Source organism: Antechinus flavipes, chromosome 2 (genome assembly GCF_016432865.1).
Source record: "Antechinus flavipes isolate AdamAnt ecotype Samford, QLD, Australia chromosome 2, AdamAnt_v2, whole genome shotgun sequence".
Taxonomy (NCBI): Eukaryota; Metazoa; Chordata; class Mammalia; order Dasyuromorphia; family Dasyuridae; genus Antechinus; species Antechinus flavipes.
Genome location: NC_067399.1, coordinates 532,821,045 through 533,109,402, shown reverse-complemented (window position 1 = coordinate 533,109,402; position 288,358 = coordinate 532,821,045). Strand labels below are relative to the sequence as shown.

General features: G+C 34.4%; 1 protein-coding gene across 1 annotated transcript; it reads left to right on the top strand.

The window, feature by feature from the left end:
• The first annotated feature begins 77,003 nt into the window (after positions 1 to 77,003).
• On the top strand, positions 77,004 to 251,122 carry THSD4 (thrombospondin type 1 domain containing 4). Its single transcript, XM_051973790.1, has 12 exons — positions 77,004 to 77,012; positions 81,863 to 82,067; positions 168,501 to 168,676; positions 172,161 to 172,257; positions 173,525 to 173,800; positions 183,018 to 183,147; positions 186,204 to 186,408; positions 204,906 to 205,079; positions 217,990 to 218,163; positions 244,684 to 244,863; positions 248,905 to 249,049; positions 250,830 to 251,122. Exons 1-12 carry the CDS (start codon positions 77,004 to 77,006, stop codon positions 250,970 to 250,972), a joined length of 1,914 nt encoding a protein of 637 aa, XP_051829750.1. The 3' UTR covers positions 250,973 to 251,122.
• Positions 251,123 to 288,358: the final 37,236 nt, after the last annotated feature.

Below are 288,358 nucleotides of genomic sequence, written 5' to 3'. Positions count from 1 at the left end.
TTATTTCTTTGCTTAGCATCTATCTTTTTTCCTTCTGGGAAAAAAAAAACATAATTAGAACATGACAGAACAATTTTAAATAAATTAGATATTTTTTTCTTTACTCAAATTAACATCCAAACATCTGAAATAAAAAACATAATAATTTAGTCAATTAGCAAGTACTTGTTGATAATCTACTAAGAATACATAAACAAATCATTTAATGCTCTTGATCCTGTTTCCTCATCTGTAAAGTGAAGATTATATTACTTGTAAGTATTCCATAATGGGTTTTATGAAGATTAAATGAGATAAATATGAAGATAACATTTCAAATTCTAAAGTACTATGCATTAGATGCTATTTATATGACTGTTATCTTCACCTTTAACAAACTTATAATCTAAGGCTAATGTCTGAATGTTAGTTATTTCTGATGAGAATATGAGATTTAAACTCTTAGAAGACAAATTTTATATCTTGAATGATACAAAATAATATAGCACTAAGTACTCATATGCATGGTATATATTGAGAGGATTTAGGGGGAGACAATTTGTATAAGTCAGAATAGTTGGAGAAGACATAGAGTAGGTGGAATTTGAGAAGGGTCTTGAAGAATAAGAAAAAAATTATATCGAGTAAGAAGACTAAGAGATTATTACTTCAGATTTAAAGTGGGAAAAGGCAGAGGAAGAAACTTCAAAAAGACACTATACCAGATTCTGGAAGAAAGCCATTCTGGGAATAGAAAATTATGTTGATAGATGATAAGAAGAAAAGGAAAGGAAAAGATGATTTGAGTTTGAGGGAAATAATATAGTGAAAGTCAAACCTTTCAACAGTAAGACTCTTTGGAGAAATAAATGGCATACAGCTTAGCTCTGAAATTAGACTTCCTTAAGTTCACTTGTACTAAATTTGGTCTTGGGAGAGAGAAAAATGACATTGTGTTTTATGTTTTTAACTTCTCCCCATAGATTTCTTAACTATTCTCTTTTAAATATTAATGCATTATTTGGAACTATGCCTTAAAAGCTATTAAACTGCGTATATCCTTTGACCCAGCAATACTGCCACTTGATCTAATATCCCAAAGAGATCAAGGAAAGGGGAAAGGAGAAAGGATCTTTGTATATAAAAATATTTATACTAGCTCTTTTCATGGTGATGAAGAATAGAAAAATAAGAGGATAACCATCAATTATAGAATGAATAAATATCCTATAGTGCATGAATGAGCATTCTTAGAGCATTCTAAGAAATGCTAAAGTGAATGGTTTCAGAAAAAATTGGAAAACTTATATTAACTGAAGCAAAGTGAAGTGTTCAGTACCAGGAGAACAATTTATACAATAATAACAATGCTATTAAAATCATCAACTTGGAAAGATTTAATAGTTGATCAGCAAAGGAGACAACCGTAATTCCAAAGAACTCATAATGAAACATACTACTACCTTTTAATAGAGAACTAATGAGCTGAAAAATATTCTCTTCATTTCTTCTTCTTTTTTCCTTCCCTTTTCCCCCTTTTCCTTATTTGAAAAAATCTAATGTGGTTCACAAGAAAATATCCTCAGAAGTAAAATTTTAACTTAATTATGAACAATTTAATTAATAAAGAAAAGAAAGAAAACATCTAAAGAAAGGCTATACAGACTTACATTCATAAGATTCAAAATGAGGAAGGAATAACTCATAAACAAAAAAGATAAACAATACAATAACATTAGAAAAGTTAAAGTCTTAATGAATTGTGGCTTTCCCCAACTGCTAATGATAAAAAAAAGAGCAGTCTTTCACTATCATCTGAGGAAAAACAAGAATAGAGAAATAGTTGACTTTTTTTGTTTAAAGATAATAGCATAATTTGAAATGAGGCTGAGCTATTGAACTTTAATTTTGTATTTGTGTTATCCAAAAATGGTTTTCAAATTCATTAGGATATAACAATAATAACTTAAATTGATAGGGTACTTTAAAGTTTTTAAGGGCTCTGTTGTCTGATTCAAGCATACCTTTTTGGAGTTTTAACCCTCTACAATATTTGACTAAAAGTTCAATGAGAATCAAAGTGATTTTTATAAAGCATTCTTAGTCCTCATTAATAGAAATATATTGATCACAAGATATAATAGTACAATTATACTCTGATCCAAATGAAACCCATCTGATCTACATATGTTGAGTTTAATGACTATGAACTATGAATGATCCCTTCCAACTCTTAAACTCTCTTATTTTCTAATGTAGCTAAATGGTACAATGTAGAAAATACTGATCTTTGAGACTGGAATTTTAAGCCTCAGAGATGTACTAACTTACAGGAACCCCCAGAGGAAGTTGGTAGCACAGCAGGAAGAACCCTGGGTCTGGATTCAAGAAGATCTGAATTCAAAAGTGGCCTCATACACCATAAGCAAGTCACAATCACTATTTGCTTCAGTTTTTTCAACTATACAGTGAGGATTATAATAGTCCCTTCTCCTAGGGTTGTTGTGAGAATAAAATGAGACAGAGACATCTATCGCCTTACATAAATTCATATTATACAAATATGTAATTTATGTAAAGAATCCTGGAAGTGCTTCAAATGAGGATTCTGAATGAGGATCTGGTTGAGCTGCTAGATGCAAAGATTACAGAAGAAAAGAAGCTTTAGAACCTTTGGTAATATATAATCAAAAAATTTCTCAAAAAAACAGTTGGCAGAAACATTTCATCATTTGGATCAGATATATGAGGAAAAGAGAGTCAGTTTCCAAACATTTCTCAGTTTACAAACAAAAGTTGCATAGCCAACTACCAGTGATAAAATCTAGGTGCAGTGAATAGGGAAGGAGCAATATAATATACATCTCTATTAATTTTTACTGGACAGTATTATACATATTTTTATCATTAACTTTACTTTTTTAAAAAATAATTTGCTTTATTATCATGGCCCAGTATTTAATATGTCTGTATTATAGTACATTTTATGACTTGCATAAAGATATTATTCTGAGTATATTTTTGTTATATAAGTTAAGTGGGTGGGTAGGGGAAAATTTGCATTATATAATAATTATTTTTCATAAAGATCTGCAAAGTGGTTCACTTATGTAAAGTGAGAACTATCTGTATTTGTAAAGTGTTTAAAGCACTATAGAAATACTAGCTATTGCTAGTTATTACTCTCCAAACAGGTGAAGGAATCAAGGGTATAAATTAGACTCTTTTAGTAGTAATAGCTATTTTCAACTATTTGTAAGGCACTCTGGAGATCACGTAGTCCCCTCTTAGATAATCTGTTCTCTCTTACTCTAAAAGGTAGAATTAGAATTTATAGGGGATTAAATAGCACAGTGGATACAATTCTGGAATCAAGAAAACTAAGTTCAACTCCAGCCTCAAGCATATTAGCTATGAGACTCTGGGAAAGTCACACAGTTTCTCTCCGCCTCAGTTTCTTCAATTATAAAATGGAAATAATAATAGCACTTGCCTCCCCATGGTTGTGAGGATCAAATGTGATAATGTTTATAAAGTACTTGGCACAGTGTCTGGTAATAGAATAAGAACTTAATAAATACTTATTCTCTGCCATTCTTCCCAACCTCCCCTATTACCTCCCATAAGTAGAAGTTTATAGGCTGCCAGATTTTGACTTAATAAAAGACATTTCTGTAGTAATTTGAGCTGTTTGTACTGAAATTCCTGGCATGGACTGGCCATCTGTCAGATAAGTAGAAGAGTTTCTGCTTTGGAAAATCCTTGTACTTGGAATAACTAATGTCTAAATTCCTCTTCAGCTATCCAGTAAGTTATTTATACAAAACTACATATTCACAAAACATCCATCGCATGGTGTTATTTGGAGATAGCTTATTGGTAAGATTTAGATAATGTTTTACTATAAATCCTTAGGATGAAGCCACTACATAAAATGATAAAATGTAATCTGTAAAAGGTGATGTATATATATATAAACTAGGGAATTGTAATTTATAGTAAAAGGAAGAAAGGGTAATATAATTGCATATGCCAATCGAAGGTTCATGGTGACAGCATATATCTGACCATACATTGATTTTTAAAATTAATTTTCTGGAATTCTGGCTTCTGTTTTTGTTTAGAACATTTAAGCATTGTCTTCTTCTGTGTTGGCTATTTTTTTTCAAATCACTTCTGTTCCCAATAAAATGAATGAAAATGGAATGCCCTGTACTTTCAAAATTATTCCTTAAATTTTCATTTTAATTCTTTCCATGATCCTTAAGGCTTAATTTCATTTATGGACACATCAATGAAGCCAAATTCTTTTGCCTCTCTCTTTTTCTCCCACCCCTTCTTTTCCCTTGTTCTCTTCTTTTCTTCCTAAAACTTTAATTTGAAATTTTCTACTAGAATCCAATTAACTTAGATCAATTATATATCTATATAATGTACATATATGATATATATTCACTATTCATACCTACAATGTCTTGTAACTAGTTGCTTTTAATACCCTATTGTACCTTGGAAATAAATTATGTAGCCAAACATTTGGCTTTGGTTTAGAGGGTGAAATCTTAAAAAAAAAAAAAAAACACATTGATACCCAGGTGTGGTGCAAAGCTGGTCTTTAAAATACAGATGTTATTACCTCTGGGCATGAGGGATTTAGGAAAAAATGCAACGAGCTACCCCCAGAGGTGAGACAATGGTCATAAAATGAGTTTCTCTGATATATGAATTTTTGCTGAGCTGTCTTTTTGCAACATTTAGTGAATATTTAATAAAGCCAACAACCATTTTAGCTAAATTGCTAACATTTGGGGAGCAAGGTTACACAGAATAAAATTGAATTATAAAAACAGTTTTCTAGTTAACCCGGGTAACCACTCATGGTAGTATTTCTTTATTTCTGTTTATCTCCATCCTCAAAGGGGCCATTTACTGGATCCTGATGGCGTGTCTGCACAGCTGGCATGAGCTGGTGGCCATAGATCCCAAACAATCCAGTGCATACCTCTGAACAGAAAGGACCCTTATTTTCACTCCTTGGCTGGAGGCCAAAACTGAAGGGAACATACTTAATCATCAAAGCCTTAAAACAAAATCAAGGAAAACACAAAATAGATTTTCTTTTTTTCCCTCTAAGAAGATAAAGTTATGTATATGAGGGCTTACATATACATGCATGTGAATATGTGCAGCAATATATACATGCATTACCACATATATGTGTGTACATACATGTATGTTTATACATACATGTATGCATGTGTATATGCATGTGTATATGGATGCACTTTTCTTCCTCTTAACTAGGTTTCCTTGAAAGCTACACTTATTCTCATTTCTTCAAGACATGAGCAGGTCTTCTTTAGATCTGAGAAAAGTGTCACTTATATGGTAACTAGTATAATTTTTAAAAAAATAATCAGAGACACCAATTAGTTTGATGAAAACAGCAACTAGGGCAATGTAACTTAAGAAAAGAAGAAAAGAAATACGATGACATATGCCAAAAGAAGGTTCTGATGAACTTTAATAGGAGATGATTTTTTACTTAATGAATAATATAGATTTAAAAGTGAAATCATTCATCAGCCATATCATTTCATTATCAAGGACTGGAGGATTATAATAAATAACAGTTTAATATAATGCTCATGATTACAAAGCACTTTACATAAATTATCTTGTTTCAATTCAGTAATAATAATTATATCTAACATTCACATAGAACTTCAAGGTTTGCAAAGTACTTTATAAATATTACCTCTTATTCTAATGAAAATCCTGGGAGGTAGGTGTTATTATTACCCTATATAGCAATTAAGAAACTTAGTCTGGGTCACATAGTAAGTATCTGTGGCAAGATTTGAACTCCTAGTTTAGCAGTCCTTTCACTGTGCCATCTAGCCATCTCATTTCAGTTATGTAGTACAAGTATTATTGCCCCTGTTTTACATATAAGTAAACTGAAGTTCAGAGAGATTAAGGTATCTACCTAAGGTCACCCAGCAATAAATGATGACACTAGAACACAAGTTCATTTTGACTTCTATTTTGGTGCTCTTTTTACTGTTACCTATTATCTCATAAAAATCTTGTGGTATGACTGGTATTTTGAATTTAATCAGATCATATAAAAGTTCTGACTGAGAGATCTCTAAGCTGATTTTGAAATGTTCTGTTCATGGCAGCAATCTATGCCATTTGTTCTGGGAAGAAGTAAAGTAATATCTATGAAGACCCTAGGATTATCCTAGAAGAATATGAGCTTGTCTGGTTGGAAGTCTAAAACATGAAATACTGAAGAGATTCTCAGGTTAGGAACTTAGGGGCTGAGGCCTATTTATCGATGTTTTAGATTCACTTAATAAATAAAGTTCTGGCTCTATGTATATCAGATAATTTAAATTGCAATGGCCAACAGAAATTCAGAATATGGTGATTATCATCATGTTGAGCATATTACCATTTAGAGAATGACTTAGTTTAGGAAATGATAGATGGCAATCTGTTCACTGGTTCCTCCGGGATGAATTTTTGTATACCCAGAATTGAAAAAAAATGATGCAGAGTGTTATGCAAGCAACTGTGTCTAACCCTAACCCTTTCTAGATCTTCCCGTCCCCAAATACTGTGATTTTTTAAAATCCTTTTTAGTGTATGTGAGCGGTGATGTTATTGACTTAGAACTGCTTTTCAGTATCCTTATTTTTTTTTCAAATGGAGTATTTTGAGACTTGGTCTCTAATGGATGAAATTTTAAGAGGATCAAAGGAATAATAACTTGCTGGAAAGTAATTGATTGACTGGATTTCAAAATCTTTAAGAAGGTGGATACAGAAAAAGAAGGAAAGTTCTGGAGAATGTATGAGGAAATAGATAATAGATGAACAACCAGGGTATTCTACTGCCACCTAAAAAAATGTAAAGTAAAACAAAACAAAACTTTGAAGAACTCCTCCAACATATGAGATGATGCTTTATGGAGACTATATAGAGAAATGTGGGTTCAATAATGAGTAACCTGGTCCCTTCAAACATTATTGTTCATAAAAATACATAAAGGAGCAAGAAATGGAATTCTATAATGTGAAAGTCAGTTACCCAGTACTGTAAAAAGCTGATGTTTATAGAATGTTCAATGATTTTCACTAATAAGGCCATTTCTATAGGAAATCAAAGCTTGGGCAAAACAAGTAACCAGACATTAAACCAACAGTCCTGTCCAGCAGGACTGTTTCTATTTGTATCTCCATCACTTGGAACATTACTTATCTTAGTACATAGTTAATACTTTGTCATTCAGTCATTTTAGGCATGAAGGATCTAGAATCTTGGCAGGTAGCCAAGGCCATAGAAAGGGACACTAGCAACCAGGAGACTTGACACAAGGATCCTTTTTACCCTAATAAATGTGTTAACAGTTTAGATGGTGCCATTGCTAGGGTCTAAACAGTCTGGAATTTGTAGGAAGAAAGAATCAGGGTAAAAGGGTATAGTTAGGAGTATAGAGAATTATGCTGGAAAAGGTTAATTGCCATAAATTTGCCATACAATTTATGTTAATAACAAAAGCAAAGAACTACATGATACTTTGTAGATTTATTGCAGATTTATAGAATACATATATTATATAAAATCAGCCTTATCATAGTCATAGTAGGTAGGGACAGACTTTACCATTATTAATTAAATTAATTTTAGTTAATTACTTAAAATTAATATTAGTAGTGATGAGAGTAACTATTTTTATTGGTATGATTTTGGCAACTATAGTTATTGAGAATATTGATAACTATACAAATAATAAAAACTATAACTTATCTATTATAATTATTTATAATTATATGTATAATTATAATTATTATACTAAGTAAACTTATAATTACTCCTCTTTTACAGATTAAGAAACTGAGTCTCAGAGAGATTATTTGCTTATCCTTTCTCATTTAAGTCTAGAAAGCTTTCTGACTTAAGGGAACATGGCCTGATGAATATACTATAATTGTTGTTTATATTATTAAGGCAATCATAGCTATTATTTTTCCCATTTTGCTGCTGATCAAATGGAGGTTTAGAGAAATTATTTGTCTTCTGATACACCTTAGCAGTGGAGTTCATACCCAAATCTCTCCTCAATTTAAGTCTAGTACTTTTTCTAATATGCCAAGTTGCTAAATAATTTATTAAATTCTGACTATGGGTTTCCCATTTACTAGACTGTTTTAAGAATACAGTTGAAGTTAAAGATATGGAAATAGTTGAACAGTTTATGAAGAACAACATGATGTGGGAAAATACGTAGATTTAGAGTCAGGAGATTCAAATCTGGTCAATATTACATAGATGCCCTGAGACAAATATCCTTTCTTGATCTCAGTTTCCTTGTCTGTAAAATGAGAGGTTTTAGACTAGATAATTTTTTTTTTAAGTTATGGGATAAAACAGCATTTCCATAGTATACATTTTTTAAAAGATAATTGATAACAAACTGCAAATATGTTGTACACAACTTGCTATTCCTTTTAAATACATAATAAAATTATCGTGTACTTTTCTTTTTATTCCCTTTTTTTTGGGACTTCCCCTTCCCATCCTAGAAATGGCTTCAATTGGACACAAATATGTTTATATGTAAAACCATTTTATACATATGTCTATTTATCACTTGTTTCTCTGGATTCAGATAGTGTTTTCCTTCATATTTCCTTTGTAGTTAATTTGGGAATTTATAGTACTAAAAATGACTTCTTTCCTCATAGTTGTTCTTAAAACAATGTTGCTATTACTGTATATAATGAATCTTGAAAGTCTCTTTTAACTTTAAATTCCATGATGATTTTACCTCTTTGTGAAGCTTTGTTAAACTCAAATACAATTTAGCTTTAATCAATTTATCCTAGAAATCAAGGACTTTCAAGTTATCACAAATCCTACTCCCTGGTGGAACGTTTCAGAACTCTTTCAAACACAAATTCCTAAAACCTCTCATAATTGAAATTATTCACACTGTTTTATTTCAGCATCTAGCATTTGGTCATGATCAGAGATATGCTGAGAAATATATAATGTTCAGTGTGCAACAACAACAAAAAAAGTATACACAACACACTTTTAAATTTAGCCTGCCTTATTAAGATTTTCTCTATCACATTATTAAAACTAGACAATAAACAAAACAATGAACCAAATCCTGATTTATCATATCTGTTGATTTCTGAGGTATAAATGCTCACACTGAAGATTTAACAATTGGCTTTCATGTGCCTGATCAAGCTACCTCCAAAACCCTTCTGGATTCATCTTTTTTTTGTCCATTAACCTTAAACTCCAACTAAAGTTTTGTTCAATTTAATATTATTTGGTTTTCAGGAACACCTCAATTAATAGATTTTACACCCTCAGAATAAAGGAACAATTCATTATCTCATTTAAATCTTACAACAATCCCATGAGGTAGATCATCTTGTCCTTTCAGTTAGACAAATAATTTCTCTAAACCTCCATTTGATCAGCAATAAAATGGGAATGGTTTAAATGTCTTAATGCTCTGGATTTTAAAACTTTTAACAACTTATCTCTTACCTACTTTTCCAAACTCTTATACCTTGTATCTTTTTACACACCCTATAGCATAGTGATACTGGTCTCTTTCTTCACATGACACTTCACCTCCTAACTGTTTTTCCACCTTTCTCTTCATCTAGGTTTTCCTGGCTTTCTTTGTTTTAGGTAATGTCCCATCTTATATAAGTAGCTATCCTTTATCCCTTTTAATCTTAGTATCTTCCCTCTAAAATTATCTCCAATATGTCTTGCATATTTCTTCTTTGTATATAGTTGTTTGCATGTTATCTTTCTCATTAGACTGTGAGAAAAGTGACTGTGATTGTCTTTTTTGAATGTCCTACAGGGCTTACCAAAATGCCTAGCAAAGTCCTTGGCAAATGGGAAGTCCTTAATGAATGCATATTGACTTGACTTGGCTTGCCCAAGTCCCATCACAAATTAATGGTAGAATGAACCTTGATCTAATGGTCTGTCTTTCTAATAAGCAATATATCCTTTCATATATTTGATTAGTATTTGTTTTTATATCATTGCTTTTTTATTTCAAGGATAATATTCCTAGTTCTTGAATAATCTAATTTTAGTTGTATTCTCGTTCTTCTGAAAAGGAAGAGAGGAAGAATAAAGACAGAAAAAAAGAAAAAAGAAAAGAAAGGAAGGACAGAAAGAAGGATGAAATGAAGGACAAAAAAGGAAGGATAGAAGGAAGAAATGAAGGGAAAAAGGAAGGAAGGAAAGAAAGAAAAAGGGAAGGAAAGCAAGGCGAGGAAAGAAAAAGGAAAAGGAAAGAAAATAAAGCTACATAAACATTTCAACTCTATTTGACCAGCTTGCCCTTATAACAATATAATTACTTGTGATAAAATGAATGACATCAGCATCCTGTCCTTCTTGCCTGGCATAAATTTCTTTTCTCGCCCTTGGTGAGAACATAAATTTCCATGGCTACAGTCATTCTGGTCACACTTTCTGGAATTTTTCCTTTTCTTTTTACATTTTCTTGTAATGTTCAACCTCAAACTGGATTTAATCTAGTGGGATAGCCAAGAGGTTAATTTCCTATTTCAGCTAATAGTTTACTTAATAATTGGAAATATTTACCAGGGTATGGAGGTCTATTTCATTGTAAAAACAGTAACTCTTTCTAGCTATTTCAGTTATTATTTGAATTTCTTGAGCAGATGGTTGACACTAGCATGGAGGCAAACTTTAAAAATACATCCATTTTCAGTTATATTTCATTCAGGAAGTATTTATTGAACATGTAATAATCACTGCTGATATTTACATAGCAGATTAATATTTGCAAAGTACTTTACAAATATCTCATTTGCTTATCCCTTATAACATCATTACAGATATTCTTGTTTCTTTAAAATAACTTTTCAGTTATTATTCCCAGTTTGTAATTTAGATTCACTCATGACCACTGCTAGTGAGGATCCAGAGTAGGATCAAATTAGTCAAACCAGTAGTCCCAGAGTCACACAGAAATTTTTAGAGCTTCACAAATAGTCCTTGAATCAAGTCTGAAAGGGAATATAGTGGGTTAGGTGAATTATATTGATACTATGATTGAAATTTCTTTTATAAGTCCAAAAAAATATATGAATGAATAAATAAATAAAACACATCTTAAGAAACTTTTGATAATTGGTAGAGATTTGTGGGTCTGCTAATAAAGCAATAAGAAAATAAAATAAAAAATACACAAAGTATTAAGATTAGGTTTACAAAAAGAGAATGAAGGATAATTTTATAGTGCTTTGTTAATAATAGAATTCTGTGTCATATCAGCTAGGGTACCTTCTAGGGTACCTTTCTTTCAACAGATATCTATTATGTATAGGCAATGTACTAAGGAGACAAAAATTAAAAGAAGATAAGAGAAATATAGTGCTTATCCTCAAGGAGCTTCCAGTCTAGATTTATAATGCAGATTAGAATAAGATAATTTATAAAGATGTGAACAAGGAAATCGCTTACAGAAAGGAAGCTTAATAAAGGCTTTGTCAAAGAGGAGAGGTAACATGATCAGAGCAGTGAAGGATGGATAGGATAACAAAAAGGTGAAGATTTGTTATTGTTCATCCTTTGTTCTTAAAATGTCACAAAAGGGAGATTGTCTTGACTTACATCTGAATTGGATTTAAGTGAGTTTAAATGGTATAAATGAGGATATTTACATGGAATGTTCATATCAATGTAATAATTTTATCAGAATGACAATACATACAATGTGGAGATGATAATCATGATAATTAACTCTACATTTGGGTTTCTATGATAATTTACATTTCAAGAGTGTTTTATGTGCTTTCTTCATGGGACTCCTGCAAGAGTGCAAGCATGTTTTCCATTTACAGATGGTATCCCAAGTGGCAAATCCAGGATTATGGGAATTTATATTCTGGTTGACAGGACCATTCACATTGCCTTAGAAATCAATTAGCACTTTATTGGGTGGGAGGGATATTTTGGGAAGAGATTAATACTATATAAAGTGGTTTGTTGACATTATCTCTTGTCAAGACTACAACAAACTATGTCATACCGAGAATAGGTGTCATACTCCCTGTTTTACAAATTGGGAAACTGTGGTTCCAAGAGTTTAATTGACACTGAAATATAAATTCATTGAGTGTGGGGATTGCCCATTTTTGTCTAAATCCTCAAAACCTAGAAGAATGCCTTGTACAAAACTACACCCAAAAATGTGCCTAATGAATTAAATTGCTTTGATTTTAATTGGCTTCCCAAACATCATGTATCTAGTCAAAACTCAAACCTAAGTATTTTCCATCCAAGTCCAGATCTTTTTCTAATATTACCTAATATGCTGTAATTGAGAATAAATTATGTTTATCCTTATTAGTATAAAAGATAACCAAGAACTAATCTTATTTTTAAAATTGACTTGTATTAATGAGTAGTTGAAAAATATTTACTAAGCTGTCTTAATAATAGCCATACTAATTCCCACTGTGAGTTTCATCTTGGTCTTTATAGTTGCTGAGAATTGTGACTTTTTTGAAGTGGTGGTGAAAAGTAGACTGCTATCGATCTTAGAGGAACTGGTTATCCAAGGGTCCCCCCTGCCAAGATCTGGGCCCAATTACCCAAAAAGGCATGTTTTAGGGCTATGTTTTATTTCTCAGTTTCCTTAATTAATGGTAGAATTTTCAATGTGTTCCATGTGCAATGAATTTGTTAGTCTGAAGGAATTAATCAAAACTATGTTCCTATAAAAATTCTTATTGACTCATCATTTTAGAAATTGTTTAATATATGAGTTGGGCCTATTTTAGGGTAATAGAAATTACTTATGAAAGCTGTGAGATATTTTCTGTCCAATTTGATTAAACTTTCCAATTAGAAGACCTCTTAAAGAGTTTGTGAACTGTTGACTATTGACACCATACCCCAGGAATTATTCATGGAATGGAATCTCTACTAGTAAAAATAACTCAGTGGCAATAGTCCCCCAAATCTGGAAGCCAGTTGGCTTCTTTAAACTCATTCCTTATGGTGTATTACCTCATACTCTCATGTATTGTTTATAATGTGATCTGCTTTTTTTTCATTTTCTTATTTTTTCTTTCTTTATGATATCCCTCTTTTATTTTTATCATCTTCTGTGTGTAAGCCTTGCGAAAATATTATAACCATTATGTTGAAATTCAAGATATCTTTACTAGAAAGTCCTAAAAACTAGAGTTAGTAAATCAAAGACCAAAACTTGGGTTCTAAAGAAATCCCTGACTGGACTTTGGGACACTCAGAATCATACTAAATTAGAAGTACAGACTAAGACTATATGTACAATGCTAGTTCTGGAGTCAAGAGTATCTGGTTCAAATTGGGCCTCTGCCTGAAAGCTATGTAATCCCAAGCAATTCATTTAATCCTATTTTTCTTAGTTTCCTCAAATGAACTAAAGAAGGAAAAGGCAAATCACTCTAATATCTTTGCCAAGGAAATTATGAAAGAAGTCACAAAGAGTTAGACACAACTGAAATGACTAAGCAACAACAAACCCATCATTTTTCATGTTAGTCTGTTCTGTATCTTAGACTTTATCCATTATGATTTCCTCAAAAAGTATTAAGCAGCCAATGGTAAAAGAGAATTTAATTGTCATATCTTCCTTCTGTGATGTATAAGAAAATTAAGGAAATGTTTTCTACAACTTTCAGATCACCTGTCATCTCGGTAGAGGAATCCATATTTATAATGATTCAATATTTTTCAGCCTTACTTCTTAAAAAAGCTTAACCATCTGGCAATAAAACAATGATTACATAAAGTTACACTAGCACATAGTACAAACATTAGTCTGACAAAACCAATACAGATTGCTCTATTATAGGCTTCCTTTTACACAAAATCATGGCATCAAATTTTAACAATCAGAGAAAAGGTAACATTGGGTTACCCAAGACTTAGGTCTTAAACAGAAACTAAAAAAGAAAAAAAAAATATCTCTCAAAAACAGAATTAAAAAAGAAAAACAAAACAAAAAAATGCACATATACACACGACGACAACAACACAGTCTCTAAAAATGCAATTGTATGATAGAGAATATAACCCTGGACAGGTCACTTGATCCTGCTTTGTCTCAGTTTTCTCATCTGTAAAATGAACTAGAGAAGTAAATGGCAAATCACTGCAGTATCTTTACAAAGAAATTATCAAATGGTGTCATGAAGAATTTGACACTGAACAACATGATTGAGAAAACACACTCCTACAAGCTAGGAATGTAGATATTTTCCCCAAGTCAGAGAAATAAAGGGCTAATGATTACATTTACTGATTCTGATGGAAAATAAAATAAGCAGAATTAGAAAACCAACACTGGACAAGGGAAAGAGTTCAGAATGGACAGTTTCTGGAGTGAAAAGACCTCAATTTCATCCCAGATTTCAATCTCACCTCTGACACTTGTTATCTGGTTTCTTTATCTGTAAAGCCAGAAGTTTGCAATAGATGGTGAATGAAGAGTCCTTCCAAGCTCTAGCTCAATTATCTTATGATCCTAAATGAAAAGAAATTTAAACTAAAAGGAAGCCTCTGTCACTGTGATGAATGATCTTGGCCTTGTAAAAAAAAATCTAAGACATTGAGTTTCTGTCTTTTTCATTGAAGAGGTACAAGGAAGGCAGAGAAGTTGCTACAGTCAGCATTTTAGCCAGTGTTTCTATAGAGCTTTTTAAATATTAACCCATTTGATCCATAGAAAAACCCTGGGAGATAGGTGTTATCCCCTTTTGTAGATGAGAAAACTAAGGCTCCCAGAGATTAAATGACTTAACTAGTATTTCACAACTAGTGTATATTTAAGGCTAAATTCCTGTACATGACACAGTAGAAAAAAATACTGACTTTGTAGGAGAAAGATGTGGATTTCGACCCAAATTTCAGTCTCTCAAATCTAGCACTCTATCCATTGAACCATCTAGATGGATGTCTAAATAGGGCATATAGAGCTAGATGGCAATCACTATTGTTAGTTTTTTATACTTAAACATTTTTTTAGAAGAGAAGGATCACACTTTCTGAATAGTGTTAAAGCTATATCTAGACAAGATTTTAATAGGAATAAAAAGCATTAATAAACTAAGAGAAAAATATTTTATATGATAAAATGGGTATACACTTTAAGAACTTCAGCAGTATTTAGTTTCTACCTAAATTGCATAAGCATAAATATTTTTGAAATTTTCTCTTTCCTTTATATTCCCTTTTTGAAAAAAAATTGTCTTTTTTTACATCACCTTAATATTTCTGGGAGTTTTTATTTTGGTATCTCTTTCAGAAGGTGATTGGTGCATTCTTTCAATTTCCATTTTACCCTTTGGTTCTAGGTTATCAGGACAGTTTTCCTTGATAATTTCTTGAAAGATGATGTCTAGGCTCTTTTTTTGATCATGACTTTGAGGTAGACCAATAATTTCTAAATTATCTCTCCTGGATCTATTTTCCAGGTCAGTTGTTTTTCCAATGAGATATTTCACATTTTTTCTATCTTTTCTTTTTTTTTTTTTTTGGTTGTGCTTTATTGTATCTTGATTTCTCATAAAGTCATTAGTTTCTATTCACTCAATCTTATTTTTAAAGGGGTTATTTTCCTCAGTGAGCTTTTGTACCTTCTTTCCCAATTGTCCAGTTTTGCTTTTTAAGGCATTCTTCTTCTCATTAGCTTTTTGTATTTCCTTTGCACCTCTTTCAATTCTTTCCCTAATTTTGTCTCTGTTTTTCTTACTTGACTTTCAAAGTATCCCCTAAAACCTGATCAGGGCCCAGTTATTATTTTTCTTGGAGGCTTTGGTTATAGGAGCTTTGACTTTGTTATCATCTTCTAAGTATGTATTTTGATCTTTCTTGTCACCATAACTTTCAATGGTCAGAAACTAATTTTTTTTTGTTTTCTGCTCATTTTTCTATCCTATTACTCTACTTTTAACTCTTTGTCAATGTAAGGCTCTGTTTCTAGGGTGGAGGGTGCATTGTCCCAACCTTCAGGAGTTTTGGGTACTGTTTGCAGAAATCTTTCTAGGAATCTGACTGTAAGTACTCTTTTTTTTTTTTTTTTTTGATCTGGAGCAATTGGGTATGTTTCTACCCCACTGTAGCTATAAAATCTGCTGTGTGACCTGGCTGCACTGGGACTGCACACTAGAATCCCACATTGTCACAGACCCTCTGTGTCCCTCTCTGATGTCCTCAGGCTAAGAGGTCCAGAAGCCTCTAGCACTGCTGCTTATTTAGAGGTCCTACCTAGCAGAAGCTGGAGTCTGGGCAGAGCTGGAACTGAAGTAGGCCTGCACTGGGATTGCACACTGGAGTCCCAGTGTGGTTCCATAGACCTTTTTTGCTGACCTTCCATGTTCTGTTTGATGTCTCTGGGCTGAGAGGACTTCCAGCCTACAGTAATGCTACTGATTCAGAGGTGTGGTCCAGGCCAGGGATGGGGCTAGGGCCAGGGCTGGATCCATATCTATGCCAGAGGGCTCTGCACCAGGACTGCATGCTGGATTCCCACCCTGGGGTCACAAACATTTCTACTCAACTTGTCGTGGCTGAAAAAGTTGTCTTCATCTGGGAAATGTTCTATTCCATCTTTTGGGTGTGTTCTGTTGCTCTAAATTTTATGTACTGATTATTTAAAGGAATTTGGAGCTGTTTGGGGAAGAGTTTGGACAAGAACCTGCCTTTACCCTGCCATCTTGGCTCCCCTCCCTGCAGTTCTTTTAAGAACTGGTAGTTCATACCATTTAATTTCTTGACCATGTTTTATGTCTGATTTACTTTTCTTCATATATCCAGGATATCAGAGATATTTGACATAAAGTTTTAGATATAAAGCCAGAGTTTTCTTTCTTTCCCTATTCAAGTTACATTGATTTTGTTATTGCAAAATTTTTCTTTATTTAAGAATCCTCCTGTAGCCAAAACTATGATAATTTGGTTTTCTTTCATTTTTTTTACAATGTTGTAACCTGTTATATTCAGGTTGTATAACTTATATTTATTAAGTACTCCTTGTGCCCTGTGTGGTATTCTACTGGGAACAAAAGAATTGAATGTTATAATTTTCAATATACCAGAGAATATAAATTATTTTGGGAAAAATTCCCTATTTAATAAGAGCTGTGAAAATTTGGCAGAAATTAGGTTTAGACCAACATCTTATGCCATGTACTTTAATAAGTTATATATACCAGATGTCTTCCTAACTACAAAGCTGGGTATTAAATAAATAAATAAAAAGAGAGAACATTGAAAATGTCAAAATTCAATAGAAATGGATCATTATGCATAAAACTCCCTGTTACCCCAATTATTAATATTTTCAGTGTTCTCTTTTATTTTTATTAATTAGATAGTTCCAAATTATACTTTAATCTGGTTCCATGCACAGTAGGAAGTATTGCAATACCAATATGTTTGATATTTCTTCACTGTGCTGGGTGGCTAGAATCAGAAAGATCTGAAATCAAATCCAGCATTAGATTCTTTCTAGCCATGTGCCTCTAGGCAAGTCATTCAATCTCTGCAGCTCACAGATTCATCATTTGTAAAATGGAGATAATAGCAGCATTCATCTCCTACAGTGATTCTTTGGATCAAATGAAATATGTAAAATGCACAATGTCTGGCATATAGTAAGTGTTTAATAGATTCTTTTACCTTCTACCTTCCATTATTCTATTATTATAGCAAAAAGAAATATTTGTTTGGCACTTGAAATTTTGTAGTATGCTAAAATACATTACCTCATGTGATCCTCATAACACAACAACCCTGTGAATTAGATGCCATATAAATTATTACTTACATTTTACAGTTCAGAAATGGGGATTGATAATTTAAAGGATCTAGCTAGAGTTACACAACTAATAAATGGGAAATTCAATTAATATAAATAAGAACAAAAATTTTAGAATGATAGAGCTAAAGAGGACATTAAAGTTCAATGCTTATATCTAATTCTAGGAGTCCTCGGCATTTTTCAAAATAGAACTCAAGTTGCTGTTTCTTGCATAAAGCCTTCCCTCATCTCACAGGTTGTTAATGTTATCTTCTTTTAGAAATTACTTTGAATTATGTCACATGTGTTTCATATTTACTTACCCGTGTCATTATTGTCTCCTCAATTAGAATGTAATCTCTCTGAGGGAATGAACTACTGTGTCTCCTTGTATTTCCAGAAGCTAATTTCTAAATCTTTGTAAAAACTAGCGGTGTAATAAATGTTTAAATTGAATTGAATTGAATTCCTATGTTTTACAGATGAGAAAATTAGAATCCAGATGATTTAAGTGACACAACCTGGCAAATTAATTCAGACAATATGTAGATTAACTTGTCTGAAAAAACCAACTGGGTGTCACATTTTAAGAGGGGTAATGACAAACTGGAGTGTGGCCAGACAAAAATTGATAGAACTGGTGATGTTTTATCCCAGTGAGACAGGGGAGGGAAAAAAACCACAAAGGAAAGTCTTATTATTGTTTTTGAATCTTCAGAGGGTTGTCATGTTGACAAAAAGATTGTAGCTCCTGTAGACAAAATTATGACTTGAGAATAGAAGTCACAGGGTGGTAGATTTTTTGTTCAGCTATCATGAAGAATTTTAAGTAATTATAACTGTCTAATGATAGAATAGGGCACCTTATAAAATAATGAGTTCTTGGTTACAGAAGATATTTGAAAACCACACTAGATGTCCATCTATGAAGAGTATTATAGAAACAACCTGACAGGTGCAAAGTTAAACTAAATGATTGTTGAGGCCTTTCTCAGCTCTGAAATTTCATGAATCTATTAATTCAAAAGTGATTATGAAGCATATATTTTTGGAAATATAAAACTTTATATAGTTCAGTTATATCCAGATCTGCAAGTTGATATTTGACTCTTATTCTTATCAAGAGTTATGGTCTTCAATGGTTGAATTGTCACCTATTTGATGCAGCAAAAACTCAGTGGTTCCTCCATTAAAGAACAGATTTTTTTGCCAGGCCAAAGGTAAACTCTCTCTTAATTTTAATCCTCAGCAAAAAGAATCCATCAATCTATTCATTTAACTAATATTAATGTATTAGGTAGCAGGTAACACAAGAGATAAAAAAGATTCTAAGTGATGGACAGCTAGGTGACTCAGTGGATAGAGCATTCTAGAGTTAGAAAGACCCGAATTCAAATCCAGTCTCAGATACTTACTAGCTATGTGATCCTGAGTAAATCACTTAACTCTGTTTGCCTCAACTTCCTCATCTGTAAAATGATCTGGAGAAGGAAATGGCAAACCACTTTAGTATCTTTGCCAAGAAAACTCCATATTGGGCCATAGAGAGTTGCATATGACTGAAATAACTAAACAGCAACATTCAACCAAGAATGGTAGTTTTCACAGCTTTGGCAAAAACCAGAAATATTTGTTTGGACAATTGAGAAGAAAATAAATATTGGACTGCAAAATACTCTGCACACAAAGAGAAAATATTTTTTGCAAGTGACCAATACCCTAGAATAGAAGTGATTCAAGTTCTATTTTTCTTACTCTAAGATCTTAAAGAAATTAGGTGATTAGAGGTGAATGATCCCCAGATAATTAATATTCAAAGAGAAGAAAAGGGTTGGAAGATCACTTTCTTGGTGCTCAGCTGTTGCTTGTGCATTTGTTAGTTCTATAAAACAATTTTCTAGGAAGTTTAATAATTTTGTATCGTGCACAGAAATTACTGTGATACTGATGAATAATTCTTATACTTCCAGTCTGAAAGATAGTGAGACTCGGTATTAATTTTTTTTTTAAATAAGGAATAATTAGGCAGCATTTAAATGCTCTAAAGAGTTTCCTGAGTGTAAGTGAGGTTACGGGAAATGTTAACAGAGATAGTATGTTTTGGATGTAGACCTCAAACTTTCTGACTACAAGGTTTGCCTTCTGTCCACTATGTCACACTGCCTCTGACATAAATGGTAGTAAAGAAGGATAATATTATAAAGAAATATGCCTATTTAGAACAATGTTTTAAATAAAACAAACCTAAAGTACCATTTGATCCCTTTACTTTGAACAGAAAGAAATTTATTTCAAACCTCATTTTATGCAAAAATGTTAACTATGATGTACCTTCATCATTCTCCCCTAAATTAGCATCCTAATTTTGTGCTGGAAAATACCTCAGAATCTATTTAATCCAATCCTTTATTTTAAGGATAAGGAGCTGAAGTCCAGGGAAATTAAATGAATTCATTCACACTGGTCTTAAGCGTCAGAGCTGACATTTGAACTCAGATTATCTAATTCCAGAGCCAATGTTTATTTCACTATACCATATAGGCTTGCTTTCATTTATTCATTTATTTGTTCCTTCATTCATTTATTTGTTGTTATGTTAGCATAGTACTGACAAAGATTCATGATCATTCACAAAATTAGTGCAGCCTGATTCTAATTTGGCCTATGAATATGGAACTTTCTGTTCATTAAGCTGTATTCCTTCCCCTTCCCACCTTCATGATATGTGCAGACATCATTTCTTCTTTTCCTCAAATGTTACTCAACAATCAATCTGGAATGACCTGCCTTAATTGCTCCTTACACTAATTATGGTTATTAACACATATCATCATAGTCCCTGCATCTGGGTAAAATATAATTTCACCAATTCACTGAATCATAGATTTTGGAGGGATCCTAGTAGTCTTCAAGGAAAACCTCTTCATTTTATAGAGAGGAAACTGAAAATAAGTGATTTACCTAGGATCACAAAACTGGTTAGGAATTTGTCCTAGCATTAGAACCAGATCTTCATTCCTACCTTCTCCAGTTTATTGTAAATCGCAAATAATCAAACTTCTGAGTCCTAAAGACATAGACCTAATTGTTATATCTCCTAATGAGCAAATATTAGTGAAGACCAGCACAACAACTTTCAAAAATGTTTTTAAACTCTCTGATATAGCATCAGATTTTGCATCCTTGAATCCAAACTGATAATATGCAGTTAATCACATAATACTTGTTAAGTGTCTACTATGTGCAAAGCACTGTATTAAGTCCTAAGTCAACATAACTCACTATTTTAAATCCTCTACCACCATAAAACTAATCCTGGAAGGCTTCCACAGCTCTTAGGGAATATTGATATTAAAAAATAAAATATAAAAGCCTTGCAGGTACTTTTTTTCTTCTGTCAATGGCAGCTAATCTCCAAAGGAAATCATTAACATATATATTTCAGAATTTTTTTCTTTAAATTCAAATTAATATTTAGCAGAGTTTCTTAACATTTTTGTATGTCATAGATTCCTTTGGCATGTCTGGTGAGGCTGATTCTTTCTTCCAAGCATGTTTTTAAATGCATAAAATAAAACACATGGGATTGCAAAAAAATTAATTATACTGAAATATGGTTATCAGAATATTTTTAAATACAAATTCACAAACTGCAAACTAAGAACCTATGATTTACTGTCTTCTTTCTAATCATCTGTTTCATACAAGAAGGCAGAATGTCATGATGTCTTCTACTTTCCAAGTATCAAAAGTAGGTCTTTTAACATAGTTCTCAATTAAAGAAAAAAAAAAATCCTATAATTTATGCTATATAATCACTTGCTAGAATTCTTCTTTTCCATTAAAAAAACAAAAAACAAAAAAACAACTCAACTCTTTTGATCAGTTCTGCTGTCTGATCATTAATTCTGAGAATCACGTCTTCAGCAAATGGATACACACATGGATGTTTCCAGAATGGAGCTGTTGAATTGGCTCTGAACACAGCTCAGCCTCGGCACGGCATTGCCTTTGATCCTTAATTTGAGCCATTCTAGGCAGAGCTCAATGTGCTCTGAAAACACACTTTGGGATTAAAAATGTTTAGTGCATCAGCCAAAACATTTGTTTATGTTTTACCCCAAATTTCAATGATCTTGTTTCCTGTCATGCTTTGCTTGAAAAGTAGTATTTATCTAATTAAGGGGGTGCAAAAGCTCTAGGCATAAATGCACTCTTAGGGTGGATATGGCATGATTCCCCATTTGCAGAGATGTCTTTCTTCCAGCCTTTTACCAGGGTACTATGGCTCTACATGACTAATTTTAGACTTTTGTGTTCCTTAGGCGACTGTGACAAGAAAGTGTTTTATTACAATACCTTGAGAGGTAAAGTTGCTATCAATGGAAACTTAGCCCTCTGAGAAAAAGGAGATATCAACAGATGGAGCTTCTGTGGGCTCAAGAGACCTTTATTTTGCTATTATTGACTCCTCTCTCTTCTACCACTTACATTTCAATCACCAAGTCATGTAGTAGCTAAAACAAGAGGAGTCATGAAAAACTGAGTTCAAATCTCACCTTTGACTTTTACTGACTTTATAAAAAATAATAAAATGGGAGTAGTATTTTTGTCAAAAACTTTTGCTGTATCTATTGATATAATCATATGATTTTGGGGATTCTTAATTGATATAGCCAATTATAATAACAGTTTTCCTAATATTGAACCAGCCTTGTATTCTTGCTATAAATCCTACTTTGTCATTGTTTGTAATCATGGTAATCCATTGCTGTCATCTCCTTGCTAGCACTTTATTTAACATTTCTGTATTGAAATTCATTAAGGAAATTGAATTATAGTTTTCTTTCTCTGTTTTTGCTCTCCCTATTTGTGTCATAAAAGAAATTTGGTAGGACACCATCATAACCAATTCTTTGAAATACTTTCTAAAGTTTTTGGATTAATGGTTCCTTAAATTTTGGTTAGAATTCACTTGTAAATCCATTTGGTTCTGGAAACCTCATTTATGGCTTGTTCAATTTTTTTTCCCTAAGCACTCTAGCTTCTCTTCTATTAATCTGGGTAATTTATATTTTTATAAATGTTCACTCATTTTATTTAGATTGTCAGTTTTACTGGCATATTATTAGGCAAAGTAACTTAACAATAGCTTTAATTTCATACTTGTTCATAGTACACTTGACCTTTTCATTTTTGATGCTAGAAATTTGGTTTTCTTATTTCTTTTTAAAATCAAATTCATGAATGCTTTATCAGTTTTATTGTTTTCTCATAGAAACAGCTTCTAATTTTATGGATTAGGCCAATCATTTGTTTTTCAATTTTGAGATGTTGGTTCATTGTTGTCATTCTCTTTAATAAAATTATTGGCTATGTCTATGATTTGCCATATTCATTCTTTAGAAATAAAATATTTAGTTTCCAATTAATTTTTAATCTATGCTTCCATCACCATTTATTGAATGTAATTTTTAATTGCATTATGATATGGAAAGAGTGCATTTAAAATTTCTGCTTTTCTGCATTTGGTTGTGAGGTGTTTATGCCCTAATACATGATCAGAGTTGTTTGAAGGGGAATATTGGAGAAGTCAATTAAAAGTTTCTACTGTCTTTCCATCTTGGCTCTGGCCCTCAGAAGTCCCAGTTTATTTTTAATTGATGTTTTAATTAGCAAAATTTCATCTTTTCAGTGTCATATCCCAGAGACGGCCCTCCCAACAAATGAGATTAAATGAAAGATAAAACCCTTATTACAAATGTGTTTAGTCAAGCAAAACAAATTTTCACAATGGCCATATTAAAAAAAAAACAAAAAAAAAAAAACAAAAAAAATTGACTCATTTTTCATTTGGAATCCTTCACCCTTCTCAAAAAAGAGGTAGTTGTCATGTTTCATCATTCATCGTCTGAGTTATGGTTGGTCCTTGCTCTGATCAGAGTTCTTAATTCTTTGTTTATTGTTACTATATTGTTGTCATCATATAAATTGTTATCTTGGTTCACTTAACTCTGTATCACTTCAAGTTTCTCTTAAATTATCCCCTTAATTATATCTTCCAACACATTTATATACTATACCTAGTTTATCCATTCCCTTATATGTGAGCATCTTTTCTCATTCCCATTCTTTACTACCTCAAAAAGTGCTATAAAAAAAATTTTATACATCCTTAGTTTACTTGCCTTAGGATTAATCTCTCCTTTGATCTATTCTCCTTGTAATTCTTCCTTTCTTCTTCTGCATTTCCTTTATTTCCTATTGAGTGAAGTGCATTTCTATACCTAACTCTTTCTGTGTTTATCCTTCCTTTTTTAGACCAGTTTAGATGAAAGTGAAGTTCAATTATCAGTTACTGTTCCATTCCCCTTCTTTTTTTTATTTATTTTTATTTTTTTAAATAACTTTTTATTGACAGAACCCATGCCAGGGTAATTTTTTACAGCATTATCCCTTGCACTCACTTCTGTTCCGATTTTTCCCCTCCCTCTCTCCACCCCCTTCCCCAGAAGGCAAGCAGTCCTTTACATGTTAAATAGGTGACAGTATATCCTAGATACAATATATGTGTGCAGAACCAAACAGTTCTCTTGTTGCACAGGGAGAATTGGATTCAAAAGGTATAAATAACCTGGGAAGAAAAACAAAAATACAACCAGTTTATATTCATTTCCCAGTGTTCTTTCTTTGGGTGTAGCTGCTTCTGTCCATCCTTGATCAATTGAAACTGAATTAGCTCTCTTTATCGAAGAGATCCACTTCCATCAGAATACATCCTCAAAAAGTATCATTGTTGAGGTATATAATGATCTTCTGGTTCTGCTCATTTCACTTAGCATCAGTTCATGTAAGTCTCACCAGTCCTCTCTGTATTCATCCTGCTGGTCATTTCTTACGGAACAATAATATTCCATAACATTCATATAGCCCAATTTACTCAACCATTCTCCAATTGATGGGCATCCTTTCATTTTCCAGCTTCTAGCCACTACAAACAGGGCTGCCACAAACATTTTGGCACATACAGGTTCCTTTCCCTTCTTTAGTATCTCTTTGGGGGATAAGCCCCGTAGAAACACTGCTGGATCAAAGGGTATGCACAGTTTGATAACTTTTTAAGCATAGTTCCAAATTGCTCTCCAGAATGGCTGGATGTGATCACAATGTATTATTGTCCCTGTTTTCCCATATCCCCTCCAACATTCCGCATTATCTTTCCCTGTCATTCTAGCCAATCTGACAGGTATGTAGTGGTATCTCAGAGTTGTCTTAATTTGCATTTCTCTGATTAATAATGATTTGGAGCATATTTTCATATGTCTATAAATAGTTTTAATTTCTTTGTCTGAGAATTGTCTGTTCATATCCTTTGACCATTTATCAATTGGAGAATGGCTTGATTTCTTATAAGTTAGAGTCAGTTCTCTATGTATTTTGGAAATGAGGCCTTTATCAGAACCTTTAATGGTAAAAATGTTTTCCCAGTTTACTGTTTCCCTTCTAATCTTGTCTGCATTTGTTTTGTTTGTATAAAAACTTTTCAATTTGATATAATCAAAATTTTCTATTTTGTGGTCAATAGTGATCTCTAGTTCTTCTTTGGTCATAAATTCCTTCCTCTTCCATAGGTCTGAGAAGTAAACTACCCTATGCTCTTCCAATTTATTTATAATCTCATTCTTTATGCCTAGGTCATGAACCCATTTTGACCTTATCTTGGGGTACGGTGTTAAGTGTGGGTCAATGCCTAGTTTCTGCCATACTAATTTCCAATTTTCCCAGCAATTTTTGTCAAATAATGCAATCTTATCCCAAAAACTGGGGTCTTTGGGTTTGTCAAACACTATATTATTAAAGTTATTGGCTGTTTTGTCCTTTGAACCTAACCTATTCCATTGATCAATTAGTCTATTTCTTAGCCAATACCAGATGGTTTTAGTAACTGTTGCTTTATAATATAATTTTAGATCTGGTACAGCTAGGCCATCTTCATTTGATTTTTTTTCATTAATTCCCTTGAAATTCTTGACCTTTTGTTTTTCCATATGAACTTTGTTGTTATTTTTTCTAGGTCATCAAAATAGTTTTTTGGGAGTCTGATTGGTATAGCAGTAAATAAATAGATTAGTTTAGGTAGTATTGTCATCTTTATTATATTTGCTCACCTAATCCAAGAACATTTAATATTTTTTCTAATTGGTTAGATCAGACTTAATTTGTGTGGAAGGTGTTTTATAGTTTTGCTCATAAAGTTTCTGATTTTCCCTTGGCAAATAGATTCCTAAATATTTTATACAATCAGTAGTTACTTTAAATGGAATTTCTCTTTGTTACTCTAACTGTTGGATTTTTTTAGTGATATATAAGAATGCTGATGACTTATGTGGGTTTATTTTGTATCCTGCAAATTTGCTAAAGGTGTGAATTGTTTCTATTAACTTTTTAGTAGAGTCTCTGGGGTTCTCTAAGTATACCATCATATCATCAGCAAAGAGTGATAATTTGGTTTCCTCTTTGCCTGTTCTTATTCCTTTAATCTCTTTCTCAATTCTTATTGCCAAACCTAGCATTTATAATACAATATTAAATAGTAATGGTGATAGTGGGCAACCTTGTTTCACTCCTGATCGTATTGGGAATGGTTGCAGTTTGTCTCCATTATATATGATGCTTGCTGCTGGTTTTAAATAGATGCTACTGATTATTTTAAGGAAAAGTCCATTTATTCCTATATTCTCGAGTTTTTAATAGGAATGGATGTTGGATTTTATCAAATGCTTTTTCTGCATCTATTGAGATGATCATATGGTTTTTGTTAATTTGATTATTAATATGGCCAATTATACTGATAATTTTCCTAATATTGAACCAGCGCTGCAATACTGGTATAAATCCTACTTGATCGTGGTGTATTATCCTGGGGATGATTTTCTGTAGTCTTTTTGTTAATATCTTATTTAAGATTTTAGCATCAATATTCATTAGGGAGATTGGTCTATAATTTTCTTTCTCTATTTTCAAACTACCTGGTTTAGGTATCAGTACCATGTCTGTGTCATAAAAGGAATTTGGTAGGACTCCTTCATTCCCTATTTTTTCAAATAGTTTATAAAGCACTGGGGCTAATTGTTCTTTGAATGTTTGGTAGAATTCACATGTAAATCCATCTGGTCCTGGGGATTTTTTTTTAGGGAGTTGATTAATAGCTTGTTTTATTTCTTTTTCTGAAATGGGACTATTTAAGCAATTTACTTCCTCCTCTGACAATCTGGGAAGCCTATATTTTTGGAGGTAGTCATCCATTTTGCTTAGGTTATCAAATTTATTGGCATAAAGTTGGGCAAAGTAACCCCTTATTATTTCTTTAATTTCCTCTTCATTGGTGGAAAGTTCTCCCTTTTCATTTTTAAAACTACTAATTTGATTTCCCTCTCTCCTTTTTCTAATCAGATTTACCAAAGGTTTATCAATTTTATTGGTTTTTTCATAAAACCAACTCTTAGTTTTATTTATTAGTTCAGTAGTTTTTTTTTACTTTCTATATTATTAATTTCTCCTTTTAATTTTAGAATTTTAAGTTTAGTAATTGATTGGGGGGTTTTAATTTGGTCTTTTTCTAGCTTTTTAAGTTGCAGGTCCAATTCATTGATCTTCTCTTTCTCTATTTTATTCAAGTAAGCCTCTAAGGATATAAAATTTCCCCTTATTACCGCTTTGGCTGCATCCTATAAATTTTGGTATGATGTCTCATCATTGTCATTATCTTGAGTGAAATTATTTGCTGTTTCACCCAATCATTCTTTAACATGAGATTATTTAGTTTCCAATTGCTTTTTGGTCTATTTACACCTAACTTTTTGTTGAATGTAGTTTTTATTGCATTGTTATCTGAAAAGAAAGCATTTATTATTTCTGCCTTCCTGCATTTAATTTTGAGGTCTTTATGTCCTAATATATGGTCAATTTTTGTGTAGGTTCCATGAACTGCTGAGAAGAAAGTATACTCCTTTTTGTCACCATTCAGTTTTCTCCAGAGATCTATCATACCTAATTTTTCTAATATTCTATTTACCTCTTTAATTTCTTTCTTATTTGTTTTGTGATTTGATTTATCTAAATCTGAGAGTGCAAGATTGAGATCTCCCACTATTATAGTTTTGCTGTCTATTTCTTCTCGCAACTCTCTTAATTTCTCCTTTAGGAAGTTAGATGCTATACCACTTGGTGCATATATGTTTAATACTGATATTGCTTCATTGTCTATAGTACCCTTTAGTAAGATATAGTTTTCTTCCTTATCTCTTTTAATTAGATCAATCTTTGCTTTTGCTTGATCTGAGATAAGGATGGCTACTTCTGCTTTTTTGACTTCACCTGAAGCATAATAGATTCTGCTCCAGCCTTTTACCTTTACTCTGTATGTATCTCCCTGTTTTAAATGTGTTTCCTGTAAACAACAGATTGTAGGGTTCTGACTTTTGATCCAGTCTGCTATCCACCTCCTCTTTATGGGAGAGTTTATCCCATTCACATTTACAGTTAAAATTACTAATTCTGTATTTCCTGCCATCCTAATATTCCTAGATTATACTTTTCTTTTTCTTGCCCTCCTTCCCTTCTTCCCTAGTATTAAACTTATTGGTCCCACTTGTGTCACGCAGCTCTCCCTCTTTAGTATCCTTCCCTCCTCCCTTTGAATCTCTTCCCCTTTCTTGTACCCTTCCTTTATTACTCTTTTTCCTTTTCCCTTTTCCTCTCCCACTTTTTAGTGAAGTGAGAGAAGAATCAATTATTTCCTCTTTGAGCCAACTCTGAAGAGAGTAGGATTCACATAGTGTTCCTCCCTCTAAGTTCCCTCAGATATGATAGGTTTCCTTTGCCTCATCTCCCCATGTAGTTTCCCTCTTTTTAATCTCCCCCTTTCCCTTTTTCTGACACTATCCCCTTTCCATTTCTACTTCCCTTTTTTATGTTATATTGGTAAAATCAAATTATACATATGGTTTTTATGTATATCCACAACAGAAATACAGTTCTCAAGAGTTCCTTTTATCTTTTTCTATTTCTCTAGAGTCCTATTGTTGGAGATCAATTTTTTTATTTAAGTCTTGTTTTTTTCCTTAGAAACAAATGGAATTCCTATATTTCATTAAATGTCCATCTTCTTTCTTGGAAAAAAATACTCAGCTTAGCTGGATAGCTTATTCTTGGCTGCATTCTAAGCTCTTTTGCCTTTCAGAATATCTGATTCCAGGCCCTTTGATCTTTTAATGTTGAGGCAGCCAGATCTTGCGTGACCCTTATTGTGGCATCTTGGTATTTGAACTGTTTTTTCCTGGCTGCCTGTAAAATTTTTTCTTTAGTCTGAAAATTCTGAAGTTTGGCCACAATATTCCTCAGAGTCTTTATTTTAGGGTCTTTTTCAGAAGGTGTTCGATGAATTCTTTCAATGCCTATTTTCCCTTCCGGTTCTATTACTTCTGGGCAGTTCTCTTTGATGATTTCCTGTAAAATAGTACCTAGGCTCTTTTTTTCATCATAATTTTCAGGTAGTCCAATAATTCTCAGGTTATCTTTCCTAGATCTATTTTCCAGGTCTGTTGTTTTTCCAAGTAAATATTTGACATTTTTTCCCAATCTTTCATTTTTTTTGGTTTTGCTTGACTGATTCTTGATGTCTCAATGAATCAGTCATTTCTGTTTGTACAGTTGTAATTTTTAGTGAGTTATTTTCTTCATTAGCTTTTTAAAATTCTTTTTATATATATCCAAATGAGTTGTTTTGCTCTATGGAATTTTTTTCCATTTCACTAATTTTTTTTTTTTTAGTGAGTTATTTTCTTTTTCCAATTCACAAATTCTGTTTCCCTGCACTTCTTGGGAGTTTTTTTTACCTTTTCCAATTCACATTTTAGGAAGTTGTTGCTCTCTTGCATAGCTTCTCTTTCCTTTCCCCATTTTTCTTCTAGTTCTCTTTTAAGTTTTTTAATAGTCTCTTCTAGGAGAGACTTTTGTATTGGAGACTAACAATTGTCTGGAGACTGTCTGCTATTAGTCTCTTCAGGGTTGAAAAGCTGTTCTCTTTCTGTATAGAAACTATCAATTGTTCTTTTGATTTTTTTACTCATTTTGTTAAAGCCTATAAGGTCTGCCTTCAGAGCCAGGTTAACAGCTTCCTCTGCAGAGCAGTGAAAGGTGTATGGACCAGTAGCTGTCCTGCCAACTGTGTGAGATAACAACTGCCCTGGGGCTAGACGCTGAGCCGTGAGAGTTTCACTATTCCAAGCCAAAGCCTGCCCTGGGGCTGTGGATATTAGCAGTTGAGCAGTGAGTAGATTTGTTGGGAGTGGAGGTGTCTGCCAGGGAAGCACAGTCTACTGGGGAAGTTCTATTGCCCCAGGCCTAGCCCCCCACTGTGCCGATTAGAGGCTGCCCAGGCTGTACCCCCCTGCCTTGCAGATTTGTAACTGCCTCCACAAAAGCCCCGAACTGCAGGGTGTGGCTGCAGGGCTGCATTACAGCCTACCTGAGTCACTTCCGGGTTTGAGGGGTTACAGCCAGTTCTTATTAGGTTCTGGCGTTTTTTAGAGTACCTTCTGTTTTAGGCTTTAGTTTCTCTGCCAGTTTACTGCTTTGTAGTCAAGGCAGAGCAGTTAGCCTATAGCAGAGTTGTCTCTATAACTTCTCTAGCCACAGAGATCACCCCTGCCCCTAGTCTGCTCAGGATGCTAGTTTCTTGCTGGCTTGCTGGTCTGTTCCTGGCCCCTCAGGACAAACCTTTCCTGGCGATCTTCCATATTGACTTCTGCTGGGTAAATTGTAGTGCTTCTAATCCTCATGAATTTAAGCAGTGAAGAGCTATTTTTGAGGCTGAATTAAATAGTTGGTTATGAGGGGAATGAGAGGAGCTTAGAGAGTCTTGTGTGCCTTCTCCGCCATCTTGGCTCCACCCTCAGAAGTCCCCATCCCCCTTCTTTATTTGTGTCAATGTACTGTGATTATATGGGACAATTTTCCCTGACCTTTCTATTCTTTCCCTAACCATACCAGGATATTAATTTCCCCCACTAATTCCATTCTTCTCTTAAGTAAGACGGAATGGAAACATTACCTAGATTTTTCTAATTAAACTCCTGCTATGGCCCTTGACAATAACACAGTTCAGAGAGGACATGTATCATTTCCTCATATATAAATTTAAGCAATTTATACTAATTTAATCTTTATGACTAATTGTTCATGTTCACTTTTTATGTTTCTATTTATGTCTGTGTTTGAACTTCAAAGTTTCTTCTCACCTCTGGTCTTTTCAACAGGAAATGCTTGGAAATTCTTTTTCATTAAATATCCATTTTGCTGGATAAGTTATTTTTGGCTTTGAGTCTATATCATTGGCTTTCTGGAATATTGTATTCTAAGTTCTCCACTGCTTTATAATGATAGCTGCTTAATTAAATGTAATTCTAACTATGACTCCAGAGTACTAGAATGCTTCCCTTCTGGATGCTTACATTATTTTTTTTTCTCTTTGACTTGAAAGCTCCAGATTTTAGCTTTGATGTTTATTGAAGTTTTCTCAGGAGGTGATGAGAGAATTCTATATCCACTTTTCCCCACTAGTTTTAAGAGACCTGAGCAATTTTCTTTTGAGACTACTTGAAAAATGATGTTTATATTATTTTTGTTTTTGATGATGGCTTTCACGTGGAATAATAACTCTTAAAGTATCTCTTCTTGATTGGTTTTCCAAGTCAATTGTTTTTGCTGAGATACCTGATATTTTATTCTATTTTTTTCATCTTTTCACTTTGTTATATTTCTTATTGTCTCATGGATTTATTGGCTTCTATTTAGTCCATACTAATCTGAAGGAAGTTGAATGATTGGACAAAGTTTTGTATTTCTTATATCAAGCTGTTAATTTGACTTCCAATTCTTTCTAACATATCTCTTTTAAAAATATTTTTCTTCAAGCATACTGATTCAATTTTTTTTGAAATATAAAAATAAAAATAAAATAAAATATAACTCCTTAAACTTTTAATTAATCTCTTCTAGTATAATTCTAGGATAAATTGAATTTATTCCCTGATGACTTTACAATTTTTTTTTTTTTGCTTAAAGATGTTTTGGAGTTATTCATATTCTAAGTTTGTGTCTTGAGCATTCTTGTCAACATAATAGCTCCTTATTGAAGGATTATTTTTGTTTCTTTGTTCATTATTCCACTCTACTTCTTGACTTTAGTTTTGTAAGAGCTAAGCTCTGCACTCTTCTGGAAGAAAAGAATAGACTGGTTCTGTTGTTTTCTTGGGGTTTTGAGTGTTAATGTCAATGCTTTATTACAAAGGCTGATTGTTATCCTTTGGTTTAAGGGAAACTTTGCAAGTTTCTGATATGCGGGTTTTGGTCTAATCAACAGTAAATCATCAACCAGTCAAGAAATTTTGTTGGTTCAGAGGAACAGAACTGAAGGGTCTCCTTTGGTCTGAAATTTCTATTCTGCTTATTCATCTGTAGGATTGAGCTAAAAGCTGAAATTGATATGTTCTCTGCTCTGTCTGAACCAAATTTCTGCTTCTTGCTTCTGAACTTGCCTAAGACCAATGACCACCACAGACTGATATCTTTGAGTGCAAGTCTCCTTCTCATGCCACCTGGTTATGTGACCTGAAGCTAATAGTATAAAACAAAGCTGCTAGTTAGGACATTTCATATACTTTTCATATGGTATATTCATGTGACATAAGTACTCCCCATTATAATGTCCTAGTGTTCACAGAGTCCTTGTACCTAACTGAAGTGCACAAATTATTCTCTATGCTTTGTCTTAAATTTCTCTAGGAGGATTTGGTCTAGTACATGTTCTATATCTGTTTGAAGGAGTTTTGTTTTGCTCTGATTTGGAATGGGGAGCTTACTGTACTTCTTTCTACTTTGACCCCACCAAAACTTACCATCTTGTAATCCATATGTCTGATTACTTCCCTTAAAATTCAAAATTATTCAGCCCCTCTCTAGGATCTGCTTAATAAATTTCAAGTTCTCTATAATCTGAATTCAAACTACTTTTCCAATTTTAACTCATAATTTTCATATGCCCTACATTCTAATTTAACAATACTCATCTTCTTCAAACATATCTTCACTTCTCTGATTCTTTACCAAGATCATATTCTTCTAAGACTTTGAAATTTCTTCCCCTAGTAATTCTGTCATTTTAAATCATCAATGCCAGAACCTTTCCCTTTAAGGTTCCTTAGGACTGTTTTTATTTTTCTTTATATCTCTTAATTCTTTACACATATTCCTGATTCATTTCATTTTAGGGGTTCATGCTGAGTCTTATTTATTTGTATTAAAAAAGGCTACAGGCACAGCTAGTTGGTGCAGTGGTTAGAGCACAAGCCTTGAACTCAGGAGGACTCCAGTTCAACTCTGGCCTCAAACACTCAATACTTCCTAGCTGTGTGACCCTGGGCAAGTCACTTAATCCCAGTTGCCTCAGCAAAAAATAAAATAAAAAAGCTATGTAAGTAGCTCACATGAACCAAGGACTAGTGATGCACAAGGAATAGTGACTATTTAATGAATGAATGAATTCTGTTCAGTATCTGTGTCTATTTTTCTGATAGTTTTTCAGTTGAGCTGAATTGAATTTTTTGCTGTGAATAAAATTTACCCAGTTGCATTCTACAGAGAATTGCTTCCATGAAAGACCTTCCCAATATATAAGCTCACAGAAAAATACTATTTGGGAAGCAATGAGAAGATCGCAGAATATTAATGGAAAAACATTTTCAAAGGCCTCTGATATAACCTATATCATAAATTAGATCCCTTCTATAACATTTGACAACTAATCATCCATCTACTTTTTGCTAAAAGATTTCCATTGAGGATATGAGGAATTAAGTAAAAAATGGAAGATTTGTATGAACCAATGCAAAATGAAGTGAGTATAACTAGGAAATCAATGCTTGTAATGATTGTAATGATGGAAATGAAAAGAATAATGAAGTGAAGGTGAATTCTGTACAACCATAATGACCAATGTTGGCTTAGAAAAGAGAACAAGATATGTACCTTTTGTTTTGGTAGGGAAACTATCAGAAAAAAAAAGTTTTATATATGGAAAGATATAGTCATTGTTTAAATTTTTATTTTTACTTGCTTAACTGGTTTTCATTGCAAAGTGAAGATAAATGAGTATGAGATATATTGAGAATGATGATGATATAAAAACAAAAGGTCTGAACTTGGAAAATAAAACCAAAAAAATCAAACACTGAAAGGATGAAAGATTCTCCAGTAATGGGAAACTCGCTATTTCTAATGCCAGATTAATCAACTTTTAGGTAGAAAGGAAATATGAAGTATTTCCTTATCTTAAACCTAAAATTCCTCTATAATTTCCATATATTTCTTACAGTTCTGACTCTAATGTAAAGCAAAATAAGCAAAATCACTCTTCCTGGTGATAGTCCTTCAAATATTTGAGGACTCCATGTTTGACTAAACCTAGGGCATAAACTTGAAGATAGTTACCATGCCTACTGCCTATCTTTTCTTTAAGCCCATGTCCTTTAACTGATCCTCATAGAATAAGGGCAAGATTCTTCACTATTTTGGTTGTCCTTCTCTGGTTTTGTTCCAGCATATCAAAAATCTCTCTAAAAAGTGTCATATCAAGATGTGATTTGACCAAGATAAGATATGATGGAAAGAAAACCTTCCCTAGTTCTGGACCATGTCTCTCCTAATGCAATATAAAATGATTAGGTTTTTGGTTTCCACAATAGATAGTTGTCATTTATTGAGCTTATTGTGTACTAAGTTTCAGTCAAAAGAGAAAGGGAATTATAGAAAGAAGAAATGATATTCACAGTGACAAATCCTAGAGAAGGAACCAATTAGGACTTTCTATTATTAATTAACTTGCTATAGGAAAATGTTTCTATAATTGATTTCTTTCATTGCTTCAATTGGGACCACTTGTTCCTTCAAAATTTTGTTATAAATACATTTACATCTTTTAAATAGTTATTTGAAAATATTCGTTGTATTTTCTACAAAAAAAAAAAAAACCTACAAAATTTTTAACTGTTTTAATGATAGCATTTTCCTTGACTCATGAAATTATAAGGAGTCACTTTGATATTTATATAATGATCAGATGTTTTAAAATTTTATCTCATATTGCTAATTCTGCTTTTTCAATTGCAATTATAAATACAACTACATATTTATCTGTATCAAGAAATATCAATTTGACAGTTATTGGAGGTTACAAAGAGTCAATTATGGATTCCTCAAGAATTCAGTTAAATTCACTTTGACCTTAGGCAAGTCACTTAAACTCTAGAAATCTCTCTGTATGTGACTTTTATTTCTAAAATGTATAGATTAGGCTAGATGAACTATAAAGTTTTTCCATCTTTAAAATTCTATGATTCTGTGTTTAGAGTGAATGCTTATCAGCCAATGTTCCCTTATTAGCCTTTTTTAAGTGGAGGAAACCAAGGAAATTGAGTCCTTTAATAATGGTTGACTATTGGACTTTGTTCTCCTACCTTTATAATCCTGGACCAACCTCCCCAGTATTTCATTTGATTCTTATAATTTAAAGCTAAATTAAAGAACAATTAACTCCAATCTATACAAACTATTTGAAAAAATAAGGAATAAAGGAGTCCTACTAAATTCCTTTTATAACCCAGACATGGTCCTGATGCCTAAACCAATTAACATGAAAACAGAAAAAGAAAATTATAGACCAATCTCCCTAATGAATATTGATGCAAAAATCTTAAATAAAATATTAGCAAAAAGATTACAAAAATCATCCCTAGGATAATATACTATGACCAAGTAGGATTTATACCAGTAATGCAGGACTGGTTCAATATTAGAAAAGCTATTAGCATAATTGACTATATCAATAACAAATTAACAAAAACCATATGATCATCTCAATAGGTAGGAAAAAAAGCATTTGATAAAATCCAACAGCCATTCCTATTAAAAACACTAGAGAGTATAGGAATAAATGGACTTTTCTTTAAAATAGTCAGTAGCATCTATTTAAAACCATCAGTAAGTATCACATGTAATGGGGATAAACTGGAACCATTCCCAATAAGATCAGGAGTGAAACAAGGCGGCCCACTATCACCATTACTATTCAGTATTATATTAGAAATGGTAGTTTTAGCAATAAGAAATGAAAAAGAGATTAAATGAATTAGAGTAGGTAATGAGGAAACCAAATTATCACTCTTTGCAGATGATATGATGGTATACTTATAGAACACCAGAGATTCTATTAAAAAAAACTATTAGAAATAATCTAAAACTTTAGCAAAGTTGCAGGATATAAAATAAATCCACATAAATCATCAGCATTTTTTATACATCACTAATAAAATCCAACAGCAAGAGATTTGAAGAGAAATTCCATTTATAATAACTTCTAATAGTAAAAAATATTTGGGAATCTATCGCCAAGGGAAAGTCAGGAATTATGTGAGCAAAACTTCAAAACACTTTCCATACAAATAAAGTCAGATCTAATCAATTGGACAAATATTAAGTGCTCTTGGATAAGTTGAGAAAATATAATATAGATGACAATACTACCTAAACTAATTTATTTATTTAGTGCTATACCAATCAGACTCCCAAGAAACTATTTTAATAACCTAGAAAAAATTACAACAAAATTCATCTGGAAGAACAAAAGATAAAGAATTTCAAGGGAACTAATGATAAAAAATCAAATGAAGGTGACCTAGCTGTACCAGATCTTAAAACTATATTATAAAGTAGTGGTCACTAAAACCATTTGGTATTGGCTAAGAAATACACTAGTTGATCAGTGGAATAGATTAGGTTCACAGGACAAAATAGTCAATAACTATAATAATCTACTGTTTGACAAACCCAAAGGCCTCACCTTTTGAGATAAGAATTGAGTGTTTGACAAAAACTTCTGGGAAAATTGGAAACTAGTATGGCAGAAACTAGGCATTGACCCACACTTAACACTGTACACCAAGATAAGGTCAAAATAGGTTCTTTATCTAGGCATAAAGAATGAGATTATAAATAAATGAGAAGAACATAGAATAGTTTATCTCTCAGACCTGTGGAGAAGAAATGAATTTGTGACCAAAGAAGAACTAAAGATCATTATTGATCACAAAATAGAAAATTTTGACTATATCAAGTTAAAAAGTTTTTGTCCAAATAAAACTAGTACTGACAAGATTAGATGGGAAGCAGTAAACTGGGGAAAAATTTTTACATCCAAAGGATCTGATAAAGGCCTCATTTCTAAAATATATAGAGAATTGACTTAAATTTGTAATAAGTTTAAACCATTCTCCAACTGATAAATGGTCAAAGGAAATGAACAATTTTCAGATGAAGAAATTGAAACTATTTGTAGTCACATGAAAAGGTGCTCTAAATCACAATTGATCAGAGAAATGCAAATTAAGACAACTCTGAGATACCACTATACACCTCAGATCAGCTAAGATGACAGGAAAAGATAAAAACAAATGTTGGAGGGCATATGGAAAAACTGGGGCATGCATATTGGTGGAATTGTGAACAAATCCATCCATTTTGGAGAGCAATTTGGAACTATGCTCAAAAAATTGTCAAACCTTTGATCTAGCAGTGTTAGCACTGGGCTTATATCCCAAAGAGATCTTAAAGAAGGGAAAGAGACCCATATGTGCAAAAATGTTTGTGGCAGTTCTTTTTGTAGTGGCTAGAAACTGGAAATTGAATGGATGCCCATCAATTGGAGAATGGCTGAGTAAATTGTGGTATATGAATGTTATGGAATATTATTGTACTGTAAGAAATGACCAGCAGGATGATTTCAGAGAAGCCTGGAGAGACTTAGATGAATTGATACGTGAAATGAGCAGATCATTATACATTTCAAAAACAATACTGTAGGATGATCAATTCTGATGAACATGGCTCTTTTCAACAATGAGATGATCCAAATCAGTTCCAATTGTTCAGTAATGAAGAGAAGTAGCTATACCCCAGCAAAAGAACTATGGGAACCACAACAGAGCATTTCCACTCTTTCTGTTATTGTCTATTTGAATTTTTGTTTTCCTTCTCAGGTTATTTTTACCTTCTTTCTAAATCTGATTTTTTTTTTGTGCAGCAAGATAACTGTATAAATATGTATACATATATTGTATTTAACATATACTTTAACATATTTAGCATGTATTGGACTACCTGTCATCTAGAAGAGGGGTGGGGGGAAGGAAGGGAAAAGTTGGAACAGATTTTGCAAGAGTCAGTGTTGAAAAATTACCCATGCATATGTTTTGTAAATAAAAAGCTTTAAAATAATAATAATAATTTAAAGCTAAAGAAACTGAAAATCAGAAAAATTTTGTGACTTGACCAAAGTCACATAACTATTGACTGACAGCATTGAAACTTGAATCTAGACCATCTGATTCTGAGATTAGACTTTCTACTATATCATGCTTAAGGTATTTACCATTCATTATAGCATGGTTTTTGAACCATTACAATGCTGTGCCAGTTATTTATATCCGGTCTTCATCTGTGAATATATTCAATTTCTTTTGCTGCCCAATGGAGCTGTCCAGCAGCAATAGTATGAAGTGAGAAATCCTTAGAGTTGTGCTGCAAGTGACTCAACCATGTTGTCTTATTCAGGGCTATGCAACTATTCTGCACCAAAGTTTTGTATAAAATTGAGGAAGGGATCCTTTCCCAATTATCGGGATACAAAGAAATGTTTCATACTGTTCTCCCAGCCTGATAATCCCATATTCAGGAGAAAATAAGGTCACTTTCTTGGAAAAGATACTAGGTGCCAATTAAAAAATAAATTTAAAAAATAAAAAAGGAAGGATTGTGACATGGACAAAGCTGTGAGGAAGCAAAGAGAAGAGATAAAAGGGCAAAAAAGCATTTGATGATGAAATTCCCTCCTCATATAAGTGTTGATAAGTCAACTATAAACTATTGATAGTTTCATAAGCTTTAGAAATCATCTAATTTCCTTCTTTTTTATAGATCAACAAAAAATAATAGCCAAAGAAATATTCAGAATAGGAATAAAAGTGGATTTGTTGAAGGTGAATGGTACAAGGGGTGAAAAGAAGAGAAAGATTAATCAACTGAGACAGAATGGAAATGAGTTAACAAGAGTACAAAGTCAAGATGGAGAAAGGTCAGTTGGGACCTGACAATTAAAGAGTCTCATAGGACTCCTGCCTCTGAAAAATACTGATTGGGTGATAACAGGACACCCGTGCTTGGACAAGATACTTAACTTTGCAGTGTCCCAAGTCAACTCACTAAATATGTAAGTTGCAGAGTAGGAGTTGATTTGAATTGGTAGAGGGGATTTTCACATAAGGAATGGCCGAATGTACTGAAATCTCTAGTCAGAAACAAAACAGCCTTAACTAGATTGAATATTTATTTTATCTCTTTACAGAGAATGTAGTCAATGATATGAAATATTTAAGGAATGATTATCATAAATATAAATTTCTCACAATGACTGTGTTTTCTAATTGTTCATTTGTTTTGAGTCACATTCAACTCTTTATGACCCCTTTGGAGTTTTATTGGCAAAGATACTGGAATGGTTTGCTATTGTCTTCTCCAGTTTATTTTACAGATGATGAAACTGAGGCAAACTGGGTTAAATCTTTGCCCAGGATCACGCACAAATAAGTATTTATATGGTCAGATTTGAACTCAATCTTCTTGATTTCAGGCCTGGCATTCTTTCCACTGTGCCACCTAGCTGCTCTAGCTGTCTTCTTAACATCCATAAAATGTGTGTCTGGCATATACGGAAATGAAAGCATTACTGACATTTCAAGGGTCTTCATTGTGGAACCAGAGGCTAGTCCATGATACTGCCACATCTCTGTGTTTTGTTATTGATCATTTCTCTAAAAGTTTCTCCTTTTCCCTTTCTGATCTGCAATATAATAAAAAGAGAATCAGCCACAAAGTCAGACAACCATGTTTTGAATTCCAACTCCACACTTACTACCTTAGTGATCATGAGGAATTTGTTAAAACTCCCTGTGCCTTTTCTTTCATCTGTGAAATGGGAATAATAACACTTTACTACCTCCCTCACAGATTTCTTTTGTGAGGAAAATATTTCACAGTCCTTCAAGTCTGATATAAATATGAATTATTTTCCTTCTTTGATTATTGGCTTCCTTTCCCTTTTCTTACTTTGTCCTCCAGAGGATCTTCTGTCCTCACAAATCTCCCACCTTCTTGCAGATTTTATTGTCTTATTAGTGCAGGAATTAGTATAAATGTTAGCATTCTATTTGTATTTTCTATATTTGTATATTCTATAATGAGTCAATCTGCATGTGATCTGAGGGAAGAGAAACAATTTCAAAGAATGATATTTCAGTCCACCCAATATCTATTATGTGTAAAGCTCTATACTAGGTGATTAAGAGATGATTATATCTTGAGCTCTTAATCTCATTGAAACCAGAAGAAACTTTGAAGTCTTCAAAAGAAAGGCAAAGTTATGATCCAAGGATTCTCTATTGGGGAATACCTAAAATTTAGGGGGACAGAAAAAAAAGAGAAGAAGAAAAAGAAGGAATTCTTAGAAAGGCAAGAAGAGAATCAGAGTACTAAAGTACCCAAATGTGGTGTTTTTTTTCTTTAATATGTATAATATAAGATGGTTCTCTCTGCAGGAGAGCAGGTTTCTGGGGAGGTTTTCTGGAGACAGTCTTAGTATCAGTTCAGATCAATAATTACCCCAAATGTAGCCAGGTGATAAAAGTTGAGATCTTTTATTGTCTCCAATATAGCCCGGTAAGCTTAGAGGCCTATGTCTGCTTGGTTCCAAGAGCTCTTGCAGCTTTGTCCTTTGCTTCTGCCTCTGCTTTCTTCAGCCTCCAATTCAGCTCCAAGATGAATCTGTCTTGCCTCCGAAGAATTCTTACAGCTTTGTCCTTTGCTTCTGCCTCTGCCTCCAGCCAGCTCCAAGGTAAAAGTTGTAATGAATTTTTCTTGCCTCCAAGAGAGGGCTTCTGGCTCTCCCAGAGTGCTCTGTGTCTGGCCCAGAGTGCTCCTCTCCAATGTAATTCAGCTGGACTCTCTTCTGCCACTAGCCAGCCAAGTGGAAAATGGAATGAATCTCTCTCCAATTGGGCCTCTAATTTCTTCTTATATATCAGAGAGCAGGATTATGGGTTTTCTCCCATAGTGCTCTCTGGCCCTAAGAGCTTCAAGGGAGGTGTGAATTTACAAAGTTACAAAGTTTACTTTGTGAATCTCCCATACTTGTGAACTCCAATGAGTAAAGGTGTAAACACAAGCATTGTATCAATTAGTTCTATTTAGTACCTTGTTTCAGGTTCTGGCCCAAAACATCAATTCTAATGAGTTAGCAGTTTGTAAAGATTCCAACACCCAAAGGCCCAGGGAAGAGAGAAATTCCTAAAGGAGACAGTGATCAACAATGCCACAGGTAGCAGAGAAGTCACTTGATAAAGGCTTGAGTTCCAACTGTGTTTTGGATACATTTACTGTATTTTGGAACATCTTGTATACCCCTACAAGTTGATCATTATTTCCTAATGGATCAAAATGCTTAACTGATTCAGAACAGCAATATTTAAGGATTTGATGACCAGGATGATACTGGTGAGCTTGAACAATCTGTCTTTGAGTAGATTGATGAGGAAAGAAAATTCTGTAGTATTTTCACTTTTCCAAGTCCTAAAGGTGCTGACAGTTTCCTGAAAATTCTAACTTCTTAATAGAAAAAAGTTATACATTCAACATTATCTTTTGGAACTCAGATTAATCACAGATGCTTCACCTACTTTTTGCACTTAACCTTGATTGTAGTAGCCTCATATCCTTCATTAATCTCTCTTCCTCCTCCCCATTATGATTAGGACTAGTCAAGAGAGAATTGAAACACCACCCCAAACTAATAAACTATATTTTAATGACTCTCAGCTGGGTCATGGTTAGCTAGTCATTGTTTTTACACAAAAGCCTGATTCTATTAAGGTCTTCAGATATTTCCTGCTGCTTATGGACCTCATACTTACAAACATTTGATGCTATTTAAAGTCCCTCTCAGCAAATATGTCTTGGGCACATGTGTGCAGTACCACGAATTAATTACAGATTTGAAGTTCTCTCAGCTGTCACTACCATTAGCTACAGTAAATATAAGACTGTATTTTTCCAGGAGATAATTTGGACATCAGAGAAAAGCCAAATGGTGCTAGAATCCCTCTGGCATTTACCTAGATTTCCAGCAGTCTAATGAAAATGAAACTTATACAAAAAGGGACAAAAAATCCCTTTCACAGAAACTATCAACACTTTCCCCCCAGACAAGATTTATTGGGTGGGGACACACATATACATACATGAACACACACACACACATGAACACACACAGCCTTTATTTGAGGCATACTGGAAAATGAAAAACTAGCTGGGAAAAGTAACCATGTGAAAAGATGACCTTAAAGATAGCAGTTTGCTTTTTCTGTATAGAAAAATGAACTGTAACTTCACAAAGGAGATGGAAAATAAGTATAGCATAATTTCTCCAGTATCCATTTATTCTCAATGAAAGAACATTGTGCCTCTTTGCTATTTAGAGAGGAAAGAATATTTCTGTTGGTTTAAAGATTCTGTCTACTACAGTCTAGTTTACCTAGATTGACAGTAGGTAACAAAATAGAGCCCAGCAAAATCCTCTGACCAACCTTTTTTATGATTTTATATGTTTCTGATGCTTTTGTCTTTCTCTCTCTTTTCCTCCTCTTTCCTTCAGCATTTGCCTTCCAGTTCTTCCCTTGTCAGAGCAATAGATGAGCAGCAGGAATGGAAGAGATAAAACCTGGATTGAATTCCCATCTCTATTACTTAATAACCTTTCCCAGTTTCCATTTATTTTCTCATGTATAAAATGAAAGGGTTAGAGGAGATGCCTTTTGAGGTCCATCTCTATTCCTAAAGAGCCTTTTTCATCTCTTTTCTCTTCTTCTTGATTCTTTGAAAAGGTAAATTCAACTTTGGGACTTCCATTTATGTGCCAGAATCTTTTGGGGCATTCCAGCTTATCTCCCTTGCCTTTTGGCTTCTTTCTTCCCTACTTCCATACAAACACTTGGAATTCTAGTACAGGGAGAGAACAGAAGTGCCAAGCTATAGAGTGCTTTTATTGATTGCATATTAGGGAGCATTGCTTTTTCAGACACTCATCTGATCTCAGAAGACAAGCCAGAGATTGCTTGCAGAGTAGATTAAGACAAGTCTTAAAAATATCACCACTATACCCTGCTTTCTCTTAGATATCACACCCATGTTTGTTACTCACCATTGGGACCTTTGGAACTTCAGTGTCTTATATGTAAATTATTCCAAACTAGAATTCATTTGCTATGGAGAAAAAAAATTTCTACCATGAAAATGTATGTATTTATAAAAAGTAATATAAAGGATGGCCCTTATAGAATTTCTTTAAATGTTATTCATGCCTTAAGCCAGTATCATATCTTTCCCATTCCTAGTTCCCATTAATGACTATATCTAAAGTGGAACCAATCCACTTTAGAACTAGTTATCTAGTGAAGAACTAAAGATAAGTCAGTCTGCACGTATCATCATATTTATTTATCTGATGGATAAATACTTCTAAAACTTTATTTGTAGCTAAAAGTAACTTGGGAACAGCAATCTTTGCACATTCTTTTAAATTGTTAGAGAATGATTAATTCAAAGGAAAGAAAATTCAATAGTAGGCATTGGTCAATCAATTATTTAATGAGTATTTTATTAAGTGTTTATTAGGGCCCAAAATGCTTTGGGGGATGGCATAAAAATTCATAAATTAAATAGTTCTTGCCTTTAAATTACTTACATAAGAAAGACACCTTATATACTAATATATAGAAAAAATATAGAAAATATATATACTAATATATAGAAAAATATAGATAATTTCAAGAGTGTAAAATATATCAGCTGAGGAATCATAAAAGACTTCACGAACAAGATGTATTTAAGCTGCATTTAGAAGTAGACAAAGGAGTTTAAGGTTGGGTGGAGGGAACCTGCTTATGCAAAAATATGAGGAAAGAAATATAGTATCATATCTAAGGAACAGTTTGAAGTCCAATTTGACTAGGTAATAGAGTACACAAAGGGGCTTAATGCATAATAAATACACTTGAAAAAGAAGATTGGAGCCAGGCTATAAACAGTTCTAAATACTCAACAGAGGAGATTACATTTGGTCCTAGATAAAATAGGAAGTTCCTGGGATTTGTTGTGTAAGGGAGAGAGGCGATAAGACTTGTACTTTCATAATATCACTTTTGGTGGCAGCTAGGTAGCACAGTGGATAGATGGTGGATATTAGAAAAGAAGATCAAAGGAATCAAAGACGAATTCAATTTGGAGGGCTATTATATGAAACAATTATTAGAAAACTTTATTAGATTTAGAGCTGACAGTAAACATTTGAGGATGAAGTACAACTCCCTCATTTTACAGATAAGAGAACTGGCTCAGAGAGATTAAATAGCTGGCCAAAGTAACTGGTCACCAATTTGCAAATATCAGAATACTCCTACCTTCTGTGGTGGAGACTCAGTGGTAGTACCTCATAGTAGTAGGTAGATTTAGTATTAAATTTAGTCATGAAAACTTAGGTTTGAATGCCACTTCAGAGATCACTTCTGTTGCTGCAGTTCATAGCCTGTTTGCACCCTAGTAGATATCTGTCTTAGTAATTGGCCATAATGAAAAAGCTTCTTAATTGTTGGCTATTATTATGATGATGAAACCTAGCTATGTTGGTCCTTAAATGAAAGAAATTGATTGTTCAAGGTTTTTTGGCCTTGGTTAGACCTGCTAAAGCTTGTTATAGATTTTGAGTTATTCAGAGGCATCTTTCCATTATCTCTGATGTTAGTTTTATCTACAAATTCTTTTGATTACATAAGGTCCACATCCTCTATGAAATCTTTCTGATAATTTCATTTCAATGTACTTAAAGCTTTTATCACACAGTTTTGTGCTTGTTTCAAGTCATATTCTCTTTAGAATTTTTTGTTTCTTTCTACCCTAACAAATCAAAATTGAAGCTCCTAAGAGATGTTTTATTTATATTTATATATACATATATATATATATACATGTATAGATGAGAGAGAGAGAGAGAGAGAGAGAGAGAGAGAGTGTGTGTGTGTGTATAGTACCCAATTATAGGGTTGGATAGAGTTTAGTCCTGAGGATCCTATTTCTAATGAGAAGTTAGGCTTCATTCCTTAGATTTCTTGATTTATTAAGTTCTCTATCTCAGTACCCTTGGGATGACTTTACTTATAATTTGTTCTGCTTGCCTCAAGAAGACAAAAGTAAGAGTAAGGTATGGCATTTAAGAAAAGCAAATTTAGGTTTAATATCAAGGGGAAATATCCTAACAGTTGAAGCTACCTAAAAGTATAATAGACTATTTGAGGTTTTCCTCATGGAAGTTTGTTTGTTTTTTGTTTGTTTGTTTGTTTTGCAGAATCAGTTAATCAATAAATATTCATTAAGCACTATTTTGTACCAGACAATATGCTAAGCTCTAGGCATACAAAGCAAGACAAAAAAGTATTCTTGTTCTCAAGGAGCTCACAGTCTAATACATATATACATAGCAATTATAAATAAATCAATAAATGAACAAACATGAATAGATATACATACAAATACCTATTACATATGTATTTATGTGTGTACACACACACACACATGCGCACGTGCGCACACACACACACATATATATTCTGTTTTTGTTTCATAACAAAATACATATATATATAATGATTAATTGGAGATAATCAACATGAGAAAGAGAGCAGAATTAAGGGGGATCCAGAAAGGTTTCCTCTAGAAAACCATATTTAGCTGGGACTTGAAAGAAGCTGGGAGACATAAATGAGGGCAGAAAGAATTCCAGACATAAGGTAATATGAATCAAAATATTTACACCAGTGAAAATGCCAGATTGTAGAGATGAAGTGTCTTGTTTGAGGAAAAACAAGAAGTCTAGTGTCACTGAATCATAGCATATGATGGGGTGTAAATTCTAAGAAGTATGAAACGGGATGGGGAACAAATTATGAAGGTCTTTGAATACAAACAGGATTTGAGATTTGATCCAGAAGATAATAGGTAGACAGAGTTGAACGAGTAGGTCAGATATCGTTTTAGAAAACATTTTAGAAAGATGTCTTTGACTGCTGAATGAAAGATGAACTGGAGTGCAGAGTTTTGTGGCAGCAGATGAAGTAGGATGGATGACTATATGTCTGTTATGGTGTAATGGGAATTCTTGTTCAAGTATGATCCAAATAAAGGGTTCTAAACCACTTTAGTGTCAAGGACTGCTTTGATCAGCTGTTGAAAACTACAGACTTGAGACAGAAAGAAATATACTTTTTTCTCAGTGGTACATGGAACCTACACAAAAATTGAGCACATGTAAAGGCATTAAAAACCTCAAAATCAAGTGCTGAAAGACAGAAGTAGTAAATGCATCTTTTTCAGATCATGATGGAATAAAAATTACCTGTAACAAAGGCCAAAGAAAATAGACCAAAAATCAATAATCTAATCCTAAAGAAAGAGTGGGTGAAACAACAAATCATAGACACAATTGATAATTTCATAAAAGAAAATGACAATAATGAGACAACATACCAAAATGTATGGGAGATAACAAAAGTAGTTCTTAAGGGAAGATTTATATCTGTAGATGATTACTTGCATAAAATAAAGAAAAGATCACTGAATTGGGCATGCAAATAAAAAAGCTAGAAAAAGAACATTTTTTAAAAAAATAAACCCCCAATTAAATATCAAATTTGAAATTCTGAAAATAAAAGAGGAAATTAATAAAAATAATTAATAATTTCCAAGGAAACTATTGAATTAATAATAAAATGAGAGTTGGTCTTATGAAACAAAAACAGAATATATAAACCTTTAGTTAATTTCATTAGAAAAGGGAAAGAAGAAATTCAAATTGTTAGTATCAAAAATGAAAAGGGTGAAGTTTCCACCAATGAAGAGAAAATTAGAGCAATAATTAAGAGGTATTTACTCCAAGGATATGCCAGTAAATCTTATATGGATGAATACTTATAAAAATATAGATTGCCCAGATTAACAGAAGAGGAAATAAATTACTTAAATAGTCCTATTTTAGAAAAAGAAATTGAACAAGCTATTAATCAACTTCCTTGGAAAAAATTTCCAAGGCCACATGGATGTACATGTGAATTCTACCAAATTAATTCCAATCCTATGCAAACTATTTGGAAAAATAGGGAAAGAGGAACAGCTAGGTGACAGAATGGATGGAGCACCAGCCCTGAAGTCAGGAGGACCTGAGTTCAAATCAGGCCTCAGACATTTAACACTTCCTAGTTGTGTGACCCTGGGCAAGTTACTTAACCCTAATTGCCTTAGCAAAAAAAAAAAAAAAATAGGGAAAGGAGTCTTACAAAATTCCTTTTATGACACAGATATGGTGCTCATACCTAAACCAAGTAGCATCAAAACAAAGAAAAAAAAGCTATAGATCAATTTCCCTAACGAATATTGATGCAAAAATTTTAAATAAAATATTAGCAAAGAGATTACAGCAGATTTTCCCTAGGACAATATACCCTGAAGAAAGGTAGGGCTGGTTCAGTATTAGAAAAACTCTTACTATAACTGACTATATCAATAAGTAAACCAACAAAAATCATATGATTATCTCAATAAATGTAGAAAAAGCATTTTCAAGATCCAACATCCATTCCTATTAAAAAAAATTAGAGAGTATTAGAATAAATAGAATTTTCGTTAAAATAATCAGTGGCTTCTATTTAAAACTGTCAGCAAGCATCATATGTAATAGGGATAAACTAGAACCATTCCCAAAAAGATCAGGGGTGAAAATGTTGTCTCTTATGACCATTACTATTCAATATTGTAATCTTTACATGTTATGCTTTAGCATATGTTAGCTTTAGCAATAAGAGAAGAAAAAGAAATTGAAGGAATTAGAGTAGGTAATGAGAAAACCAAATTATCACTCTTTGCAGATGATATGATGGTATACTTAAAGAATCCTAGAGAATCAAGTAAAAACAACAACAACAAAAAAAAAAAAAAACTACTAGAAGCAATTTACAACTTTAGCAAAGTTGCTGGATACAAAATAAATGCACATAAATCACCAGCATTTCTATGTTACCAACAAAACAAGCAGCAAGTGATACAAAGAGAAATTCCACTTAAAATAACTATAGATAATATAAAATATTTGGGAATCTATCTGCCAAGGCAAAAAGGCAAAGTCAGGAACTATAAGAGCACAACTACAAAACACTTTCCACACAAATAATGTCAGATCTAATCAATTGGAAAAATATCAAGTGCTCATAGGTAGGCAGAGCTAATATAATAAAAATGACAATACTACCTAAATTAATCTATTTATTTAGTGCCATACCAATAAAGCTCCCAAGAAATTATTTTACAGATCTAGAAAAATAATAACAAAGTTCATTTAGAAGAACAAAAGGTCAAGAATTATAAGGGAATTAAGGAAAAAAATGCAAATGAAGGTGGCCTACCTGTGCCAGAGCTAAGCAGCAGTCTTCAAAAACATTTGGTTTTGGCTAAGAAAGAGAGTAGTTGATCAGTAGCATAGATTAGGCTCACAGGACAAAATAGTCGATGACTATAGTAATCTAGTGTTTTACATACCCAAAGACCTCAGCTTTTGGAATAATAACTTGCTATTTAACAAAAATTGCTTGGAAAAATCCACAGTCCTACACTTGTGATGAGAGGTACTTCAGCACTTTATCTTGACCATTTTAATTGTTCAACATTCACTTTTGGTTTTCATTGTTTTTTTCTAAATTATTTAATTTTTTAAAAAATTGCTGGAAAAATTGGAAATTAGTATGACAGAAACTAGGCATTGACCCACATTTAACCCCATATACCAAGATAAGGTCAAAATAGGTTCATGATTTAGACATAAAGAGTGATATTATAAGCAAATTAGAAGAACATAGAATAGTTAACCTCTCAGGTCTGTGAAGAAGTAAGGAATTTGTGACCAAAGAACTGGAGCTCATTATTGAACACTAAATAGATAATTGTGATTAAGTTAAAAAGTTTTTGTACAAGCAAAATAACGCAGACAAGATCAGAAGGGAAGTAATAAATTGGAAAAACATTTGTACATTCAAGGGTTCTGATAAAAGCCTTATTTTTAATTATATAGAGAATTGACTCAAGAATTCAAGCCATTCTCCAATTGATAAATGGTCAAAGGATATGAATAGGAAATTTTTAGATGAAGAAATTAAAACCATTTCTAGTCATATAAAAAAATGTCCTAAATCACTATTGATCAGAGAAATGCAAATTACAACAATTCTGAGGTATCACTATACACCTCTCAGATTGGCTAAGATGAATGGAAAAAATAATGATGAATGTTTTTTTTTGTTTTGTTTTGTTTTGTTTTAATGATTTTTTATTGATAGAACGCATGCCAGGGTAATTTTTTACAGCATTATCCCTTGCATTCATTTCTGTTCCGATTTTTCCCCTCCCTCCCTCCACCCCTTCCCCCAAATGGCAAGAGTCCTTTACATGTTGAATGGGTTGCAGTATATCCTAGATACAATATTTGTGTGCAGAACCAAACAGTTTTCTTGTTGCACAGGGAGAATTGAATTCAGAAGGTATAAATAACCTGGGAAGAAAAACAAAAATGCAAGCAATTTATATTCATTTCCAGTGTTCTTTCTCTGGGTGTAGCTGCTTCTGTCCATCTTTGATCAATTAAGGTTCTCTTTATCAAAGAGGTCCACTTCCATCAGAATACATCCTCAAACAGTATCGTTGTTGAGGTATATAATGATCTCCTGGTTCTGCTCATTTCACTCAGCATCAGTTCATGTAAGTCAATAATGATGAATGTTAAAGATGATGTGGGAAAACTGGGACACTAATATATTGTTGGTGAAGTTGTGAACTGATCCAACCATTTGGAACCATGCCCAAAAGGCTATCAAACTGTGCATACCTATCAGTGTCTCTACTGGGCCCATATCCCAAAGAGTTCATAAAAAAGGAAAAGCTCCCGCATGTGCAAAAATGTTTGTATCAGTCCTTTTTGTAGTGATAAGAAACTGGAAACTGAGTGAATGACCTTCAATTGGAGAATGGCTGAATAAATTATGGTATATATATGTTATGTAATGTTATGGTTCTATAAGAAATGATCAGCAGGATGATTTCAGAGAAGCCTGGAGAAACTCACATGAACTAATGCTAAGTGAAATGAATAGAACCAAGAGAACATTGTATATGGTAACAGCAAGATTTTACAATGATCAATTCTGGTGGATGTGACTTTTTTCAACTGCAAGGTCATTCATTTCCAATGATCTTGTGATAAAGAGAACCATCTGCATACAGATAGAGAACTGTGGGGACCAAGTGTGGATCACAACATAGTATTTTCACCTTTTTATTGTTGTTTGCTTGCATTTTTTTCTTTCTCATTTTTTTTTCTTTTTTGATATCATTTTTCTTATGCAGCATGATATTGTGGAAATATGTATAGAAGAAATGAACATGTTTAACATATTGGATTACTTGCCATCTAGGGAGGGGATGGGGGAAAGAGAGGGAAAAATTTTTGAAACACAAGGTTTTTCAAGGGTGAATGATGAAAATCATCTAAACATATGTTTTGAAAAAAAATAGAAAAAAAATGAAAACTATAGACCTTTTCTCAGAATAATATTCTTAATACATAAAATATCTATAATATCACCATACACACACACACACACACACACACACACACACACTTCTGTATGTGTTCATTAGAAACTGCATACATGGATCCCAAGTTAAAAACCTCTTTTCTGTCCACTTGTTTCAGGCCTTATCCTCTTAGTATCTTATATTTCTTCCCCATCTAATAATTGGTATGTAAGTTCTTTGAAGATTGGGACAATGCTTTTCACTATTTTTGCACCTTTTCTTGAATCTAGTTCAAGTTGTATACCAGTTTGATAATGAACATTTGTTGAGGTGTGAGAATTGAGGGTTGAGAGATCCTCTCACAGCAATGGGATTCCTTTGGTTGGTGGCAGTCTATTTATGCTAAGAAAACAGCTTTCGTAGAGGGCAAACTCCTATTAGGAATTAGCAGTGATAGACTGACAGGCCTTTGGTTTTATCCCTGCCCTCCCAACAAGGAGCAGTTCTGAGGGACTAATCTCCAACTCAATAGAGGGTGGTGATTATGCCCCTGGCCAAAATCTCCAACTGAATGAGATTAGTTATCTTGAAGTTTCCCTTAGGAGGGTGGGGCCCCTCCCAGAGGCCTAGATCTCAGTTTATATCACATTCATTGATTAATAATTTCTTGAGTTTTATTTTATTTTGAAAATTAATTTATTTTTACATAAATTTATATTCTGTTCATTGCACTGAAAAACCACAGATGAAGAAAAACTCTCTTTATAAACATGCATAGTCCTGCAAAAATCCATATTCCAAGCCCCCAAATTTTGTTGTTTCCTGCTTTTTAAATTCATCATTTCTCAAACAAGAGGTAAATGCCAGATTTTATCTTTCATTTTTTGAACTTTTGATTTACCAGAGTTCCAAATTCTTGAGAAGTTATTTTCCTTTATAATATTGTCATTGTATAAATTGTTCTGGTTCTGCTCACTTTACTCTGTGTCAATTCACAGAGAGATCAGCTTTCTCTGGAACTGTTAATTTCATCATTTATTATGACATAATACTTTATTACATTCATATATCATAATATGTTTAGTCATTCTCCTACAATAAGACCTCTCTAGTTGCCAATTTGGGCTATTATGAAAAGAACAGCTATAAATATCTTTGTTTATTGTTTCATTTAAACAAATCTATTAAGTGTTTTCTTTTTATAAAATTCTCTGATAGCAGCCTTAGAATATAAAGACAACACACACACACACACACACACAGAGTCATTGCCCTCAGTGAGCTTATATTCTACAAAGACAGTATATATGTATCATGTGTGCATATAATCTATTGAGCAGTTGAGAACAGTTTATTCCAAAGGTCATGAAGGTGGCTGAGGAAGCTGCTGTGAAGCACTTAGAGCTTGGTCAGACATTGAAGATGCAAAGTTCATCCACTATCAGCACATCCTCGGACATTGCCAGTCATTCTTTTAATTTGCCATTGGATTTCAATGACTCTGAAAGAGAGAATGAGCCCGAGATACTGGGCAACTCTGTCTCACTTAAATCTAATTTACATGCAAGTCAAGACATCACTCATGATGTCATTGGTCCTCTTCAAAAATGAAGGACGAGTAACAATAACAATGTACATAATGTATATCTATTGAATTCAAGATGTATTACAAATCAATACAATGTAATTTCAGGAATAATTAAATATTGGGAGCCTTAGGAAAGGCCACTTGAAGAAAGAGGCACTTGAAGTTAACCTTGAAGAAAGAGTTTCCAAAAGAAAGTTTTCCAAAAAGAAAAAGAATTCTGGGTATGAGGGACTGCTTGTGCTTAGAGGAGCTGAGAGCTACAGAGTTATATTCAGAAAAACAGCAAGTAAGCCATGGCATTGGAATATACAGTGCTGAAAAGATAGGTGGAAACCAACCTGAAAAGGTCATTATAAATGCCAAAAGGAAGAATTGCATTTTTATCATAAAGACACTAGGGAGTCCCTGAAGCTTCTTGAAGGAAGGAAATAAACATTTATCTTAATAAATAATTACTATTTGCCAGACCCTATGCTGTCTTGTATTAATAAAAAGTAAAATTATTAAATCTCTGGTTTGGGAATTTTTTGTTTGTGGAAGATGAATGGGAAGACAGAAGCATGATTCTGGGAGATTGATTAGGAGGAAATCGCACTAGTTCTATTAAGAGATGAGGAGACCTAGAGCTAAAGTGGTTGTGGTGTGAAAAGAGGTATGGGAGATATGTTGCAGAGTTTAAAATCAACAAGTCTTTTTTGGGGGTGTGGAGGGTTGAGCTTTTTATTTTTTATAATAATACCTTTTTATTTTTCAAAATGCATGCAAAGATAATTTTCAACATTTACCTTTGCAAAACTTGCGTTTCAAAATTTTCTCTCTCCTTCCTACACTCCCTTTTCCCCTAGAAAGCAAGTGATCCAATATAAGTTAAACATGTGAGATTCTTTTTAAAATTTCCACATTTATTATGCTGCACATGAAAATTCAGATCAAAAGGGAAAAATGAGAAAGGAAAAAAAAAAAACCCAAGCAAACAAATAACAACAAAAAAGGTGATAATACCATGCTGTGATCCACATTCAGTTCCCATAGTCTTCCCTCTGGACACATATGACTCCTTACATCACAAATCTATGGGAATTGTTATGAATCACCTTATTGTTGAAAAGAGCAAAGTCCATCACAGTTGAAAACCAATAATTCTTGATGAAAGGATATAGGAATATGGGGCAACTCCTTGATTATAAACCTGAGTGACTGGAAGGAAAGTGGAAGTTAGGAGAAGGAATAAGTTTGTTTGGGAAAGGTAATTTCTCTTTTCAATTTGTTGTTTTGAAGAGACCTATGAAATCTTTTGAAAAGCAGGCAATTGTGCAATAGATATGGGAATAGAGTTCAGGAGAAAGACTAAGAACTGGAATGTAAATTTGTGGAATCATCCACATAGAAATTTTGAGGGAAATGATGAAATCATCAAGAAAGAGTAGAGGAAAATTAAAGGATAGCAGCTATCACAGAGCCATGGGAAATACCTCCTAACAGGCTACAGGAGATATGCTTGACCATGGGTAATCATTTAACTTTTGTAACACTTAGTTTTCTCATGCATCTAATGAGAGGTTTGGGGAAAATATTTCCAGGATCTATTCTCATCAGTGAACATCTGAAAGGGAATATGGTTAACAGTGTCAAACAATGAACAGAGATCAAGAAAAAAGGAAAATGAGAACAGACTTTTAGATTTAGTATCATTAGTGACCTTGAAAAGATCAGTTTTCATCGGTGGTTGTGGTGATCTTCTTCTTTTAAAATAAGATGAATGGTTCTCTCTGGGGGAGAGGTGCAGGTTTCTCGAGGGAGGTTTTTTGGAGGCAGTCTTAGTTGCAGTTGAAAGTAATAATCACCCAAAACGCAACCAGGTGATAAAAGTTCAGATCTTTTATTGTCTCTAATATAATATCTGCACCTCTCCCCCAGAGAGAACCATTCATCTTATTTTAAAAGAAGAAGATCACCACAACCACCGATGAAAACTGATCTTTTCAAGGTCACTAATGATACTAAATCTAAAAGTCTGTTCTCATTTTCCTTTTTTCTTGATCTCTGTTCATTGTTTGACACTGTTAACCATATTCCCTTTCAGATGTTCACTGATGAGAATAGATCCTGGAAATATTTTCCCCAAACCTCTCATTAGATGCATGAGAAAACTAAGTGTTACAAAAGTTAGCTTAGAGCTCTCCGAATGTCTCCAAATCCAAAGGTTTTGTCCTTTAGCCTCTGCCTCTGCTTTCTTCAGCCTCCAGCCAGCACAAAGATGGAATGAATCTCTTGTCTCCTTCACTTGGGGCTCGGCTAGCTTTCTGGTGAGTCTTTCAGACCAGCTTGGTCTCAGTGGGGGGAGTGCAGGAGCCCAGCCACCACAATGGTGTGAGATGATTGTCCGCTGAACTCTCGACTCATAGCTTCTTCCTCTGAAAACTCTTCTTCCACCACCACCCAGCCAAGTGGAAAATATTCTGGAATAGATCTCTCTTCACTGGCCTTATATAAGACTCTTCTGAGAGAATGGGATTATGGGTTTTCTCCCATAGTGCTCTCTGGCCCTAAAAGCTTTAAGGGAGGTGTGAATTCACAAAGTTACAAAGTTTACTTTGTGAATCTGGCATACTTGTGAACTCCAATGAGTAAAGGTGTAAATACAAGCATTGTACTAATTAGTTCTACTTAGTATCTTGTTTCAGGTTCTGGCCCAAAACATCTTCTTGTAAGATCAGATCAACAATCTATCAACTCTAATGAGTTAGCAGTTTGTAAAGATTCGAACAGGTGGTAATGTTAGTAACTCAGATTCGAAGGAGCTGAGAAGTCATTGGCAACATGGGATATATAGTGAAGAAAATACTGAATTTGAAGTCAGGAAGTTCTGGATTTGAATCCCACTTCAGATATTTACTAGCAGTATGATACTGATGGGTTTCTTAGTCTCTATTGACTTCAGTTTTCTCACCTGTAAAATGAATTGGGAAGATTCATCTTCATTAGTTCAAATCTGACCTTAGCCAGGAGTCCTCAAACTACAGCTCATGGGCCAGATGTGGCAGCTGAGGACGTTTATGCCCCTCACCTAGGGCTATGAAGTTTCTTTATTTAAAGGCCCACAAAACAAAGTTTTTGTTTTTACTATAGTCCGGCCCTCCAACAATCTGAGGGACAGTGAACTGGCCCCCTATTTAAAAAGTTTGAGGACCCCTGTAAAACTCTTATTAGCTGTGTGACCCTGGGCTAGTCACTTAACTGTCTTAGTTTCTTCTCTGTAAAATGAATTAGAGCAGGAAATGTCAAATCATTATGGTATTTTCATCAAGAAAGTGATTTTATCATTTCCCTCCCTCATTATTTCTGTATGGATGACTCCAAAATCTACATTCCAGGTCTTAGTCTTTCTCTTGAGCTTTAGTCTCATACCTATTGCACAATTGTCTGCTTTCCAAGAGTTTTTATAGGCATTTTCAAACCAATGAATGCAAAAAAAAAAAAAAAAGTTCACTTTTCCCCACCAAACCTATCCCTCTTCTAACTTCTACATTTCTATGGAAGTATTTTGTGGAGTCACAAAGAGTAGGACATGACTGGAATAACTCAGCAGCAGCGCAATAACAAATCAGGCAGTTGGACTCAATGATCTCCAAAGAAAGCACTTTAAACTCAATGGAGTAACGTAAAAAAGTAGGGATGGGGATAAGAGCATTAATAGCTTTTTCTAGGGATTTGATCATGAAAGGAAGGAAACTGAAGAATAGATTGAGGTGATGGCACATTTAAATAAAGGGTTTTTTGTTTTGTATTTTGGATGGCTTTTATTTATACTTTAGGTTATCAAAGATCTAGGCATATTTTTCAGTAACAAGGAAAGTACCATTGGATAATGATAGTGAAAATTATAAGAGCTTGGGATGACTGAAGGGGAAAACTTTTCCTAATATTAACCAAAAAAATGAAATAAAAATTCCCCTGAAGAAAAGTCTATCCATTTGCAAAGACCAACTTTTACCATGCGTGTGGCCTCTTAATACTTCACATGTTAAGCTTTCTATGTTATAGTAATTTAATCCTTTTTTTAAAACTGTGCAGTATTTTTTGTTATATTACAGTAATCCAACTTCTTTAAATAAGAAGAACATGGTAAAGATTTTAGAAAGTCTTTCTTTTTTAAAGCCATGATTATCATGGAAAAACCTGACTGAAGCAATGGATCAGTTTAACTAAGAAACATTTGTTTTTATTTAAGTTCCACTGTGCAGCAGTGAAGTGAATCCAGATACCTTAGCATTGGATGCAGAATCCTGGGGATGTATCTCCTCCTTAATGATTTCACCTCATAAACCTGACAGAGGAAGGATAAAAAGTAGAAATGATGATACTGAAAAGAAAGATGGGAAGGGACTATTTCTGGCAAATATCTCAAACCAGATGGGAAGTATTGAGGGGGAAGTGATGCAGATCAATACAATGCTTAAGAGCAGGATGGGAATCTGTGGCTTTAAGTTACACGGCAGCAGATTGTTACTTAACATGAACTAATGTATATATTGTTGTGGACAGCATAAAATTGTTTCCTAAGGTAGCGAGTTCCCCTATCACTTGGATTATTAAGATAGAGACTGACTGATCATTTAATTGTGATAATATAGAGGTAGGAAAATGATGTACTAGGTAACAAGCATATTCATCTTTAAGTTATAAAATCTTTATTCATATCCTGACTTTGGCCTTTAATTGTATGATCCTATACAAATTACCCTCCATGAATTTCCATATCTCCATCTATTAAAAAGGGATAATAATACTTATACTTACCAGTTATTGAATACTAATACTAAATTGGATTGTTATGAGGGAAGGATTCATAAACATCAGTCTTGCATAAATGTGAATTGTTATTGTTGTAATTATTTCATCTTTCTCATTTATATTCACTAAAGTTAGGATAGAAATAGTGCTAGGAGAAATTGCTATTATTTTAAAATATGTAATATTATGTGGGCTATTGTTCATTTTATTTGTGAATAAAGTGACTTCATTTTTAAAAATTAAACAAAAGCATTGAATCAGTGAATAATATACACTTAAGCAACTACTTGTATTAGGCACAGTATAAGCTCTGAGGATACAATAAGGATCAAAGAGAGGCTCTGTCTTTAAGGAACTTAAAATCTAAAGGCATTAAGAAAACTCATTAGAATTATCTTCAGAAATACTCTAGTAGGAGAGAAGATGACAGGGATGATAGGTACCATATTCTGTTCTGACAAGGTTTTGTTCTGTTTTGTTTTTTCCCTACTAGTTTCTATATTTTGAAGGTTTTTCCTACGACTTAGAGTGAAGATAATGAATATTCAGCATGGCAACTTTGTGCTAGCTACTGAACTAAGTCCTAGGGATACAAAGCAAGACAAAAAGTAGTTTCTGCTCTTAAATTCACAATCTAATAGACAGCATACAGATAACTATGTATAAGACAAAGGGGAGATGATCTTGGAGGGAACACATTTATTAAAAATATCATTCTTATATTTTTGTGGATAAATGTTATGCATAGGTGATTGTGGGCAATGATTCTGAGATAATACTCTCATTCCATTATGGTTTATTTGTCAACTTCTCAAAGATATTTTTAAGTCTGCATCTGTAGTATAGAAATTTGTTTTCTGTTGATTTCTTAAAATATTAAATTTTGGATACTTAGTTCTGGCTACCAGGTTGTGTTTTTCTAAGAATTGGTAGGTGCTAATTTTTGCAGCCTGCAGTGATGTGAAATCTGTAAATGGTTATTATAGCATTTGTTCAAACTTTTTTGATGGAATTCAGATGGAGTAAGGACAAAGTACTATCTGCTATTACTCTTATATATTTAATGTTCTCCATATTGTTGCATAAATTCAAAAAGTATCTGTTTTTACTGTCATTGAAAAAAAGAATATTGAGATGAAAACACCTTCTGAAAGCACAGTGGGAATAAGGATAAGGGAATGACATGTCCCTTGTTCTGTTCCCATCTGGTTTTAATGGCTTCTACTAGGCTATTGTTGTTATTGTTATAGAGAGGATTACTATACTGGTAAGGAAGTTTGACCAAATGAATATTCTAGATTCCTTTTTAACACTAACATTATATAATGCTGTGATGCTATGTCTAGTGGAAAGACTTGGGAGCCAATGTAATTTTATTATGGAAAGCATTTCATTTGTTATATAATTTACTTATAACAGACACAAACCAAACCTATCTTTTGTGGGATAAAATTCCATGGAGAAGACAGTATACTTGTAAATCTGAAGTATCATTGTACTTTAGCCAAGTCTTCTTCATTCCAGCAATTGTAGTTTCCAGTGACTGTATGTAATGGGAAAATTGGATCTTTGACATCAAGAACATACATTAGTCTTTATTTACCATTCGAGGTAGGGGATCAATGCAATTTGCCAGCAGAATTGAAAGTCATTCATGTGGAAACTTTCATCTCCTTGTTTTCCAGCTATAAAATGCCACTTAGGGTCTATGCAGTCCTTCAGTAGGCAAGAATCTTCCAGATTAACCCAGCAGGCCACAAGAAATACATTAAGATAAGCCATAAGTAAATAACATGACCAAGCTAAGGATGAATTTAGTTGAAGGTTTTCCATTTTCAGGTCAATCTTTTTGTTGTTTTTACCTTTGAGCATTACTATACAGTAATATAGGTCATCCTGGGGAATTTCTCTAGGCTCCAAACCAATTGAAAAATTGAAGATTGTTACTTGAGGTTCATGGAACTAATTACTTCAAGGTTCATGAAATTAGTAGGCATCAAAAGCTGGACTTGAATAAAGTTCTCCCTGATTCTAAACCCAGATTTATATGCACGAATTTCTCTCTATCTTTTGTAAATTAGTTCCTATGAGTTTCTGAAAACTAAATTCCATTTACAAACCTTCCTTTTTTTTCAGATTGTGGTTTAAGTCCTCTATGTAATAAAAGGTCTTTTTTTTGGGGGGGGGAGGGGGTTTCCAAAAAGAAGGAATTGAAAAGTAATTTTGTTAACTTTAAAAAAAATACCTCATTAAATAGATACTAGTAGTTAATTAACTGGGCATTGTTTGCTGGTAGGAACATCTAGATGAGGAAAGACCAACTAAAGTTGGGAGGATTAAAGGAGATAGAATATCAATAGTTTATAATTGGAAAAATCTTGGGAAGACATAGAATCTTCCAGTAGGGGATGGAGAACTGGGTATCCATTCAATTTTTAGACTGAAGAAATATGAGACAAACTGAGAGAACAGAATATAAAGTTAATTTTAAAAAGAAAGGAAAACATGAATTATGGAGAGAAGTTATGCCATTTTAACTGTTTACAACTGTAAAAGAATTGCAGAAATTTTGAGTAGTAGAAAACAGAGAATTTTTTACTTTACTTTTAATTCTGATTTCCTTGTCCTCCTTCCTGGGAGGAAAAACAAAAGAAGAAATCTGGTTACAAGGCAAAGGTAAAAATGAAAGAAAATTATATAGAAGTTAGGCAGCTTTCAGAAATTGGTCATATTAAGAATAGGAGTATAGAAATTAGCCCTTTCATAAAACTAGATTCTTGAAGTAGTAGGAATTAACTGTCTAAAATAAGGAATAATTATAACAAATCTGTAATGGATGGCCTCATGAACTAATTTTTTCTTCTTTAAGTGTAGTATTTTTATATCCTTTCAAAAGTTTTACACTGAAAACACCACCAACCAAAACAAAATTTTTTATATTTATAAGGAGATGCTATGTCAATTTTGATCATATCTACAACTTACTATACTAGAACCTTTGGGGAATTTCCTCTTGGGTAAGGTTTGGGACTTTCTCTCCTAGTTGAGCTATCACACACAATGGGAGAGCTTATTCACTATTTTTGTCTGCTCTATTCTCACTTGTAAATAAATCTTCTCTGATTTATATTTGCTCTTGGCTTGGATAAATGAATTTATTTGCTATTTTCTAAATGTGATCTTTGTGTAACAGACATTTGGCAGAAAAGGAATCATCTTCTATATATCCTTTGGGACATTTCTTCCCTAACATGGGACAGCAATTGAGGGTATAGTTTGAACCAAAACAGTTTCCCCTAAACTAACAGCACTTGGAGAGGGAACAGATGAATAAAATTCAAACCTGATATCCTCAGAGAAACAGAGGAAAACAGAATATTTAGTCTCTGGCAATCATCTTCTCTTTCTAGCAAAAATCAAAGTCTCTCTTGGAAAAGAGTGGGAAGAGGAGATCTAGACATGTCTATTCATACATCTTTGGGAATCACATCTAGACACCATATCTAATCTACACGGACAACACACGTACACATACCCACATACCATCTACACTACACTTTAGGGAATCTTGAAAAATGGGTTGAAGAGCAAGTTACACGATTGCTTGTCAGGTATATTATAAAGAGGATTCTCCTGAGGTTTGAGTTGGATTAGATAACCTTCCAACAGAGTTCCTTCCAACTCTGAAAATTTTAAGTTTTAGTGATTCTGGGAACAATATTATAAGTCAAAAAACCTGAATTTCAGTTTTAGCTCTTCACATCTAAATCATATAATAAATTGAATTTATTTTAGAGAAATATTTATAAGTAGTGAATAAGATGAATGACAAAACTACTGGGAAAACTTTGTGAGGTTTGAAGGAAAATTAACGAGCCTACAGAGTATCTGTAAAAATGATGCAACTCATTGATCCTGGATGCCTCTTTTTCCTAGATGTGGAGCTTTCATGACAATGCCATTAGGCAAAGATTCTTCTGTTCTTCTTGTGTAGTACTAAAGCTTCCTTTTATTAGGGAATCTAATTTGTCTTCTCCTCCCAATCCAGTACTCATTTTGTTGATGTTAAGATGCTGATGAAAAGTTCAAATTCTTTAATTTTTTTGGCGTTTACATTTTCATACCCTGGTCCAGAGGAAAGGAGGAATATTTATCTTCTCTCTTCCCTACAAGTAATTCTCTCTTACTAGTTCACGTGGAACCACTCTCTCTCTCTAAAGTTGAACAATATCTCAAATTCTAGGTTCCAAACTGGCTTGATATTTTATACAATCCTTATGGAGTATAATTGGGGTTTCTCAAGCAACCCCCATAAATTTTCTCTGTATGTAGTATCATTTCATTTCATCCAATGGCCTTTACTGCTTTGAAATTGAGTAAAGACTGTTAACACCTAGATTAGAAAGGTTCCTACTTAAAGAAGGCATTTAGATATAGCATCTTTTAAATTTATTTTAAGTGGAATGGGGGTAATTGTATTCTCTACAAGAAGTAGACCCTGAGAGCATAGCTGAACAACCTGACCAGAAAGGATGCTGGTCTAAGAGTGAGAGATAAATGGAGCATTGTGAAGAATTTCATAGGAGAAATGAGTCAGATTAAAAATAGTATAGAAATTAGCCCTTTCATAAAACTAGATTCTTAAAATAGTAGGAATTAATTAGCATAATTAAAAAAGCTTAACAGTACTGAAAGTATGAGTAGTTTTGGCTACATGTATTTATTTCACATATGCCTCATTAATTATTGTAGTCTGGGTTTAATCCCCTCTTCCAATATGTGTTACTTGTATTATGAGAGTATACTGCAAGTTTATGAAGGAAATGTAACAACTATTTTTACGATGCCACCTTAGTAAATACCTTTGCTAAGACCTTGTTGTATCTATTGACTGACTATTAAAGTAAAATACACCAATGAGATCTTATATGATATTAAGAGTGGGTACACATAAGGTACTTCTAGAATCAAAAAGTAACAGTAGCCCTCTGGTGATCTAATCTATGTGTATGAGTACAAGTTGGGGTAGTAATCCAGATGAGATGCTAAGTAAGAAAGAATAGAGATTATAACACATAAAATGAAACATTTAGGCACCTCAACTTACTAATACTCAACTTTAAAATGGCCTGTATAGACATATCCACTTAACATAAAGAATTGTTTTTGGAGGAACATTATATTAGGGAAAATTATATTATAGGGAACAATTTGTTCCATAGGAGCAGTGTTATAAAAGTTATAAATGAGCAAAAGACTATTCAGTGTTATAACAAGGCTTTGTGCCTTGAAGGAAAGATCTGTTTATATATATATATATATAGTATTTTTCTTTAAAAAGCATTAGTTAGGACAATCTTAAAAGTAATTGGCCTGTACGTATGAAAAACTACTATAAAATTATAAAATGTTATTGCTGAAAGGGACCTTTGAAATTATTTAATCCAGTGTTCCTCAAACTATTTACTCCCAAAGATGGCAAAATATATAAATTCCATACTATATTACTCTGCCCTTCATAGTCTCAGAACTCAAGCGACAGAAACTAGGGAAACAGGGACATCAGAACACAGAGAGAATGCACCAAAGGAGTCACTTTTTGATGTTATATATTTTCTTCAGTAAGGAGCTTTCTTGGTCAGTGTCTTGCAGATGAGTAACCATTTGCTCCAAAGTAGTATTTGGGAAAGTCTGATCAAGTCCATTTTAATCCAGTGTGGTTGGAGTTTTGTCCACCCCTGCTGTGGAAGTTGTCACCACAGATTCTAGAGACCCTGACCCCATAGATTCTCATTCTCACTTTAGGAACTACAACAGATTGTGTTCTTGGCATGCTAAGTTGGGACTCAGATGGGATTTTCCCATGGAAACAATGCTGCACATATTTCTTTGATTCTATACCACTTGATGTACTATAGTTCAACTACAATATGGGTTAATAGGTTTTGTAGGCTGACCTAAGAACTAAAGCACAATTTATGACCTTGTTTCTATGGGAGAAAAATGCACTGTGAATTCCAAAGAACCAGTTTACAAATGACCTTCTGGAACAACCCATCAGTTAGTAGGGCGCTAACTATACTGTCTTTTCGGCAGTGGTAAAAGCTGAAATAAAATTCTCAAAAGCTGGGAAATTTGACTGAGAACTTCAGAGGCTGAGAAAATTCAGGATGAAAGGGGAAAATTAAATGTGTTAAAGAGACATAAGCAAGGGCAGGGAAACTGTTTCTTTCCAAAGATGTGTATGAGTAGAAGAAGATATAATAGTGATTTAAGAAGGCTTTTAAGACCCAAGAAATCTAATCCCAATGAATACAGTGGTTAGTAGAAAATATAGGTGGAAAAAGAAGGGTGAAGAAGTTAGAAGAGAAATAGTTAAATTAAAAGAGCAATTAATTGTAATCTGTGTAAAAGAATCAAGGTGACAGAGCAAAGCAAAGACTCTTTAGAGACATAATTATATGTTTAGTGAATATAGATAGTAAGTACATATGTAGTGAGCTCAGTATACTAAAACCAGGCAACAGCTCCTTTCAAGATTCTAGGAGTGTCCCTTAAGGGTTGAAAGGTCTCTTCTCCAATGTTTTTGATTAATACCTTCTCTGAGTACTTCCCAACCCAATGTTAGCCACAAATGACTAATGCCCCAGTTTCATTTAATGAATTAATACTGATAAGCTTTTGCAAAATGATCAACATTGAAGATAAAATGATAATCAAACTAAGATATGTTTTCCCTCAGGTTCACACTGCCCTTAGTCCCTGGGAAGACTAGGCTCAGACTTTGCCCAATAATTATGTAGCATTGATCGAACCAAGTTCACATCCAAACATGTCATTGATGAAGGGTGAGTCTTCATCTTGTCTACCTCACCATCCTATGTGATTCAGTACAAATTCTGTCCCTTACCAACATTGCTGACATAGACTATGGTAGCCTCTATCAAGGAGAACTTGATGATTTCTTATCATTTTCACAGGAGATACCCATGAAGAAGAAGCTCTTTTCATGTTCTATCAATTCAACTGCTACCTCTGTTCTTTTTATAAGTAAATAATAAACATAAAGGAATCTTGCATCGACTCCTCTGTTGTCTGTGTAGGCTCTCCAAATAAAAAAAGCAGAATCCCAAAGGTCACTCCTCACTCCTTAGAGCATCAATGCTCGAGTTAAAATATCTGAACTTTCAGAACTAAGAAGGTTGCATCCAACAATCTTTTCAAGTAAAATGAAAGAACAAACATTGAATCAGGCCAGGAACTGAAGTTTATATTCACAGTTCCACACGTTGCCCAAGATGAGACAAAAGTGCAATGACTTTCCCCTTATAGTATTTTTCTCATGTTGGGTTGTTGACCAGAAAGAGGTTGGCTAAAAAAAAGAGATCAACCAAGAAAGTGAGTCTTGGCCATCTAAAGCCTTTTGAATGCCTCCATAGCCAAAAAGGCTCCTATTTGCTATGTGTTAGTCAACCATAAGCAATTATCGAATATTTTACACATTCCCAAGTTTCTCCAAGATATTTACATTATACAGTATCATGATTCTCCCAGAGGCAGACTCTCCATACTCTTTCACATAAGGAATTATATAAAGAGTACTGGAGACTAAGTTCATTGACCAGTTACTTATAAAAGCATAAAAAGACAGGTTGGGGATGAGAAGTGAAAAGGAATGTGGATCTGGATCCAGATTGTGGATGCCTACTATAAGTTATCTTAGATACTATCTAACCCAACTTCTTCAATTTATGTGTGAAGAAACTGAGGTCCCAAGTGATTGTGACTTAACTAAGGTAACACACATTATAATAGAAGTGGGTTGTGAACCTAGAGCCTTAGATGCCATTTTTTCTTTTTTTTTTTTTTCTCTTCTGGACCTTACTACTTCCTGGATGAAAATGAATGTTAAATACAGAATTATTACACCACAAGAGACCATCACATAGAAGCTAAGAAGTGTGAGTATATACTCCTTCCAGAAATCTTGTAGTTTAATCTCTTCAGTTATGTCCAATTATTTGTAACCCCACCTAGGATTTTCTTGGCAAAGATATTAGAATGGCTTGCCATTTTCTTTTCTAACTTATTTTACAGATGAGAAAGTTGATGAAGTTTGGGACAAGTGATTTGTCCAGGATCACACAGCTAATAAGCATCCCAGACTGGATTTGAATTCAGGATGAGAACTTAAGGGCTGGCACTCTATCCCCTATGCCACCTTGCTGTTCTCTGGAAACCCAGAAAGTTGCAGGGCTAGAGATTTCATAATCATTGAACCTGAATTGGAAGGGACTCAGGGGCATACCTATTTGATCAAAATTCTCTCTATACTTTTCCTACTAATGGTCAATCCAACTTCCCAGGAAGGCCTCAAATGAAGGGGAATTTGTTACCAGTTTGGCATAAATCCCATTCCACTTATAAGAAATGTTGTAATCTTTAGGAAGCTATTCTTTATACCACTCTATTTCTGTCCTCTATAGCTTCTAATCAAATTTTCCAGTTCTACCTTCTGAAGCATAGCAGATGTCACATGAGTCTTCATTAAAGAGCACTTCAATATGTCATTCTCTTTCTCATGAATTCTTGTCTAAATAACTGTGCTTGGTGTTCAGAGATTTCCATTTTAGCTCTCACTTTTTTCCAATATGTAAACTCTACTCTATGCAGACCATCACTTCTGTCCCCATGGAATAGAGTCAATGACTTATTAAGACATTTCCATTCCCTGGATTTTAACTCAATGATGTATTTTTAAAGTCTTGCCCTAAAATTGTGACAAAATATTTCTCATTCTCCACAGAATAGAAAATTATTCATCCCCAAAATGTACATAATCTAAAAAATTGACAATGATATTAAAGGACTCATTCTAAATCCCCTGGTCTAGGGCTTAACACAAAGTGCTTAGTTGTAAAGGAATTTTTACCCTAAAAGTATACAATTCTGTGAATCAAATCATGTGCATTTGTTTCTAATTGTCTTTAGGCCTCTTTGCTGCTCTTTCCCAAAACAGTTGCTTAGTTGGTCTGTTTACCCCCTTGATACAGAGTTTGTAAGTGCCATCTTGTGGAGAAACATATAAAAGTCTGGGAGGTAGGGTGTGAAGAATTCTGGCATCTCAGCCAGGGACTAGGATTCACCTCTAATCCTGTCACTTCCTCCTGGATGTGATTGCAGCTGTTAGGCCCTGGGCTATTCAGCATTCAAAAGATTGGATTAAACAGAGCAGAGAGCAAACAACTTTTATCCTAGGATAAGAATTCAAATCTGTTTTTTTGTAGTCATTCTTTCTTGACAACTTTCAGATATACCAGACTCTGATGACTTCAGGTATTATATACACACATCTCCCTTTTACATCTACAATACATTTCTTGCAGTTGAGATACCCTACACCACTTATTGACCTAAATTTTTAATAAAATTTTTTTTTATATTTGGCAATGTGCTGTACTGATAAGAGTGTGTTCTAATCCTGTCTCAGATATTTTTCATTTTACTTATCTGAGCCTTGATTTCCTTATCTGTAGAATGCGGATAATTCCTATAGTACATGTAGCAGCTTATTTCTGGGATCCTTGCAAAGACTGAAAGAGGTTTGCAAAGGTTACAGTATAATTTTCTTGTTGTTGTTCAGTTGTTTTCATTCCTGTTCATGACTATTCATTTAGACTATTCATGACCTCATTTGGGAATTCCTTGGCAAAAATACTGAAATGGTTTGCTATTTTCTTCCCCAACTCATTTTATATATGATGAATTAAGGAAGATAGGATTAAATGACTTGCTCAAGATCATATAGCTAGTAAGTATCTGAGGTCAGATTTGAACTTCTCCCAATTCCAGGATCCCCTAGCTGCCTTTAAAGTCCTCATTCTCTCTGTATCTATGTCACTTATTATACTGTTTACAGGGTTTTCACATATATCATTTCATTTGATATTTATGACTATCCTATGATATAGAATACAAATGTTGTCCTCAACCAACACAGTTGACAGAGTTAAACTATATAGTCTCTATCAAAGATAACCTAATTATGGTGTTCTCTTCTTTTTCTAAAACATAATGGTTCTCTCTGAGAGCAGGTTTCTTGGGGAGGTTTTCTGGAGGCAGCCTTAGTTTCAGTTCAGAGTAATAATCACTTCAAATGCAACCAGCTGATAAAATCCAAACATTTATTTTATCCTTCCAAGTCTTGTCTCTTTCCTTGGGGCCGAGTAGCTTTCTTAGAGGCCTATCTTTCAGTGGAGAAGTGAAGGAGAGCCTGCCACCACGGTGGTGTGAGATGAGATGAATGAATCTGGCTCTGCCTCTGAGAGTGGGCTTCTTCTGAACTGACTCACTTCACTAACTCAGCTCCTTTTTATGCTCTTTTAGAGGTGTGAACTCAAAGGTTGACCACTCCTCTGAGAGAGTGGGATTGTGGGTTTCTAACTTGTGAATCTCATACTGAATACTGACTTGTGAATCTCCCAAAAGTGTGAACTCCAATGAGTACTTAAATACATTAGTGAGCTAAGGAATTTGCTAAGTATCATGCTAAATTAGGCAACTGATATCACTTTGTAAGGATTCTAACACCTAATACGATCTTATTATTTTCTTGAGGGATACACAAAGGAGAAGCTATGCTCTTGTTTTATAAAGCAAGCACTACCTCTCCCTCCTTTAATAAGCAAACAATTTGTATAAAGTTATCTGTGTTCCCTTTGTATGATCTTTCTGTCATCCATATGTGCTCTACAAGTAGAAAGATGGCTGAATTTGAAGAGGACTTTTTTTTTTTTTTCAAATCCCAAACCTGTGTTCTCTTGGACCCATCCCTTTCATCACCTTGGTCCCCATTGCCCTCATCTGTAAAATGGCTGGACTGGATGTTCTACAAAATTACTTCTCACTCAAGTTCATGGTCCTATTATCCTAAAAGCAGTTTGCTGAGGAAAATCATCTATGAAAGTCTGCCTGTTCTACTCTTATATATTTTTTCATTTGTCTTGCGTCATACTCATAAAGATTTTAGAGAGATAAGACAATAGAACATGGATCAGAGGGTAACATCAACCAGAGAATGAATAGATTTAGAAATTTTCCTAAGGACAACTCAAGTCTCTTGATCTCCAGAGAGACAATAAATTTCTTACCTGCTGTCTATTTTATCACTCTTACCTATGATATATCAGTTCCTGGTACACAGTAAGTACATAATAAATGCCTATATTGTCTCTTTTTTGTTTCTATAAAACATTGGTTAGGTTTGGGTTTTTTTTTTTTCATTTCTTTGGACTAGAGTGTCCTAGATGTGTCTGTGTGTGTGTGTTTGTGTATGTGTGTGTATGTACCCTGACTTTTTCCTTTTTTTTTCTCAGCAGGAAAATTCCCATTCCTCTCCTTTATAGTTTCAGCTTTTATGAAATTAATCTCACTATTGTTAAGAAATTGACTCATTTATTCATTGAGTGCTAGGTCTCCTTTTCTTAGGTAGGTTAGATATACAGTGGCAACTCTCAAACTAGATCCTACTTCTGCTGACTTTGGGTGCTTTAACTTGATCTTTTTTTTTTCCAGACAGAGGCTAATTAATCCTCCCACTCATTGGAGCTCACCCTATTGGTGTGAGACTTGGAATGGACAACTGATTAGTTTTAACCAACTAGGGTTTAGAATCCACAAATTCAAGTGAGCAACCTGCTCTAGTTTCTCCCAGCAAATAGATTATAGACATATGCTGCCATTCCTGGACCTCTATTTTATTTATATTGAATTTGAAAAAATCCCACTTCATAGGATTGTAGAACTTTAGAATTTGAAGAAATATTAGATGTCATAGGATCACAGAATTATAGCTTTATAACTATAAGGGATCTTTCATTTCCCTCATTTTACAATTTACAAAAAGATCAAGTAACTTGCCAGAGTTTTCACAGGTAGCATGTAATTAATATGCTTAATATTTTCAAATATGGGGTGGGCAGCTAAGAGGCAGAGTGGATAGAGCCCTGGCTTTGCAGAAAGAAAGACCTGAATTCAAATCCAGCTTTGGACGCTTGACACTAACTGTGTTTCCCTAGACAAGCCACTTTAACCCCAATTGCCTAGCAAAAAAAAAAAAAAAAAGACTCAAACTTGCATTCCAGTATATAATTTTTAGGAGCATCACTGGTAGATATTAATTATGCTTCTCATTATTATAGTTATTATTTGAGTAGATGACTCATTTGACATTTGACCTATCTTCTGTTTGGGACAAAGAGGAGGCTGATACAAGAGTGCATTTATATAAAGAGAAAGATGTTAAGTACTGGGAAAAAGATTTGATAGGAAACGGTCTTGAGTGAGAGGGTGAAATATATACAAGTAATTAAAATAATACCGAATAAATACATAGTATATTGTAACCAAAATGATACATGGAGTTCAAGTTAGCGAAACATCATCATCTGCTAGGGAGTGGGAATATTAGAGAAAAAAAATTTTTTTTTTAATTGAGCAGATGTTTATCCTAGGCTTTACATTGATGGATAGGAATTCAATAGGGAATTGAGGAAAGGAATGAAAAGAGATTTATATGTAATCATCTCCTAAGTTTGCAGCTAGCCAAATTAAAGGTCTTTTTGACTGTCTTAGATATTATATTCCCTTATAATATCTCTTTTCAAGGGTTTACAATATACACATCTATTTAAAAGTAACCCTAATTGACTTTCATTTATTCAAATGCTTGACTCCTAATACAATTTCAAATGCTTAAAATTCCAATTTCTAAGTAAAAGTAAAAACTCTGGCCCCTTGGCCTGAAATGAGCAGACTTGATTCATCATCATTACTTCAAGGGGTGAAACTACCCTCTCACTACCCTACTAGTGAAAAATATTTCTCTCTAGGGCTTTTTGGTCAGATTTATCAACATTGCTATAGCAGTCTCATAGTCACACTGAGACTCACTCAACTTTTTCCATACACTAAGGAAAATGTTTTCCAATAACCAAGTCATACAGAAAAGTGGTTTTTCTCTCATAAAGCAGAATGAGATATTGAGATCTCATTGCCTTAAACTTGATTAAAACCAGGCTGCTCATTTTTATAGTTACCTTCATTAAGGAAACCAGAATTCCCTTCATTCTGTGAATCAGTTTTGTGCCTTAGATCAATAACTTTGTCACTTTATTCTCTTGGAGTGTTGTTTTCAATTCCATTTATTTTAAGACGAGCACATCTTGGTGATTAGCACAGATTTGTCTACCACAAGATTCTTTATTCTAGGACTATTGTGGCACATACAAACTGCCATTGAGTTTAAAGAGTAGCTACTACACAGGATGAATACAGAGAGGATTGGCGAGACTTACATGAACTGATGCTAAGTGAAATAAGCAGAACCAGGAGATCATTATATACCTCAACAATGATACTGTATGAGGATGTATTCTGATGGAAGTGGATTTCTTTGACAAAAGACCTGAGTTTCAATTGATAAATGATGGACAGAAGCAGCTACACCCAAAGAAAGAACACTGGGAAATGAATGTAAACTACTTGCATTTTTGTCTTTCTTTCCAGGTTATTTTTACCTTCTGAATCCAATTCTCCCTGTGCAACAAGAGAACTGTTCGGTTCTGCAAACATATATTGTATCTAGGATATACTGTGACATATTTAATTTGTAAAGGGCTGCTTGCCATCTGGGGGAGGGGGTGGAAGGGAGGGAGGAGAAAAGTCGGAACAGAAGTGAGTGCAAGGGATAATGCTGTAAAAAATTACCCTGGCATGGGATCTGTTAATAAAAAGTTATAATTTAAAAAAAAAAAAAAAGAGTAGCTACAGATCACTTTGTAGATGGAAGATACTGGGGTACCAAATGGCAAAGTGACTTATTGAAAGTCACATAAATACTTAGCATCAGAGTCATACTTGAGTCTTTATCTTTTGATTCTTTACCCTGTACAGAATAACTCAAAGAATATGTACCCATAAATGCTACTTACTCAGACTACTCATCTGTAGTGCTTGAGAAAGAAACTCAGCTTTGTAGTTTCTACCCCGGGATTGAGGTGATTTATTTGATCATTGAATGAGGGCCAACTTGTCCGACACATTATATCAAGACAATTTCACATCAGAATATACTGTATTTTACATTCCATCCAGCTATCCGCCAAGGTCATTTTGCCACCTTCCTTACCACATGCATATACCCTCTCTCTGCCCTCCTCTATCTCTTGCTTGGGGTACAACAATCAAACACCATATCTTTTAGAATGGGCATGTCAATTTACTATCATAGAGATTTATCTGTGACTCCCTAAAACATAATTCTCTTCCCTAGCCACAATTTCCCTCTTTGCTCCCCATCCCTATTAGAATGTATGTTCCTTAAGGGCAGAAATTATCTTGCCTTTTGTATTTGTGTCCATGGCTTTGTACAATGATTGGCCATAGCTAGTGCTAATTTTTTTTTTCATTTATTCATTGCCAGTGGTGTTAGTTACCATTACATTTTAGTTCATATGATATAAAATAGGTCAGACATGAATAGATAATAGTTTTGTGAAAAATATCTGAGGATTCAGGGTGACTATAAATTCATTGAGAGTGTATCATTTAATGTGGCAACCAAAATGCTAATATTTAAATGTGATCTTAATCTGCATTAAAAAGATAGAGTGTTCAGAATAAGGAAGATGAGAATTTTGATGATTCTCTACATTGTTCAGACCACATCTAGAACACTATTGTTTTCTGGATACCATCTGGATAGATGAAATATTTATCAGGATGGGGAAATAAATTTATCTATACTATGTAAGGATTATTTTAAGTTTCCTGATAATTTTAGTCTGGAGAAGATATTGAAAGGGGCTATAAGATCATAGATTTAGTCAGAAAAGAACACACAGAAGCCACTTGGTCCAACTTTCTCCTTCCATGACTGAAGAAATGGAGGCCCAGGATGGTTGGCTATCTGTTGTTAAGTTGCTATTATGTTGCTATCTATAGTCACAGATATAATAGATATTAAAAATAGGATTTGAACTCATTCAGTTCCAGAATCAGTGCCTTTTCTACTATACTGTACTTTTGGGCTGTCATGTAGATTAGATTAAAATACTTACCTTTTTTGTGCGCCAGTTTAGGAGCCACCTCTGTCATAACAGCTTTACCTAATTTCCCTAGCTTATTATGATTTTCCTCTCCTCATATCTCTCCTGGCATTTCATCTGAATGCTTCCTTTAACCCTCTCCTATTCTGTCTAGTTGTCTAGTTATTTGTTCAAATATCTAACATAGCATTTTTGAATATACTCATTAGACTATAAGTTCTTTGAGGGAAAGTGTTGTATATGACTTTATCCTAGCATAGTGATTTATACATAGCTTGTGCTATGTATGTATGTATGTGTATGCATGTATATATGTACAAATATATTGCTAATATATCAGCTTCATATAATAGCTATATTACTATATATAGCTACATGTGATTATTAAAACTATATAAATTATTAATATAAATAATTACATAAGTTAATATAAACCAACTCATATATGTGTATACACACACATTTATATAGCACTTATTATGTGCCAAGCACTTTATAACTTTTATCTTTCATTTGATCTTCATGATAAAGAAGTAGGTGCTATTATTATCCCCAAAGGCAAATAGGAGTCAAGAAACTTGACCATGGTCACAAAGCTAGTAAGCATCTAAGGGTGGATCTGGACTTAGATCTTCCTGATTCCAGGTCAGTGCAAGTTATTCTAACCTTGTATCTACCTACAACAAGTTTTATGCTGAGGAAGAGAGCCTCATCAGCAGTTGTCATGGGTAGAGTACCAAGAAGCAGATTTGGGGACTTTCTGCATTCCATGCCCCAATTTCTTCTTCATATTTGTTGCATCTTAACTTCTGTGCACTTGGAAAACTGAAAACCCAACTAAGTTCCTTAAGGCTTTGATTGAGAGCAAAGGACCTTCATATGTGCCAGTTCTTTGGAACAGTTATTTATAAAAATGGAATTGGATACTGATGGCAACAGGTTTTTTTGTAGATAGGTCCAGGTTTCATTGGAATCCTTTTTTCAGAGGATTAAGCTTCCCCAAAATAAGACTTCCAAATAAACTCTTAGTGAATCATAGTTTATTGTTATTTGGGGAACCAAACATCAGATGATCAAATAGCATTTAGCTATTACTCTTCTTGGCATTATCATCATAATTATCACCACTATGGTAGCAATGAGAATTATCTCTTTTTTGTGTTCAGTAAAGCACAAATAGGATATTTCCTTTCTGTTTTGCTTTTATTCTTTTTTGTTTAGAGCTTGATGAACCATTGAGTTGGGTAGGTTTTGTAATTGTCTTCAGAACCATTCTAACAGTAGACAGGAATGCAGAGATGGTATGTACATCTTCCCATTCACACATGGATTTTATTTCTTCTGCTTAATCTCTATAGTTAAAGAGCTTTTTGTTCAACATAGTTTGGAGGTCATGAACATTTGCTTTGGCAACATCTATTGAAATGTGCTTCTTAAATTTTTGCAGGTTGATTTTGTCTCTGGGCAATTATGGGGAATAGTTTTAATTTTGGCTCTAGAGTCAGAAAACCTGGGTTCATGTTCTACCTTTGATCCAGTTGTAATTTTAATGCTTTTGGAAATGCCCATTACATAAGCTTCCTAGGCCTCTATTTCCTCTTCTGTAAAATGAAGTAAATGAAAACTAGATTCCTTCTGCAGTCCTTTCTTAGACTTCTGACTCCATGGTTCCTGAAAAACTTATTTGTTGGATTTGGAAGGATATTTGGAAGTTTGTGTTTGTAGTATGGGAATTTATCTATTACTTAAGGAAAAATAGTAAGTTTCTATTGTATAACTTTGAGAATTTGATTGTATTTTTCTAGATATTCATAAGTGGTATAAATATATTGTACTCTGCAGTAGTATGTTGTGCAATTTTTTTTCTTTGCAAAATTTGTATCTGTCATTAAGTTTAAGCTCCAGAAGGATAAGCTTTATTTTCCAACAGCAACTAGAAGACCAGATTTTGCTATCTTGAGCACTTAATTTTTGTAAATAAATTAGCTTGACCCAGCCATTTCTCCAGTGCTTCTTTGTCTTCTATCAGAAGTTGAGAATGTGGGGAGATCACGCATGGAGGCCATTTGGGTTCTATTCCTGAGTCTTAATGTTTCGTTTTTCATCTAGTAACAAATCAATAACAGTTACGTTTGAGCAAAGGATATATATCTATTATAAGCCTTTAATATTATTCTGGGATGTGATGACTATTATTATTAATTAATACTATCATAGTAATAATAATACTTATTATTTAAGCTTTAGCCTACCAGTCCTGTGTTCATCTCACTACTCCATGGTATAGAGGCAAGATTGATTGTTTTCATCACAACTCTTATTCTTCTTTCAGTACTTTATACTTAGATAATCTATCTAAGATGAAAGAACTCTTGATTTGAAGCTAGCAGTAGGTGGGCTATGTTTGAAGTCCTATAAATAGTTTGGCTCCATTTCAAAAGAAATTAAGATAATACATTTATCCTTGTGAAGTTAAAAAATAACAATCATCATCATCATCATCTATCATCATTTTCTTCATCATCATCATCATCATCACCATTATGTGTCATAGATCCAGACCTGTGACTTTATTGATAGGAAGATTTCCTGGTGAAGAAATTCTCTTTGTAAATGAAAATTGACAATTCTTTTGCAGCTTAGTTTTAGAGAGATAATTGAGTTAGGCTAAGAGTGTAAATGACTTATCTAGGACTGCAAAGCTAATATATGTCCGAGACAAGATATGACAAATTATTCTGATTCCCAAAATTGGCTCTCTATCCTTAAGCCATATTGCCTATCTTTTTATAACTGTTGTTATTGATACTCAGAGTACCACTATATTCTTAGAAAAAATGTTCACAAGAACCTTATTTACTAGGTTTCTTGCTGTAGTAATATTAGCAGCAGTAGCAGCATCATAGCAACATTGGGGTTAGGGATGTGGTTTCTCTATCCCTCTTATCTGGAAAATCCACGTAAAAATTTTTGGCTTTCCATTTGTACCAAAGAAGAAGTCTGAATCATTATAGTATTAAAAGAGAAAATATAATGATATTATACAGTACTGTGCATATATTTATTCATTTCTGAGTTTTTAAACTTTTTCTGTCATCTGTTAGCCTTTGAGTGTTTTCAGTGATTTCTTCAGAATTTCCAGAACATTCTGATCTCATTTCTTATTTCAATCCACAATATATCAAAATCACAATGGAGAAAGTTGTAGAAGGGATAACTCTAGTAGTGGTGGTGGTAGTTGTGGTTGGTGCTAGTAATAATATTTCTTTTTTTATTATAACTTTTTATTTTCAAAATATATGCATGGATAATTTTTCAACACTGATCCTTGCAAAATCTTGTGTTCCAAATTTTTCCTTCCCTTCCCCTTCCTCTCCCCTAGATGGCAAGTAATTCAGCATATGTTAAATATATATACACATTCTTATACAATTATCATGCTGCACAAAAAAAAAAAAATCAGCTCAAAAGTCAGCTCAAAACAAAATGCAAGCAAACAACAAAAGAATGAAAATACTGTGTTGTGATCCACACTCAGCTCCCACAGTCCTCTCTCTGAGTGTATATGGCTCTCTTCATCTCAAGATCATTGGAATTGGCCTCAATCATCTCATTGTTGAAAAGAGTCACATCCATCAAAAGTAATAATATTTCTGTAGTGCTTTATAATTGTAAAATACTACATAAACTTTATCATCTACCTGGTAACCCTGTGAAATAAATAGCATATTTTTATTTTCTCTTTTATGCAGATAAGAAAATGCAGTCTCAGAAAAGGGAAGTAATTTGCCATACACATAGAATCAAATCATAGAACTCTCAACCCAGTGTTCTTTGCACCTGGCCATATTGCTTAAGGCTACCACACATAAATTTTTCTGTATTTTTGTATATTTCAACCAGCTAGGTACTAAAACATTTCAAGTAATCTGAATTTAGTAAATGGTGAAACAATATGTGCATTTATACTGAAAGTAGAAAGTAGAAGCAGAACAACATACACAATAATGTAAGATTAATTATAACAAGCAGTTTTGATATAAGAAGAGATATGATAAAATTGTCCTTGCTGCTGCTCAGTAGAAAAGTGGAAAGCTAGAAAGATAGTGCATTGCATATGATTTAGGGTGTGGCATCTGTATTAGTTTTGCTTAAAAGTTTTTCTTCATTACTAGTAGAGAGAGATAATGGGAAATCATTAGGAGGTATTAATAAAATAAAGGTATTCATAAATCTTGTTTTTAATTTTATTGCCTTCCTTTTGATATGATCATGTGGTAGCAGAGGTAAATTACTTTAGCTGTTTAGGCCATCATTTCTCTTAACTGGAGATTCTGAGTCTCGTGTTTGTTTCAACACTGAAACATTGACATCTGTTTTCCATCTGAGAATTCATCTTTCTCTGAGCCTGGCATTGGACCCATTCTGTTGTATATACAGCTCTGAGTTCCTGCAAAGCTCACCACTGTATATTTCATCCAGATTGCTTCTCACTTCTCTCTGGAGATTTCATGGAAGTTAATTTTGGCTCACAATTGGGTGTAATTCTTGCTCAATTTCTCCAATGTCAACTTGCAACTTGTAAAGTTTTTCCCAAAGCATGTTGCAAAAATTACTGGAAGAATACTGAAGATCCCTGGCTAATAGCCAGGTCTGGTCTGATAGGCTTTATTTCAAAAAGAAATTACTCTTTGAACTGCAGTTGCATGATGATACCTGGTAAAGATGTTTTTCTTCTCCATTTTTTATTGGGTGTTTTAGAATAATGGGGAAGGTAAGGAGAAAGAAGAGAAGATTTTTTGAAATGATAATTATAATAGTTTACATATGTATTGAAGATTTTATAGTATATGAAGGACTTTCATGTACCTTATTTTATATGGTTCTTAGAATTATCCAGTGAGGTAGAAAGGGAAAGAATGCTATCCCTTCTGAGGTTCAGAAAATTGAAATAACTTATCCACAATATCACAGTCAATAGCAGAGTCAAGACTGGAAGCTGTAATTTTTCACTCCAAAGCCAGTATTCTTTCCATTATTTCATGATATATAAACAGGATTGCTTTCCTTTATTATAACTCTAAACTTTCCTTTGAGAGATGAAAATCTCTCCAGGATGGAAGAGTCTTCACTTGGGAGGAGATATATGGAGCAAGAGGAGAAGGGACTGTGTTTTTAGGTACTATAAATAAATTATTCAATTCAAAATTAATTAAAATAATAAATAATTATTAATAATTAAGTAATCATATAATAAATAATTGATTAAGATGTCAAATAATGCATAATTACAATAATAAATAAATAATGTAAATATACAAACAAACAAAATAAAAAATAAAGATAAAAATTTGGAGGTGATTCTAAAACTGGCCTCATGTGGTCAAATGCTTTATGGTCTAGCTGCTGGAATCTAAACCTACAAGTAGGATAAACTAGTCTGTGATCAACTTGACTTTACATAATTTGGTTAGAAATGACATTAATTTTGTTTTCATATTCAGCCTTTGTTTCCCACTTTGAAATTATGAATAGTTTTATGGAATGCACACTCAATTGCCATCTTGCCATGAAAGCCTTATGAGTTGTTGTTTTTGGTTTTGTTTCTTAGCTGTTTCTACAGCTATTCAGTGTCAGAATTGAGACAAGCATCAAGGTCTCCTGATTTCCAGTTCAGTGCTTTTTAATACTATGCCTCACTGCTTCTATCAAATATTAGTTTCACTGACCATATCAAGAATGCAATATCCTATCTACTAGGCCATGCTGCTTCTTAGGCATGGGATAAACAGGTATTATTTAACTACAAAAAAAAAAAAAGAATATATGAGAAAGAGGCACATATTATTTTTCTAACTTATGATTCTGGGAAAAGGATGAGGGAAAGAAAACAAGCATTTATTAAGTGCCTATTATATTCAGGCAGTGTGCTAAGTGCTTTACAAATATCTTTTCATTTGAGCCTCACAACTACTATGGAAGATAGGTACTATTTTTATCCCCCCTTACGATTAAGGAGACTAAGGTAAACAGATCAAATGACTTAATCATGGTCACAAACATCTTGTAAATATTTAGTAGAAAGTAAGACCTTAAAAAATAGAACTGGCCAAATGGAAGGAAAAATTCCTTAAAAATTAGATTTGGGCAAGTAGAAGCTAATAACTACATGAGACATCAATAAATAATAAAACAAAGTCAAAAGAATTTTTAAAATAGGAGGAAATGTGAGTTATCTCATTAGAAAGACTATATGATACTTGTTGTTCAGTTGATAAATCATGTCTGATTCTTAATGCCCCTATAGGGGGTTTCTTAGCAAAGATACTATAGTTATTTGCCATTTCCTTCTTCAGTAGATTAGGTAAATAGAGATTAAATGACTTGCCCAAGGTCACACAGCTGGAAATGGATTTCGAACTCGGGTTTTCCTGACTCTTGACCCTATGTTCTATCCACTGAGTTATCTAGCTGCCTCCATATGATAGTGGGCATGATGAACACTGACTCTGGAATCAGAGGTCCTTATTCAAATCCTGATTCTGATATGTGTGACTGTGAACAAGTCACGTAGCTTCTCTGAGTCTCACTTTCTCGTATGGAAAATAAAGATTTGGACAAGATGACTCCTGAGGTCCCTTCCAGTTCTAGGTGTATGACCTTCTGATTCCATGTGCATAGAAAGTCTACGTGGTACTATGGGAAAAGTCAGAGGATCTTGCTTTAAATCTTTGGTCAGGCAACTAGTAAAATTGTATGAACTTGACTATGGTGCTTTTATCCTATTTCCATACTTGTAAACTAAGAGTATCAGACTCAGTGACTTCTCCTTTTCAACCCTCACCTTCTTTTAAATCCTATGCTTGCTACCTACTGGCAGGATTGACTATCAGCAAATGGTTTAACCTATCTGAGCCTCACTTTTTTTATCCAGAAAATGTAATGATGATATTTGTGTCACCTGCTTCCAAAGTTGTTGAAAAGAAGTTTGTATACTGTAAAACAATTTCTAAACATGATTTATTGTTCTTCTCAAGAGAAAGCAAAAGATCATAGGCTTGAAGTTGGAAGTGACCTTAGAGGTTTTCAAATCTAATCCTCTCTTCTACAGATGCAGAAAGTGAAACTATGGGTGCTTAAGTGATCTTTCTAAGGTTAAAGTGTTTTGAAGACAAAGTTATTATTTGAACCACTGATTCCTAAGTCATTATAAATCCTGTCCCACTATATCATGTGATGGTAAAACATGACCTCTCACTGACACTGGGATAAATTGTTTAGCACATTCATGAACTCGGTCTTTCTGGATAGAAAGCTAGTCTTTTTTGTTTCATGTCATTAAAAAAAAAAACTTCAGATCATGAATGTCAGAGGTTATATTCTTAATGTTATATGTCTCAGTTGTTATTTGTATATAGGAATATAAGCCCTGAGATCCCACACAACATATAAGAGATTTAAATATTGACCGAGTATATCTCATTCATCTTCAAGAGGAATCACATTGGTTCTATTTCTCCCTTGTTTGATCAATGTTGGATTTCCTCTTTTATTAGATTCTGAAACAGCATAACATAGTAGGTAAAACCGAGGTTAGAACGACCTGGATTCCAGACCTATCTGATTCTTGCTTGCTAGATGAGAGTAGACAAGAAATTATACATCTTCCAGCCTCAGTTTCTTCCATTGTAAAATGAAGATTATGATACCTGTAGTATTTTGTAGAGATGTTGTGAATTTGAAGTGAAATAATCTGTGTGAGTTGCCTAGCAAACCTTAAAGAGCAACCATTGTTTAAAAGATGAGAAATACATAAAACTTGACACTTATTTACAGAAAATGCCATGGCTTGTCTTCTCAACATGTGCATAAAGCAGGGAAGAAATATTTGAGAGAAGGGAAAATACACAAGTACATTTTAGGAAAAAAAAGTGGATGTGAGATGAACATCTTGGCATGAAATGATGGTGTTTCCATTTCTGTCAAAAATAATGTTTTACAGAGAGATAGTTAGGAAAGCTATCCTGGTTATCACTACTGGACAAATGTTCATTCACAAATGTGGAAGCAATAAGATAGATTTCTGTGCACATAAAAATAAAGTAAATTAAACATTAAGCATAAGATAAATATTGAATGACTTTCTGCATGATGAAACTTCAGTTGTAGTTTCTAACACCTGAAACTCTTAACTAAAAAACTCTATATTGTTTAATGGAATCAGAGAAATCAAGCTAGTTTCCATGCATTGCTGCTGGAATTTGATTAAAAATGTTCTCAGATTTTAAAGAAGAGAGAGGATTTTATATGATTTTAGTTCAAGTCCTAAAAAATTATTTAATTTGAACAAAGGTCACTGGGTTCCAATTCCAGAGTTTAATATTTTTGATATGGGTTATTTTTGGCCTCAAAATTACATGAAAAGCAAGAAGTATGTGAAAAATAGAAAAAAAGAAAAAATGTATTTCTGCCAGAATTAGTGGGCCAAAATTTCATTAAGCAGGAGATGCAGGCAGTTTCATAATTCTTCTTAAGTACTAATGATACTTCAATACAGACTCAATTATTTAAGGAAACAACTCTTTGTTATTCAGAAATTGACTTTAGTCTATCGAATTATTCAAGGACCTGAAAGGAGCTGCTATGATAGAATAACCATTAGATTTGGAATCAGATTACCTGGATTCTAATTCTGGTCCAAACAATAATTACAGTAAAGTGATGAGGACTTTCCTCCAGGGACCCAAATTTAGAAGGTGCTGACAACATCACAGAACCTTTTTCAGCCTAAGAACCAGAGCCTATACCTATCAGTGGTGAGCAGTTGAAATAGGAAGCTTTAGGAATTGCCTTGAAGGTAACCAGTCTCCCTTGGCCCAACTTTTGATCTTACATCATGATTCATGCCATTTACCAAGGATACATAAATTTCTAGCTTTGATTGTTCCTGGCTTTTTCTACCTACAATATATGAGGCCCTAAACAAGTCATTTCATTTCCAGGTACCTCAGCACCCTCTTTTGTATCGGGGTTAGATTAGCCCCGATATTATACCTTTGAGCCCTCATATTGTGCTTTTCTATATTGTCTTGCATCTAGAAGAATGACTTGAAGCTTTTGGGCTGATGTGGATATGAGGTCAGCTCTATAGAGACGCAGTTATCAGAATAATTCAAACTTTAAAAATCTTATTGACCTTAATTCTTTGAATAAGTAGACTTAGTCATGGTGAATGCCATGTTGTATTTATATAAGTGTGTGTGTGTGTGTGTGTGTGTGTGTATGTATGTGTGTGTGTTTGTGTTCATCTGTTAAATGTTAGTTCCAAAGAGATTGTTTTATAGAAATTTCAGAATCACCCAAGTCCTCCCACTCTTCTCCTGTCTCATATCTGGTCTTATGGGAACCAGTGGGAAGCAAGTTTGCTACAGGAAAAAGCTGAATGGATAGAGAGGATGATAGCGATAAAGGGGCATTAAGATTTAGCTACCACTGAGAACTTTTCAATTTGTTGGATCTTTTAAGCCCCATGAGTCCCTATCCCCTCCCTCAATGAATGAACTTGATATTGTAGGAAAGTATATTTGATGACTACAAATATCTTTCTTCCATTCCTATTTGCAGACTATTGGCTGTGACGACTACCTGGGCTCTGACAAGGTCGTAGATAAATGTGGTATTTGTGGAGGAGACAACACAGGCTGTCAGATTGTGTCAGGAGTATTTAAACACACTCTCACCAGCCTAGGCTATCACCGTGTTGTTGAAATACCACAAGGGGCCACAAAAATTAACATCACTGAGATGTATAAAAGCAACAATTACTTAGGTAAGTTTATTCTTTTTTTTTTTTCCTTCAGGGATGCTTGATGGTGTACTCATTCCAGAAGCATAAGATGTTTATAGTAGCATTCAAAGGAGACATCAGAACACACTCATCTATCTCAGACTCAGATGGATACTTTTGTCTCTCTAGGCAGCAAGTAGTAATTCAAAAGTTGCCATTTAACCATCTCCATTCTAAATTCTCTTCTGAATATTATACATTTGAACAGATGATGTTTAAAAAAAAGAAAAAATGTACCAGGCATATATAAAATATCTATATATTTAAACTAGCCCTCTTTTGTTTTGAGAGACATAGTTAAGGAAATGAATATCTGCATAAGTTATTTCCCCATCCTGAGTAAGTAAAGGAGGCTGCATAACTAAGTTTGGGGTTTAGTTTGGGGTTTATGGGATAACAGCTGATGATCTTTTCTTTCAATTCCTTGGGATCTGAAAGATGGATTGATTTTTTTTTTCTTCCTATTTCTGCTTTGATTGCCTATGACGTCAGGTCTTTGGGCAGAAGTCAACAAAACCACTGTAGAGCAGGTTTGGAAAATACCTCAGATGTTAACAGTATATGTTCACAAAATTACCTACAGATGAGATCCTTACCTAATACTTCAGAGGACATGGAATAAAGAGGTTGAATGCAAACAAATCAAATCAAATCACTATGGAAAGCATGTTGATTAACTATATATGAGGATTTTAATGTAACTAGTAAAATAAATTATGAAATGCAACAACTCACAAGCAATGTCCTACAAGTACTGACAATCCTTACATGTGGCCTCATTGTGAGGCCTGTTTTTTTGTTTGTTTGTTTGTTTTGGTTACTGGATCATTTACTTATTCATCCTCTCATTCTAGATTCTAACGCAATCAAGGAGTATGTTCTAATTTTCATAAACAAAATTGTTACTTTTCTTTCATAACCACTTAGCTTTGCACTCTAGTATATTTTATTTTTTTTAAGATTTATCTGAAGCAAGATGTAATGAAAAGAGCAGTGCTTAGGAATACGAAGATAATGGAAAGAGGGAATGGTTGGATGACATAGCTTTTATTAGGCACCTAATGTGCAAAATTCTCTGTGAAATGCTGAATATAAAAATGTAAAAGTAAGATAGCCTCTGTCCTCAAAAAACTTACAGTCTAATCAGCAGGAAGGAACAAAATATGTAGGGAAATATTGGCCAAAGAAAGGTATTTTGTTTTGGGAAATCAGAGGGATGATGAATAAAAGTGTGGGGCAATTAATTGACATACCCATTTTCAATTGTAGTTTTGTTTTTATGATTTATAGAGTGAGAGGTAGACCTGAGGTGGAAGAAGGAGGGAGTGTGTAGAGTACTTTTCTTTTTCTAGTAATGGCTTTACTTCTTTTAAATACCACAAATATCATTCCTCTTCCCAAGATGTGCCTGTCACCTAAAACTTATCATCATGCATATTGATTCAGCTTTTAATACTCAATATTTTCTCAGCACTTCAGTTACTTCTTTCTGGGAGACAGGAGAAATAAATTTCTCCCAAAGCCTTCCTTTATAAAAAGCTTAGAATTTTTTAGCAGCTTGGTAACCCATGATATCTTTCTCCTCCCATTTTTCAGATTCCTTTTGTGTATTGTCTTCATCCATTAAATTGTAAGCTCTTTGAGGACAAAGACTGTATTTCTTTTTCTTATTTTTATCCTCAGCTTTTAGCACAGTGCCTGGCATAGCACAGTGTCTGGTACATAGTAGATGCTTAATATTTATTTGATGACTGACAGTAAGTGTGATATTAGTTTAAAATAGAACTAGGATAAGTGATCATGATTGCTCTGAATCCAACTAAATATAATGTAGTCTCATCTACCATGATAGTTTGATCACAGGGTTGGGATACCATTGCTCCTTCCTATGGACACAATCTCTTCCTCCAAAGGAGGCTAAACCAGCTTCTTTGGGAGCTTAGAAAATGGCTAGTTCAGTTCTAATACTTTTCATTTATTTGAATTTGAGCAAATCTTTACCTCTCAGTATCCATAAACAATAGAACAGAGAATTGGAACACCTAGCTGGCACAGAGTATAGAACACTGGGCTTAGAATCATGAACACTCACCTTTATGAGTACAAATCCAACCTTAGACACTTACTAGTTTTGTGATCCTGGGCTAGTCTGTTTGTCTCAATTTTTTGCCATTTCTTCTTCTCCTTCTCCTTCTCCTTCTCCTTCTCCTTCTCCTTCTCCTTCTCCTTCTCCTTCTCCTTCTCCTTCTCCTTCTCCTTCCTTCTCCTTCTCCTCCTTCTCCTTCTCCAAAACATATGCAAAGGTAATTTTTCAAAACTGACCCTTGCAAAACTTTCTGTTCCAACTTTTCCCCTTCTTCTTCCCATCCCCTCCCCTAGATTTGCCTCAATTTTCTCATCTGTAAAATGAACTGGAGAAGGGAAGGGCAAACCACTCTAGTACCTCTTCTGAGAAAACTCCAAAATTAAGTCAACACTAACAAATCTAAGTTACCTTCCAACTTCAATATTTCTGTGCTTTAAAATACTCATGTAGTTTTTGATCCTACTTAGTATCTCGCCTAGACCTCCAAAAGCTCAGCTGTTATCCATAGGAAATTTAGGCCCAGCAATAAATTGAGAATCAGAAATGTAGTATCTCAAGGTGCCAGGGACTATCAATATTTCATCCAAAGCCATGTTTTGGAGGCTTTGAGAGAGAAGGTGGATAGAGCACTAAAGTCAGAAAAATCGAGGCTCCAATCTTCCCTCTGATCTACATATGTGATCTTGGGTAAGATATTTAACAACTCTGTGACTCATTTCCTTCACCTTTAAAATGATGGGGTCATACTAGATCATTTCTAAGTTCTCTTTGGATCTAAATGTATGATTTACACTATATAGACATAAAGCTAGAAAAGATCTTGTTTTCTTATATCAAAGGAGGTTGAAGTCCTTACACATACACTTGGGGAACAAATGGTCAAATTAAAAATGGTGGGCCCAGCTCATTTTGACTAATTTGCAAATGATTCATATAGTCTTTAGTCTAATTTTTCCTGGTTTGAATGTGATAATTGATGAAAGAAAATGATTGTTTCCATGTTTTTTCTAATCCTTTCTTCTCTCAAACCCCCAAATATATGTGATAACTGATCAAATATTTATAAACATCCCATTTCCTGAGGTGGAAAATAAATTGACTGAAATTGTGTACAAAAATTCCACCAATTATGCAACTTTTTGGTAGCTTTGTCTAGTTTTTTGGGGGGTAACATTTCCCTGGCATGAAAGACTAGTTCTGCTCTTTTATAAATTTCTGTAATTGTTATTGGTAGCATGAATCAATATTGGGAGGTATCCATATGGAGTGACCCTTATTACAAGGTATGTCCCAAATGAAACAACCTTCCTGTCACTATCACCACTACTCCCACTTTAAATTATTGTTTTGTTTTGTTTTTCCTATATATGACTCTGCAGGATTATTGCTAGTTTTTCCTAAGTCTTGAAATGTTAGTGAGGAGAAGGCTTAGTTCAACTACCCTATTTCAGTTTCCAGATATTTATCTTTAATACTGAAAAGTTTTATACATTTCAGGGTTATCACATATTACTATACTTAGAAAGCTAATTTGGTCTATTGGTCATTCTACTGTGGAGAAGAAATCAACATTCTACTATGGAGAATAATCAAGAAGTCAACATCAAGTAGATTCTTTCCTCCTATCACTTCCAACAAATAATTTCCATTATATTCTAAGGGTCTTAAAAAGTCTATTCACAATTTTTTTGGCTTCCTGTGAATCCATCAGAATCAGCTTTGTTTCTACAGGGCTATTATAGGCCTCTAAGCATTACTATAAAATGAGATCTGGATTCATTGATTTGCAAATGTTTAAGATAAGCTATCATTTTCCTGAATATTATGTGAGTATACTGCTGATGGCCTGTTAAATTGGTTAGTTATCACCTCAGCTCCCAAAGTAAATTGCCATGTTATTGACTACAGAGAGGTAGTGTTAATGCAGGAGAAAAACCTGGATATTATGTCAGAGAAGTAGATTCTAATTACTCAGGTTCACTGGTTAGCTTGAACTGGTTAGTTCCCTTGCTCTGTCTTAGTTTCCACAAAATTAAATAAAATTTCAGTTTTATCTCTAAATCTATGATCCTTTCTAAATACAGTGAGATCTGCACTAGGAAATCTTTAAGAGCTAGCTTGAAATTGGATTGCCCAGAAACTACTGAGATGTTTGCAATGCTGGTACAAACCTGATATAAATGAAAGGGAGGAACAAGGATTCCATAAATCTACAGAAACTTGTTTAATTTGCTTATGCATATTTGTTATAAGGTTTTTGTTTTTCTTTGTTGTTGTTTTTGCCTCAATGTGAGTGGGAAGTATATAAAAGGAGAGAAAAATTAATGCTTGTTTATTTGTTTTAAATTAAAAGAAATGCCAAAACATGAACAAACACCAACAAACTCAAGATTTTCATCTTTTTTAGGCCTCAGTTTCCACAACTATAAAATTAGGATAGTGGAGTGGATGAGCTCTGAGGTTCCCTTCACTTCCAAATATATGGTCTTGTGATTAGCAGTCTTTTTTGAAGCAACTAGATACAGTGGAGAAAATGCAATATTTTCACAGCAATTTTTCTAGAAGATTGGTTAGCTGTTTATATCCATAGGTAAAATAGCCCTTGCTATAAGGAAATTTATCTGAAAAGCATTTGCAAGATGAGCACATCTTTCTTCCTGTTAAAATGTACCTCCTCAGAAATGAAGTTGAATCAAATCCCAATGACCTTCCACTAGCATTACTGGCTGTCTTTTTTCCTTAAGTAGATTTAGTAACTTTTCAGCAATTGTATCTGACAGTGTGGATTGGATTTAAATCAAACACAATTTAAACCAGTAGTCAGGAGAGTTTGGTTTAATCATTTTCGTCCCCTATAAAATGTTCATTCTTGCTCCTTGGTGCAGCTATTTGCCCTTTTTCATATCTTAGGTCTAGGTACATTTTATTTTTGTGAGGTGTGGACATGATCTCTTTTAGAACAGTAATTTATTTTGATTGGAGGGAGAGGAGATTTTTGGAAGCCGAACAATAATTGGTTTATTTTAATTATCAGTGCTAATAGAGTCAGATTATTTCTGGAGAAGCAACATGGCATAATGCAGAGGTACACAAAATTTTCTTTTTGTTCAAGGCTAAATTTCAATCTTTGGATTGAGAAAATCACAAGTAAACTAGGAAATTCCCATGTGATTGTGGGAATGTGATTGTAGTTTCATATAACTTATGACAAGTTCCATACAGTTCATGGGACACCTTGTCTCAAATGCTCCAGCATATACTTCGAGAACCACTGTTAGGACAGAGTTCTGGACCCTCAAATAGAAAGATGTGGACTTTGTAAAACTTCGCAATACTTTTAGGCAACTTTCTAAAATGATAATTTACAAGACAGAAGTTATTTCTTACCATGAGATCTCTACTTAAGTTCAAACTGTCAAGCATTTAATAAGTTCCTGCTGAATGCTAAGCACATACTATGTCCTAGGGAGTCAAAGGAGAAACCTGAAATAGCCCTTGCCTTCAGGAAGCTTACAGGATTGTACCTCTCCCTACTTCATCCCCCACCCCACATCCTTCTTCCCCCAAAACTATTTATCCAATCAGCAGCTACAAAAGATAAAATGAACCACATACTTGCAACATCAATGGGGATACAGTCATTCTTGTTTTACTGTTGTTGTTAAAGACCAGAAATAGGATTTGAACTTAGGTCTTTTGTTTTTTCTCTTTATTATTATTTTAAATTTTTTTTTAGTTTTAATATCTTTTTATTGATAGAACGCATGCCAGGGTAATTTTTTACAGCATTATCCCTTGCATTCATTTCTGTTCCAATTTTTCCCCTCCCTCCCTCTACCCCTTCCCCCAGATGGCAAGCAGTCCTTTACATGTTGAATAGGTTACAGTATATCCTAGATACAATATATGTGTGCAGAACCGAACAGTTTTCTTGTTGCACAGGGAGAATTGAATTCAGAAGGTATAAATAACCCGGGAAGAAAAACAAAATTGCAAGCAGTTTATATTCATTTCCCAGTGTTCTTTCTCTGGGTGTAGCTGCTTCTGTCCATCTTTGATCAATTAAGGCTCTCTTTATCGAAGAGATCCACTTACATCAGAATACATCCTCAAACAGTATCGTTGTTGAGGTATATAATGATCTCCTGGTTCTGCTCATTTCACTCAGCATCAGTTCATATAAGTCTCGCCAGTCCTCTCTGTATTCATCCTGCTGGTCATTCCTTACAGAACAATAATATTCCATAACATTCATATACCACAATTTACTCAACCATTCTCCAATTGATGGACATCCTTTCATTTTCCAGCTTCTAGCCACTACAAACAGGGCTGCCACAAACATTTTGGCACATACAGGTCCCTTTCCTTTCTTTAGTATCTCTTTGGGGTATAAGCCTAGTAGAAACACTGCTGGATCAAAGGGTATGCATCAATGGGGATACAGTCATTCTTGTTTTATTGTTGTTGTTAAAGACCAGAAATAGGATTTGAACTTAGGTCTTTTATTTTTTCTCTTTATTATTATTTTAAATTTTAAAAAAAAATTATTTTATTATTATTAAAATTTTTTATTTACAAAGCATATGCATGGGTAATTTTTCCAATATTGACCCTTGCATAACCTTTTGTTCCAAATTTTCCCCTTCTTCCCCCACCTCCTCCCTAGGTGGCAAGTAGTCCAATACATGTTAAATATGTTGAAATACATGTTAGATTTAATATATGTATACATATTTATACAGTTATCTTGTTGCACAAGAAAAGTAAGATCAAGAAGGAAGAAAAAAAATGAGAAAGAAAACAAAATGCAAATAAATAACAACAGAAAGAGTGAAAATTCTATGTTGTATTCCACATTCTGTTCCCACGGTTCTCTCTCTGGGTATAGATGACTCTCTTCATCATTGCACAAGTGGAACTGGTTTGAATCATCTCAATGTTGAAGAGAGTCATGTCCGTCAGAAGATCATTGTATAGTTTTGTTGTTGCTATGTAAAATGATCTCCTGGTTCTGCTCATTTCACTTAGCATCAGTTCATGTAAGTCTTTTCAGGCCTTTCTGAAATCATCCTGCTGGTCATTTCTTACAGAACAGTAATATTCCATAACATTCATATATATAATTTATTCAGCCATTCTCTACTTGATGGGCATCCACTCAGTTTCCAGTTTCTTGCTACTACAAAAAGAGCTGCCCCAAACATTTTTGCACATGTGGGGTCCCTTTCCCTCCTTTAAGATCACTTTGGGATATAAGCCCAGTAGAAACACTGCTGGGATAAAGGGTATGCACAATTTGATAACTTTTTGAGCATAGTTCCAAATTGCTCTCCTGAATGGCTGGATCCATTCACAATTCCCCCAACAATGTATCAATGTCCCAGTTTTTCCACATCCTCTCCAACATTCCACATTATCTTTCCCTGTCATTCTAGCCAATGTGACAGGTGTGTAGAGGTATCTCAGAGTTGTCTTAATTTGCATTTCTTTGATCAGTTGTGATTTAGAGCACCTTTTCATGTGGCTATAAGTAGTTTCAATTTCTGTCTGTTCATTTTCTTTGACTATTTACCAATTGAAGAATGGCTTAAACTTATTACAAATTTGAGTCAATTCTCTATATATTTTAGAAATAAGGCCTTTATCAGATCCTTTGGATATAAAAATGTTTCCCCAGTTTATTGCTTCCCATCTTATCTTATCAGCACTAGTTTTGTTTGGACAAAACCTTTTTAACTTAATATAATCAAAATTATTTTATGATCAATAATGATCTCTAGTTCTTCTTTGGTCACGCATTCCTTTCTCCTCCACAAATCTGAGAGGTAAACTATCCTATGTTTTTCTAACTTGTTTATAATATCATTCTTTATGTCTAGATCATAAACCCATTTTGACTTTATCTTGGTATATGGTGTTAGGTATGGGTCTATGCCTACTTTTTGCCATACTAGTTTTCAATTTTCCCAGCAATTATTGTCAAATAGTGAATTATTATCTCAAAAGGTGGGGTGGGGCCTTTGGGTTTGTCAAATACTATATTACTATAGTCATTGGCTATCTTAATTCTGTGAGCCTAACCTATTCCTCTGAGCAACTTCTCTGTTTCTTAGCCAGAACCAAATGGTTTTGATGACCCCTACTTTATAATATAGTTTTAGATCTGGTACAGCTAGGTCACCTTCATTTGCTTTTTTCTTCATTTTGAAGATTCTTTTGAAATTCTTGATCTTTTGTTCTTCCAGATGAAATTTGTTATTTTTTCTAGTTCAGTAAAATAGTTTCTTGGGCGTTTGATTTGGTATAGCACTAAATAAATAGATTAGTTTAGGGAATATTGTCATCTTTATTATATTCGCTCAATTTATCCACGGGCACTTGATATTTTTCCAATTGCTTATATCTGACTTTATTTGTGTAGAAAGTGTTTTGTAGTTTTGGTCACATAGTTCCTGAATTTCCCTTGGCAGATAAATTCCCAAATATTTTATATTATCAATTGCTTATATCTGACTTTATTTGTGTAGAAAGTGTTTTGTAGTTTTGGTCACATAGTTCCTGAATTTCCCTTGGCAGATAAATTCCCAAATATTTTATATTATCAATATATATATATATATATATATATTGATTGATAAATATAAATATATTTATATTATCTATATATATATATATATTTGCTGAGAAAACTGGGATTAAGTGACTTGCTCAGGGTCACACAATTAGGAGGTGTTAAGTGTCTGAGACTAGATTTGAACTCAGGTCCTCCTGACTTCAGGGCTGGTGCTCTATCCACTGTATCAACTAACTGCCCCTCTAAAACAATATTGAATAGTAATGGTGATCATGGGCAACCTTATTTCATCCCTGATCTTATTGGGAATGATTCTAATTTATCCCGATTACATATGATGCTTGCTGGTGATTTTAAATAGATATACTATATTAAGGAAAAGTCCATTTATTCCTATACTCTTTAGTGTTTTTAATAGGAATGGGTGTTAGATTTCATCAAATACTTTTTCTGCATCTATTGAGATAATCTTATGGGTTTTGTTAATTTGGTTATTGATATAGTCAATTGTGGTAATAATTTTCCTAATACTGAACCAGTCCTGTGTTCTTGGTATAAATTCTACTTGGTCATGGTATATTATCCTGGGGATGATTATTTTTAATCTCTTTGCTAATATTTTATTTAAGATTTTTGCATCAATGTTCATTAGGGAGATTGGCCTATAATTTTCTTTCTCTGTTTTCATCCTACCTGGCTTAGGTATCAGTATCATGTCTGTGTTATAAAAGGAATTTGGTAGGAGTCCTTCATTCCCTATTTTTTCAAATGGTTTATATAGTATTGGAGTTAATTGTTCTTTAAATGCTTGGCAGAATTCACATGTAAAGCCATCTGGTCCTGGGGATTTTTTCTTAGGGAGTTGATTAATAGCCTGTTCTATTTCTTTTTCTAAAAAGAGACTATTTAAGTAATTTATTTCCTTTTCTGTTAATCTGGGCAATCTCTACTTTTGTAGGTATTTTTCCATTTCACTTAGATTGTCAAATTTATTGGCATAAAGTTGAACAAAATAACTCCTGATAATTGCTCTAGCTTCCTCTTCACTGGTGGATAGTTCTTCCTTTTCATTTCTGAGACTAACAATTTGATTTTCCTCTTTCCTTTTTCTAATCAAATTAACTAAAGGTTTACCTATTTTGTTGGGTTTTTTTTTTTTCATAAAACCAACTCTTAGTTTTATTTATTAATTCTATAGTCTTTTTACTTTCAATTTTATTGATCTCTCTTTTTATTTTTAGAATCTCAAGTTTGGTATTTGATTGGGGGTTTTGAATTTGTTCTTTTTTTAGCTTTTTTAGTTGCAAGCACAATTTATTGATCTTCTTTTTTTCTATTTTATGCAAGTAAGCATCTAGAGATATAAAATTTCCCCTTATTACTGCTTTGGCTACATCCCACAAATTTTGGTTTGTTGGGAGACAACCATTCTTGAAGTTAAAGATGCATTTGAGTGTCACCGTTTTGCATGCATACATGCTCACCTATTTTATTCAGGTGGATAGTCTTTATCAGAAAAAAGTTCGCAAACCAGTTAGTCTCAGAGTGACCCTAATACTACAATAACCAGTTCTGTTGTGAACCAACAAGTTTCTGACAGAAGTCAGGGAGAAACTAGATTAAAAACACTAGACTGTCTGAGATCTCAAGGCAAAGACAAAGGTTCAAGAGTTACTTTTTGACCCAGATATGGTAATTGCAGTCATCAGCAGTCACCAAGCAAAGGCAAAGAATCCACTAAATCAGTGAAGCTTATAAGAAATACAATAGAATCTTTATTTAAGAGACCCAGGTTAGGTTTCTAAATTAAATTTAACTCATTTTACCTGTCATGTCTTTGATGTATATGTCCCCACTTTAGAGATGCATTTATAAAGGAAGTATTTCAATCTATTTCCTTGTAGGTATTACCTACAATTAAGAGAATTGTGCTTGTCTTGTGGTTTCATGGGCCAAGTGATCCAATAGAATCAAAGATCAGATGACCCATGAATTTCACTACTGATATCTGCTTTTCTAATATAAGTAGTTACAAGGCTGTATCAAACTTAGCTTCTAAGATCAGATGCATTTAAATTGGCTTAATATATCATTTTTGCTTTTTTCATAAAAGTATCTTTAACAAAATGATAAGAATAGATGTTACTTAATGTCCAATTACAATTCTTTGACAAATGAATGCTCAATTTGGAATGTAAGTATTATTGAGGACCTGTCATATTCAACTTCAACTTTTAAAAATCACTGCTTAATTCTAACCTATCTTTCTCTCTCAAAGATTTTTTAAATCTTCAATTGGCCCTAAATCTTTACTAAGATTTGGAAGCTTTTTAATATTATATATGATTCTAGCTCTATAATTTTGTAGATTTCAGATCATTGTTTCCATCAAAAGCATTTAACTACCTGCCTTTAAATTTCCACTGAGAAGTCATTAATTTTCCCTTTGAACACTTCCCATTTAGTTTTGACCTTCCTTATCATTGCTTCTTTCTCATTTTCTTTGCACAGAAAGAATTGTTGTTGTGTTTCTGGCTTTTCATATAACACCATTTCAGCTAGAAGAGAGAAGTTACAATGTGCATGTAATAGCCTCTCTCCTCTGTAATAGCCTTTTTTTCTAGCCAGGAGAGTTTTACTCTACACATACTGTTCTTAATTCTTTGCCCTTTGAAGTCAGTGTTTATATAAAAGTTAATTTGCATCAGATTTCTTAAAATTACCTGTTAACTACCTTAACTGGCTTCCAGCATTTTCAGAACCTGGTTTGTGTCAGACTTGTTTTAAAAGAGCTATTTCTACCCTCCCCCCCTCTTCCAGAATGTATATTTAAAACACAGTTAAACTGAATGCTTATCAAAAATATACATTATCACTTCTATTACAGTCACATTCTTTCTATTATAGCCACATTCTGCGTACCTAAGCAATTAATGAAGTCCTATTGAGCGAAAAGGAAAAGTCTAGAGGACTTATCTACTAAATCACACATAGGTTGCCATCTCCCATTTTCCTAGATTTCTATGAAATATTTCCTTTTTGTGGTTTTTGTGGTTGTTTTCTTTATTATTTCCCCAAGTTTTCATTTGTGTTAAGTTGATAGTATGGTTGCAAGAAGTAGTGAAACTTTTAATAAGAAATAGTGTATCTGTCAACCTGTTGGATGCCCTTGTTCATAAGAGTTATTGTTGTGAAGAATTGTTAATAATTGTTTCCAAGTTTAATGGAGATTGCAGTTGAAAATACAAACCAAGGTAATCAGAAATTTCATTATACTCTAGAGACAATATGAGTATCTCTAGAAAGAACTATCTTATTTTTATTTCCTCAGTCCAGGGGATGAAGGGAAGATGTGCTGTCTGGTAAAGGGAGAAGGGAACACACTTATAGAAGTTTAATAAAATCACATTATATCATTCCATCTAAAAGTAACTTTCCAATATTCAGGGCCTATTATCTGAATCATTTCCTGTTAATCTCAATTAAAGTATCATCCCAGAACAAGAAAATATCTTACCTTAAGTATGGGTTGTTGTTCAGTTGTCTCCAACTCTTAATAATCCAATTTCAAGTTTCTTAGAAAGGATACTGGGTTGATTTACCATTTTCCTTTCCAGCTCACTTTATGAATGAGGAAACTGAAGCAAGCAGGGTTAAGTGACTTGCCAGTGATCACATAGTAAGTGCTGAGGTCACATTTGAAAAAGAAGAGAAATTTCTCTGATTTCAGATCTGGCACTCTAACCACTGAGCTGCCTAAATACCCAAGCATGAGTATGTAGCTCTAACTCAACGAAATGTTCTTAAATGTTGAGCTAGAAGGTTATTATCTCCTTAAAAATGGATAGGATATATTTAGAGGTCCTAGATTCCACTAGAGTCTGCTTAAAGAAATATGAATCTCTTGACTAGATTAATATACATTTAGTCCTCCTAACATTGCCATTCTCTTCTTGAAGTCAGGAAGAACTGAATTCAAATCCTGCCTTCGATGCTTAAATGTTTGCCTATGGGGAAATAAATCACTTATGTTTTCACAGTTTCTGTTTTCTCATTTTAAGATGAATGTATTGAATTCCTTAGCCTCTGAGATCTCATCCAACTCTAAATCTATGACCTTATGACTTAGTCCCTATGTGACCTTGGGCAAATCAAAAAAGTCTTGCTCTGCTACAGTTTTCTCATCTGTAAAATGAGAGAACTGGATTAGATGATATCTGAGGCTTCTTTGAACTTTAAATCATTGATCCTATGAGTTTTTCAATTATACAGCACACAATTTATAGGTCTTATCCCTTTCCTAGGAATCCCATAGGACAAGGCTAGACATACAAGGATTTAACTCAAATACAATTTTCCAAAGATTTCACATTAACAAAACTTGCTCCAATAGTTTCTTTAGTTTCCCAGTTAGTAATGAATGTTTTTGATGTCTAAATTTGTACTTTCAACTTATAGAAATTGTAGCTCCTTTCAATTTTGATTTGAGTTCACCTTGGTTTATCCTGCTTTAAAAAATACAGAAGCAATTGAAATTTTAATTAAAACCAGGATTGCTTTAATAGGTAGTTTCCAAATTAAGAACCACATCTAGCTTCTGAAGCTTCTAATCAAACTGTATTTTTAAAACTGCTATAATTTCTCATGGAGTTCTAAATCTTCTTGTGTTCTAACTTTATGTGGGAGAAAAAAATCAATTAATCAGGAAACTAACAAGTGGTTATGTACTCAAAAGTTACAGGGGACACAATAGTGTAAAAAAAAAAGAAATTAAAATCCTATTTAAGGAGACAATATTAATATGCATGAAAAAATGATGCATAAAATGAAGGCATAAGACAGTATATTCAGACCTGAAAACATTTACACACACACACACACACACACACACACACACACACACAACATTATAGTAGTCTGGAACAGGAAGACCTCAATGTATATTCAAGTAGTCAGGTAAGAGTTCATGGTATTGGGTTTTAAGATTGGGTAGAATTTGGATCAAGCAAAGAGTTAATGGGGTATATTCTTTCTGGGAAGAATACTGTGAATAAAGACACAAATGTAAAAATAAGCTTGATTTGCTTACAGAAATATGAGAAGCCTGGCCTGATTAGCCCTGGGTTGGGGCACTGGGGAGCAAAAGAAAATAGGATTGGGTATATAATGGATCTAGATAATGGAGTTCCTTAAAAGCCTGGCAAGGGAATGTTAACTTGATGGGATAATTGAAAAGTAAGTCATTGAAGATATCTGAGAATGGCTGGAGGAAAGCAGTATTTATGGAAGATAAGTCTGATAGCAGTATAAATTGGAGTATAGAAAGACTTGAATCAAGGAGAGAAAGTAGGAAGCTGTTGTAATTCAGCAATTCAATACAGGTATTTATTAAGAAATACTATAAACTGAATAAGGCACTATCTCACAATCTCTGTCTTAAGGGGAATTCACTTAAGGAAAAATAAGATATAAATAAATCGACATAATATATTATAATAAAAAAAGGTTAAGAAAAAAACAAACAGAAATCTAGGGTTCCACAATCTCCTCTAGGTTTGATTTCATATATAAAATCATAAATGTTGAGTAGAATCTTAACTGTAGACAAATAGTGAAAGGAAGATATATGAAGAATATGTCAAAAGAAGAATTTAATGTAGGAGATTAAATCATTGCTTATTCTTTTAAGTAATCTTTTTAAAATGGTATCAGTAGTGAATATGTGTGCCTTGATTATTTTAACATCGCATTAGAATCTATTCTTCTACATATCAATGATTTCATCAATGTGCATTTTCTCTCCATTAACACAGATTGTTACACTTCTACTTTTTAGCAGTGTGATGATAGTAATGAATTGCTATGGTTGAAAGCTGGTGTTCAGACAACTGTTGATGGACCCCATATTTGAAGGTTTCCAAATCAGTTGAACTTGCCAGCTTTTGTTCTACCGGAATGAAGCCTAAGTTCCCCCTATGTCACAATGAGACATTAAATAATGACTTGAGTAAAAGAATAATGCTGATAACAATACCACCAAAACAATGTCTTTATCACTTTAGAGGTAGCTAGATAATATAGTGGATAAAATACAAGAACTGGAGTCAGAAAAGCATATGTTCAACTATGGCCTTAAATACTAGTTTTGTGACTCTGGGCAAGTCCACTTAATCTGTTTTTGCCTCAGTTTCTTTGTTTGTAAAATACATATAATAATAGCACCAACATCACAGAACTGTTATGAGGTCAAATGAGATAACATTTGTAAAATGCCTCAAATATAGTAAGCATTACATAAACATTAGTTAATATTATAAATATTAGTTATTAAGGTTTGCAAGGCATTTTACAAATTGTTATCTCATTTGCTTTGTGCCCTAGCAGGAATGTACTATTTTTATCTCCATTTCACAGATAATGAAAGTGAACCTTTGGGAGGTTAAGTAATTTTCCCACAGTTCTATGTATGTGAGGTGGGTTTCAATCCCAAGTTTTCTTGACTTAAAGTCAAGCTTTTTACCTATTACATCATGCTACTTCTCAGAAATACTTTTAAGTTCCTTATTTTTAAATGAATTTTATAAGTTTACCTTGATGATAAGAGAAATCTGGGCAGTTAGAATGATTATTCCAGATTAAATATTGAATTTTGGTTTAATTTTGTCAAATCAATTGTTTAACTTTATAATATAACAGTAAAAAAAAAAGGCACAAAATATACTTAGTAATGATTATTCATATTTGCCATTATTGGCCAATATTTCACTTCATAATCTCAGAGTTCACTTATAAACTATAAAGTAGTAATAACTTTTCCCCTTTGGGCATGCATTATCTTTAAAGTCTTTTTAACAAAGAGAATGATACTGTTCAGAATTCAAATGATTAAGGTGAAAAAACAGAAGTTTGCAAGGCTTTTACATTAATATTCTTTTTATTTTCTTTCTTGGGAAGATTGAAATCTTATGGGGCAGGGAGGTGGTACAGTGGATGGAGTACCAGCCCTGAAGTCAGGAAGACCTGAATTCAAATTTGGTCTCAGACCCTTATTTCCTTGTATGACCCTGGGCAAGTCACTTACCCCTAATTGCTTCGGGGGCAGGGGGGAGGGAAGATTGCTGTCTTCTTGCTCTATGGTACTCCTTGGGAATTTTTTTATTATGACTACCAGCCTTCTAAGCACATTTAGAATAAAGGAGAGGGAGACAATGATTCTAGGAAATGTTTGTGCTGTGGCTCCCAAATGACATTACTGAAATGTTTACAGCAATTTAGAATTACAATGCATTTCCTCATAATTTTAGTTGATCTTCACAACAGTGAGTTTGGTACTGGTAAATATTATAATTCTTATTAGACAGAAGAGAAGACTCAGGGGCAGAGTGATGATGATATAATTTACAAAAGGCTATACAGGGACAAAGTTCACTAAGTATGTCATATAGTGGCTTGACTTCATATTTAGGTCAAAGTTTCTAATTATGGAAAATACAAACCCATGCCTTAAAGGCACGATTGACCTTCACTTGAAGGTTCTAGCCATATTTCCCTACTCTTTTTCCTCACTAATAAAATTCATTGATAATCCTTTCATGATTTATTATATCTTAGATTTAAAGTTTACCATCAATTGTAGGGATATTCAATCATTTGATAAGTATAATAGGAAGGCTTTAAAGTTAGAGAATCTAGCTTCACATCCTACCCTGGATGCTGACTATCTATGAAAACTTTATGTGACCTAACTCCTCTGTACCTTGGCTTCTCATCTGTAAGATTAGGAGACTGGCTTAAATGACCTCTGAAATCTCTTCAAGTTCTAGAGCTACTATTCTATGTTTAGAGCTTCCATATAATAAGGCTAGTTACAAAAAGTTAGAGACAATTAGGTGATATAGTGGATATGGGGAAATTTGATGAAACTATGACATTTACCATCACCGAACAGATTTAGGTTTGTAAAGATAGTGACAAACTGAAAGTTTGCTTGAGCCTTATAGACAGACAGAATGGAAAAAACAACAACAACAAAAAAAAAAAACAAACAAACAAACAAAAAAAAAAAAAACTTATTAAGCAATTCTTATGTACCAATCCCTGTGCTAAGTGCTAGGAACAGAAAAGGATTATACATAGCAGCAATGTGACTGTAACAGATCTGTCATAGTGTGCAGCATGGTGTAATATATAGGATAGGATGAAGAGTCTTATCTGGGGAGAAGCAAAAGGAAGCATGTACATAATAAAAAGCAAAAAGATAGTACAGAAGGTAAACAGCTGGAAAAAGCTCCATTCTTGGAAATTAGGTAGGCTTTATTTGTCACAAAGGAAAAAGTTTCTTTTCTAGGTACATGGGAAAAAGGAGAGAGAAAGAACCAAATTAACCAAGGCAATAAACAGATTTAAAATGGCACCTATATCCAAAAAATATATTTCAGGACTGGTACATAGAACATGATATGAGCAGAAAAGAAAAAGAAAAAACAGCAGCCAAAGTAGAAAAATTTTTTTTAAATTATAGAGGAAATTTGAAGAACTATTTAATTACAAATGTGTGGGTCAGGTATAACTGAAAGTAGGAATGTTTAATGTTATTAGCAGAAATTATAAGGCAGTAAGTGATTGTTTTCACTCTCCCAAGTCTTAGAAATTAAGGAGTGATCACTGGATTATAGATGTAGAAGTTGAAAGGATTTCAGAAGCCTTCTAATTTAACTCCTCTTACTTTACAAATAAGGAAACTGAGGTATACTGAGCTTATGTGGCCTGTCTAAAAGTATACAAGTAGTGAACTCATCTCTTTCTGTATCTGTCTTCTCTCCCTCTCTCTCTCTCTCTTACACACACACATACACACACACACACACACACACACACACACACACACACACCATGCTTTTTCAAGACTGGCCCATAATACAGAGAATCATAAAAACTTTTTTTGCTGGAAAAGAACTGTTTACATCATCTAATCTCAACCTTCTCATTCTTATTAAATCATGGATTCAGATCCTTAGATTTAATGAATTTCCCAAAATCCACATGCTTAGTGAGTACTAAATAAATAAATACATACTAATTAATTGAAGGCAACAGATGTAAGTCACTGGACTCTGCACAAGGATAAATAGGCTCAACTTTGATATAAGAAGTCAGGTGGTATACAAAGGGATCCACAAACAGAACTTGGAGCTTTGCCAATTGAAAACAAGTCACTGGGGATAGCAAACTTGCCTTGCAAAGATAATGAGGCTGTTGGAAAAATATATGACGTATGTGTAGAACAATGGGAATATCTTAGAGAGTATTGCTGAGTAGACGGTCACCAAAGTTCCTTATAAGTCTTAGATTCTGTGAGGTTTATTTTAAAAGGTGTTCTTTTTATTTATTTATTTTTTACCTGGAGACATCAATTTCCTATTAGGTGGAAAATACAGACCCAGAAGCAAGAGGAAAATGATAAGAAGAAAAAATATTTTAAGTCTGTCTGTAAAAGCATGGGGTTAAAAAAAAAAAAAAGATTCTGATTTGGACATGAATACTAATTATTTTAAACATACTTTTAAAAAATAAAAAGAAAAATGGTTAAAATAGACTGGGATTGCTGTTTGACAGAACAGAGGTAAAACTGAGAGTCTGTAACCGTGCAATTGTGAGTGAAAATAGATTTCTTTGAGCAGGGAAATTGGGCCAAAAAAAAAAATGAATCCAAACCAAATCATGTTTGGGCAGAAAACAGAACAAAAGGCATGTCCAAGGGGATAAGGAGCTCTGTTTCCTTCCGAGTATGACAGGGAAAGGATCTTGAAACAAACTCTTAAGGGAAAGAAAAGAGCAATGAAAAGTTTTAAAGAGAATAGATGTTCAAAGCTGAAGAACCAATTAATGGGGAGCATAGATAAGGGAAATAAAACAAGGGAGATAAATAAAGTCGAAGCACAAATATGAAGAGGAAAAGAACAATCATGGTTTAGGAAGCAGCATAGGGATAGAATTCCTGGTTGTAGTATCAGTTAGATGTGGCTTTTGACAAGTCACATGACCCTCTCTCCCACCCTTGCCCCACAGCCTCTGGCCCAATCTCCAGCCTGAGAATGTTAGAGATTATTCAGGTTCCTCCTAGCAATAAAGATCTCTGGCTCTTCCTCTAAATCCATGTAGGTGAGTGACGTTTTTATTTTACTCAAAGGCACCATAGGACAGTGAGAAGAGCTATAACTCAGCAGTCAAAGGATCTGAATTCAGATTCTACTGCTGATGCTATAATCCTAGTGTGAACCTGAGCAAGTCATTTCAATTCTGTAGGCCTAAATTTTATTTGTAAAATGGTAGGATTTAACTAGACGATTTTTGTGATGTGATTTACTCTCTTTCTCTGTTAGGAAGAAGCCCAAATGGAAAGATGTTAAGTTAGAATCTATTGTTAATTCATCCATACTGTCTCCAATCTAGTTAGCATCTTTAAAGACAATCACAACAATCTTTGAGACAACTTTGATGAGAACTTAGCTTTCCCAAACTGTAAGTTGACAGTCATAATGTAAACTCTATCAACCATAATTGCTTACAAAAAGGAAGTTAGTTTCCCCAGACGTATAAAAAAATTAATAATAGATTTTTATTTTTCAAAATACATGGAAAAATTGTATTCAATATTCACCTCTGCAAAACCCTGTATTTCAATTTTTTCTCCCTCTCTCCTTTCTTCTCCTTCCCCTAGACAAAAAGAAATCTAGCATGTGCAATTCTTCTAAACATGTCTCCGTATTTATCATGTTGTACAAGAAAAATTAGATGAAAAGGAGGAAAAATGAGAAAGAAAAACACAACAAACAACAACAACAACAAAAAAAGTGAAAATACTATGTTGTGATGCACGTTCAGTCCCCATAATCCTCTTTCTGGATGCAGATGGTTCTCTCCATCACCAGTCTATTGTAATTGGCCCAGATCACCTCATTGTTGAAAAGAGCTATATAAACTCTCTTCAACAATGAAATGATTCAGACCAGTTCCATTGGTCTTGTGATGGAGAGAGCCATCTACACCCAGAGAGAGGACTGTGTAAATGGAATGTGGATCACAATGTAGCATTTCCACTCTTTTTGTTGTTGTTAGCTTGCATTTTCTTTTCTTTTTTCTTTTTTTCCTTTTTAATTTGATTTTTCTGCAACAAGATAATTGTATAAGTATGTATTTTATTACCATGTTTAACATATATTGAACTACTTGCCATTGAGGAAAGGGGGGAAGGGAGGAAAATTGGAACATGGGTTAATGTTGAAGAATTATCCATTCATATATTTTGAAAAATAAATAGCTTTAATAAAAAAAGGATATTTAGAGGCATCTCTCTTCTCTCACTCTCTGTCTCTTTCTCTCTCTCTCTTTATCTCTCATCTGTCCAAACATCCCTTCATCTGTGAAGGAGCTATGGAAGAATGTGAACAAGATTTGTAAATCATTATAAAGCATGAGTGGGCCTTAATATAATCCAATGAGAATTCCTATTTTGATGACATCAGAGATTCATTAAAATATAGAAATGTGTTTAAATCTTAGAAAAGAGCCACGTCCATCACAGTTAATTATCACATAATCTTGCTGTTGTTGTGTACAATATTCTCTTGGTTGTACTCATTTCACTTAGCATCAGTTCATGTAAGTCTCTCCAGGCCTTTTTGACATCATCCTGTTGATTGTTTCTTATAGAACAATAATATTCCATTACATTCATATATCATAACTTATGGAATCATTCCCCAACTGATGGGCATCCATTCAATTTCCAGTACCTTGTTACTACAAAAAGGCTACTACAAACATTTTTGCACATGTGAGTCCTTTTTCCTTTTTAATGATCTTTTTGGGATACAGACTTAGTAGAGACACTGCTCACAGACCATCTCGATTGGCATATCTTTAAACAGGTCTGGGATCTTATCTGTCAGATGCATTCCATCTAGTTCTTTGATCCTCCCTCTTGAGTTTCATGCTTTTATGCCTAGGAGATCCCAAGGATATATTTTCCTTATAAAAAGATCCAGTTATGATGAAGATCTTAAAGTTCTTTTGGGACAAAACACACTATGAGATTACTCTTTTTCTCCTCCCCTCATAGTGTCTTCCCTCTAATGGTACCTTTCTCCTCCCTCTGGCTAAGTCTGGTTAATCTAACTATATGCTTTCCCAACTCTTTCATATTTGCCACTTCTAGTACATATTTTACCTCTAATATTTTTCTGTAAACTATTCCCCTAAATATTCCCCTGCCTTTTGCTAAAGAGAATGGTCATTGTGAATTTGTCACATGTTTATTTTGAACTAGGAATTAATACCCCAACTTCATCATTTGAGATCCCTTCCATTTCAGTTTTTATACTATGATTTATGGAATATTCAATCCATACCAAAAATAAATCTGATATTTCCTCCCCTCCTGCATAGAGATATCTATACAATCTTTAACACCAAACACCCAGAGTAGGAACATGGAAACACATACTTTCCACTGGCTACCTAAATTTTCTTATGACAGAAGTTCTTAATCAGGGATGCATTTGTTTGTCAAAAATAAATAAATAAATAAATTGATATTTAAATTTCAGTATAATTAGTTTCATCAGCAACTTCAGTGAACTCTCAAAGGGTTCACAACACAATGGAGGTTAAAACATGTCTTAAGAAGACTTGGGTAATTTAGCAGTAGGTCATTCTCATTGGGTCATTTAACTGCTCTTCCTTCATGTGGAATTTTATCTGAGACATAAAGAAAGCCAGGGAGATCACTAAGTAGAGAAGAAAGAGTTTCATCTTGAATATTGGACTTGAAATTTGGAATACTTGAATTCAAATTTTGCCTGAACTGTTGATATTTCAGACTAGCAAGTCTTCATATTAATGTTCTTTTTGTTGATTGTTGAACTTTGATTGTATTTGACTCTTTGTGCCCCCATTTAGGGCTTTCTTGTATTCTTGTATATTGTAGTAGTTTCCATTTCCTTCTCCAGCTCATTTACAGATAAAGAAACTGAGCTAACCGGGTTAGTGACTTACTTAGAGTAACAGAGATACTAAGTGTCTGAAGCTTTATTTAAACTCATTTCTTCCTGACTATAGGCCTGGCATTTTATTCACTACAAAATTTTTGCTATGTAACTCTATGTGTAGGTCATTCCAAAATCTTTATCTATATCTGGGAGCTGTATGTACTTCTGCCTTCCCTAGTATTCACTGATCAGTTCTTCCTGGATAACTTTCTATCGCTAAAAACAAGATTCATCACCCTTTCCCCTCCCCAAACCAGCCTTTCTCTGTGGTTTTTCTTTATCATTGAGTTAACCCAGGAAGTTCAAGGAAATACTTTGCAAGCACTGACACTGTTTTTCAGGATGGTTTAGTATTTGCTTTACAACTCCTGGATTTAATTTTGCATTACATAATTTCCACCTGGTGTCTGAAAGTATGTTTTCTTTTGACTTAGAAAAGCTCCAAGATGTCCTTAAATCTGTTTACACTGGTTTTCCCTTTTCTTTAATATCCACTCTGGCTGCTCCAGAAAGCTTTTAGATACACTGGAGCTAAATAAAATAAACTCCCCTCCTTATTGTTTTAACTTTCATGTATATTGGTTTAGTGCCTAGTTACGGTGGAAAATGTGAACTGTAACACAGAATCTTCATGTTTGTTCATTTTTTATAATTTTTTGTTTTTTGAGGGAATATGGAATCTGTGACTTCAAAATAAAGTTATATAATCTGTTTTAGAAAAAAAAGTCAAGAATTCAAAGCTTTTGTAAAAGTTGGAATTTTACATACTCTTTAATAGAATGTTCCTTCTAAATGTGGGAAATTACTGTTAAGCCAGTTAGGTACTGTGTTTTATGGGAATCACTTCACTTGTCACTGAAATATTTTGTAAATTCCCTTCATCACTTTATAAGTTTATTTCTATATTGGCTTGCTGTCATTTGGTAGTAATAGTTGATAAACTACCAGGCTTAAGTCATAGTCATAACTAAGAAGGAGATTAGCAAAGCTTTTTATTCACTATTCTTTATTTTTTTCTATTTATCTTATTTATCAATTTGATTGACTGTATTTATTCATTACTTCTTAAATATCCATTAGTGAAGAATTTTGGCTTCTTGTTTAAATATTTAAAAAGTGTGAAATAATAATTTTATCTGATTCTCTGATTTTTATTGGCATAGGAAATTCCCATTATTAATTCAAGTCAATAACCATGCTGTTACTTCTGATCTTAGATAGCTGCCTTTCTGAAACATGACAATAATTATAACAAATATTTACATAGATATTTAATGTTTGCAAAGCTTTTTACATGCTGTCTCATTTGAATTTTCATAACAACTCTATTAGGCAAATGCTATTGTTATCTCCATTTTACATATGGGGAAACTGAGGCTGAAAGAGGTTGAGTAACTGATTAACTTTAAAAATCATGTCTGATTTCTTTGCTTATAAAACTAAGGGAATTGTCTAGATGTGAATAACAGCTAAGATTTCAATAGAACTTCAAGATTTATAAAATACAAATATTTCATTTGATCTTTATAACAACCTTATGAGGTAGGTACTACAGGTATTAATTATCCTGTTAGATGAGGAGGCTGAATCTTGGAGAGTTTAAAGTGATTTGGCTACATAGTTAAGTATTGGAGTAAGAATTCAACCTAGGTCTGATTCCTAGTCCAATAGTCTTTCTACCAGCATTCTTACCTAACTACCCCTAAAACCCCTAAAAGCTCTAAATCTTATGATCATCCCTCTTAGGAAGAATGCACTCTACTTGAGGATCCAGGATAGGTAAACAATGATACAAAATAGCATCTTACTATTAAATATGTCATATTAGTATTACATGATGTGTTACAGTCATTGTCAGGAGTGATGTTTAATCCAACTCCTCCCTCTTCACCCTCCCCCATTCCCATTGTTAACTTTATCTTATACAAAAAGATACCACAGTCCTGGTACAGTTATCAGCATGATCAAGATTTGCCCCACCCACCAAATCAGTAAAGTAAAGAAAGGACTCTTCCCCTGAGCCAGTGCATACTCTGGATCCATAAGTAACCTTTGCGACCAAAGCACCCTCCATTATTTTGTTTTATCATATCCCTCTTTCTGTGGTCTCATCATGCAATTGCTGATGTAAACATATTGCACTTGCTAGTTTGTTTTTGACTTGGACCTTCCCTAATTCCTCCCTGTCTAGATCCTGCTTTTACTTCCCTTCTTCTTAGTTCCCTCTGATTTCTAAATGGCTTTTTTCACTCACAGCTGGCAGCTAGATAATTTTGATCAGTCCATTTTGTCTTTTGATAAGATAAAGGGTTTCTTGTGACTACAGTAACACCTTTGTGAGTTTTTCACATTCTGAATCTCTCTCTTTCCCATTACCTAGAGCTTCATCATTATAGACAGTTATAATCTAGGAGAGAGCAAATAGAATTGATTGTGCTGATACAAGAGGCTTTGTTGAGAAGTTGGGGGCTTGAACTAGACTTGAAAGATGGATAAAACTTAGATTAGCAAATGAAGTGGAATTAAAGTAGACACTTCAGAGTGATAATGATATGAGGGGGAAAAAACATAAGTTGGAAATGTATGGTTTTTTGGGGTTTTGTTTTTTGTTTTTTTTAGAATATGATATTTAGGCCAGTTTGGCAAAGACTTTAAGTACAGGTATTATAGTGAAACACCAAATAGATGAAACTACATTATAGAGATCTATAGATGACAACCTACAGGTTTTTGGATTTTGTTCTATAGTTCATAAGGGGCATTGAACATTTTTTATATGGGGTATGTGTGCAAAGCAATAATTTGTGGTTCAACTAACATCAGTGTATTGAATAGATTATTATGGAGAAAGACTAAAAGTTAAGAGACAAGTTGATAGGAGATAATCACAATGATCTAGAAATGATATGATGAGGATAAACTGGAATGATGGCAGTGTGATGGAAAGGGGAAAAAAGAAATGTAAGTGATATCACACAGGAAGAAAAAAAAAAAAAATAAGGTTTGATGACTGATTGGATTACCGAGGAGGGTAAGAGAGAAGTCAAAATGATTCTGTGAAAATGAGCCTGAGTGTCTAAAAAAATGATGTCATCTTTGACAGAAATGTGGAAGCCATATGGGGAAGCTAGTTGGAAAAAAGAATTGATTTTTGGTTTTAGACATGTGGAATTCAAGATGATAGTCACATATCCAAGTGCAAATAGTCATGGCATAGTTGCAGGTATAATATTAGAGTTCAAGACAAAAAACAGAACTAGACTTTGGGACACATTTGCATAGTTTGAGTATGACATCCTAAAAGAATGTTGAAAGAGCAGAAGAAAAGTGTTAAGGATGGAATTTATGATTACATGTACATTTAGGAAAACATTTGGGAGAACAAAGATTAAGCCAATTAAGAAGTCAAGAAATTGGAAAGGTAGAAGTCAAATAATAAAAGTACATAAAATAGCCATGTGATTTGGCAATCTGGAGGTAGTGACTTTAAATGAACAGTTTCATTGGAATAGTGAGAAGAGAAGACAAAAACAAGGACATAGTTAAATCAATTATTTAAGCATTTAATAATCACTGGAAGCATTTCTGCATCCCCATCTAGGGAAGTGACTTTTGTTTCTCCCTCAAAATATCTCGAGTCACCTCAGTAAAGCTCTTCAGAAAAAGGTTCTCCTTACCTGGTGAAGCCAACTTGACAAATTAGTACATTTCTCCTAGGGGGGAAAAGCGTCCATACTCACAGGCAATATGACCAGCAATCACTCAGGCAACTGTCACATGTGGTTTCAGCAGACCAGCCATTCCCATTTTCAATTGCAAGAAAAGGATACAACATTTCTGAGACCTTATACACCACCAGCCAGCTCTTCAAGAAGAACTTAGAGAAGAATCCCAAAGTTGCACAAAATGCTAGTCAACCACAAGGTGTGTACCAAGGATCTCAGATGATCAGACTGCTCTTAGAGTGAGCTCAGTTCATCCCTGTGAGGCTCAGATACCCAAAATGACATTTGAACAAGTTATAAGCTCCATCCTCCAGTTTCTTGGAAAAGATCCACAATACATGGCATCTATGGACCTCAACCAACATAAACCTTCAAAATTATGGAAGTGGAAACAGAATTCCAAGCTCCAGGAAACAACAGATCAGGTTCTCAAAAAGAAGACAAAACATAAAACACAAGCTATCCAGCCTGACAGCAGTACTATCAAGAAACCACCACTGATGGATAAATAAAGCCAAGAGACCTGGGAATGTTTCTTCCTACAAGCCCCCAGCCAAGATCCTGTATTCATCATCCAGGGGAACAAGACCTGGAAACTCCACGTACTAAAGCCTCCATCTCCTCAGTAACAATCACTACCGAAGACCTATAAGAGAATATTTGGACCACCAAAATCCTTGTCCCCATAGACTATATTAATATTAGGATCAGATACAATTTCATCATTAAAAATATTAGTATAGAAGATGTATTACAGTGTGTTTTCTAAGACATTTCCATCTGACTTGTGCATAAAAATTCCTATATGTTCCATCTTCCCTATTTGAACTTTACGCTCCTGGAGAGTAGGAACTGTCTTGATTTTCTGTTTGTGCCCCATCATATTGCACAGTGCTTATCATATACTAAGTACTTAGCAAATGCTATTTTGTTCCTTAGTCTATTTGGTCCTAATTTTCACATCCTATATTGTAAAAAGCTTAAAATGGTGATTTTTTTTCTTTTTGTCTTTATATCCTTAGCATGTAGATAAGTGTCTGTTACATATGCTTTAGAAGCATACAACCTCTCATATTGGTTCTACCTTGTACCCACTATCCCCACTTTCATTCATAGATCAGTTCTTTGACCCTGTTTTTGGTCTTCAGCTTTGATGGATTTTCTGTATAAATACAGGCACTGTCTTTCTTTCAGCAACAACAACAACAACAACAAAGTTTATTAAAAATCTACTAAATATTAGACACTGTGTTAGGTATATTAGAATACAAAAAAAGAAGCTGAAGAATAGGAAAGAAGGAAAGGTATAGTGATGGAGAGGAAAGAAGGGAAGGTAGCATATACATGCTAGGGATTGGGGCATAAGGTAGTCCTATAGTACTTTGGAAAATAAGTAAGTATGATGTTCAGACTAGATCTGATGTTTGTGGAGAATGAGTAGTGGGTAAAATTACTTGTTGAACAATTCTGGGAACAGAAGGAAAAGAAGAAATAAGATGGTAGCAAATAGGACACATAGGACAGATGAGGTTTTTTTTTTTATTGTTTGTTTTACATGTGGCAGAAATATGTGCATTGTCTCTAGATCAAGAAGTCATTGGGGAAAAAAAAAAGGGATTCCAAAAAGAGAAAATGATGGAGAAATTATATTGTATGTCATTTACAAAAAGGTGATAGCCAATTTAAAGTGCTAGGAATAGACTTCTCATGTATGTTTATCAAAGAGAAAAGGACTAGAACAGCATTTGAAATAGGCTGAGAATAGAATTAAGCCATTAACTAAGGAATTAAGTGCCCTGAGTTCATTCTTCAATATTCTGATAAAAATTGACGATTATTTGCCTTCTCAAAATAGACTAACGTATATTTTCTTATTGTGTGTTTTAATATAGTCACAACCCTTTTTCATGCTGCTTTGGGGCAATAGAAGAGACATTTGCCTTGAATAGTAACTAACATATCAACAAATTAGATTTTTAACTCTATGTAGCATTCAAGGGATCTAGGATGTAGAATGTTAGTTAGAAGATGTGATTTCAATTCTTACCTCCCACAATAATGCACAAATTTGGGCAATTTAATTATTTCAGCCTCATTTTCTTCATTTGATGATATAAATAATACATGGATCAACTACCTCACTGGGTTATTGTGACAAAAACAGTTTATAAACTCAGTGTGTTATAAACATTTGAATTTCTTGTTATTATTTTGTGATTTCCTAGGTATAGGGAACTTCATCCATTAATGCAAATTGGAATTTATCTGTAACTTTACTAGATTATCCAGAGTAAGTAATTTGCTGGCAGAGAGGCAGATGGTATTTGTCAGAAGCTCAACTTGAACCCAGTTTTTCCCAGCTTTGGTGCAAACTCTGTATCCATTTTTTTTTCATACTTCTTTTCTGTGTAATAATATGCTGCAGTGTGTCAGTGGTATGCTGAAATTTGCCTGGATCATCTTTGATTGCCAAGCCTGAATATGGGTTCTATGAGGTATCTGTTTCTAGTAATGTAACTTAATGTTGGGTTTGTTTTTTCTTTTTTTCTTAAGCAGCTATTTCATATTGTTGGCTTATCATGAGCCAGTGGTTTAATAAGTCCTATTTATATATCTGTTGCATACAAACTTTGGTTAAATACAGTTTTCTTCCACTCTATGCTTATGTAAATGATTATACATATATTTTTTTTTAATTTCAAACTGATCTGAGATCCTGAAACATTGTAAGCAAGTGTCAGGACTATTCTGGCAGTTTGATAAGAATTTGAGGTTTCTTAGGGAAAAAAAAGATTCTGTTCAGGATTTTTTTCCCAAATAACTGAAACAACAGAGAAGGTCTGTGTCTTCTAGGAAGTTACATCATTCTCAGGTTTCTGACTTGGATAATAGCTTAGAATCTAAGAGTTTAAATTATATTTGCCCAAACACTTCACCTTACAGCTTGTCTACCCTGAAGCTCATTTGGATATTCCCTCTTCCAAATAATCAAACTCCTTCTGGAGATGTGTTGTATTACTGAACTACTAAATCAAATTAAATTTAGCCCCAGAGGGAAGCATCTAAAATTTTTAAAAGAACATTAAATAAATACAGTTAACTGACAAAAGGAAAATGGAACCTGAGCCATAAACACTAACCTGTTCCAAAGCTAAATAAAGCAGTCAGTGGAAAATCATAGGCAGGAATTTGATATCAGCCCCATGCCCAAATCATATAGACTTTTTGGAAGATTGTATGTATTTGATGATAATCTCTTTTGCTAACTCTAATAAAATAGATCTATAGAAACAAGAGATAACACCTTTTGCTTTTTTCCTTCTTCTTTTCTAATTTTATCTTCCAGTTGAAAATTTGACTATCCACTGCCTGCCATCCATTTGTCCTTTCACCTAAATCCAAGTAGTATTTCCTGTCCAGAGTATTCTCAAATTTTAAGTTTTGTCAGATAATTCCCTCAATGTATGTTTTGAAAGTTAGCTTTAATAAAAGAATGTACGGGTGCTTTAAATCTGAGGTGCTTTTCCCCCATCTGCTTAAGTTAGGTAGTAAGTTCTCTTTATACAGGCAACAATTCTCAACAGATGTTAGCATCTATGAAGTCTACTACTCACTCATACTAACTACAGTTCTGTCTTCTGATTAGGAACAATGTCAGAATGTCCAAGATCCCATTTCTGGCTGTATTCTAAGACTTTTAGAATCTTCTTCCTTTAAAAAGTGTAAAATAATGTTGTCCAAAAAAAAAAAAGAAAGAAAGAAAAAGAAGAAGAAATGAAATAGAGCCATTGAAACACTTTTTTTTCCCCAATTCTGAGAAGAAAAAAGAAAGAAGTCAATAGCAAAACAGATAGGAAAGTTTTGAAAGTAATGTGTTTAATTTATTGAATACTTTTAGAAAAGCAAAATGCATATGACAGATATTTGAAGGTTTACATATAATCTTTCTTGTTATACTTGGTAAATTAAATTTTGCTTAGGGTTTGTTAAATTGACAATTTAAAAATGCTTACTGATTAGTGTACTCAATTTGTCTGAAGTAAGGAGAAAAACAATAGATGAAGATATTGTGAAATTTTGAGAAGTCAAAAAAAAAAAAAGTGAGAAACCTTTTACTAGGTGGTTTTAGTCTTAATGAAGTAGGACTAGTTCTGGGAGTGGGAAGGATGAAGTGTGACAATCATTTAGCCTTGTATTCTTAATCTTAATCTCTTTGATTTTCATTTCCTCCTCTGTGAAATTAGGGGTTTGGAATTCAGATAGTGTTGGAATTTAGCTATAGTCCACTTTAGGGAGTAAGAGTATGACAGAAATTTAGAATCAAGGTTCAGAATATAGCCTAACTGAAATGATCTACCTTCCTCTCTCTAGCTCATTTTCCTGACTCATTTTTATCCTATGTTCTAATGAAAATCAATGGGCACACTTTAATTACTATTAAAGTCCTTATTAATTACAAAAAATTATCATTATAATCAATTACTCTGAATCCCAATTAAATTTAATAAATATGTATTTAACAAACTGAAAAATCCTCTATTCCTATAAGCTTTTTGCTCATCACCCCCTAATTTTCTAAATTTAAAAACCATCTAGGCTGCTGACCTTGCACTATATTAATGGTATAGCCCAATAATAAAATAAAGACATATTTTGGGAATATGATTCTCATATATAGAAATGATTTTAAAAACTACTGTCTTTTCTTCAGTTCTGGAAACATAGTCCTACCCATTCAATTCTTTCAAAATACCAGTTAAGTGTCATTTCTCAAAAAGCCTCTTCAGATTTTTAACAGTATTTGGGATTAAACTCAGTTCTATAAGAAAATAAGTTCTCTTTGTCTATTTTTTTTTTGTCTTCTCTTGATTCATCACAGTTAACAATCTGTCCAGAGCAACAGTTAAATTTTCAGTCTCCTCACAGACTCCTAGCTAATGACAATTAAACTAACATTTTATTCCCTCTTAAAATTAGAATAACAATAACTATAATATCTGCAAGATGTATTGTTGAGGGTCTTATTGCATATGGATGAAAATCTAAAGTATTATGAGTCTTTTTTTTAAATGACACTGAAGCAAGACCATCAGAGAAATGAGAGAGGTGAATGAGGGAGTCCTCGATGGGCACTCCATATATGCATTAGAAAATTAAATGAAGGAGCAGCTAGGTGACACAGTGGATAAAACACCAACCCTGAAGTCAGAAGGACTTGAGTTCAAATCTGGCCTCAGACATTAAAAAAAAACAAACTTCCTAGCTGTTTGACCCTGGGCAAATCACTTAATCCCAATTGCCTCAGCAATTAAAAAAAAAAAGTTAATTAAAGTTATCTATCTTCTTAAATTTACAAATGAAGAAAGCAAGAACTAGAGATATGGAGTAACTTCCTTAGATCACACAAGCAGTAAATGCCAAAGCCAGGAGCAGAACACAAAATCTGTTCATGCCATATCAATTGCTCTTTCCACTTAAGTAAAACAAACAAACAAATAAACAAAAAACTTTGTTGGATCTTCTGGTTTTTTAAAATAATTTTTGTGATGGAAGAGGCAGTGGCATTTTTGATAAGTCATTTTGAAAATTCTAGGCACATCTAGGATTATTATACCTCAGGGTTGTTACACAAAGAAGCTTGTGTAAGAATGTAGGACTGTGAAGATGGGTTTTGCTTAGGAACATGAAATGCACCATTTCATGGAGCCAATTCGCTCCAGGTCCATGTAAATAAGGGATGAGTTGGGAGAGGGGAGGGGATGAAGTATATTGCCCTTAAAATGGATTAAATGCAGAAATATAATTAAATAGAAAGTTACCTTCCCCTGTCTCTCCCTTCTTAATCCCCCCCCCCCCCCCATTTCAATGGAGCATGTTTCTCTCTGGCAAATAAAGAAATAATAGTAAATGGGTGGAAGGTCTAGAAAGGTAGATAAGCATTTCAAATATAAAGTTACTGATATTGGAGATATGAAAGGGGGAAAACTGCCTATATTTTGTAAATAGTCAAGTTAAAGACTTCTGTAGGAGAGAAGACAGATGCTTTTGATGACATCGTATCTTGAAGATCAGAGGATTAGAGTCTTAGTTATACTTGATATAGTTTTTTGATGCTAAAAAGTAAATTCTAAGTTGAAGAAAGAATTACATTTAAGCCTGGGAAATAAATGGGGTCACACTAAGTAATGGTCAATAATGATTAAATAAATAAGGTACCTAATTACAGGTAGATGTTTGATTTGTTTAAAATTTTGTACTTTAGGATTTCATTATCCTCTCTCTAATGTCAATATGTTTAACTGTTTTAACAGAGATTGATTTTCTTTCTTTAAAAAAAGGAAAACTAAGTGCAAATACATAGAAATTTTTTCTCTGCTAACCAAGGGTAGATTGCTCCCTTCAGAAATAAGACCCATATGCCTGGTGGCAGGACATCCTAACTTTAAGCAAAATATTAAAGAAGAAATATATAATCTCTTGAATGCTGATCCCATAAACTAAACCTTCTAAAAACACAGGAATGTCACAAAAGTCAATCAATCAATGAACATTTATTAAACATTATTAATAAACACTAGTAAAGCTCCGGAATTACAAAGAAAAGTAGAAGACAGCCCCTCTCTTGTGGAGAAACTCAGTCTAATGGGTGAAGGGGCAGCACAAAATATGCAAAAATTATATGTAAACAAGATATACACAGAATAAATTGGAAACAAACAATAGAGGAAAGGTGCTAGACTTAATAAATATTTACTATGCTTCTACTATGTTCAAGGCAGATATCTGTGCCCAGTGGTTATCAGTGGGTTGTTTTTTTAATATAACATGTCAATATGTATAAGACATATTGGTATTTGTTATCTCTTTCCTGGTATCCTGTAATCTCTTTGAGGACATGATATGTGTTTTCTCATTCCTATATATTTCTCCATAAATAATGGTAAATATATAGCACATGGTGTAGAATATTCAAGTGATACATGTTATTTATTTACCAAGAAATTAAATGTCCTTCAATGCAGATCTGTCTTAAACTCTTCCCAAAATTTCTTATCTTAATCTGATAATTTCCATAAATGAAGCAAACATGATATCTTTACTGTGTTTAAGGAATTTTATAGGGTTACTGGCCTTAGAACCCAAACTTTACCTTAAACATGATTGTATTTCAATGGGTAAATAAGGTAATCATGCGATAATAATCCTAAGTTTTAAATAGCAACTTTTAAAACTCTTAACTGCCTTTAATTCAGAAGATTGAAAGGTAAAATGCTATCGTAGCAAAATGTTGTTCCAGATAATGGAATATTTTAAAATCATTTCCAAGTTTTTCATAATCAGTTCCAGCTCAGTTGACAAGCCCATTAAACAGAAATAATTGAGAAAAAGAAGAAAAAAGGTCATAATTGAGAAGATTAACTCCCTCCTATTAAGAGTTCCCAACTTAATAACCTTAGGGATTTTTTTATGAGTTGATCTGGAACTTTTTTTAACCCATGTTTTTCTGGGAAAATGTTAACATCTTGAAATAATCTCCTGCTTCAAGCCCTATTCTTTTCAGTTTTTCATTTTGACATTTTGATTTCTAATTGGAAGAATTATTACATCAATCCCAGAAGAATTGTGCATACTTACTCTTCTATAGACTCTCATAAAAAGAAAGAGAATATTTAACATCTTCCTCCCTATCCCATTTATGAGAGAAAGAGTACCACACCAGAGACTTTTTTTTCCTTTATTTTCCCATTGGTGGGATTTTGATATTGGTATATTTTTCAAATAAGTAATGGTGCCACATGGAAGAATATCATGCATCCAAAGAACAAAAGAATAGCAAGAAAGACTCACAGTTAATGGGATTCTTGATAGAGCTTGAAAAAGATGTTTTCCTAAATCTCTCCCACTTTTAAAATTATTGTTTTCTAACTTCTATATATAAATTCTATATATTTTGGTTGAATCTTTCTAGTTATATTTAAATGGACTTATTTTTTCTTAATCTCTGTTTTCTTCAATTTCATTTGATATATATTAATTTAGTATATTTTATATTCATGCTGTATTTGTTAAGTTTTTATTATGTATCTAACAATGTGTTAGGAGTATAAAGTAAGGCTTCTTAAACTTTTTCTATTCATGACCACTTTTTCACCTGAGAAATTTTTATGAGGCCCCAGGTATATACTATATAAAAGAGGTGTACAAATAAAACATTTACTGATAATAAATCTTAATTTCATGACCCTCACATTCAGTTATGTGATGCCATAAGATCAGGACTCTCAGTTTAAGAAGCTTTGCTATAGACCTTTACCCATGGGGAGGTTCCTCAGAACCTCTGTATTTGGAGTTTAAATATGTTTTAAATTTTCCTGCCTTGCCTGATTTTCTAGGCAGCAGAAAATTAGGAGAGGGTGCCAGAGACAGTCACAAGCACATGGCAAAAAATTTGGCACCCTCATATATGGTACCTGACATCCTGTTACAGAGTGAGAAAAAATGTATTTAAAAAAAGAAAAGAAAACCGAGCAATCATTGGATAGAACACCTCCTGTAGAGTTCAAGTTCAGCCTCAAGCTGATGTGTACAAGCTATGTTACTCAGAGGTAGTCACTTAACTCTAATTGGTTTTGGAGGTGGGGAGGTCTCTGAAGCCATTTGTTGTAGGGAAAAACAATTCTGTAGACTTCACTAGTTCAGAATGGAATCCAAATGTCCAATTTGGTTTAATGAAAAGAACACAGTTTTTGGGAGTTAAAAAAAATTGGGGTCCAAATCTTTATTCTTCTGCTTGTATGAAGTTGGATGAATCACCACTTTTGGAGATCATTTTCCTCATCTGCTAAATGAGGAGATTCTACTAAATGACAAGTTCTTTGAAGTCCTTTTCCAACTCTAAATCTCTGATTTTATGATCCCACTGTAAACAACAGAACCTTCTTGTTTAGGCAGATTGAAATTATCCTTTCCAAATAAGAGATATTTCAGCTCTGGTCTCATACTGCTACCAAGTTTAATCTTACCAATCAACTTGACTTCTAAAGAAATGTGTTAGGTTTTATGTAATTCTCTTTGGCTCTTTGAATATTCAACTTAAAGTCCTGGAGAAAATCACTTAAAGATAATCTATCACTCTTGTGTAGGACCTTCCCAAAAGAGAGTTGAGGTCATCAATATATGTCAAATATAAGAGAGCTACTTACTTCCTCCATACAAAAGCAGTTCTTCAAATGAAAAATTCATATGAGTTCATTGACAATGACAAATATGAAATAGTTGTCTATAATCCCTCTCTATTCTCTTCTGGGAATTTTAAACATCAAAGCATTAAATAATATGTATTACTGCTAAATAGCTATTTCACTTTTACCTTGCACCCATGCTGTTCAAACAAAATGTGTGTCTTCTGTTAAGACAAGTTAGGGATTGCATTCATCTTTCCACAGTTGCTCATCTTTAGAGTGTATAGCTGCAGAAAACTGCTCTTGCCAGTTAGCTTTGACTGAAAGACTTGGGAGCTTCAGGTAAAGAGAACTCATGAATTTATCTTAATGTTTGAAGATGTCTGTCTAGGAATTGTATTTTGGCCAAAATGAAAGAAACATAAAGCAAAAGAGCTGGCCAGAGTCTTAGCATCCCAACTCAGATTCATGTAGATGATAAACACATGGGTTTGTTGCCATCTGTAATCAGTTTCCATAGATGCAGAGATGGATAGAAAGTCTATGGGAGAGGCTCACAGAATCTCCTCACTCTTAGAAACTCAAAAAAGACATTAAAAGTAGATATTACCTTGCCATATAAATCCTACTGCGAAGGTAGTTGTCTATTCCTTGATCAGAGACTAGTGCTTTTTTGATGATCCTAATTCTCCTTTCAGCTGTCATAAGAGCAAAGAGATTTCTGTGTCATCTCAAAGTACCAAGTCCTTCAGCACTGAGCATGAGCACAACTGGCCCTCCGGGCTGAATTCTGCTTTATTGTAGGGGAGAAAGGGAAAGTTCTTTTATGACCACAAGGAAAGGGTTAATCATAGAGTTTTATAACAGAATAGAGGTTAGAGATCATTTAATACATACTCCAAATTTTATAGATAGGAAAATGGAGATCTAGAAAGGTCAAAGTATTGAGAAGGGCATAATAAATCTATGTAGAGCAGCTAAGTTTTATAGTGGAAACTGTTATTTTTAGAGTGCCAGTCCTGGAGTCAAGAGAATCTGATTCAAATCCAGCCTCAGACACTTACTAGCTAGGCAAGTAACAGTACTCTGTTTCTCAGTTCTTCATTACTAAAATGATCTGAAGAAGGAAATAGGAAACTGTTCCAGTATCTTTGCCAAGAAAACCCCAAATGGGATCAAGAAGAGTCAGACACAACTATAAGGATTCAACAATAACAAGAATAATAAAATCCAGGTAGCTAAAAACTGCATGATTTGGATATCCAGACATTAAGTTTATTTCTTTGGGGATCTCATTTTCCTCATATGTAAAATGAAGATATTGCCAGAGCAAAATTATGGGCCAAATCTAATAAAACAGGATTTAACTAGAAAAAAAGAGAAAAATCCAATACTTGGATTCACAATATCAACCTTTAGAAAATGAAGGGGTCTGGGGTACTTGATGGATTGAAAGGTAGCTATACTAAATGACATCTACAAAGGGATCAGTATGATGTTAGTTTTCATTAAGAATAGTATCCAAAACAAGGAAAGGTGTTGGGTCTACTGTTAGAAAATTGTTTTCAGTTCTGGGCATAATACTATAGGAGGATTTTTACAAGTTAGCAAGGGTTTAGATTAAGGCAATTTAGATCACCACTGGGACCTTGAGATAGATTGAAAGACCTGGGATTACTTATTCTAGAGAAAAGAAGGTTTAGGGGAAACATTATAGCTTTCTTTCAAGAAAGACAGATTAGATGTATTCTACATTGCCTCAAAGGGCCAAACTAAGAATATGTTAACATCTACAAAGAGGCAGGTTTAGGTTAATAGGGTGAAAGGGGACAGAGTTCCTAAAATAGACTTGTCCCAAAATGGATTGGTTCACCTTAGAAGATACTAAGTTCCCCTTCACTAAATGGTAAGTGAAGACTTGGGAGAACACTTATAGGAATATTCTGATGAGATTCTTGGTCAAGTACCAGTTGGTCTAGATCAAGGCTTCTTAAATTTTTTCTACTCGTGACCCCTTTTCACCCAAGAACTGTTTACATGACCCTGTATATATAGGTATATAAAATAGGTCTACAAATCAAGCATTTACTGATAATAAGTTATAATTTTGGGACCCCCATATTTATCTATGAGACCCCATATTTTATATTTTGTATCACAATTTATTTATTTTGTATCACAGTTTAAGAAGTTATAGTCTAAAAGGACTTTATGATCTCTTCCAATTCCATTGTTTTGGAATCCTCTAAGTAGGCAACCATCCCAGTTGCAAATACCATAATCCCATGATTCTTTGACTTGAGTCAGTGTTCTTTTCAGTGTACCCCACTAGAATTCAGTGCCTCCTCAAAGCAATCCATTCTACCTTTGGATAGCTATAACAGTAGGAAGTATTTTCTTGACTCAAGCCCAAGTCCTTTAACATTCTTAGTTCTACCTGCAATGTGCTACTGAGGAAAGGGCAAAGATTTGGAGTGACTTTTATTTCTGTTTTGTAATCTTGGGCAAGTCACCTAACTTTTCTCAGTCTCAGTTATCTCATTCATAAAATGAAAGGGTTTGACCAAATTACCTCAAAGATTCCCTACAGCTCTAAATACATGATTGTAGGAGTCTCTTTTCTATAGCCCTACATAAATTGCCCACAGCTACATGGCTACCTAGCAGAAGAACTTCAATCTGAACTGAACTTTACCTACAAAGCCAGTGATCTTTCCACTATAATACACTACTTCCTGATTGTGAGATCTTCCGCATGCCACTTTGTTCCTCAATTTTCTCATCTGTCCAATGTTAGAACCAAACTAAATGGTATCTAAGATCCCTTCCAATGTTAATAATCTATGGCTCTAGTCTGTGCTAAAGTGAAAATTAATCTTTTAGGTATTGGATGATTATGGCTTAATGTATAATTATATTTTTAAAAGGATGTAAGGATGATTGACTATTCCCTTTTATTGAGGGAAGGACTCACTGGTGTGTCTCCAACTGGAGCCAACATGGATGAACTCTGATCATCTCCTCCCCACCTGGGAGGAAATAAGTGAAAGTCAATTATAACATCTCTGAAAGGTTTCTAATTCCTCTTACAGAGGGTCAGACACAGAACTATATTCTTTAAAAATCTGAAAGAATGTTACATTAATGCATATAATGCAGTATGCCAATACTGGCATTTTCTATTTTCTCCCATAGTAGAAAATGCCAGCATAGCCAAGCAGTATATCAAAACAAGTATCAAAATCCTAGCTAGGGGGAAAAAACCACTCAAAGAAATGGTTGGGTGTATACCATGTTCAAAGAACCATAACAGTGTCTGAGATCGGCCAATTTCCCAAGTAATTAGTTTAAGGGTCCGCCTGTGATCAAATTCCAGGACATTAAATATTCACACAAGGGTGTTCCAAAACATTGAAATCTCGATTGACAAAGGAGATGTGGGTGTGGGTATAAGTGAACATTTGAGTTTAATTTCTGTTATTCTGTTCTATTACTTAGTGTCTGTTATTCTAACTTAATAGTTGCTGTGCATTTCATCTGTGGAGACCATAAGGTCATCTTACTGGAATTCTGGTTCTTGTCCATCCTTCAAAACATTTCAGAGCATTCTTTTCTCTGTACTTTGTCTTATATGGAAAAAATGTGACTATTAAAAACTGCATTGCCTGGTACCTGACAATCCAGAAAACTTGAGATATTAGCATTCTGGGTCAATCTGGAAGACATTCTTCTTTGATCAATAATTCAGCTAGAAGAACCAAATCTAGACCTTTCTTGAATCTGTAGGAATCCATCTCACACTAATGGAAAAAATATTGAAGTAGGAATCAAAAAAACCTGGTTCTTAGTTCCAGCACTATATTGAACGAATTTCATCCATCATCTATCAGAGATTGCTTTCCTATTTCTAAGATGAAGGGATTGAACTCGCTGATTTCCAAACTATAAGTTTCTTCTAGCTGTAATATACAGGGTAACTAGGTTGCCTAGAAGAGTATTGGAGACTCAAGAAAATCTGAATTCAAATCCTTAACTTTTCCCAAGCCAGTTTTTTCAAATATAAAATGAGGATTTGATAGTGCCTTCCTCATAAGATTGTTGTGAGAGTTAAATAATACAATACAGAGTGTCCCAAAAATCTTAAAGCATTTTAAAACTGTAATTTAAAAAAAAGTTCGGCTTTAAGCTCCAGTTTTAAAATTCACTCAAACGATTCAGACCAGTTCCAATGATCTTGTGATAAAAAGAGCCATCTACATCCAGAGAGAGGATTGTGGGAACTGAGGGTGGATTACAACATAGCATTTTCACTGTTTTTGTTGTTTGCTTGAATTTTATTTTCTTTTTCAATTTTTTTTTGATTTGATTTTTCTTGAGCAGCAAAATAATTGCATAAATATATATGCATATATTGGATTTAACATATATATTTTACCATGTTTAACATATATTGGATTACTTCCTATCTAGAGGAGGGGGTAGGGGAAAGGGAGTAAAATTAGAACATAAGGTTTTGCAAGGATAAATATTGAAAAATTATCCATTCGAGTAGTAATGAACTCTGGGAGTTGACTAAGAACCATTACATTGAATTCCCAATCCCTATATTTTTGTCTGCCTGCATTTTGGATTTCCTTCACAGGCTAATTGTACAACATTTCAGAGTCCTATGCTTTTTGTATAGCAAAGTAATGATTTGGCATGTATATTTATTGTGTACCTAATTTCTACTTTAATATATTTAACATCTACTGGTCATCCTGCCATCTATGGGAGGGGGTGGAGGGAAGGAAGGGAAAAATTGGAACAAAAAGTTTGGCAATTGTCAATGCTGTAAAATTACCCATACATATAACTTGTAAATAAAAAGCTATTAAAAATTAAAAAAAAAAAATAAGACTACCAACAGAAAAAAAATTACCCATTCATATCTTTTGAAAATTAAAAAGCTTTAATAAAATTTTTTCTTAATATAAAAATTCACTCAATCTTTGGAGATATTTAAAATATATAAAGTCCTTTGCAAACCTTAAAACACTTTACAAAAGATTTTGGGGGGGAGGAAACAAGCATTTATTAAGTACCACACTGTGCTAAATGTTTTACATATTTGCTTTTTGACAAATGCTGTTATCATCATCATCATCATCATTGTTGTTGTTGCCATCACAATTATTATTGTTCTTAAGATTCCAGATAGTAAGGAAAAATAAAGTTGGAGGTAGAATACCGGGGTTCAAACTCCATCTTTGTCAATTACTGCTTCTGTGGCCCTGTGTAAGTGATTGCTCACCTCTGGATTTCAGTTTAATAATTTATAAAATGCTGAGATTTGGCCTAAATGGCCTCTGATGTCCCAATTCTGAGTCTAAGATCATAGAATTTTGTGAGTATGATGAAAAGATAGTACTCCAAGGAGAAAGATAGGAAGTCCTACAATAAAGGATGCCCACTTAAAATAAATATTATTGACTTTAAAATTTTCCATTAGGCCAAAATTTGACATAGTCACAGTTCTCAGCCATGGGAAAGTCTACTTTATATTAGGCCTAGAGAATGTGTAGTATTTACTTCATCTTAGATGTGGAGTATTTTCCCTGTCCACTAAGTTTGTCAAATGTCCAGTTCGCAGAGGGCTGAACTCGGAGATTTCATATTGGTTGTAGCAGCAGTCTGGCAACGATCAAAGAAATCTGCCTTCCATGTAAGAAACTGACCACGCAAAAGGACCGCTTGCACTATGCGTGTCCATTCTGAGGGAAGCAAGTAACCTCCTTGCGACATGGCCTCAAGGGCCGAGAGTGTAAAGGGAGCATTAGGTCCATAGGCTTTAACTGTGGCATTTAGGTCTTTCAGGGTTTTAAAGTGGAGTTTACGAAATTCCCTGGTGGGGGCGGCAGGGTCCGTATGATCGTCTCCCTCATCCTCATCCTCCCTGATTTCATTTTCACTTTCATCTTCACTATCGGAGGGGCGGGGGGGGGGGGGGGAGCCTTTTTTAGGGGAAGAGCGGAACTGCCGACAGTGACAATAGCAGGGTTGGCTGGGGGATTCTAATTTAGGGGAGGCCAATCAGGATTATTATACCGGGCCGCCTCATCCTCTAGGTCCGCCATATCTTCTGGTGGAAGGGAGTCTGGGAAAGGGGGTTTGGGGGGGGCTTGAGGAGTATTGGAAAATTCTGTGATTCATCGGGGGGATGGTCATATGGGTATATGGACAGGGGCAGGTATATGGACCGTGGCTGAGGGGCCATGGGCATTTCGATAACTACGGATGGTGGGAGCGGAGGAGTCTGAATAACAGGAGGGGAGTCCGCAGGGGACTCTGCTGTCTCTGATAGATTAGAGGCCACAGACGCGGTTCGGGAAAGTGGCCGGAGACAATGTTCTGCTACTGACAAAAGCTGTTGTTTGACAGGGTCAGCATATGCCGATTCCACGATATCCCTAATAAGCCCCCAAAGAGAAAAAAATGATTCGGGGACGGCCTTTGGTCCCTCAGTCTGTAATTTAATATTCAAATCCTTTCCTACCTTTTGCCATATCTTGGGGTGGATTTCGGGCCCGTTAACAATAAACCACGGGCAGACTTCATCTATAAATAGGAAAAATTTTACCAAATCTTTTTTCTTAACCCTTACTCCCCTTTCTCTGAGTGAATCCTTAAGATCTTTAACAAAGATCTGTTCCTTAGAAAGCTGATGGCCCATAACCAAAATGAGGTGGACGAGACTACTCATCAGAATTAGGGGTCCGGACAGCTGCAGGGGTCCACGAGGACGACTTCAGGGGTCCACCTGGTCGAGAGTCCATTCCTCGAGCCCCACGTTGGGCGCCACTTGTCCCGTCCAGCGGGACCTAGTAATTCATGGGGTATCGAGGAGGACAAGACCTGCAAGAGAAATGGGCGAGAAGGAGGAGGGAGACTACATTGCGGTGGAAAAAAGTCTTATTTATTGAAAGAAGGAGCCTAGTTATATATGGTTTGACTACGTGTGTTTTCTGGGGGGGGGGGGGGAGGAAGGGAGGGACAATGTAAAGAGAAGAATGTCAGAACACGGGTGTGGCTGACCTCCTGGGGCATACTCTTTATCTAGTTCCAGGACGGATATGGCCGACTTCCTGGGGCACACTCGTTATCTTGTCTCAGGAATTTAGGACGTGTTGTTTGTTCACAATGTTTTAGCTAATCGTATCAGAGTTTATGCACAGGTCATCACGTTCTTCTTAGCTCTTCTTTGTTTCCTGTCTCCAACACTTAGAAATGTTTCTTGAAATATTGTATTTAGGAGAGTGCCTCAGGGATCTGTTATTATCCCTGTGGTATTGAATATTTTTCATCAGTGATTTGAATGTAGATAGAAGTAACATAAATACCATATTTGCAGGTGATACAAAGATGGGGATATGGAGAGAAAAAAAGCAAACATGTTTTATGATAGAATTTGTCTCCAAAAAAAGGTTTTTGTACTTTGGAACAATTGACCAAATCTAACAAAATAAAATTTAGTAGAGATAAACGTAAAGTTTCAAGCTTTGGTTTAAAAAAAAAAATCAATGTCACAAGTAGAGGCAAGGGAGATAGCAGCTTACCTGAAAGATAGTTGGAAATTGCTGGGGCCTGCAAACTCAGATTGCGTTAGTAGTGTGATATGATCATCAAAAAAGCTAATTGTCTTTGGTTATATTAAGAGAGGCATATTTAGTGCCCAAGACTAGGGAGAAGATGACCCTAGTTTGTGCTATGCTAGTCAAACTGCATTGGGAGTATTGTGTTCAGTTCTGAACACTTCAATTTAGGGAGGACGCTATTAAACTAGAGTTTCCAGGGAAAACTAACCAGGATGATGGAAGGCCTTGCCGAGAGAACTAGGGATGTTTAGCCTGCAGAAAAGAGAACTTAACTATGATATAATAATTGCATTTAAATATCCAAAGGGCCATCCTGGAGAAGAAGGACTCAATTCTTTTTTTTTTTTTTTGGCCCCAGAAAAAAGAAGCAGGAACAGTGAATAAAAACTGCAAATTGGCATGTTTAGGTTTGATCTAAGGAATAACTTGTTAAATATTAAATCCATCCAAAGTAGAATGAGGTAGGAGTGGTTGCCTCCTTCCCTAGATGTTTCTAAGCAGAGGATATTTGACTTTTAGCGGGTATGTTGTTGGGGAAAATCTTATTCAAATAAAGGTTGATCTAACAGCCCTTTGACTTTCTTCTAATTTGGAGATTCTGTGGTTCTTGAGCTTTTTGTCCTTGTCTTTAGATCTTTGGGATTCTGGGACCCTGGTTACTTCTAGACAGTGCCAACAAAACCTAACTACAGCTACTATCAATTTTTTTCTTTGTGCTGTCAGGAAAGCACTAACATGTTTCACAATGAGGAAATTTGGAACACCCTAAAGGAGGAGATGATATAAGTAGCATCCTGAGCCCAAGTGCATCTCATTTTTGGTTCAGCCACTGATTTCTTTTCTTCCTCCATGTTGGTTGGAAGTGTGGTTAATAGTGAGTAGAAGCCAAGAAGGAAAAATTGGCCCCACTATCAAACCAAAATGCTTTAGAAAGTTGCGCTCTGATAAATGCTCAGTGAAACTCCCATCCCTTCCCTAGGTCAAGCTTTCACCAAACACTGTAGGTGGCCAGCGCCAACACAGCTTCCCTTTTGATTTCATAAGTGAGGAGAAGTATCATTTCTTAATTCTTCATTTTAAAAAAATGAAAGATTTAATTTATTTCCTGGGGAAGGAGACATTTCTTATTCCTATGCTTTTTTTAAAAATTGTGCCTGATGTCTTTGGAGCACTATCCCTGTGATGCATTTCTTTAATCATTCTTATCAAAATGAAGATCAAATCCACTCCTAGTCTGTAAAGCACCCAGAACACCCAAGAGAAATACAATTGGAAAAAAGATACTGAAATGCCTGTGAATTTATGATAGCAACTAGCAGACATTCCTCTAAAATGTTTGGCCTACATGTGTGAAAGATGACTGAAAATACAAATATGTCTGTACTTTCTTCACTGACAAAGGAAGAATCTTGTGAGGGAAAAGCCTGATTACCATTTGAAAGAATGCTGGAATGATACATAATTGCATTTTCAGCTACAGCCTACTAAATGATGTAAAATCTCTCCAGTCACCTGGAGCTAGCCCTTTTACTCTGTAGAGGATGTATCTTTGTAGTATCTGAAACAATGAATTATTTGTAGGCAGATTCCATATAGGTCACAAGAAACCATTCTTGGAGTGCTAGATGGATCCTTCTCTATGGGCCAGCTTTTCTCCCCCTCCCTTTTTCCCACTGCAATATAAGCAGGTCTCAGTTGTCCTTCTGGGAGAGGGGCAAAGAAAGGGAGGGTATATGTCAAAACCAATTTTTTATTTGACAGATATGAGCGTAGCCCTAGCGGCTCCAAGGGTCCCAGCCTAGAATAGCAGGTTTGCTAAAGTCCTTGGCAGAGCATGGAGCTGAAGAGGAATAGTCTCCAAATGCCAGGACTATGAATAAAAACTGAAGAGATGATCTCCTACCTCTGAGGCATGTGCTTTTCATTACACTCCCTGCTAACTTCAGAGCTCACTTTGCACAGGCAATATAAGATGGTCTTTTTTTCAGTTGGAATCACTTCAATGCCCTGATGAACAGAAAAGTGATTCACATTTTCATCATCATTAAAATCACTCATTAAAAGCAATGTCTACATATTGTGAGATGAATTAGATGTACCTTTAGTCTACAGTAGTTACTGGTCTATGACTACATAACATAAAAGCTTTGAACTTGTTGGACAACTGTGCCTTCTCTGTCTCTCCTCTCATCTTCATACTGCAGTGCCCACTTTCGTTCAAGATTTAGACCAATGTCATTTCCAATAGGAAGCCTTTCCAGGTTCTTCCAGGATAGCAGTTTCTAACTTATTTTGATACTTTCAACCAAATAAAATAATAATAATAATTGTCATTTATGTAACCCCCTAAGTTTTGCAAAACACTTCACAAATATTTTCTCATTTTATCCTCATGAAAATTCTGATAGGTAGGTCCTATTGTTATAACCTTTTTTTAACAGGAGGAATTTGAAACAGAGTTTAAGTGACTGGTCCAGGGTAACATGGCTACCAGATGTCTGAAACTGACTGAATTTGAATTCAGATCCTCTTGTCTCTAGATCCAGTGCTCTATCCACTGCAATACCTAATTAAGAACACCTAGGATAATTTCCTATTGGAAATGACATTGGTCTAAATCTTGAATGAAAGTGGGCACTGCAGTATGAAGATGAGAGGAGAGACAGAGAAGGCACAGTTGTCCAACAAATTCAAAGCTTTTATGTTATGTAGTCATAGACCAGTAACTACTGTAGACTAAAGGTACATCTAATTCATCTCACAATATGTATATGTCACATAATATTTTAAAATATTTATTTAAAATTAAATGCAAAATAAGAAAAAAGAAAGACAGAAAAGGAAAATAAAAAATAAAATAAAAACATTGTCATGTGCTCAGCAGAAATCAGGGAGGATTCAAAATATGTAAGAAAAAATTTCCATTTCAAGAAAACATATATGATAATAGGAGAGATTATATTCATGACTGTCAGTCTTTGCTTCCTTTAGATTATTCTTTTGTTCTCTACTGTGCTCTTTTTGCTTTATACTTTTTCCTCCATTTCATCCTGTTTACCTCTCCTAAGCAGGCTACAATTAAGGGTGGATATATTTACATACACACACACATACACACACACACCACACACATATATACACTCCCCTCCCCATTTACCTATACACACACACACACACACACACACACACACACACACACACATATATACCTACATGCAAATATAAATACATATACATATATACATATTCATTTATACATGGAGAGGTATACTTAAAGAATATCAATATGGCTAACATATAATATAGATCTCTCTTGACTGACCCTTTAAATTTGACTGTGTGAGATCAATGATTAGTAGTCCTACCTTTTTTTTTTTTGGATAAATTCTACTTCTGATTTCATAATATTCTTTAAAATTACTTACTGCTTAAAGTGCCATTATAGAGTTTTTAGGATGAATCTGTTGGATTATTATTATGAACCTCCCAAAAGAATTACTTTGCTTTTGCTTTGTATATATTTACATATGTATATATATACAATGATTTATCTGTGTACATGTTATATCTTTCCAATAGAATGTAAGCTACTTGAGGGCAGGGACACTTACATGTTTGTCTCTATTCCCAATACTTAGTCTAGTATCTGGTACCTAGCAGGTACTAACTGGCAAATTGAACTAAGTATAATATCAATGTTCAGGGAATGGAACTACAGCATGGAAGTAAAAAGACTTTTTTATATCCACACAAAAGTGGAATAAGATGCCCTCAAAAATAAAACTAAAATAGAATTCAACTTTGAAATCTGCCTGATTTACAAGCTCTGACTTAATCACTAGTTACTTTGGATAGGCTTTGGATACTGATAATTTGCCCTTGATTCTTGAGGTAGGGGCCAAGTTTAAGATAGAGAACTCCATTTTGCAATTTGATATCCAGGCCTACTTTCCACATTGTTGTACATAAAGCATAGTCATAATAATAACTTTTACCTTTAAATCATTTTTCAAACAACTGGTATTTCTCATGTTTGTTTATTAGCAATTATAATCTGCATTCTTCTTCCCGCCTTCTACTCCTACCAAAAGCCCAAGGGCCTAATGATGTCAAAATTAAGTAAATGTTTTGCTGAGTCAAACTGCATTTGTATTTCTCCCATCTCTTGACATATCAAAAGATTAAATATTTTACAGCTAGAAGAAAGAAACCTTGAAGATCATCTAGCTGCTTAATTTATCATTGTCCAAACTGAGTTCCAGAGAGGTGACGTCACCTACTCAAGATTTAAAATCTAAGTCACTGGATTTTCAATCCAGTGCTCTTTCCTCATATAATTCCTCTTATCTCATGTATAAAATGGAGATGGTACCAATTCTCTTTCAAGGTTATTTAAGATCAGAATTAAAATTTTTCAAAAAAGATTAAAATTGTCTTTGAGGGTCATTGCCTAATAATGACTCCTGAGGTAAAATGTAAGCAAAAGTATTTTCAGATTATCCAAAAACAGAACAGAACTGAATGGGCTGATGATGCTTTTAAATATTATATATATATATATATATATATATACTATATTGCTTCTTTCTAAGGTACTATTATATGTAAGTGATTCTCTCTATTTTTTTTTTTTTGGTACTATTAGGTTTCAACTCATGATCAACCCCACCAAAATAACTATAATTACACAAACCCACTACATTTCTATACTATCACGTTCAAGAAAATTAGTTCATTTCTCTGCTATCTACTAGAGTTACAAAACCCACTGAGGTGAAGGAGCTATTTATTTAGATGAAGGGAGTGTCCTTTCATTTCTAATCTCTTTCCTTTGTTTTCAGTGCAAGGGTGTTGGCATGGAACTGAGATCCAAAGGATAATATTTACTACATTCTGTTCCATAAATTTGGCCTTAGGATGAAATAGTTTTATCCATATAAGTATCTGTGAAGAGAGCATCTTGTGCTCTGCATCCTTCTTTCCTGTGACAACCCCATTGTAGACTGCCAGAAATTGAGCTTCTTGCAGAAGCCTTGATATATGAATCAATCAAATCACTCTTATTATGAGAAAGTTTATTACTTCTCTTTTCCTGAAGCCAAATACTAGGGAGTTTCCCTAAAAATTAAAACTTTTAAAACAAAAAGCTCCAATTTTTATGCATTTATTTTTCTTTTCTTGAAATAAAAAACAGGTAAAAAAGCTTTTGGACAAAGCTTAAAAAATTAGTCTGAATTGAATTTGTTTTTTTATTTTTTATTTTATTTTTTTGCTTAAGTAGGCAAAAGTCATTGAATTGACTGACCAAGCTCAAGTTGCCTGGTTCTAAAATGAATAATACATTTTTAGCAACATCTTTTAATCTGCTAGATAAAGAGCTCTATGGAGATCCAGTTAGTATTCATTTGAGGCCAGACAAGCCAAGGAAAGTAGAAGAAACAATAAGAGTTTCACATTTCTTGAATATGTGACAGAAGTTGAAAAAAAAAACCTCTACCTATCCCATGACACATGATATATCCTATTTGTTTCCAAAGAAGAACGTACATTTATCTGCATATTTCAAATAGTTCTATCAAGATCAATTCCTCGCTCAGTCTTTTATTTTTGAATGTCTTACTACCCCCATTTCCTTTATGTTTCCTTTCCTCCTCAACCCTTTGTAATCTGACTTCTGATCATCAGTCTGCTAATGGAGATCTGCTCTCTCCAAATCATTAAAAATTTCTTCATTGGCAAATCTGATGACCTTCTCTTAGTCTCCAGCCTTCTTGACATTTTATTTGATACTTGTGACTATTCTGTCCTCCTGACTATTGTCCCTTTTCTCCATTTCATGACTTTATTCTCTCCTAATTCTCCTCCTGGCTGTGTAACCACACCTTAGTCTTTTTTCAAGGATCTTTCTGGCTTCAACCATATCATGTCTTCTCTCTACCTTTTTATTAATCAATTAAGAATTTTAAATGAAGAGTTTAATATATGCCAGACACTATGCTAAGTGCTGCTATTACAAAGAAAAGGCAATAATAGTCCCTGCCCACAAGGAGCTTACATTCCAATAAAGGAGATAAAGTATCTAATCAGGACATACAAGATAGATATAGAACAGATAGAAGGTAACTATAGAGAAAAAAGGTACAAGCTGTCTTGGGGGTGAGGTACAAAAAAAAGATCTCTTGGGTGAAATAGCACCTGAGCGCAGCCTTAATGGAAATTAGGAATTTTATTTCTATTTTATTTTATTTGTATCTATATACGTATACAAACATATATATATATACACTTGTTTCTCTCATTAGAATATAAGCTTTTTGAGAGTAGAGATTTTTTTTTTAAATTCTTTGTAATTATACTTTCAACAATGTTATCTGGGATTCCCTTCCCTATCCCCCCCACCCCCCTACCCCCGCCATGTCCTTCTGCTACCCAGTGCCAGCCCAAGGCAAAGTTTGCACAAGGGCTACTTTGTAAGGAGAGCTATAAAGAGACATTATACAGAGGTTAATAGAGTTGCTTTTATTTTTTGTTTTTTTGGGGGAGAACTATGAATTTTATTGCCTTTATAGTAGGACTTTAAAAATCTCACCTTTATTTAGTAATTTCAATGGCCTTTAATTTCTAATATCCTCTTTTTTTTAATATTATTATTACCTTTTGTTTTATTACAAAAATCATTTTACCTTTCTCCCAAAACTCATCAAAAAGAATTTCTCCCAGGAAAACCTTGGAAGTCCTGGAGAAATTAACAATGGGACCTAACAGCTCCCAGAATGTCTCCTCTTTTCAATAATATAACCCATTGCTCCCTTCTCAAGTAATGAGGTATGCTCCTAAATCATTCCATTATTTATCCTTTCATTGGAACCTTGGCAACGGCTCATGTCTCCCTTCCTCACTCTCTCTCCTTGCTCCTAAGACAGTTTTGTAACAGACACCTCTGTTATCCCTAGTTACTCATTTGGTTCAGTCTTATTCAGGCTATTTTTGGCTCTTATAAACCTACCATCCTCTTTTCTCTTTTCAGTGCACATCCAAGATGTCTTTAAGCAAGGACTTTCTGTCTTCCATAATCTTCTCTTTCTTCACTTATTATCTTTAATCTGTTCATCTACATAGCCTTCATTTGACTTTTTATTTTCACTATTTCTGCTTCAATGCTTTCCTTATGGATTTCCTACCTAAAATTTATATGAATGTTGTGCTCTACAGATGGGAACATTTATGTTGTGTCTCTTATTTTTGTTCCTTCCCTCAAGACATTTGTCTTAAAGATATTTTTTTGGTATGCCCTACTACTTGCTGTTGGGCATCTTAAAAGAAGGACTTCCGTAATCCTTTGAGAATTCTTCTTACCATATTTTATTGTCTTCCTGTTCTAAGAGATAAATTGCTCAGTTCCATATGCCTCTGCCACATTTCCTGGATTTGGAGAAATTAATGTCAGCTCTTACTACCCTTTCCTGTTCTATAAGTAGTTATCTCTCACAATGTATATCCCAATCTCTCATCACTAAGCATCCAAAAAATCAGTCTACCTAGTTCAAAGATCTTTTTTATGAGAATATAAACTGTGTTAGAAATGAGCAGAGTGGAAGTGCAAATAATCATCTTTCAGTACTGGACTATGTCAGCCACCATTTCTAAATATTTCACTTTGTAGGTAGTTTTCTGTACTATTATCTTTTTCTGAAACATGATTGACTACTCTCTGATTTCTAATACCATCCCCCTGCAATTCTTCCTTCCTGGTCTTCTCCTGGCTTATCCCCTGGTTGTCACCATCTTGTTTGTTCTACAAGAATAAAGCACTATATCCTTTTTTTTTTTCAATTAAAACTTTTTATTTTTAAACTATATACATGGATAATTTTCAACATTCACTCTTACAAAATCTTGTATTCTAAATTTTTTCCTTCCCTTCTAGATGGCAAGTCTGATATATATTAAATGTGCAATTCTTCTATACATAATTTCTACAAATACCATGATGCACAAGAAAAATAAGATCAAAAAAGAAAAAAGTGAGAAAGAAAACAAAATGCAAGCAAACAACAACAAAAAGAGTGAAAATAATACATTGTGGTCCACAGTCAGTTCCCACAATCCTCTCTCTGGGTGTAGATGGCTCTTTTTATTACAAGACCATGGGAACTGACCTGAATCATCTCATTGTTGATGAGAGCCATGTCCATCAGAATTGATCGTCTTATAATCTTGTTGTTGTCTTGTGTAATGATCTGGTTTTGCTCATTTCACTTAGCATCAGTTCATATAGGTCTCTCCACGCCTCTCTGAAATCCTCCTCCTGATCACCTGTCATCTTAGCCAATCTTAGAGGTGTGTAGTGGTATTTCAGAGTTGTCTTGATGTGCATTTCTCTGGTCAATATTGATTTAGAGCACCTTTTCATGTGACTAAAAATGGTTTTAATTTCTTCATTTGGAAATTGTATTTTCTTATGCTTTGACCATTTGTCAATTGGAGAATGATTTGAATTCTTATAAAGTTGAGTCAGTTGTCTATATATTTTAGAAATGAGGCCTTTATCAGAACTCTTGAATGTAAATTTTTTCCCCCAGTTTATGGAATGCTTCACATCCTTAAACTCTTTTCTCTTACATATGTCTTTGGTGAGAATGTTCATTTGTTCATTCATTCATTCAGTACCTACCACGTGCCAGACAATGTGCTAGCTGCTAGGAATACGAAGACAAAAACAAGCAGAATATATGCAAATGACTAAATATAAAATGGAAATAGATGGCCCAGTGGATAGACTGCTGGACCTGGAGTCAGAAGGATCTGAGTTCAAATCTGACTAGTGTCTGAGCCTGGGCAACTTTTTAAATCCTTCTTATCTCCATTTTCTCATCTGTAAAATGAGCTGGAGAAGGAAATGGCAAACCACTGCAGTATCTTTGCCAAGGAAATCCCAAGTGGAATGACAGAGTTGAACAAAGTGAAATGCCTGAACAATGGCAAAGTGATTTGGTAGTGGGGGTTGGCAGAAGGCACTAGCAACCAGGGAAACCTCTATAAGAATCATTTAGACTTTAATACTGGGACTAAACATTAATAAAAGTAAATCTAATAGATGAAGGTGAGAAAGGGTTGTTTTCCAAGTGCAAAAGAAAATCTTAACATTTCTCCTTATATGTGTCCTTGAGAAAATAAAAATTCAGAAAGCTGAGCTTTTTCTTTCCCTGTCTCTCTTTTCTGATTGTATATCATTCCTCCTAGATATAATGTGCACATATATGTAAATACAAATATATATGTATATACATTCATATGTGTGTGTATATATGTGTGTGTATATATATATATATATATATATATAAAAGAATATCCTCATTGTGTTTATTAAATGGAAATCCCATCTATTTTCACCAGCATGACTTTCCTCTCCTGCTGACCTAAAAGAAAGTTAGTTTCTTCATATCCATAATGCTTCTCTATCTGTTTAGCTTCATTTCTTGGATGAATATCTTGCTGGGCTCTCCTTTCCTCAGGGCCCTGTTAGCTAAATAGCTAGTTTTTTGTGTTTTCAGGTTATTTGTATCGAGTCTCCCAACATCCAGCTGTGCTTTGTCTATGTTTTTGTTTGCTTGTTTTGTGAGGTTTTTTTTTTTTTGTTGTTGTTGTTGTTGTTTTTCCCCCTGCTTTGGTCCAGACTTGTGATTTTATTGTAGGAAACCTCCATTGAGGGAACTTTCCCTTCCAAGGCAGATCTGTAGCTGCTTTTCCACTTTTAGTTTCAGAGCAAGTTGCTTTGGACAATTAGAGGTTTCACATATTGTCTAGGGCACATTATTAATAGTGTCAAAAACAGGACTTAAACTGGGGTTTTCCTACTCTGAGATAGGTTCCACACCAACTCAGATGTAACTCATTACAGTTACATAACAAACATTACAATGTAACTTATTACATTATAACATGTAATATCACATGTAATTATATGTTATATTATTGCATATAATGCATTGTAATCATATATGGTATATGATTACAATGCATTATATGCAATAATATAACATATAATTACATGTGATATTGCATATTATAATTATATTATGTAACCCAACTCCATAGCTAGCTCTCTAAAACCTGATTGCCTTTTTATGATGATTACAATTAGGTATGCTACTTCTTTTATTATAGTCCACCTTGAAGATGGCGGAGAGGAGGCACATAGCTGTGTAAGCTCCATGCTTTCTCTCACTATCCATTTCATTACAAGCCTCTGAATTAATGCTTGACTGAAAAAAAACCCACAAATAGTTACCAAGAGAAGCCATCCTTGAGATTCGCCAAGAAAGGTCTGTCTTTACTGGAGGGCTGGGATGGTTTTAGATCGGGCGCAGGCGGTGGGCAGCGGCAGTGAGAGCACGGGAGCAGACTGGAGAGGGGGTGGGGAGTGATCGCAGCCGTCTCTGCGGGGAGAGCTTCACTACAGGACTGGATACTTTGCTCCGGCAGCAAGTCAGCAGCCCAGCAGAGAAGCTAAAAACACCGGGGCTAAAGAATACAACCCCAAACAGCTGGAGTCTCTCGGGACCTGGCCACCCACCCCTCCCCACAGTGACTCAGCACGCTCTGGGATCTCAGAGTGCAGGCGCAGCACAGTCGGGCTAGTGCCTCACTGCTGCCCCCCACAGTCTGTAGAGGAAGCTCGATAACACACCCAGCCCCTCCCCCAAAGAAAGACTCCAGTTTTTTCTGTTTTTCTTTGCTAGTTTGTCTCTGATTATTAGACAGAATGAGCAAGAAACTGAAGAGGACTTTAATCCTTGACAGCTTCTATACAGATAGAGAGCAGACTCTAAATCCTGAGGAGACTAAAAACAGACAGTCCCCAGGTGAATCCCCAAAGGAGGAGATCATCTGTTCCTCAGCACAGATGAACCTCATAGAAGTAATTAAAAAGGCTCTCACAAGGGAGCTAGAAGAAAAATGGGAAAAACAGAGTGAGGCTTGGCAAAAGGAGAGGGAGGCTTGGCAAAAGAGCCTGGAGAAGTCAGTTAAAGAGAGAGTGGATAAAGAAGTAAAATCCTTGAAAAATAGGATTGGTGAACTGGAAACAGAAAATAGCTCTCTAAAAAACAAAATTGGCAAAATGGAAAAAAATTCCACAGAACAAAAGAACTCAATGGGACAATTAGAAAAAGATTTTAAAAAAGTGAGTGAAGAAAATACTTCACTGAAAATCAGAATTGAACAATTGGAATTGAATGACTTGAGGAGACAAGAAGAATCAGTCAAGCAAATCCAAAAAAATCAAACAATGGAAAAGAATGTAAAATACCTTCTGGGGAAGACAACAGACCTGGAAAACAGATCCAGGAGAGACAATCTGAGAATCATTGGACTCCCAGAAAAACATGATGAAAAAAAGAGCCTGGACACTATTTTCCAGGAAATTATCAAAGAGAACTGCCCAGAAGTCATAGGAACAGAGGAAAAAATAACATTGAAAGGATTCATTGATCACCCACTGAAAGGGATCCTAAAATCAAAACACCAAGGAATATAGTGGCCAAATGCCAGAACCCTCAGATGAAGGAAAAAATATTGCAAGCGGCTCAAAAAACCCAATTCAAGTATCAAGGAGCCACAATAAGGATCACCCAGGATCTGGCAGCATCCACATTAAGATTGAAGGGCCTGGAATATGATATTCCGAAAGGCTAAGGAACTTGGTATGCAACCAAAAATAACTTACCCAGCGAGAATGAGCATCTTTTTCCAGGGAAGAAGATGGACATTCAATGAAGTAAGCGAATTTCATCTATTTCTGATGAAAAAGCCAGAACTTAACAAAAAGTTTGATCTACAAATATAGAACTCAAGAGAAATCTAAAAAGGTAAAGATTAATCTTGGGAACTATATTTTGACTATATAGATGTATAAAGAATACATGTATACCTTGTTCTAGAAATTGATGTGGAAAGGACATTGTACCAGAAAAAGGGGAAAGTGGGGGTAGTACATCTCATGAAGAGGCATAGGAAACCTATTATATCTGAGAGAAAGAATGGAGGGGGATGAATATAGTGGGTATCTTACTGCCTTCAGAATTGGCATTAAGTGAAAAATCTTAAGACATTCAATCTATGGTGAAACTTCTCCCACCTCATTGAAAAGTGAGAAGGGAAAAGTGAAAAGGGAAGGAATAAGCTAAGAGGAAGGGAATACGGAAACTGGGAGGGAAAGGGGTAAGATAGGAGGAGGAACTCTAAGGCGGGGGGAGGGATACTAAAAAGGGAAGGCTGTGAGAAGCAAGTGGTGCTCACAAGCTTAATACTGGAAAGGGGGGAAAGGGAAAGAAGGGAGAAAAGCATAAACCGGGGTTAACAAGATGGCAAGTAATGCAGAATTGGTCATTCTAACCATAAATGTGAATGGGGTAAACTCCCCCATAAAGAGGAAGGTTATTATAGTCCACCTCTGGATCCATACTCAAAGTCTTTCTATTTTGGCAGGACATGTCAGACCTTACACTATTGTCATAGATAACCTCATACCATAGTTACATAGACTAGGGGAATACCCCGTAATTGGTATTAGTTCTTAGTATATATACCAATATACTATTTTTCCACTGAAAGGAAGTTTATTTTAGTAGTGTAAATTATTTTTATAGGTCAGCTATTTTTGTAACCATACTACAGTCACTTGAATCAAGTTCTTTCAAACTTTCATTTCAATTCAATTAATTCTTTCAAACCACTGCCCCCCTGGTTTGAAAAAGATTCCATAGGTTCTCCATATGACCCAAGCCAGGATCTTGCTGTCCAACCCATTAGAGACTCATTAACACTTGGAGTAGTTGTAACATAGAACACTCTTGTAGAGGACAGGCTTGAGGGAAAGCTATCATGTATGACCTTACTTGATTTGACTAAATAAGTTCCTGTGGTGGTGTAATCTTTTTTTGGTTGTTTGTTTTTATAATTCCCAGTGGACCATTTTTGACTTCATCAAAAAGTTTTGCTGAAGGAAGAGGAAAGAAGGCAAGTCCTCATTGCAGCTGATCCCTAAGAAAGGCAGCAGCTGTACTGACTAGAAACACATGGAAATAAGACCTGACAAAGATAACAAAGTTCTACAGCCCATAAGTCAAATATGAAAATTATCTTCAGATCAGCTGCAGCTCTGCCAAGCTGCTCAGATTCCCCATCTGGACTATTAAGGCTCTATTCCACTCAAATATTCCTTGTCCTCAAATTGCTCATGATATGCTCATTCATTTTGTTCTTTGTGGTTGGGCTTTGCTATTAGATAGCTTTTCCTCTGCTCTGAATTCTGATATTCCTGGAGCACTTGCTCTCTCCAAAATTAATTTAGGAAAGGGACTTCAGAGGTCATTTAATCGAACCTCCTGCCTCACTGGTGAATCTCCTCAACAGTATCAATGACAAGTGACTATCCAGCTCGTATCTGAACACTTCCAGTGACAGAGAGCTTGCTGCTTTCTAAAACATTCTATTGAATTTGGTGGTGGCAGCAACTTTTGCTGTTAAGAAATTCTCCATATATAGAGTTAGAAACTGCCTCCCCTCCAGTGTTTAGTCCATTGGTCCTAATTTTTTCCATCTGGAGTCAAGTAGACTATGTCTAATCCTGCTTCCCTTTATCTATCATTCAAATACTTAAAGACAGTGATTATGCCCTTCCTAAGCATTTAGTTACTCAAGCTAAATATCCTTAGTTCATTTAGCCAATCTATCTGTTATGTTTTGATTTCTCTCACCAACCTACATGTACCAGCCACTTACTCACTTATTACATATAGTGCCTTGTACCATTATTTTACCACTTTTTAATGGGTATCCTATCTCTCCAACTAGATTGTAAGGCTCTTGAAGGCAGGTAATGTATTTTATATTTCTTTTGTACTTCCCTGCAACACCCCAAACTGTGTTAAGCACCTTATAACTACTCAAATACTTGTTGAATGAATGAATTCCAAAAAAAAAGGCATGCACTTGGAAGGAATTGTAATAAAGTTATCTGAAGTCAATACTTTTTGGCATGTGTAATATTGATTAGAAATCCCTAATATTAAAGCAGAAATGTCTGGTTGCTATCTATCCCAGCACTGACACTTTATGACCATATAACCAGGGGTATCTCACCTCTTACTTTCAATTTTCTTATCTAAAAAATGAGAATTTCTCACAGGGTAGCATGCAGAAAATGCTATGTAAATGTGAGCTATCATAATTACCATTCACAATGATGGCTCTTTTCCTGAAATGACCTCAAATAACACATCATAACCTTTTTCAATGGGATGTTTCAAGGACCTCTTATCAGGAATGAGAAAGATCATTCTTGAAACAAAGATTTAGGTGTTTTAAAAGTAACAGATACATTGAGATGACAATATGGAAATTCAAAATGAGAAAAGGTGAATTAAACTAAAATCAAAAGAGAACATATCATTTCTGTGTGGAAATTATGGGAACACATGACTTTTTTCATTAAAAATTTGTATTTTTTTCAATTGCATAAATTAGGAAGCAAAATGGCTGGACCTGAATTATAGAGGAAATAGCACACTCAAGTTATGGGATATTTATTTTTTATTTATTTTTTAATAATCATTATCACCTTCTACAACATCTTAGAGAGAAAACATCACAAAAAAAATCCACAAATTCTTTTATATTTATTGGGCCTTATATTTTGCTCTAAAAAGATCTATTATGCATCCTTGGTAAGCTTCTGAGAATACTTGATTAAATTACATCAGGTCCTTTAAAAAATCAACTAAAGGAGTCACAGAGCAAAAGTAGTGTGATATATCTTGTTTACTGGTTTGTCATAATTTTTTTCTTTTTTAAAAAATAATCAAATCCCTAGAAGGAAAGGAAATGGGATCTTTCTACTATTCCTAACACAGATTCTTCTTGATCATTTGTGTAAACGGGATTTCACTATAAATAATAGTTGCAAGAAGACTTTTTCTGTTATTTAAATATCCAAGGTTTCCCTTTACACAGTATTTGGTGTTAGAGAGAGGTGCCAAAGAAGTATAAGTTATAGTACCTGTCTTCAAGAAGCTTACATTCTAGTTGGAGAGATGTTCAAGAAGTATATATTAAGTATTTGTTACAAGACATGTTGGCAGTAACATTAATGAGTTCAAAAACAAGATCTTACTCTATTTTGGAAGATTAAATACTGTGAATCACAATAATAGCACAGCACATTATTATTAGTCAGTATAATAAAAAAAATTGTGGATATGGAAATAGATTTTCTTCTTAGAACTTAAAATACCATTGTGGCATCATTTTAATAAAGATTCCTCCAATATGTAACCTGTGTGGAGAGATTACACCTCACTTTAACAGTTGCTGGCTCATAACATCTAGTATATAAATTTGAAAGGAGTTATATCCTTCATCTCTAAAACGGGGACTAAATGTAAACTTTGTCCCTCTGTTAACTTATATAAGAGAAAAGATTAAGGTTTAGCCCTATGGGTCTGCAGTACTGCAGAAACTTTCTGTTATATGGCATGGTTTCAAGAATAATTACCAGCAGCTAAGCAGCTCTTACTCTGTCCATTATTATTTTATTCATCTATATACCATGTATAGGTAACTTTGAAGCTTAGTTCAGAATTCCTTCTATGTACAGATTTTTAAAATTTGGATCTTACCTAACCTCAGATATCTTTGAAGATGGGTACTATAGACTAGCCAAAATCCCTGGCAACTAATCCTCACTGTTTTGCCAAGATAAAGGTAACTGCTTAGGCTTGATTTCCCTTGTGATTTATATGCTAGGATCTTTAAGTATCACTAGGACTTCTTGGAAAATTTAGCAAATGCATATATTAGAAAAAGTTTGTTCTTAAGGCAGATTAAGAAATGACATGTATATGACACACTGGGGTTATGAAGCATTTTATATGAATAATCTCATTTGATCCTCACAACAACTCTGTTTATTATTATCCCGCTTTACAGATAAGAAACCTGAAGCTCAGTGAGGATTCTTCACCTCTGATATGAAAGAGAACTGGATTAGATGACCTTTGAGATCATTTCTACTCTAATTCTGTGCTCTGCTAACTTGTCTATAATAAATTTCAGAGATGAAATTTGAACAAAGGTCTAGTCTGACTCCAAATCAAGAGCTATTTCCACCGTACCATACTAGAGACACACCAGAATTTGGAGAGAGATGGAGTTTCATTTATGAAGCTGCTATCATTTTAGAGCTGTGAGTTTTTTCAGTGAGCTCAGATTCAAGCAAAAAAAAAAAAAAAGACCATTTACCATTATCAAGTCCCTAAGAGGATAGATCAGAACTTATTTACAAAAAAATAGGTCTTGAAATGAACTATTTCATGTATTTGTGTGTTTGTTATGTCCCAGAAACAGGCTCCACAGTATAGTTTGGAATTTGCTTTGAAAGAGTTAATATACAACTTATAGCAACTGAGAAATTTGAAAGCACTGAAATAAGAAGACAAATTATGTCAAATTGGTTTAGAGATGCTTATAGTGTGATTGCAATGAAGGAAGGGGACCATTAGATTGTGTTCCAATTGTGCATAGCCTGCATTGTACCCATTGAAAAGTGAGAGAGAGAATGGTTTCACAGATCAGAGTTATTCAGAATTTAAATAACATTTTGTCTTTCATAATTCTAGTATAAGGGCATATTGACAGAGACATCAAAAAGTATGCAAAGAGAAAAGCTAAATTAATAAATTGCAAAGGTCCATTTCTATAGTATATTGCATATAGGTAGGGCTTAATAAATATTTAACTGAAAAACAATTAGTAGCTTTCAATCTATTTGCATATTTATAGGTGACTATTCAGTCAAAACAATTATTAGATTATTACTACTTGTATAAGAATATCAGATAAAATGATGTCAGGCTTCATGGTACTTAGAATGTTTTCTGAATAATGGGACTTAATGGTCTGTTATTTAATATTTTTTCTCTTAATGCTACATAATCATTTTTAAACATTCCTGGTATTTTATTAAAAGCTCCAAAATGTTTCCATATTTTAAAATGATATTATTAAAAATGCCTTATGTTTAATGATGTTTTATAATTTTCATTGTTCATTCATTTATAGAATCTTCAAAACTGTAGTTAAGATCTTAATTTTGAAGTTATGTTCATTTTAACTCCCAAGACAATGTCAGAACATTGCATCAGTAAATATTTATTAAGGGGCTGATGTTTTTCTAGCATTGTAGGTAAATAAATTAAATACCAATTGTATCTTATACCAGCACTATGCTAAGCACCTGGAATACAAAGAAAGGCAAAAAAAAATCATTCCTGCTGTCTAGGAAATCTAGGATAGTAGGGAAGACAACATGCAAATAACTACATACAAACAAGCTATATGCAGGATAAATTGGAGATAATCAAAAGAATGGCACAAAAAGAAGGAAAAGACTTTTGTAGAAAATAGAATTTTAATGGAAACATTAAGGAAATAAGGGGGTGGAAATGAAGGAGTATATTCCAGTCCAGAGCCAGTTAAGATACTCAGAGTCACGAGATAGAGTGTGTTATGCAAGGAAGACAATATCATTAGAGTGGAGACTTCTTGGGGATGTAAGATATAAGTGTAAGAAAACTAGAAAAGTAGAGAGGTGAAGATTATTAAGTTATTGGTTAGAGGGAAAATATTAATTACAGCTTTGGTCCAAACAGCTAGACATAAGTCAGAGTTGTGGATAAACTGTTAAAGAAAATAGCCTGCTTTTCTATAAAATAACACTTTTTCTTTTTACAAAAATAAAAGTATGACAATGACTTAACATAGCAAGAAAAGATAGAGATAATGGGCAAAATTTTTAAAGAAAGCATTAAGGTATAATTTGTTATTTTTCTACTCCCTTCCTAAATACTATATCCTATTAGATAGTCTTCATAAGTTGTTATGGCCAGAAATATTCATCACTTTGTAACCAGCCTTCTAAGATTTGCCTTTCAAAATAGATCAAGGTTTCTAGGTGTGGTAGCATATAACTACTCTCAGCTACAAAGGAAACTTAGGATGGCAGGAACTTTAGGGTCTGGAGTTCTCAATTATGATGAACTAAGTCAATAAAGTGTCCTTATTAATTCTGGCATTAATATGATGAGCCCTTGGGAACTTGAGGAAAAGTAGTACAACTAGCTTGTTAGTAGCCCCTTAGTAGCCCCTTTGCTTTCAGCCTGTGCAGGAAACCTAGTCTTTAAAAACACATATAGGCTGATCCTTGAAAAAAGGATATACTGTCCATCATTAAACCTGTTTGAAAAATATTTCCAAAATTTTATCAGTCCTGCCCAAATGTGCTATACATTGGCATAGTCCTTAACAACCCAGGATTATCACATCATAGTAAGTCAATGGAATAGAGTTTACTGTAGGTTTCTAATCCTTTACTATTATTAATTTGTTGGAATTTATAATCTTATTCACATATATTAATGAATACTCTAGGGTTTCAAGGTATCTTGGAAAAGCCTTCAAACTTAGCTATCCACATCAGTCAAATGTTTCCCTCACTCACAACCAATAATCTGTTTACCTTGTTTGACCATTAGAGTTAATTGAAAAGATGACCTTGTTTTCACTCTTGTTTCTTTCTCTGGAAACAGCAAAGACAATAAGACATATATTATAGTCTTGTACTATCTCTACCAACAACATGAAACCTTGAATAGTTTTGTAATTAAAAAGGAGTATTTTTCCTTATTCAAAGAGAATTTCCTCTTCCCTGTATCACCTGTTGCTCTCCCAAAAATCTGTACACTAATTATTGTATGCTGTTTCATATATATATATCCCCCTAAGCAACCAGAAATCTTATAACTTGTCTGATAGGGATCAAAGAGATGTCAGGTCATACTAAAAACTATTTTCTAAGAGCAATCTCTCTCAGGAAACTGTGTACACACACAAACATACACACATACTCACATTTTTGCTCTATTCTCAGGTAGGTAAAACCAACCCAGGAAATTTCGAACCAGTGAAATGTACACTCAGTCTAAATCAGAATGGGTAGTAGTTGCAGCCAAAATTTAAAAGAGAAACTTAATTGACTAATTGGAGTCAAAACAGCTTGATTTAAATAAGCACAAGTAGGCTAAGAATTTGGTTATGTGATGGATTCTTATTGTTTGATTTTGAGCCATTTTGGCAATCTGGTAAATCGTTATGGATTCTTTCTCAGAATATTTTTTTATTATAAATGAAAAAAATAGTCAATTTCAGCTGAGTTTGGTAAAAATGAAGATGTGATTTTTCCCCATCCCAGTAAATCCCCTGAGACCTATTCATGTACCTCTAGGGTTAAGAATCTCTAGGTTAAAATGAGAAACTGAAGAAAAAACAAAATTGGGGAAGTCAGTACAACTATACCTGAGGGATTGGTCAGCACCAAGGAGAGCTCAGCATTTGTTAATGAAGCAAATGTTGCTCTTGTATTACTGGCAGTTCACATCTTATTTTTCCAGCCTAGCTCCTAAAAATGGATCCTTCAATCACTTTAAAAGTGTCTTGTATCTCTTAAAACACATTTTGATCCTTGATGTAAAAGGTTAAGTCCTTTTCTGCCTGGGATCTTTGAATGTCTGCCTGATAGCAAGACTATCTGAATAGATTTATGTCCATGAAACTGGGATAGGATTCCTAGCAGTGGATGGAAAAAATGTAAGGTGGAAAATAGGGGCATATATTAATTTTTAAACATTCAAAGAAAAACTTTGATAGAGTTTTGAAGTTACAAAGTGGCTTTACCATAATGATATTAGAGTCATGATCATGATATAAATACTAAAGATTAACATGAAACATTACATATGTAATTCAGTGATAAATTATATAATTAAGTGCAATGGAATTTGAGAAGGGAAAGATCAGTTTGAGCTAGAATAGTTAGGCAAGTAGAATGCAGTAGAACACAATAGACATAGAATGACAGGAAGAGAGAGGCCATTCCAAGAAAATCTTTCCTAATGACAATTAGGGGGAGGGCTTGTAATATTAGGAAGATAAGACTGACTAGAATAAAAAAGTAAAAGTGTGGAAGTTTAAAAGTATAAAGTAATAAAGTTGTTTAGTTGAAGTAATATCGAATTTTGGAGACTCTAAATGCTAGGATCAAAATAGTACTTGATTCCCTAAGGAAAAAGAAGCCTTTTCATGGTAAACAGAAGAGTTTCAACAGTAGTTGAAAGGGATTTGAAGTCATCAAGCCTGATTTATGTGACACAATATAAACCATACTTCTTAGTATGCTTAAAGTTGTATTTTGTTAATAGTAATAATCTCACAGTATTGTGGCATAGTAAGAAAAGAATTGAATTAGAGCCAAAAGATCTGGGTCTGAATTTCTGATTGTGTTAATTGTGTGATCTTTGGGCAGTCATTTCATGAGAAGCATTTCTTGAACATCTTTGATGTACCAGACACCATGCTGTTTGTATAAGAACAAAGGCAAAACAAAATGTTACCTTCTCTCAGAGAACTTCCATTTTCCCCCTGGAGCTCTGTGATAACATGTTGGACCTCATTTTCCTCACCTATAAAATGTAAGGATTGTATTATATGATATTTATAGATCTCTTTCTATTTTAAAATTAATCTTTTTCATGTACAGTGAATTGGAGAGAGAAATTGAAAATATGGGAACAAGCTAATAAGTTATTGAATTAAACTGGGTATGACATAGTGAGGGGTTAGACTAAAATGGTGCCAGAATGGATTCTGTAAATGTGTTGAAGGAAAACTCAACAGTTCACATTTAATGAACTCAGAATTGGAGGGAGAGGTGTCTAAGGTAATTGAGAATTTGAGCCCAAAGAATAGTGGGAGTAATAATGGCATTGATGGAAATAGGGATGTAATAAATGGATTCTGTTATGTGGAGTGAGGGAGAGATTATGAGTTCAGTTTTAGATATCAGCTCAGCAAGTAGTAAGTGTCTACTGAGTACAGTGCTGTGCTGGATTCTAAGGGAAACAAACATTTCAGATAGTCATGGTTCTTTTCCTCATAGGATTTACAATCTAGTAGGATGGAAAACAAAAGCAGATAACAACAATACAAAATAATACATGACAGATGTCTAGTCTTGAAAATGTTGAATTTGAGATGAGAGATAGGATGACATAAATAATCAGAAGTAATAATTCTGAAGCATGGGTGTATTGATGATTTTACTCAGTGTACCTAAGGCTAGGTCTTCTTAGCCACCTGAAATTGCATGAAAGGAAGAAAAAGAGAGTCCAGTAATGGAGACAGGAAAGGAACAGTTGAAGAGATAATGAAATTAAAAGGGTGATTTAATGAATACTAAGGAGAGAGACAGAGTCAGAAAGACAGATGGAGATAGAAAAGAAAGAAGAAAAGAAAGGAGAAGAAATAAAAAACATCAATAAAAAATTTACAAACTATATTAAAGAAAACAAAAGCAAAGGGTAATTTTGTTACTACCATTTAATATATTCTTGTAAAAGCTATATAACAGAAATTTATAATTTCATGTATAATTTTATTTTTATATACTGAAATATTTATGTGTAATGATTAAGTTTAAAATAAGAAAGAAAAATTATTTTCTTTAAAAAGAGAGGTAATGAGAAATCAACCAGGAGAGAAAAATCACCATAGTCAATGGACAGGGGAATGATCAGTAGTGTCCAAAATTGAAGAGAGGTCAAGGAAAATGAGGATGGAGAAAAGCTTTCAAGTTTCAGCCAGTCAGAAAGATAAAGAATTGGTTGAAACATACGTAACATTAGTAACTGCACTGTACTTATTTTTAATTTTTTTTATTGAATCAATATGTAGCTATCAAGAACTTCAAAAATACAAGTTGTGTAATTCCATGTAACTAAGAGTTTTTTCCCCCGCTTTAGAATCACTCCTCATTATCCCTCAATCTAAGTAAGTATAAGCATTACCAGAAGTGTACCATCAGGATCCTGAATTTAAAACCACAAATTTTTTCTCAAGGCTTTCTTCTTATCTTTTAAGTTTAGAAATAAACAGTTATCAGATTAACCTTCAGTTTACTGGCTTAAAGTTGAATAGTAATCTTTCCCCTTCCTTCCCCCTCCCTCTGGGAATCAAACTTGTAAGAGATTTCAAGACAAAATACCAGTCTGGGTTTAAGCAATAAATATTATAATTGTCTTCTAACTAAGCAAACTAAGTATTTGTTTGCGAAAGCAGCAACAAATGTCTCTCAAATAAAAACAATTTCATGCCCTCATGTTCCAGAATATTTTCCAGTCCGCATACAAAAGTACATTCTTAGAATCTGTCTTTATAAAGTTGTTCTCTCATTTTCAGGTACTGGAATAGTAAGTTGTACCTTCATCTTAGAAACATAGAATATCAAAATTAAAGGGGAACTTGTCTATCATTGACTCCAAAGATTCTTGATTTTTGTTTGAACTCATTTAGCAGTCTGGTAAAGCTAATAGACTCCTTATGAGAGTAAAGTTTTGAAACCAATAAAACAAAATACAAAAGATATTTTTTGTAAAATAAAATACAGAGGAATACAAAGGAACATAATTTTATTGAAACAATTGTTTTTAAACCAAGTTCATGGTCCCCAGATTAAAAACCTAGTTTCAGCCAACTCCCTCATTTGATACATATCATAAAATGAGACCCAGGAAAGAGAGAATTCACTCAGAATCACACACTAATTAATGGCAAAGCTGAGATTATATTCCCGGTCTCTTATCTCTTAGTCTATGGCTTTTTCCATATATCAAATAGATGCCATGATATATTATTTCTAGTATACATTACTGGCACACCCTACATGTTTAATGTGCTAAAGAATTTCAGGACAATTGTGCCTGAATTTCAGAGAAAGGATCTCTAGTACTGTGTGTAATTTCCCTTCCACTAAAGCAAATCACAATTTAGCTATAATTCATCATTTTAAAAAGTTCGTTGTGATTGGGAAGGTTAGATATCTCACCCAATTATACGGCTAGTAAGTGTCTAGGATGGGATTTGAACTGGAATCTTCCTAACTCTTCTATTTTAAGTCCAACATCTATTTATTACAACAGGCTGTCTATCAAATTATAGTTATTGAAATTGTAACTAACAGGTTTATATAACTAAGTAGGCTTTTTCTCCTCATCTTCAGTGAACATATAGGCAGAGAGAGCCTGCAAAAAATTAGACACAGGCTTATCCTTTGTGAAGAGGTCTTCTGTTTGGAATGCTCACAATTCTTTTCCTTTTCTTCATATTAAAAGTAAGGAAGGCTTGACCAATGGTGAAATGTTATATAGTTGGGAGACCATAGAAAGAAGGCAAATTTATTTCATTTTTGCCCCTTTATCTCCAATACTTAGCACAGTGTCTGGCAAAGAGTAAGTAAATAAGTGCTTATTTAATTGATTGATCACTCATAAATTTAGAGATAAAAGGGTCCTTAAATATCAATTAATCCAACCCATAATCTTTATATATAAGAAAACTATAGATAGATAATCAAGGAAGTAATTTGTTTGATATTATGACAGGTTGTCTAACTCTAAATACATTACATTAATAGTAGTAGTAGTAGTAGTAGTAGTAGTAGTAGTAGTAGTAGTAGTAGTAATAGTAGTAGTAACACAAAGCAATTAAGAATTTAAAGAAAGTGATAATTCTCCAGGTCTGAATTCTATATTCATTAATTATGACCACTGATATTATGAGGAATAGATTAATATTAATAATAGCTTTTACATAATGCTTGAAAGTTACAAAATGCTTTACAGATATAATCTCATTTTATCCTTACAATAAACCTGGGAGGTAGGTGCTAATAGTATCACCATTGTTTTTACAGTTTACTGAGGCCTATAAAGTAGTTAAATGACTTGTCCAGGGTCATATAGCTAATATGTATCTGAGCTCAGGTTGAAACTGAGGGATTTCTTTCCTTCAGGTCCAGCACTCAGTTCACTGTGCTACCTAGAGGCCTTTTAGGAAGAAGAATGCTTTCCTTCCCATATGCCCAGAATGTCCAGGCTCTACCTTATCAGGTAGCATATTCATTCTGTTTTGCTACTTTCCTCTGATGACCAGGAAATCTCTGAAATACATGACTCTCATACCAATGGCAGGGTGAGAGTTGTCAAGGTCTGTTGACATATAATTAATACCAGTTGACATGAACAAATTAGTAATATACTTTTGTTGACACTTCTTTTCTGAATTCTAATGTTGGTTTGTTAATTAGGGTTTCTGTCTCTCTTTAAAAACTATCCCATCAAAAGAGTATGAAACTGCACGGTTCTATTTGAGAACAAAAGAAGGTTTATACAGGCATAATTACAACTTTGTCAGGTTCAATAAACACAGTTTTGTTGTACACACCAGCCTCTGAAGAAGACAGCAGCCATCCCTGAAGGGAAGAAACCATTCAGTTGAAAGCAAAAGTGTCGATGCTGACAGTTGCACCATTTAAAAAATATAATCATTATTCTGAAAAATAGAACTAAGCCTGAGTAGCTAAGCAGTGATAATAACCCATCCTCTTAATATGCAGAGGATACTTTAGAGAGCTGATGGGTACACAAGAAGTTTTGAATTCTTCCTTAATAGGAAATTGAGTTAAAAGACAAAGGTGAGATTTTTCAGTCTTTTATCCTTACTAAGTCAAAGTTATTTCCAAGTGCTTGTTGCCAAGGCCTAGAGAAAGAATGTGAGCCAACTCTTCACATCCAGCTCTCATCTCTCTCCTGAACTCTAGTCCTACATTTCCATCTGCCTACTAGTCATCTCTACTTTAATGTCTTCTAGGGATTTCAAACTCAACATGTCTAAAATAGAATCTATTCACTTTCTTTTTAAACCCACCCCTCCTCTTAACTTCCTTATTTCATTTATAGCTTCATAACTTAGGAGTCATTCTTAACTCCTCACTGTCATTCAACAGCTCTGCCAACTCTATCCACCTCCCCTTCCCCATATTCAGTCAGTTGCCAAATCCTATTGATTTCACATCAGCTTTTTCAAATAGTCCGACTGTTTCTTTCAACCATAACCATGCTTTTTCAAACCCCCATCACTCCTCACCTAGCTATTGCAATACCACCACCACCCCCAATTACTCTTTTTACAATCTACCTTTTCAAATTCATCCTTAACAAAGGTGCTAAATTTATATTCTTTAAAAATATATTTTTTATTTTTATATTATCATTTCTCCTCATCTTTACCATTTCCTCTCTCAGAGAGCCATCTTATCTAAAAAATAATATTTTAAAGAAAAAAGAAGAGAAAAAATATCAAAACCAATTAATACATTGAACCTCTCATCCCTGCAAAGGAGAGGAGTGGAAGTACCTTGACATATATCATTTGGCATTATGCTTATTCTTTATAATTATACAACATTCACTTTTGGCTTTTTTTGTAGTTATCTCTTTTATTTTCATTGTTGGGATCATTGTATATATTATTTTCTTCACTCTTCTAACTTCACTATGCATCAGATCATATTAATCTTTCCATGATTTTCTGTATTCATCATATTTGTCTTTTCTTATTATATAGCCATAATGTATTACATTTACATATCACAGTTTGTTAAGCTCTTCTCCAAACAATGAGTATCTATTTTGTCTCCAATTCTAAGTGGCCACATAAAGTACTGCTATAAACATGTTACTATAGATCAGGATTTCTCTTATCAATAGACTCTCTAAGAGTTGGATCACTGGGACAAAGGGCATGGCTATTTTAGTTACTTTATGGTTCCAAGTTGTTTTCCAAAATGACTACTGATTCATAGCTCCATCAACAACACACTAATATGTTTATCTTCCCACAACTCTTCCAACCTTAACTATACTCATGTTTTGTCATCTTCTTGGGTCTGATGTGCAACTTGAGTTTTGGTTTTTTATTTGCATTTCTCTACTAGTAATAGTTATTTGGAGCATTCTTTCATATGATTAACAGTTTGCAATAATCTTTTGAAAATAGTTTGTTTATATCCTTTGACCAATTATCTACTGTGGAATGGCCTGCCAAATTGTAAAGGTCAGGCCACATTACTTCCTTGATCAAGAAGCTGAAGTGACTTCTTATTGCCTTTGAGATAAAATACAAAGTTCTTTAGCATTTTAAAACTTCCCAATCTGTCACATATATTTATTTCCAGGCTGATTATATGTTACTTCCCTTTATGCACCCTACGTTCCAACAAACTAACCTACTTGCTATTCCCCATATAAAATATTTCATTTTGTACTTTTACATCTTTGTACAGGTTGCCTCCAATCCCACTGCTAGGATGCCTCTCTTCTGTACATCCTAATTCCCTTGGAGGTTCATCTCCAATGCCAAATCTTTCAAAAATCCATTCTTGATTCTGCCAGTTGGTGACATTTCCCCACAATTGTTTTATTGTATAAAGCTTTAGTATTTACTTCTCTGTTAACCCTCTGCATGCCCCAATAGCAAGTATGTTCCTGCAGGTCAGGAATTGTTTCACTTGTGTATTTCTCTTTTTACTCTCTTCACTCATCTCCTGAATATAGGTACTTATTAGATTTTTTTTTTTATTAATTGGCTAATCTCTTGGTGCTAGATTCAAAAAGGCTGAAGACTCCATAGGGAATGTTAATGTTTTCATAAGCAATTAAATAATTTACATAAAAATCATTTGAAAATCTAATGACATTATAAACTACAATCTGCTGAAATTGTTGTTTCTCCTTGGAGAAGACCAATGATATCAGAAGAGTGACTTGTTCTTATATTGGATTTAAATAGATTTAGAATTTGAAAGAACTTTGCAGATTATTTAAGGACAAGGGAACTTTACTTCCAGAATCTGCTGGTAGATTTCTGATGCCATCATCTTCTACTCACCCTACCCCTACTCCTCATCTCAGCTAGAAGATGTCATTTGCCTAGTCTCACATACATAAGCAAGGCTAGCCATGGGAACAGATTTATTCTTATCTCTGCAAGATCCTTATGAAAGTTCTAAGTTGAGGCAGACAGTTAATTCAGTTATCAAGACCATTTTCCCCATTGGCTTTTTGCATGCATTCTCTTGCTCCCTCTGCTTTGATTCTTCAGCTTGGTCATAGCTATTGTATGTGTAAGCTGGCCCAAATTGCCACTGCAGAAAGATATGTAAGAAGAATGCCAAAGCAAACTGAGAGACTAGTGACAGTAGTTCCATAATGCAACAGGGATGACCTGGGAAATCTCAGGATCTTCCTCTCCATATACTTCTGTATGTTATCTATCGCATTATTATTTCTAGCATTCACGAATGCTATTCTTGAGTTCCTTGAGTATATCTTATATAGAATATATACAAACTATATGGAATCTATTAGTCCCATCCATATGAATCCTTAATAATAAACTCTGATTTAGCAGAGAGTTTCAAATCTGGTTATATCAACTAATATTACTCTCCTTTCTTAGAAATGTAGCTGAAGCTCAGAAGCAAGAAGATGTCATCCTCAACCCTATAGTGCAAGCATCTTATGATATGTGCCCAGATGCAAAAATACTTGGTGCCTAGACACTCCTTCTTCTCATGTCAAGAGCTCCAAGGAAGCTAGGTGACATGGTGAACAGAGCACATGACTTGGAGTCAGGAATACCTGACTTTGATTTGCTAGATTTGGGGTTTGGGTGCAAGTGACTTACCTTTTCTCAGCCCCCTCACATGTAAAATTTATAATATATATGTTCTACCTCACAGGCTGTTAGGAGGATAAAATAAGATAACAAACACATGTGTTATGGTGGAAAGATCACTGAATCTAGAATCAGATGATCCAAGTCCAAATTCTGCTGCTTGTGTGATCTTGGACAAGACACATAACCTCTAAAATGAGAGGGCTAGATTAGACAGTTTGTGAGTTCCATTCCATCCTCAGATCTATTATCCAATGAGCCTTTAGAAAACACTTTGCAAACCTTAAAGTACTAAATAAACAGTTGTTACTGAATTAGTTATTATTTTCGGTGCTCTGACTTTTCTTTGTCTACCTGATGCTGAATTGAGGCACTTGCATACACATCCACATATATACACTCTGCACATATTTTGTGTGACTTCTCTCTTTGACCACTATGCCTCCCCCACTTCTAAATATAGCCCTTTTCTGCACTCCTAGTCACAGCTTTCCTGGAGCCTCTCTTTACATTCTACAATCTACTTCTTTTTATAACTTGGGGCTGGACATAACTAGAGTGCAGCCATGAAATGATTCTCAAGAAAACTCTCCTAGGCAGCACATCACCCATGTGGTATTTTAAGAAACTGTATAAATGTTTCTGGGCTTAAGCAAGATGGGAATAATATGTGCATAGCAGTAAGGGTTTGATAATTATATTTACATTAACTATCAAGATCACTGACTTCTCCCCCTTTTGAAACCATTGCCCATATTGGACACTAAGTAAATATTTATTGAAAAAAGAAAGAGATGAGAAAATGAATAAAGTCTGCTTTTGACTTTAGGGCAGCTGTGAAAATAAGCTAATCACTTCATCCAGATAGGTAAATCCTGTCCAATCTAAGGTTGTATTAATTACACAGAGAAAAAAATGAAGAAAAGTAGAATGAGTAAATCTCTGTCATTCAATCTCTTAGCAAATGTTAGATTTCCTTGCCTTATATTCTGAGGCACAAATTGTGACAGCACAGGTGAACACTGCATTTCAAATGAATAACAACAATGGCCCTTGCAACTCCTACCAAATTCAGTTGAGGCTTCTATATAGGTAGGAAATTTGAGTTCAGTCTAACCTCTAGGGAGCTAATTCTCACTGTTTTTTTTTTTTTTTTTTAATTTTTGTTTTGTTTTGTTTCCTCTGGTAGTTGAGGTCCTAGAACTTTGAGATCCTGAGAATCTCTGGGCAAGGGCAGTGAGGGTTAGTACTGATTAGTTAGTTAATAGAGGATTCCAATAAATAAGACACACTTATCAGCTAGTCCTTCCCATTCCATGATGGAATTCCATGATTCTTTGCTCCTATTCTCCCTCCTCTATGATTCAGAATCAGTATTTCTTCGAGCAGAAATCTTTCTCCCTTCCCTTCTCTCTTAGTCATCTTATCCTTATTTCCAGCAGCTCTATAAACTCCTATTCTCCACTAGCCTCCCATTCCATTAAATCTTTTGGAACCCCAGAGGATCTTCATTTCATACTTTACATCTTCTTGCCATAAGCAAAATGCAGATCTTTCCTAAAGACATTGCATGGAAAGCCACCACCTCTAGTACTTACTACTTCTTTTCCTGTCCCCCTGGAGCCCTAGATTGGAAGGAGTGGTACTTCTTCTCCCTCCCACTTCCAGACTGCCCTACCTGAAACCATCCTTCAGCAACCTCTCTTTTCTCTTTACACATATTCATCAATTGGTTCAATTTCATGTTGCAGTTATCCATATAGAGGTCTTATTGATAAATGATTATTTTCCCTTTTTTTTTTTTTACAAGGAGCTCAGTACCTGCATACAATTTCCCTTCCACCCCAAAACTGCTGTTCTCCTAAGGGATTTTAATAAACAGATCCATGTTTCCTTGAATGCCCTGGCCTCCCATTTCATGAGCCTGCTGAACTCTCGTGGCATTTATCCTCACTCTGTATTGGTCACACACAAGGATAATCAGAATCTTGATCTGATCACCACTCATAATTGCTCCTTGTCCATAATCCAGAATGCTGAAATTTCTCTCTGACCATAACCTCCTATCTTTCGATCTTTTCCTCCATTTCATTCCTCCTAAGCTTAATCTTTGTCCTCACTGTGACCCCTAGAGTCCTTCTATCATTCTATTTTCCCAATCTATAGTCTATCACTCCTGAAACTTCCTCATTTCTATTTTGTCAATCTTAAGTCTGTGATAAATGAGATTTACTATATATTGTCCCTACCCCTGAATCCTTGACCCCATATCCTCAGAAGTGCTTTGGCCAAAATCCAGTCCTTGGTTATCCTACCATCTGCCTTTTCTTTTCCTACTCAGAAGTAATTGGATGATTTTGGAGCTGTTATGCAACTGTGCAGATTGGGTTCACTACAAATTTATGTTATCTAATCTCAACAGTGCCCTCACTGATGCATGACAATCCTTTTATTTTTTGCCTGATTGGTTTTCTATCACACTTTCCACAATAACTATTCCAACCTTCCTTCTCCTCCAACAACAACTCCTCCCTGATTTTTTAGCAGAAGACTTTGCTTTTATTTTACTAAAAGCCATCCTTTTTTCCTCATCTTTCATCTTTCTGCATCTTCTTCCCTGCCATCTAAAAATATGACCAATTCTCTTTCATACTTCAAATACCTTCATGTGATTCTGCTAACTTGTCAAGCTTTCATCTTATAGTTCTTTTCTCTTTCAAATTAAACTCCTGGAAAGTTATCGACACTTTTTGCCTCACTTCCCAAGCCCTTTCAATCTGACTCTTGTAGAAACAACACTGATAGTTTCCCATGTTCGGGAACTAGTAGAAACTTCCTCTCATCTGCCTCTTGAAATTCCAAGTTTCTTCCTTGACATAATTCAGGAGCTACTTTCTATGTAAAGTTTTCTGATTCCCCAGGTTATTAACTCTCTTTCTTCTTCCTTCTCCCTTCTCTCCCTTCTACTTTTGGTGTTTACCTCCTGTATGATCCTTGGCAAGACGCTTAAACTCCCTGGTCTTCAGTTTCCTTAGCTATAAAAAGAGGCAGTTAGGCTAAATGGTCTTTTGTGGTCCAACTATAGAATATTAGTCTATGATCTCTTTCTCTTGAAACTGCTTTGCGTTTTTTTTTTTTTTTCTGAGTAATTATTTTTCTCTTTTTTTTTAAATAAATTTTTATTGATAGAACTCATGCCAGGGTAATTTTTTACAACATTATCCCTTGAATTCACTTCTGTTCTGATTTTTCCCCTCCCTCCCTCCACCCCCTCCCCTAGATGGCAAGCAATCCTTTACATGGTGAATAGGTTACAGTATATCCTGGATACAATATACGTGTGCAAAACCGAACAGTTTTCTTGTTGCACAGGGAGAATTGAATTCAGAAGGTATAAATAATCCGGGAATAAAAACAAGAATGCAAGCAGTTTATATTCATCTCCCAGTGTTCTTTCTTTGGGTATAGCTGCTTCTGCCCATCTTTGATCAATTGAAACTGAATTAGCTCTCTTTATCGAAGAGATCCACTTCCATCAGAATACATCCTCAAACAGTATCATTGTTGAGGTATATAATGATCTCCTGGTTCTGCTCATTTCACTCAGCATCAGTTCATGTAAGTCTTGCCAGTCCTCTCTGTATTCATTCTGCTGGTCGTTCCTTACAGAACAATAATAATTCCATAACATTCATTTACCACAATTTACCCAGCCATTCTCCAGTTGATGGGCATCCTTTCATTTTCCAGCTTCTAGCCACTGCAAACAGGGCTGCCACAAACATTTTGGCGCATACAGGTCCCTTTCCCTTCTTTAATATCTCTTTGGGGTATAAGCCCAGTAGAAACACTGCTGGATCAAAGGGTATGCACAGTCTGATAACTTTTTGAGCATAGTTCCAAATGGCTGTCCAGAATGGCTGGATGTGTTCACAATTCCACCAACAATGTATCAGTGTCCCTGTTTTCCCACATCCCCTCCAACATTCCACATTATCTTTCCCTGTCACTCTAGCCAATCTGACAGGTGTGTAGTGGTATCTCAGAGTTGTCTTAATTTGCATTTCTCTGATTAATAATGATTTGGAGCATATTTTCATATGTCTATAAATAGTTTCAATTTCTTCATCTGAGAATTGTCTGTTCATATCCTTTGACCATTTATCAATTGGAGAATGGTTTGATTTCTTATAAATTAGAGTCAATTCTCTATATATTTTGGAAATGAGGCCTTTATCAGAACCTTTGATTGTAAAAATGTTTTCCCAGTTTATTGTTTCCCTTCTAATCTTGTCTGCATTTGTTTTGTTTGTACAAAAACTTTTCAATTTGATATAGTCAAAATTTTCTATTTTGTGGTCAATAGTGATCTCTAGTTCTTCTTTGGTCATAAATTCTTCCCTCTTCCACAGGTCTGAGAGGTAAACTATCCTAGGCTCTTCCAATTTATTTATAATCTCATTTTTTATGCCTAGGTCATGAACCCATTTTGACCTTATCTTGGTGTACGGTGTTAAGTGTGGGTCAATGCCTAGTTTCTGCCATACTAATTTCCAATTTTCCCAGCAATTTTTGTCAAATAGTGCATTCTTATCCCAGAAACTGGGGTTTTTGGGTTTGTCAAACACTATATTATTAAAGTTATTGGCTGTTTTGTCCTTTGAACCTAACCTATTCCATTGATCAACTAGTCTATTTCTTAGCCAATACCAGATGGTTTTAGTAACTGCTGCTTTATAATATAATTTTAGATCTGGTACAGCTAGGCCACCTTCATTTGATTTTTTTTTTCATTAATTCCCTTGAAATTCTTGACCTTTTGTTTTTCCATATGAACTTTGTTGTTATTTTTTCTAGTTCATCAAAGTAGTTTTTTGGGAGTCTGATTGGTATAGCGCTAAATAAATAGATTAATTTAGGTAGTATTGTCATCTTTATTATATTTGCTCACCCAATCCAAGAGCATTAATTATTTCTTTATTTGTCATTTATTTGCCTTCCCCTCCCCAATAGAATACAGGCTCCTTTAGGACAAGGCCTATTTCTTGTAATTCTAGCACCCATCATAATGCTTTGAACTTAAGGGCATGCAATAAAGATTTGCTGTCTTGAATTGAAATGAACCAAAACATGAGACAGTTTTGGATATCCCAGGATTGTTCTAGGGTTAAAGCGAATCTAAGGAGACATACCTGATTTGCCAATACACGACAGAGGATATAAAAATTAGGGCCGTGAATGAATAGGACTCATCTTTTATATTCTCTACCAAGACTCCAATGAGAGCCTACCAGATATCTTCCCTATTGGTTATTTCTTTGAAATATTTTTCTTTTCCTTTGCTATTCTGTTTCTATCCTCTCAGTTCAGACTCTCATTCCTCTTCTAGACTAATTGGTCTTCTCTTTTCCAATATATACTATATTCTTCTGCCAGGGAAAATTGTTTAAAGCAATACTTTCATCACATTACACAACTTCAAGTTCCCCTCTATTTAAAGGATACATTCCAACCTCCTAAATCTTATTTCAGAATATATCCATAGATATCTTTAATCGACCCTTACCTAACTTTCTATCCTTATCTCTTAATGTTGCTAGGCTAGAAACAAGTATGATTCTTGCATGGATTAGGTTTTGTGCCTACATCTGTGTCTGTCATTATGTATGCATCAGATGTATTAGCTAAACAAATCATTCACCTTTGGTCCCCAATTACTAGCTCCTCTCCTTCCAGCCTATTAATTTGCATCCCATTGAATCAGTTTTTACAAGAGTCATTCCTTTTTTCTTTCTTTTTTTTTTTTTTTAACTTGGCAGTCAGGATTAAGTGACTTGTCCAGGGTCACATAACTTGTGGGTTGTTACTTTAAAAAGCATTTAATCAAAGCGAGAAAAAAGCAGAAAGATAATAAAGTCTTAATCACTGAAACCTTCATCTAGTTGCCATGACATTCACACAATCAGGCAAAAAAAAAAAAAAATAGATTGGGTGAATTTCTTTACCCTTACCCAAAGTTTCAGTAATGGAATGAAAGGCATTCATATCTGGTTTTAAACATTCCAGCTTTTGGTAAAACTGGAAATGTGTGTATGTATGTATGTGTATATATATACACATACATACATACACACACACACACTTAACCCATGCCTCATTTAGAAAGCATCATAGAAATGTAAATGTCTCTCCTGCTCACAACTGTATGGACAAACAAGACTATAAGATGGTTTTCAAAGTTCTCAAGGATGCCATTCTCCAGTATTTTAAATTCTGTAGGATTTCTTTCTGTGCTTGAAACTCCAATTCTGAAACAGGATGCTACAGAGGGCATCCCCACATGGAACAGCCTGATGTCCTTGATGGAAGGGGGGCAGGCATCATTCTGGGTATCATAAAATCCCTATCTTTCACCTTCTAAAGACTTGTGTACTACTTTGACACCTTCCTACCATCTTCCCACAGTACCCTGAGAGCTTCCAAGCTTTTCCACCAGCCCTGCAGTTGAATTTTTATGTATGTTGCCTCACCCAGAATATAAACTCCTTGACAGCAATAATTGACTTTTTTTTCTTTTTATTTCTATCCCTATTGCTCAGCCAAGTGCTTGACACATAGTAAGCACTCAATAAAGGCCTTTTTTTAAAAAAAAATTCCTTCATTCAACTTTTATCAGCTGTACCTCCAAACACTAAGACTCTTAATACTTGGGAGGCAAATTAGACAATTAGAACTGGAAGGAGAATGTTAGTGTCCTAGGATAAGTCCAAATGCTCACTTACATCTATAAAATGAGCAAATTTGTACTAGACCAAGGTCTCAAACATTTTTGGTGTCATGGACCCCTTTGACTGTCTTCTGAAGCCTATGGATTCTTTCTCAGAACAATGTTTTTTAGTGTATCAAATGGGATTGCAAAGGAAACTAAATTAAAATCGTTATTTACAACAATATAAAAAATATTCAAATGCAGTGATTTTTTTTTTGTTTAGAATAAATTCACAAACCTCAGGTTAAGAAGGTATTTCATTAGATGATCTGTGAAATCCTTTTGAACCCTAAGCCCAAGATCTTAATTACCTTGTGCTTCAGCCAAAGTAATCTTCTTCAAAGTCCTCCATACTCCCTATATTTTCCTTTCTAACACAAGCTTTCCCTCTCATTGTGTTTCACTTGGAATGTCACACCACTCTCTCCCCCACAGCTGCATTACAAATCCTGCCTATGCATCAAGGAAACATTGCAAGCCTGTTCTTGTCTTCCTTCCTTGCCCAGTTCGCTGTAGTTTCTTCCTTTGAAAACTCACTGAACTCCTCGTCTTTTCTGCTCATTTGGAAATTTATGCTATTTTGATTACCACTTACCTTTTCATATAGATATGTCCTGTCTTCCCACCTAGATTGCTACTTCCTAGGAGATCTCATCTGATATTTCTTTGTCTATATCACATTGCTTCTCACAATGTATGTCCAATAAATATTTTTGAGTAAATAAGGGAAATGAAAAAACGAGAGAACAAGCAAGTAAGAATAAACAATTCGTGTTTAATAGAAATGTGAGACTTACTAGGGGAAGCCTTTGATCTGATTCCTAAAAAATTGAAAAGGATTTCCTTTCATGTGTACAGACATATAAATTACAAATCTTTTACTTCTTTTAAAAAAAAACTTTATTTTCAAAACATATGCATATATAGTTTTCAACATTCACTCTTGCAAACCTTTTGTTCTACTGCCCTTTCCTCATCCCTGTCCCCTAGATAGCAAATAATCCAATGTAATTAAACCTGTGCAATTCTTCTATCCATATTTCCACAATTATCATGCTGTACAAGAAAAATCAGATCAAAAAGGAAAAAAAATCTGAAAGCAAAATGAAACAAACAACACAAAAAAGTAAAAATACTACGGCATGATCCACACTCTTTCTGGATGCAGATGGCTTTCTCCATTACTAGACCATTGGAACTGGCCTAAAGTATCTCGCTATTGAAAAGAGTCACATCCATCAGGATTTATCATCATATAATCTTGTAACTATGTACAATATCCTCCTGTTCTATTCATTTCATTTAGCATCAGTTCATGTAAGTTTCTCCAGGCTTTTCTGAAATCATCCTGCTGATCATTTTATATGGAGCAATAATATTCTATAACAATTATGCTTCTGAGGAAAAAAAAAGTATAAAAAGACACACTCTGAGGAGTCAAATTGGCCCCTGACATTAGAAAGCCAGGGAGGAAATACTCTGGTCTTTGAAAATTCCCACCACATGAATCAATGAGAGATTTGGAAACTTTTTTTGCCCATGTTGATGAATGACCAAAGCTTGTTCAGCCATTCCCCAACTGACAGGTAATCCACTCACTTTCCAGTTCCTTCTCACTACAAAAAAAGGCTGCTACAAGCATTTTTGCACAAACGAGTCTTTTCTTCTCTTTGAGATATAGGCCCAGTAGAGACACTGCTAGATCAAAGGATATATGCAGTTTGATAGCCCTTTGGGAATAGTTCCAGATTGCTCTCCAGAATGGTTGGATCCCTTCATAATTCCACCAACAATGCATCAGTGTCCCAGTTTTCCCATATCCCCTCCAACATTCATCATTATTTTTTCCTGTCATCTGAGCCAATCTGAGAGAGGTGTAATGGTACATCAGAGTTTTATTTTATTTTATTTTTTTGCATTTTTCTGATCAATAGTAATTTAGAGCATTTTTTCCCATAACCAAAAAATGATTTTAATTTCTTCATCTTCATATACTTTGAACATTTATCAACTACAGAATGTCTTGTATTCTTATAAATTTAAGCCAATTCTTTATATATTTTAGAAAGGAGGCCTTTATCAGAACTGTTGGATGTAATTTTCCCCAATATACTGCTTTCCTTCTAATCTTGCCTGCATTAGTTTTATTTGTTAAAAAAAAAAAACTTTTTAATTTAATATAATCAGAATTATATATTTTACATTCCATAATTCCACAAATTCCTTTCTCCACCACAGATGTGAGAGGCCATTATCCTTTGTTCTTCAAATTTGCTTATAGTGTCACTCAGTGACATCAAGGGTCCTCAAACTACAGCCCGCAGGCCAGATGCGACAGCTGAGGATGTTTATCCCCCTCACCCAGGGCTATGAAGTTTCTTTATTTAAAGGCCCACAAAACAAAGTTTTTGTTTTTACTATAGTCTGGCTCTCCAACAGTCTGAGGGACAGTGATCTGGCCCCCTATTTTAAAAGTTCGAGGACCCCTGGATCATGAAACGCATTTCAACTTCATCTTGGTATAGGGTGTTAGGTGTGGGTCAATGCCTAGTTTCTGCCATGCTAATTTTCAATTTTCTCAGCATTGTCAAATAGTGAATTCTTATCCTATTTTTGCACATGGATCCTTTTTCCCTTTTTTACAATCTCCTGGGATATAGACCCTGTACACTAGACTCAGACCCTTATTCTCTGTGTGACCCTGGACCAATCACTTAACCATGTATGCCTCAGATCTGTAAAAGAAACAGGAGGAAGAAATGGTGAAACATTCAATTATCTTTGCCAAAAAAACCCCAAATGCGGTCATAAGGAGTCAAACACAACTGAAAAATGCTTAAACAACAACAATAACCAGAACTTGTTTGCTGTGAGACCATTTCAACTTTCCAACTCTGTTTCCTCCTCTATAAAATGGGACTAATATAGTTTGCTCCACCACTATCTTTTAGGATTATTATTAGTACACAAGTATGTAATTCTTAAAGCCCTTTGTAAATGGACTTTATTTCCCAAGTTTCCTCCTTTCCATAAACTGGTGGCCAGTAGTGAAGTGACCAAAGATAGCAGAAGGAAGAAGATGAAAAGGAGGAAAACAAGGAGAAAAAGGAAGAAAAAAACAAAAAATAAACCCTACAAATCAGAGGTGCTACTTAAGGAAAAGAAAACTGGATTGAATTTAAAGACCCAGTTCTGACATTAACAACTGGAAAAATTATTTCTTCTTTTCATGTTTGAGTGTCCTCATCTGCCAAATAAGGGGGCTGGGCCAAAGGAGGCTCTGAAGTCCTTTCAAATTCTAATAATCAATAGTTTATTATTTTGGCCTATAAATCCTATACTGTTTCATGCTCAGGCCAACACCGAAGAAGGACCCCCTGGGTTAAGTTGCAGACAGGGTGGAATGATCCAGAGGTAATGAGAACTTTGTGAGGTCCTTCTTGGAGTGGTTTTGAATCCCTGAGCATTTCATGAAGCTAGGATATAGTCTGATCCTAATGGGGGTTCGTCAAGTGTGGATCCTGGAGATTCTTGGAATCCTATGGTCTCAAAATCTTTCTTGAGCTTTAGGAAGTAGACTGGGCAGCAATGAGACTTATGGCAGATAAGTGAATACCAGAGTTAGTGGATTTTTGAAAAACGTGCTTTGTTCACTGAAATCATACCACCATCAAGGCCAGGCTGTTGAGCTATCAGAGCAGGCAAGCAAGTGTCATTAGCTCTTTTTATGTCTAACATTTGTTATTTCTCTAAGGTTTTCAAGATATTTTCCATAAAATTATAAAAGAAAAAAATAGTGATAGTTTTTTTGTTTTTATATTAACTCCATTTCCAAAAATATCCTTCCCCCAAAAAAAACAAACAAACAAACAAAAAATGTTAAGGTGGATTTGTTGGGAGGATGGGAAAGCAATTAGCAAAACTAATAATGACATCAACCAAATCCAACAGTATCTGCAGTGTTCCATGCCCATAATCCCTCACCTCTGCAAAGAGGGAAGATACATTCTCTTTTTGTTGGGGCTAAATTTTTCATGTTTTACCATTCATCCCAGTGTTAGACTCAATCATTCCAAAATAAAACTATCAATGAGCTTTATCATTTGGTCAGCAGAATTGGGTCAAAGGAGGCAGGAGTCATGAATGACATATTCACAAAATCACATGTGAGAAGAAGGAAGGTATAGACATATTTCAGAGATATTATTGTAGGTTCAATTCTAGACCACTACAATAAAGTGAATCTTGCAAGAAAGCAAGTCATATGAATTTTTTGGTTTCCCAGTGCATATAAAAATTATGTTCACATGATACTGTAGTCTAATAAGTAAGCAATAGTATTATTCCTGTTAAGTGTATGAACCTTAATTTAAAAGTTTATTGTTTAAAAATGCTAACCATCATCTTAACCATCAGTCGATTGTAATCTTTTTTGCTGATGAATGGTCTTGCTCAGTGTTGATGACTGCTGATTGATCAGGGTAGTGGTTCCTAAAGATCAGAGTGGCCATGGTAATTTCTTAAAATAAGGCAAAAAGTTTGTATCTTTGATCAACTTTTTTTTTCATTTGAAGACTTAGAAACCATTGTAGACTTATTAATTGACCTGATTTTAATATTCTTGGGAATCAGGGAATAGAAAAGTCTAAAGAAAATGAGAGAGATGGGTGGTCAGTAGTCAAAACATAAAATATTTATTAAATCTACTATATTATATTATATAAGCTTAGTTTATAGTGCACAAAATAATTATAATAATAACACCCAATATCAGTGATCACATATCATGATAACAGATATAATAATGAAAAACATTTGAAATATTACAAGAATTATCAAAGTGTGAAAGAGAGGCATGATATGAACACATGCTGTTGGGAAAATAGTGCCAACAGACTTGCTCAATTTGAAAGTTTTCACAAACTTTAAATTTGTAAAAAACAAAAAAGGCAATATCTGTGAAATGTAATAAAGTGATTTATGCCTGTATTTTGGAAAGGAGAAGTAATATAATAGAAAGCATGTTAACAAATGGTAACATCCAGATTTGAAGGGAGAACCTTTGGCTCATTATCCCTTTTGTTTTCCCACTCTGCAATAAATTGAAACTGGTCAAGGAGGGAGTGTAAGGTAGAAGGAAGAAATTAAAGACATAGAATTTAGGTGGAGATAATTATTTTCTGAGCCCCAGCCTTTCACACTTTAACTTAATTTAGTGATAAATGAATCAAATAAAGTTAAATGTATTATATTTTAGAGGCTGAGTTGAGAAAGTAAGCCCTAAGATAAGAAACAGATCATCAGTTCCAATAGAAATAAAATCTATCATTTTGGTGGGTGATATTGATTTTTTTAAAAATTGATAGAAAGACCAGAAGGCAATGATAGGACACAACCTGGATTCTGAGAAACAGAGGAATATGACAATGATGGTGGTGGGAAGCTGGAGATAAAATTAGAGATGTTTAGAACAAAGGCCGAAAAAACATTTCCTTTCTCACATAATAGAAACATGTCAGTTTCTGTAGGAGATAGAAGACCTGGATTTTAGTCCTCTCTCTGTCCTTTGCTGGGACAAAGTCACAATTTTTCTGAGCCTCCATTTTTTTATCTTTAGAATAGAAATGTTATCTATCTTGTCCATCTAACTGCATATGAAAGTCTGGACAACACACATTTTTCTACTTAGTTTTTTCCATGTGGATAGTTAGACTGAATTATTCCAAGATCAAACTTTGGCTAAACCTGGGCTAACCAAATCTCTTGAGTTTATACATAATCCAAGATTTTGGATTGGACACACTCCTCAGTTTCATTGATGTATGAGCTCATATTTTAGAATCAGGATTTGACCTATGTATAGGGCGCATTCATGGCCGGGGGGAGAGTAAGAGGGTCCAAACCTGTGATTTCATTAGAATGGGGAAACTGTCCATTAACACAGGGTAGTTCTATGTATTATCAGAAGAGCTGCCTTAAAAACTAGTTTTTCTGTTAGAAGCAATGTGATGTGGTGGGGAAAAAAAGTACAGTTAGAATCAGAATATTTGAGTTCAACCCTGATTCGGATTAGCTGTTTGATCCTAGGCAAGCCATCCAAATCTTTGCCATGTGAAAAGGGGGAACACTAGTTAATGTTTATATAGCACTTCATAATTTGTATTTTACATGTGTCTTTTTTGAACCTCAAAAGTGACAAGTAAATATTATAAGTATTATACCCATTTGATAAATGGAAAAACTAAAGTTCAAAGAGGCAGCCAAATGACTCTATGCTTGGAATAAAGAAGATCTGATTTCAAATCCTCTCACAGTTGCTTAGCAGCTGTACAAGTCTCAGCAAGTCATTTAACCTCTGCCTCTCTCAGTTTCCTCAACCGTAAGATGAGCATAATAACTGCACCTTTCTCTCAGGGTTGTGAGGATCACATAAGACAATATTTGTAAAGTACTTAGCCCAGTGCCTGGGATACGGAAGGTACTTAATAAATGCTTTTTCTCTTCCCCCAAAATCACACAGCTAGCAAGTTGGTGAATCAGGACTTAAACCCAGATTTGAGTCCAAATTCAGTAGGCTTTTTTCCCCCCTTTTTAACCCTTTATTGTATTGCTTTCCTAACTGAAATTTCATGATTTTATGATTATACAGAGCTTGTAGGAAACATTTGACCATTTATCTATCGCCACTTGACTTTTTCTGTACTGAAGCTCACAGCATAGTTGAGGTTGAAGATGTGAAAGGGCTTTTAAAAAAGTAAAACACCTTGCAAATGTAAGGTACTGTATTATGAACTCATATTGTTTGTACATTTAGTCATAAAGAATTAAAGACAATAAAGTATGTATGACTCACTGTTCAAAAAACATGTTTTAAATTTGTAATGTTGTTGGTGAGGGATTGGTTATTTTGTTTGTTGTAAATACTTAACCAAATTCTCTAAAAGCCTCAACAAATAGATCATGGTGTGTAGCTCATGACCAGTTTGCAAACTGTTAACCAGACCAGTTGTGGTTAGTAGATAGAGGACATCCCAAACTGGATGTTGGGTAAAGAGGTCTATCTCTTGAATCATGTAACTCATCTTTGTTTTTTTGTGTGTGCAAATCTATCTTTTAATATGGTTGTCACCCATATAGAATCCCTTATATGTAGTCCTATTGGAGAGCCAGTGAGCTTATCATACATATCAAGTGGGAACAAGGAATGGGTCACAGAAGCATTGAATATAACGATAGCGTTCCTGGACTAATTATTTTGCTTCAACCTTATTTTGTCTTCTGATTTATTGATGCCTTTGTAAACTGGGTTGCTAAACTGGTTGTTTCCTATTTGTATTGAATGATAATAAATTTAGTATTAATATACATTTTTATATTTATTGACACTTTAAAATTTACAATGTGATTTCTAGTTGTAATTCTATTTGAGCCTCATGGCTATCTATGAAATAGATAATACAAATACTATTATATTAATATTATACAGGAGGAAACTGATTCCTTAAGAGGTCTTAGTTCTGATTTTGCAGTTTATAGACTATCAAAGGCAGGATTTTAATCCAGGTATCTCTTAGGTCCAAGTATAGTATTCTTTACTACAAGAGAGACACATTAATTGATTTTACATAAAATTTTTAATAGTATCCATAATGATTTCCAAGTTCAGTTCTTTGTAACCATGATGTGATAAAGGATTTCTGAAACTGACCATGTAAGAAATGCACACATTTCACAAATTATCACAAACAACAGAGCAACAGAATGTGTAATTACACTGAGTTTAGGATTGTTCTGATGCTTTTCTGCCTGAGCATACTGGGACCATCTTGGAATACACTCAAAGTAGGACTCTGATGCAATGGGGACCTTAGCTGGAATGGAAATCCTTTCTCCAGCACTAGCTGTGAGACACCACTTCCATTTTATACCAGCCAGTGTTCAAACATTGCTAACACTTTCCTTAGCTTTTGGGTTTCCAACATAATGGCTTATGGAAGTGCAAAGAAGTGAGTTGGGGCTTGTGGTTTGGCACTTTGCACTTCAAAAGAATGATATTCCATACAAATAAATCACATAAGATAAAACATTATTACTAACATCAATTATTTCTCCTTATAAGATATTCACCCTGAAAAACCCTGTCCTGAGAACTTTCTGTCATGTCAACTTATTCTTCTATTAAGTGTTGACCCAGTTTTCTACCTGTCTGCTGACAGCTATTGTCAGTTGAAATAATGTATTCCCTAGCTATTTCTGTCCCCAAAGTGCCCCATGTGCCTAGAATATGAATTATAGCCATTAAAAAAGCAATCTCAGCTTGAATTATACAATTTCATCATGATCCTCATGCATAAAAGTAATGTCTAAAAATTTTGTTGTTGATTTTGGAGCTCGTTTCCCCACAAAATAAGGCTTACTCTGGCCTATGTATCTAGATATTGGCACTATAGATCAGGGCTTGCCTCAGGGGATATTCTTGGTACAATACATTTCCTCTTTTTGGAAGTGTTGAGGTATGAAAACAAGGAAGAAGTCAAAGATGTTGTGATTGTCTTGTTGCTTGAAAGTTCAGGCATCTAAGAGAGGTCAAAAATCTGCCTTTTCACAATACCCATTTAATATTGCATATGCTTTTAAGCTTGATTAAAAGTTATTGTTTACTTTTGCTGAACTATTTTTCTTCTCTCTTTTCAATTTTGTCCTTTATTATAAGTGATGACTCTCTTGGGAAGGGAGAGAAGAAGGGATATACTTGCATATGAAAGTGACATAAAAAGATAAAAGATAGCAATACTTTCTAAAAAAAAAAAAAAAAAAAAAAAAAAAGAAGGAAAAAAACTACCCACAACTCATAGTATATGACATCTAAAGAAGTCTTTTTCAATTGATGTTTGTCCCAAGGTTCCTAAACTTTAACTAAAAAGATGGGTGGATGTTGAGAAACTCCATCCAGTTTTTTAGTCTTTTAGTCACTTAGAATTATATATAATCTGATCTGGAGCATTTTTTTTTTAATTTTGAATCTGGGGTCTATTTCAAGCCAATCTCATTTGAGTCTTCTCTCTATACCTAGTCTGTAGATGAAATAAATTGCCTAGGAGGTAATTCAGCCCTTAAACAAACACATGGCCTTTTTAATTTTAAAAATTAATAAGTACTTAGAGGTATCTTTTTAATAAAAAAGAAATAAATGTTCTGATTAAAACACATAACAAGAATTAGCCATGTTTAATTGGTTATAATTTGGCACAGAAGAAAAAATAGAATATTGCCATTTTCTTTCCACTGTGAATGTCTCTCCAGGACCTGGGATCACATAGTCCTAGAGGGAAGGCCAATTTTTTTTCTCTGATAGTATCCCATTTCCAATCCAGATCTATTACATCATATTTGAGAAATTTAAACAAAGTTTGAGTTCATCCAAATCCAAGTTGCCAGACAGAACCTGAGCTATAAAATTACCTTGACTCTTATGAATGTGTGTTTTGATTTTCAAACAGATATTTCTTGATGTAAAATCTTCCTAACAAACTGTACTCTAAAAATAATCAAACAATGGAATATGCTTCTTTAGGAGGGTGGATTCTCATTTATCAGCAATCTTCTTAAAAAACTTTAAGTGGCTGATGAGTGACAGGGAAGAATCTTTGCAGTTTCTTTCAGGAGCACTGGACTTACATGTGTGTCCTTTTCTATTTTTTAACAGCACTTCGGAGCCGATCAGGCCGTTCCATCATCAATGGAAACTGGGCAATTGACCGGCCTGGTAAATATGAAGGTGGAGGGACAATGTTCACCTACAAGCGCCCAAATGAAATCTCTAGCACTGCAGGAGAATCATTTTTAGCTGAAGGTCCCACTAATGAGATCCTAGATGTCTATGTGAGTTTGCACTATTGTTCTTTCTATTATATTCTTTGCTTTCAACATGATAATGACAAATGCCTCCATCTGACTTACTCTTTTAACCACAGACCCTTGAAGATACTCATATAAATGCCCAGATACTTTGGTTATTTACTTCTAAAATTGCCAAATTTACAAGAAATCTAAACTGTACCAGATGCTTTTTACCCTCCAAGTTTATGGACCCAATAAAACCAATTTTACTTGTTGAACCAAATCAGAGGTAAAACCTAGCCTTTATTTCACAAGAGTTGGATTTCCTCCAAGTCCTTTCCTCTTTGTGCTAATTTGGCATGTTCTAGTTTTATGGCAGACCAAAGCAAATGTCCTGGGCAAGGCAAACCTTCTCATAGCTTTGAGCCTTCTTGATTCCATATTAAAGTGAGGTCAAAAATCAAAGCCCCAATATGCACCAGATGAACCAATAAAGTTCCTTGTTACAGGAGAGGTTTATTAGGAGTTGCCTGTTTCACAAGAGATGTAGTTTTACTTTTCTTTACATGAAGGTGCAAGATTGATTTTCTCAGGAGGGGAAAAAGGTCACATGCCTTATTTTTTTTAATTAAAGCAAGAAAACCACCAACATCTGTTTCCTAAAAAGACTATAAAATAAAAGGCAACAATAATGATGCTTTTTTAGTAGAGAAACAGAGAATACTTCACTGTCATATACTTAATGGAGTTTACCTAAAGTACTTTGAAATATGTCAATATCTAGGGAAACATTTTTGGGTTCAAATTCATGCTTTATGAAATTTCCAGTATATTTGAATTTAACTTGTATAATAGACCATCATAACTACTGTCATTACTAACACATATTCACTTCTACTTTATTAATTGGTCCATGGACTAAAAAATGCATTTGTGATAGTTTTCTTACATTTTACTTTTGGGATTATCTAATAAATTAACAGTAGTTATTTGAATCTGAGTAAATTTCTTGATGCATTAGAAATAAAAATAGCAAACCCATGTGGTAAAAAATTCATAATGGGTGGTCTGATAGAGTAGAAGTCAATAATTCCATAATAATTATTATTCCATAAATATTAAAAGAATCACATTAACAAAATATGTTCCATGAAAAGGAAGGAAGGAATAAAACAAGGAAGGAAGGAAGGAAAAAGGGAGGGAGAGAGGAAAGGAGAAAGGGAGAGACGAAGGAAGGAAGAGAAGAAGAAGACAGAAAGGAAGGGAAGGAAAGAGGGAGAGAAGATTTCTTGTGATAGAGGCAGGGGAATATAGCAATATGGGAAAAGCCCAGGATTTGATGTTGGGGTTTGAAATAGAATCCCACTTCTTTTCTTATTTCCTTTGTGAACATGGGGCAAGTCCCTTCTCCCTATGCCTCAGCTTCCTCTTTTTATTAAATAAGGAAAATAGGCTAAGTAGCATGGTATAGACAGGCCTTCCTAAACTTTTTTCCAGTCTCGCCTCCTTTTCATCCAAGAAATTTTTATATGACCTCAAGTATATAGGTATATAAAACAGGTATAGAATTCAAATTTTTACATAATAAATCATAATTTTGCTACTCCCACATTCATTTTCTTCATCCCATATGGAGTCATGATTCACAGTATAAAATGTTTTGATATTGATATCAACAGAACCAGATTTAGAATGGAAGAATCTTAATCCAGGCTGTAACTAACAAACATGGCATACAGCAAGTTGGATAGTAGGGGCAAGTGGAAAGGGACTTCTGGGAGAGATTCAAGATGTCAAGAGGGAGGATAGAGACCCTGAGGCTACTGCTAAGTAAGCTGCCCTTAGGGAGAAAGGGAAGGTGGGCCTGTGTTGGAAGAATAGGTAGGGTGAGAGGAGAGTCAGGACAGAGTGGGCTTACAAAGACAGCTGGCAATGGCTTGGTATCAGTGGAGTAATGAAGTTCTATCAGAGTAAAGATTCATATCACAGGATGTGAGATACCCTTGGAACAAGCCCCAGTTGTTCTACCCCCGTACAGATGCTTGTCTGATTCCTAATCCACTTTTTATTCCATTGTACTAGACTTGCTCTCAGTTTCAAAAAATTATAGTTACATTAGTCCTTAAAGGTCTTCAGGAAGCAAATTATCCAACTGAAAATGAGTTTTAATTTAATTTAATTCCCTCTATTCTCTGTTCCATGCTTCCATTTTTCTTAGTCCATGAAAACAACATGTAGGAAGAGTGAAAAGATCACCAGTTTGGGAGTCAGCAGATGTGGTTTGATATCCTATCTCCAACACATCCTAGGGGCCCCTAAGCAATGCTTATTACTTTCCCTGCCTCAGTTTCTCCATTTGTAAAATGAGGCAGTTGCACTCACCCAAGTGTCTGATATCTTTTCCAGATTCCTTTATATTGGTCTTTGGAAGATTTATTCCTGGCTCTCATTCTCAGAACCTCTCTCCTACTAGATTTTGTTATGATTTTGATAACCGGTTAGATGTGTGAGAGGCTACCAAAGTAGAAACCAGGGAGGGCAAAGGTTCAATTTTGTCTCCTTTACATTTTCTCCTTGCTTAGGACCAGCCAATCTTCCACCCCAGGTTGATAAGATTTTCAAATAAACTGACAGACTTCTGGTTGGTTCTTAAATGAAGATTCTAATCCTAAATTTTTCTCCTTCTTATTTATATAACCTTGACTAAATCTCTTTATGTCTCTTGACCTCAGTATCCTCATCTGTAAAGTGGGGGAATCAGCTTACATAATTGCTAAAGTCCCAACTCTTAAAATTGTTGTACTTCTCTCACACATGAATCTTTCTCGCCACCTAGTGTCTGGTTAAATGGATTTTTTTTTTCTTCTGAATGGCACCTATCACTGATATCTTTTGAAAGTCTAGCGATAATTGAAGGAAACTGAGGAAAACCTACACACATTTCATAACTATATTATCTTAGTTTTAGTGGTACTTTATTTCCTCAAGAAACCAAATTCCTAAGCCCTACTTAAGGAATTCAGGTGAAAACCCTTTAATTACTCTAACTTATAATTCTGATAATGTGCTTAACACTCACTATCTCGCCTATATAAAGATGTTTGTAATTCTGGTAGACTAGATCAGTGGTTTTATTGATATAGGGAACTCTCAGGTGAGGAAATCCTTTAAAGAATTAACAGCTTCTTAAACTATCATATGAGGTCTTGTAACTGAATGTGGGGGTCATGAAATTATGATTCATTATCGGTAAATGTTTGTTTGGTATAACTGGTTTATATGCCTATATTATATAACCAGCATCACATAAAAATTTCTCGGACAAAAAGGAGTCACAAGAGGAAAAAAGAATAAGAAGCCCTGATCTAGATTGCTAAGAAAATGTAACTAGCTCAAAGCTGTACATCCACATTGTATCAGAAGATTCAGCTTTCTATCAGCTACATCCATGATACTAAAATGTAAACAGTGATCATAATATGTACAGTTGTGTTAAATAAGATAACATCAGTCTTTTTTCCCTTAGATGATACACCAGCAGCCCAACCCAGGTGTCCATTATGAGTATGTCATCTCAGGAACTAATGCCATTAGTCCTCAGCTACCACCTCATAGAAGACCAGGTATATTCTATTGCTTTTGGTGGTGGGGAGGAGCAGGATGTGTCTGTGTACTGGTTATAAGTTCTCATTCTCTTCTTATTTTTGCTCCCTCAGTCTCAAATAACCAACAAAGAGAAAATCCCCACTAATATATTTCTAAATTGAAGAGACTTGCTATAGGATGATCTTCTTGTGTCTGAGAAATTATTGTAAGAAGTTCCCTTTGTATAGTGCAAGAAGAAAATGATATTTTATACCTAAATTTTACTAATTTGAAATCTTTTCTATTTTGCTTCAATTTCAGGGAAAAAATCCAAATTTAAACTATGAAAACAGAAACAATTAAATCTGAAAGAAATATCAGGCTTCAAGGCTGCCTCTATGAGTAAACAAAGTAATCCCAGATGGTTTCTTGAAGGGTGACACACAGGTCCTCTGGCCATACCAGATGGTCACTAGCTGTCCATGGTACTAGTTCCTATGTTCTTCCTGTCTACACAATGACCTGTTCGTTATTCTTACCATTTCTTTCAATTGGCCTATATAACCAAGATCATTGTCCTCTAAGTAAAAAGAATTCACCTTTAAAGGAAGGATTCTAGCTTAGGGATTCTTCAGTTTTGCTAAATGTCAGGGACAAAACCTGCAGATGGCATAGGGAGAGTAAATCTGGATAAGATATCCCATTGATTTCCTTGGATAGCTAAGGAAAAGCATACAGTGGTCCCATTGTATCCTTATATGGGGAAAATATCAGAAGTTAATTAAGTAGTCCCCTAAAGGAGATTCATCTATCTCATGAAGAGGTAGATATATGTAGCTTGCCTGACAGATATATGTAGCTTTTTCTCCTCCTTGCCTCTGCTGGTCCACTTAGCTTCTTTTAACTCTGAAATAACATAAATAACTTTAATAAGTGAACATATAAGTTCTTACTATTTACTTATTTTTTAAAATATTGTTTACTTGTACATAGCCAAGAATGAGAGTTCATGATTAAAAGGGATTAAAATAAATTAAACAAAGCAACTCCATCTGAAAATAGTTTGTAATATCTAGTAGAAGATACTGGCTGACTTTTCAGTATTTCTGTATTTTTAGCATATTGGCAACATTCTACTTTCAGTCACAATCTCTAATATTGAAAGTTATTTATAGACACTGGTTGGCCTAAATGGTTGTGTACCTCATTCTTAAATAGGCTGTCAGATTTTTGGAGAGGTTCTCTCCACACACACACCCCCCCCCCCCATTTCCTTGGTTTGTTCTTGTATTCGCCTTTCCATAGGAGAGCCCTTCAATGGACAGTTAGCAGTGCCAGATGGACGGAATCCAGAGGGAGGAGAGGAGAAGCAACAAGAAGAAAAGAAGGAGAAATTTCCCAGTGGGGACATGAAAATATTCACTGAGGATACCACCCACACCTTTCCAGTGAGACAGCCAGAAAGATTTTCCCCCCACCAGCCAGACAACCTGGTTCCAGCCGCACAACCACCACGGAGAAACAGAGACCACAACTGGAAGCAGGTTGGGACGACAGAGTGCTCAGCTACCTGTGGGAAAGGTGAGACATGAATGTGACCTGTTACAAAAAAAAAAATCTAACATTAGGAGCAGATTTTACTTGGGACTAATTATTAATCCCCCCTCCCAGTTCTTAGCCCAGCACTTTGCCAAAATATGTTATGGGGTCTTGGGTATGCTAGCATTTCAAATCCTTTATAGCTCATTAGAGAAGAAAAGGAGTATAAGTATAAGTAGGTGCCTACTGTGTGTCAGGCCCTATACTAAGAACTTTACAAATGTTATTTCATTTGATCTACACAATAATCCTATGAGTTTGGTGGTATTGTTATCCTCTTTTTATAGATAAAGAAACTGAGGATGATAGCTATGTGTCCCTGGGCAGCCACTGTACCTCTGAATGTCTGAGATATTTACTAGTTAAGACCCTGGGCAAGTCACTTAACTTGTTTGCCTAAGTTTCTTCACCTGTTAAATGAGCTAGAGAAGGAAATGGCAAAGCACTTCAGTATCTCTGCCAAGAAAACTCCAGATGCAGACTTCTGGGGGTGGAGCCAAAATGGCGGAATGAAGTCAAGGCCTGCTGGAGCTCTCCCAGTTTCCCTCGAAAACCACATGAAACTGAGCCTCTGAACAGAGTCTGACAGACTCCAATCCTTGATAGACTGGAAGAACTTCAGGAAAAGTTAGTTTCACTGAGGTAAAAAGGGTATTCAGCCCTGTTCAGACAGATTCTGGGAAAGCTGGTGCAAGGGTCTTGATCACAGCAAATCAGCAACTAAGACCCTCAGTTCTGACTCAGGAAAGAAGCAAATTAGTGGGACAGCTTTCAGTCCCAGCTCAGAAGGCAAACTCAAAGAAATCAGCTCAAAGAAAAGGCTCTAAGCTGCACAGGAAACTTGAGAAGTGAGCTCTTTATCACAGGAGCAGAGCTCAATCATAAAAGTAAAAAAGAGGAAATACCAAAAGAAAAGGAGAGAAAATGAGCAAGAAATAGAAAAAAAACCTTGATCCTAGAAAGCTACTATGGTGACAGGGCAGACCAAAACATAAACTCAGAAAAGGATAAGAATGTCCATGTCAGAAGTGTCTTTTTTTTTTTTTTAGATATGGAATTAATAATGGCACTTTTTAAAAATCCAATATATGCATATGTATTTATACAATATCTTGCTATACAAGAAAAGTCAAATAAAACCAGAAAAATGAGAAAGAAAATAAAATGCAATCAAACAACAACAAAGAGTGAAAATCAGTGTTGTAAACCATATTCAGTTCCCATAGTCCTCTAGGAAATCTCAAAGAATGCTATGAATTGGTCTTAAGCCCAAAGAGACTTCTTGGAAGTGCTCATAAGAGACTTTAAAAGGCAAATAAGAGAGGCAGGAGAAAAAAAAAATGAGAAAGGGAATAAGAAGTATGATGAGAGAGTCAACAGCTTGCAAAGGAAAGGAAAGGAAAAAATTGTCTGAAGAAAACAACTTTGTAAACAGTAGAATTAACCAAATGGAAAAAAAGAGATACAAAAGCTAACTGAAGAGAAATCACACATTAAAAACTAGAACAGAACTAATGGAAACTAATGACTCTGTGAGACAGAAAAAATCAAAGAAATTAAAAAGAATGAAAAAATGGAAGAAAATATAAAATACCTCATTGGAAAAACAGCCAACCTAGAAAAAAAGACCCAGAGGAGACAATTTAAAAATTATTGGCCTGCCTGAAGGCTATGAGCAAAAAAAAAAAAAAAATAGCATTCTACAAGAGATCGTTAATAAAAATTGCCTCAATATTCTACATTCAGAGGAGGAAATACTGATTGAAAGAATCCATTAATCATCTTTAGAAAGAGAACCCACAAGGAAAACTCCAAGAAACATTGTTGCAAAACTCCAAAACCTCAAGGTAAAAAAAAATACTGCAAGCTGCCAGAAAAAACAATTCAAATATCAAGGAGTAACAATCAGGATTATCCAGGATTTGAAATCTTCTACAATAAAAGATTGGAAATCCTGGAATAATATATCACTCTTTGTAGATGGTGTGATGATACACTTACAGAATCCTGGAAATTTATCCAAAAACCTACTAGAAACAATTCACAGCTTTAGCAAAGTTGAAGGATATAAAGCAAACCCACACAAATCATCAGCATTTCTATATATTACTGACAAAACACATCAACAAGAGATAGAAAGAGAAATACCATTTAATTACTGTAGACAAAATAACATACTTCAGATTCAATCTCCTAAGATAAACCCAAGAACTTTATGAACACAATTACAAAACGCTTCTCACATAAATGAAGTCAAATCTAAACAATTAGAAAAATATCAATTGTTCATGGCTGGGCCTCCTGGCTAAATTGAGCTACTTGTTCAGTGCCATACCAATCAAACTACCAAAACCTTATTTTATAGAACTAGAAAAAATAATAACAAAATTCATCTGAAAGAATAAAAGATCAAGAATATCAAGGAAATTAAGTGCAAAGGATAGTGGTGACTTAACAGTACCAAACCTAAAACTGTACTATAAAGCAGCAGTAATCAAACCCATTTGGTACTGGCTAAGAAATAGAATGGTAGATCAGTGGAATTGATTAGATATACACAACACATTGATCAAGATCTATAGCAATCTAGTATTTGATGGACCCCAAAACTCCATCCTCTGGAATAAGAACTCACTGATAAAAATTGTGGGTAAAAGTAGAATATGCCAGACACTCAACATAGACCCATATCTTACATCCCATACTGAAATAAGGTCAAAATTAAAAAGGTTTTGCATTAGTTGCAATAGTAACAAGATTAAAAGGGAAGTACAAAACTGGGAAAAAGCCTTTATAGTGGAAAGTATATCTGATAAAGGTCTCATTTCTAAAATATATGAAGAACTGTGTCAAATTTATAAGAATACAAGTCATTCCCCAATTGATAAATGGTTAAAGAATATGAACAGATAATTTTCAGATGAAATTAAAGTCATCTCTAGTTACATGAAAAAATGCTCTAAATCACTATTGATTAAAGAAATCAAACAAGTTAAGTCAACTCTGAGTTACTACCTCATACCTCTCAGAGTGACTAAATGACAAGAAAAGAAAATGATAAATGTTGCAGGGAATGGGGGGAAATTGGGACTCTAATGCATTGGTGATGGAGTTGTGAAATGATCCAACCATTATAGAGAGCACTCTAGAACTATGCCCAAAGGGCTAAAAAACTATACATACCCTTTAACTCAGCAGTGCTATTATTGGGTATGTATTCCAAGGAAATCATAAAGAAGGAAAAAAGACAAGCAAAAATATTTGTAGCAGATCTTTTTATGGTAATAAAAAAAAACTGGAAAGTGAGTTGATGCCTATCAATTGGGGAATGGTTGAAAGTAATGGGATATTATTGATCTTTAAAAAATTATGAAGAAGCTGATGTTAGAAAGATCTGGAAAGGTTTACATGAACTGATCATGAACAAAACAAACAGAACTAGGAATATATTGTACACAATAATAGCAAGAATGTGATTATCAATTATGAAAGATTTAACTCTCCTCAGTGGTTCAGTGATCTAAAGCAATCCTAATAGATTTTGGGCAGAAAACACCATCTGATCCAGAAAAAAAGAATTAAGGAGACTCAATGTAAATCAACACATGCTATGTTCACTTCTTTTTTTCTACTTTTTTAGCTCTCCCATGGCTTTTCTCTTTTGCTCTGATTTTTCATTCCTAACATGATTCATAAAGCAATGTATGTTAAAAACTAATTAATTGAAAAAGAAAAATAAAACTCCAGATGAAGCTACAAGTCGGATATAACTGAATAATAACAACTTCCTATTACAGTGCTCTTTCCACTGTACTATCTAGCTGGGTCATACCTAAGGAATTATCCATCCAATCCACTTGTTTGGCAGATGAAGAAAACGAAGCCCAGGATATTAAATGACTTGTCAAGATCACACAGGAAAAATAGCAAAGCTGAACCCAGCTCCTCTATACTTTGCAACGACCTTTCCATTGCACCACATCTTGGACACAAAGAGCTGTCATTAATAAATGGATGCCAAATTGGAGGGAAATAAATGTCTTTAGTAAAGTGTCCTAAATACCTGTCTTTGTCCCTATATTGTTCAACATTTCTATAATCATTCAAAATATTTTGGCAGGCTACAGTAATGAACTGAATCTAATGAGATGAAATTTAAAGGGGTTAAGTAATAATATAAATTATTAATTTATATTTAATTTAATAGACATAAATAGTAAACCTCAAAAGTAAAATATAGGGGAAGCATGAATAGACAACAGTTCGGGAAAAGCTCCCAGGTGTTTAATAATAGCAGCCAATATTTAGATAACACTTTCAATTTTTGGTAATGTTTTATGTATTTTATCACAGTGGAGCTTCAAAGTGCTCTGTGAGCTTGGTCACAGAGTCATTATTACCCACAGGTTATCTGTGACTCAGAGGGGTTAGGTGATTTGCCCAGAGTTGTGAAGTTATTAAGACTCAGAAGGGGGTTCAACCCATGTCTTTCCTCAGTCTTTTCAATGTGCATACCTGCTAAATATGATTGATTATCTAGTATCAAATTTGGTCTATATAAAGACAGACCTAGTGTTCAGAAGAGATAGATGCTGCCTTTTTAATGACAATTTCCCCTTATCTTCAGGAGTACTGAGTTCTGATTTTTACAATTTCAAAAGAACATTGGCAAAATGAAGGATGTCAAGATTAAAGTAACTAAAATAAAGATAGACAATCAAGACCATAATGTCAGAGAATTATCTGAGGGAACTAGGGATGTCTAAACTGGAAAAGAGAAGAATTGAGGAACATATAGTAACTATGCAAATATTTAAGTGGCCATCATATTGGACCTCAGTTTCCTTATTTATAAAATGAGAGGGTTAGATGATATTTTGCTCTGAGAAATACTCAGAAATAAGGAGTTAACTTGCAGCTCTAAATATATGTCTCCATGTCACTAGATGAAAAATATCAGATTTATTCTGCTTGTCCACAAAAGTTAGAATTAAGAAAATATCTCTAGAATTACAGAGCAGCTGGGTTTAAGGTCAATTTAAGTCAAAATTTTCTAAAAATTAGGACTGTTCTAAATCAAAATGGGCTGCCGAGACAGAAAGAGTGAGAGAGAGAGAGAGAGAAAGAGACAGGGACAGAGACAGAGAGACAGACAGAGAGTATAATCCAATATATGTTAAACATAGTAAAATATATGTTAGATTCAACATATATATATACATATTTATATAATTATCTTGCTGCAAAAGAAAAATCAGATCAAAAAGGGAAAAAATGGGAAAGAAAATAAAATGCAAGTAAACAACAATAAAAATGTTTTAAAATGCTATGTTGTGAAGCACTTAGTTCCCACAATCCTCTCTCTCTGGGTGCAGATGGCTCTCTTCATCACAAATTCATTGAAACTGGCCTGAATCATCTCATTGTTGAAAAGAGCCACATCCGTCAGAGTTGATCTTCGTATAATCTTGTTGTTGCTGTGTACTGTGGAGGAGATATTCTTTTCAAGTATGTGGAGGGATTTAGGCTTGCTTTTCTTGGCCTCGGAGAACAGGAGTAGGAGGCAATGAGAGTAAGTTGCAAAGAGGCAAATATAGGCTTGATGTCAGAAAATACATTCTCACTATTAGAGTCATCCAAAAATGGAATGAGCTACCTGGAAAGGCTCACTTAAGAACTTTAAATGAAGAATGAAAACCCAGTTGCAAACTGTTATAAAACAGATCAGGTCCTTTTTCAGGTGTTGGTTGGACCTGATGGCTTTTAGAGCTCTTCCACTTCTGAAATTTTTCTATTCTTTGGAGTCTGTGTGTGGATGGCCAAAGGACAAGATCAGCTTGGAATAAAAACTAGGAAATTCTGCTTAAGTCACTAGAGAAGGACATATCAGAGTGGAACAGAAGTATAATGGAAAAAGAGAGTACTGACGTTTTAAGGAATCAGGCTGATCCTACTGGACTTGGGAATGAACTAGAGTGAAGGATTCTTGATCAAGAGAACAAAGTAAGAATTAGCTCTTGTCAAAAAAAAAAAAAAGTAAGCCCTACACATATTCCCTATCTTTGTTATTGCCTATTTATACACAGTTTGTTTTCTCAAAACTACAGCAAAATTGTTCTATTTAAAAAGAACTAGCTTATGAGTGTATAATCGGAGTCATTTTAGGAGGAAATACTTATTAAAAGTTTAGGGTAAAGGTGATAATGATGCTATAAATAAGAATTCAAATCATCTAGGAAATTATGTCCAAAGTAATAAAAAAAAAATTAGCAACACATATTGGACATCTCCCAAATCATGCTGCCTGAACTGTTGCTTCCTTCTTCTCCTCTTCACATTGAAACCCAGACTCTTGCTGTTGTGATCCTGCACAATGGTTTATTTTTCCCTGCTTTTGCCAGATCCCAGGCCCACCAATTTACTTCCATCAGGGTGCTGTGTTCATACTCTCTGCTGCCTCTCTCATCTTTCCAATTCCATTTTCTTTAAATGTATCTTCATTATTAAAGGATAAACTCTTTCCAGATAATGACAAATATACTTGGGCTTAGTTACTCATAAGTTGATCGCAAGGAAACCAGTTTTTCAACCATAGTTAAATATAGAAGTGTTGAGCTGTCTAATTCCTGAAGCAAATAGAGAAACAGAGGCAACATTGTTGTGCTCTTTCAAGATAGAAAAGTTCTCTATAATGAGAAAGACAGAGACAGAGACAGAGACAGAAACATATAGCTGGATAAAATGTAACTTTGCCAAGATTTTTCCTTTTGTTATATTTTCTATTCAATCAACATCACTTTTTTTTTTTTTGCCTAGCCTGTGGTAGTCTTTAATTGGAACATTATTTTATTTGACATAATAGTGTTGCCTATATTGCAAAGCTTCATTGTAAGAGCAATTTACGCAAATAGCCTTCTCACTTCAAATACAGTTTTACAACTAGCTGTCGAGTTTTATAAAAAACAAAGTCCTCTGGCCTAACATGTTGTCTGCGATATGTCAGTTTAAGAGAAAGAGTCAGAAATGGTCATTGCTGAGGAAACGTTCAGACATTTGTCTTGACAGTAATCCCTCAAAGTGCAATTACAATTATAAGGAGCTAGAGGTACGGAAGAGAATAATAATGATGATAATCAAGTTGCAATTATAATTATAAGGAGCTAGAAGTAGAGAAGAGAATAATAGTGATGACAATAATTATGATGATGGTGATTAACATTCTTAAAGTGCCTAATATGTTTCATGTACTATACTAAGCACTCTTAAAAATATTATATCATTTGATCCTCATCTCTCTGGTAGTAGTAAGTGCTATTTTACCTACCTATTAGCTACCTAATAGTAGGTGCTATTTTACAGAGGAGAAAACTGAGGTTGATGACTTGCTCAGGATCACACAACTGTTAAGTGTCTCAGGGATGGATTTGTACTCAGCTCTTCCTGACTCCAAGTCTGGTGCTCCAATCCTGCACCTTATCTCCAAAGAAAAGAATTACTTAACAAAAACCAGAAGTGCTTGATGAATGAAGTCTGCAATTTGATTATTAGGCAACTAAGCTCAATCTGTTCCTTCTTGTGATATCTCTATTGCCACTTGAGCACTTTAGAGGATGTAATTTTTCATTTAGAAACTCTTTCTGATATATCTGCCATATGGAAGTGGTAACAGAAATGTATCATTCTTAATGGTGATCCCATAACTCCCATGGTTATGTTATCATCTCTATGCACAGATAATCATAAAAAAGATAACATTTAAATAATACTTTAAGGCATATTAAATGTCTTACATAACCATTATCTCATTTGATTTTCATAATGACCCTGTATGGTAAATGCTATAATTAACCCCATTTTGTAGATGAGAAAACTGAAGTTGAGAGAGGTTAAGTAACATGACCAGATTTACACAGCTAATAAATGTCTAAGGCAAGATCTAAACCCATGGAATCTGGTACCCTTTTCTCAAGAGCCATCTCCTTAATGTTAGGATTATGTTTTATCATTCTTAATCTTTATATAATCCATACCTATCTCAGATTAGGATTTAATAATATTTGTTGAATATTTAAATTTATGCTTCCTCACCATCCCTCACCCCCAACATTGTAGACTCCTCATATAGTAGACATTCAGTCTTGATGCATATTTTGCCACCCACTAGAAGAATGCTTCTTACCTTCTTGCCTTCCTTGCCTTCATTTGCATTCAAGGAAATACTTATCTTTTGTGATTTTAGGAGGTAAAGACTTTGGCTAAGGGGATTTTTTTTTTCTGGATGTTCTATTATTGTTCAGTAGTTCAACCATTTGGTGTCTGTGAGTGTGTGGGGGTGTGAGGGTGTGTGGGGGTGTGAGGGTGTTTTTTTTTTTTAAATAATTATAACTTTTTATTGACAGAACCCATGCCTGGGTAATTTTTTACATTATCCCTTGCACTCACTTCTGTTCCGACTTTTCCCCTCCCTTCCTCCACCCCCTCCCCCAGATGGCAAGCAGTTCTATACATATTAAATATGTCACAGTACATCCTAGGTACAATATATGTGTGCAGAACCAGTTCTCTTGTTATACGGGAAGAATTGGATTCAGAAGGTAAAAATAACCCAGGAAGAAAAACAAAAATGCAAACAGTTTGCATTCATTTCCCAGTGTTCTTTCTTTGGGTGTAGCTGCTTCTGTCCATCACTGATCAATTGAAACTGAGTTAGGCCTTCTCTTTGTCAAAGAAATCCACTTCCATCAGAATACATCCTCATACAGTATCGTTGTTGAAGTGTATAATGATCTCCTGGTTCTGCTCATTTCACTTAGCATCAGTTCATGTAAGTCTCTCCAAGCCTCTCTGTATTCATCCTGCTGGTCATTTCTTATAGAACAATAAAATTCCATAACGTTCATATACCACAATTTATTCAGCCATTCTCCAATTGATGAGCATCCACTCATTTTCCAGTTTCTGGCCACTACAAACAGGGCTGCCACAAACATTTTAGCACATAGAGGTCCCTTTCCCTTCTTCAGTATCTCTTTGGGGTATAAGCCCAGTAGAAACACTGCTGGATCAAAGGGTATGCACAGTTTGATAACTTTTGGGCCTAATTCCAGATTGCTCTCCAGAATGGTTGGATTCGTTCACAACTCCACCAACAATGCATCAATGTATTTTTAATGGTCAAACCTTTTTGTTGTCATTTCAGGATCACAGTACCCCATCTTTCACTGTGTGAGTAGAAATTCTCATGAAGAGGTTCCTGAAAGCTATTGTGATCCCAGCACCAAACCTACTCCTGAAGAAGAACCTTGCAATATTTTCCCTTGTCCAGCCTTGTAAGGAATCCAAATGGTTCTCTTTAGTTAGTTTGTTTTATATCAACTTTGGCTTATAAACTTTTGTTAATTCCTAATCAGGGAATTTGGATTGCTAATACAGTACATCAATTTGTCATGAATCTATGATTTCATCAGTGTCAGAACTCCCAATATAGTAACTCCCTCCAACTTAAAAGTCTTAGAAAGCTGCCTCAAGCTCAAAATGGTTTTGTGACTTGCTTATAAACACATAGCTACTAAATAACAAAATCAGAATTTGAGCCCAGTACTTCCTGATGCCAAATTCACTACTATATCTATCATGTGATATAATTTTTCTAGGATATTTAACAACTTTTTTAAAAAGGCACTGTGTGTAATATGTGTAATGGATAGAGGAAATGGGCTCTAGTATTCCTCCTATCACTCTGAGCAAGTCAATTAACTAATCCCTTTGTGCACTAGGCAACTCTCTGAGAACACATGGTTCAGAGAGGGTGCTAATGTATATTGGAAAGAAGAGATTCTGATGTCAATAAAATCACAGATCCAGTTCCAGTGGAAGAAAGGAAAGGAGAGCGAAAGAGAGTGAGTGAGAGACAGAGAGACAGAGAGACAAAGACAGAGAGAGAGGAGAAGGGGAGAAAGGTAAAGAAGAAAAAAAGGAAAAAAAGAGAGGAAGGATAAAAAGGAAAAGAAAGAGAGGAAAAAAAAGAAAGACCACCTGAATACATCATTAATGTCATAATTATCAATTACAAATTCATATTGTAGGCTATGCATTAAACTCTGTCTATGGAACAAATATTCCTGTTATCCAGGATTAAGAAGAGTTAAATTGACTATAAAGCTGTTTAGTGCACTCCCATGAATTCTTTCCCTTTCTTTTTCTTGGTAAATTGAAATGAAATGGCTATTTCATGTGTTTGCTGGTAAAAAAAACATGTGGGCCGCTGAACTCACAACAGAACTATAAGCCTCAGTTGCACATATTTCCAAAGTGGCATAGACTATCTATGTGAGGTTTGACTTTCTATTTAAATCCCCAGAAGGGGTCTTGTCTATGTCATGGAAGCTTACAAGAGAGCTTAGAGATCAGCCGGGATATTCTCTGCATTTTACAGATGAGTAAACTAAAATTTATAAAAAAAGAAATAACCTACCTAAGTTCACACATATATTTGGTAGCAGAGTCAAGACTCAAATTCACATTGTTTGGCTCATAGTTCAAGGCATCATGTCAGTTGTTGAATTCATAGCTTTCCTTGATGATGCACATCATCAATATTATAATTATGTGGCTTGGGGCTAAATCAGTTGTTCCTGGTTATTCATGCCTTAGTTTATTATAGCTATATCTGATATGTTGGAAAGAGTACTGAACTAGAGTAAGGAAGACCAGTGTTCCAATCCTGCCTCTGATACATAATAACAACAACAATAATAACAATAGTAACTAGGATTTATATAGTACTTTGAGGTTTTCAAATTGCTTTACAAATCTTCACAATGAACTGAAGGTTGATATTATTATTATTATCTCCATTATAGATGAGGAAACTAAGGTACACAAAGATTAAATTATTAGATCAGGCATGCATAACAAATAAGTATCTCAAATAGGATTTAAACTTATCTTCTAGACTCCAAATCCAGCACTCTATCCAATTTATGATGTAGCGCTTCTAACTTAACAGCTGAGTGACATAGGGCACATGATTTATCCTCCATACCTCTGCCTCTGTCCTATTATTTATCTACCAAGTAGAGAGGTACATGTCACAGTAGAGTTCTGGATTTGGAGTTATTCTAGCTTCATCACTTAATACCACTGTGAATTTCAACAAGTAGCTTCACCCCTCTAAGGCTCAGTTTCTTCAGCTGTCAACTTTTTTCCAGCTCAAAAATTATCTTTTTGTCATAGAGAGATGGGAATCTTGAAGATGTGAAGAATTTCTATCCTCAGAAAACCACTGACCTTTCTACTTGTATTTTTACATTTACATAAAGAATTAGGGCAGATTCCTTCCTCTGTATGAAAGGTTGTTGAGAGCTGCTTTTGCAGGAAGGATTTTACAGGTTTTAGAGGATGAATGAGTCTTCCCTCAGAATAAGGAGAAGGAACAAAGAGAGTGAAATAGGATACTGGAAAAGGAAGAGGGGAAAATATATATATATATAAATTTGTAAATAGGTTTAAATAATTTTTAAAAATAAAAATTAATTTAAATAAAAATACATTTATATATATATATAAAATATTATATTCTTCTGAAGAAGAATAGGGACAACTCTACACCCAAGAACAGAGACCTGCCCACATACATTCTAGATAGCAAGGGCTTTTAACCTTCTTTGTGCATAGAGCCCTTGACTAACTGGTGAAATCCATGTTTCTCTTCTCAGAATGTTTTTTAATGCATAAAATAAAATATATAGGAATTCAAAAGGAACAATTATTTTGAAATAATTCCAAATTCACCACCTTCTAAAAATCTATCCATACTCCTTGTGGTTTCATGAACCCCATGTTAAAAAAGCTCTGCAGTAGAGCAAAGCACTATTCAGGTTGGTGAAGTCGGCTTCCAGTAGTCTTTTATAGCTACATCCTCCTGAGACCAATTTTCTCAGCTGAACAAAAAAAGTTCTAAAAGCCAATAAAACCATCCTGCAAAAATGTTCCCTCTTACACACTGCCCTACTCACATTTAGGGATGTCACAGGGAGACATATGGAAAATGACTTCTCTTCCTTTTGATTTTTCCCAGAACTTTTTTGGTGAGTTCCTAATTATTTGACTTAACAGTAAGATAATTGTGCTCCTGTGAACATCCCCCACAGAGAGCCAGGTCTATATCATTAGTCATTTATAAGAGGATTCAAATGACTATTCAAAAGTGCTCACTTTCCAAAGGTCTGTAAACATGAAAGTTAGTTCTCCCATACTATGAATTCTGAGAGTTTTCTTTTTATCAACACCTGCTATAATTATTCATTCTTCTGTCTCTTTCTTTAATGTTTAATGGTAGATAACCATTTTTCTCTGTGTCTCTTGTGTCTGTTTCATTGGTTAGCTGGGACATAGGAGAATGGTCTGAATGCAGTAAAACATGTGGCCTTGGAATGCAACACCGGCAGGTCCTCTGCCGCCAGATGTATGCCAACAGGACCTTAACTGTACAGCCATACCGCTGCCAACACCTGGAAAAACCAGAGACCACCAGTACTTGCCAGCTGAAGATCTGCAGTGAGTGGCAAATCCGGACAGAATGGACCTCGGTAAGTCAGAGTAGTTTGGAATTTATTTTATTAGACTTACCTTTCCTGCTTGTATAGGGAAAATAGCCTGAGAAGAAGATGATGGTGACCTTACTCTTAAATTGTATATAAATGGGATAGGTGGATGGCATAGTGAATATAGTGCTAAGCCTGGTATGAGCAAGGCTCATTTTCTTAAGTCTCTGCTCTGAGACACTTCTTACCTGTGTGATCCTGCAAAAATTACTTAACCTTGTTTGCCTCAGTTTTCTCATTTGCCAAATGAGCTGGAGCAGAAAATGGCAAACTATTCCACTATATTTGCTAAGAAAACCCCAAATGGGGTTAAGAAGAGCCAGACAAGACTGAAATGGCTGAAAAACAGCAATTCTAGAAGCAGTCGTTTTTAGATTCCAAGATGTGCTGAGCCCCTGGACAGAAAGCAACTGTTTACATTTTAATTCAATTCATTCATTCACAGATTAGTCAATCTGGAATCAGTGGAAATTGGAACTTGGTCAGTAACAGGTATAGGCTAGATGAGGAATGCTTTAATCTAGGGACCAGGGAGACTAGGAAAAGGCAGCGGAACCAGAAAGGTATAGGTAATTTGATAGGAATCACTGAGAAGTACAGGATGAAAAAATAAGTGGAACATGAAAGAGGATCTGGGGGAGGAGGGGAAAGACATTTTTCCAGCAGACAATAGAGAGAAATGTAGGCAAAAATCAAGATTTGAAAAGTGTAGAAAGAAATATCAAGTACTCTGCTTTGATCATTAAAGAGTCCCATCTTTAGAAAGACTAAGGGATATAAGACAGGACTTCGATTCTGTAAGCATTTGGGTACTAGGCAGGGAACCAAAAGAGGACCCAGCAAGACAGAGGTTTTGAGTAAATTATTGAAATAGCAAAAGCTTTTTATCTGCTGTCTTCTATCTAGGAAAATCCAAAATGATTTTGTATACATTTTAGTCAATTGAGTTTTGACTCAGTCTAAATTTCTGAAGTCAGATTAGCTAGTAATAAGATGGATTTCATTCCATTCTCCTCACCTAGGAATCCTAAAATTCTCCCTTCCTTGGGACAGAATTTGTCCCAGAGTTTAAAGAAGGGGAACACACTGGTAAAATTACATAGCCTAGCCGTTCAAATTGGTAAAATCCAGAAAGTAGGAACCAAGCTATCAAATACAATCCTTTCAACAAGCTCCATAATCTTTTCAAGCATTTGACTTTCTAACCCTGCAGTTCATTAATTTGAGTGAGATGCCTATGGCAACTCAAAACAACAGCTATTAATAGCACCTTCAACAAATAAATGCTAATTATTCTCCAGGCACTAGAATACTAGGTTATCAAAGAAAGGTAAAAAAGTCTTTGCCCACAAAGAGTTTATGTTCTAGAGGAAGACAACATAAAGATATAGACAAGACACACACAGAGTCAAAGAATAATAAACTTAATTGAGAAGGCACAGCTTTCCTTTACTCTATTAATATTCTTTCTTATTGAGGTTTCTCTTTCCCTCTATCTTTTTATTTTTATCCTCTCTGACTAAAAATCATTGGAACAAGAATTATAAAACCTGAGTGGTCCATCATAACCTAGTTTTGCAGCTCTGTAGTTTTTTCCTCCCTTCCTCCTCTCCCTGGTCCACATGGGAAAATCATGTTCTCATGTATGAGTGCTCTGCCCAAAGAAATATACATTTTAATCACTTAAACCTCACAAGATATTTTGGGTTTTGGGGCCTAGATATTTTTTCTCTTCCCTACTTATTTAGTCTATTATTTTTCCCCAGAAAAACTGGGGCAATTAGCTCCTTTATGCCATGTAGTTTCATTTATGATATCTTTAAATAGAGTTCCCCCCCAAAAAAATCAAGCTTTGATAAAGCCCATTTTGGGATTCAAATAGAACCACTTGACAATGTCTTAAACTCAAATCATTGTGGCTCTCACTGATTGGCCGATAATAGGTCTCAGCTAAAGCCTCACTTGATCACTTGGATTTTAAAGACTCAGAGTATAAATAACAATTGTTTCTTTTCTGGCCAGAAATCTTGAGGATTTCCCTTTCTAGACTTCTTCTTCTTCTTTTTTTTTTTTTTTTTTGAGTAGGCAAACTAGGCCATTTTTTGCCTCATTTTTTTTTCCTTTTTAATTTATTCATTTGTTTGTTTTTAAGACATTGCTTTATGAATCATGTTGGAAGAGAAAAATCAGAACAAAAGGGAAAAACCATAGGAGAAAGGGGGGAAAAAAACGAAAAAGGACTCAACTTAGTTGATTTTCATTCTATCTCCATAGTTCTTGGATGCATATGGCAATTTCTATCCGAAGTCTATTGGGATTGTCTTGCATCACTGAACTACTAAGAACCAAGTCTTTCATAGTTGATCATCACACATTCTTGCTGTTTATTGTGTACAATGTATTCCTGGTTTTGCTTGTTTCACTCAGCATCAGTTCATGTAAATCTGTCAGGCATTTCTAAAATCACCTTGTTTATCATTTTTATAGAATAATAATATTCTGTTACATTCATACACCACAACTTGTTTAGCCATTCCCCAATTGATGAGCATCTACTCATTTTCCAAATTTTTTGCTATCACAAAAAGAGCTGCTACTAACGTTTTTGCACATTTTGGTCCTTTTTCCTCCATTATGATTTGCTTTGGATATAGACCCAGTAATATCACTGCTGAGTCAAAGAAAGACTAAACACAGTTTGATAGCCCTTTGGGTATAGTTCCAAATTGTTCTCCATAACTGTTGGATCATTTCACAATTCTACCAACAAGGCATTAGTGTCCCAATTTTCTAATATCCTCTTCAACATTTATCACTATCATTTCCTGTCATGTTAATCATCTGAGAGGTGTGAGGTGGTACCTCAGAGTTATTTTAATTTGCATTTCTCATGGCTTTAATTTCGTCATCTGAAATTTGTCATATCCTTCATATCTTTTAGCCATTTATTAATTGGGGAATGATTTGTATTCTTATAAATTTGACAGTTCTTTATATATTTTAGAAATAACTCTATCATAAACACTGGCTATAAAACATTTTTCCCAGCTTTGTACTTCTCTTTTAATCTTGATTCTGTTAGTTTTGCTTGTGCAAAAACTTTTGAATTTAATGTACTCAAACTTGTCCATTTGGCTTTTATAATGTTCTCTAGTTCTTTGGTCATAAATCCCTCCCTTCTCCAAAGATCTGATAAGTTAATTATTCTATGCTCTCCTAATTGACTTATGGTATCAACTTTTATGCTCAAATTAGGTGCCTATTTTGATCTTATTTTGGTATGAGGTGTGAGATGTAGTCTATGCTGAGTTTCTGACATGTTATTTTCCAGTTTTCCCAGCAATGTTGTCAAATAGTGAATTCTTGTCCCAAAAGCTGGAATTTGAGATTTATCAAATACTAGATTATTGCAGGACTTGATTATTGTGTCCTGTGTATCAATCTATTCCACTGATCCACTAAAATATTTCTTGGCCAGTACCAAATGTTTTGATGACTGCTGCTTTATAATATATTTTTTAGATCTGATACTGCTAAGCTACCACCCTAAATGCATTTTTTTCATCAATTTCCTTGATATTCTTCATCTTTTGATCTTCCAGATGAATTTTGTTATTATTTTTTCTAATTCTATAAAATATTTTTGATAGCTTGATTGCTATGGCACTGAAAAAGTAGACCAATTTAGATAGAATTGTCATTTTTATCATATTAACTTGGCCTACCTATGAGAACTTGATATTTTTTTCAATTGGTTAGATTCTACTTTATTTATTTGAGAAATGTTTTGTAATTGTATTCCTACAGTTCCTGGGTTTGTCTTGGCAGATAGACACCCAAATATTTTATTTTGCTTACAATTATTTTAAATGGAATTTCTCTATCTCTTGATGCTGGGCTTTGTTAGTAATATATAGAAAATTGTATGGGTTTGTTTTATATCCTTCAAGTTTGCTAAGGCTGTGAATTGTTTCAAGTAGGTTTTTCAGTGATTTTCTAGGATTCTCTCAGTATATTATCATATCATCTGCAAAGAGTGATAGCTTTATTTCCTAATTACCTATTCTAATTCCTTTAATTTATTTTTCTTTTCTTATTGCTAAAGCCAATTTTTCACAGTGTATAATCTTGCTGAGAAGTTGCTGTAACCTTTTTGCTAATATTTTATTTAAATTTTTTGTATTAATACTCATTAGGGAATTCATAATTTTCTTTCTCTGTTTTGGCTCTTCCTGATGTAGGTATCAGGAACATATTTATGTCATAGAAGGAGTTTGATAGGACCACTTCTTTACCAAATTTTCCAAATAGTTTACATAATATTGGAATTAATTGTTCTTTAAATGTTTGGTAGAATTCATTTGTGAAACTATCTGATCCTGGAGATTTTTTTAGGGAGTTCATTAATGGCTTTTTCAATTTCTTTTTTTTTTTTTTTTTGAAATTTAGTAATTTATTTCCTCTTCTGTTAATCTGGGAAATTTATATTTTTGTAAATATTCATCTATTTCAGTTAGGTTGTCAAATTTGTTGCCATACAGTTAGGCAAAATAGAGCCTAATTATTGATTTAATTTCTTTTTCATTTATGGTAAATTCACCTTTTAATTTTTGATGCTAATGATTTTTGTTTTTTCTTTTTTTCTAATCAAATTAACCAAAAGTTTGTCTATTTTTTCCATAAAACCAAATCTTAGTTTTGTTTATTAGTTTAATAGTTTTCTTAGTTTCAATTTTATTAATCTTTTTTGAGTTTCAGAATTTTTAATTTGGTATTTAACTGGGGGTTTTTAATTTGTTCTTTTTCTTGCTTTTTTTAGTTGTATGCATAATTGATTGATCTCCTTTTCCCCAGTTTTATTCATGTAGCTATTTAGAGATATAAAATTTCCCCTAAGAACTCCTTTGACTGTGTCCCATAGTTTTGGTATATTATTTAATTGTCATTCTCTTGGATGAAATTATGGATTGTTTCTGTGATGTTTTTTGAGCCACTCATTCTTTAGAATTAGATTATTTAATTTCCAATTAGTTTTTAGTCTATCTTTCCCTGGTCCTTTATTGGATATAATTTTTATTATATCATGGTCTGAATAGGAAGAATTTTCTGCCTCTCTGCATTTGATTGTGAGGTTTCTCTGCACTAATGCATGGTTAATTTTTGTTTTGGTACCATATACTACTGAGAAAAAGGTGGATTCCTTTCTGTCTTTATTCAATTTTCTCCAGAGGTCTATCATATCTATATTTTCTAGGATCCTATTAACTTCCCTAGTTTCTTTCTTGATTAATTTGCAATTAGGTTTGTCTGATTCAGAGAGGGGAAGGTTGAGGTCCTCCACTAATATAGATGGGTCTTTTTGTTTGTTTGTTTTGGATATTTTTGCTGAGGCAATTGGGGTTAAGTGATTTGCCCAGGGTCATATAACTGGGAGATATTAAGTGTCTGAGGCCAGATTTGAATTTAGGTCCTCCTGACTTCAGGACTGGTACTCTATCCACTGCACCATCTAGCGCTGCCCCCACTAGTATAATTTTGCTGTCTATTTCCTCCTGTAACTGGCTTAATATCTTCTCTAGGAATTTTTATACCCTACTACTACATGCATATTCATTTAGTATCATTACTACTTCTTTATTTACAATATCATTTATCAAGATGTACTTTCCTTCCTCATCTCTTAATAAGATCTATTTTTACTTTTGCTTTATCTAAAATCAGAACTACTACCCCTGCCTGCTTTTTTTTACTTCAGCTGAAGCACAATAAATTCTGCTCCACCCTTTTCCTCCATACTTTATATATTTATCTCCCTGTTTCAAATGTATTTCTTGTAAACAACATATTGTAGGATTCTGTTTTTTAATCCATTCTATTTTATGGGAAATTATTCACATTCACAATTATGATTACCTACTCTGTATTTCCTTCTATCCTATTTTCTCCCCTGTTCTCTCTTTCTATCCTGTTTTGTTTTGTTTTTTGACCCACCCCACCCACGACCTTGTCTTCTATCATCCCTCCTCTATTCCCTTACTGGTTTTTCCTAGTGTTTCTGCTCTTCCTTATATCCAAACCTTCCTTTTTCTTTCCTTTTTCTAATCCTTCTTCTTTATAAGATTAGATCAATTTCTATACTCAGCTGAATTATTAAGTTATTCCCTCTTTGAGCCACAATTGATGAGATCAGGCCCAGACAATAGTCACCCCCTTTCTTCTTTCCTTTGATTGTAATAAGTCCTTTGTGCCTCTTCATGTGAACTAATTGTCCTATTATACCTCCTCATTCCTCTTTTTTCAGTACAGACCTTTTCCCATCCCTTAATGTCTTTTTCTTTGATATCATCACATAAGGAACCATTCACAACCACATCCTCAGTTCATGTGAGATGTCCCCCTCTGTCTGCCTCAGTGACAGATAAAGTTCCCAGAAGTTACAGATATTAATTTCCTATCTAGGATTATAAACAGTTTAATCTTTAAATTATATATGTGTGTGTGTGTGTGGTGTGTGTGTGTGTGTGTGTGTGTGTGTGTTTCCCCCCATTTACCTTTCTATGTTTCTCTTGAATCCTGTGTTTGAAGATTAAATTTTTTGTGTAGCTCTGGTTTTTTTCAATAAAAATGATTGTAAGTCTCTTACTTCATTGAAAATCTATCATCTCCCCTGAAAGATGATGCCCAGGATTGCTGCGTAGCTAATTTTTGGTTGTAACACCACATCCTTTACTTTGTGGAATATGGTATTCCTGGCCCTCTGATCCTTTATTGTAGAAGCTGCCAGATCCTGGGTAATACTGACTGTTGCTCCTTGATATTTGAATTGTTTTTGTCTGGCAACTTACAACATTTTTCCCTTGAGATTATGTTTTGGAAATTTATAACAATATTCCTTGGGGTTTTCCCTGTGGCATCTCTTCTTAAAGGTGCTTGATAGATTCTTTCAATCAGTATTTCCCCCTGTGTTTGTAGAATATCAGGGCAATTTTCCTTCATGATCTCTTGAATGCTATCCAGCCTCTTTTTTTTTTTTTTTTTTTTGTGGTCAAGGCCTTCAGATAAAGCAATAATTTTTAAATTGTCTCTTCTGGATCTATTTTTCAGATCAGCTGTTTTTCTAATGAGGTATTTTATGTTTTCTTATATTGTTTTCATTCTTTTTTAGTTTGACTGATTATGTCTCATAGACTCATTAGCTTCCATTTGCTCCTTTCTAGTTTTTAATATGTGGTTTTTCTTCAGTTTTTTTTAAATATCTTTTCCCATTTGCTTAATTCTACTTTTAAAGGTATTGTTTTCTTCAGTGTTTTTTTTTTTTTTTTTTTTTACATTTGACTAATTGTATTTTTTAAGGTATTGCTTTCCTTTTTTAAGCTGCTTTCTTTCTTTTACATACCTCTCATTTCTTTTCTCATTTTTTTCTTCTATCTTTCTTATTTGGCTTTTAGGATTTTTTATGAGCACTTCCAAGATGTCTCTTTGGGCTTGAGACAAATTTATATCACTCTTTGAGATTTCCTCTGTGGATATTTTGTCCTTGTCAAAGTTAATGTTTTGGTCTGCCTTGTCATTATAGTAGCTTTCAAGATTCTTTTCCATTTCTTGCTCATTTTCTTTTCTTTTCTTTTGACATTTTCTCTTTTTTTGCTTTTTTTTTTTTAACTTTTATTTTTGAGCTCTACTCCTGGGGTGAAGAGGATGCTTTCTCAAGCTCCCTGGGCAGCTCTGAGCCTTTGCTATGAGCACAGGGCCCCTTGTGTTTGCAGAAGTACTTTTGTCTGCTTGTTCCAGGAAACAGCTTGGCTTTTCACAATTTGCCTTCTGAACTGGAACTGGAAATTGCCCCACTGGTTTGCTCCACTACTGAGCCAGGAGGCTTCGTTGCTGAGCTGTGATTAAGACCCTCTCACTGCTTTCCCAGACTGTCTGAGCTGGACTGAAAATCCCTTTCACCCTAGTGAAACTTATCTTTCTTGAAGTTTTTCAAATCTGTCTTGTGTTGGAGAGGGATTTCATTTCTTCAGATTCTGTTCAGAGGCTCAGTTTCATGGGGTTTTCGAGGGAAACTGGGAGACCTTGAGCATCTTCTTGGCTTTACTCCATGATCTCGGTTCCACCCCTGAAGTCTCTGCCTTATTCCTTACTAAACCTTAAATCGCTGAATGGGTGTTATCTCAGACAAGCTGAGGCCCTAAAAAGGCTGAGGGGTCTCCAGTCATCCTGACTGCCACTGGACTCAGATGACTCTGGTGGGGAGAGTGAGGCAGAGACTTTGCATGGTTCTGACTCACCTGCATCCAGTTCACCCTCTTGATGTTATTGTCCTCTTTGAAAAAGAAGGATAAACAACAAACAGTTCTACAGCCTTGAACAATTAGCTTCTCCTTTCTTGACTGTTCCTTATCTGTATTTCATGACATTTGTAATTCAGTTCAATTGCACATAAAGTTCTAAAATCCTTCCAGATCTAATATTCAATTAATTAAGTGCTTGTTAATTAAGTCCTTTCTATATACTAGACACTGATTCTACTATGCATCAAGGGTGCAGATAGTAACAAGCAGCCCCAAAGAGCTCATATTCTAACAGGGAAGACTATATCTAAATAACTAGATAGATGCTAAGTATAAATAAATTAAGGCACTGTGAGAAGGGAAGGTCCCAGCAACTCTGTTCTAAATTAGGACTTCTTAAACTTTTTCTTTTGGAGACACCTTTTCACAAGAAAAATTTTTACATGACTCTGTCTTGAATCTGAGCCATGGTGTTTCTGGCAGCATTCATGTTTGCACAATGCAAAGTATACATGTTGTATGTTCAGAACCAAGACTGTAGTAAAGTCATGCAATGAAATATATGTGCCAAAAACACCTTAGATTCATTACTTATTTTATTTTGAATAAATTTTTGTTCATTGCATTTGGAAACTTTTTTATGTTGCCAAATTTTTCATGACCCCCACATTGTTATACAACCCCATATGGAGTCAGGACCACAGTTTAAGAAATTTTCTCTAAAGCAAAAAGGTTACCCACTTAACCTTCTAACCACATGTGACATGCAACACTGTCAAGTGCAGCCCAAACCAAATTAAAATATTATTGGGACATTTCTAACAAAATAAATAAAAACACAATAATATTAATATATAGTTTTCTAATTCAATTTGTAGCTCACAAGCAACCTTATGTAAAGTTTGTTGTTCAATAATTTTCAATCATGTCTGGCTTTTCATGACCTTTCTTGGGGATTTTCTTGCCAATAAAGCTAGAGTAGTCTGTAATTTACTTTTTCATTTCATTTTACAGAGGAGGAAACTGAGGCAAATAGGGTAATGTGACTTGCCCAGAGTCACACAGCTAGTAAGTGTCTGATGCTGGATTTGAACTCATGAAAATGATGTACTCTTCCGTACAGACCCAGTATTCTTATCCATTAAGCTACCTTACTGTTTATGTATAGTTTAATAGCCCTATTTCTTTTTGATTTGATACCATTTATGCAGAGTTTCCAAAGCACTATGTTTCTATTCCTATATCATAGTTACCATTTAAACTTCCTGGTTGCTCTCCATTTATAGAGGCCACTGACTAGTCTGTCAACAAAAAGATGGTCAAGAATACTCTGAGGTTTTGAGTGGCTATTGATGAAAGACTTTCCTTAGCTTCTCTAGGAGCAGCCTTAAAAAATATTTTTTCTAGAGGTATTGTGGAATAATTGATAAAGCACTGAACTTAGAGACAGATCTGCATTTGACTCTTTCATTAGATACTAACTAGCTGAAAATGATACTGAAAAATTGATTTAACCTTTCTGAGTCTCATTTTCCAATGAAGTGGGTTGGACTAACACTCCACCAAAGTGTCTTATAGTTCTAAACCTACAATATGGTGGTCCATTCTTTTTTACTCAAAAATGTAGAGATGTCTATATTTTTCATAGCTAACCATGGACTAAGAATTTAGGGGAATACCACTGAAGTAAGTTTTGGTAGTTGGATATGCTGTATAAATGCTGATGGGGAAGGGAGAGAGGTAGTCTTTTTTTTTTTCTTGAGAGAGGGAGCGTTTAAAGGACTTGGTTAAAATGATGAAGAGAAAACAAGATGGGGGGAGGAGAATAGAAAAGGCATTGAGTCAAAGAGAAGAGTAAAGGGGGAAAAGAGAAAAAATGAATACAGAAGTAAAATATAGAAAGAAATAGGCAAGCTTCCATACTCTGTAAATCTCTTCTATCCATCTTGTTCTCATTTAGGCTTTTTACCAGAGACCACACTAGTACTTTGAAATCTCCATGTCTCTATTATCTTTGCATGGAGGAACTTTTCAAATGCTCACTTGATCTTTCCCATGAAATGATAATTTATGCCAAGCTAAATAGAAAGTAATGCAAATCTTATTTATTTTTATTACTGTCTGGAGGAAGGCAAGATAGTTAAAATATTTGTAAGCTGGTATCTATTTTGCATTTATTTGCAAGTCTGCTTTATAGTCTGCAAAGGCTTCAAAAATTTCAAAGTAGATGTGAAAGTGACTGAGATGTTATTCTGATACTAGTGAATTTCAGCCCTTATGAAATTCAAAGAGTAGGAAAATATTCCTATGGGATAAAAGAGCTCTCCTTTCCCCCAAAAAAAAAAATTGTTATGGGAAAGAACTACACTTAGGTTAAAGAGTAGATTGAGGGAAATTAAGATCTGAGCTGTACAGGGGATCTGAAAATTCTGCATACACATCATTTTCTAATTTGTTGTCTCATGTCTAAGACCAACCTAGAAGTTTAGGTTGATTTTGCATGCTGCTAAACAAGTCATATAGCCTCTCAAGGTCTCAGTTTCCTCATGTAAATCGAGAGGTTCTCAGCTAACATTCTGTTGACTTTTTCTTCCTGAGAATTTCCAAGTCATATAATAGTTAAAACATGGTATTAACAACATTTTTACTGTCAAACGGCAAAGCTCAAAATAATCAAAATACTTTCTCCCACTCCTGATCCTCTTTATCTATATAAATGAGATCTTCTCAGCTGCTAAGTATTTAGTCTATAATAATAGAAAAGAATATGACTGATAGACATAGAGACACGAGGTATGTAATAAGGTCATTGAAAACAGGACACTGGAAGGAGTATTTATGGGTAAAACCACTAGTATCATGAGTATCATTGACTTTGTTGCTGAGTCATTTCTTAGTTCATGTCTGACTATGATCCCATTTGAGTTTTCTTGGCAGAGATCCTAGAGTGGTTTGCAATTTCCTTCTCCAACTCATTTTATACATGAGTAAACTGAGACAAACAGGATTAAATGACTTGCCCAGATTCACACAGCTAAGTATCTGAGGTTGGATTTGAACTCAGGATGATGAATCTTCCTGACTCTGAGTCTATTGCTTTTCTACTATGCAATCTAACTACGTAGAAGAAACTTTAGAGGTCATATAAACCAATCCCTTCATTTTATTTTTTTTTTTTTTTTTTTTTTTTTTTTTTTTTTTTTTTTTTTTTTTTTTTTTTTTTTTTTTTTTTTTTTTTTTTTTTTTTTTTTTTTTTTTTTTTTTTTTTTTTTTTTTTTTTTTTTTTTTTTTAAATTTTTTATTTAATAATTACATTATATTTACACTCATTTCTGTTCCGATTTTTTTTTCCCCTCCCTCCCTCCACCCCCTCCCCTAGATGGCAAGCAGTCCTTTATATGTTGGATATGTTGCAGTATATCCTAGATACAATATATGTTTGCAGAACCGAACAGTTCTCTTGTTGCGTAGGGAGAATTGGATTCAGAAGGTATAAATAATCCGGGAAGAGAAACAAAAATGCAGATAGTTCACATTCGTTTCCCAGTGTTCTTTCTTTGGGTGTAGCTGCTTTTGTCCGTCATTTATCAATTGAAACTCAGGTCTCTTTGTCAAAGAAATCCACTTCCATCAAAATATGTCCTCATACAATATCGTTGTCGAAGTGTATAATGATCTCCTGGTTCTGCTCATTTCACTTAGCATCAGTTCATGTAGGTCTCTCCAAGCCTCTCTGTATTCATCCTGCTGGTCATTTCTTACAGAACAATAATATTCCATAACATTCATATACCACAATTTACCCAGCCATTCTCCAATTGATGGGCATCCATTCATTTTCCAGTTTCTAGCCACTACAAACAGGGCTGCTACAAACATTTTGGCACATACAGGTCCCTTTCCCTTCTTTAGTATTTCTTTGGGATATAAGCCCAATAGAAACACTGCTGGATCAAAGGATATGCACATTTTGATAATTTTTTGGGCATAATTCCAGATTGCTCTCCAGAATGGTTGGATTCGTTCACAACTCCACCAACAATGCATTAGTGTCCCAGTTTTCCCGCATCCCCTCCAACATTCATCATTATTTTTTCCTGTCATCTTAGCCAATCTGACAGGTGTGTAGTGGTATCTCAGAGTTGTCTTAATTTGCATTTCTCTGATCAATAATGATTTGGAACACTCTTTCATATGAGTGGTAATAGTTTCAATCTCATCCTCTGAAAATTGTCTGTTCATATCCTTTGACCATTTATCAATTGGAGAATGGCTTGATTTCTTATAAATTTGAGTCAGTTCTCTATATATTTTGGAAATGAGGCCTTTATCAGAACCTTTAACTGTGAAAATGTTTTCCCAGTTTGTTGCTTCCCTTCTAATCTTGTTTGCATTAGTTTTATTTGTACAAAGGCTTTTTAATTTGATGTAATCGAAATTTTCTATTCTGTGATCAGTAATGGTCTCTAGTTCATCTTTGGTCACAAATTTCTTTCTCCTCCACAAGTCTGAGAGATAAACTATTCTATGTTCCTCTAATTTATTTATAGTCTCGTTCTTTATGCCTAGGTCATAGACCCATTTTGATCTTATCTTGGTATATGGTGTTAAGTGTGGGTCCATGCCTAATTTCTGCCATACTAATTTCCAATTATCCCAGCAGTTTTTATCAAATATTGAATTCTTTTCCCAGAAGTTAGGGGCTTTGGGTTTGTCAAACACTAGATTGCTATAGTTGACTATTCTGTCTTGTGAGCCTAGCCTTTTCCACTGATCCACTAATCTATTTCTTAGCCAATACCAAATGGTTTTGGTGACTGCTGCTTTATAATATAATTTTAGATCAGGTACAGCTAGGCCACCTTCATTTGATTTTTTTTTCATTAATTCCCTTGAGATTCTCGACTTTTTATTGTTCCATATGAATTTTGTTGTTATTTTTTCTAGATCAATAAAATATTTTCTTGGAAGTCTGATTGGTATAGCACTAAATAAATAGATTAGTTTAGGGAGTATTGTCATCTTTATTATGTTCGCTCGGCCGATCCAAGAGCACTTAATATTTTTCCAATTATTTAAGTCTGACTTTATTTGTGTGGAGACTTTTTTATAATTTTGCTCATATAATTCCTGACTTTCCTTTGGTAGATAGATTCCCAAATATTTTATGGTATCAACAGTTATTCTGAATGGAATTTCTCTTTGTATCTCTTGCTGTTGGGTTTTGTTGGTGATGTATAAAAATGCTGAGGATTTATGGGGATTTATTTTGTAGCCAGCTACTTTGCTAAAATTATGAATTATTTCCAATAGCTTTTTGGTAGAATCTCTGGGGTTCTCTAGGTATACCATCATATCATCTGCAAAGAGTGATAGTTTGGTTTCCTCATTGCCTACTCTAATTCCTTTTATATCTTTCTCGACTCTTATTGCCGAGGCTAGTGTTTCTAATACGATATTAAATAATAATGGTGATAGTGGGCAACCTTGCTTCACTCCAGATCTTACTGGGAAAGGTTCCAGTTTTTCCCCATTGCATATGATGCTTACTGATGGTTTTAAATATATGCTCCTGACTATTTTAAGGAAAAGTCCATTTATTCCTATGCTCTCAAGTGTTTTTATTAGGAATGGATGTTGGATTTTATCAAATGCTTTTTCTGCATCTATTGAGATGATCATGTGGTTTTTGTTTGTTTGGTTATTGATATAGTCAATTATGTTAATAGTTTTCCTAATATTGAACCAGCCCTGCATTCCTGGTATAAATCCTACTTGGTCATAGTGTATTATCCTGGTGACAATTTTCTGTAATCTTTTTGCTAATATTTTATTTAAGATTTTAGCATCAATATTCATTAGGGAGATTGGTCTATAATTTTCTTTCTCTGTTTTCAGCCTACCTGGTTTAGGTATCAGTACCATATCTGTGTCATAAAAGGAGTTTGGTAGGACTCCTTCAATCCCTATTTTTTCAAATAGTTTATATAACATTGGAGTTAATTGTTCTTTAAATGTTTGGTAGAATTCACATGTAAATCCATCTGGTCCTGGGGATTTTTTCTTAGGGAGTTGATTGATAGTTTGTTCTATTTCTTTTTCTGAGATGGGACTGTTTAGGATATTTACTTCTTCCTCTGTTAGTTTGGGCAAGCTGTATTTTTGGAGGTATTTTTCTATTTCATTTAAGTTGTCGAATTTATTGGCATAAAGTTGGGCAAAGTAACTCCTAATTATTGCTCTAATTTCCTCTTCGTTAGTGGTGAGTTCTCCCTTTTCATTTTTAAGACTAACAATTTGATTTTCCTCTTTCCTTTTTTTAATCAGATTTACTAAGGGTTTGTCTATTTTGTTGGTTTTTTCATAGAACCAACTCTTAGTTTTATTAATCAATTCAATAGTTTTTTTACTTTCAATTTTATTGATCTCACCTTTTACTTTTAGAATTTCAAGTTTAGTGTTTGACTGGGGTTTTTAATTTGTTCCTTTTCTAGCATTTTTAATTGCAAACCCAATTCATTGACCTTCTCTTTCTCTATTTTATACAAATAGGCCTCTAGAGATATGAAATTTCCCCTTATTACCGCTTTGGCTGCATCCCATACATTTTGGTATGATGTCTCATTATTATCGTTTTCTTGGGTGAAGTTATTAATTATGTCTATGATTTGCTGTTTTACCCAATCATTCTTTAGTATGAGATTATTTAGTTTCCAATTATTTTTTGGTCTACTTCCCCCTGCTTTTTTGTTGAATGTAATTTTCATTGCATCGTGGTCTGAAAAGGATGCATTTACTATTTCTGCCTTACTACATTTGAGTTTGAGGGTTTTATGTCCTAATATATGGTCAATTTTTGTATAGGTTCCATGAACTGCTGAAAAGAAAGTGTATTCCTTTCTGTCTCCATTACATTTTCTCCAGAGATCTATCATATCTAGCTTTTCTAGTATTCTATTTATCTCTTTGACTTCTTTCTTATTTATTTTCTGGTTTGATTTATCTAATTCTGAGAGTGCAAGGTTAAGATCTCCCACTATTATAGTTTTACTGTCTATTTCTTCTTGCAGCTCTCTTAGTTTCTCTTTTAAGAATTTAGATGCTACCCCACTTGGTGCATATATGTTTAATATAGATAGTGCTTCATTATCCATGCTACCCTTTAGCAAGATATAGTGTCCTTCCTTATCTCTTTTAATTAGGTCAATTTTTGCTTTAGCTTGATCTGAGATCAGGATGGCTACCCCTGCTTTTTTGACTTCACCTGAAGCATAGTAGATTTTGCTCCAACCTTTTACCTTTAACCTGCATGTATCTCCCCGCTTCAGGTGTGTTTCCTGTAAACAACATATTGTAGGATTCTGGCTTTTAATCCATTCTGCTAACCGCTTCCTCTTTATGGGGGAGTTTACCCCGTTCACGTTTATGGTTAGAATGACCAATTCTGTATTACTTGCCATCTTGTTAACCCCGGTTTATGCTTTCCTCCCTTCTTTCCCCTTTCCCCCCCTTCCAAGTATTAAGCTTGTGAGCACTCCTTGCTTCTCACAGCCCTCCCTTTTTAGTGTCCCTCCCCCCGCCTTAGAGTTCCTCCCCCTATCTTACCCCTTTCCCTCCCAGTTCCCGTATTCCCTTCCGCTTAGCTTATTCCTTCCCTTTCCACTTTTCCCTTCTCACTTTTCAATGAGATGGGAGAAGTTTCACCATAGATTGAATATGTCTTAAGATTTTTCACTTAAAGCCAATTCTGAAGGCAGTAAGATACCCACTATATTCATCCCCCTCCATTCTTTCTCTCAGATATAATAGGTTTCCTATGCCTCTTCATGAGATGTACTACCCCCACTTTACCCTTTTTCTGGTACAATGTCCTTTCCACATCAATTTCTAGAACAAGGTATACATGTATTCTTTATACATCTATATAGTCAAAATATAGTTCCCAAGATTAATCTTTACCTTTTTAGATTTCTCTTGAGTTCTATATTTGTAGATCAAACTTTTTGTTAAGTTCTGGTTTTTTCATCAGAAATAGATGAAATTCGCTTACTTCGTTGAATGTCCATCTTCTTCCCTGGAAAAAGATGCTCATTCTCGCTGGGTAAGTTATTTTTGGTTGCATACCAAGTTCCTTAGCCTTTCGGAATATCATATTCCAGGCCCTTCGATCTTTTAATGTGGATGCTGCCAGATCCTGGGTGATCCTTATTGTGGCTCCTTGATACTTGAATTGGGTTTTTCTAGCCGCTTGCAATATTTTTTCTTTCACCTGAGGGTTCTGGCATTTGGCCACTATATTCCTTGGTGTTTTGATTTTAGGATCCCTTTCAGTGGGTGATCGATGAATCCTTTCAATGTTTATTTTTTCCTCTGTTCCTATGACTTCTGGGCAGTTCTCTTTGATGATTTCCTGGAAGACAGTGTCCAGGCTTTTTTTTTCATCATGTTTTTCTGGGAGTCCAATGATTCTCAGATTGTCTCTCCTGGATCTGTTTTCCAGGTCTGTTGTCTTCCCCAGAAGGTATTTCACATTTTTCTCCATTGTTTGATTTTTTTGGATTTGCTTGACTGATTCTTCTTGTCTCCTCGAGTCATTCAATTCCACTTGTTCAATTCTGATTTTCAGTGAAGTATTCTCTTCACTCACTTTTTTAAAATCTTTCTCTAATTGTCCAATTGAGTTCTTTTGTTCTGTGGAATTTTTTTCCATTTCGCCAATTTTGTTTTTTAGAGAGCTGTTTTCTGTTTCCAGTTCACTAATCCTATTTTTCAAGGATTTTACTTCTTTATCCACTCTCTCTTTAACTTTCTCCAGACTCTTTTCCCATTTTTCTTCTAGCTCCCTTGTGAGAGCCTTTTTAATCACTTCTATGAGGTTCATCTGTGCTGAGGAACAGATGATTTCCTCCTTTGGGGATTCACCTGGGGACTGCCTGTTTTTAGTCTCCTCAGGATTTAGAGTCTGCTCTCTATCTGTATAGAAGCTGTCAAGGGTTAAAGTCCTCTTCAGCTTCTTGCTCATTCTGTCTATTAATCAGAGATAAACTACCAAAGAAAAACAGAAAAAACTGGAGTCTTTCTTTGGGGGGGGGCTGGGTGTGTTATCGAGCTTCCTCTACAGACTGCAGGTGGCAGTAGTGAGGCACTAGCAGGACTGTGCTGCGCCTGCGCTCTGAGATCCCAAAGCGTGCTGAGTCACTGAGGGGGGGGAAGGGGGGGGGGCCAGGTCCTGATAGACTCCAGCTGTTTGCGGTTGTATTCTTCAGCCCCGGTGTTTTTAGCTTCTCTGCTGGGCTGTTGACTTGCTGCAGGTTCCAAACCTGTAGCGAAGCTCTCCCCGCAGAGACGGCTACGATCACTCCCCACCCCCTCTCAGCTTTGCTCCCGTGCTCTCACTGCCGCTGCCCTCAGCCTGCGCCCGATCTAAAACCGCCCCAGCCCTCCAGTAAAGACAGACCTTTCTTGGCGGATCTCAAGGATGGCTTCTCTTGGTAACTATTTGTGGGTTTTTTTCAGTCAAGCATTGATTCAGAGGCTTGTAATGAAGTGGATAGTGAGAGAAAGCGCGGAGCTTATGCAACTGTGAGCCTCCTCTCCGCCATCTTAACCGGAAGTCCCAATCCCTTCATTTTAACAAATGGAGATTTAATTTAAATTTAATCATAGAGATTAAATGACTTGAATCTAGGACCTCTGAATGCAAACCCAGCATTCTTTCTGCTAAATCACACTATCTCTCTATCTCACCAGATCCTTCAAGGGGAGTCCATCTTGAAGAGGGGAGCTGTCTTTACTGGGCAGGTTATTACGCAGCAGTTAACAAAATCAGCATATTCCCTTTTGAAATTCTGTCTGAAAATCATGACTTGAAACTGAGGCCACAATTCATAATATTTTCCCAAAAGGTAACATGGAGGATAGAAAACAGAGTGATGGACATAAACTGTGTGGCTGCACAAGTCACTTTATCTTTCAGTTTCATGTTTTATATCTGAAGATATAATAAAAAAAAAAAGAAGTTACTAATATCTACAGCATCCTCCTCTCAGGGCTGCAAGGCTCAAATGAAATAGCATATATAAAGGACTTAAAATTTTTTAAGGCATTATGTGACTGTTTTTTTTTTTTTTTTTCTCTACAATAAATAAGACCTGATATTCCACTGACCTAACGGATATTTCCTTTTAGTGTTCGGTACCATGTGGTGTGGGACAAAGGACTCGAGATGTGAAATGTGTCAGCAACATTGGGGATGTTGTAGATGATGAAGAATGTAACATGAAGCTCCGGCCGAATGATATTGAAAACTGTGATATGGGGGCCTGTGCGAAGAGCTGGTTCCTGACCGAATGGAGTGAAAGGGTAAGAGAGAGGGAGTGCAAGTCATAATTTTTATTAAACTCCACCACCACCAGCTCCATCACCACCACCTCACCCCTATATACACAACACATACCACTGAAGAGAACACTGATAAACCTGTAATGTCAGACCCAGCCTTTAGCTATCTGAATTATATAAGGATTTCTACAATATCTTACCTTGAAAGAGAAGGATGCATGGAAGGCAATGAGCATCCTAATGGAAGAATGGGCAAGATTCCAATGGACAAATGATCAATCCACATGGAAGAAATGATATAGGTAAAGACAGAGATAGAAAAGCACAAAACATGTTTAGGGAATGATTTGGTTAGAACATAAAGTGTAGGGAAGTAGTGGAGATAATCCTATTAGTTTTCATTTTCTGAATGTAACTCATTTTATTCTTTGTGAAGCAATCTCCTTGGGACCATTTGTCTCTGAACTTATTGGTTTTGGCCTCCTTGTTCATTGTCTGCAGATGTCCAGCTCATGTGGTTTGCTCCCGGTTTCCAAATCATTAGTCATGTAAATATGGATCCATGAGATGGCCCTTGGGGCATCAGTGTGATTTGTAAGGAGCCAAGCCTCAAGCTGAAGAAAGCAAATGGCATATACCCAGGCAATGGAGATAACTGGTCTCCTGAAAAACTTAATAATAAGTCTCGATTCTATCCTAACTATTATTGGTCCACCCCCCCCCTAATTCTAAATGCATGTTAAAAAAAAATCAGGATTATTTTTTAGCTGTAACATTCTAAGAGGAAGAATATACAAGAGACAGTGTTGATGTGCCAGAATTTGAAAACAAAATTATTTACCAGCCTCAGTGATCTATATGGATGAATTTGGAGCCATCTGTAATTGAAGAAAAATATGCTTATTGGAGCACAGATTTGGACTAGAAGGCATCTTAGAAATCATGTAAGTCCATTGCCCTCATTTTATCCATGAAGAACTAAGGCCCAGAAAAATTCACAACTTTGCCTAAGTCACACAGATTATAAGTAACAGAACCAGGGTTCCAACTAAATTTCTGATTCAAGTTCAGTGTATACCATGGTGACCTTGTATTAGTAGTTTGTCAAGTGCTTTGTGTGATGAACAATCAGTGAGAAATCACTAAGTAATTAATAAATTACATTAGACTCAAAATGTTCTTAGGAGACCCATATTTAAGCAACTTAGTGTTCCATGGCTCAAGCCATTTTATATGCTTATTTTCAATGGAATAATTCTATCTGAAAAGTTAATCAAGGTTCATTTTACTTATACTAAAGGTATTTTTTTCTTTAATGATAACATATAAATCCCTCCTTCATCCCACCTTTGAAGTAAGTTTGCCTTCATTTTGAAATGTTCCTTTGCTAGATCAAGCACTTAATTTGAAATTATTTAAAGTTAGCAATGAATGCATTTACCTCCCCCTTCCGTTGAAGGAGATAATTTTGTAATTACTATTTTTTCTTCCTTAAAAATATTTTTAAGCCATGAAAGTTGAAAACTGAAAAAAACAAACCGAAATTGTTTCTTTTTTAAAAACCTCTAAATCATAAATTAATTATTTATTCCCAACATTCACTCTTACATCTGTTGGAATTGTTTTTCTCACTTTTACTCTGAAAAATCTATTGTTCTTTCCTTAAAATATTAAGAAATAGAATCTTGAGACACCACAATAAATCATATGCTCTATTTCCTTAATTTGTTAGTAACTAGTAAAATAATAACTTAGCCAAAGTATTCAGGGACTTTGATATTTTATAATTAAATCAATTTTGCAATTAACTAAGGATTGATGCATTTATATACAGTAAAATTTCTCTTAATAAGGAAATCCTTCAGTAGGATCTAAGGACATGAATCAGGAACTCTTCTTTAAGGGTATATACTTTTATATTGATTCATATTGTTGTTAATCCTTGTTTCGAAAACCAAGTACTATATAAAGGCATTTTGTCATAATCTTGGCTTATAACCCCTAACTAGGAAAGACATATGTGGTACCTCCTCAGAATAATAAGACCAACTTCCCACTAGTATGTACCAGTAAGCATATATTTGACATTTGCAGAAGAAAGCTATATTAAAAGGAAAAAAATAAAACAGAGCTACTTGACTGGACAACTGCTAATCTCAAAGTTGTACCTACTTAAAGTCAATCAGTTAATAAATATTTTTTTTAGCATCTACTGTGTACCAGACAGTGAGTTAGCTGTTAGGGATACAAAAAAAGCAAAAGATATTGTCTGCTTTTGAGTAGCTCAAAGTCTAATAGGAGAGACACTATCTAAATGGCTATGTTCAAACAAACTACATCCGGGATAAATGAGAACTCATTAAGTATACAAAGTTTTAATTTATTTTGTTCAGTCTCTACCAATTACTAGCTCCACTCATCACCACCCCTGTCTTTAGGGGAAAATATTTATTTTCCCTAGGATCTTAAAGGAGAAACAGCACAGAAAAGTGAAAAGATTCCAACATACCTCAAATATCTTAGAAGAAATTTTTAAAAGCTCAATATTTTATTACCCATAAGTCTTTAATCTGGTTTTAGAGCTATCAACCACAGCACAAACTATGCCTGATGACTAAGTAGAGTAAATCTAAAGAGAGACATAAAAATTTCACTTAAATGACAGGTAGAAACTGAACATCAGAAATCCAAGAGAAATAATGAATATTTTTTAAAATGTTTTATTAGAGAGGTGGATAAGAAACTTAGAAATATTTCTAAAAATCAATGGGGCATTGGAAAGAACTGAAGTTTAGAGAGGAAGTAATCAATCTATCAACCTGAAATTGCAGAATAAACTTAGATTAATGTGATGTGATATTAGGTCATTTAGATATGCTATTTATTGTCACTGAAAATACAATTAGAATTAGAAAACTCATGGAATCCTATTCATCTCATGTGCATTTACTATGATATTTTATATTGTAATTACATGTGAACATTTTTTTACCTTCTCTACTGACTCTTCCAAGGACCAATACTTATTTATCCTAGTATTCCACTAGAACCCAACCTGGTAATAAAAGTGTTTTAATGAATGTTCCCTAGTGGCTAGTTAGGGCCTTTGCGCACCATGTAAATTCTCTCAAGTTCTGCATTTTAGCTAGTTTCCATCAAATAACGGTGGTATGCAGGACAGGCATAAGCCTTACAAATTACTCTTTCCCTCAAATATGGCCAGTTGTATCTCAAAGCATACTCTTCCATGCTTAAGTATGCATTTTTCCTCTCTATTAAAATATCCACAAAGTGATGAAATGATATTAAAAGTATATAAACAAAGAGAAATAACATGAAAGAACAAGAGGTAAAGAAATTACAAAGGGATCAACTCCACATGGTATTCTTCTGACCTGTTTAGAATTACAAACTTACCCTGAACTTTGTTCATCCAGGAGTTTCCTATATATCTGATTGTATCCCTATCTCTATAAATATATTGCATTAATCAATTTTCTGAAAATACAATGTTAAAGGCAAAAACTTTAAAGAAGTAAATTAGTGACAGAGGAGCAAAGTTATAAAAGAGCAATGGGCCAAATGACATATGAGCTAGATTTAGAGCAAGATATTGCAATTTTATGGCAGTACTTCATTATAATTTATAAATATGATTTAAAATCATGACTGAGGCAACCTTATAGGAGGTATGCCTGTTTTTCATTAAAAAAAAATGTATTCTATTACATCAACAAAAAAAAGAGGTGATAAAAAAGTTATTTAAATTTCAAAAGATGGGACACTAAATTTAAAGAGCAGCTATTGTATGCTTCCAGTGCTCCTGGGATCAATTCAACTATGTTAGCATATAAATAAAACTGGAATAAAAAGACAAGCCATTTCCAGAAGGTTATTTATGAATAAACTATTATTTTCCCAAAGCTTCCTATGTCTGTGTTGCTTAATCCCAGAGATTTAACTCATAATTAAATCGTAACTCTGCAGCTGATATGGCTTAAATGTGTTTGGTCTCTACTTCCGGACCTTTGTCGGGGGTTTTCACCAGAACCAGCACTCCCATCAATGAGCTGGGGTTGCTTTCTGTGTCCTCATAATAAAGATCTCATGCTTTTGAATTATTTGTATGTATAAATGTATTATTATAATATCACATCAGGGGTTCTGTAATTTCATCAATATATGGTTACTCCCTTTTTCTACTGGCAAATTTCTAAACTCCTTCATTCCTTAGCTTAATTGATTAAAAAAAAAAACTATTAACTGATTCTAAATGTTCAATTTGTAATGGAATTGTTGTTCCCTATTGATTAACAGGATCTTTATTCTCTGGAACTAATAAGATGCTGAACATTCTGTTTCCTTGTTCCAATTTACCCTTGATCTTTTGATCACTATTGCTTGCCTTCCACATAGTGTCTATGTTTCCTGAGTAAAATGTACCCTCCTTTCTTTAACCCTGAACCATCAACAAATCCTAATCATTCTATGTTTTCTCATTCAAGATGGACATATGGCTAGCAATCATACTTCATTTTCCTCTTCATAGACAACCATTAGAATCCTATGTCCTTATTAAAAATCATTTCCAATAAATTAATTTTATACCTCCAGCAAGGTTTTCCGTTATTGTAGCATGGAGGTATATCTGGCTTCTGGAAGACAATCAATGCAGTAAGAATTAGAATACAAAGGGACAAGGTGTGAATTGTTTGGGGAGAAAACCAGTTTGGCTAACTACAACCAGAATCCACTGATAAATTTTTCTTGATTAGCCCAAGTTGTTTAACAATCTGCCAATAGAGAGAAAGAAATACCCACACAGTGATGAAATCACAGAGTCTATGGTATATTGATAATAATATTATCATACATACAAAACATAATTTAATAGCTTTTAAAAAATGTGACCTGGTTTACATACCTTAACTTTATAACTGCTGCCCCAGCTGATCAACATGATTTCAGAATTCACTGCAGACTTAAACTTATTTTAAAACTTCTATCTTTTTCATCATTTAGTCAAGGTTTTTCTATCAAGCACTCTTTTTGGTAGCTTCTGTCATCTAATTCAATCCAACAAGAGCCAGTTTAATTACTGTTTATTTTGCTCCATTGTATTATAATGAATTAAAAACAATTTAAAATTTCAGAATAATTTTATACCTGAATTAAATTACTAAGAGTTTGCTAAGAGAAATTAACTACCTGAAACTTACAATTAAATTCTCTCATTTTGGACAGATAGCTCAGCATCATCTTAGGAGGGTCTTGCTCTATTAGTCTCCTAGAAAGAAAAGTAGAAAACACATATTTTCAATTGGTTTTAATGTTTTTATATCTCTGTGATAAGATGCTAGCTGCTGGATGTGTGTCTAATGAGTACATGAATCAAGATTAAAAGAATGCTGTCAAAGGACATAGTTCATAGCTAGGGAATGTAAAAGAGTGTGAGAGAGAAAAAGCAAAGAAATGCTAAAATGAGACAGAATCTTGATTGGCTTAGGAAGCAGCCAAGAAGGATATTTCCAAAGGGAAATAAGCAATTGAACAATTGAGATATAAACAATCAGGGTCTTTGAAGCCTCAAACTAAAAAAGCAAGTACAAGCTATCTAAGTATGGAAAGCAGGAGAAAAGATAAAGGTTAGACAAAATTAGGCAGCTTAATGCAAAGAGCTTTTATTGAGGATACCATCAACTATTTCTTCAAAGAAAGAGTAAACCATGAAAGTACATTGTTTCATTACCTATTATACAACATTTCTTGTCACCTATTCTTCAGGGAGAGGATGATCCTTAGTTTCCACTATTTGTCTACCACAAAAAGAGCTCTTGTAATTATTTTTGTATAAGTAGATCTTTTTTCTCTTTCTTTGATTTCTTGGAGTATAATCTGGGTCAAAGAGTATGCACAGCTTGAGTATTCTTTGGGCATTGTTCTATATTTATTTCAAGAATTCTAGTTCTGTTTTTTTCTCTATGATTCACCAAGACCCCACCATGTTCTCTGGAATATAGTACACTCAGTCTAACCAAGTGCATCTTAAAACAATAACAAAAACAACCCTGAATTCTGGGACTATTATAGACTATTAATAATTACACACAGTAGTGATATTGCTGAGTCAAAGGGTATGCACAGTTTATAGCCTTTGAACATAGTTCCAAAATATCTTTTTATCATGGTTGGACTAGTTCACAATTCCACCAACAAGCCGTTAGTGTGCTTATTTTCTTTCATCCTTTTTAGCATTTATCATTTGTGATAGGTATAAGATAATAGTGCTTCATAGTTGTTTTTATTTGTACTTCTCTTTTAAATAGTTATTTAGATCATTTTTTCATGTGATTGTTGATAGCTTTCATTTCTTCTTCTAGAAACTGCCTTTTAGTATCTTTTGATCATATATTAATTGGGGAATGGCTCTTATTTTTATAAATTTGACTCAATTTTCCATATATTTGAGGCCTTTATCAAAAAAACTTGCTATCAAATCTTTCATATTAACTTCATCTCTCGTTCTAGAATGTCTTTATTTATTCATGAATGTTCAAGCCTATGTAAGAGGTATAAAAAGTTACCAGAAAACATCTACCAGATAGATGGATGGATGGATGGATGGATAGATGTTCAGATTTGTCTGGTCAGCAGGCCAATATTAGAACATAAACAGACAAATTTAAACATTTTGCTTCATGCTTTTCAAAGCACATGTGTGTATATATAATGTATGGTAGGAAACTTTCAGTGTGAAGACTCCCTCCACTCTTGCAAATTAACAATTTCCATGTAATATATATATATGCGTGCGTGTGTGTGTGTGTATAATATATGTATGTGTGTGTCTTCAAAAGTTTCTAGAAGCACTAATAGTTTATGTGACTTGTCTATGATCATTGCTTGCTAATCTATGTGTTAAAAGCACAACTCAAGCTCTTTCTGAATCCAAGGCTGTTCTTATCCACTATACCATGTAGTATCTATAGTTTGTTTTGTTTTTTTAAATTATGTTTTACATTTTAAAATTGCATCCAAAACTACTTATTGGTAAACTCTTGGGAATGAAAGTTAAGAACCTTAAAGTGTCTATAAAAATCTGTGGTGATAGCTACCCCTCCAGAAAAGCTGATCTACATTATCCATAATTTATTTTTCATATATTCCTGTTTCATTGTCTAGGGATCTGACTGGTCTTACAATATACAGAAGGACTTTCAGTCAGGAAAGAGAAGGGGAAAACTATCAGTACAACATGAGATTTCCAAGTTCAAGGTGGTTATGAAAAGTCCTCTGTGGTTAATGCACTGAAAATGTGATCTGACCATACTCAGCAGAAGAATGTGTGTTTTCTGCTTTGGCACTAGTCTGGTTATTTGATGCTGTAGTTCAGGTCCTACATCATAATTTCAGATAAACCCATGGAGGACATGTAGAAGCTTTCATGGAAATCTCTAGTTTGCTATGGGAAGAAAAAAGAAATTTAATTAGATATTCAAATGAAATTATCTGGAAAGAACTTTTTTGCAGGATAAAATCTTTCACTGATTTTACATGATTACATGATATGCTAGGATGTAATGTAATGCAGCTGTAGGACAAATCTTTAACTTTCCAGATTGAGGTATGATTATTTGGATTTTTAAATTTGAGATAGATCACTTTTTGTAGGAGGAAGAAAATTACTTTAATTCCTACAGTCTGGCAGTCTGATTTAATTGGGATTTGATCTACCTCACTATCCTTTAGGATAATTTAGGTATTTTACTATTCAAAGCTGGAAGAGGCATCAGATAGTCCAGGCCAAAAAAACTTTTAGCCTGAAATATTCATATAATTGGAGTAAAAGGATTTCTTTTTGTTAAAATTATCTGATTCATTGGCTCCATTCTGCAATTCATTCAATGGCTCATGTTGTTGAAGACCTTCCAGTTTGAAAAGCATTCTACGTGGGATATGGTAATACAATCGTAGTTCTCATTTTACAGATGAGGAAAATGAGATACATAAAATTGAAGTTATTTGTCTAAGTTGTTATCATACAAACAGTACAGAAAATCAAGTCTTCTGACTATAAGATCATACTTCTTTTTACTATATTTACTATATATAGGATTGTGGATCTAAAGCTAGAAGGGAACTTACAGGCTATCAAGTCCAAACTTATTTTTACAAATGAGGAAACTGAGGCACAGAGCAATTAAGTGACTTATCCAGGGTCACAGTGTCCTAAGGGAGTGGAGACATTAATTATTTATTCTCAAGAAGTTTTTTGCTTTTTTTTTGTCTTTTGTTTTCATAAAGATAGTTTGTCAAATAATTTTATATGAGATTAACCAAAGTGAAATTTCACATGAATTTATGATGATTTTAAACATGCAGCTTGCTGTCAACCAAGATACTAAGTTCCTATCTGATCAATGGCAAAGTTTCATAATCTCCTTGGAGCTCAATTCTTCATATGTAAAATCAATCGGTTGGATTAAATGATCTCTTAGTTCTCTCCCAGCTTCATATCTGTCATTCTGTGGCCTTACATAACTGTGCCAAATTTAAATAAGCAATTTATAGTTAACTCAATAACATAAACAGCAGCAATAATAACAACAATATTTGGAAACAAACAAAATAGAAAATCAAAACTATGTTACAAAATAGTTGTAGTTATGGCATTAGTAGGAGTTATGTTACTGAAAGCTCTCCCCTCACCTCTGGAAAAAAAAAATCTAACTAAAATGCAGTTACTTGGAAGGAGCTGGGTTTTGCATCATATTGTCAGACTCCTGTTTGTTTAATCATTTCAGAAGTGTCCAATACTCTGTAACCTCATTTGTAATTTTCTTGGCGAAAATACTGGAATGGTTTGCCATTTCCTTCTCCAGCTCATTTTACAGATCAGAAAACTGAGAAAAACAGGATCGAGTGACTTGCTGAGTATCACAGAGTTAGCAAATATCAGTGATGGAATTTGAATTCAAGACGTCCTGACTCTAGGTCTATTGATTTATCCACTATGCTACTTAACTGCCCTTGGCAGACTGTTGGAGGACCATTTTTAAAAGATTTAATAATGTATAATACAAAGGAAGAATTATAAAGCATTGGGTATATGATGCAAATATACATTATAATTGAAGGGTATATATTATTCAAAAATATTTTTTACTAAAGGAGATAATGTACAGAAATCTATACTTGTATAGTGGGAAGCATGGTGGAGAGTATTTGGGAAAAATTAAAAGCTAATAGAAAAGTAGTGAGAATATTTAGGAAATATACTGTAGATGACTATGACATAGTTATGTATAAATGCTATCTTAACTCATAGTATAAAACTTTACCTTAAATCAAACAAGTTATGGTAGTCACAATAGTAATGGGACCAAGAAGACCTGAGTACAAATTGTACTTCAATCATGTGGGAGATATATGATCATAGGCAAGTCACTTTACTTTCTGCCTCAATTTTCTCATCTGTCAAATTGGATTAACAATAGCACTATATCTCAGGGTTGTTGGAAGGAAAAAACGAGATAATATTTTTAAGTGCTTTGTAAACCTTCAAGCACTTCAAACTCTTAAGCTATAAATGCTAGCTATTATTATTAGCTAAATGTTATTCCATAAAAACATTTCACAAGTTAAGACAATTTAGAATAGCTATAAAATTGATATCTACCACATAGAAAAGCTTATATATTGACTCAACCAAACTTTATTGAACAATTACTAAGGGATAGGCACTGTAGGGTACTACAAAAATGTATAAAGCACATTTCCTACTCTCTAATTAGTAAAGTAAAATTGCTATCAGAAGTCTTCAATTTCCTTCTATTTCTGATTTCCATAGAAATTGTCTTGAATAGAATTTCTTTTTTTTTCTCTTTCTTGGCTGCCAACTCTTGTCATTTGAAACCCTTAATCATGGCCTTTTCTGATTTTCCTGCCATTATCAGTGATTTTTTTCCCCAAAGGTCACTCAGGTCTGCAGATTTTACCTAAAATCTTTAAATAGAACCTAATTGGGTCATGATTTTGTCAGTTCAATGCCAAAAGAAACATTTTAAGTCATATATGTGACCCAAGAAAAGGTTTAGTGTGCCCAGAATAATACGTTATAACTGGGGGGAAATGTATTGTATTCATTGTACCTATCCCAGCTCAATAGACACAGATGCATTTTCTAGCTTCTTCTCTCATCATTTTCTCTTAAACATCTGGGGCACCGTTGGCTCCAAATCTTGATTTTATTCCAGTCCATAAGAACACAGTATTCAGCTTATCTCTATTGCTCTTCAGAGAATAATTTGCTCCTTACGGGGCTACTGTAACTATTCCATTCAGAGAAGATTCCTAAGAGTTTTCTGAATAAAAGTAGTTGAAAGACAGTAAACACCAATTTTTCAGAAAATAAAAAAGTCAGCATTTAAAGGGAGTAAGGGATAACTTGCCTTTAAGCTCAAGTGAGCAATAAGCTCTGACAAACAATATATCTGCATCCTACTCATCTGAACACCTGTTGACGGGTGCTATTACATATATATGTATACACCCACATCTTTTTGCTATTTATATTTTTCTTGTGTCCTCACTCTATCTCAGCTTCACTTTTTCATCATGTGTGCATGCATGTGTGCTTTGTATGAATGAGAAAGAGAGAGAAACAAAGACAGAGACAGAAAGAGAGAGATGAGGGAAATGGAGGGAGGAAGGGAGAATGCACTCACTGGATTTGGATATAGCACTTAGGTTTGAATTCTGGCTCTGAAATTCAGCCTGGAAGATGAAATAGAGTGAGTGCTAATTTTAGAATGAGAAAGGTCCAAATTGCTCATATCCCACTTTTCAAGTCTCTATGTGTTTATATGTGTGTATGTATATAGTATATATGTATGTATGTAATATATAAATATAGAGTCCTTCTTTCCCCAATCTTTTTCTCTTCCTGTTGTAACAATACGGGATTTCGTAATATTTATGAAATAAAATTTGATGCTTTTCATTCTTAATCTCTAAAGCAGATGCACTGGATATAGTGAATCATGAAAGACCTCCACTGGTATACATTTCAACCTATATACAACTTTTCCATCCCATTGAATTCTTTCTTATATTCTTCCATATAATTATAGATTTAAAAATAGAAGAGATCATGGAAATGATTTAGTCTAATTTCCTCATTTTACAGATTTGTAAGTGAAGTCCAACAAAATTTAAGTGACTTTCCCAGTCATATAGTGATAAAATAAACATCATTTATAAAGCACTTTTAAAGTTTGCAAAAATACTTTAGATACTTTATTTCATTTGAACCTTAGAGCAACCCTGTGAAAGGTATTGATGGCATTATCATCCCTACTTTACAGATGAAAAAACTGAGGCTCAGAGCTATTAAGATTCTAGTATTAGAAGTGTGACAAGAACTCACCTTCTTTCCTCCAAATCCTGTGGCATGCTGCCTTTCCTAGAGAAATTACTGGATAGATAGCAGTGCAGCACAAATCCTACCCATAAATCATTCTTTACTCTTATTGCATGACCAGCTCCTCTTTCTTTTTTGTAAAAGACTACGGACTTTGAGGTCAGTGGCTATGATGTACCAATCAAGTGATGATAGTAGAAGATCACACTTGAAATTTTTTTCCTACATGACAGGCAATGGAGTATGGCTGGACTAGAGACCTGAGGGATAGGGGTAAGAGGATTCTGCTATAAAATAGCTGTTTGACCTAGGGCAAACCACTTTTCTCAAGACCTCAGTTTTCTTACCCATAATTTATAGGTTGGACTAGATCATTGCTAAGGTCCCTTTCACATTCAGCATCCTATAATTTTGAGGTAAATCACGTGAAGATTGAGACCATTCCATGTGGCAGCCGCAGTGGTTATTGTTAGAGGAGACCAAACTCAACTTCCATACTTTCTCAGAAAAGCACAGAATATGCTTGTCCTTCATTCTCAGGATGCTTAGTGCCCAGAAGACACTGATTTTGAATATAGAGCCCAAAATAGCAGGAGTTTTCAAAAGGAACATTGAAAAGTATATAAAAAATGGGGAGAAAATGGTATAGAACATTCTCTCCTGGCAAGGAATTGGAGACTGAGTTTTCTTTTCCTCTTTTGCCAAGGCCAGATGTTATTAAGTTGATGTTATCCACACTAATGTAAACCAAGGATTTCATCATTCTGACTGATGTCTTTCTTACAGATTTACTCAAATCCCTATTCTCATACTTGAACTGTCTTTTTATATCTAAACATGTATCTGATTTCCTTTTGTTTATCTGCTTACTAAAAATCCTGATAGTCTCTGATGTATGGAATTTAAAATATAATAATGATAATGGTAATAATAATTATCATTCATGGTATAATAATTATTATTCATTTTATATTTATATACATATATAACATCCTAATATAAAAGTTAGCATTTGTATAGTAATAAGTATATTATTATAACATCCAAATATAATGTTAGAGGTTATTATTCTTATTAATACTTCCATACTCAATGGATATTCTTTGCCAATTACAATCCATCTACAAGCTTCTCATGCTATATGATTCTTGGGTATGTTTTTTTTTCCTTACATAGATTATTTCATTTAAGCCTTAAAATTATTCAGTGAGGTAGGTACCATTATTATCTCAATTTTAAAGATGAGAAAGCTAATTCTGTGAATGGTTAAGTAACTAGCCCAGATCCCCACAGTTAGGAAGTAACTAAGACATGATCCTGCCTCTGGCCTCCCTAACTCTTACTTCAGTTTTCATCTGAACCTTGCCACTTGGCTGCTGATACTTAAGGGATTTCCATGAAGTTGCCAGAATTCCCTAAGAAAAGATTGTCTTTGAATACATGTTCCTTTTCCGTGGCATTCCTTAAAAGTTGGTCTGGGATTATCTGCATTTTTGTCCTGTCTTGCAGTGCTCTGCAGAATGTGGTGTTGGAGTCAGGACACGTTCGGTGGTGTGCATGACCAACCATGTCAGCAGCCTGCCCTTGGAGGGCTGTGGCAATAACAGACCAGCAGAAGTTACCCCTTGTGACAATGGACCCTGTGCTGGCAAAGTCGAGTGGTTTGCTGGGAGCTGGAGTCAGGTAGGTGCATCCTTCTGCTGTCTTATTTGTCATGTTTCAAGAAACACTCTTGTCCACATTGAAATAAAAAGGGAAAAACCTGAGGTCATTTAGATGAAAAGAACAAGTGATTCTGAGAAAATAATGGTATAGTCATTTACTAAGTCCTTGGTATGCTTTGGAAGAGGAACTTATCCTTCTGTTATTGAAATTTTTATTATTATCAATACCCAGTGTCTTAGAAACACAGATGTCAGGAAGGGGGCAACAAAAACTAGTTTGAGCTGGTGAAATTGGAAGGAGGTAGTATGTTTTATTGTGAAATAAGAGCAAAGAGAAAGGTCACCAGTTGTCTTTCTGGGGTCAAGGCAAATATAGTAGCTTATTAAACAATGTTGTTTAGATGTCAATGAGGAGTTAAGAGAAATTGTGGTCTTCTGTAGGGGGAGGAGGTAAAGAATGGGGTACATGAGAAGGGGATTACTTCTCACTCACCATTTTGGAAGAACAAAGTTACATTTCAGCCCCATCACCAAATAGAATCAGCTCTACCATCAACAAAAAAATAAGGGAAGTCCCAGTAGTACCATTTAGTACAACAAGGAGTCTCTGGCTAATATCTCTGTGGCTCTTAGATCTAAGAGAGATAACCTAAAGAATGCCAAGTGAATAACAGCAATCAGGAGGTGGAATCATCTTCTTGCCTAAGACATGCATGGGAGTTTTTAAAAGGTAAAGGAGGAAGAGAAAGAGAAGAACTAAAAGAGGCAGAAGAAGGAAAAAAAAAAGGAAAAAGAGAGATTGAGAAAAAAATCCAAAATCTCAAAGCTTTTGGAGTTACCAGGAAAGGAAAGATGGAGCTTTTTCATCCACGCTGTTATCCATACATTTCCTCTCTCTTCCTCAAGGATGGTGATTAACTATAACATGTCTATGTCTCATTATAGCTGAAAATGAATGTATAGAACATAATGCCCCTAGAACAATCCAAAAATTAAGAAAGACAGAAATGCCCTTGAAGGTTTCATCAGTAGGAAATATGTTGGTACCATTAGGAACTGAAGTTCTTGATTTACCCAAATAATAAATGCTTTTTTTAGAAAAAAGTAATGAGCCAATATAAATATATCCAATAGCTTATAGCACCAAGAAATGATCTGAAAGGGTTCAAGCCTTATAGTAAAGCAAAACATCAAAGACTTACCAATCATAACATGGAAGTTAAATCCTATAACACCTAGGCTTTTCAAACACAAAGAGAAGCAAGCCCAAGAATGCAAAATGGAACCAAGAATGAAATAACTCAAAACCAGTCTATCATCAAATAGATGTCATGCATCTCTCTCTCAAGCGTGTGGTGGCTAGATGCCCTAAACAGTTATACCGTCATTGATTAGTACTCTATCACCTCCCTTCTCCACTGCAGAATTCCCAAAGAGTACATTTAGGAGCAAAAATGTATGAAATCAGCAATGTTTCATAGAGTGAATTGACTTGTCAACCTCTAGCCTTTTCTCTTCTTTCTTTGTAAATATTTCTGACTTCTATGGGAATTCAATAAAACCAGGAGGTTAGTATGAGACAAGGAGATTTGAGACAGAAAGAGGAAAAGAGGTTTAGCATAGCACCAATGAAAAATCAATCCAATAATTTTGAGGGTTTCCAATATTTAAATGAATGAATAAATTGTTATTGTTTAATTTACTTATTACTTGTATTGCTCATTTGAACACTTAATCACATATTGCCTTTCAAGTCATATTATATATTGTTCTTAATTCACCTTATAATGCAGTTGCACTGATTTCCTTGCTGTTCCTCACATAATAAATAATACCTTTTCCATCATGGCTGCTTTGTACCAGCTTCCTCCATGATTGTAATGCAATCTCCTTATCTCCATCTATTAGAATTCCTAATTAATTTAAAAACTGAGTTCAGACATCACCTTCTACATGAAATTTTTCTGACTCTTCCCTTCTTTTCCCAGTTTCTAGTGCTTTCTCTTCAAAAATTATATAATCATTATTTTGAATATCTTATATGATATGTGTGTTATCTACCCCCAAAAAGAATTTAAGCCGGTAAAAAGCAGGGAATATCTTATTTTTACCTTTGTATACCCAGTGCACAGTATCTGACTATAATTGATATTTTATAAATGCTTGTCAATTAATTATGATTTAGTTATCTTGTATGTGCTTCTCCCAGCTCCTTAATTATACTATGCGCCTCTTGAGGATAAAGATTATGATCCAAAACCCCAAGTGTTTTATGTCTCTTACAGTCCCTAGCATAGTCCTGGATTCAAAGTAAACCTCATTGTAGTGGATTATTTCCCCCTCTAACTTTTCTGCGCCATGGTTCACAATGTGCTTGTGGCCACTAAAGCTGATGGCAAAGCTTCTGATGATGAATGACTGAGAGCTCAGCTTGTCCAGCCTTAGGACTCACAGATGCGGAGCTCATCATTGAGCCTTCCCTCAAAGGCTTTCCAGGTTGGTAGACCCTCCAGAGTCGGCCCCCTTCTGGGGCAGCCTGTGAGGATGCAGGGTTATTTCCGTACCACAAGAAGGCATCAGCGTATAATAATAGAGATTCTGAAAATCTTCACCAAATGGTTGTGCATGAAATGAAGAAGTGGAACCCCTGAGCCCCCGAGGGTTTTCTAGTACAGTAACAATCAGAGACTATTAAAAGAAGTCATTGTTTCTGCCCAATCAGACTTCCTTCAGTAACACCAGCAGTAAAAGGGATCCAGACCTGAATTCCATACATCTCTTCAGTGTTCCAAGCAAATCTGAAGTTAAGTAAAAGTAATTATCTCCAACAAAGGAACATCCCATCAGGACCAGCATCCATTTACAGAAATCTTTTGCAAGAAAGGAATACATGATAAAATGTGGCATTTATTTTCCACAACCTGAACTGTTCAGAAATGCTCCCTTAAGTGAAAGGGACAAGGCTCCAACAGCTTTTTATTCTATTGAAAATCAACATCAGGGAGCAGCAGCCACAGACATTCAGCTCAAATGTACATCTTCTGAAGCATAAATGAAACAAGACATTATCTAGGAGCCATAAATGGTTATATTTATTGGCGGGGTAGCTCAGGCATAATAGTAAGGTTGCTGAGGTTTGCCTCTGACATGCCTCAAATGTCCAATCTTCACCCTTCTTCTGTCCCCTTCCTTCAAGGGTCCACGGTCCTCAGCCCAAACTGCCTCTTCTAGTTGAAAAGAGTCCAATAAACACAGAGACTAAATGTGCCACCTTTCCCAGGAGGGCTTGCATCTTGAATTTAGCATATCTGAAGACTGCAGTGTTTGGACCAAAGAAATGACTTTCCAGTGGCGGAATTTCAAGGACACTGTCAATCAGGAAGGATAAATTTTGGAGATGTGAGGGTGATAACCAGCTGTGGAATGCAAATCACAAAACACATGCAAACTCCTAAAAGAAATAACATTATTAATTGGTAAAAAGCCTGCATAAGTCTTCCCTTATGAGGGAAAGTCCCATTTAGGAACTATGTTTTGCGATGGGTGGAAAAGGAAGATAGAGACAAAAGATTTCCTTTTCCATTTTCTCCAGGGACTTTATTACTTCAAAAAATGGAATGGTATGAACTATATCTATAATTATGTCTATATCTATATCTGTATGCAAGTATGTATATCTATATCTATATGTATGTATATATTATGTATGTATTAGCTAGGTGGTTCAGTGGAGAGAGCACTGAACTTAATTAAGAAGACTGGAGTTCAAATTTAGCCACTTAATCTCAGACCCAAATCAGCCATCTAATCCTAAACTAGTCATTTAGTTCTTATGCCTCTGTTTTTTTACACCTGTAAAATGGGGATAATGATAGCATCTTCTTCCCAGAGTTGTTTTCAGGATAAGAATAAAAGAATATTAATAAAGTGCTTTGCAAACCTTAAAGCACTAAATAAATCCTAGATATTGTTATGTAATGTTTAGAAAAATGAATAAAATGACAAAATTCAATCTTAAAAATTTTATTTTATTTTTACTTTATGGAATAAAGCAAGCAATTCTATAACACTTTGATTTTTAAAATATGATTGCACATGTTTTTATGCAAAACAACTCTGTTTATATATTACAACCTCCAAAGAGCAATTGTATTTTGACCTCCAAGGAATACTGCTATTTTCACAGAACACAGAAGGAGTCAAGTTACTATCTTTGATTATGAATTTCTTCCTTTTTTATTTTTTATTTCATAATTAGTGGGTGGATATCCTCCTGAGTCATCTGCAAAGGACTGAAAGTTTTGTTGGATATTGCCTATAGCATCTATTTATTCCTGTTGAGATGAGAAACAAGAAATTATTTGCTTACTTACTCAAAAAAGTCTCAGGAGAGGTATCTCCTGAAAATTTAAAGGTTCTATAAATGAAAGGAAGTTTGGAATCCACTTCTTCCTTACCAGGCAACATTACATCCAAAAATAATCATAGCTACCATTCATACAGAACTTTAAAGGATACAAAGAAATGTATATATGTGTGTAATATAGATATATGCATACATGTATTTATGTAAATACACATGCATCTGTGTCTACATGCATGTATGCATATTTCAGTGTATTGTCACAATATTCCTGAGAGGTAGATACTATTATCAACTCTATTTTAAAGATGAGAAAACTAATGCAAAGCAAATTGCTTACCCAGGATCATACGAGCTAATTAATTTTTATTGCAAAACTCAAACTCAAGTCCAGCACTCAACCCACTATGCAGCTTAGTTATTCTAAAGGAAATGAAAGCAAATATACTTTTTTTTTTTTAACCGAAAGACTAGGGTTTAAGTTTATCTGAATTCAGAATTAGTGTCAGCAATAGCAAATTATCATAACTGAAGCACATCACAATTGAATTCCTTTTAACCCAGTGTTGTGTGAAAAATCCAGTTTCTAATAGGGTCAAAAGGCTTTTGACAAGTTATTCTCAAGGGAATTCCATCATGGAATCAATTCCTATGATGGCTACAAGACTGGAAGTTTTTGCTTCTTAAAGCACATTTCTCTTTCCTTCCCTTGAGAATGTCTAACACATGAAAGCATTGCCACACTATTGATGACTTAGGAAAGGAAAGAGAAGAGACCTATTTGTCAAAATATCCTTGTCTCCAAATGAATCTAAGGAAATTAAAATATCTTGTGCCAGATATTTATCAAAGACTTAAAAATATTCATAGTATAGAGAGTGAAAGCAGTTTTGTGCAGTCCAAGAGGTATCGTTATCTTTTGTTGTTCGCCTAATATCATCATCATAAAAGATTTTCCAAGAAAATACATCAAGTGACCGTGTGTTGCTAGAAACTATGAAATAAGGAATACAACTTCATACTAGCTTCATATATAGACTAGGTAAAACCCTAAAGTCAAGAAAAAAATCTACCAAATTTTTATGAGAGCAGTTTCTGACATACTACTGTTGATGATTTTTTAAAAATCAATGTAAAAGATTTTGAAATACTCTAAGATAAGTACATTCTCTGATCACAAGACATTTTCCTAGCAAGACTCCCTCGAGGCAAAAGGTGGATGAGAAATGGCATCTACTCCAGATAGAAATGGATGGAAGGACAGATGTCCATGGAGGAAGGATTGTATTTATGATTATACTACATCACTCATATTTTGGGGGCCTGTTTTTCATAAGCATCAAAGCAAGATTGAAAAGTTTAAGGATAGATACTGGCTCAGTGATTTCATTAGTACAAGGAAGAAAAACATCAGAAAATTCCCTCTACCAATGAAGGTCATTATCTCTGCTAAAATTTGGAGTTGGCTAACTCAAGCACACTACCTATTTTTGTACAACTCACAAGTTAATTTTTAAAAAATTTAATGTAAAATCACTTCTTAACTTACAGACCAAACAAAAAGAGATAGTGAGCATTAATTTGCCAATTCCTATACTAGAGCACTAGACACTTAAATGACTTGACCAAAGTTGTGGTCAACACGGGTCTTGAACCCAGGTCTTCCTAGTATAAAGTCCACTATCCTTTTTTGGCCCTTTTTGTGTGGATGAGTTTAATGATAAAATAAAGAAAAGGTGTTTTTAGTGTAAAGAAAAGATTTTATATAAATTTTTAAACGGTGTGCCATTGCTATAGATGAACACTTTGATACCTAAGAGGAATTTTTAAAAGAGCTTTTAAAACATATAGTACTAATATACCTATATTAAAAATATATGATTTTCAGGCAAAATTTGGAAAGGGAAAAATTTTGAAGAGATAAAGATATATTGTATGAAATATTAACAGATCCCTATGAATGTTGTAGAATGATGTCTTACTTGTCTCATAACAGTTTAATGCATAAAGAGATAAAGATACTCTTATTTATTAAAAACTAGAGAAATGTGAGTGCAAAGAAAAACAATTTCAAGAGTACCAGAGACAAACAACCATGTTAATAATTTCAAAGCTGCAAAACAATATATTACACCAACTAATTTTCATATTCATGTTTTATGACTAAAAATGAGAAGTCATATAACCATCTAGAGACTAAAATATGATTTACAAGGGCTATCAAAGTAATGGGGGAAATGTGTATGTAGAGTTGTTCCTTTTTAAGTGAAAATCAGAAGACTCTTATTTAAGACATTGAAGAATTAGAACTAGTAAAGGAATCTTGAGGGATGTGAGCTTGGGTCAGTGGGGGAATTGAATAACTTCTCAGGTTTGTTAGAAACAGTCAGCTAATACAAAATCTCAGCTGAGTGATTCCCCATTAGTGACAGAGAAGATTTACATCATTGTTCAAGAGTTGTAGTGATACCTTATTGTCATATTGTACCAATGAGAGTTGAAGAGAAGCTTTTGCTTAGGGGCTTTGTCTCTGCTGGCTTAAGAAAAAAGCTTGGGGATAGGGAAGAGATCATGGCAGGGAAAGTGACACTTTTAGCTCCTTTGGTATCTTGATGAACTAACTTAAATAATCATCCTAAATTGTGTTGCTATGAACTCCATTCTGAACTCAGCATTTGGATGAGTGAATAAATGGTGTGGGTAGGTCTGGAGAATCCAGAGAAACAGTTCTCTAGTTTGAATAGAACTGTGATTCACACTGAGAGATAACACTTTTTTCTAAATGCCCTTTTTAGGGTGGTATGGGTGGCAAATATGGCAAATTGAAAGAACTTATAACTCCATGTTTAAATAAGGAAGAGAGGAAAATTTCTATAGCTGAAGAATGATGATGAACAACAGTCAAATAGTGAGCAAAGCAGCAATTTTACATAGCACAGATATTCTTTGATGAACCAATAATAGATAAGCCTGTAAGTTTAGGGTTTTGAGCTTTAAAAAAAAAATGAGTTTTCCTCTTTCATGTACAGGAATGTTGACTCCATTGTTTCCAACAGATACTGAGTGCATTGGAAGAAGAATGTGATCTAAATTTTTATATTGCATTTATGTGTTATGTATATGCTATGATTTATTACTTGTGCATTTGCTTTGATATATATAATGTTATTTTGTTATGCAAATGTTGATGTTTAAATTCTAAAAGTGTCATCACTGTGAGTGACTGTAGAGATGTATTCCTTTGTGAATGGCCAGTTCAGTAGATTGTATTTTATTATTTGTATATTTGCCTCAATATATTAATATCTATAATAATATTTAATCTGTATTAGTATCTGAAATATTATTTCTTTTGCATTTTGTTAAGCAAATATTAATATGTAAGATAAAAAAATGTCTGGATTGTCAAGTGTTGGGATAGATAAATACCACTCTGTACATGTGCTATTTTTGGGAACAGCCTGTTGACTAAGTTAGAAAGAATATTGGAAAGAGACTCTACATTAATAATGGTGAGGAGGTAAATTATATTTTTCCCCAATAGGATTATTTCTAAGGCCTTTAAAATGTTTTACTGTAATTGCATGGTGATGTTATAGCACTAAGAACTTAGACCTGCTAATGGGAAAGCAAGTTAAAATGAGGTTCCCCACCTAGAGAAAAAGTAGAATATTGACATGTCTCAAGAGAGGAATTAGATATGTCATAATTTGTGGATCAATGGTAGCAGATATTGCCATAGATCTCATCACCACACAACAATCCCCATTCTTACTTGCAGGTTTGTGTGGGAATTACATAGACCCTCCCAGTAGCAACTTTTACTGTTATATTGACTTGAGACCATCTATTGATCCATTATGCCTTGCTACTTCTCAAGTTATCAATTACATTATATAGCAAAGGGCCAAGTATAGACTACTAGAAGGATAGATAATACACCTTTTATTTTTTATTTTTTATTTTTTTTTGCTGAGGCAATTGGGATTAAGTGACTGTCCCAGGATCATACAGCTAGGAAGTGTTAATTGTCTGAGGCCAAATTTGAACTTAAGTCCTCCTGACTTTAGGGCTGGTGCTCTATCCACTGCACCATCTAGCTGCCCTGTACACATATTATTTGTAAAGAATTTAAATGATTTGCTCCTAATCACATAGCTAGTGAGTGATAGAGCTGGGAATCAAATGCAGTTCTAATGATTCAAAGCAAAACAAGAGAAACATAGGTTAATATTACTAATGAATATCATTTCAAAACTTTTAAATAAAATCTTAGCAAAAACATAGTCAAACAATTATTCATTATAATCAGGTTGAATTTATATCAGAGTTGAAAGAATGGTTCAATATTAGAGAAACAATTAGTATAGCTAAGAATACTTAAAACAGAAATACCTCCAAACTATATGATTATGTCAATACATGTAGTGAGAGGGGAAGCCTTTGACAAAATATAGTACTCACTGTGATGCTAGAAACCCCACAAAGTACAAGCATATTATCACAATTTTACTATAATACAAAGTTATGTCTAAAATGAAAAGTCAACATTTTTAATATTCCTCCTTTATGCTATTCATATAAAATTTGTGAAGATGATTTTTTAAAAAGAATGATCAGAACAAGCAAAAAAGTACTGAAAGAGAAGTCAGAAAATGAGATTAAGTAGAAAAAGATCTCTGGAGACAATTGTTTTCCAAGATGTTCTCTTTCTTAGTTTCATTTCTGAAAATTAGTTCTTTCTATATCTGCTTGGCATTGCCAATAAGATGGGCTTGGGGGTGCGGCATCTTTGATGACTTCTATTCTCAGTTTTCCCGTGTTTCACAAATTGGCAAAAGACTGGAGACGGATTTTAGATTGTTTAATATTCAGAAGTTATTATCATTTTAACAACATTTGTTTTTTAAATTAGAAAATTTTAAAAGGCCATTAATTTTTATTTTTAAGTACATTTTCAAAAATCATTCTATTTGGCATATTACATATATATACCAATAGAGTTAAATACAATATATTTTTCAATATTCTTTAGTAATTTTAGTTCTATAAAAAGAAGAAAAATAATAAGTCTTTTAAGGAGGATCTACTCAGAGAAAAGGCAGGATGTGCAATAAAAAGCATAGTGGGTAGGGATAAAGAAGATCTTTGTTCTAGAATTGCTTATACCACTAGCAAGCTATTTGACTTTAAGCAGGTCACTGTCCTTTCCTAAACTTTAGCTTTCTCATCAAGAGTGATGTGATCCAGTATTGGGTTAGGGACATCTGCTTTAATCCTCTTTATCTCATAAATGAGTAATTGAGTAAAACAGGTTATAAAATGCAGAAGTAAAACTCTATACATAGACATATGCCATTGTATACAGATTTACTATCAATGCTTCTTTTGGCATCCATATCTTTATGAGCTTAGAATGTTGTCTTTCTGCCTATTTGTTGAACACCTACTAACTTTTTAGAGCCCAACTCAATACGCCTCTATTAATTTTTTCCTGATCCCTCCGATTGTTGATAATCTTCCACCCTTAAATTTCACACACTTTCCTGCATCTCTCTAATGCACTTTTTTGTTGCATTTCTTTGTTTTAATTTTATTTTTTATATTTTTTATTTTTTATTTTTTTTTGCTGAGGCAATTGGGATTAAGTGACTGTCCCAGGATCATACAGCTAGGAAGTGTTAATTGTCTGAGGCCAAATTTGAACTTAAGTCCTCCTGACTTTAGGGCTGGTGCTCTATCCACTGCACCATCTAGCTGCCCTGTACACATATTATTTGTAAAGAATTTAAATGATTTGCTCCTAATCACATAGCTAGTGAGTGATAGAGCTGGGAATCAAATGCAGTTCTAATGATTCAAAGCAAAACAAGAGAAACATAGGTTAATATTACTAATGAATATCATTTCAAAACTTTTAAATAAAATCTTAGCAAAAACATAGTCAAACAATTATTCATTATAATCAGGTTGAATTTATATCAGAGTTGAAAGAATGGTTCAATATTAGAGAAACAATTAGTATAGCTAAGAATACTTAAAACAGAAATACCTCCAAACTATATGATTATGTCAATACATGTAGTGAGAGGGGAAGCCTTTGACAAAATATAGTACTCACTGTGATGCTAGAAACCCCACAAAGTACAAGCATATTATCACAATTTTACTATAATACAAAGTTATGTCTAAAATGAAAAGTCAACATTTTTAATATTCCTCCTTTATGCTATTCATATAAAATTTGTGAAGATGATTTTTTAAAAAGAATGATCAGAACAAGCAAAAAAGTACTGAAAGAGAAGTCAGAAAATGAGATTAAGTAGAAAAAGATCTCTGGAGACAATTGTTTTCCAAGATGTTCTCTTTCTTAGTTTCATTTCTGAAAATTAGTTCTTTCTATATCTGCTTGGCATTGCCAATAAGATGGGCTTGGGGGTGCGGCATCTTTGATGACTTCTATTCTCAGTTTTCCCGTGTTTCACAAATTGGCAAAAGACTGGAGACGGATTTTAGATTGTTTAATATTCAGAAGTTATTATCATTTTAACAACATTTGTTTTTTAAATTAGAAAATTTTAAAAGGCCATTAATTTTTATTTTTAAGTAAATTTTCAAAAATCATTCTATTTGGCATATTACATATATATACCAATAGAGTTAAATACAATATATTTTTCAATATTCTTTAGTGATTTTAGTTCTATAAAAAGAAGAAAAATAATAAGTCTTTTAAGGAGGATCTACTCAGAGAAAAGGCAGGATGTGCAATAAAAAGCATAGTGGGTAGGGATAAAGAAGATCTTTGTTCTAGAATTGCTTATACCACTAGCAAGCTGTTTGACTTTAAGTAGGTCACTGTCCTTTCCTAAACTTTAGCTTTCTCATCAAGAGTGATGTCATCCAGTATTGGGTTAGGGACATCTGCTTTAATCCTCTTTATCTCATAAATGAGTAATTGAGTAAAACAGGTTCTAAAATGCAGAAGTAAAACGCTATACATAGACATATGCCATTGTATACAGATTTACTATCAATGCTTCTTTTGGCATCCATACCTTTATGAGCTTAGAATGTTGTCTTTCTGCCTATTTGTTGAACACCTACTAACTTTTTAGAGCCCAACTCAATACGCCTCTATTAATTTTTTCCTGATCCCTCCGATTGTTGATAATCTTCCACCCTTAAATTTCACACACTTTCCTGCATCTCTCTAATGCACTTTTTTGTTGCATTTCTTTGTTTTAATTTTATTTTTTATATTTTTTATTTTTATATTTATATATAGTTTATATTTGTACATTTTTATGTATTTTTCATATGAGTCATGTTGGGAGAGAAAAATCAGAACACAAGAGAAAAACCACATGAAAAGAAAAAAGAAAAAGAAAAAAAGATGAAAACAGTATGTTTCAATCTGCATTTAGTCTCCTTGGTTTTCTTTTGGGATGTGGATGGTGTTTTCCTTCCAAAGTTTATTGGAATTGCTTGGATCACTGAATTGCTGAGAAGAGCTAAGTCTATCATAGTTGATCATCTAACAATCTTGCCATTGCTATGTACAATGTTCTCCTGGTTCTGCTCACTTCACTCAGCGTTAATTCATGCAAGTCTTTCCAGACTTTTCTGAAATCAGCCTGTTCATTTCTTACAGAACAATAATATTCCATTACCTTAATATACCTTAACTTATTCAGCCATTCCCTGGTTGATGGCCACCCACTCATTTTCCAATTCTTTGCTATCACAAAAAGAGTTGCTACAAACATTTTTGTGGATCCTTTTCTTCTTTTATGATCTTTGGAATACAATCCCTGTATTCCCTGTAGTAGTGACTCTGCTAGATCAAAGGGTACACAGTTTTATGGTCCTTTGGACATAATTCCAAATTGCTCTCCAGAATAGTTGGATCGATTGACTCCACCAACAATACATCAATTGCATTTATACATCATCGTCTATGGCAGCTATCAGTGCACGTTTCTTGAAAGCCAACCTAGTACCACTACTAGTATAACACTATGGCCCACTTTAGAATCAGGGAGAAGTGATTTCAAGTACTATTTTTAACACATATTAGCTGTGGGACTCTTGGCAAGTCACTTAACTTTTCAGGTCCCCAGAGAGCTCTTTAAAACTTTAACTAAAAGAGTAAAAATGTTGAACTGCATCAGTAGTTGTCATATTGTGACTTCTGTATAGATGCAATCATAGAGGTAGAATCTACCCCTCTCCACCCCCAAAAATTACCCTTCAGACATATTAGACTGCACGTTCCATTTGGTCAGAGAACAAATTTTTCTAAGCCTTATGTCACTCCCTCACCATCTGTTACAGTGCTCTTTATACCATGGTGGTTTATGAGTGTGTATCAGAGATTTGGAGTTGAAAGAGCGTTTGCGGGTCTTCTAGCCCAGCCTTCCTCACTTTATAGAAGAGCAATGTGTTGAAAGGGAGAGAAGAGCACAAAGTTGTGTGTGAGCCTCTCCTGTGTTGCATTAGCACCTAACTCAGACTGACATTCCCTTTTGGATATCAAGTAATAACATGCTTGTGGTGTTACTCTCTTGAGTGTTTTGGCATTGAGTGCACATTAGCACTAACTTCTGTAGCCTCTCAAAGACAGGTCCCTTCCAGCTATAAATCATCTATTCCTATAGTTTTTCTCCCAGGTGCATTTAGGAATTAGTAGCCTTAACCAGTCTAAGTCTCATTTGAGAGGCTAGGGGAAATGAAAATGTGCCTGCCACACTTTGCAGACCCAGCCTATATTACCTCAAAGCCACCTGGTACCCAGGAGGCAAACCTTTTTCCCTCTCCTCTTCTCTTGTTGCTGGCTGCCTGATTGTGCTGCAATTAAACACAGTAAGTACAGTGCATCATCGTTCATGATGCATGTAATATATTGCCTTGGTCCAGACTCCCCATTCTGAACACACAGCTGGAATTTCTGCTGTGACCCACTGTGAGTTCTCTAATTATTCAAGTTGGAAAACTCACCTGGATTGCCTGTCTACATTGCCAAGAAAAGGCAGAAAATTCCCCCCACTTTTCTGCTGACTGTCCCCTTCTCAGAGGGTCTCCCAGGCCTGGTACATGTTTCCCTCTCCCTGCTGTTTGTCTGGTACCTCTGCCAGTAACATTAAATTCTACCACCTCTTTTCACAGCTGCAGCTTGAACCAATTCTTGCCCATCTGACCCCACTGTAATTTTCCATTCTAGCCAAGAATAATTCATGCTAGAAGAGGCTTCAAATGCCAGGCAGAGGCAGCCTGCCCAGTTGCTTTTGAGATGGAGTTTGCTCCAACTGGGCCCTTTTGCTCCTTCCCCTGGGATCATGAGCAGGAGAAACTGCTGGCCTATGTATATCTATAAGTGGAACATGTACTTAAAAGCTTTCCATCTTGATAGATTTATCAGAACATGTGCTCCTCTGGTATCATTTTTAAGGACTTAGCGACACTTCCAAGCCACAGCGAAGGAAGAACAGAACAAGTAATTATTAAATGCCTATTTTATACTGGACATGGTGCTAAGCACTATTTACTAATATTATCTTCTTGATTTTATCTTGAGTCTCAGCTGCTATCTCTATACATTGGGAGATTAGGATCAGGTGCTTTCTAAATTCTCTTTCAGTTCTAAGATTCAATGACTGTGAGATTAGTGACAGATCTCTATTTTTAATACAAAAAAAAAAAGAAATTGTGTATGTGTGCATAGGGCGACTGTCCCCAAAATTTTTATAATGGCCATTGATAAAGCCCAATATAACTCTATCATTTTATTTATGGAATTTTATTTCTTCCCTCTCCCCCCAAAAAAAATGAACATAGAGAATAATCTTTTGAAGACCTATTGAACTGTTTTATATTGTGCCCATACTGACATTCCCACAAATTCTTTATGATACTCTGTGAGATCTTTAGTTATTAGCCATCCTAATAATTAGGTTTCACTCACACCATTCTCTCTGAAGGACTCTACATTTTCAACCATTCATTAGCCACTGGAATGCAGAAGAATAATTATATATATATACACACATATATATACATATATATACATATATATACATATATGCATATATATGTATATATATGGAATGCAGAAGAATAATTATATATATATATATACACATATATGCCAGCTCTGAGTCTGCCTTCATGCCCATCAGAACTCTCTGTAGCCCAAAAATTCCTTCTGTTTTGACTATTGGCTACATAGCCACTGCCATAGATGGAGCTGACATGATAGTATACAGTGGTATAGTTTATCACTTCTCTTTTGAAAGACCAAAATTCATAAAGCTATTTATTCCCTGGTACACATGGATGGAAGATGATGATTTTTGTTAATAGCCTCAGGGAACAAATAGCTAGGTCTCCCTACAAGTATGGTGTATATATATATATATATATGAAAATGTAACTTTTAATTATCTATAAATCACCAATGAAGCCAATTGAAAGATAGATATAACTATTTAGCCATAATGGGGCACTTCATTTACTAATATATAACTGTATTATCTAATCCTGATTTTCCTCAGGTCTAAGTAACTACAATATATTCTAAATCTTTAAACTAAAGCTAGAATATCATAGAATTCATCTATCTAAGACTCCTGATCAAATTTGTATCCAAAGCCTTGGGTATCAGGTTCCTTTCAGAATTTGAGCCTTTTCTCCACCCACAGATCTTTCACTGGTTGTTAATTGGCCTTTTTTGGTCTTTCTAATTTTTCTATTCAACCATGTGGCCTCTTGCATGACCATGTTTTTCCTTCCACCTTCTCTTCTCCCCACAAAGGAAAATAAGAAAATATAGATGTTACCAAACTGTGGAAAAATATCATTACTGTAGGATCAATTTGATCCTACAAACATTTGTTAATTGATTAAGTGCCTGCTTCATGCATAGTATTGTGTTTTTCAGTAGGGATACAAAGACCAAAACAAATTTTAAAAATCCCTGTAATTAAGGAGTTCCTATGATCTATTTGTCAGGAATGGGTTGAGATGGAAGATACAGCATGTATACATACAAATGTAACACAAGGCATTTGAAGGAGAGTTAGAGCACTTAAAAAACAAAGACAATTCAGGGATTGGGGGTAAAGATCATCTAGGGAAGACTTTATTCTGGAATATACTTGTGTTGAGCCTTGAAAGAAGAAAGATTCAGTAAGATAGAATTGAGGAAGGAGGAAATCCCAAGAAAAACATTTACTCTCAAGGAGTTTAAATGTTAGAATATAGGGAATATATATAGAGAGAGAGTAAATATATAAACAACTAGGTAGATAAGTGAGATATATTGAACAGACAGAAGTTATTCAGAGGAGAAAAGTCAGAAGCAGCTGGGATGGAAGTGGGCGATGGAGAATAGACTGGTGAAGGTTTCTTAGAATAGATGGAGTTTGGGTCTTGAATGAACCCAGGAAAACTGAGAGAAAGGATTAAGGGGTTCAAGTAATAAAGGTATAAAGGACAGCTAATGCAAAGGCATGGAGAACAGAGATGGAGTTATCATCAGAGAAATGGCGCTGGGTAAAGTAATAGATAGAATACTGGGCTATTAATCCTGCCATAGGTACTTGCCACTTGTGTCTCTGGGCAAATCACTTAAATTCTCTAAGCATCAATTTCACCATCTCTAAAATAGCATAGCACCTACCTCATAGAGTTGTTGTGAAGATCTAGTAAGATAATATATATAAAATGCTTTGCAAACCTTAAAGCACTGTACAAATATAAACAATTATCAGACTCTTCATAGGACATGGATAGCAGAAGAACAAGGGAGCAAGAGATTCAAGGACAGACGATCCTGTATAGTTGAATTGGTCAGCTGTAGATGAGGTTCATGACTCTGGAGGAAGAAAGATGATATCAGAGCAAGAGTGTTTGAGAGAACAGGGATATCTCAATCTGTGACTAGTCTTAGCTAGTGAAGTCTAAATTTCTTCAATCTTTTGTAGCTGCTAAAGTTTTACTGATTAATTTGTTTCTACATCCTGAAAAACGGACACCTCTACAAACAACTGTAGTACCCCATAGTATTTATAGTCTAGTCTCTCACACATACAGCAGTCATTTAAAGGCATTGTGCCCTTTTCCACAGGACATAACTTTTGAAATACATTTAAACAGACCATAGCAGGAGTTATAAATAGAGATATAAAGCCATTTCTCCACTTGGTCATTTCTCAATATTTTACTAAACACAGTTGCCAGAATTTACTTAAATAGCTCTTAAGAGCTTTATAAAATTCAGCTGTGAAAGCAAACTCCTGTGTACTTTCTGTTTGGGCTTATTCATATTGTCTAATTCTTGGGCTGTGATTTTTATTCCCAAATCACGTCTTTCTTTTGGATCATAGTATCAGGTACTGGAAAGGACTTTATTGGTTATCTAATCTACAGATGTCAAATGTGTACATGTACCTGGAACCAGATTAAAATTTAATTGGAAAATAGTTAATAAAGTAAATAATGTAATACAACATAGATAATGTTAATACGTAAATTTCTAAGCCAATATCTGAGGACAGCTGGGCAACTCAGTGGAAAGAGCACTTGACTTGGAATCAGGAAGATCTGAGTTCAAAATTGACCTTAAACATACTAGCTATGTGACCTTGGACAAATCACTTAACTCCTATTTGCCTCAGTTTATCATCTGTAACATGGGAACATATTGGAGAAGGAAATGGCAAACCACTCCAGTTTACCAAATGAGTCACAAACATTTGGACATACCTGAATGACTTAACAGCAAGTCAATATGCAGTCCCCTGGAATCTGTTTCTATTTTAGCTTAACACCACTGATCCTAGTCCAACTCCATCATTTTTTAAGAGATCTGGAGATCAAAGATCCTAACTGATTTGTCTGAGATTACATAGCTAGGAAGCAGAAGAGCCAGGATATGTACTCCAAGACCCTTGGGTTTTTTTTTCAATGTACTCATAAGTAAGACTTTTACTACAATTTCTACATACCTCTAGCTCTTGAAATAATCCTCCTTCCATACATCTTTATTTTTTTTTCATTAAATCTGTACACTATTCCTCATAATGCAGGATTATTATTTTTCTTTGAAAAAAATAGATGGGGTAGCCACCCTTTGAAAACTTCTCAGGGATAGGAATTTCAATCTTCATAATTACATCATCAGCCAGTTGACATTTTTCAATTACCTCCATAAGGAAATAAAAAAGATATCTTGGTAAAATGGAAACAGTGAATATTGTACTTTAGGTCAAAAAAGACCCATATTTAAATATGTCCTTTGATTTTTATCAACTTTGTGATTATGGGCAAGCCACAATGTCCCTTATCCTCAATTTCCTCATTTCTAATATGGGGATAAATTGAGTATAAAAATGCTCACAGGCTTCTTATAAGGATCAAATGAGATAAACTGTCCAATGGCATACTAGAATTGAGTCATACTATTTCTAAAACACTCCAATAACTAAAAAATCTATTAATTATATTTTTAAACGGTAGGAGGAGAAAATGGCTTTGATTTGGCCTGACTTATTCTTAGTGAATTCATAATAACTCTGAGTCATTAGCCACCTCTTCCCCTCCCTTAATTTTTCATGAACTCTATTTTATATAATGCATTCTAAAATTTTCCTGGGCAACAATGTCAAACTAAGGCTATTTTTTTCTGAAATTTTCCCTTCCCCCTCTTCCATTTAAAAATAATTATAATCCTTATTCAGTTGTTGTTCATCGATACTATATTCTCCTTAGTTTTCTGTCACTTAACAATTCTTCACTTTTTTCTCAAAGTATGGGAACACTGATTCTGGAATCAAATCTCTACTTTCTTCAGTAGCAAGAGATAAAATTAATCTGTGACTAGAATCTTGAATTCATTTAAAGTATCTTCTGTAGCTGCTTTTATTATATCCTTCATCTTCAGCTTCAATTACCTTTTAATCAGATTTATTTCATTTGTATCACTTTAAAAAATCTTCTTGATAGAAAAGGCAGCACCAAAATGGAATGGTTTTACTTTCTTTCTTGTCATACATCTACCATAAGCAACAGGCCTATCCATTTGTTCTTCATTTTATGACAATATATATTTACAAAGGCATTTTTGTTTTTAGCACTTTTTGGTAATTGTCGTGTCTTTTCTGAGCTTCAGTCTTTGACAAACTTTTTTTGTTTTTAATAGATTCATGCTGATCTTATGATCTTCCTTAGTTACATACTTTAGCTTCTATCTAACATCATTTCCTCAGAGAACTCCTTGTGCAGCCACACTGACACCCTTTTTTTCTTTCCTTTTTCATTTGTGTAATATATTCATAATTTCACCTTTTTTAGATTATTCCAGCCTTCTTCAATCATATTCCACTTTAGAATCCCTGCCTATTAAGGGACCATTCATATTTTTCCCATTAACTCACTGAAATTTTCTTTCTAAAATTTTTACAATCCACAAAAAATGGAAAATATTCCAAATTCTCAGTAGTAAAGAAATGGCCAGGTAAACTACATTATAATAGGACAGAGGCACCAGTACTATAATTATACTGATAAAGGAGAATCCTTGATGAGGAAATTCCCTTTATTAATGTAAATCAGCTCTTCCTCTGCAACTTACAGATTTAAAACAGGTGGGCTTGAACTGAGGGTCCCTAATTTAAATAAAACAAAATACCATTTTTGATTATTCCATTTGTCTAATTGGCTTCCTTTGGAATACTATGCATTTTCTTTAAAGCATTATAAAAAGTATTCTGAGGAGTTCATAGAATTTAATAGACTTCCAAAGGAACTTATAACATGAAAAAGATTAAGAACCTCTGTATTAGACGATTGTTTAGTTGCAGTATTGCTAAACCCAAATAGAAACAGATTCCTGTCACATGTGGACTTAGGAAACCAGAAGTTAACATTATCTATTTTCTAATGTATTTTAATTTATCTTTGTAAAAATTTCCCACTAAATTTTAATCTAGTTCAAGCTGGATTCCAGAGTTTTTCAAGTATTTTGGACTCCTGGGTCTCAAGTTTGAATACTAGCCCAGAGCACTGAGGGATTAAGAGATATGCCCAGGATGACATGACCAATAGCGTCAGAAGCAGGTGTTAAACCTACACCTTCCTGGCTCTCCAATGCCATGCTACCATGGACACGGACAAGTTAGAATACTGATTACATAGGTGTTTAATGGGGATGGGAGGAAATGTATAGAAGTCAATATGAAGAAATGTTCAGTTAAAAAGTAATCGACTATGTTTTTTTGTGACTATGAATACATATACATATGTACATTAACAAAGATCTGAAGGAAATTGAATTGATATTGAATGTAACATTTATTAGTTTCTCTTTTTTTTGTAGTACATAAATTTATAATGGAAAAATATATAAATTAACAAAAAAGAATGATCTCCTTTCTTGAAAACTGGAAGAAAAAAAAAAAAAAGATTTGACTTTGCCAGAATTCTTCTCCTTTGCTGTCACAAATTCTAAAATGATATATGGTCACTTTTTCCCAAGGTACCTGTCACTTCATATCATCACACATAAGAAATGTCTCTTGATATTTCTGCCATGTTGGACAGAATTAAAACCAGAGTAGCAATTCCTCTGTTTTCTCTACTTTCCCGAAGAGGAAACTGTCAGCAACACAAGTCAAGAATTCATCCCCTCATCATGTTAAGGATAAGACAGTAATTATCTAGATAACTATAGCCCCCAAAACTTTTACATCTGGCCTTTGTGTCAATTTGTAATTAGTAAAGAAAGACTCCATTCATATTCTTCCCAGAACTGAACTTTCCATATCCTGCTGCCCATAACTGGGCAATTTTAAGCATATTCCATAATGATATGCACTGTTTCAATATTTTTTTAACTCCCATATACTTCACCGTAAATTTCTTCTCAGGTTCATGAATTTGATTAGAGGAGTATACTCCAATTATCTGTGATATCATATATTTGACTGTTTTAATCAATGGTTGTGTATTATAGTCCATTATTGTCCCTATCCTCCTATAAGTTTATCAACAAAGAGCCCACCCAGCGTACTGTAGGCCCTCCTTCATTTCTCCTAACAGAGGCATAGAGACCAGTAGAACAGTCTCACTCTTTATTTGTAATCCCTTGCCCCCCTGACTGTTACAGGAGCAACCTGCTAGCGGCTGCTGGATGTTAAGGGAGCCACCTGCCAGAGGCTGCTAGGGATCCAACTCACAGCAGCAGAATGGATCCCTTCATGTGAGAGGATGATGATGATGATGATGATGATGATGATGATGATACAAGGAGACTGAGAGGCAGTTGCGTTCTCTAACCTCTCTCCTCTTCCTTCTTGCCTCCGATTTATTCCATTCCCAATTCACAAGCAACATCTGTGTCACTAAAGGCTGATTTGCAATTCCTTCAGGGTTGTTATGATTCACAGCTGTGAGGACTTTTGGAGAACTGACCTGCCCTCCACACTTAGGAGTGGTCCTTAACCATGACCACTTTATCTTTTCCTATCATGCGTTTTTTTTATAACAATTTATTTTTTAATCCAGGCATATGCCTTTTTAAATATTTTATGCTAATCTCCATACTTTTGATTGGAAATGTATCCTTTCATTATCTTATCAAGTCTTAAATGATACCTGTGTTAAAATTTCATATTCACTTTTGTTATCCATATTCTATTCATTGGTACATAGTCATTTAAGGCCATATCTACTATTTCCCATATCCTTCCTTGTTTTTTTCTCCTGAGAAATACTTTATTTTCTCTTCTGTTGTTTCCATTCCTTCCTCGTTACATGATTTGTTCTCAGTAATGCCCAGTTTTACTATGTAATCTAGGAATTTTTTCTCCCTTCTCAAACTTCAGCTTAAAGTTACTTTAATCAGATTGCCAAATATTCTGACAAAAGTTCTCTCCAGTTTTCATAAAATGCATTTATGAAATTCCAGAAAGGCACCAGAAAAGCAACCAGCACAGCATGCAACCATAATTAAGAACTTAAAATACTATATGGGTTCCTGAGTGTTATCTCCTACCTAGAATTTCCAAATCACTAAAGACTCTTTCCAAGTTTTATTTCTTTCCAGTGGTATAATTTGTTCCCTAAAATGTTAACTATATTGTCTTTCTTTCCCTAGGTTCTTTATTCATTTTGTCCTTCAAACTTATCTTTCCTCTATTTTTCCTGTTGTAATTGGCAGTATTTTTGTTTTTGTCTACTTGTCTCTTCTGTCATCCAATTTGTTTAGTCTCCTTTGCTCTTCTGCTTTGTTTGTTTTTACTATTTTTGCCTTAACTTCTTCCTTGTTTCTATCAATGCTTCCATTTTCTGTTAGGATACATAATCCTTTCTGAGTTGTACTGCTGTAATATTCAATTTTTAATAGTATTTTCAAACTTCTCCCTTTTTTTGCATTATTTCTCAGCACTGTAGCATCCTGGAAAGAGAACAGATCTGTTGTGCTCTAAACTTTTCCCTTTTATCACATTTGTACAATCACAAATTTTTAGATCTAGTAAAAAAAAATTACTAATCATCTAATCTTCCCTTTTTGTGATAAAGAAACTAAATTTCTCTTAAGTGATTTGTCCAAGGTCATACAACTAGATGTCAAAGTGGACACTAGAACCAAGATTTTCTGGTTCTCCTTTGAGATGACTTCTTAGCCAAACATATTCCTCTCCCATTTCAGCTCTTTCTACTATATGATTTAATTAAGAAGAATATCTCATAATATATTTCACAACCTCTACATTCTCAGAACCTATCCAAAATAGTTGGGAGGGTAGGCTACCAGCTACCACAAAATATGGCATTCCTCTTTCTGCTTAGTCCTGTCTATCCTTTAAGCCCAAAGACAATTATATTCTTTAAAAAAATTTTTTCTTTGTCCCCTCAATTGAAAACACTTTTTTTTCTTATCAGGTCTTGAATATTCACATGTTTTTATCTGGCTCTTTCCTTCTCCATTCTCAGGCTTTGGGTTTTATCCTCATCTTTCCCTCTCTTGTCCCTAATCATAATTTTACTTACGGCTTTTGGGTTTCATCTAGAATGCAATTGTTGTCTTCCTTCTCATAAATACTCCCTTTCTTTCCTTCAGAGAGCTGTTGCCAATCATGGGTTGTCTTTCCTTGGCCCTTCTTAGTTATCATTCTCTTGTTTATCCTTTTAATATCTCCCTTCTTCCTTCAAGTCTCAGCTAAAATCTCACTTTATTCAAGAAGTTTTTTTTTTCCTCATCCTCTTTAAAACTAGCATTCTTCCCTCTCTCCAAGATTATCTCCAATTTATCATGTGTATATCTTGAATGTACATAATTATTTGGATGTTGTCTAATGTTATATTGAGAGCTCCTTAAATGCCAAATTGCTTAATAAATTCTTGTTTACTTATTACCTGCTAAAACTTATCTTCTCCATTGTACCCCTCCCTTCTTTTTTTACCCAATTCCATCAATATTACTTAGTTATCTGTAGTTTCTTAGAATTCAGTTTAACAATTTGAAATGCCTCTTACTCTGGATCTTTGGTACCACCCAAATTTTGTCTGACCCTTTTGTTTGCTGTTTTGGGGCAATCACATACATACATCCTTCCTCCCACAGAAGTGTGGTGACACTGGTTTGCTACTACTGTCTAAACCAGAAATATTTGCCCTCATTGTATAGTATAATTGAATATTCTTGTGATATTTGTCTGTTAAATAGGTCTTTTTATATTGCTTATTCCAGCAGAAATTCTTCAGGACTTAGAATATGCTTAGAAGGTACTTGATATTGTCTCTTTTCTCCAGTTGAATCTCACCCTTTTATTCTTCAACCTTAGTTACTCCCTTCACCAGCTCTCGTAGCACTATTTTTAACAATGCCATTGCATCCCCAGTGGCCCAAAATTTAATTAAAAGCTTTCTAAATTAAAATCATTAAGTTTTGGCTATAAATGAAAGCACTATGCTAGTTCTGGGGATACTAAGTTAAAAGGGAAACCTTTCTTGCTTTCAAGGAGCTTATATACTCTTGAGGGTAGAGGGGACACATACCTAGAAAATAAAAATAAAACATACAATTTATGCAGAATAACATCAGGAAAGAATTCAGGTCTAATGTGAAAAGCAGTTTACTAACAATAGAAGAGCACAATGGAAAGGCAAGGTGGCATGGGACTATGAAGCAGAAGGTTGATATAGGACTAATATGAATAGAAATGAGAAAACAGAGAGAGATGGACAAAGAAAAAACTTCTATTCCAAACTTAGTCTTCTCTCCTCCATCCTTCTTCATCACCTTCTCCTCTACCTCACCTTTTTGAGGCAATCAGGATTAAGTGATTTGCACAGGGTCACACAGCTACTAAGTGTCTAAAACCAGGTTTAAACTCAGGTCTTCCTGACTCCAGGATCATACACTACCACTGTTTGCCTCCTCTCTACCTCATTCTTGAAGCTAAAAACTTCCCTCATACCATATGGAGAAACAAACCATTTGCTGTGAGATCTCTCTCCTCAAAACTCCCTGACATTATCCCCCATTCTTTCTTCCTTTCTTTTAGCTGAAATTAAGGAAATGCTTCTCCTTACCATGATTCTATTGCTTCCTATCTTCTCCAATAGACTCCTCCTCAAACATCTCCTTTCTCCTCCTAATCTTACCTTAAGTAATGCATCCTTCTCTGATACCCACAATTATGCCCAAATCTCCCTTGTTATTAAAAGACTTTCATTCTATTTTTCCATCCCATAATACTATTGTCCTTACCTTTCACTTTCTCCCGCCTTTCACAGCTAAACTCACCACTCCTTCCTCTTTTCACTTTTCAGTCTTTTATAGTATAGGTGACAACTTTGTCACTCAACTGAAAATGCTTTCTCTAAAATTACAAGTGATCTTTTAATTGACAAATATAATGGTCTTTTCTCATTCTTCAGCCTTCTTTACCTCTTCAAAGGAATGTGGTCACCGCTCTTTCTCTGATACTCTCTCCTCTCTTGGTTTCTATATTAATGCTCTCTTTTCATTCTCTGATCTCTCTGAACGCTCCTTCTCAAGTTCTTTATACCACCCACATCAATGCCCTAACTGTAGATATACCATCAGTGCTCTTTCCTAGGCCCTTTTTTCTTCTCTCCTGCCCTCCTTTACTGCTTTACTTAGGCATTGTGAACAATCTCATGAGCATTTCAAACTTCAGGTACCCCAAACAAATCTCATTTTTTCCCTCCCTCCTCCCAAATCCATTCTCTTCCAAAGTTCCCCTCTTTTCTATCAACACCATCACCATCCTTTCAGTCACCTCAGTTCATACCTTGGCTCCATTCTGTATTCTTCACTCTCACTCATCCCATATATCCAGTCAGTTGCCAAATCTTGTCATTTCTTCCTCTGTAAAATTTTTCCCATTCCTTTCCTTATTCAGATTCTCATAACTTCTAGTCTGGACTATTGTAGTCTTCTAACTGCTTTTCTTGCCCCAAATCTCTCCTCACTTTACCCCATCCTCTAAATGAAGGCTTTCCCAACCTGAATCCCTTGCTGCCAGTGGGTGTTCCCTCCCCACTAATTACAGAAACACTTTAAGTTCTTCCCTTCTAGAATCGATCCAAACATAAAAATTCTTCACTGCCTATAAAATAATTACACACATGCTTTATTTAGGCTTTGTTCATTGAAATGATAATAAATGTCACCACTGTGCTATCCTTGCTGGACTATTATGTCAATCCCTTGTGACACAGATCATGAGGAATTATCATATAAAGCTTAGAAAAGAAACTTAAGGCATTATGATTAGGGACCGACACATCATGATGGTCTGAATTAAATAAAGTTGAGAGTGATCCTAAGTGAGAGATCAGGAGTTCTCTGTCTTGGGTTCAATCCCAATTCCATCATTTATGTTATATGTGATATTGGGCAAGTCACTTAACTTTATTGGGCCTCAATTTCCTCATCTACAAAATAATGGGATTAAACTAGATAACTTTTAAGGTCCCTTGCAGTTAAAAATCTATGATCCTTTGATTCCAAGCACCAAGAATTGATTTTCCCAATATATATCTATGTTTTGGATAAAGAAATACAGGTCTGTTGTTTGCAGTCTCTTAAAAGACAGAGGACAAAGGAGTTAACTCATATTAATTTTTCTGTATGTCTTAAGATGTTTCTTTTCCATGTTTACAGGTCTCTGTATCTCTGCCCTGCTCTCTCTGTGCATTCATTTATTTTTATCTCTTTCCTTCTTGAGTTTGTGCTTTCCTCTTCTCTCTTTTAATTTCCAAAACAAAATATAAAAGTTAAGTATAACTTTTCCATTATTTGCTGTATTGATTAAATGGTGTTTTATGTTCTTGGTTTTTAATTTAAAGTGTGGATCAATGGAACATTTTGTGTTTAAAACCTTCTTATTGTCTCTAAACTAAAAATTTTTAAACACACAGAAAACTAAATAAGTGTTCCAGGATTGTAAAGTTCTGAGCTCCATCACCAGGCTGGCTTGTGCTAGATATAAACCCTTCTTCCACAGCAGGTTCCTCATTCTTTTCTGCCCCATTCCTTGTTTTCTTTGGTTCACTCCCCAATTCCAGGACTGTCCCTGAATTTATGAAGAAATTTGCACAGCCTCTTACTCATCTTTTCCTCCCTAATGACAGCTGACCGGCTTATATCCTAGCAATCATTCTTCATGCACACAGATGAAGGAACTTCCAACATCCTTGGAATAACCAATTCTGATCTTCAGTGGTTATCTTGGTAGGACGTATTATTTATTCTGAACCAACTCCTGATTTAGCTAGATGGTGCAATATTTAGCTCACCAAACAGGAAACAAGTTCAAATATTGCCTCAAATATTTAGTAATTGTATGACTCCAGGGAACTCACTTAACTTCTGCTTGCCTCAGTTTCTTCATCTGAAAAAGAGGCTTACTGGTAGCTTAATGATAATTTCATGAAGATAAAATGAAATGGTACTTTGTAAATTTTAACATGCTATACTATGCTAGAGGTGATGTTGATGGTGGTGATGAAGGTAAAGATGATGATACAGTTTAAGCCTTTTTCTCTTATGCAGCATTTGGTGGAGAAACTTAGCCACCCTCTGCAAACAATATGTGATCTGAGCCAATGCTCCTCATCCTGTGGTATCCATTCTTTTTGTAGTGCTCAATTGAATGTGGAAGAGGCACCCAACAGAGGGAAGTGATTTGTATCAAGAAGAATCCGGATACCTTTAATGTGTTGGACCCACATGAATGTTCGTACTTAGAAAGACCTCCCAGTCAGCAATCCTGCTACCTCAAACCCTGTGGTGCTAAATGGTTTAGTACAGAATGGAGTGTGGTGAGTCATTGTCTCTTTTATGTTATTTATTTTAATGATTATATTTTTCTCTCTCCCTACATTACACACTTCCTCTCTGGAAGAATATGTGGTATATCAATGCCTTGGATTAACCTGTTGTAGAGGCCAGATGTATGGTTTGATCCCACTTTCTAAAATCTTGAAACCAGAGCAGAGAGTTCTATTTAAATAGGATCTAGGGAAAAATGCTAATTTAAGAAAATATTGAGTAACTCTATTTGTGCACATGGAGCAATACATTTTCAAACACTTCATCCAAACATCCATTCACCTTAAGGAAATACATGATGTAGACTAGACATATATCAAGTCTTAAGGAACTCATTTTCTCCAATTTAAAAAGGCAGAAAACGGATATTCAGATATTTGTTCTGTGAAATCATTGAAATAGAAGTTTGCCAGCCAAGATTTATAATCAATGAGGTCAATCTCAGGGCGCCTCAGAAAGTTTTATAACATTCAGGAAAAGCTTCAGAGAAGCCAAATACTGCTTGTCCCCCTCTGTAACAATCCTTCAAGTGTTTAACACATCAGCCCGGAAGCAGACTGAAAGCCTGTGTTTGATGTGAAGGACATTTTCTCTCCTTCTGGGAAATGGAATTTGATGATGTTAATATTTGCAAGGTGCTCAGAAACAACATTGTTGCTCAGCCATCTGGTTAACAGAAAACAGAATGAGACAAACTTATGAGTTCTGAGCCAATGGAGATAAAACCCGTGGCTGTGTGCGTGGCAGTCAAATGACAGGGGCTCAACACAGGGAAATACAGAATTTTGGTGAAGAAACTCCAAACTATGTTTATAGAATGATGGGCTCAGAGAGATCAGTTATAATCTAGAAAAAAGAAAAGCCTGATAAATATTTAAATATTGCAGCTCTAGCCAGTCACACATTTAAGATTATCAGAAAGGTTGTTTCAAACAAAACAGAAAATATTCACCACATTGTGCACAGTAGGGCTGTAATTAAGATGGGGCTATTCAGACTTTATCCCAAGGCATTAAAATTTATACAACAGTGATAGCATTTATATTTCTCCAGCTGGAAGAAATGACTAAGCTTAGTCTTAATTAACAAAAATAATTGCTCAAAAAAACCCAGAAAATCATCAGCTGGTTTACTTTCTCCCAGCAACTATATCTCAGGTGAGTCCCCACCATTCTGGCCCTACTTTGTTCTTCTCTCAGAGGTCAGGCTTGAATAACCCCACAGTGTCTTTCCATCATGATTTTTAATGTTTTAAACCTGTCATCTGAGAGATTTATAATAAATTAGTTTTTGCCCTTCTCAGGAAACTCATATGTTGAAGTCTTAGACCTTTCCCCATGCTCTTCTTTATCACCCTGTCAAAGTTTTGTAGAATCCTTATATGTGGCTTACACTAGGAATAAGACTGGCTCATTTAGGATTTAGTGTACACACGAATATTTAGAGACACACTTCTCATGACATATTTACATGCAATATACACATTTTGATCATTTTGATCATTAGATTTTAAGAAAGAAATATATTAGAACTGGAGACAACCTGGAGGAAGGAAAACTCAAGGGAATGGGGGTAATGGCAAATGAATATAGGAACTCCAGTCTGGAAAGACAAAGACAAAAATAGTTATGTGATCATTCCCTTCTTTAAAGTCTTTAAAAATCTTTTTAAAAGTCTTTAAAGTCTTTAAAAAAATGAATCAGATAAAGGAGACTATTTTTCCTTAAATTAAATCCCATGATACCAGAAGTAAATGGTACTCTTTGAACTTTAAAGAAAGATAAGATTAGGGCAAAATGAAAGAAAGGATTACTGTAATATAGGAATAATAAACTTAAAAGAGTTCCATATAGTCATGAACTAATAAAGCTAAAAATATAAATAGGTTCCCAAATGATTCAAATCACATTCATGATTGTCAGGTCTGCAGTGGAGTGTTAAGGAAAGAAAAGATGTGTTGAGGTATAGAAATCCTGAAACTGGCAGCAATTCCCATCCAAAAACAATAAGTATTAACCTAAGGGGCTGTGGATCTGATGTGTGCAGCCATCCTTGATTCCTATGTTGACAGACTGTGCAAAAATTAGAACATGTAGTCCAACTCCCTACTAAAGTTAAATAACTTGGGCAAGCAGGTAGTATAATGCAATGCAGAGAGTTCTGAGATTGAAGGCAGTCCCACCTGAATTCAAAAAACACATATGATTATAAAATTTTGAGCACTTAATCTTGTTTGTTCATCTGCCAAAAAAAGAAAAAAAATAGTAATCTCACAGCAACACTGTGAGAATCAAATGAAATAACACAATTAAAGTTTTTGCACTACTAAAAATTATTGTTGTCCAAACTAAGTAGAAGAAAGGAGAGTTAAAATCAGATCTCCAATTCCTGTTTCTTCAACATGGATTCCATAGTTCTTATAGGAAACATAATCTAAGTCATTTAAACACCTCTAGCTGGTGGGATATATCTCTTTATAACTGTTATTAAGTAATTTAATTCTTTTTGCTAAAGTAGTCACAAGAGCTCAACAGAACCAAAGGAGTACATCAATGAATATTCTTTCTTTTTTATTGTTTAGTTTTGTTTTTGAGGCAATTAGGATTGAATGACTTGCCCAGGATCATGCAGCTAATGTGTTAAGTATCTGAGTCCACATTTGAACTCAGGTCCTCTTAAGGTCCAGTGCTTTATCTACTGACCTACCTCGCTACCCCAGTAATGAATATTCTTACTAAATGAATATTCTAATGAATATTAGGGTTGAATTAAATGAACCAGGGTTGGTAACTTATAAATCTATCCTAAAGAATTTTTTTTCCCTTAAGAAGTCAAATTGGTTTGTGTTTTAAAAATGTATAGTCATCCCTATACTTTCTTTTGATCAAACTAGTAAATCCTATTGAACCAAACTCATTCTAAAAAAACATTTCTTTTTAATATGTGTTTCTGATGTTAGTCAGAAGGATACCACAGAAAGAGTACTAGATTTAGAGATATAATATCTGAGTTCAAATTTCAACTGTTCCATTTACTTGCATAACTTTGGCCAATTAATTTTCCCTCTCTGAAACTCCATTTCCTCATCTACAAACTGAAATAATTGGCCTATAACTGAGGATTCTTTGCAACTCTAAATTCTGTTATCTTTTTGACCTCTTGAAAAAGCCATGAAACATCTATTATGTTGAAAAACACAATAAGCTGAGAATGAATACTGATAGGGTTTCAGTGTTCCTATGATTGCTGAGCTATTTAATGTAGTAGGTATCCCTGTCTGCTACAGGTGTACACTGGATTGTTTCAAACTATATAGAGTAGGGATTCTTTGTCTAAGACCCAAGAGGTTTTTCATTAGATTCAGCAGTCTATATGTCAATCTTCATTATACCAACAAAGAGTCCCTGGTCCACAAAAATAGTTAAGAATTCCTGTTTCTGAGGTTCTTCCCTATCAACTACAATGTCTGCAATTTGAGCAAGTTGCCACTGGGTGGGGAGTGGTGCTTTAACCATGAGCATTTGATCTGAATTTTAAAAAATAAGTGTGTCCTATAAGCATAAATCAATGAGGATATAAATAAGTGATTTTCCCTCTAAGAACAAAAAATATGAGGTATAGCAAGGGACTTTGATTTTTCTCCTCAACAATAATGTAAGGTGCCTTCAAAATCACAGAGAATTAGCAAACAATGTTTAGCTGCATAAGCATGACCCCATGGAAACATTTTCATCATTACATTATATATATTTTTTCACATTAATTAGAACTGTATATGTATGCAAACACATACACATTCGAGACAACTATTTAATTTGACAAATATTTATTAAGTATCTTTTATGTCCAACTGGTTATGGGATTAAAAAAAAAAAAAAAACAAGCAGTTCCTATACAAACGCCGCTAAGATGAAAAACTATAAACTAGATAAGCCTTCCCATTACCACCATCCCACCAAGTATTTTAGAGATAATGAATTATTTAAAACTATGGCACCCTAACTTCTTCTGTCTTCCCTCATTCCTTTCAGTGCTCCAAAAGTTGCCAAGGAGGATTCCGGGTACGAGAGGTTCGATGTCTCTCAGATGACATGACACCCAGTAACCACTGTGACCCTCAATATAAACCAGAAGAGAAAGAATCTTGCAATCCTCAGGATTGTGTCCCTGAAATTGGTGAGTTGAAATCCTGGTGTTTGAACCCCCTTCTTCCATTTAGAGGAGAAAGTATTCAGATTCCTTAAGTATTGTCATGTCTTCTATTAAGAAGAGAAAGAAAAGCTGAATAGGAAGAAGGTATATTTAAGTGTCCCAGCCTTGAACCTAGAAATAAAACTAGAAAAGAAATTCTAATGGGTGCTTATAAGGCATAAGTATATATTTTAATCAAAGCCTTCTAGAGACAATGCCTTTTTATTATTTTTTTGGTCCACTCATTTAATAATTCTGATGATGAAAACCCCAAGCCACAGTAACCTGGTTGGGAGATAATGTTTAGGTAATCACCTATACCTGCTCTCAAGATTTGCCCTGTCTAGCTACTCTTCTGAATGCAAAAAAAAAGCTAATGACAGATTAAGATTTCTCTTTTCGGCAGTTTATCATTTTTCTTCATATTCAATGAATTATGTTAAATGACCTGTGACCAGCACAGTTTTATTCCTTTGTTCTTTCTTTAGTTTCTTTAATATGACCTTCACTTGACTCATAAATGTATCATTAGCAATTTGAATCTCTTTTTCCAAAATTCTATATTTTAGAGTTTCAATATATCTATTTATATAGATGACAGATACACAGATTTCATTTCTATTCTTCTGATAACATCATGGAGTAAAGGAACCTGTGGGTTCTCAAATGCCTACATAATAGGCATTTAATAAGTATGTTTTCATTTATTCATTCAAGTGTGAGGAGACCTTGAAAGACCTTACTAAGGTGTAAAATCTTGAGTACAGTCCCATGTGTCTATCAAAGAAAAATGATTTTGCTCAGTTCAGATGCATGTCACTAGAAGTTTACTTTCTTTAACTGGAACAATTCAAGAAGAGTATATATGAAAATCTAGAGGTTCAGCAGAGATATTACCAACTCCAACAGAATCATGAATATTTTCAAGTGTATAGAAAGACAGTTTGATTAAAGAAGGCTAGACTTGGGGAAGAAAGGCCTAGTAACAAACATTTGGTAACCACATTTAAATCTCTTCTTCTGTCAGTTACATGGGCAATAGACTCAAATAGATAGATAAAAATATGTACAATATACATATATGTATAAATATATGTGTATATGCACACAGATGCACACATATAGAAACATGGATATATGTGTGCATACACAAACATATCACAATTAGTTTGTAATAGAAATAGGACTTGCTTGAATCTAAGTCCTACTGATTCTAGAAGAGCCAGTGATCTCTCTGTTATAGGGCATTGGCCTTCTTAAAAATCATTTTCATAGCACAAATTCAATATATATTACAAAAATTCACAAAATTTGACCTTAACGTGCAAGGGATTTGATTAGCTTAAATCAATCTTCGGCCAAGAGATTGCACTACTTTTTTCCCTCAATCTAATTTCTAATCTGTTGCCTTATGCCTGGAGGCTCATTGGAAATGCCTTTGATGGCAGTTGATGCACTCACTTTGAGCATGAAGAATATATTTTCAGGACTCTGGCCCACCTACTTGAAGTGCAAACAAAGTTGGTGTTCACCCCCTTTCTTACATTGTTTCACTTATTTGGAAGTCAAAGTTGGCAGTCCTCCAGAAAACATTAAAGGCTAGAAAAAAGGGATATATCAGGGTGGTCTCAGCTCTACCATTTAAGTACCAAGATACTTAAGATACATAGGAAGGCCTAGTATTTCAACTGGAACTTAGTTAGCAAAAAGACTCAGAAATTTGGGAGGAGAATGTTTATTGAAATGTTTCTCTCTTTCACTGCAGATGAAAACTGCAAAGACAAATATTACAACTGCAATGTGGTGGTCCAGGCCCGGCTCTGTGTGTACACCTATTACAAGACCGCCTGCTGTGCATCCTGTACAAGAGTGGCCAATAGACAGTCGAGTTTTGCAGGGCGGAGATAATATCCATCCTAGTTACTGTGGGACTGGACAGATGTAAGCAGTGTTGTTGTGGGTACCCTCAACAGGCTCTGCCGGGGTTGGGTAGGTAGGAACCCCACAAATACAATTTAATCATATCCCTTCAATTAAATAAAATGGGAAAGGGGTATCTAGGTGTATGTTAGGGGTGGAAATGATGCTCTCAAGTGATGCATTCTCATTCGAACCGTCCCACTGATTAATCTTATCCTGTGTGCCAGCATCAGCCAGAGGCCCTCATGAGAAACATGCAGCCAAGCTGTTACCCTGCCACATTCCAGACAGATAGTATGTTGATCAAATATTTTGTGACTTAGTGTTTGGGGATCTAAAAATTAGTGAACTAAAGATAGGACCTGGGAGAAGTGATTTTGTGTTCATCAGTCTCTTTAACTTTCCAGAAGGACACACAGCCTTTCCTTACTTTTATCTCAGCTTGCATGTGCCTACTTTCTATTTTGCCTTACCAAGGATCACATACCCTACTCAGGTCATCAGATGGCCAAGATGCTAAATAACCAGATATCTTTTCACCAGGATATAAAATACCAAATGCCATGAAATATCCCACCTAGAGTATGAGAATATGAGAAGAGGTTGATAATTCTCTCCCCAAATCTTCATTTTCTAATATTCTGTCCTTAAAAACTGACCAATTAGTGTTCTTTCTCTTAAATCATGGTTCTCTTAGGGCTTTGTCAATGAAGTAATAGGGATTTGGGATTTGATTGGTTGAAATTTTCACTCTCCACTTATCCACCTTTTATCCACATATTCCCCAGCCCCACTCCCACCTAGGAATCTTTTTTCTGTGTCCCACTTATTAATGGCACAATTTTATTTTGTGCTCAAAAATAGATTCTAAAGCTAAGGAGAATCTTAGAATACATCTGTTATACTCTTCTCATCTTGCAAATAAGAAGACCTTAGCCCAGGAGTTGAAGCAATTCCCTTGAAGTCATGCAACTAGTACAGTTGCCAAGGCAGAGTTTGAACTGATGTTCACTGACTCCAAATTTAAGCTTCTTTCCATCACTCTACTTTATAGAACACCTTAGAGAATGAACTCTTCATAACCCTCCTGTGACACAATACAAACAATATTGATTCCATTTAGATGAAGAAATAGAGATTCAGGGAGGCAAAACTGAAATCCTGCCTCTGTCACTTGACTATATATGTGAACTTGACCTCTCTGGGCCTCAGTATACCCAATTGTAAACCTATGTGGTCCTGTGATCCTATTCAATCAGTCAGTTAGCAAGAATTTGTCAAGCACTTACCCTGCGTCCTATTGCATAAGTGCGGGATATAAAAAGAAGATATATACAAGGTATTTCAATACACATGGAAAGGAATAGCAGCTGTGAGGAATGGGAAAAGTCTCCTATAAAATATGAGATTTGAACTGAATCTTGAAGGCAACCCGGGAAAATAAAAGGTGCCTGCAGTTCAGGGAATATTACATTCCAAGCATGGAGCACTTGCTTCTGATCACAGAGATGGATGATCAACAATGGAGACAGCTTTCAAACCTGGTTCTTTGAGACCAAGACCAGTGTGCTGTTCAGGGCAGTTAAAGGCAAATTACTAAATAGCAGAAGCATGCTTCTGAGCATTGTTATTGTTGCTTAGTCCACCTAGTTATATCTAAATCTTTGTGATCTCATTTGAGGTTGCTCCCTGTCTTAGGCACTTAGATTTGCCTCTCTGACCAGGGGGACAGACTTGTGATAGTTTCCCTAAAGAATAATCCATTTTCAAATGTGAAAGACTTCTTCTTCGTAATGATTTCTCAGAGGTCTTTCTGAAATGGTCTCTCTCCCTATGTCTCCTCTACCCCTTTTCTCACACACAGGTCTACATGCATGCAAATAATCTGAAATGAAATATAGATTCAAGCCCTTCTAGACTCAGTTTCTCCTTTTATTCAGAAACTCTTCTCTTTCCTGTCTAAGACTTACCAGAATAAGATACCCAAGGCACTTAGGGTGAACTCTCCAAAAATTCTGTAATCCAGTATTTTCAAAGACATTTTCTCTCCCTGTTGAAAAGAATTTCAAGCTAAATCAATTTAATCATAGAGGAAGTTTATCCTATTGAGAGCAAAAGGACGTAAGTATATTTCCATTTTCTGGGTAGAAAAGAGATTCTCACAGCCAAACTTATCCCATAGGTTCCCAATAGCTTGAAAATCCTTTTAATGGAATTTAGTGGCACCCTAAAGGAAATAACAGCATGGTTTATGATTGACAGCATCCTGTGTTCTCAGGCAGCTTTGAAGAGAAGCTACCCAGTTACCTCTCAGTCTGTCAAAAATATCCACAATTAATAAAATGCCCTCAGTAGACCTAGTCAGACTCTCCAACCTATCTCCATGTCTACTGGGCCCATAGTAAGCCCAAGTGGATAAAAAGTGGTGATCCCATGTATAAAGACAGTCACCTAAAGGAATCCTCCAGCCCATAGGTTGCTTAGATGGATGTGCTGCTCTAGTGTTCCTTGCTGTCTTAGAAGCTGAAGTTCCCATGTGCTTTTATTAAGATTAGTTTTCTATTACCCGTAATAGAATAAAGAGCTTACTGCAAAGGCTTAATATGAGTCAGCAATATGATGTGGCAGCCACAAAAGCTAATGCATTTCTAGGCTGCAGCAGGATAATTATAGAGCTGAGAGCAAACAAGTTCATAGGATCATGGGAATAGAGCTGAAAGGGACACTCAGAAGTCATTTAATCAAACCGTCTTATTTTACAGATCAGGAAACTGAGACTCAGAGTGTTTAAATAGATTGCCCAAAGTCACATATGTAATAAATATTAAAAGCAGGATTTGAACCCAAATCTAACAAGTTTTCTGTTGCCCTGTTTTACCCCTATTGATAATCCTAAGAGTTTCCTAGATATTGAGCAATTTGATTCTTGATGTCACATTTTTATTTTATATTTGAATTTGCATCGATATCTTTTGTTTTCATGCCATCTTCATTACCATGTACATTCCTATTCACCCAGGGAATTATCTCTTATAATAAACAATAAAAAAGCAGTAGGGGAGGGAGGTGAAATAGTTCAGCAAAACTAACCAAAAGATTTACCAACTCTGATGGTATTTGTAAGTGTTCCAAAACCCACAGATTCCTACCTCTATTTAAAAAAAAAAAAAGGAGAGAGGATGACTACCACATTTTAGAAAGGACATTAATAAGCTGGAATGGGTACAACAACATAATTGTCAAGGCCAATCAAATTCAATGGATAATTGAAAGAACTGGAGGTATTCACCTTGAGAACAAAGAACTGTGGTGAGGAAAAGGGAGAAAGCTAGCTTCTTTTGAAGGGCTTTCACATAGAGGCTTGTTGCCTTTGGTTCCAGAAAGGGAAAAGGGAACAAATAATATAAGCTCAACATAAGGAAAAGCTTCCGAACAATTAGTGCTGTCCAAAAGTGGAATGAGCTGGCTTAGGGGCTTGTGAGCTTCTCATGGCTGGCTGTATGTTGTAAATTGGATCCATGATTTGGATAGGGAATAGAATAGATGATACCTGACTTCCCTTCCAATTCTAAGCCTATGATTCTACGACTCATATTGGACAGCAATAGTCTTGCCAACAGTAGTCTGCAGCCCAGAAGTCCACACATCATGAAACTTTACATGCTGTAAAAGAGATTAAACTACAGTCACCATTGGCTTAGTTTGGTTAGAGGAACAGCTGGGGTGTTCAAGGCGATCATAAGCTATTCCTACCAGAGGCAAGGCAGTAGAAATTATGATCCCTTTTGGGAGTAGCAGCCGGGCAGCCTCCATGAGCAAGAGAGGAGAGAGCTGATAGGAGCCATTTGAAAACATATTTGAAGGAAGATGGTGAGCAGTTTATTTCTGCTTCCCTGGTGGTTAGAGTAAGAGAAAATGGAGTTTAAATAGTAGCAAGGAATATTTAGGTTAAGCAGTTAAGCAAAAAGACGTATTTTCTAATTGTTGAGTCCTGGAGGAGGCTCCTAATTGAATTTATGATAATGTGAAGATAAGTCTCATATTTGTTTTTAGATGCATTCTTGCATAGAAGTAAAGAAGTCTCTTTAATGAGGCATCATTCAGCCTCTCTTGTTGATAAATTTGATAATACAGAAATTTTAGGATTGTAAGGAATGAATCATAGAGGACAGCTAGCCTAATCTCCCCATTTTACAGAAAGGAAAACTGAGACCCAAAGAACCCTAATGATTTTCCTTAGGTCACCTATGTTGTGCTTAGAAGAGTGAGCAGCAAATCTTAAGTATTCTGATTCAGAATTCATTATGTCATTGCACCACACTACCTCCAAAGGCTTTTATTTTCCAAGAGCAATAAATCAAACAATCAAAAAGTTGAATTATAAGACTGAGAGTTGAAGAGGTCAACATCCTCATTTTGCAAATTGGAAAACTGACTTATAGAGAGTTGAAGGGACTTCATTAAAGTCTAAATCTATGGACTAACACATTCCAAAAACTAGGTTTGCATTTGTATGATACCTTCAATTTTATTATTTATTTTTTAAAGGCATTCCCCTACATCAAAATCAAATAAGCTGTCACTTAATAGGGTTCTCCCCTACCCTCAGAGGTCAGTGACCCCTGGCTTCCATATAACCCTGAGGAAAGAACTTTAAAATTTTGCTATCAGACAAAACAATTAGCATTTCTGGCTTCCTAAAGACATCTTGAGTCTGGGGAGACAGGGAAAAGTCATTCAGTAGGGAGAAATACAGTTATTACAAATATCCTATTAAACCAAATTATTTTTGTTGCAACTATTATTTTATCTAAATGTTATAAGATATGGCTTATCAGAAGGCAATAAAACTATTTAATCAACAGTAATGAAAATAGACATGCCTTTTTCTGGAACTACCGGGAAGTAGTTTATAAGCCCTGCGCTGTGCCCTGACTTCCCAGTGATATTCCAGTACATTATTATTACACTCTTTCTAGCTTTAGGCTGGGTTAAGGTGGGAGAGAAAAATCCTTGGAAATAATAAAATATCCCTCTCCTTAGCTGATAAGAAAATAGTGATCCTGAGAAGAAAAGTAGTTTGGCAAAGGGTACACAGCTTACTGCTTCTGTCTTAGTCTCATTAGATCTTTATTCAAGGAAAATGACTTCACACTGATCTAGGAAATATTCCTATTTCCACAGTGTGCTACAATAGTTCTCAATTTCTCTCCTCCTTCTCTTTATCCCCTTCTTTCTTTTTCTCTTTTTCTTCACTCTCCTTCCTCTTTCCCTCTTTTCTTTCTTTCCTCCTACCTTCTGTCTCTTTCTCATTTTAGAATTAAAAAAAAGACTAGATGTGAAATAAGTGACCATGCAGTTTATATATCAATTGCTTGCTTGGATAATCAGAATCATAGCTTAAATTTGACCAGTGTTTTGCAATTTGTAAAGAACTTCTCTCATAACAACCTAGTGAGATAGATAATACAACTGTTATAATCCTCATTTTAACAGTGAAGCAAACTGAAACTCAGTAAAGTGATTTACCCAAGGTGACACAGCTAATAAGAAGAATCTGAAAAACAAAGCATCAAATTTCAAATCCAATGCTTTCTCACATGATCCTATATTTCCTTTCCTGGAAAATTCAATATATCCAGTAGCGGTGACTCGCTTTAGCCAGTTTTCTCAGATCAATACAAATTCATCTTTCAGAATATTAGCTCTCCACAAGAATGACATAATTAAAATGCTTTCCATAAACTGATTCCATTTGACCTCATCTCCAAATCCATCATCATTCAGTTTGGCAGAAGGAAATACTGTGTGATAAGTTATTATTTTGTTATTTGTAAATAGAAGATGTTTATAGGAAATTGTATTCGGAGCTATGTCTATAGAACAAGCCTTTGTATCAAAATAGTTTATTATTTAGAATATGCTAATTTTTAAAAGGGACCTAGCAGGTATTTATTTACATATACAATCTACATTTGCGTAAAATTCTTTGATCATATACTAATCCAGCTTCCTTGAATGTTACAGCTTATATGCGTCATACTGTAAATCCATAGCTACCATTGTTTAATTTTCTCATTAGTCAATCTTTTTGAAAGGATTTAAAGCAGAACATATGTTATCATGCTTTGTGACTGAGCTCAGGGACTTTTATCCCTAGCTTTGTAACTGAACGACATCTGAATTGCCACCCTATTCATCTTGCAAATCATGTTTACTCACTGATGTGATCCCTCCTTCCTCTCAAGCTCAGGCCATTTCTCCAAATCTCCTTTCCCTTCTTCCTGTCCCTCTCCCCGCCCTTCCCCTCTTCCCCTCAGTCTCTGTCCCCAACACGCACACACACACACACACACACACACACACACACACACACACACAATTTGTAATGGGAAATATATGATCCTTTTCCCCCTCTGCATTATTTCTTCCTGGGATGGGAGGGATGGGAAGCGGGTGGAGGAGAACCACTGCTTTGTCAACAACAACAAAAGTTACTCTAAAGGTTGGTCAGAATAGGAAAGGTGCCTAAAGAGATGCCACCACGTTAAATGTTATGACCAATCCTTTAGAACCTCCAACTGGGAAGGAATTAAGCTCTTGGCAGCAACAACTGAAGTCTCAGAGTTCATCCATCATAGCTGGGAGCAATTTTCTCAAATAAATCTACTACTACCCTTCAAGCCTCCTGTATTTTAGTAAAATAAAAAATATATATGTTTTATATATATGTATATCTTAAAAAGAAAGGGTTTTTTTTGAGAGGGGGAAGAATTATGTGAGTAAATACAGTAATTTTCTATGTGGTAAAAATTAACTATTTTTGTTTATGACTAATTTATTTTTATTATTATGAAAAATAATTAAAATATCAGCTTTGATCAATGTGTTTTTGCTCTTTTTCCTCTGGCACAGTATAAGTTCAGTTTGTTACTTTGTGTAATACACTTAAAAGAGGGATTAATCCCCAAAGGGGCCAGTCTTGTTGAAGGATTGATATTTGTTTTCCCAAAATGAATGGTTACATACCTTCACAAACTAGAGAAAACCAGAAAATAGTTTTAAGATGAAGAAATGGAGTTCAGTATCACCCAATTTGAGTATACATTTCATGTTATCTTGAGATTTCACTCTAATCTAGATATTAGCAAATATCTAGTTTGTCAACATGTTAATTGACAAAGTCAGAGAAGATCATTGTGGCTGGTAGCTTGAACCTGAGTGGTAGTAAAGTGGTTTCACAGTTGGTTGAATAATGCTACTCAAAGAAGATTGATTAATGACTCCATCAATCTAGAAGACAGAGCCCTAATTAGGCATTTTGGCACCAGGGCAAAATATACTCAAATAAATTTTTAAAAACAAATTCAGTTTAGGAGCTGCTGAAAAAATTTTAGGATTACTAATTCCATATCTGGGAAATATAGAGAGCTCAGGGTAGAGAGAATCCCTTTGGGTTACAGCTTTCAGAGAGATGAAGTATGTCTGTTGGTTGCTTCCAATTTTAAGAATTTATTCTTAGGTCACTAATTACTTAGCTCCATTGTATCTGTGCTGCTCAAGTAGTTTAAATGTCAGTGCTCTTACAATTTCAATGACCTAAGGAAAAGCTTTGTTCACTTCCACCCAACCACACACTCCAGTTATTGCTCTGCTGAAAAACAATATGCTAGAAAGGAGTCTTTGCCTTCTCTTGTTCTACATTTTGTCAATGGCTTAGATGGAAACATGCTTATCAAATATATGGATAACAAACACTAGAGGAATGCCTAATGAAAGAATCAAGATTCAAAATCATCTTGTTTGGTTGTAGTGCTAAGCTAAAACCAGCAAGATGAAAGTTAACATAAAATCCCATACTTAATATAAAATCCTATACTTTTAAAATTCAAATTTACTCAAAAGGTCAGTGCTCTCCCACTCACTCATTTTTAAGTAAATTTTAAAATAAACTTTTACTTTCTCTCCAGCCTTTTCCTTACCACAACATACTTGTTGGAATCTTTACAAACTGTTAAATTATTAGAGTTGATAGAGACAATAATTATCTAATTTAGCATGGTTCAGTATCATTGATCTAATCCTCCAAAGAGATGTTTTGGGCCAGAACCTGAAACAAGGTACTAAGTAGAACTAATTGATACAATGCTTGTGTTTACACTAGTACTTATTGGAGTTCACAAGTATGGGAGATTCACAAAGTAACCTTTGTAACTTTGTGAATTCACACCTCCCTTAGGTTTGCCTCCAGAAGGAGGAGTCAACCTTTGGGAAATCATATATAAAGAGGCTCTTAGCTTCAGAGAGAGTGGAGCTGAATTAGATTGGAGAGTTCAGCTGAATTTAGATTGAGAGGGGAGCGGCAAGTAAATTCAGCCAGAAGCCCTCTCTGAGTGAGGAGTTTTACTTCAGAACATTGACTGGGGTTGGAGAGGAGCGCTCTGGGAGATTGAGAGCCAGAAGCCCTCTTTCAGAGGCAAGACAAATTCAACCTGGAGGCTGAAGGATAAACCTTTGCATTTGGAGACATTTGGAGGGAGCTCTTGGAACCAAGAGGCAGAAACAAAGGAGAAAGCTGCAAGAGCTCTTAGAACCAAGCAGAGAGATAGGCCTAAGCTAACCGGACTATACTGGAGGCAATAAAAGATCTGAATTTTTAACACCTGACTACATTTTGGGTGATTATTACTCTTAACTGAAACTAAGGCTGCCTCCAGAAAATCTCCTCAAGAAACCTGCTCTCTCCCAGAGAGAACTATTATATTATATTTTAAAGAAGAAAAAGATCACCACACTAAAAAAGAAAAGACAAAAGAAATCCTCTTAACAAATATAGTGAACTAAAACAAATTCACAAGTTGGCCACATCCAAAAATCTGTATCTTATTCTGAATTTTGAGTCCATTCTGAGGAGAGGTGGTGCTCTGAAGTTGTGCTTTGTCATTAAATTAATCAAAATTTTCAAGTGTTTCAAAGATGTTTTTCATTGTAATATTTTTGTTAGTATGCTCATTGTTCTAGTCTCACTTCACTCTGACTTAGTTCATATAGGTCTTCCCACTTTTCTCTGAAACCATCTATTTCACCATTTTTAATGGTACAACAGTATTGTGATACATTTTATACAGTAATGTATTTGGTGATTCACCAGTTAAAGAGCATCTCCATAACTTGTTCTACCACTCATACAAAAAGGAACTATGAATATTTTTGTATTCCTTTTATCTTTTTAGAATATAAACTTACTGGTGACTGGATCAAGGGGCATTCACAGTTTAGTAAATTGGAAGATAAAGTTCTAAATCACTTTACAGAATGATGAACAATTCACAGCTCCACTAAATGGCATTATTAATCCTGTTTTTCTGCAGCCCCTCTATATCAATTGACATTTTTCATTTTTTAAAAGTCATCTTGGCCAGTCTGATGCATATGAAATAGAAACTCAAAGTTGTTTAATTGATATTTCTCTAATTATTAGTTATTTGGGACATTTCTTCATATAGCTATCAGTAGCTTAGGTCTCCTCTTTTGAGAATTACCTGTTTGTACATTCTGATCATTTTTTTATCTATTGAATTTTGTTCTTATAAATTTGAAAACACAAAAATTTACCAAACTTTATGTACCCCTTAATCCAACTGTACCACTGCCAGATCTAAACATATCTCAAAAAGATTAAAAAATAGGAAAAAGATCTTATGTACAAAAATATTTATAGTAGTTCTTTTTGCAGTGGAAAATAAAATAATGTCTATCAGTTGGGAAATGGCTGAATCAATACAAATGATATAGAATATGGAAATACAAATGGGACAGAATATGATAATACAAATGGGATAGAATACTTGTGTTATAAGAAATGAGGAAATAGATGATTTCAAAGAGACATGGAAAGATGTATATAAAGTAATAAAGTAAAATAATCTGAACAAGAAAAACAATTTAAAATTTAATGAAAAGTTCAAGTTTTATAAACTGAAGATGAATGAAAAGAGCCAGTAGAACAGTTTATACAATGATAACAACGTTGTAAAGACAAATAACTTTGAAAGTTCTAAGAATTATGATTGATACAGTCCCCATCTATGATCTCTGAGAGGGAGATGATAGATTCAGAGTAAAAATGAGACACATGTTGTTTTATTTAAAAAAAAAAAAAAACTTTCATTGCCAATAAGAGAATTTGCTTTCCTTGATTAAGTATATAGGTTACTAGGAATTTTTTTTCTTTTTTTCTTTTGAATAGAATGAGAGGTACAAAAGAAAGATAATAGATTTCAGCTAATTTAAAACAGCTTTTTAAAACCAGTCCAACATTCTGCTTGGTTACAGTAACCCAATAATGATTTAATAATAGTTTGTATTTGAATAATGCTTTAAGGTTTGTTGTACTGGCTTTACATTATTTATCTCATTTGATCCTCACAGTAAATCTCTGAAGTAGATGCTTGTTTTCTGTAATTTACATGAGAGATCAAGTGACTCTCAGATCTCACTTCTAGTAAGTGACTGTGGAGATATTTGAACTTAGTTCTCCCTGATTCCAGGTATGGACTTCTATCCACTATATCCCACTTTATATTAAAGAGATGAGAGAATCAGAACAAATTTTATTTGTTTTTCAAATACTATCCTAATTCCATTATACATACAAAGATTCACAATCACACTCAAGGTTCTAATTTTCTAAAAGAGACTCTTTCTTCCATAAGCATAAATTATGTTCTACATGTGAAGAAAAACTGACCAGAATTAATTGAACTCTTGCCTCTTCCCCTCTCAAAGATTTATTAGAGATTTAATATTGGAAATAAGGCAGCAATTTAAGAACTCTTTGAAGAGGGCTATTGGTTGAAAAATTTGAGGGAGAGGTCAATTATGAAGGTAATTAGATGAATACATTTGAGACATAGGGCTACACAGTATGAAATTAAGACAGTAACCCATGATTAAAGTAAAAAATTCTGTGTGCCATATGTTGATTGACCTTGCTGATTTTTTTTCTCTTCTTCATTTTTTAAAAATATCCATCATAAGGGATAGCTCATTGAAAAGGTAAGGGGGAAGACATAAGAGAAATTGAGGTCTTATGAATAGAGAAAATCTGAGTAAATATCTAAATTTTAATCCAATAGCCCTCTTCAAAGAGTTCTTAAATTGTTGCCTCATTTCCAATCTTAACTCTCTAATAAACCTTTGAGAGGGAAGAGGCTGGAGATCAGTTAGTTTTGGTCAGTTTTTCTTCCTATGTAGAATATAATTTATCCTAAGAAGATTAAAATAAATTCATGACTTAGACACAAAGTGTGAAACTATAAGCAAATTAGAAGAACAAAGGATAGTCTACCTCTCAGATTTATGGAGAAGGAAGGAATTTGTGGCAAAAGAAGAATTAGAATGCCTTATGAAATGCAAAATGGATAATTTTGAGTATATTGTTTAAAAGGTTTTCTACAAACAAAATGAATGCAAACAAGATTAGAAGAGAAGCAGAAAATTGGGAAAAATCTTTATATGCAAGGGTTCTGATAAAGGCCTCATTTTTAAAATATATAGAGAATTGACTCAAATTTATAAGAATAAAAGCTATTGTCCAATTGATAAATGGTCAAGGGATATGAACAGATAATTTTCAAATGAAGAAATTATAATCATTTCTAGCCATATGAAAAAATGCTCTGAATCACTATTGGTCAGAGAAATACAAATTAAGACAACTTTGAAGTACCACTACCCAGCTCTCAGATTGGCTAAGATAACAGGAAAAGAAAAGGATAAATGTTGGAGGGGATGCGGGAAAACTGGGACAATAAATGTTGGAGAGGATGTGGTAAAACTGGTACACTGATGCATTGTTGGTGGAAGTTGGTGACCTGACCATTCTGGAGAACAATATGGAAATAGGCCCAAAGGGCTATTAAACTTTGCATATCCTTTGATCCAGCAGTGCTACTATTGGGCCAAAGAGATCATAAAAGAGAAATAAGGATCCACATGTGCAAAAATGTTTGTAGCAGCTCTTTTTTGTGATGGCAAAGAACTGGAAACTGAGTGGATGCCCATGAGTTGGAGAATCACTGAATAAGTTATGGTATATAAATGTTATGGAATATTATTGTTCTGTAAGAAAGGACCAGCAGGATGATTTCAGAGAGGCCTGGAGAGACTTACATGAACTGATGCTGAGTGCAGTGAGTAGAACCAGGAGATCATTGTACATGGCAACAAGAAGATTATACAATGATCAATTCTGATGGATGTGGCTTTTTTCAACAGTGAGGTGATTCAGGCCAGTTCCAAAGGTCTTGTAATGAAGACACCCATCTGCATCCAAAGAGAGGACTGTGGAAACTGAGTGTAGATCACTCAGTATTTTCACTTTTTTGTTGTTGTTTGCTTGTATTTTGTTTTCTTTCTCTTTTTTTTCCTTTTTGATCTGATTTTTCTTGTACAGCATGGTAATTATGGAAATATTACAGGAGAATTGCACATGGGTAACATGTAGCATGATTTACTTACTGTCTAGGGGAAATGGTAGGAAGAAAAAAAATTGGAACACAGGTTTTGCAAGGGTGAATGTTGAAAACTGCATATATTTTGAAAATAAAAAGCTTTTTTAAAAAAAGAGAACATGAGGACTTCCGGTTAAGATGGCGGAGAGGAGGCACACAGCTGTGTAAGCTCCACGCTTTCTCTCACTATCCATTTCATTACAAGCCTCTGAATTAATGCTTGACTGAAAAAAACCCACAAATAGTTACCAAGAGAAGCCATCCTTGAGATTCGCCAAGAAAGGTCTGTCTTTACTGGAGGGCTGGGACGGTTTTAGATCGGGCGCAGGCGGCGGGGCAGCGGCAGTGAGAGCACGGGAGCAGACTGGAGAGGGGGTGCGGAGTGATCGCAGCTGTCTCTGCGGGGAGAACTTCGCTACAGGTTTGGATACTTTGCTCCAGCAGCAAGTCAGCAGCCCAGCAGAGAAGCTAAAAACACCGGGGCTGAAGAATACAACCCCAAACAGCTGGAGTCTCTCGGGACCTGGCCGTCTCCCCCTTCCCCCCCCCCACAGTGACTCAGCACGCTCTGGGATCTCAGAGCCCACGCGCAGCACAGTAGGGCTAGTGCCTCACTGCTGCCCCCCGCAGTCTGGAGAGGAAGCTTGATAACATACCCAGCCCCTCCCCCAAAGAAAGACTCCAGTTTTTTCTGTTTTTCTTTGGTAGTTTGTCTTTGATTATTAGACAGAATGAGCAAGAAGCTGAAGAGGACTTTAACCCTTGACAGCTTCTACACAGATAGAGAGCAGACTCTAAATCCTGAGGAGACTAAAAACAGACAGTCCCCAGGTGAATCCCCAAAGGAGGAGATCATCTGTTCCTCAGCACAGATGAACCTCATAGAAGTGATTAAGGAGCTAGAAGAAAAATGGGGAAAGCAGAGTGAGGCTTGGCAAAAGGAGAGGGAAGCTTGGGAAAAGGAGAGGGAGGCTTGGCAAAAGAGCCTGGAGAAGTCAGTTAAAGAGAGAGTGGATAAAGAAGTAAAATCCTTGAAAAATAGGATTGGTGAACTGGAAACAGAAAACAGCTCTCTAAAAAACAAAATTGGCGAAATGGAAAAAAAATTCCACAGAACAAAAGACCTCAATTGGACAATTAGAAAAAGATTTTTAAAAAGTGAGTGAAGAAAATACTTCACTGAAAATCAGAATTGAACAATTGGAATTGAATGACTCGAGGAGACAAGAAGAATCAGTCAAGCAAATCCAAAAAAAATCGCACAATGGAGAAAAATGTGAAATACCTTCTGGGGAAGACAACAGACCTGGAAAACAGATCCAGGAGAGACAATCTGAGAATCATTGGACTTCCAGAAAAACATGATGAAAAAAAGAGCCTGGACACTATTTTCCAGGAAATTATCAAAGAGAACTGCCCAGAAGTCATAGGAACAGAGGAAAAAATAAACATTGAAAGGATTCATCGATCACCCACTGAAAGGGATCCTAAAATCAAAACACCAAGGAATATAGTGGCCAAATGGCAGAACCCTCAGATGAAGGAAAAAATATTGCAAGCGGCCAGAAAAACCCAATTCAAGTATCAAGGAGCCACAATAAGGATCACCCAGCATCTGGCAGCATCCACATTAAAAGATCGAAGGGCCTGGAATATGATATTCCGAAAGGCTAAGGAACTTGGTATGCAACCAAAAATAACTTACCCAGCGAGAATGAGCATCTTTTTCCAGGGAAGAAGATGGACATTCAACGAAGCAAGCGAATTTCATCTATTTCTGATGAAAAAACCAGAACTTAACAAAAAGTTTGATCTACAAATATAGAACTCAAGAGAAATCTAAAAAGGTAAAGATTAATCTTGGGAACTATATTTTGACTATATAGATGTATAAAGAATACATGTATACCTTGTTCTAGAAATTGATGTGGAAAGGACATTGTATCAGAAAAAGGGTAAAGTGGGGGTAGTACATCTCATGAAGAGGCATAGGAAACCTATTATATCTGAGAGAAAGAATGGAGGGGGATGAATATAGTGGGTATCTTACTGCCTTCAGAATTGGCTTTAAGTGAAAAATCTTAAGACATATTCAATCTATGGTGAAACTTCTCCCACCTCATTGAAAAGTGAGAAGGGAAAAGTGAAAAGGGAAGGAATGAGCTAAGCGGAAGGGAATACAGGAACTGGGAGGGAAAGGGGTAAGATAGGGGGAGGAACTCTAAGGCGGGGGGAGGGATACTAAAAAGGGAGAGCTGTGAGAAGCAAGTGGTGCTCACAAGCTTAATACTGGGAAGGGGGGAAAGGGGAAAGAAGGGAGAAAAGCATAAACCGGGGTTAACAAGATGGCAAGTAATACAGAATTGGTCATTCTAACCATAAACGTGAACGGGGTAAACTCCCCCATAAAGAGGAAGCGGTTAGCAGAATGGATTAAAAGCCAGAATCCTACAATATGTTGTTTACAGGAAACACACCTGAAGCGGGGAGATACATGCAGGTTAAAGATAAAAGGTTGGAGCAAAATCTACTATGCTTCAGGTGAAGTCAAAAAAGCAGGGGTAGCCATCCTGATCTCAGATCAAGCTAAAGCAAAAATTGATCTAATTAAAAGAGATAAGGAAGGGCACTATATCTTGCTAAAGGGTAGCATGGATAATGAAGCACTATCTATATTAAATATATATGCACCAAGTGGGGTAGCATCTAAATTCTTAAAAGAGAAACTATGAGAGCTGCAAGAAGAAATAGACAGTAAAACTATAATAGTGGGAGATCTTAACCTTGCACTCTCAGAATTAGATAAATCAAACCACAAAATAAATAAGAAAGAAGTCAAAGAGGTAAATAGAATACTAGAAAAGTTAGATATGATAGATCTCTGGAGAAAATGTAATGGAGACAGAAAGGAATACACTTTCTTTTCAGCAGTTCATGGAACCTATACAAAAATTGACCATATATTAGGACATAAAAACCTCAAACTCAAATGCAGTAAGGCAGAAATAGTAAATGCATCCTTTTCAGACCACGATGCAATGAAAATTACATTCAACAAAAAACCAGGGGGAAGTAGACCAAAAAATAATTGGAAACTAAATAATCTCATACTAAAGAATGATTGGGTGAAACAGCAAATCATAGACATAATTAATAACTTCACCCAAGAAAACGATAATAATGAGACATCATACCAAAATGTATGGGATGCAGCCAAAGCGGTAATAAGGGGAAATTTCATATCTCTAGAGGCCTATTTGTATAAAATAGAGAAAGAGAAGGTCAATGAATTGGGTTTGCAACTAAAAATGCTAGAAAAGGAACAAATTAAAAACCCCCAGTCAAACACTAAACTTGAAATTCTAAAAATAAAAGGTGAGATCAATAAAATTGAAAGTAAAAAAACTATTGAATTGATTAATAAAACTAAGAGTTGGTTCTATGAAAAAACCAACAAAATAGACAAACCCTTAGTAAATCTGATTAAAAAAAGGAAAGAGGAAAATCAAATTGTTAGTCTTAAAAATGAAAAGGGAGAACTCACCACTAACGAAGAGGAAATTAGAGCAATAATTAGGAGTTACTTTGCCCAACTTTATGCCAATAAATTCGACAACTTAAATGAAATAGAAAAATACCTCCAAAATATAGCTTACCCAAACTAACAGAGGAAGAAGTAAATATCCTAAACAGTCCCATCTCAGAAAAAGAAATAGAATAAACTATCAATCAACTCCCTAAGAAAAAATCCCCAGGACCAGATGGATTTACATGTGAATTCTACCAAACATTTAAAGAACAATTAACTCCAATGTTATATAAACTATTTGAAAAAATAGGGATTGAAGGAGTCCTACCAAACTCCTTTTATGACACAGACATGGTACTGATACCTAAACCAGGTAGGCTGAAAACAGAGAAAGAAAATTATAGACCAATCTCCCTAATGAATATTGATGCTAAAATCTTAAATAAAATATTAGCAAAAAGATTACAGAAAATCGTCACCAGGATAATACACTATGACCAAGTAGGATTTATACCAGGAATGCAGGGCTGGTTCAATATTAGGAAAACTATTAGCATAATTGACTATATCAATAACCAAACAAACAAAAACCATATGATCATCTCAATAGATGCAGAAAAAGCATTTGATAAAATCCAACATCCATTCCTAATAAAAACACTTGAGAGCATAGGAATAAATGGACTTTTCCTTAAAATAGTCAGGAGCATATATTTAAAACCATCAGTAAGCATCATATGCAATGAGGAAAAACTGGAACCTTTCCCAGTAAGATCTGGAGTAAAGCAAGGTTGCCCACTATCACCATTATTATTTAATATCATATTAGAAACACTAGCCTCGGCAATAAGAGTCGAGAAAGATATTAAAGGAATTAGAGTAGGCAATGAGGAAACCAAACTATCACTCTTTGCAGATGATATGATGGTATACCTAGAGAACCCCAGAGATTCTACTAAAAAGCTATTGGAAATAATTCATAATTTTAGCAAAGTAGCTGGCTACAAAATAAATCCCCATAAATCCTCAGCATTTTTATACACCACCAACAAAACCTAACAGCAAGAGATACAAAGAGAAATTCCATTCAGAATAACTGTTGATACCATAAAATATTTGGGAATCTATCTACCAAAGGAAAGTCAGGAATTATATGAGCAAAATTATAAAAAAGTCTCCACACAAATAAAGTCAGACTTAAATAATTGGAAAAATATTAAGTGCTCTTGGATCGGCCGAGCGAACGTAATAAAGATGACAATACTCCCTAAACTAATCTATTTATTTAGTGCTATACCAATCAGACTTCCAAGAAAATATTTTATTGATCTAGAAAAAATAACAACAAAATTCATATGGAACAATAAAAAGTCGAGAATCTCAAGGGAATTAATGAAAAAAAAAATCAAATGAAGGTGGCCTAGCTGTACCTGATCTAAAATTATATTATAAAGCAGCAGTCACCAAAACCATTTGGTATTGGCTAAGAAATAGATTAGTGGATCAGTGGAAAAGGCTAGGTTCACAAGACAGAATAGTCAACTATAGCAATCTAGTGTTTGACAAACCCAAAGCCCCTAACTTCTGGGAAAAGAATTCATTATTTGATAAAAACTGCTGGGATAATTGGAAATTAGTATGGCAGAAATTAGGCATGGACCCACACTTAACACCATATACCAAGATAAGATCAAAATGGGTCTATGACCTAGGCATAAAGAACGAGATTATAAATAAATTAGAGGAACATAGAATAGTTTATCTCTCAGACTTGTGGAGGAGAAAGAAATTTGTGACCAAAGATGAACTAGAGACCATTACTGATCACAAAATAGAAAATTTTGATTACATCAAATTAAAAAGCCTTTGTACAAATAAAACTAATGCAAACAAGATTAGAAGGGAAGCAACAAACTGGGAAAACATTTTCACAGTTAAAGGTTCTGATAAAGGCCTCATTTCCAAAATATATAGAGAACTGACTCAAATTTATAAGAAATCAAGCCATTCTCCAATTGATAAATGGTCAAAGGATATGAACAGACAATTTTCAGAGGATGAAATTGAAACCATTACCACTCATATGAAAGAGTGTTCCAAATCATTATTGATCAGAGAAATGCAAATTAAGACAACTCTGAGATACCACTACACACCTGTCAGATTGGCTAAGATGACAGGAAAAAATAATGATGAATGTTGGAGGGGATGCGGGAAAACTGGGACACTAATGCATTGTTGGTGGAGTTGTGAACGAATCCAACCATTCTGGAGAGCAATCTGGAATTATGCCCAAAAAATTATCAAATTGTGCATACCCTTTGATCCAGCAGTGTTTCTATTGGGCTTATATTCCAAAGAAATACTAAAGAAGGGAAAGGGACCTGTATGTGCCAAAATGTTTGTAGCAGCCCTGTTTGTAGTGGCTAGAAACTGGAAAATGAATGGATGCCCATCAATTGGAGAATGGCTGGGTAAATTGTGGTATATGAATGTTATGGAATATTATTGTTCTGTAAGAAATGACCAGCAGGATGAATACAGAGAGGACTGGCGAGACTTACATGAACTGATGCTAAGTGAAATGAGCAGAACCAGGAGATCATTATACACTTCGACAACGATATTGTATGAGGACATATTTTGATGGAAGTGGATTTCTTTGACAAAGAGACCTGAGTTTCAATTGATAAATGACGGACAAAAGCAGCTACACCCAAAGAAAGAACACTGGGAAACGAATGTGAACTATCTGCATTTTTGTTTTTCTTCCTGGGTTATTTATACCTTCTGAATCCAATTCTCCCTATGCAACAAGAGAACTGTTCAGTTCTGCAAACATATATTGTATCTAGGATATACTGCAACATATCCAACATATAAAGGACTGCTTGCCATCTAGGGGAGGGGGTGGAGGGAGGGAGGGAAAAAAAATCGGAACAGAAACGAGTGTCAATATAAAGTAATTATTAAATAAAAATTTAAAAAAAAAGAAAAATTAAAATATTATAGAATCTTGTTGTAAAAATAAAGGCTTTTACCAAAAAAAAAAAAAAAAAAAAAAAAAAGAACATTTTAGGATGAGAAATGGATAATTTTGACTATGCTAAATATAAAAGGGTTTGTACAAACAAAACCAATGTAGCTAAGATCAGAAGGAAAGCAGAAAAGTGGAGCAAAAAATTCACAGCAAGTTTCTTTGATAAAGCCCTCATTTCTCAAATATACAGAAAACTGATGTATGCCATTACCCAATTGAAAAATGGTCCACTACAAACAGGCAGTTACATCAATATAATTCAAAACTATCTATATCCATATGAAAAAGTACTTAAAATCACTATTGATTAGATAAATGAAAATTTAAATGACACTGGGGTACCATTTCATACTTATTAGTTTGGCTAATATGACAGAAAAAGGAAAAGGACAAATATGGGATGGAATTTGGGAAAATTGGGACACTAAAATGTATTGTTAGGAGAGTTATGAATTGATCTGATCATTTTGGAATGCAATTTGGAATTATGCCAAAAGTGCTATAAAAAAATCATGCATACTCTTTGACCTACAACACTACTACTAACTCGGTATTACAAAGAAGTAAAAAAAAAAAAAAAAAAAAAAAAAAGTTTTTGTTTTTTTTTTTTAATTTGCAAAAAAGGAAAGGGACTTACATGTACAAATAGTTCTTTCGTAATAGCAAAGAATTGGAAATTGAGGGGATGTCCTCCAAATGGGGAAATGGCTGAAAAAGTTATCATATGACTGTGATGGAGTACTATTGTGATATAAGAGATAATGAGCAAAATATTCTCAGTAAAACCTGGAAAGGATTACATGAATTGATACAAAATGAGCAGAATCGAAACATTGTACACAGTAACAACAATATTGTAAAATGATCAATTGAGAGAAAATTCTCTAAAATACAAAGATCCAATACAATTCCAAAAAACTTATCATGAAAAAATGCTATCTATCTCCAGAGAAAGAACAGATGAAATCTGAATGTAGATCAAAGTATATTGTTTTGTTTTGGTTTTTACTTCATTTTTCTTGAGTTTTTTTTTGGGGAGTCTGTTTTCTTTTGTAACATGACTAATATGAAAATACATTTTACATGACTGCACTTATATAACCAATCCAATTGCCATCTTTTTCAATGAGAAAAGAGATAGGAAAGGGAAAGATAGAACTTGGAACTCAAAATTAAAAAAAAAAAAAAAGAAATGGAATAAGCATTACAACTTTCATGAAATATACAATGATACCAAATGTGCCCAAATTGGGCCATTACCCTAAAGATTAGATTTCTTTAAAAAAGAAAAAAAGTTTCTATCTCAACATACCAGGGGGGCAACACTGATGATAGAATACATTTAGGTTGTGTGTGTGTGTGTGTGTGTGTGTGTGTGTGTGTGTGTGTGTGTGTGTGTGTTTGGTTAGGTAAGGGGATAATGTGGTCTATATTCAGAACAATATATAAATGTTTAATTTTTTTATGTCATTCTATGAATTAATTTTCCCCAACTATATGAAATAGTAAGATCAATGCAATTATTCCCATTTTACAAGTGAGAAAACTAAGATTCAGATAGTGTCTTTCCTCAAATTATAAAATTAATAACAAGTAGGATCAAATCTTTTTTACCACAATTCTAGCACTTTGTTGTTATTCCAATACCATTGACAACAATGGCAAAACTCAATACAACCTGGAGACTCTGACAAAGATAAATGAACTACTACTAAATACTTTTTTAAAAGCACAAAAGAAGAAACAATGATTGCAAAGAAGAAAAAAGCCAGGACATTATAAGACAGAATTAAATTTGGAAACACTATAAAAGAGCTGAAAATATCAAGGGAGGCCATAATTGAAGCAACAGGACACAGAGTAGCAATGCTGAAGATATGCAAAGCTGAATCAGTGCTAAATTACACAAACAGATGTTAATAATGCAAAAGAAACTGACAGACCTAGAAAAGAGATCAAAGAGATCTAGTCTTTGAATAAAAGGATTGCCAGGGAAAATAAGAAGGGGCAACAATATGAAAAGCATAATCAGGGAAATAGCTCAGTTAAAGAGTCGTAAGATTTATCCTAATAATATTCCTATAAGGTATTTTGTTCAAGTATGTTACCATCCCTGTTTTACAAATTAAGAAACTGAGATTCAGAGAAGTTTTATCTGCCCTGGGGTCATACAGGTACCTAACAAGAAGAGCCCGAATTTCAACCTATGTCCAAGTCTGAGGCTCTTTTTTTCCTGCTATACAATGCCCTCTTTCTATAATTCAGGAAGAAATTTATCTGGATAACCTTGGCATGAATATGAAGTGGGATCATACAATCCCATCACTCAGGAAATCCTCAAAGAATCTGAGACACCTATTGGTCACATTTTTAAACTTTAAAGATGAATAAAAGATGTGATATGCTGCCAAAAAGAAGGAAGAGAGGATATTAAAAGATGGGAGGATAAGCATAGTTTTAAACCTTCCCCCTCAAACTTTAGAAAAGTGAAAGTCTGAGAGAATACAACTCATTTTTAAAATTAAATTGTATTTAATTAAGAGAAATTGATTTTTCTTTCCCTCTCACACCAGCCCAACCGGGAAAAGAAAAAGAAAATCAAATAAGCAAAGTCAAGCAAAACAAATTCCTTTACCAGTTGTGTACAAATATATATGTCCTAGGGTTCATTATCTTTTTATGTATACTGGGCTACCCCTTTAACAGATACTTCATGGATTTCCTAGAAACTAAGGGACTTCAACTTAAGCACATATTAGAGGGCAACCCAGTATAGTACAGTGGACAGAAGTCTGTATCAGAATAAGAAATCCCTAGGTTCAAATCTTGAGGCTATTATATAATAGTTCTCTAGGACTATGGGTAAATCATTAAATTTATCAGTGTCCCGGGTTGTCTAAAATAGAAATAATCTCATTCTGATCTTGAAAAGAGCAATCATCATAGCCAAGTCCTTAGCTTACAGTGAAACTTTCCTTTCTCTTAGTTCTGCCATAATGAGTGCTATCACAGCTGGGGGATGGAGACTGAGGAGAACCTGCATCTATGATTTCCTCAATATAAAGAACTCTAGTTTTACAAACTGTTAACTAACCAATTAATAATTTTTCTACTTTTAGACAGGAATAAAAATTTCTGAATGAAAGAGTAAATAACAGTGTTAGTGTCTCTTTGTTAGTTAAAACCACAAAATAAAATAGAAATCTCATTTTAAAAAATACTGAGACATGACCACAGATATCTTATTTTAGTATCATGACTTAAATTTGGAAAATATGGTATTATTGTCCAATTAACTAGGCATCTATCACTTGATAGATAGTGGATAGTATTAGACTTAGAATAAGGAAGACCTGAGTTCAAATGCCTCCTTATATTTGCTATGTGACTTGGTACAATCCACTTAACCTCTCTTAATCTCCATCCTCCTCATCTGTAATATGAAGATAATAATGGCACCTGCCTCAGAGGAATGTTGTAAAATTTCAATTAGAGAATATCTAAAGCCCTAAATTAAATTTGTTGTTGTTGTCCTGATTCTTTCCCATTGGTGTTTCAATTTTTTAAAAATGTACCTGAGGTGTTAGTTTTGGTTTGGCTTTTTAAAAGCCAAAAGTTTGCCATATGGAAAAGAGATTAGTTATGTTCTACTTGACCCAAGAGGACAAAACTAGATCATTTTCTCAGACAGGGAGAGTTTGGCTAGGTATATGGAAAACTTCCTTACAGTTAAAGTCATTCAAAAATACAATGAGCTGCCTCAGGTAAGGAAAAAAGGATCCTCCTTCCCTGTAAATCATTAAACACAATAACCATTTGCTGAGGATACTACAGAGGGATTTTTTTCAAATAGGGATTCAATTAGATAATCTTTTATATCCCTACCAACTCTGACCTTCTGTGATTATGTGACAAAAGAAGAATAACTCAATAGGGAATAGAATCCCCATTTAATAAATATTGGGACAATTGCATAAAACTTAAAGATAAATTAACTTGGATCTCTACTTTACATTCTACATTGCCATAAGTTTTAAATGGGGCAAAATGTTGCCCAATTTTTTTAAGTCTATGATTAAAAACTCAAAACCAGAATGATATGTTTATTCTCATTATGAAGAATAGGAACACATCTGACAACCGAAGAATGGAGGATTTTATCTAAGACAATATGGATGTGTTGAAATATATAATAAGAATAATCCTTCACACAATATAAATTGATAAAATAAATAATAAAATGAAAACAACAGAATGAAGGAAAATGTATAAAATCTATAAAACAAAGACAACTAATAAAAACTTCATTCGGGATTAATAAAGAATTACAAAAATTAATACATAATTTATTCCGGGGGGAATATTACCAGCAATTTTAAAAATGCACATATAAGTGTAATGATGCATTTAATAATCTAGAAAAATAAGTACATATGATAAAAGATATTGTTGGTACAGCTATGGAAAAACACATTGCATAGCAATTTAATTTTCCAGAAGAATAGTCTATTAATTTGCAATGAGAGTCACAATAACGTTCATACCCCTTGACCCAATAATTATATTTTATGAAATGTATAGCAAATATTTAAACCCAAAGAAAAACCATTCATTCAGAGATTTTTATAGTAGCACTATTTGTAATATTGAAAAATTAAAAACAACCAATATATACCACAATAGGGTACAGCAATATAGCTGAAATATGGCACCATTTCTCTCCAAGATCACTTGATTACTCTCTTCCTACTCGGGATAATATCTTTAGTGGGGTATCTCTATGGCTCACATTTTCAAGATCCTAAAGTGATGGTGATGGTGTTATATGGGGGAAGTAAGCAAAGAAATGGAGGATATATTACCAATTACATATTACTTTTTACTCCTGAGATCTTACCTATCTACTACACATTTATTAAGAAAAAAAAAAAAAAAACAGTACAGTCCTGATGGATGTGGCTCTTTTCAACAATGAGATGATTGAGGCTAGTTCCAGTGGTCCTGTGATGAAGAGAAACATCCACATCCAGAGAGAGAGGACTATGGGGACTGAGCATGGGTCTCAACATAGCATTTTCACTCTTTTTATTGTTTGTTTGCATTTTGTTTTCTCTCTCATTTTTTATCCTTTTTGATCTTATTTTTCTTGTGCAGCACAATGATTGTAGAAATATGTATAGAAGAAAGGCACATGTTTAACATACATTAGATTACTTGCCATATAGGGAAAGGGGTGGGGGAAGAAGGGGCAATTTAGAACACAAGATTTTGCAAGAGTCAATGTTGAAAAATTATCCATGTATATGTTTTAAAAAGAAAAAACTTTAATAAAAAATAAAAAAATCAATAACAATAGTACTATTCATTTTTAAAACATGAAATGTTTACTAAATAAGAAGGCAAAAGCAAGAATAATCAAAGTATAACAGTCTGTGCATAAATTTGAGTCACATTCTCCCACTAAGGAACACAATATCTATAAGTGAGAATGGATATGCACAAAAACTTAAAAGGAAAAGATATGAATAGAGAAACCTATGTGTCAGGGCAACTCCTAACTTTGGATATCAGGTCTTGATGCCCTTGGTTACTTTATAGAATTGTCTATGCCTATGGGTCAAAACTTCTCTGCTTTCCTATTGGGTGAAATATCTTCTTTAATATGCTCAGATTGCTGAATGAATGTCAAACTCTTTTAGTGCACAGGTACGTTTTACAAGAGATGAAGTAGTCTCAAACTATTTAAGAGAGAAACAGTTCCCTTAAACCAGAGAACTATGAAATTCCTCAGATCTTCTGCAAAAGTCATTGAGGCTAGGCTGCCATTCCAGCCATGTAATCTTTCTTTAACTAGGCTTTCAGATAGTTGGGGATTTTGTTTCTTCAATCAACTTTCAACAATGCAAATAAATTCATTACACTTGAAGCTTTCTATCTTATGTGTTTATGTGGATGCTTCAGTGAAGAAGTCAAACATGTGTTAGATGAGAAAAAAAATGGACAAATTGGGTCTAATATATCTATATGTTTTGACATTTGTAATCTCTTCACTTCCCATTGTTTTGAGATTCTCTTCCCCCCAACATGATTTTATAAACATTTTCCACTCATCAATATAATTCCTAGATTATGGTTTTAATAGCTATGTAGTAGGTCATGATGCCACTGTAAGCTATTATCCACCCTTTTGCTGTGTTGTCATTTTGACTGCTGAGAAGGATTTAAAAAGAACTTTTATGTTGGAAATAGATAAAATCAGTTTGAGAAGAAACAGTTTTTTAGATAAAAGTTTTAGGAGAAACAAGCTATTCCAAGGAATGGAGGAAAAATTACCTTTCGCTAAGTGTATTTAGAGGATATAGTTGAAAGCAGATTATCTGAAGGAAAAATGGCTACAGTGGATTGTAGTTTATCTGTTCATTTTCATATGACTATTTTTGGAGATTTTAAAGACTTTAGCCAATAAATTACAAAGCAAATAACTGTTGGGGGAATATCGAGTGATTAGATCATGTCTCTTAGATTCATGTCTGAGGGAAAGGTGAACTTTCAGAGTTTGACATCATAAGTTAGAGATAGGTCAATGCTTGTGAAGAAACCCTCATCTGAAGAATTAGAAGAGAAGATAGAAGGTGACCTGATGATGATAGAAGCAGGAGATAAAGTCCAATTCAAGAAGATTTGGAGACAGTGATGCAGAAGGCAAAGAAAGGAGGTATTTGCAGGTGACACAATATAGCAGCTAATAGGTGCTAATTTCAGGAAGCAGTTTTGCTGGGAGCCATGATGATGATCAGAAGAGAGAATGCCCCAACAAGAGATGATTTGTTGGAGAAAGATGATATTGTCCACTAGTATGATCTATAACCTGATAAAAGAAAGGAGAGGAGATAAGAGGCGAGAGAAAAAAAAAAAAGAATCTTAAAAGAATTAAGCATATAAATGTATATTAGCCTAATAATATTAATAATTAGTATATTAGAACAATTTGTCTGTTCTTTTTCTAATCCAACATATGTTTGACTCATAAACATCCATATAAACACATAGGATCATAGTGATAGAGGTCATCAAGTCTAATGAACTTATTTTTCAAAATGAGAAAAAATGTGACAATTTTAGGGTCTATGATCTCTGCAGTTCTGCCTTCTTGTTATCTCAAGTTCCAGCTAATTTTGGGCTTAGTCCTCATCTTTTGAAAACTTTTGTCCTTTAAGATAGATGTCAACATTTCACTCAGATCTCATAACATAGTAAAGCAAAATAACTTTAATGAGGAAATACATGGTAATACCAAACTGTAGCAAACATCATACATTTTGCAAGGTCAAGTTTACAAAAAAAGGAAAGGGGAAGCAGATAATTTATCTGCCTTCTTATAAATTATTCTCTTTTATCCTTTTCATATTAACCACAAATCACAATTCCCTCCCTCTACTCTGCCCTAGAGTGAAGAAAAAAAATTTCTGCTTATTTTCCTTCTTTGCTCTGGGAAAAAAAAGAAAAAAGAAAGAAATTCAGAAAGTTTTCTAATTTCACAAACTTGTCACCCACTACAGTAGGAAAGCAAATTATTTCATTTACAGCAGGATAGCAGCACAGAAAGTAGGGTATATTGCATAATCTTTGGTAATTCTCCTATGTATAACAACTGGGTGTATATGACATTAAGATCTACTCTTGAAATAATTTTTTCTATAGTCCTAGAAACTCTAGCTCTCCTCAGCACTCTCTTAGTTTAAGCTTTCCCAATGCAAAAGGCAGAAGTCTCATAATGTTTCAAGAATATAAGTAACAAACAGGGCAGAGCCAAGATGGCACAGCAGCAAGAAAATCGCAGTCTAGCTCCCCTGCAAATCTCTTCCACAGAGGTCTATAAAATGGATCATACTGAATTCTGACTGAGAAAACTAAGGTAAAAACCAGAGAAAGTAATTTTTTCAACCCAAGTCAGTATTCATAAACAGAGATAGATAGACACTGCGGATTGGGTCTAGCCAGGAACTCCCCATGAGAACATTCTAGTGTCCAGGGACTAAAAGAGAACTGAGACTGTGCACTGAAACAGCAAGAGGAACCAGGTGAATCTTGAAGAAACACAAGGGCAGAATACGTACCATATGGCTTGCTACTCAGTTCTTTGCTATTGATCAAAGGTGGACTCAAGTGAAGATCTGTGCCTAGAAGTGGCAGTGTTGAGCAGTCAAAAATGTAGCTTTTATATGTATACATACTATGAAAGGAACAAGTTCAGAAGTTAACAATAGCTATGTGGCTGTGACTTCCAGAGTAGATCAGGGACAAACTTCTAGCCTGTAGTATAGGCTAAACCTGCAATAGAATAACCAGGGCAAGAAAATCAGGCCCAAGGAAAATCTAGAGTATCTAGTAGGAAAATAATAGCTGAATCCAGTAGCACTCCACCAGAACTTCCAACCAGGGAAAAACCAAAAGATTCTTGTCACCTACCCAGACCTGGGTCAGGAATTTGCAAAGCTTAGATCAGACTATATCCTGATGATATTATTTTGGAAGTGCTATAAATTTTCAGGTACCCAGCCTGAGATGTCCTTAAGATCCTAGATTAACACAACACTTAATATTCCAAGAAAGAAACAGAAGTTAAAGGATAAAAGCTCAACACTGATATTCCAGAAATAGAGTTTAACATTAACATGAAGCCCAAAGTCAAGAAATAGGTTGGAAGAATGAGGAGAAAGGGGAAAAGGGAGATGAAGACTGAGATGGAGATGGAGACAGAGACAGAGAACCATACATAAAGACTTATGACGAGAGGAAAGTTGAAGCTAGGAACCCAGAAGTAGAGAACAATTCTAAAGAACAAAAGCAAAGCAAATAAGCAAAATCCTAAATAATAAAACTAAAACTCTAAAACTAAAAACCAATTTCTGGTAGTCAAGATGCAGAGTAAGCAGTAAATTACCATAGCTCTCCTATATGCACCTCCAAATAACCACAAAATAGCATCCCAAAATAAATTCTGGAAGAGCAGAACCAGCAAAAACAAAGGGTGAAACTTTTTTTTTAATCAAGAAACTTAGAAAATTGACAGAAAAGGTTCAGATTACTGGAATAAAAGGGCACTACAGTCTAGAATATAACGTATCCTAGTAAGCTAGCAGTAAACCCTACCAGAACAAACCAGTAGGAAATCCTGAACCCCAGAACAGTGAAGTAGGGAAACACCAAAACCAGGATCCCACAACATAGGTCAGTATATCTCTGCACAAACAGGCAGCCTCCAGCAGGCAGACTATCATGTGCTTCATTGTAGAGCTGGGAAATGCAGAAATACCACACCAGTCTCAGCACATGCCAGATACCAAAACTAGGTCTCCTGCTCAGCACCAGATATATTGCCAGATTCCAAGCTCCAGCAATGACAGACACTTCTCCATTTCATTTCTTCAGCACAGCACCCAACACAAGGGTCCCCTGTGAGCCTCTCAAGGCAATATCAGCAAAGCACCAGATAAGTAGCCACAACCTGAAGCCCCTGACACAAGAAGTCTGGGACAGGCCCTTTCCATTCCAGCATCAGAGCTCAGATTTAAAAGAAAAAAAAAAATGTACAAAAAGAGAGGAGAAGAGGAAGAAGGAAAGAGGGGGAAGAAGGAGGAGGGAAAAGAGGGGAAAAAAGGAAAAGAGGGAGAAGGAAACGAAGAAGGAGGAGAAAGAAGAAAAATAAGAAGAAAGAAGAAGGTGGAGAAAGCGAAGGATAAAGAAGGAGAAGAAAGAGGAGGAGAAGGAAGCAAAGAAGAAAGGGAGAAAGGGAAAAATGGAGGAAAGGAGTAAGAAAGGGAGGAAGGAAGAAAGGAAAAAATGAAAGAAGGAAGAAAGGAAGGAAGGAAGAATCTGACCATAGAAAGTTATGACATTATGTTGCTAGGGAAGATCAAGACACAAACTCAAAGGAGGACAACAGTGTTGAAATCCATGTGGCCAAAACTACCCTCCTAAGTGGGAAGTGTTTTCAAGCCCAGAAAGAACTCATGGAAGAGATCAAAAAAGGAGCTTAAAATAATATGAGATAGAAAAATAAAAAATGAGAAAAGAAATGAGAGTGATGCAAGAGAAGTGTGAAAATAGAGTCAATAGCTTAGAAAAAGAAAACAACTATTAAAAAGTAGAATTGACCAAGTGGAAAAGGAGATACAAAAATCCACTGAAGAAAACAACTCCTTAAACAGGTATAATTTGTGAAATGGAAAAGAAAGTAAAAAAATTAACCAAGGAACACAACTCCTAAAACATTAGAATTAGGCAAGTACAAGTTAATGAATCTATGAGACATCAAGAATCAAATAAATTCAAAAGAATGAAAATAATAGATGGAAATGTAACTATGCCATAGGAAAAAATTACTGACCTGGAAAACAGATCCAGTATAGACAATATCAAAATCACTGGATTACCTGAAAATCATGATTAAAAGGAGGACCAGGACAGCATCTTTCAAAAAATTATCAATAAAAAATTAAAACTGCCTTGATACCCTAGCATGAGAGAACAAAATAGATATTGAAAGAATATGCTGATCATCTCAGTAAAGAGATTTCAAAATAAAAATCCAAGTAACATTATTGGCAAATTTTAGAAATATAAGGTCAAGGGAAAAAATACTGCAAGTGACCAGAAAGAAACAATTTAAATGCTGGGGAGCCACAATCAGCATAACATTGGACTTAATAGCTTCAATATTAAAAGATCATGTAACAATAATCTAAAATGCAGAGAATCTAAGACTATACCGAAGAATCACCTACCCATTGAAATTAAACATAACATTTTAAGGGGAAAAATGATCATTCAATAAAATATAAAGATTTCAGATTTTCATAAGGAGAACAGAATTGGACAAAAATTTGATCTCCAATATCAAGACTCAAGAGAAGGTTAAAAAAATGTACAAAAGGAAAAGAAAATATTAGTGATTCAATGGAACCGAACTATTTACATTGCTACATGGGAAGATATTTATAATTCTGAAAAATTGTGCCACTGACAGCACTACTAGAAGGTACAGGTAATAAGGTAAACTTTTATTTAAATATTTAATTAATTAAATTAATTTGAAGAACAATTAATTCCTATACGATGAAAACTATTTGGAAGAATAGGGAAAGAAGGAGTTCTACCAAATTCCTTTCATGATGCAAATATAGTGCTGATATTAATCAGATAGAGACAAAACAGAGAAATAAAATTATAGACCAATCTCCCTAGTGAACATTGATACAAAAATCTTAAATAAAATATTAACAAAGACATTATAGCAAGTTATCCCCAGGTAGGATTTATACCAAGAATGCAGGGCTGGTTCAATATTAGAAAAACTATAACCATAATTCTTACCAAACTAACAGAATTCATATGATTATCTCAATAGATGCAGAAAAGACATTGGGCAAAATCCAACATCCATTCCTATTAAAAAACATTAGAGAGAATAGGAATAAAAGGAGTTTTCCTTAAAATGATCAGTAGCATCTATCTAAAACCATCAATAAGCATCAAGTGTAATGTAGATAAATTAGAAGCATTCCCAATAAGATGAGGGGTAAAATAAGATAGCCCACTATCACCATTACTATTCAACATTAGAATAGAAATGTTAGCTTTAGCAATAAGAGAAGAAAAAGAAATTACAGGAATTAGAATAGCTAATGATACGATTGTATATTTAGAGAATCCTAGAAAATCAACTGAAAAACTACTAGAAACAATTAACAACTTTAGCAAGGCTGCAGGATACAAAATAAATCCACATGAATCATTACCATTTCTCTATGGTACCTATAAAGTCCAGCAGTAAGAAATACCAAAAAAAATCCATTTAAAATAATTGTAGATAATATAAAATATTTGAGAGTTTACCTGCCAAGACAAAGTTAGAAACTATATGACCACAATTACAAAATACTTTCTATGCAAATAAAGTCAGATCTAAACAACTGTAATAATATCAAGTGTTCATAGATAAGCTGAGATATAATAAAAATGACAATCCTACTTAAATTGATCTACTTATTCAGTGCCAAATCAATCAAACTGCAAGAAACTATTTTACAGCACTGGAAAAAATAATAACACAATTCATCTGGAAGAACAAACGATCAAGATTTCAATGGAATTAATGAAAAAATGCAAATGAAAGCAGCCTAGCTGTATCAGACATAAAAATATATTATAAAGCAATGGTCATCAAAACCATTTGGTACAGGCTAAGAAATAGAGGAGTTGATCAGTGGAATAGTGTTGGTTCATAAGACACAATAGTCAAGGACTATAGTAATCTACTGTTTGAAAAACCCAAAGACCCCAGCTTCTGGGTAAAACATACTATTTGAGAAAAATTACTGGGAAAATTGGAAAATAGTATGGCAGAAACTACACTTTGACCAATACCTAATTCCCTATACCAAGATAAGGTTGAAATGGTTTCATGGTTTAGACATAAAGAATGATACTAACAACCAAGAATTATATGAACACAATTACAAAACACTTCTTACTCAAATAAAATCAAACCTAAACAATTGAAAAAATATCAGTTGCTTATAGGTAGACTTTGCTAATATAACAAAAAGGAAAATTCTGCCTAAATTAGTATACTTGTTCAGTGCCAATCAAACTTGAAAAAACATTATTTTATAGAACTAGAAAAAATAATAACAAAATTAGTAGGAGAATATTTGACCTTTTGGTCAAGAATATCAAAGAAATTAATGAAAAAATACAAAGGATAGTGGCTTAGCAGTACCAAATCTAAAACTATCTTCTAAAGCAACAGTCATCAAAACCATTTCATACTGGCTAAGAAATAGAGTGATGGATGAGTGAAATAGATTAAATGCATATTATACAATAATCAAGGCCTATTGTAATCTATTGTTTGATAAACTCAGTGACTCCAGCTTCTGGAATAAGTACTCACTATTTAACAAAAGATGCTGGGAAAACTGGAAAATAATATGTCAGAAACTTAGCATAGACCTACATTTCACATCCAGTACCAAAATAATGGTCAAAATGGGTATATGATTTTAGGCATAAAGGATGATACCATAAAGAAATCAGAAGAGCAAGGTATAAAAGAAAAACTAGAAAACATAATGAAAGGCACAAATAGACAACTATGATTACATCAAATTAAAAAGGTTTTACACAAGCAAAATCAACAGAAACAAGATTAAAAGGGAAGTACAAAGCTTGGGGGAAAATCTTTATAGATAAAGTTTCAAATAAAGGCCTCATTTCTAAAATATATAAAGAAATGTGTCAAATTTATAAGAATACAAATCATTCCCCAATTGATAAATAAATCAATTTGTAAAGGATAGGAATAGTTTTCAGAGGGTAAAATTAAAGCAACCTATAGTCATTTGAAAAAATGCTCTAAACTGATTAAAGATATGCAATAAACTCTGAGATTCCAGCTCTTCATCTGTCAGATTAGCTAAAATGACAAAAAAGGAAAATAATAAATATTGCAGGGAATGTGGGGAAATTGGGACACTAATACCCTGTTGGTGTAGTTGTGAATTGATCCAATCATTTTGGGGACCAATTTGGAACTATGCCCAAAGGACAAGCAAACTCTATACACCCTTTGATCCACTACTAAAGAGACCATTAAAAAAGAGAAAAGGACCTACATGTGTAGCCCCATTTGGGATAGCAAAATATTGGACACTGAAGGGATGGTTACTAGTTAGGGGATGACTGAACAAGCTGTGGCATAAGAACATGATGGAATACTGTTTTGCAATGTGAAATAATGAACAGGGGGCAGGTAGGTGGTGCAGTGGGTAGAGCATCAGCCTTGAAATTAGAAGGACCTGAATTCTAATCTGGATTCAGACATTTAACACTTCCTAGTTGTGTGACCCTGGGCAAGTCACTTAATCCCAATTGCCTCAGCAAAAATAAATAAATAAATAGATAAATAAATAAATAAAAGAAAATTTTAAAAATTATTAACAGGTATATTTCAGAGAAAGCTGGAAAGGCGTGCACATTGATTCACGGTGAAATGAGGAGAACCAAAAAACATTGTACAAAACATTGTGACATGATCAACTATAAATGACTCATTCTTTTTAGCAACACAATGATCCAGGGTAAATACAAAAGACTCACAATAGGAAAATTCTGGTCCACATCAAGATAAAGAACTGATGAACTCAGAATTCAGATCAAAGCATGTTTTTTTTTTCACTTACTTATTTCTTTTTCATGATTTTTTTTTTTCCTTTTTGACTTATACCTTCTTTCACAACTCTAACAAATATGAAAATATTTTGCATGACAGAACACGTATAATCCATATTAAATGGTTTGCCATTTTAGGAAGATAGGAGGACAGGACAGGAAGTAGGAAAAATTTGGAACTCAAAATCTTGTAAAAATGAATGCTATTGATAAATGTGAAAATATGTTTAGAAGAATTGTACATGTTTAACCTATATTAGATCACTTGCTTTCTAGGGGAGGGAAGGAGAGGGAAGGAGGGAGGCAGGAAAAAATTGGAACACAAGGTTTTGCGAGAGTAAATGTTGAAAACTATTTTTGCATGTATTTTGAAAACTAAAAAGCTATTTTTATAAAAAAAAAAAAAAAAAGAAAAAGAAAGTGTAAATATAGACTTGACTTTGGTTTCCCTAGAAATACTACTTTATTAAGATTAAGTGTATATTGAAAACTATCTTTACAAGTATTTGGAAAAATAAAATACTACTGAATTTTTTTTAAATGAATGCTAAAATTTTTCTTGACATGTAATTGGGGGGGGGGAATCCCCCAAAGCCAGCAATTTCTATAATGGGGGCAAAACAGAGACCATTTCAATAAATCTAAGTGGTCAAGGAGGAATGTCCATTATTACTATAACTAAGGGACTAAGATAAGAAATAGAGATTTTTAAAATAGACATAAAGAAAGCCCAAATCACTTTTATGCAGATAAGATAATTTAGAGAATCCTAGAGAGTTGACTGAAAAAGCTAATTAAACAATTAACAACGTCAGCAAAGTTATAGGCTATAAAATAAATCCACAAAAGTCATCAGTATTTCTTTATATCAGCAAAAAAATTTAACAGAGAGACATAGAAAGTGAAATTCTATTTAAACTTGCTACAGATAGTATAAAACATAGGATATCTACTTGCTAACTCACACATAAAATTATATGAACACAATTATAAAATACTTTTTTTTACAAACATAAATTTAAGCAATTAAAAAATATTAATTACTCATGGATAGGCTGAGCCAATACATCAAAAAATGATAATGCTACTTATTAATTTACTTATTTAGTGCAAAATAAATCAGACTAGAAAAAAATTGCTTTATTGAACTAGAAAAATAATAATAAAATAAATCTGGAGAAACAAAAGAGAAGGGAAACTCTTCTTTAGAGGTTGGGGTCAAGGAGGAGATAATGGGGAATGCCACCAGAGGCAGGTGAGAGGAAAAAGAGGGGAGAAGAATAAACTACAGTTAAATTATCTCTATTTGGTTTCAGTGAGGTCTAAGGCAAAGTCCTCAGCTGAAAGGGTGGTAGTAAGAGATCCTATGGGACATTTGAGCTTTATTAAACTGATCTGCTGATAACATAAAAATGCTAACATAATCCCATTAACAAAGATAAAATGGAGATATATTTCTTATGGAGAGGAATATTTATTGGATTAGACTATTTGTTGAGAATAGAAAGGGAGAGATACAAAGTGACTGAGATCAGTGACAGAAGGGGAAGAAGGAATAGAAAAAGAGACTGAAAAGCTTATAGAGAAATAGACTTTTGCTAAAAAGTGATCAAGGGCCTAGAAGTAGAAGGAATACAATAACTTACCAAAGAGACAAAGACATGAATTCCTAGGTAACACTTTATTCCTTGCTCCAAAGAGTCGTTGCTATATGGTATTATTGACCTCTCATAATGATGGTTAATATTTGTACAGCACTTCAAAGTTTGTAAAGCATTTTGCATCTTATTAGATCCTCACAACAAACTTGTGAAATAAGTGCTTTTTTATTATCTCCACTTAGCAGAGGTTAAGTGACTTCTCCAGGATTACACCACTCATAAATGAATATAATGGGATATGAATTCAGGTCGTCCTGACACCAGTTCTGATGTTCTGTCCATTAGTTCTCTGTCAACAATCATCAATGTATTATCTGCCATATGACCCTTTTCCAGAAGCTTCTGTTCTCACTTCCCCTCATTGGCAAAGCCCTCGAGGGAATGGGGGGAGAGGGTATCTACTTAAGTCTCCTTTAATCCAGACAACTGAAGACTCCTACAAATCATAAGCCCCGAATATTTTTTATGAAAGAATTACTTTTATAACATGTCTGAACTCTCTCTATTAAACTGAATTTATAGGAGGAAAAACCCCAATGAACATTAAAGTTGTTTACAGTTATAATTTGCAAAGGGGAAAAAAAATCATCTTCCCATATACAAAATGTGGAAAGTCTGGGTTGAACACAGGCCCAGTGGGATTCCCAACACTGGAGAGGTAGCTAAAAAAGCTAAGGCAATTTTTAGTCTGTCAACAACATTTCTTAAGTGCCTACTATGTAACAGGCACGTGATACAAATTCGATGAAAGGCAATCCCTGCCTTGTTGGAGCTCATGATTTAGTAGAGGAGACAACAAGCAAACAATTCTGTGCAAACAAGAAATACAAAGAATGAATAGGAAATACTCCATACAAGGAAGACATGAGAATCAAGAGATTTGGGAAAGGCTTCCTGAAGAAGGTGGGATTTTAACTGGAACATGAGAAAAGTCAAGGGAAATAGGAAGCAGAGATGAGAAGGGAGAATGTTCTGTCCATGACCCAAGCCAGAGAAAATGCTGAAAGCTGAGAGAGGGAGCATCTTTCATGAAATTCATAAAGTATCCAAAGGAATTGATATTCTAAGTTACATAGGACAGCTCTATCTAGGGCAAGGCTTCTTCCAGTCATAGCCCATTTTTGTCCAAGAAATTTTTAAGGGACAGATATATAGGTAATAAAATAAGTATTCAAATCAAATGTTTTCTAATAATGTCACAATTTTGTGAGCCCCTCACAATCAGTTATGAGACCTCATATTGGGTCACAATCTATAGTTTAAAAAGCTGGGATCTGGAGCATTGTGTTCAGTTTATGGCACATTTTAAAAGGGATGTTGACAAACAAGGTTTTAAGGAGATTTGAAACTATGTTCTAGAATCAATTAATAAGTAAATGTTTGTTAACTGTCTGTTGTGTGCCAGGCACTATGCTAAATACTAGGGATACAGAAAGTGAACAAATACAGTCCCTGCCTTTGAGGAACTCACAATCTCATGAGAGAGACAACAACCGCACAAAGTACATAAGGGATAAATAAGAAATAATTCATAGAGAGAAGGCTTAAAAATTAAGAGGAGTTAGGAAAGTCTTCCTATAGGAAATGGGATTTTAGTTGGACTTAAAGGAAGCCAAGGAAGTTGATGGCTAGAGATGGAGAGGGAAAAGGTTAAAGATATGGGGGATAGCAGGAGAAAAAACATCTAGAATTGAGTGATGTATATCTTATCATTCAACAGCCAGAAAACCAGGGTCACTAGATCAAAGACTATGTGTAAGGGAGTAAGCTACAAGAAATGCAAAAAGATAGGAGAGAGCTAGATTATGAAGGCTTTGAATATCAAAGAATTTTGCATATTTTCCCTAAAGCAATTGGTTGTTATTGAAATTTATAGAGTAGAAGAGTGACTTGGTCAGAACTGGGCTTTAGCAAAATCACTAAAAAGGATTAGAAAGAGGAGAGACTTGAAGCTGGCAAATCCACCTGTTGGTGGATATAGCAATATACTATTGCTATAGACTAGGCATGAGGTAATGAGTGATGACAGTATTGGAGAAGAGGGCATATTGAAGAGATGTTACAAAGGTGAAATTGTCAGGCCTTGACAAAAGATTGGATACAGAGAAATGAAAGAGTGAGGAATCCAGAATGGCTTCTAAATCATGAGTATGGGGATGGGGAAGATGCTGCTACCTTCTGTAATAATGGAGAAGTTAGGAGTGGAGCAAGGAGGGGTTTGGGGGAAAAGATAATCACTTCTACTTTGGATATGTTGAGTTTAAGATGTCTGTGGGACATCCATTCTAAAATGTCTAAAGGCAGTTGGAGATGCAAGACTGGAAATCAGAAGAGAAACTGGAAAAGAATAGATAGATTTGAAGTTTGTTAGCATAGAGATGGTAATTACATCCA

Coding starts and splice junctions, on each gene's coding strand:
- THSD4 (XM_051973790.1), top strand. Junction 172,258..173,524: donor ACCACCTCATAGAAGACCAG/GTATATTCTATT, acceptor GCCTTTCCATAG/GAGAGCCCTTCAATGGACAG. Junction 186,409..204,905: donor TCCGGACAGAATGGACCTCG/GTAAGTCAGAGT, acceptor ATTTCCTTTTAG/TGTTCGGTACCATGTGGTGT.